The 258,746-nt window shown below is 37.7% G+C and overlaps 10 protein-coding genes across 30 annotated transcripts; all 10 read left to right on the top strand.

Annotated features, from left to right (window-relative positions):
- The first annotated feature begins 922 nt into the window (after positions 1–922).
- On the top strand, positions 923–16,451 carry setdb1a (SET domain bifurcated histone lysine methyltransferase 1a). Of its 7 annotated transcripts, XM_027002302.3 has the most exons (22): positions 980–1,036; positions 2,016–2,066; positions 2,650–2,847; positions 4,831–5,021; positions 5,453–5,487; positions 5,602–6,484; positions 6,628–6,768; positions 7,102–7,306; positions 7,522–7,595; positions 7,766–7,956; positions 8,240–8,348; positions 8,451–8,730; positions 8,923–9,136; positions 12,000–12,364; positions 12,516–12,632; positions 12,744–12,913; positions 13,380–13,616; positions 13,741–13,782; positions 13,908–14,030; positions 14,129–14,319; positions 15,840–15,928; positions 16,040–16,451. In XM_027002302.3, exons 3-22 carry the CDS (start codon positions 2,657–2,659, stop codon positions 16,155–16,157), a joined length of 3,966 nt encoding a protein of 1,321 aa, XP_026858103.2. In that variant the 5' UTR covers positions 980–1,036; positions 2,016–2,066; positions 2,650–2,656; the 3' UTR covers positions 16,158–16,451. The 7 variants fall into 7 exon arrangements, 5 of the variants coding, with proteins under 5 accessions (XP_026858102.2, XP_081553536.1, XP_081553535.1 ...); XR_014117169.1 differs by lacking the exon at positions 2,016–2,066 and having other exon boundaries at positions 923–1,036; positions 14,129–14,409; positions 16,040–16,091; XM_027002301.3 differs by lacking the exon at positions 2,016–2,066 and having other exon boundaries at positions 923–1,036.
- Positions 9,236–11,970, top strand: LOC145651301 (uncharacterized). Its single transcript, XM_081697457.1, has 3 exons — positions 9,236–9,518; positions 10,232–10,414; positions 10,994–11,970. The coding sequence occupies exons 1-3, from the start codon at positions 9,461–9,463 to the stop codon at positions 11,110–11,112; spliced, it is 360 nt and encodes a 119-aa protein (XP_081553583.1). The 5' UTR covers positions 9,236–9,460; the 3' UTR covers positions 11,113–11,970.
- Positions 16,452–16,590: 139 nt separating the features above from the next.
- Positions 16,591–26,695, top strand: clk2a (CDC-like kinase 2a). 4 transcript variants are annotated; one of them, XM_027002304.3, is made up of 13 exons: positions 16,591–16,744; positions 18,326–18,519; positions 18,690–18,939; positions 19,954–20,044; positions 20,942–21,008; positions 21,726–21,842; positions 22,075–22,241; positions 22,458–22,552; positions 22,680–22,809; positions 24,409–24,491; positions 24,923–25,002; positions 25,147–25,237; positions 25,325–26,695. In XM_027002304.3, exons 2-13 carry the CDS (start codon positions 18,326–18,328, stop codon positions 25,514–25,516), a joined length of 1,557 nt encoding a protein of 518 aa, XP_026858105.1. In that variant the 5' UTR covers positions 16,591–16,744; the 3' UTR covers positions 25,517–26,695. The 4 variants fall into 4 exon arrangements, with proteins under 4 accessions (XP_026858105.1, XP_081553560.1, XP_081553551.1 ...); XM_081697434.1 differs by having other exon boundaries at positions 22,683–22,809; XM_081697425.1 differs by lacking the exon at positions 16,591–16,744 and adding an exon at positions 16,892–16,967.
- A 10,491-nt stretch (positions 26,696–37,186) lies between these two features.
- On the top strand, positions 37,187–49,230 carry hcn3 (hyperpolarization activated cyclic nucleotide-gated potassium channel 3). 4 transcript variants are annotated; one of them, XM_081697477.1, is made up of 8 exons: positions 38,292–38,402; positions 41,238–41,305; positions 42,847–43,279; positions 43,818–43,979; positions 44,200–44,418; positions 44,658–44,804; positions 45,516–45,756; positions 45,881–49,230. In XM_081697477.1, the coding sequence occupies exons 3-8, from the start codon at positions 42,866–42,868 to the stop codon at positions 46,078–46,080; spliced, it is 1,383 nt and encodes a 460-aa protein (XP_081553603.1). In that variant the 5' UTR covers positions 38,292–38,402; positions 41,238–41,305; positions 42,847–42,865; the 3' UTR covers positions 46,081–49,230. The 4 variants fall into 4 exon arrangements, with proteins under 4 accessions (XP_081553590.1, XP_026858127.3, XP_081553597.1 ...); XM_027002326.3 differs by lacking the exon at positions 41,238–41,305 and having other exon boundaries at positions 37,189–38,402; XM_081697471.1 differs by lacking the exons at positions 38,292–38,402; positions 41,238–41,305 and adding an exon at positions 37,191–37,482.
- A 150-nt stretch (positions 49,231–49,380) lies between these two features.
- Positions 49,381–56,143, top strand: ndufv1 (NADH:ubiquinone oxidoreductase core subunit V1). 3 transcript variants are annotated; one of them, XM_027002341.3, is made up of 11 exons: positions 49,381–49,468; positions 50,536–50,716; positions 50,807–50,889; positions 51,155–51,325; positions 51,729–51,912; positions 52,223–52,412; positions 52,580–52,792; positions 52,934–53,100; positions 53,941–54,022; positions 55,621–55,766; positions 55,891–56,143. In XM_027002341.3, the coding sequence occupies exons 2-11, from the start codon at positions 50,549–50,551 to the stop codon at positions 55,966–55,968; spliced, it is 1,482 nt and encodes a 493-aa protein (XP_026858142.2). In that variant the 5' UTR covers positions 49,381–49,468; positions 50,536–50,548; the 3' UTR covers positions 55,969–56,143. The 3 variants fall into 3 exon arrangements, with proteins under 3 accessions (XP_026858142.2, XP_026858141.2, XP_026858140.2); XM_027002340.2 differs by lacking the exon at positions 49,381–49,468 and adding an exon at positions 49,484–49,616; XM_027002339.3 differs by lacking the exon at positions 49,381–49,468 and adding an exon at positions 49,501–49,637.
- Positions 56,144–59,873: 3,730 nt separating this feature from the next.
- kmt2ba (lysine (K)-specific methyltransferase 2Ba) lies at positions 59,874–93,413 on the top strand. Of its 3 annotated transcripts, none has more exons than XM_081697505.1 (37): positions 59,874–60,212; positions 65,614–65,683; positions 66,096–67,739; positions 67,936–68,126; positions 68,509–68,619; positions 68,810–68,966; positions 70,139–70,337; positions 70,611–70,660; positions 75,993–76,256; positions 77,622–77,716; positions 79,324–79,722; positions 79,814–79,927; positions 80,338–80,481; positions 80,713–80,805; positions 80,998–81,115; positions 81,462–81,575; positions 81,721–81,908; positions 82,055–82,150; positions 82,483–82,593; positions 82,803–82,879; positions 83,396–83,520; positions 83,637–83,716; positions 83,822–83,956; positions 84,849–85,007; positions 85,099–85,210; positions 85,485–85,563; positions 85,841–86,001; positions 86,397–86,552; positions 86,627–89,243; positions 89,340–89,459; positions 89,535–89,656; positions 89,861–89,995; positions 90,094–90,346; positions 90,573–90,680; positions 90,800–90,883; positions 91,054–91,183; positions 91,590–93,413. In XM_081697505.1, the coding sequence occupies exons 1-37, from the start codon at positions 59,910–59,912 to the stop codon at positions 91,863–91,865; spliced, it is 9,390 nt and encodes a 3,129-aa protein (XP_081553631.1). In that variant the 5' UTR covers positions 59,874–59,909; the 3' UTR covers positions 91,866–93,413. The 3 variants fall into 3 exon arrangements, 2 of the variants coding, with proteins under 2 accessions (XP_081553631.1, XP_035385066.1); XM_035529173.2 differs by having other exon boundaries at positions 79,612–79,722; XR_014117173.1 differs by lacking the exons at positions 91,054–91,183; positions 91,590–93,413 and having other exon boundaries at positions 90,512–90,680.
- A 3,432-nt stretch (positions 93,414–96,845) lies between these two features.
- LOC145651305 (uncharacterized) lies at positions 96,846–122,749 on the top strand. 2 transcript variants are annotated; one of them, XM_081697518.1, is made up of 18 exons: positions 96,846–96,938; positions 97,047–97,096; positions 99,845–99,992; positions 100,083–100,187; positions 101,562–101,654; positions 103,381–103,452; positions 103,584–103,667; positions 110,727–110,819; positions 110,966–111,064; positions 111,416–111,508; positions 111,717–111,812; positions 115,451–115,552; positions 116,496–116,639; positions 117,654–117,755; positions 117,857–117,949; positions 118,096–118,182; positions 118,820–118,897; positions 121,818–122,749. In XM_081697518.1, the coding sequence occupies exons 2-18, from the start codon at positions 97,048–97,050 to the stop codon at positions 121,897–121,899; spliced, it is 1,620 nt and encodes a 539-aa protein (XP_081553644.1). In that variant the 5' UTR covers positions 96,846–96,938; position 97,047; the 3' UTR covers positions 121,900–122,749. The 2 variants fall into 2 exon arrangements, with proteins under 2 accessions (XP_081553644.1, XP_081553653.1); XM_081697527.1 differs by having other exon boundaries at positions 103,396–103,452.
- A 1,952-nt stretch (positions 122,750–124,701) lies between these two features.
- On the top strand, positions 124,702–149,534 carry LOC145651306 (uncharacterized). 3 transcript variants are annotated; one of them, XM_081697536.1, is made up of 18 exons: positions 124,705–124,817; positions 124,906–124,955; positions 125,715–125,862; positions 125,954–126,058; positions 129,280–129,372; positions 130,223–130,279; positions 132,556–132,639; positions 137,656–137,748; positions 137,890–137,991; positions 138,898–138,990; positions 143,118–143,213; positions 145,675–145,776; positions 146,512–146,658; positions 146,938–147,039; positions 147,137–147,229; positions 147,366–147,452; positions 148,146–148,214; positions 148,515–149,534. In XM_081697536.1, exons 2-18 carry the CDS (start codon positions 124,907–124,909, stop codon positions 148,594–148,596), a joined length of 1,602 nt encoding a protein of 533 aa, XP_081553662.1. In that variant the 5' UTR covers positions 124,705–124,817; position 124,906; the 3' UTR covers positions 148,597–149,534. The 3 variants fall into 3 exon arrangements, with proteins under 3 accessions (XP_081553678.1, XP_081553671.1, XP_081553662.1); XM_081697552.1 differs by lacking the exons at positions 148,146–148,214; positions 148,515–149,534 and adding an exon at positions 147,653–147,978 and having other exon boundaries at positions 124,702–124,817; XM_081697545.1 differs by lacking the exon at positions 143,118–143,213 and having other exon boundaries at positions 124,703–124,817.
- A 3,138-nt stretch (positions 149,535–152,672) lies between these two features.
- LOC145651307 (uncharacterized) lies at positions 152,673–188,266 on the top strand. 2 transcript variants are annotated; one of them, XR_014117174.1, is made up of 18 exons: positions 152,673–152,777; positions 152,903–152,952; positions 153,417–153,564; positions 153,656–153,760; positions 157,311–157,403; positions 158,263–158,319; positions 158,724–158,807; positions 159,416–159,508; positions 159,923–160,021; positions 160,725–160,817; positions 161,547–161,642; positions 167,669–167,770; positions 168,880–169,029; positions 183,346–183,447; positions 183,533–183,625; positions 186,467–186,612; positions 187,695–187,757; positions 188,058–188,135. XR_014117174.1 is itself a non-coding variant. In XM_081697555.1 (18 exons), the coding sequence occupies exons 2-18, from the start codon at positions 152,904–152,906 to the stop codon at positions 188,137–188,139; spliced, it is 1,596 nt and encodes a 531-aa protein (XP_081553681.1). In that variant the 5' UTR covers positions 152,674–152,777; position 152,903; the 3' UTR covers positions 188,140–188,266. The 2 variants fall into 2 exon arrangements, 1 of the variants encoding a protein (XP_081553681.1); XM_081697555.1 differs by having other exon boundaries at positions 152,674–152,777; positions 186,467–186,553; positions 188,058–188,266.
- Positions 188,267–194,930: 6,664 nt separating this feature from the next.
- LOC145651309 (uncharacterized) lies at positions 194,931–214,616 on the top strand. The gene is made up of 17 exons (XM_081697561.1): positions 194,931–195,068; positions 195,167–195,314; positions 195,413–195,517; positions 195,842–195,934; positions 197,503–197,559; positions 197,651–197,734; positions 199,184–199,276; positions 199,604–199,699; positions 200,733–200,825; positions 203,084–203,170; positions 204,905–205,003; positions 206,065–206,214; positions 206,458–206,556; positions 206,641–206,733; positions 207,508–207,594; positions 210,735–210,824; positions 211,235–214,616. The coding sequence occupies exons 1-17, from the start codon at positions 195,020–195,022 to the stop codon at positions 211,314–211,316; spliced, it is 1,605 nt and encodes a 534-aa protein (XP_081553687.1). The 5' UTR covers positions 194,931–195,019; the 3' UTR covers positions 211,317–214,616.
- The last annotated feature ends 44,130 nt before the right edge of the window (positions 214,617–258,746 follow it).

A 258,746-nucleotide genomic window follows, 5' to 3' on the forward strand; every position in this document is an offset into this window, starting at 1 on the left:
TACCCCTCCCTTTCTCTTTCTCTCTCCCTGTCTTTCTCTACGCACAAGAGTGGCTCATGGCTCGTACAGGAACGGCTCGTGGCTCGCACGGGAACGGCTCGTGGCTCAGGCATGCATAGAACATCTAATCTTTACTAACCTTGCTTCTGTCCCTTCTACGTAGACCCTTAGAACATGCCTCACTTTTCCCCATCATCCTGTAGATTTAGATACTAGATATAGGACAATATCTCAATAAAGTGGAACTCTCTTGATTCACAAGCCTGGTGTCAGTGTCTCTTAACCTCCCCAGATCCAGCTACAGAGGATGGAGGGCAGAGGGTAACTTAGAGGAGATCGAACCTGAAGTACTGGTCATTTTGAACCAGTTTCTAACAGAGGCTTTTTTTTATTTGCAGATATGCCCATTTAGGGGTAAATTTAAAGGACCAAAGACAAAGTTAAATGTAGCATTCCTGTCCCCACGGGTGAGGCGAGTCTCAGACTGTTACCGGCCTCACAGAAGAGGACAGCAGCTAGACTCTTCTAGCCCAGTTAGTGAGCTGTTCCTAAAACTGATGGCTTTATTTTGCTAAAAAAAATTATTAAATCACACAAACACAGTAACATTAGGCCTATCTAAACGGTATAATTTATATACCCTTATATACTAATGATTATTTCTCCAGTTTTAAAAAAAAGCCAAAACCAATGGACTAGAACAAGTCATGTTTCGGGTTTTTGTTTTTTATCAAAAACTAATCGCATTTCATGCTTCATTATTAATTATATGCTTTATCACCAAGTGCTTATGCGCTAGGTGTTTTGGAGATCTAAAAATCGAATCTCATTCTAATGTTTACGTTTGTCGAATGGCGGTACGTTTGGGTAAAAATGGACAATTACCGACTATGTCTATTACCGAAGCAACTCTCGTAGTCACGTGGTTTCTGTACGGCGTACACCGTCCATTTCACTTCCTCCTATTTCGTTCAGAGCGTTGGATGTTTATTGCCAATTTCAGATGATGTAACTAGCTACCATCTCATTATTTAAGGTACTTTTTAAATATTTCACAGTACGTAAATAATGTTTGAATGTGCTTATGATACAAAATTGAGGCTGATTTGTTCATTGATCTGGATTTTGGTCAAAGTGCCACTGGGAGGTAGCTAACTAAGGTCCTATTTTTTTCTGAACCCGAAAGCGGCTATGATGGAGTCAGTAGCGCGCCCATAGCAAAACGTGGGACTACTTAGCTAGTTACCTTACTATGCCTTGTGCTATAGCTAAATTACGTTTTTTGTATGGGCTCCATATTGTGAATGAGTGTAACAAGCATCACGATGGATTTGGCGATTACATAGCATATTGTGGGGGAATACTCTGAAGCGCTTTCCCAAGGTGAACCTACTTAGCGTTATCTAACTAGCTGTCTAGGAAGACATTTTACTTTTCGTGATATTTACAATGCGGTTGGGCAACCGATTAGTGAGAGCAGCTCCCTAGCCTAGCCAACGTTATATGGGTCATCAGTAACACAGTTTTCTTTAGTTAACTTTATCCTAGTGACTAGGATAGCTAACAGCTAGCTGGGATAGCTATCGCTTCGTTGCATAGATAAAGAACTGCGCATGTAGGCGGTCGAAAGATATATACGATCTTTCTAACAGCGGAAATGTTTTTCTCTTGAAAGAATTCCTCAGCATGATGAATGCATTACTGAGCAAGCTAGTTCAGATAGCGCTTTTGTTAGATAGATAACCATAGCTACCTTCTCTTCTGCTTTTATTTACAGCGTTACGTAGCTATGTAGCCATCAGATTTTTTTCTATCGGAGTATCCTTTTGTAATTGGATGACACTTTACTTTCATATTAATAATGCACATTCCTAATGTTTCAAGCATATTAGGAGATTTCAAAATTTGAGCCAATGTGGAAGATTTTTCTTTACTTTATGAATGTTACGAATAATGGTGTGCGAGGGCCCCATTTGAATTAAAAGTAATAAATAATGGTGGTTTCTCACATGCAGTCCAGAGAAAACGAGGCGTGGGGAGGATTGTGGCACAGTAAAAGAATAAAGGTAAAAATGGACTCCAGCTTCAGGGTAGTTAGTTGTTCCTAAGGCAACTAATTTATTGTATGCTCTTTGGTGGTATTCAGTAAAAACCTTTTTCTGTTTTTCTCTTCCACTCTTGGTGATTTGAGTATAATATATTCCATGATGGAATATAAGATGCAAAAACAGCTGTTTTTGAAATTGCTGTTTCTCTGATGTCATGACAACAAACTCATTAAAAAAACTCTCCATGTCAAGAAAAGTTTAGCCCTGCCTAATTTTACATTGCAGATCTTAGGCATGTTTCATTTCTGTGTGACTTTTGAATAAGGAACATTGCAGGCAATGTGAATAGAGCTCAATTATCTTATATCTGTCTTAAAGGCTCAGTAATTTAAACATCTTGTTTAATTTGAAGTGATAAAGAGAGGTTGGGTAATGGTCATGTAAAAATTTCTTAGGACTTTTTTTTGGAACATAAATCCACAGAAATGTTGTAAGTGGACATGAAGAAAAATAGAAAAAAATGTGGTATATGGGCCTTGAGCTGGCAGATTTTACAGCCTGTGGCTAATCTATACATGTTTATGCATTTCCTCTGTGACAGTACAGCGATGAAGATTGAAGAGGAAGAAGAGGAGGTGGACATAGCAGAGGAACAGCTACGGCACTGGGTGTGCACGGAGGTGGAGAAGGATGAACGAGTGGCTCGGAGGCGTGCGCAGCTTGCACAGGTGGAGGAGTGGGTGAAGCAGAAGGAGAGGGAGGCCACCTACACCCGCCTGCTGTACAGCAATGCCTGCGAGTGAGTGCGCTCTGCTGGCGCTACCTTATGTCAAGGCTCTTGTGTGATTGTGTTTGACAGGACAGAAAAAGTAACAACAACATTAAAAGATAACTGATCCTAGGTCAGAATGCTTGCTCAGAGGATATTTATGCATTTGATCACAGAGCCAGTTGCCTGGTAAGAACTCTAAGGTCTGGCAGTTTTCACTTTGTTGAATGTGTTTCTTTAGTCATAATTTAGTTGAATTGTGTAAGTAATGACACTAACTTAAGCATGGTGTGTAAATCAAGGACCATTGTAAACACTCCAGGACCTCTGGGTATAAATTGCCAGAATAAGTCTGTTCATAGGAAATCGGCCCTTACTTTTCATTATTTAATGGGTACTCTAAAGGACATTGTGATGGCTGAGACATATGGAATTGTTTTTGTCCTCATTAGGGGGAACTGTCAGGTCTAGTGTTCCTTCTAGACAATTTCTGGTGAGCATGTGTGTCAGAAACAGACAACTATAAACAACACCTATTCAGACTGCTGGGAGACACACTGTTCCAAAAGTGCACAAGAGTAACATGAATTTATAAAAAGCTGATTTTTCTGTGTGACCCTACATTCAGTCTCAGTATAATCCACTGAACAACTTGATGAACTACTTGAGGTAAGAGATTATTGTAGTAAAAGCACTGTAGCAAGTTTTAAAGTATCGCCATTTAAGAAGGTGCACTGCACTTGGATGTTTGATTCAATACAGTGTGGTATTTGGAATAAAGCAACGGGGGTTTGCCTCATCCGAACATGAGTGGTGCTTCTGCAACATATGTTGCCCTAAACTGAAGGAAGGGTTGTAGAATTTATTACTATTTATAAAATATAAAACTTTATTTCTATATTTAACTTTATCTGTTCTCTAGAACATATTGTTTTTGGCCCCCAAGGTTTGGAAGGGAACCCCCAACATATTAGCACTCTCCTGAACTGGAGGGATCAACACTGGGAAAATAACTGGACCAAAATAACTATTTTTATTATTTCCAATGCAAGGCTCTCAGTCTGACACAGTGTTGTATATTTGGGCATGCCTGTATGTCTGAGTAAGAAAGAAATACAGAATGTAAAGTATTTCAGTCTGTAGTGTGTGGTTTGTTTGTTTTTTTTTTTGCAAGTCACAATTAGGATCTTTGCAGAAGTGGCTCGGTGCATTAGCATAAAGAATAGAATTCATGGCTTCCAATTGGCATCAGATACAAATAGTACATGCTACAAAGCAGGTTCTGCACAGATCTTGCTGTCAAATTAAAGCACAGATGTAAACATGACTCCAAGAGTATGATCACATTGGTGTTCTCATTGAAAGAAGATTTTAAAAAGTGTTTTCTCATCAGTTTGAGGCAGAAATTACTTAGGTTTTATGTGCTGCAAGGGTGCGTCCAGATTTCTATTCATTCCTCAGATGGGGTAAATGACAAGGTGGATGAAGTGTAGGAACAGTTGGCCTGTATTGGTATAGATTGAAGTGTAGGAAAAGGTGTATGAAATAGACGATGTAGCGGAGGCTGAAGTGGATTGAGAGAAAGGTGTAGTAAGATTCAGGACACGTGTATTTAGGGGAAATTTGGGATTTGAGTGAGCAAGGGCCACAGAGCCAGTTGTGATAGAGATCAAATGTGCCATGATGTGATCAGTTATTAGAAACAGTACAATTTGTATGAGGCCAACACATTGTCATATTGTGGCCATTCATTGTTCTGCAAGATATCCTACAAATTCTGCTTTAGTTGTAATAATTAGAAGGTGCCACTTTTTTGTGTGTTCTTTCCCTATTTGCAACCCCATGTCTAAAATCCTGGACACACCACTGTCATTAAAAAGCTTGCTATCACTGTAGAGCCTATTGCTGTAAAGCTTTCAGTGTGAAACTGTGTGGCAGTATATAATCTTTATTTGTATCCGTGATGAGTTATGTAGTGACACCATAATCCAGTGTCATTTTATTTTAAATCAGGTCAGTCCTCGAGTGCGAGTCTGTGATGAAGGGGCTGTATGGAATGCTGGGATTAGAGTATCGAGACACAGACTCAGAAGAAGATGAAGGGGCCAAGTCAACCGAGATTGTCATTCAGATTGAGGATGAAGACCATGATGTAGAGGTTGAAAGTGATGAGGATGATGATTATGTGGTCATTGATCTTGGTGGTAAGAGATGTTTTTGCCCCCATATTTCAATAGCAAAGTTTTGCAGCATGTTAAAAATTAAAGTTATATTTGTTGGTTTGCATTTAGCACTATACATATTCCTGTCACTATGTTTCACTGATACATAATATTTAGCATTCTTTCCCATGCAACACGCAGCATTCAGGTTAATCTCTGATAGACATCTGTGTTGAATGTGGTCCAAATCCATCATTGACCACCTCCAAATATGGTTTATGTAATGTCCTCACAATCTGATAACAGACAGCTCTGACAGTATACAATGGATTTCAGTTTTCAATTTGTCTTTGTCAATATGGGTGATATGTTGATGTTAAGGATAAAGGGAGGCATTTCGTTTTTGTAATTTCTTAAAATATAAGTATCTCTCGCTTTCTGACATCAGAATTTATCTGCATCCATCATTTTAGCTACTGTACCAGAATCATTGGAGGATGAATCAAAGGTGAGAAGATGTAATTTGGAACTCCAAAACTTGTTGCAAAACTCATAGTTGCTTCTGCTAAAATGTCTTTTTCTCCATGCTATTTCCTCTGTTCTCCATTTCTCTCATATTCAGGAACAGTCTACAAGAATTCAATCTTCTGTAGAGGTCTTAGATTCTAAAGTTAAAAAACCTGAGACTGTCCCTACGACCACCATGAATCTAACCACAACCTCTACACCCTATAAAAACATTGCTGAATTCTTTAGGCAGTTCACCGATGCGTCACAAATGAACAGGGAACCTAGCCCTTCTAGAACTCCAGAACTATCTATTGATTCTTTAGAAACCATCAAGACTAGAGATTCCCCTGTAAACATTAGTTGTATGTCCTCAACCAGTGACTTACCTGCCTTAACACTCCAAATCAGAAGCTCTCCCTCCCATCCCACAAACCCTTCTACAAATGAAATTATGGATACCCCTCCACTGATCACAGCTTGTGCAGTCATAAATGGAACAGAACATCTTGAAACTTCAGCCAGTGAAGCATCTGCTTGTAGAAAACAAGATATTGATGCATCAGCACAGACTGTTGCCTCTACCATACCTTCTACACCAGCAGCAACATCAGCTTTTACCCCTGGATCATCAGAAAAGATCTTAATAAATGCAACACTCACCTCTGGTATCAAAAGCTCAAGTGCACACGTTGGTAAAACCACAGTCATAGAACAGGCTAAGAGCAATCCTAAACTTGGCAACAACTTTTCAACCTCAGTATCTTGCAGTACTCCAACACCCTCTAAGACATCTAAAAAAGCCACACCCTCTGAAAAGAGTAAGGGTAAGCTCAACAAGACTGCGAGCTCCATCCCAGCATCCAAAACTAAAGAAACTACCTCCATCACTACGGCCAGCCCTCAGCATGCTGAGGCAGATGCCAAATCTTTGCCCAAGGCTTCCCAATCAGTCGCAAGTACTTTGACTTCTTCTATATCTCCACACTCTACTGGAGGTGGGATATCATTTCTTCCTCTGGTTCCTACTGACTTTGTCGTTACTTTAATTTTTATCCTCTGCATTTATTTGTACATTCCTCTTTATTTTAATACCGAATAACTGAGACTCTTTGTTCTTTTCCATCATCTGTCTTTTTAGTCTCTAAGGCATCATCTGTCACATGCTGTGTATCTACCCATATTCAGCAAAAGGTGGAGCTGAAGGTTAACATGAGCATTCTTGGAAAGCGCAGGACTAAAACATGGCATCTAGGAACAATTGTAGAGATCAGAACAACAGGTAAAATTCATTGAAAGTACAACAAATAAAGCCTGCAACAATTCTTCAGTGAAAAACTGAACCTTCTCACCAAATATGTTTTGGCACACAGGCCTTCATGAAGGTTAAAATCAGAGTTATTTTTAAGACTAATTGAAGGCATATGTCATAAATTGAGAGACAATCAACAGTGTTATAGAAACATTAAGGCACCTTTTAACCGCTCAAAATATAAACCACCTTTTTCCTTGTAGCTGATTTAGCTTATTGCTGACTGATCTTTTTAATGTTTTTGCTGGACCTGAGTCTGACATTTGGACAAATTTTGCCTTTTTTTTTTTTTTGTTCTGTCAGAGACTGGACAGAGGTATAAGGTCCAGTTTGAGCAGGGTAAAGGGAAGAGTGTATTATCTGGTCATCATTTGGCATATGTTGGCTCACCTATGCTGAAAGATCTTTTTGTGGGTTGCCGAGTTGTGGCCTGCTATAAAGAGGAACACCAGTCTTGGCTTCATGCTGCTGTAGTGACGGAGATGCCCGATCGCAAGAACCGTATGAGGTGTGTTTTTGTGTGTTCTGTATATGTTGTATATCTTGTAGACTGAATTCTTATTGATCACAGCCTGAAATAGAGGCTGACTGTTTCTAACCTCTAGTACTGTACCAAGATTGTTTCTCATTTGTATGCTTTCCATGTGTCAGTGCTATTTAACACTACTTTTTTAAAAATTAAAGCCAATACCTCTGGTACATGTCTGTCGTTGATGTGTTTAGGTTCCTGGTGTTTTTTGATGATGGCCGTCCAGCATACGTGGCCCTGCCTGACCTCCATCTGGTCTGCACACCTCGTAAGGAGGGGAACACACACACACACACACACACACACAGACTCCCTCTCATTTTCTTATTCTATATCTAATCTTCCTATACCTGGCAACTCACTCTCGCAATGATCTAACTGTATTGACTGCTCTCTTGCCATGTGGCTCAGTTCCACTCACCTTCTCTTCTCCTACAGTGAAGAATGTTTGTGAAGACATAGAGGACAAGGCATGCCGCATGCAGGTGGAAGAATATTTGCAGGCGTATCCGAACCCCATCTTTGTGGTGGTGCAACTGGGGCAGGAGAGCAAGGCAGAGTGTGAGGGCAAGTTGGAATCCTGCACTATCACCCAGGTGGATTGCAGCTTGATCCAAGTCTGCTACAAGGTGGGAGCGCCTCCAAGGCCTAGTTTTCGTACTGCTTTTATATGGAGTTAGACTGTGAGGCTTTCTCATGAGTAAGCATTTTTTCCCCTTTTTAAAATTGGCACTCAAAGGGACTTATTCAAAGGGACTTCAATATTTATCAGTATGACACTGTACTCCATGGTAATTGAACCCATGACCTTGCTGTTGCTAGTAGCTTGCTCTACTTGCTCTGCCAAATGAGATACAGTGTCAATGTAAATCTACCTCTGTGTGTTTGACTGTTTTGTGTCTCTTGTTTCAGAAAAATGAGGAAAAGGAGTGGTTATATAAAGGCTCAAATAGACTAGAGCACATTCAAAGAATTAAGAAGAAAATGGCTGAGAAGAAAAAGGAACAGTCTTCAAACCAAGGTTGTCTATGCGTGTTTATCTGTCTCATGGCAGAGAGAGAAACTGTGTTTATTAACACTCTTCTTTTTTTTTTCTCCTTCTCTCATCTTGTCCATCATTCAGGTCGATTTATTCAGAGGAACAATTTACCTACTACTACAGCTGCCACCTCAATACAACCTTCAACTACAGTTGTGTTAAAACCGTCTGCTTCTCAAAGTGTGCCCCACGCTGTTGCCACAGTCACATCTTCATCACTTATAGCAAAGGCAGCCATACCTATTTCACAACCTACGGTCACACTCCATCGAATTAATTTGTCTACATCCACCATACCAGTGGTCTCCGTATCGAAAGCCAGCCAACCTACAGAACCTGCAGCCACCTGTTCACCTAAAACGGGGTAGGTTTTTATGCTTGCATGTTTTAGTTTGACTCAGCATTGTGTCATGGGTAAATGTTGTCTGTGTACAAATTAGAGCTGGCTGACAGGCATAAGTCACCAAGGAAGCATGTATTGCCCCTTATTTTCTCAAACTCGGAACTGGCAACAACTGAAAATGAGAGTTTAAAAAAAGTTGGTCCTGTCTCTCAGTACTAAACGTCCTGCTACTGAGGAGGACCTCCAGACTAGCCAAGCCCTTGCTTTTGAGGCCCGCCTGAAGTATGTGCCTCACCGCTGCTGCCCAGCCTGTCTGAATCACACAAGGCCAATGAGGAAGGACGAGCACCGTGGCAAGAACCCACTGCTTATCCCTCTGCTCTACGGCTTTCGCCGTATGACGGCTAGAAAACGCCTGGAGGGCAAGGTGAGTGATTTAGCAGGCATGAATAGAATCTCCATCGGCAGAATTCCAACAAAAATTCTGCTGAATTTGAATGAAGCTGTCACTGCCGTGCTTACATAAGAGGTGTTCATTCTGAGGTAAATAAAAAGCCTCAGTATAAGCTTGGTAGCTCACTTGACAACATGTTTAAAATTAGATTTAAATTGGATTGCAAAGGAGGAAACCACATTTATCTCCATGGATATTTGTGAGGGACAGAGCGTAGTAATTTTCTAATTACTTTTATGAGTATGAGGGAGTGTTATTTTGTAAAGTTTGTCGGCACTTGGTGGATTACCTGAAGAGATGGCTGCTGCTGGAACCTCTGAAGTCGCTCAAGTGCAAAAATGGCAAAGTGATTTAGGTAAGCACTATCTTCACTGGCTAATATACCGAATTCATTTTAAATGTGTTCCAAATGTGTTTTCATTTATGATTAAGAAATAAGGGAGTGTCAGTCACTTTACAGATGGTGTGGCTAGCGAATTACTTATCTCTCAATTTATTTTGTATAATGCTTTTTACAACAGTTGTCACAAAGCAGCTTTATAAATGTCCGAGTCCAAGCCCCAAGTGAGCAAGCCAAGGGCAACAGTGGCAAGGAAAATCTCCCTAGAGCATGAGGAAGAAACCTTTAATATGCTTTGTGAGACAGTCTGCAGGATTTTTGCAAGTTAGCTGTATTATTTAAGACAAAATGAGGATTGTCTAATAGAACTATTCTTTACTACTTCAAGTTCAAGTTCGGTTTATTGTCACATACATAGTCATACACAGTATAACGCGCAGTGAAATGGTGGAGAGTGCTGTGTCCAAACTGAGGAAGAGAAACGGGTGCATAGAGAAAAATATATATATGCAGATAAATATATATATATATTCTATGTATATATTTTCTATGTATGTACAAAAATACTTCTGCTAATGTATAGTAATGACTCCTTAAATTGATGATTACTGCAAAAACTTTGCTTAGTGAAATGTTACTTGTGATATTAGGAACATTTGTGTGAATTTGTTTGCATGGTTATTTGATTTTAATGTGTTTTTCTTGACATTTTTTTCTTTATTGTCCAGTACAACTCAGGACTCAGACTGATACCTTTTACTTCTCCAAGACCCCATCCATTGCTGAGAGGAAGGAGTTTGTATTGGATTTCAACAGGGCTTTTGTTGAGGCAGATACTGCACTGAAGAAATTCCCAAGGCTGGCTGCTTTTTTTGCAGAATTACTACAAATACTCCGTTCCGGCTCACCTGGTAAACTGCTCCCTGACTATGTTGAGGATGTCAAGTGTGCAGAGGAGAGGAAGTCTATCTGTGTTGATTTAGATAAGACAACAGATAATTGTGTCCTTGCTGTTCTTCTGCAACATACTAGAAAGCCATCTCTGGCAGCAGATATTGTTTTTCTTGAAAATATTTACCACAGTCTCTTAACAATTACAACATCAGTTTCAGTGATCTATGGACTTTTATCACAGATTTGGCAAATTACAAGAAAAAAACTTTAAACACTATTCTTCATGGACTATTTCCTAACACTAATCTGTTTGGCACATTTTGGCCTCATGAAGGAATGGGTGTTCTGCAAGGCAACTCAGCACTGTTTGGTGCTGTGGGACTACATGCAAGCATTGGGCTTGTCTCCTGTCATGCCAATGTTTGCAGTCTTGTTCAAATAGGGTTCATGAATTGAGTTTCTCAAGAATGTTGCAGAGTATGTGGGCCCTTTAAATGCCAACCTTTCCACTGTCCACCGAGGCTTTTTGGGACTCATGAGAGCTACTGGAGATGAGCTCAAGGCCCAGGCCATCTTCTTTGTTCAACATTGTGCAGAGATGCTGACTACCCTCACCAAACTGGAAGAGATATTCAACCCATCCACTGTCACCATCCATAGTCAACTAGATGACCTCCAGATGTTGTTTGAGTATGGCCACATGGCAGGTTGCTGAGGACTGGATCTGAATGAGGAAGAGTGAGTTCCCAGCTCTCATCTCAAGGAAGTTATGGCTGCTCTGCAAGGCTACAGGCTGTGATGGAGAGGAACCCCTGCTTGGAGCTCTTCAAAGCTTTTCTAGTGTTTCATCCATCTAAGGTGGTTAGTCTAAGAAGGAACACTCAGAGCTTTTTCCAAGCTATGCCAAGTCTCAAATGAGGAATGGCACTGCTACCTTCACATTGACAAGAGAGATGCTGCAGAGATCGGACCTGTTTAGAGGTGGGCTGCCAGGAAGGACAGAATGCACACTTTCATCCCATTTGCAGCCCAACCTTTTTATCTTCGTGCACAATATGTATTGAGAGTAGATATGTGTGTGCATATATGTATATATTTGTTTTCTTTTCTTTCCTGTTTATGCATGTCACATTTAGACTACTATTTGAATTTGACCGTATGTGTGTATTCACTCTAAAGAATTAAGAATTTGTAATCTTGGTGATTTAATAAAATTGTTTTGACTAAAAAGCTTTTTCTTGTGATCTGTAATGTGATGTGCACATTTAACCTATTCATAACCTATTCAGTTTTATATATTCAAACACACTGTATATCACTTTGTGGATGTTTAACACTTTAGAAGTGAAATACGCCACACAGCACAACTCCGCATATTTTCCTCCCATGTCACCACAGAAAACCTTAAAATCCAGCAGATTCCTTCTTAGGTGATTCTTTGATTTGCACTTTTAGCAATGTTACTTTGTACTTCTAAAGTTTAAATGGGCAATTTGGTCTTTGGACTGTGAAAAGATGATTTTACTAATAATTCCTTTTTTATGTTTTTGCTTTCCCAGAGTATTACAAGTCCTCATCACAGTCTCCCTGCTCTCTCTCCAGGTGTCCTTCGATGTTTTTTACCGCTCTTCGTGCGGACGGAGCATGAGCAATATGGAAGAGGTGCAGGACTTCCTGTTTGAGTCACGTTGCGACTTCCTTTTCCTGGACATGTTCTGCTTGGACCCTTTTGTGCTGGTGAGACGGGCCCTGCTCCCCTCCTCCATGACCTGCCGGCCCCACCTGATGCTTCCGGACATCTCAGAAGGGAAAGAGGTGATACCTGTCCCCTGTGTTAATGAAGTTGACTCCACCCCTCTGCCCCTTGTGACCTACACCAGACACAGGACACCTGGCCCTGGTGTCTTCATCAACACCAGTCTTGACTTCATGATGGGTTGTGACTGTATGGACGGCTGCCGAGACAGGTCTGTGTGAACACTGTGTGCCAGATTGTGTTTTATCAGGATTCTAGTGTATGTGCTGGGCTAGATGGCATGTGAGCATTTGAGTTGATGAGCTTAGAAATGAGTTTATGTCCAAATCTAGTGTGGTTCTCCCATTGGTCATGTGACACAGGTCAACGTGCTCCTGTCACCAGCTAACTATAGAAGCCACATCACTGTTCACGGGTGGCCCTGTGGATGCCAATGCCGGATATCTGCATAAACGGCTGACCAGAGACCTGCCGAGTGGGTGAGGGCTGCTTTCTCACCTGTCTGTGGATTTCCTCTTCCGCATGCACAGGATGCCTGGGCAGTGTAATCTGTCAGCACTATTGTCTGTATTTGTGGTGTCTCTTTGCAGGGTGTATGAGTGTAACCCTCTGTGTCGCTGTGACCCATGGATGTGCTGCAACAGGCTGGTGCAGCACGGTCTGCAGCTGCGTCTAGAGGTCTTTATGACTCAACACAAAGGATGGGGCATCCGCTGCCTGGATGACCTCGCCAAAGGGACATTTGTGTGCATTTTCACAGGTGTGAGGGATCTAAATTCATTAACCATGAAATTCATTAATCATGTTTAATACAATAGCTGAATTTCATAGCTTAGATTTTTTTTGGACTAGTAGAAGTATTAAGGATTTTAGTTTTATTAAAGATATTATTAATGAATTACACAGTACTATAAGAGCAAGTCACTCCTTTTACTAAACCAGTACTCTTACACAATAAAAAATATGGTGTATGCAAAGTCTTATGTGGAAAAAGTCAAGAATTAAAGAATTATACTGCAGGTCTTTAATCTGAGTAACTTTGTACCTAGTGTTTTTGACCTGATAACCTTTTCACAAGTTGATTTTACTTATCTTCTAACAATTCTGATATATATAAGCTATAAATATATGCCTGACCATAATTTTTCAAGCAATTAGAGATGTGTAAACGTACCCAGTCAACAGCAGAACTGATTTATAGACACCTACGCATTTCTTCTCCACAGGTAAAATAGTCACGGATGAAATGGTGAGCATGGATAATGCCTTGTCTGGCAATGAGTTCCTGGCTAACCTGGACTTCATTGAAGGAGTAGAGAAACTAAAGGAAGGTTACGAAAGCGAAGCCTATTGCTCTGACAAAGAGGGAGAGAGTGATAAGAAGACTCTTTTGACGATGACAACAGGAGCATTAAAGAAACATGCTAAGTTCAGAAGAGATTCTGATTCTAGCAGTGGTGAAGGTAGTGTATGTGTATGCATGTATTTGAATCTATGTAAGTGTGCTATTGCAGAAAATGCAGAAACATTTAACATATTTGGTTCTTCCACTGGAATCAGTTTGCTTTCTCTTCCATGTTTTCTTAGAAAAGGAAAAAACAAACCAACAGAAGAAGAAAAAGGGAACTGGTAAAATGAAAAAGCAGGGGATGATCACATTTTATATATAATTAAAATTATTGTATACATGGAATAAGAATTAATAGAACGTGGACCAAATTACTGGTATGTTTTGTTGCTTCAAACCTTCACAGCATTTGAGGACATGCTGCTTGAGACCAATCAATCTATCCCCAAATCTCCAAAGCCAATCCCCAAATTCTCAGGGGACCAGACAGAGGTGACATCGTTCATGGCCAAACAGATGAGAAAAAAGGGTCTGACTTCATTGCTGTTCTTCTCTTATATATTATGTGGTTATGGCACTCATAAGTCTGAATTTGCTGTCCCTCAATGTGTCCTCCCTCATGCCCAGGACATAGTGCGATGGGGTTTGCAAGGAAATCCACGCGTCCTTTTGCCATCAAGTCCATTCACAGGAAGGTTCCCACCCAGCAGGGGAAGAGGAGCACATGCGTCAAGAACACTCGAAGCCTGTTCAGTGGAGAGAAGGCCTGCTACCTTATCAATGCCAAGCAGGAAGGCAACATAGCACGCTACATCAATGTGAGAAAAAGGGAGACATCAGAGAAACAGAGAGAGTAGGAAGTCTGTTGCCACCTCATTTTGAAAAGGAAGAAGCTGAATTTCGTGCTGGTATGGGGGTACAAATCAGCTGCTTTTCTATATGGGGAAATGTGGAATGGATGAGTACAGTTTTTTTCATAAAGTGAAGCGTACATGCACTTTGAGACCATCTTCAATGGTTTGCAACCCTTGTAGTGTGTGTGTGTGTGTGTGTGTGTGTGTGTGTGTGTGTGTGTGTGTGTATATATATATATATATATATATATATATATATATATATATATATATATATATATAAAACAATTAGGGGATTGGAAATGTGTGTGCAGAGGTGGAGCCTAGGTTGTGACGAAGGTGTAGCAGAGAGAGGTGATTGAGGGAGTAGTTGTCAACCACACTAGCATAACCAGAAATTTGAGTTTACAGGGAAACAAGGTGTGCAAAAAGCGTACCACAGTGACGTGTAGATCAACTATTATGTAACTTGTGTACACTGTCACTGGCATCAGTGGAGTAAGTGTTGTTGGTAATATTAATGAAAATAATATTTGTCCAAAAAAAAGCATAATTTGAGTATTTATTTTTGTAACACATTTAAAGCCAAAGTGCTGTGTATGCAGTAAATTCATAAAACTTATTGTATAACATCAGTTTCTACATAAAAGCACACTCAACCAAAACTAAACAGTTCAAAAAGCAAACCAGAATTTTTTTTTTCAGTCTCACTTTAAAAGTGGAGACAGCAGATATGTCTGTCACCTTTGAGGCTTAGCCAAGACCTATGACCAGCCAAGAGCAGCTGATCAGAACATCTTGCTTCTGATAAAGGAAGAGAGAAACTTGTCAGTAATACTGTTTGTTCATTAAATATATAATCACTGCCCAAATTATTGTGCATATATGAATATAATTCTTAATATGACCAGTTTTGTTGCTATGTTTATTTTTTGTAACGCATTATAGCAAAACATTGTTAGCCTATGCCTGAACATAACGGTTAACTTCTAAATACAACTGGCCTTACAATGTTATTGCATTTGGATGTGCCAACTATACATGCAAGGCTACACTAGTGGTCCATAAATTAACCTCCAAAAATTAGCAAAGCAAAACTTGGAACCTTTTGTAGGAGTGCAGACCATGACTTGCAAAATGCTCAAACAATGAGTACAAATAACCTACATAGAAAAATAAATATTTAAAAAATCAAGTTTACGGTTTCCTTTTTGGAACCCACATGATGGATCAGTTTAAAATCCTTCAAGCAGATTTTTGGAAACAAGTGAACCTAAAATTTACTGCCGTTAAAAGGTTTTTAGATGTATCAGTGAAATGCTAATAACGGTGAATTTGTCATGTGAATTTGCTAAGAAAACATTGAGAACCTGTTTATGGGAATGTTGCAGATGTTTAATTTGTAGAACAGCACACGTCCTTAAACATGCGTGCCCTCTGCATTTTCTTTGCCCACTCATTGCCCTGTCTCCCTATCTCCACAGCATAGCTGCAGTCCTAACTTGTTTGTTCAGAATGTGTTTGTGGACACGCATGACCTCCGCTTCCCTTGGGTTGCATTCTTCACCAGCAAGTGAGGGGCCCCCCATTTTACACCGCCTTCTCACATTCAAGGACATGAGACATTTCTGAAAAGATTCATTCATGAATCCACTAACTTTGACCCCTCTACCACCTCTTGCAGGCGTATCAAGGCTGGCACGGAGCTCACATGGGACTATAGCTATGAGGTGGGCAGCGTGGAAGGAAAGGTGCTGCTCTGCTGCTGTGGCTCAGATGAGTGCACAGGGAGGCTACTCTGAGGGCTTTCTGCTTGAGGAAAAGAAATCAATAAATCTCAGAATGGAGTACTCTGTTTCAAATGTATATCACACCAGCAAACTGCTGGACCAAAACCACTAGGGATTTGAATGCCTAGTTTGTGTCCTGTAGATATGTTGTTCACAAACTAGTTGATTGGTTCTGAGTGATTTACCCTCAGCATAAACTTTGTTAGTTAGATTGTAACACATACGAGCACTATTGCTAGGACATTAAATTTTGTTCATTGTCTTAATGTGCTGTTTGTTAATAAAACTACGTTTCATTAAAGTAAACTGTTTTTCATTAAATTGTCATTTAATTTTGTGAAAATGTGCCAAAATATCTTGTCACTAGAAGAGAGGATCGGATCAAGGCATACTTCCTGAAATGTTCTATAGCTGTAACTTGAGTGGAGAGTGAAATCTAAAGTTCATTACGCTGCATGGACGTGCGCAGTCCAGCAGAAGAAGGGGAGGAGGCTTTGCTAGTCGTTCGTTCACTGAAATTTGGGCAGAGAGGAATTGAGAGCTGAAGCGCCAACACGGATTTTCTTTGGGACAAACGCACAGGCCTCGCTGCTAAAACGGTATGGGAATGAGCCGTTTTTCTGATGACGAATGTATATGGTTTCATATAAGGCAACAACGTTCCTCGTTTGTAACATGTAGTTTGCTAGCTACCTATCCTAACTAGCAATCGTTTGCAAACCCTCTTCTACTAGCGAACCCCGATTGCCGTCAAGATGGCGACTGGAAGAAGCTCACATTTACGTGGGTGGATGGATGGCTAAACAGGCACTTCGCTAACAGGTTAACGTTAGATCGTCGGCTAGCTGGCAAAACAAATAACTGAGTTGTCATTCGTGTTTAGTTTTAGCTACATAATTAGAAGTCTGGTTCGTATCAAGTAGCTACGCTAGCTAGCTAGCTAGCTAACCGCCACTAGTTTATTAGCGATAATTATTCTGCCGTGAAGGAACTTGCTAGATACATTAAAGTTTTAAATTTCTGTCGGCGTAAGATCGTTGTGTAGCTAGGTAGCTAACGTTAAATATTTCTCGAAATCCAGCTATCTTATCTTAGCTAGTCGTCCACCTAAAGTGAGCAGATGTGATGGTTGTTAGGAGGTTATAACTGTGTATGTATGTATGTATGTATGCTTGCGTGCGTGCGTGCGTGCGTGTGTGTGTGTGTGTATATGTATATATAAAACACCTATAGAATTGTAGCGGAACTGTTTTATGGTAACGTTACGCTGGTAATTTAGAACTAATTAGTGCTAGCCGCTCAGCTAACGTTTGCAGAATAGCTATTTAGCTAACGTTAGGTAGAGATCACTACCTAACAGCTGCCAGTTAGCTACATTCAAATCCACAAATATAGTTATGTGGTCTAGCGCCTAATATTTCACACGATTTATAGTTTTATGCCTTTAGCTTGCTAACATTACATTACTAATGTATAATGCGACAGTGTGAAGCCATGCACTAAATTCAGTAATTTGAAGGGGTCAGTACCGTTTTTTTGTTGGTTTTTTTTTGTTTTTTAAAATACTTTTAATGAAATGGGATGGTGGAAGCATCAACATGGCTTAAACAAATAACGTTAATTTTATTCGTTCAACAAATGTCAAATGAGAACATATAACGTATTTGTAAAATATGCTCTCAAATTATTCTCAATTTCAATAATAACTTAAAATTCACACAAGTTGGCTGAGACTAAACCCGTCACCGACGTGTATGACCATAACATTGGACGTCCCTAATGTGGATTTTTCCAGACATGCCTTCCAGTCAAATTCTTTAAAATGCCTTAGTGTCAGATCATGCCTTTGACAAGGGTTGGATCTTGGAGTTTCCTGTCACTATTGTGCAGTTCCTTGTGAAGCTGGTACTGTGTGATCTTAGTCTTATTCCCTTGTCTACATCTGTGATGTAAGATTTGAAATGATCCAAGTCATGAAATTACTTGTAAGATACTTTTTAAGTTGTATATGATTTATTGGAATATTAGATTTTGTAATGAGCACTGATTTTAGATTCTGTGTCAGTTGCTCTGAAATGCGTTTGTCAGTCAGGCATGCAAACAACAAAGTACAGTTATCTTTTGGTCAGTAACTACAACCATAAGCACAATGTCTCAGATTTGGTCTTGTATCCCTCCAGATGCCTTACTCCAGGCGGTACCTGTCCACAGAGCGGGTAAGCCGCAGCAGCTATCAGGAACGGCATCGTGAGCGAGACCGAATGCGAGGTAGGAAGCAGCGACACCGCCGCTCGCCTTCCTTCTCCTCCAGCAGCGACCGAGAGAGGCGGGGACGAGCACACCGGCAGGAGGGTGGATACGCACGCTCCAGGAGGTAAGCAGGTGCATTCATATGAGAGAAAAAATGCATAATTATGGAGCTTATTTACAGCCTCTTCAGATAATTACATTTAGTTTTCAGATTTATTTATATATTTTTAAGTACTTCTCTAAATCTGCGTAGAGGAGTCTGTTAATATTTATGCTTGATTCTTTCCTGCCCAGTTATGACAACCGTTCTCCAGACCGACGTCCGTACAACAGACGTTATTGTGAGAGCTACCGGCGACAGGACCACAGCAGAGAGCGGGAGCGCGTTACTCTGGATGACTACTACTCTCATGACGCTTCGCCCAGCTATGACTACCGCCGCGCACATGAGCGGGACCGTGGAGACTCGCGCCGGCAGAAAGGCAGCAGGCGTAAGCACAAACGAAGGCGGCGTAGAACCAGGTCCTTTAGCCCATCCTCCTCGGTGAGTACTTCCCAACCGGAGACTCGCTCTTTGATCCTCGCTCTCTCTATTCACCTGTCTCCGTCTGTTTAGCTCTTGCTTTGTTTCTCGGTTTTTTTTGCGGGGGGTGGGATGGGGGTGGGGTTGGTTGGTGGTTTTTTGTTTTTTGTTTTTATTTTTTTACTTTTTTTTCTATATAACCTTTTCTTCTTCATAGCCCCTGGAATTGGTAAGTATGAACTCCTTTGTTTTTGTTTTGTTTTTGGCTTTTTTGGGGTTTTTTTTTTTTTCTTTTTTGATTTATTTTGTTAATTTTTGTGTGATAGTAACTAGAGAGGCTAATGCTTGTTCCTACTTTTAGTCCTTGGATCCAGTGCGTTTTAGTCCTGGTCTAACTTCATATTTAAAATTTTAATTATTTTTTATCTTTATTCAGTATTTGCAGATAGATATTCTTGGTTCATTTAGAAGTATTGTTTAATCAAAACCACTTTTTCTATCAACACACTCATTTTTCTCTAGTCAACTTATAGTTGAAAGAGAAACAGTGTGTAGTATACTTGATATTTGTTGAACATGCTTAGATTTTCCCTTCATCATTTGCTTTCATTTTTTCTTCACTGGGTAGTGCAATTTGTTTCAAAGTGTTTAATTTGATGGCTCTGAGTGACCAGTGTTTCTGCTGAAGTGTATTGTTGTATGAGTTAATGTTTATGATGCAGGTTGATGTGACTTTCGTCAGGGTCGCTAGGCAGAGGGTTGAGGGGGAGTGCATTTAAAAAGCAGGAAAAGAGGGACGAAATGTGATCTTTGACTTGTTCCCTTGCACTATATCCCTATCGTTATATATATCTCCTCACGTGGTGTCATACGAATCGCCCCATGATCACCAAACCTACCTACAACACTGCTTCTCTCCGTCACCGTGGCTACGGCTGCCCCCCTCCGCTCTCCCCTCTCCGCCCACCCCCCTCTCCTCCCTCTGCGGTCGTGCTGTGACCTCTCACCTGTGACCCTGGCGGGGGCCGAAAGCAGCGGAGTGACAGCGGGACGCGGGCGCTGTGTGTGAGGGACGACGAGGAGGGTCATCTGATCTGTCGGAGTGGCGACGTCCTGCAAGAGAGATGTACACACTGCCACTACTACTACTCCTCTACTCCTATATCGTAACCTTTCTCCCTATTAGTTCCAGCACAGAGCAGACATTCTCAGACATGGGAGGGCAAGAGGTCATGCTGATGACGATGGTTGTGATGATGCCATTATAGAATGCGCTCTGCTGTTGTCAGAATAGACCAGAATGTTGAAGGGTGCAATGAATGTGTTTTATTATTTTTGGTTTGTTTATTTATTTTAGCTGTTTTCTTTTTGAATGTTGATGGGGTCATGGTAGTGGTGTCCAGATGCATCACAAAGATGTATAAAAGTTCAGGGTTGACAGGTTTTCATATACTTGTCTTTAAAATCCTTTTAAGGTCCTTTTCTATTCAGTGAGCCTTTCTCAGATTAACCGCATAATACTGGGTTTCGCGTTTAAGCAGATTTTGCTTACATTAATTAAGACAGCGATGGGTAATCAGTTAGTTTGAGGGTGGGGGGTGAGAGAGATCAGGTGTCTCTCACTGTCCTTTTTATTTATTTATTTATTTATTTATTTATTTATTTAAAACTTGGCCCCAGCACATTCACAGCAATTCCTCAACATGGGGGCGTCTTTGTTGCTCTGTTGAGTAGCCTTATTAGTCTTTTCAGGGCTGGAAAGAGATTTCTTGCATTTATTTTTCAGACTTTTTGTTGGTTTGTTATTTTATTGTGTTGAAGATCTGCGGAATTGATGATTGTCCATTTTAGGCTAATTTGTAATGACCAATGCAAATAGAGGACCACTGCCAAAAATGCTAGAACATTTACCGCGTGCCTTAAGGATGCAATGCCCCTATGTTCCCTTTCTAAATACTCTTCCTTTGTCCCCTTTTCTCTCTCTCTCTTTATCTCTTTTTTTTCCCCTCTGTCCTCCTCTCAGATGAAATTGTTGGCACTTTGGGGGAGGGCACATTTGGGAGAGTGATGGAGTGCATCGACCATCGCAGGTAAATTCCTGCTGTCATAACACACTGCCAAACTGCTTGCAAACATTTGGGCATTTAAAAAAAAATACCTTGGTTCTTTAATCTCAACTGATTAATCATAAATATAATAATAATAACACTGCTTTAGCCTTATGAATATTATTTAAACAAATTTTGTTTATTTTTTTATGCTCAGTAGTATTAAAATTATGGCCTTACTGTGATCAGAAAAAAAAGATATCTAGAGTAATTTTTCATTTTGCTCTTGGTATCCCTGCTATTAGTACTTGTGCACATTCCTTTTTCAAGATGAAGGTACTGAGTCTTCTTTAATGCTTAATGAGATGTGAAAGCATGGAATAAGAGGTCTGAGATCATACAACATGCAATCTCTGTATGTCATATGGAGTCCTAGTTCTTTTTTGTGAACTCTCCTCTATAGCCCACCCTCAGATTTTCAGTAGGATTTAGGTCATGGGGCTGGCTGAAGCTTCATTCTGTAATCCCTAACCCACCTTGGGTTTGTCACAAAAAGCATCTAAGCAAAGAACCTGTTCTAGTAATAATGCTTCCTTGTACCATCCCAAAGAGGCATGTTGCAGTAAAATATGCACAACTGTTGGGTTATCCTGAAACGTCTTTACTCATTTGTAAGGTCAATCGGGTAAGGTTAGATTATGGACATATGGTTAATTTTGTGTGGACTTTTAATCACATTGCCCTTCTCTTTTCATCAAGGGGTGGAGCTCACGTTGCTTTGAAGATCATTAAAAATGTTGAAAAGTACAAGGAAGCCGCGCGACTGGAGATCAATGTATTGGAGAGGATCAATGAGAGAGACCCCGAAAATAAAAAGTGAGGCGACTGGAACAAATGTCATATGACATTTTGTTCAATGCGAATGACATTGAACAAGCCATTTTAAAAAAAATTGTGTGTGTGGCAGAGAAGGAAAGTAGGAAAGTGTCTATAACTGAAGTGTCTGTGACCAAACAATAATTTAATAAATTACCCCACAAAGCCTATTTCATCCATTAATGGTTTTCTTCATCCTGTTTGAACCACATCCCCTTTCCCCCCCCTTCAGTCTTTGTGTTCGGATGTTTGACTGGTTTGACTACCATGGGCACATGTGTCTCAGTTTTGAGCTATTGGCTCTCAGCACCTTTGACTTCCTGAAGGAAAACAACTACCTGCCCTACTCCATCAGTCAGGTCCGGCACATGGCTTACCAAATCTGCCTTGCTGTGAAATGTGAGTACTTCAGTAAAATATGGAGTTGCAAATGAATTATATAGTACTCTATGAAAATATTTATTTGCATCTGCATCAACTAATATTCTTATTGATGCCAGCAGTAGTGTGAGTTTGTGTATAACATTTTTTATACTACCTGCCTGAACATTTCTGAGGAGATTGAGCTTTCACGGTGCTCTTTGTACATATATAACATTTAATTTATACCTGCAGTTCTACATGATCACAAGTTGACCCATACAGACTTGAAACCAGAAAACATCCTCTTTGTCAACTCTGACTTCACTATAACATACAATATAGAAAAGGTAAGAAAGTAACAAGTACAGACAAGCAAGTTATAGTTTTCTTTTGTTTGATTGTAAACAATATCTAAGACGTGTACTACTAGAAAAGTTGATTTATTGTTTTTAAATTTTAATGTTTGTGTCTCAGAAGAGAGAGGAGCGCACAGTGAAGAGTACGGCAGTTAGAGTAGTGGATTTCGGTAGCGCCACATTCGACCATGAGCATCACAGCACAATCGTCTCCACGAGACATTATCGTGCACCTGAGGTCATTCTAGGTCAGTGTCTGTGTTCACACACATATATATATATATATATATATATATATATATTACTCTATAAGCAATCTGGGTCTCTCAAAATCTTAGATCTGACTTTCCTATGCTGAATTGGTGTTGAATCAGGGATTGAATTTAGTCATCGTGGTAAAATCGGGCATCTGGTTATCTTCATGAAATGCACAGAGCAATATAATAATTGTGGAAGACACTTTCCCTCAGCTTCCATAAACAACTTGATTTATGCACATGCAAATTTACTAAAAAAAAAAGACTTAAGAATGTTTATTGTGGTGGGTCATTTTAAATAAAAACAGCAAACCTCCAAAGCTTTTGAGCAGTCAGACAAGGTCTGGTCATCTTTTGATCTCAGTGTAGAATATGGGACAACTAAAACTATCTATTTTGGAGCTCAAGGGGTGGCATGGAGGCTGATGAGATCAGAGGGATCTTGGGAGAGCTTGAGAGATTTTCTTCTTTTGAGATTGTCTTTTTCACAACTACAATATTAGTAAGTTTAAAAACAAGACTTCAGGTCACAGCTAAAGGGATCTTTCTGGAGCAGTAGGTAATGACGTCATGTTTTAGTGCCATGCTATTTGTCACAGGGTGGCTCTTTTCCCAAAAACTAGTTTGGTTTGATTTTGTTTTTTATCTATCTAGCTAGCTATCTCGCTATCTCTCTATCTCTCTAGATATCTCTTTCTCTAGCTCTCTCTATCTATCTTTCAAGTGTTTAGAAGCTAGTCCTAGAGTAGGTAAGGCTTGGTCTGTTTGTTTCTGTTTTAAGTAGAGCTTCTTTATTGAGAGTGTAATTAACTCCAATGCTATGCTTCATCTTTTTCAGAGAAAAAAAGGTTTTGTCCTATCTTGTATATTTTACTATGGATGACCCTGTCCTAATCGAAATGATCAGTATCAGAACCATATTTTGATTGTTATAGACTGTATTGAGGCTCATCAAATTTCAGTCCTTTGCTAGCAATTTCTTTTTACCTGATTGAGCTCTGTCTATACTAGCTGTCATGGTGTAGAAAACATCCACAATTTGGGACACACATTTTTAAAGGAAATAAGAGGCAGGTGTCACCCCACTACAGTAATCCTTTTAATTAATTTGTTTCATTCAGGACTGTGTGATTACTGCAAATGAAAGTGTACTGTAATAAAATGTGTAGAGAGATTTAAAAATTGTAGTCAGTTGCCCTTCTCTAGAAGCGTGTGTGTGTGAAGCACTTTGCTTGCACAGCTGATTAAGGACCTTGGAAATGTCCAGTTACTCTGACAACCTAGTGAACTTCACTACAGGTTTGATTATATCTGCATCTTTTACTACAGTACACTGCAGTTACTCACCTGGAATCTTCTGGTGTGGGTGTGTGTAACAGATTTGTTAAAAGGCCTAATTGGCTGCAGTGTGAAACGGTCAGGTTGATTTACTACATTTTAATGAACTTGGAGTGCGTTCTCTAAAGGACTTGGATAGAAGTCAAAAAACTCTTGCTCAGAATATTCTTGATTTTTTACTGTAAATATAAGTGGTAATCACAGTATAGGATGGACTGTATATTGGTATGTATATTTTGTGTTTCCATGCAGAGTTGGGCTGGAGTCAGCCTTGTGATGTGTGGAGCATTGGCTGCATTCTCTTTGAGTACTACCTTGGTTTCACACTCTTCCAGGTACACAGCACTGATCTGCTGCTTTTCTGTATTCTCTTTCCCCATACACACTCACGTGTACACACACACACACTCCTCCATATTCTCTACTTCCATGTAATGGTAGAAGGTACACAGTTTATTTTCATCTAAAGAGGTTAACCATGAGTTGATCAAGGGTCATTAGCATGCATGTGTGCATGCCCACTCTAAAGCCAACATTTGCCATTTGCTCTAAGGTCACAGATGCTCTCACTAATTCTCACGCTGACTAGAACACCTACCCACACATATTCAAACTGTGTTAACTATGTAAAGACTGGGAGGAAAGTATGGTATTGTCCACTCAAAATGATGTATATCATTGTGTCCAGATCTTGTGCTCAGATTTCAGAATTTTATTCAGTTTGTGGCTTGAGTGTGATTTCTCCATTTACTCTTCTCTTTTGCAGACTCATGACAATCGGGAACACTTAGCAATGATGGAGAGAATATTGGGCCCTGTTCCATCCAGGATGATCCGCAAAACCAGGTAGGCTGGCCAAGTTTTTCCCACCTCCAAAAAACTTTACACTGATGCTGACCCATATACATATAGTCTGCATTCTTCCTGGTGTTCTAAAAATCAAATCTTGAAGCTTTATTAATGATTCATTTGGAATTCCTGCTCTAACAGAAAACAGAAGTACTTCTACCGTGGGCGACTGGACTGGGATGAAAATTCCTCAGCAGGACGATATGTTAGAGAGAACTGCAAACCCTTGCGGGTGAGAGACGGTTACTATATGTGCAGCGTAGATTGTCTTGTGTAGTCCTTGGTTTCCATCTCACCCTTTGTTCCATCTGTCTTTCAGCGGTATATCCTGTCAGAGGCTGAGGAGCATCACCAGCTGTTTGACCTGATCGAGGCCATGTTAGAGTATGAGCCATCTAAACGCATCACTCTGGCTGTGGCCCTCAGACACCCCTTCTTTCAGAGCCCAATCAATGCTAATGATCAGCCTCCAGGCAAGAGCTGGGAGGGCAACCGTGACATTAGCCGGTGACGTTGGACCCCATCTGCCTTCGTTTTGCGCCAAAAAACCTTTAGCTCTCATGGAATAGGTGCTGAGATTTAGGGTGGAACTGAGCTTGTATGCCAAGTTTGGTATTAACCTGGTGAAACATTTCTTTATTTTAAAGCAAACTCGTTGACCCAAGTACTTTTATGAAAGGCTGGGTTATAGGGTTGCACTGCTCTATCAACTGAATTCTTACATGAAAAATGATGTGGGTCATGCAATGAGGGCTTGTTTTGTCTTAAAGTGGAGCTGCTTAGTTATTTTGCAGATCAGATGCAGTACTGCTTTATTTATTTACATGTACATCCCGAGTAACGACAACTCAATGTACAATTTTTGGGTAGGAGTACCATAAGATCCAATCCTTATGAGAATTTAGGAATCTGAAGAAATGTCTCAATCTCAAGCATAGTCTTCCACAGACCAAGGACAAATTGGGAGGAATTTTACCCAATATAGAAGGTGCAAAGTCCATGGCAAAACTGAGAAAAGTCCGGTCTATACTTGCATATATGACTGGACAAAAGAGCAAAGTGGTCAAGAGAATCATGTCCTGGAGCATATTTGTTGTAGCAAAACAAAAAACGAGGTTTATGGTGGTGTTCCCCCCCCCCCCCTTTTTTTCCCCTTTCTTTCTTTGGAATGTATTGAATTTCAGATGTATCCAGGGCCCCAAATTGAGCACCTTGGTTCCATTCTGCCATGCTAGATTACATTGCCATACCATCAGAATAAGCTCAGTTCTTCCAGCTATCAGCCCATCACTGAGGCCAAATAACCTTCCTTCACTTGCCTTTTAGACAAGCACTCCTCTTCGTACAAGATGTTTCAACTGTCTCTCCAGGAGCTACAGTTTTACTGTGTAGTTCCTTTTTTTTGAAAGACACTTTTTGAAATCTTTGTCTCACATGTTTTAGCAAGGCTGAGACATGCATACACATGCTCTTGTGTTGGTATAATGTTCAAGATTTTTGTCCATGTTCTCAAGCACAGAGCTTTTGTGTCCCTGTCATTCTTGCCAGCACAGGTTTACAGTATTTATTTTCACATCTAACTCAGCATTAATTCAGTCTGTGTTTTGTATGAAGTAAACTGTGTAAATCTGTACATATAAATATATGTATCTATGACTGTATAGAATAAAGGCTCTGTCCATGTGCCTGATGTTTATTGAAGTTGTGGCAGCTATACAGGCATCAAATGAGATTTGTGTTTTTCTTTTAGACATTGTTTTAGTTGACTTATTTTGCAGCTTGTCTTGCATACCTCAGAGGGTAATCTATAAAAAAGACCTGTGTTTTTAGACTTAATGAGGATTAGTTATCCTTTCCCTACCCGCCTTTTTTACATATACAGTTTTTGAAGGTCTAATTTTCAGTTTCCCCTTTTTCTTTTGACTTCTCATTTGCTCTCAACAAGAAGCTATAAAGTTTCCCAATTAAAACAGTTCTACATTTTCCATTAGGCATCATGCTTTACAATGAATTAGCTTTTGTATACCATTGCGTGACTGATCTCTCATTTAGCAAATTGTTCACATGCAGTTTTGCAGTATCTTGTTTGCATACAATTGGCATGTACTTCTTGCAGTAGTGGGGATAGTAATTTTAGTTTTTGGACTAGTATACAAAACCACTCAAAAACATCTCTAGAGGTACACCTTGCATGAGCAGATATAACTGGCTGTCATATCTGTTGGTAGTGGTTGTCGGAATACTCCAATCTGATCATTTTTAGTCTGTTGTAGGCAAGCAGAACAAAAGTAGAATTTGGTCAAGATAAGATTCATCATATTCTCAACCTTGCTCTGAGTTGGAAAATTATTTTAAAGGGAGAACATTAGTACTTATAGGGGCATCTGAGAGAGTATCTCTGCGCAGTGTTGGTGTTCTTAACTGTCTCTCTCCAGCCTATTGGTCAACATGTAGGTAGTGCTTTAGTGCTGTTATTTAACATAATACATAGGATTTATATAGTGCTTTTGAAGAACCCAAATATGTTTACAATTACAAATATGCAGTACATGGAGCGTCAGACAAACGGTCAAAAGAATAATATAGGAATAACAATATTAAGGCATGTAAAGAGTGGAAAGTCAAGTTAGATAAGACAAGAAGATAAGTTAGGCTGGTGGAAAGTCAAAGGCTACGGGAAAAGGTATGTCTTCAGGATGGATTTAAATTTGGAGAGAAGTAGGGTGCTTTGCATAGAAAAGAGTCCAAGAGGCCTAGAGCAAATCTTGAAAATGCTTGATCACTAACGCTATGAAGGTTGGATGTAAGCACACTGAAGAGCATAACATTTGAAGACCTGAGAAAGCAAGTGGGTTTGTAGTGAAGATGATCAGACCGACAAGGTGGTGTGAAATGACTGAGTTTTTATGTGAGAAGGATGATTTTGAAAATCATTAAGATTTTGGAGAATAGGTGTAATATGTTGGTGCAACTGGGTGAGAAGATGGGCAGCAGAGGTCTGAACCATCTGAAGCTTGTGAAGGAGAAAAGAGTTAATGCCAGCAAGGAGAGATTCAGTAGTCCAAGATTCAGCAGCAGATTGAGAGACATGGGTGGATTTTAGCAATATTGCATAGGTGAAAAATGTTTTAACGATAGTGGAAACATGGTCATCAAATGAAAGAGTTGTGTTGAGAATAACACCCATATTTTGAACTGGGGGAATATTTTAATTTTAATATTTGGGCAATCTGTGACACCAATATTGATCGCTCTGCACTGCTTTGCTAAAATCTAAAACAGTTTGTGTCCCACTATTTGCGGGACAGAGGTTCTCTGTGTAAGAGAATGTTACTGATGACTATATCTTCAACATTACAAAATAATACATTATTTGGATAATACATAATTTGGATATCTGTTACAATTGTCCAAAATGAAATCACATTTACATGCTAGTGAATATAACATTAAGCTATAGCAGAGCAACTGATGAACGAATGCTAATGTAACATTAATTAAAAATCAAAATAAAAACAACCTTTGCATTAAAAAATGCAGCATTTAGGGATGGTGTTATTGGATGGTTCTTTTTCATTTTTGCAGTTCTTCTGGGGGGCTATTTTTAGGGATGTCCCTGGGTCCCAGGACTGAGCCTTCTGGAACCCCTTAAGTGACGAGAGAGAGTGATAAATTACTTTCTCTCAGGCAGATGGTGAACCAGTCCAGGACAGAGCCATCAATGTCAAGTTTACAGAGTCTTGACAGGAGAATGGCATGACATACAATGTCAAAGGCTTAGGTCAAGTAGGATGTGGATACTACCTGCACCCCCATCTGCAGACAGGAGAATATCTTTAATGACCTTAACCAGCACACTTTCTGTGCTATGGAAAGGATGGAAACCAGACTAGAATGGTTCAGAAAGATAAAAAGAGCAGTGCATGCCTGCATGCTTCTTCCACTGCAACACCCACTATGTTGTAACTATCATAACTGTGTCCAGTTAACTGGAAGGTGTTTGTAATAGACAAATTATTGAATATATGCAAGCATATATACATACAAAGTTGAGCTGTTAGAGATCTACTGTCCTGCAAAATGTAGTTCCAACCCTAATCTAACAGACCTAATCCAATCAATGTCTATTCAGTATCATCTGAAAGTCAGATTTTAAGATAATTGAAGTTGAACACTGAACTTGAACACCCTAAATAAAGTCTATCTGCCAATACATGTCTTGGGTCAAGATTTTGCGGTTTGAGGCAAATGTATGGTGATTTCAGCATAGTGTTTGCATGATGCTAATTCGTGGGGTATAAACTTGTTTACCTTACTTGTTTGCTGTGTTAATCTCAGCTTCACTGAAAAACCAGAAAAGTACATTCTTGGACTCTGGGCATGTCTTGGCTGAATTCATTTGGGGTTAATTGTGTAAATGATTTTTTTTTTTCTGAATTATTCCTTTAACCAAGGCTGCATATAAATCATAAAGGCCCACATTAAAGTTTCACATTAAAATTAAACATTAAACATTTTGCATTAAAATTGTAAATATGTTTTATTGACAGCTGGTACTGTGACATTCTTTCCTCTTTTGTTCTTTTTCTATCCCCTCTTTTCACTTTCCCTTTATGAAGGCATAGAGTTACATGACAGTCTTTGGACAGGCTTCTTCATATTTGCTCTTTCATCAATAATGTATAAAAGAAACCAATTTTATAAATAGAAAACATTTTTTTTTCTGGCCTAACAGTGTTTGGTGTAATGGTCTTAATGCTCAACATGTAACTAGCCTTTACATGCAAAAGCAATGCAAAAGCATTCACGAAGCTTTATTTACTCTTTGCCACTCAGTATGTTACACCGTTCTGATGCTGATGCCAGTTGTCTGAGCCAGAACCAAGCATGCTTGCAGAAACAAAACCTAAATCTGGAGATATATATTAACATAAAATTCTTCTTAAAATCTAAAGCATAACATATCTCATCCTTTAGGTTGTGACACTGAATGAATCACTCATTCTTTTCACTCGCAAATTTCAAAGATTTTTTAGAGTAGGATTTGTTTTGTTTTGTTCTGTTGTTGGAAGTAGAAAATGGCAATAATATGAAGTTAACATTAATATGACAGCCATTAAGGCCTATAGAAAGAAGCATGAATGGATATTATGTGGAGGAAGGATAAGAGGGTGCAAGGATATTCTGTTTCTAAGGTAGCACCCGTTGTTAGAGGATATAAATTACCCTGTCAGTGCATCATACCCCATGTACCAACCTCTGCAGGCCTTTCCCTAACACTTCCAGCATATCACCCTCCCTTACCTATTCCCCTGCTCACCACCTCCATCTGTTTAAAGAACAGATTTCACTCCTTAAGCAGTCTGTCATGTTAAAGTCAAATGCAACTGGATTATGTAGAGCTGAAATTTGAATGGGGCAGTGGCGAATCATGACTAATTCTGCATCAGTATTCTCAGGTATTGTTGAAAAGTATTGCTGAAAACTAAAACTAATGGTATTAATGCATTAAAGGTCTATCTATATATATTTTGGCTGGTGTTTGTGAAATAAAGTAATAATACCTTTTCCACTGTCACGTACATTTGGAATTCCCCATGGTTACTAACAAGATTACAAAGTATTATGTCGTTTTGTGATTGGAGGGGTTAATTGGGAGGGGAGCTATGTTTAAAAACATGCAAGCTGAAGCAACACAACTAAGAGTCAAAGAGGCATAGCTTTCTGAGCAAGAAGACAACACTCCTTGGATGGCATGTCAATGTCTTAGAAATGCAGGTATGTAAATGCAGGTATGTAAAGATTCTCTTGTTTTGAAGTATGCTGCTGTTCAGATTTGGGTTTTGTGTAAGAATCTGCTGATCTTTGCCAATCTGGAAAAATGTTAACTGATGTTTTGATGAAACACCATGAAGAAACTCCTTTAAAGCTTAATTTAATAACATGCCTTCACCATGGGAATAAGTTTAAACTTTGTATAAAGAAAACTGACAAATGCTTCAATGAATTTATAATAATATTGAAGGCATGCAATAATTTCCATGTGCTTGCATTCTGTACAATATAATTAACTGTAAGTGATGTGCTGTAATTACAAAAGCAGTTTGCAGTTATGTCAGCCTAGTTTGTGCATGTATAAAAAATCTGCTAAATTTAGTGTTGAAATGAATTGTATTATATGGACTGAAATCTAATTTATTTCACTTAATTCCTTCACTTGATCACATTTAATTTAATCTTAAACAGAATTTTTTGTCCTCACTTTCCAGGTTCTGAATTTAGCTATGGATCTGGTATATTCAAGTTTCAAGTTTGGTTTATTTATCATGTACATAGTCATACATGGTATAACTTGCAGTGAAATGGTTTTGTGAGTGCTCTGTCCAAACTGAGGAAAGAAACAGGGGTGCATAAGGAAATATGTATATACAAAAATACAAAAAATATATAACAATGTAGGTACAATATATGTATAATATGTATATATACACAATGTACAATGTATATATGAATATATGTGTATGTACACAATGTACAATTCCATTTTACAAATGTACAGATTTACAGTCACGTGGTGGTGGTGGTCCCCACAGTTTATCAGTTGCCCTGATTCAGGGCCCGAATGGTCTGTGGGAAGAAGCTCCTCTTCAGTCTCTCTGGGAGTCTTCAGGGAGCGAAAGTGCTTCCCTGACCTCAACAGATAGAAGAGCCTATTGTTAGGATGGGTGGGGTCCTTCCCCTTGTAATAGATGGTCTGCAGGTCAGGAAGTTCCGTATGAGTGATGCGCTCTGCTGAACGCATCACACTCTGGAGTGCTTGTCTGTCCTGCTTAGTGCTGTTCCCAAACCAGAGTGTGATGTTCCCCGTGAGGATGCTCTCAATAGTGCAGGTGTAGAAGTTCCGCAGTACCTTGGAGGGCAGTCTGAAGTCTCTTAGGTGTCTGAGGTGGTAAAGAAGCTGACGAGCCTTCTTTGCCAGGGAGTTGGTGTGGTGGGACCAGGACAGGTCCTGCAAGATGTGAACTCCAAGGTACCTGAAACTGTCTACTCTCTTCACCGTGGATCCACTGATTCTCACAGGCTGGTAGTACCGCTCCTGCTTCTTGCTGCAGTCCACTATCAGCTCCTTTGTCTTGCTGACCTTTAGGAGGAGATTATTTCCCTGGCACCAGTTTTCCAGGTGTTTAATCTCCTCCAGGTAGGCCATCTCATCGTTGTCTGAGATCAGGCCCATGACAATGGTATCATCAGCAAACTTGACAATGATGGTGGAGCTGGAAGTGGCTCCGCAGTCGTAGGTGTACAGTGAGTAGAGCAGGGGGCTTAGGACACAACCCTGAGGAACTCCAGTGCTGAGGGTGCGGGTGGATGAGACACAGTTGCCCACCCGTACTGATTGTGGTCTGTCTGTTTACTGTTTATATTACTGATATATCAAGTATGCTCACAAATCTGGACTATACTAAATAAGGATATATGCATTGCTATAAAATATGGAAACTTCTTAGTTCACAAAGTCATGTGATGAGCACAGACCAAATGATAATTCACATACATTCTGTACACTTGTACTGCCATTGTGTTAGAATAATTTAATACATTTGGCAGTTGACATAAATAATACTTTTTAGCCATTACTTATAGAATTGATTTCCTTAGCTTGACTAATTATCTCTTTAACAGTAAAGCATTTTAGTTCTGACTCCTGTATGTTCTAATGCTCACAGGAATTTAAGAATTTTTGAATAACGTCTGTAGATTGCAAAATGAAAATAAGCCTATCATTATATTAACCAGTTTTATTTTGGTTGCATACTGCATACAGCAGAGTGATTTTACAGCCCAATCAGTTCGCAAGTAGTACGGAGTAGGCTATTTCGACCACAGCCAATTCCTTACTCAAACACAAATACACTCAAAGCAGTTGTTTTTAGTTAGACCGCCCTGTCATCTGATTTAGGCGGCATTTCTGAATTTTCAATTTTACATTCAGTTTCCAGGTATAGCCGAGCTTCAATGGATGGTTGTCGCGCACATTCAGAGAAGATTTCATAAAGCAGTATTTTTAAAACCAAACAAATTTGTGTTTTGTTAAATAAATAAGTTATACACAAATACTCGCTAACATACACTAATACTAATAATTAAGTATAAAGCCACTGGCTGTGAAAGCAACGCAGCCAATAAACGTCTAGACCTATGCAACCGTATTATTTTTTATCTCATGATCACTGACAGAGTATATCGTGGTGTTTTCTACTGGACAACCCCGTTATCCTCGTTATCGTCTGGCCTTTTCACAACAGATGCAGGAAGATATAATTTGCTACCAATATTGTATAATGCTACCAATATCTTATGTAGCAAATAAGTCAGTTAGTTAGCAATAATCTTACTTATGAAGAAAAACATTTACTACTTGCACTGAATTATTTATTGAACATGCCATGCCCTGCTCCACAGCGATATCTGGTGGAGGCAAGCTCCGTGGGTCCCTAACAGTAAAGACACATCTGCCTTTAATGTGCGGCATCGGTTGTATTTTGTTTGGTTGTTTTTTTTGTTTGTTTGTTTAAAAAAAATATTTTTTTTAAATCACAACCCCGATTGTAGGGAAGTATGATCATTTTATTTCTATTCCCCCTCAATATTATTGTTTTTAAATGTTTTATGTATTGTCACCTATAGTGGACTGGAATAGTATGGACTTTCTCTTCTGTCTACTGATACAAGTTACCAGCAAAAAATGACCAGAAAAATATATATTTGAAAAGCAAACATTCTCAGAGAATATTTAGTTATTTGTAACAGAGTATCCTTCAATCAAAGGCAAACAGCTGCTACTCTGCGAGAGTTTGGGGGTTAGAGAAACACAGAAATCTTTACATAATCCTTACTCCTAATCACAGTGTGCAGGAGAGTCACGCCCACCGCATTGGCCCTGCTCCAAATCACCAATCACCCGATTCCAAATCACAAACACCTTATTTGTCCTCTCTGTATAAAACCCACAGGTGCTTTCCTCCTGTGCTGCGCACTGCTCACCAGCAACGCTTTGGAAGACGCTGCTTCAGAGTAGCTCGCTCTGTCCTGCACCACGAGCCTTACTGCCAGCATGTTTGTTTTATTGCTTTTGTCTATCTGGTTCATTTTGTGATAGCCAACCCGACGCCATGCTCTTTTTCCTTATCATGAAGAATAAAGACTCTCCTCAGATGCATTCGTTTCTTGCTCCCCCCGTGCCAACGTCACACTTACATCCAGAAATAAGAGGAAACACTTGGAGAGGAGCTTGCATCATGACGTAAGGATGTAGGTTATAAAGACATTTACTGAAGGCAAAATTTTTAGACAATGTGTTATTGAGAATGCTTCTCTGGGGAACATAAAATCAGGCAAGCATTACAAACAACAGCATCAGGGCTGTGGAAAAGAGAATCACACAAAGGGAATTCTTATTCACTTCCATTTTGGAACTCTACATTTTCATAAATTATGGTAAATCACCTTTGATATATCAGATTACATTAATGTTAGCTGAAGTACAGAACTCCTTAGGCAAACAGCCTTTATGTTTAAGGAAAGCAGATCATTTGGGAGGGAAAGCAAAACATTTTGCAAATGAATGCAAATTAAAATTATGCTAAAAAAAACCCAAAATCAAGGTGAAGGAACTGAAAACTATTGCATCCGGAATGCAGTGTTGTTATATAATTTTTCCATGACATTAAGTGAAGGGCACTCTCTCTCTCTCTTTCTCTCTCTCTCTCTCTCTCTCTCTCTCTCTCTATATATATATATATATATATATATATATATATAGAGAGAGAGAGAGAGAGAGAGAGAGAGAGAGAGAGAATACACACACACACACACACACACACACACACAAATAAAACTCACTGTGTATCGCCTTTCCTTTCCATATATAATCCCTACTAGGAGACTTTCCATTTTTATTGCCTTTACTTGGTGTTCTAACTTCTCTTGTTTATAATTCTCCTGTTTCTCTGGTCTAAATTCTCCTATTTCTCCCATTTTGCCTGCTGCATGTAGAAATAGCTAACAGTGATTGACCTTTTTCTTATGCTTTTAACCGTTAATGTGTTTACGCCCACCCACCCCATGACCATCTCCCCCATGGATCCTTCCTGTTCCCACATATATTTCTTGTCTCTTAGCAAAAGGGGCAGATGTTGATGCAAAACAACAAAGCCACCATAAACCTTTTCTCCTTTTATGTGGGGTGTGTGTGTATAAGTGTGTGAGAAGATTGTGTCTTTCACAAGATTGACACGTATAATAAAATGAAACAGTGAAATGCTTTTTCCTAACCTTTTATAAGGCTCCAGGGCATGGGCCTGTTATACTGTTAAACTGTGAATATATTTATTTTTTTATTTATTATGTTAATCTATGATTAACCACCCTCCACCCCCAAGTACCCTAACCCTAACTCTTATCTTTTCTGCATCTTTCTTCATTACATTGCTTTTTTGTTTTGTTTCCAGGGAAATTATTTCAGTGACTTCTCCTGAACTGAGGTGTGAGACTGTAGTTCCAATCCACTGTTACACTGTAGCATGTAGTATAGCTAAACTGTTACACTGTAATATGTAGTATAGCCCTGTCTCACATTCAGTGAAAGGAATAAACTTGAATGTGACATATGGGAATTTCTCCATTACAAAAATACCTTAGAACTGGGGCCGGTGTTATATCTTGCAATGGGCAAGTGTGCCTGTAGGATTTCTTTCCAAGCAGGAGCACACTGGATACTAGTAATGACTAATGACAACTAACAAGTGGAATCAAGTATGCTCCTGCTTGTTTGGAAAGAAAACCTGCATCAACACCAGTGGTCTCTGGGTAAGATTACTTTACTTATCTTTGGCCCAGAATAAGTGATGTTACTGTTCACTGCCTAGCAGTAAGCTGCCAAGGTGCAGAAGTAAAATGCATGTCATTTGGCTATCTGTGTTTGGGGATATTGATACGGAAGTATCAGTACTGTTGATCCTGGCAGGCTTTTGTTACAGCAATAATATCAAAGTCTGTTTGTTCAACAATAAAACAGATATGTAAAATAAAATATATACGTTAAATAAGTTATATTTTATTCCTTATAGGTGCAGAAGGACATGTACTAAAATTTTGCCTATTGTTGCTTTCAACTCATAAAAATTTTATTATTATTGTTGTTGTTCTTCTTCTTATTATTATTAGTCTAAGAGATCTTGTATACAATATTGCATTCATCAGATCTTCAGGACACATGCACACTTGCATCTTGATACATTTTTTTTGGTGCTTTGTTTAATTTGTGCTTATTTGAATATTGCAAAAAGAGATGCTATATGCATTAGTGCTATCAAATCTATCAAAACAGTCTGGGCCCAACATCTTCAGAGAGGTGCTGAGAGAAAATAAATAAATTCCTTTGGTTTTAATATTTGAAGAATATATGTAAACTAGGTTAACTTGTTTATTACAATGGATGGAAAAATTTAGGTAGTTCTAATTTTTTTATTCCATGCAAGTCAGTAAGTCTAATTTACAAATGCTGGATGCACAAGCCAAAATGTAACCTTAATAATGTGATACTGATGGAAGAAACATGCTTCTATAAAAAAAAAATGCACTGTAGCCTAGTGATCGAAGGCATGGTCACTGGTTCAGCATGACTGCTGACCCTTAAAGTACTTGATATAATCTACATGTAAATTTCTGGTAGGCTATTAGTCACTCCAAATCAGAACCAGTGGGTAAGAAGAAAACTCCACACCCACAAGCGAAATTGGTAACCTCCTCTAGTTCATATGTATTCTTATCACAGAAGTAAATAATATTAAACATTTTGCCGTTTATTTAATCCTTTATTATTTTAAAGATTTTAAAATCCTTTTTGGTTGCAAATGTCAAAGCATATATTAGTACTAACATTTTACGTTTTACATTGCTTCAATAACATTAAAAAATGTTATCTGCTAAAATCAGAAGACCTATTTCATAGGTACCTTGGCTGTTCCTTTTTTTTCGGTTCTGCTGACAAAATGTTTCGCGATCTAGAACGCATAGCAACAAAGTCGTGTCCTTAATTAAAGTCATCCTTTCCTCTTATTCAAAGCATCTGACTCATGCTCGGACACGGGAACAAGACACCTGGCGCTTTATAGAGACTAGATGACTATTGAAACTAGACTCCCCCGTGTGCGGACCTGTGCATTCGATCGTCGACTAGACACCCACGTCATATTAAGTTCATGCAGCCGAACGCTGATCGAAGCGATTTATAATGTAATGTTAGGCTATTCTTCGTTTTTGTGCCTATCAGCATGTGGCATAGAATAGAATATTTTCGGTACGTACGCCCTCTCGGGCATAAGAGGAGAGGGAGATGTAAGCACCGACTGCAAGCAAGCCGATTACACAGCTTTCACCATTCATTATCGCAAGCCACGGATGCACAACTTTAAGGTACTCTTAAAATGTAATTACTATTTTGAGGGAACTACGGTTTTCGCGAAATTACAATGCTCTTCATTTAGGTCAAGCAAAATAATATGTTCCTTTAAAATAGACAACAATTTATTAACCTAAATTACCTTTCAATTTAAGTAAATGTTTTCCAGTATATACTTTCTCGCAAGTGTTCTCGCTTCTGGTTCCGGGATTTTTTTCCTCATTGAAAAAGCCCTTTTTCGAACATGAAGTTTGGCTTCTCAACACGCAAGAGGAATGATAGACGTGCAGGATGGACGAAGTTCTAGGTGTCTTTTCACTTAGGAAGCTATACATTTTGCTTATTTTAGGAGCAGTTATTATTGACCACTTTGTATATTTATGACATTTTATATACATATACAGCTTTTAAAAGTTTTATAATATAACTGTAATATGACGGATGGTATTGGACCAGCTGAAGCAGCAGGTAAACAGGACCGTTCTGCCCCAAATGGTGACTCCAGGCAGCTTGGCAAGTTCTGCTTGTCATCCATGCATGGGGAGTGAACCAGGGATCTGAGCCTGAAGCTGCTCTCCCTCATTAACTACAGCGACAGGACTGGCTCTCCAGCCGCACTCAACTCCAAACCTCTAGGGATGCCGTCAGGAGCTGACGGACTGAACTTGAGTACCAGCATGAACACAGGCTCCTGCCTCGGCAAAACCATGCTCGAAGCAGCTGGGCACTGTGAGGGCACGTTAACCATGGGCTTTGAAGAGTTTGACTCTCAGGATCAATCTACATACCTCCAGAGGCAGCTGAGCTCAATGCTACAGCCAGGGGTGAACAAGTTTTCCCTGCGCATGTTTGGAAGCACCAAAGGAGTTGCAGCTGAGCAGCAGAGAGTCAAGTCTTTTGGGGTCTGGATCATACATCCATACAGTAATTTTCGGTAAGTAATTTAGGAAAAACTTGAGGAAATATGGGACTTTGTTTTTTAAAAAAAGTTGCAATCTTACAAGAACTTCAAATGGCTGCAATTAATTGTGGAAAGCAAGCATTCAGTATTGTTATTGATGGTGTTCCACATCAGTAAAGGAATACAAACAGCTAATTATAATAGCAATATGCCTAGAAATAAAAAAATATGTATACATCAATCAAATTGCAATTGTACCAAGTGGTTTTCCCAAGGGCCTTGAATTAAGCCCTTGAAACACATTCACTACTGGGCTTCCCAATCTTCACTGAAAAACACTACTACGGGTGTGAAGTTACCAATTTCTTCTCTCAGGGTTACCATGAGTCAATGAGGCTAATAGTGCAATATATGGGCACCAATAGTAGAAAAGATCCATCGAGTCCTTAGGATGTAAAGTTGATGCCATGTGGTCAGAATTATTGTAGTGTATAGAGGATGTAGGAAGTATAGAGGTAAATGTGGGTTTGTGTTTAGAACTGGAGAGAGGGGTAATTGGGAACAATCTTTTCACTTAGTCCAGATGCCCAGATTCACATTCTAGAAGAGACTGTCTTTACTCAGACTAGATTTTTGCATTAGCCAGAAAGACATTTTTCCATGACCAAAGGTATAACTTTTTAAAACCACTATTATATGGAGACAAAGCCTGTATCTACTTCAACTCTTGCTAGCAAATGTTTTACAGTAAAATTTGCAAGTACAACTACATGTTTACTGCAAATAAAACATACCTGTGACCTGCTGAGACTGGTGCAGATGGCACTTTTTACACATGTGTATTTTACAAATGAATAAGTGGACACTTTAATCTTACAACACTCTGCCATCTTTAAAGAGGAGCATCTTAATCTTTAAAGCATGAAGATTCATCTGCAGAACTGGATTATTAAATTGTCATGCATACCATGGTTTGCAATCTTTCACGACAGGCCAATCACTTTGAAAGTGACCATCTTTGGAATTTATGTATAATAACTAATAGTTTGATCTTTGAAGATAAGAGGCAACACATCACAATCAGCATTAATGACCATACATAAAACACTCTGCCTGTTACGATCCCACCAGCAACAGGCAGAAGTAGAACGCAAATGCAGGAGGTGGTTTATTAAATGAGGAAACACAAACAGTAAAACAAACAGAGGCAAAGGAGTAAAGTAACACACGACAGTAGCACGAGTATAAACCAGACCTGACAAAAGAACATTACTTACCACAATAACCAACAACCAGCAGACAAAACCACAGGGTTTAAATAAGCAAGACAATCAGACACTAAACAGATACAGGTGAACATTGGAACAATGGAAACTAAAACAAGGAGTAGAATAAAGGAACAGACAGGGGCGGAGAAAACAAAATTAAGGCATGGAACCAGGGAGTGCAGGAAGACAGGGAAACCATGATAGGGACGTGAGGAGGGTGGCCATTCGTGACACTGCCCTCATATAATCCCTCACAGTAAATAGATAATGTAATTCACAGAAGGTTATATAAGCGATATACAATAATTTTTACTGTGTACTATACATGAACGTATGTTGAATGCCTTCTTTGATAAGCACACACATCAAGTGTTTTCTCAAATTTTGTGTTCTGAGGAAATTGCATAGAAGCTGGCAAGGAAGCTTGATTTCAGAAGTTTAATTTTAGATGCTTGATCTGACTGGCCTTGTAAATGATCTTCTAAAAGAATATTGTTAATGTATCCACCTAATTGTTTATATTTGAAGCTAGTGTTTGTATTGACTTACATCTGGTGACTTTCACATTAGTGAATTGGTACTAATTGCTCTGAATGAAAAGGTCCGCATTCTTAGACAATAGCCTGACACAATGTGTCTTTTAACCCCTGATACAATGTGTTATGGTGTTTGTTGTAGATTTGTGTATCATATTTTCATCATAAAACAAAGAACAAATGGAAACTCAAACAATTCTGATGTTTCTTGTTCAGCAGTCCACTGAGTTAACTTAGTGTAAGATTGATTATATCTGATTTTTTTTTTCTGCAAAAGGATTAAAACATTAAAGAGATGTGTGTTCCTTCCCAACTGAAACATAAATCCTACTGTTGTAACATACTACAAGATGGTAAGCAACGTCTGTCCAAATAATTGAGCAGGGGATGAGTGTGCAATGCTGAAAGCTTTGTAGTGTAATGTTGGCTTAGTGGTAAAAGCTGGAGATCAAGGTAGCTTTGTGGTGGCAATGAGTTCAGGACTATATAACAGATATAAACAGCCATCTGTCTAATGAGGCTTCTTATTCTTTATGTAATAATCCTACCAAAAAAGAAAAAAAAGAAAATGGAGACTGATGCTTGAATGTTTTGATCACAAAAAAATGAGTGCCATACTTGGCCAGCAGTGTGTGTTACAATGCCTAATACATTTATTCACTGATCAAACATTGTAGCATTGTTAAAATTAATTAGAGAGAGCTATGTGAAGCTAGAACCTGTGATTCAGTTTTGATAGCAGATGAAGATCTTTCAATAACTTACTCCAATAAATAATGAAAAATAAACTGATTATTGTGCATTGTGGTGCAATGGGTAGTATTGTGACTAAAGATATTTAAGATACGAAACGACATAAATAACTAACAAATACAAACATTAAAAAGGGTTTTAAAAAAAAACTCATAAAAAAATGTAATTTTATTTAGTTTGATTTTGGGAGCTAGGATTGTGTGGTCATTGTTAATGATTGTCAGTCATTGTCAGTCATCACAAGGAAGAACCTGAATGTATATCTGACTAGTTTACTAAGTTTACTAACTACAATGTGCATGTCTGTTTAGGTCTGACATTTTCAGCAAGATTTAGGGCAAAATGGGCTTGGGGTATCCAGATTTCTACAATGTCACAGGTGAAATTTTCAATATAAAAACTGAAAGCGTTGAAATCTTTGAAAATCTTTGAAAACCAAATATATCTCTATATATGTTTCCTAGTCTAATTGCAATTTGCAAAGTTTTGTTGGTAGAATGCAATCTCCACATTTGGAGATCATGGTCCTAAGTTGAATCTTCTTTATGTTGTCTTTGTAAGGGTAGTAATCATTAAGTTCTGTGGGTAAATATCAGTTTGAGTGACAAGTAAAATTCAGAAAAGGAAATAATCATATAGCTTAATTTGTGCACAGAGAGTGAGAACAAACCCTAGCAAGCCTGAAATGCTAAGTCTTACCTCTTTGCTGGATGCCGACTGTTCTCATGTGAGTCAGATAGCTGCTGGGGGATGACAAATGTAATTAGACTGTGTGCATAGTGGTCAGGTTTAGGGGCATGGTCACCGGTGGCAAAGAGGCCCGTGTTGATTGACACAACTTTGGAAAAAATTACCATAGGAGGAAACCTCAAACCACTGGCAGACAAAAAGTACTCCGCAGGTAAGAAGATCCAGATGAAAACTCACCTTCTTTCATGTGTGCTGAGCTGAGACCAAGGCTTAGGTTTCCACAAGACATCTGAATACTGGATGTCAACTTGATATAATTGGGTTTTTTTGCCCTTCAATATTGTGTCAACATAATCAAACATTACTAGAAGATACCACCATCCATTTTTCCCAGAAAGAGTAAAATTGTAAGTATAAATATTAAACAATATAGCTACAAGGCCTCTTACAGGGCAAAATAAGTCTATAAGGGAATTTAGGACTCTGACATTGTGAAAAGTTCTGGGAAATTACAACTGCCCACTACTTAGAAGAAGGCTGTAGTATACTAACTCTAATAGTTCTGCTAATTATGGGCAGTGTCTAAGGGTGATGAATATTTGATGAGTGCTAAACATGGGGAGCGATTTTACTATTTGTCACCATTTTTTGAGAGTAATGTCAAGCAGTGTTGGCCAGAACAGATGGTGAGATTAGATTCCATTTCCACTCATTTCTACAGTGAAATGTCATTGGCTCAATATGTCTTTAATGAATTGCCCTACTTATCTGTTGCTGGTAGAGTGTGTTTCAATAGAAGAGTTCCTTTCACTGAGTACTAGTGGTCATATTTATTGGTCTGGCATTAATGTGTAGAGATTTATAAGAATGTCTATCCCTTGATACATACCTTCCATATTTTTATCTGTTTGAACTGAATTCTCAATATTCTCAATAAATACAGTTTGAGTAAGTGCACATCCAGCCATTCGCAAGTATTTACCATTCACCCAAATTAGGTTATTTGGCCTGATTATGCTAAATGGGGATATTTCTTGTATGTGTGAACATCAGTATCAGTCTTCTAAATGGTGATATGGGCCAAGAAATGTACTCAAGGAAGAAAAAGAAAGCTAAATGTGAAAACCAGGAAATATAGCAATATGTACCAATGCTTCTTGACTACTTAACTGATAAAAAGAATAATGACAATTTCTTAAAATTAAACATATCTTGTTTCTTAATCTCTAGTTTCTACTGGGACCTGATAATGCTCTTTCTGATGATGTGCAACCTGGTCATCCTACCATGGGGCATTACCTTCTCTGATGATCAGAACACGCTGCCATGGATGGTCTTCAACATGGCTTCAGATACACTTTTCCTGATTGACCTGATCTTGAACTTCCGCACAGGGATCTTGGAGGGTGACAACACCCATATTATACTGGATCCACAAGTGATTCGATGCCGATACCTGCAGGGCTGGTTTCTTGTGGATTTCATCTCTTCCATCCCAGTGGATTACATTTTTCTGGCAGTTGACCTTGAGGCTCGGATAGAGTCTGCAGAAGTGTACCGCACTGCCAGAGCATTGCGGATTGTCCGTTTCACCAAGATCCTAAGCCTGCTCAGACTACTCCGTCTATCCAGGCTTATTCGCTACATACACCAGTGGGAAGAGGTGAGAGACAAAGACAAGTGGTAGGAAAGAGATGCACTAAAAGGAAGAGAGTGGCAGACACTATAGACCACGTTACAGTTTTTGAAGCCAAAATCTTAAATGTGCTTTACATAGCAAAGATTATAAACAAAGTATATAATGATCAACTACTAACATTACTATATGTCATGAAATACAAAATAACAGACCTAATTAACTTTACATATGGCAGGCTAGTTACACAATTTGTTCCAATTCCTTTAAAATATTTCGGTGATTATGACCATACATCTATATACTGATCTAGACCAAAGATGAAAATGTGGCAGTAGAGGTCCCTTTTAGATTAAGATTTAAGAAGATTTGTAAGAAAATAGTACTAGGATGCATGAATAGAGTGATTATGCTGGCAATAGAAAGACAATAAGTAGAAGTACATCTATTCAGTATAAACTGGACTCAGACATGAAATTCACAATTGGATGTTAAGGAGGGATTTTAATACTCTACAACAGGGAAAACACCTTTTTTTGATCCTCCTCTAACTCCTATTCCTCAGATGTTCCACATGACATATGACCTGGCAAGTGCAGTGATTCGGATAGTGAATTTGATTGGCATAATGCTTTTGCTGTGTCACTGGGATGGCTGTCTTCAGTTCTTGGTGCCTATGCTGCAGGATTTCCCCTCAAACTGCTGGGTTTCCAAAAACAACATGGTGGTGAGGAGGTTAAGAGTGGTTGTAGATAGTGAAGATGTTCTTCATTATATACTGTATGTAGCATTTACTAACTAGTTACTAGTGGTATGTTACACAGCCTGTTTTTAATGTTCCTCCTGGTATAAAGATCACAATTCCTTTCAGCTTGTTTTTTCTTTGGGACTTAATGGCATTTTCCTTTTTTGAACTTCATTCTCTTTGTACTATTATCTTCTGACAGAATGCAACCTGGGATGTACAGTACTCTTATGCCCTCTTCATGGCTATGAGCCACATGCTGTGCATTGGATATGGTGCCCAAGCTCCTGAGAGACTAACCGATGTCTGGCTCACCATGATCAGCATGATCACAGGTGCCACTTGTTATGCTATGTTTCTCGGCCATGCCACCAACCTGATCCAGTCACTGGATGCCTCCCATCGGCAATACCAAGAGAAGGTACCTGTGGCATTACTGTGATGCAGATTCATCTGTGTTGCTTCTCATGTAACATTGTAGCTCTGGTCTTCTTTGTTGACCTGTTTTGGCTACTCTAACTAGCTAACTGGATAAATAGAAAAACTTAGGAAGGTTGTTGGATATCTTATGTGTCCTCCATGATATATTTTATAGTTTTCTGCTCTTCATCTCTAAAATTAAGTATTTGTTTGTATATTTGTTTGTCATTTCTGTTACAGTATAAGCAAGTGGAGCAGTACATGTCCTTTCATAAGCTTCCTGCTGATATGAGACAGAGAATCCATGACTATTATGAACACCGTTTCCAGGGGAAGATGTTTGATGAGGAGAGTATCCTGGGAGAACTCAGTGACCAGCTTAAAGAGGTCTTGTTGTTTGTTTCCATTTCCTGGTTTCCAAAGCAATGTATTAGTTATATTAGTCCTTGGGGATTTGGCAGAAGTGGATGGTTACTATATTTTTTGCCTTTATCACCCAAATGGCTAGTCTGTTGGTTATACCTTTGTCTATTGAGCATAACCATTTTTTAAAGTAGTCCACAAACATACAAATTGAGAAAAATAATAAATTGCAGTGTGAAAGTACCAATAATATTGTTAAGATCCAACTCTGAAACCTAAGAGGAAATAACTTATACTTCCACTATACTGGTATATTGCTGAGATGACCCTTTGTTACTTGTGTTCTAGTTGGTTCTTAGTGGATGGGGAGTCTACTTGATTATACTGTTATTTTATTAGTAACAATATAAAACAATATAACTATTAGTACTAGTACTAAAGGTATTAGAATTTTTTTACATGAGTATCATGTTAAACTTCCTATCTTTCTTTTCTACTTTACCTATAACTTTCTTGAGTTGCTTCTCTTGGCATTCTTTTGCATCTTGTTTCCACAAACTCTGCTATGCTACTTGTAATTTTGCAACACCATTCCAGTTGCTCCATAAATGTATTTTTTAATGTTTCATTAGTTCATCAGGCCACTTAAAACTCTTCAGCATATAAATAAATACATTGGTGGACACTACAAAATATTGAAATTATTCAAATCTACATTCTATGCCTTCCCATTAGGACATAGTGAGCTACAACTGTCGTGGACTGGTGGCGAACATGCCGCTGTTTAGCAATGCTGACCCGCATTTCGTCACCGTCCTCCTGACCAAGCTACGCTTTGAGGTCTTCCTTCCAGGTGACATAATTATTCGTGAAGGCACACTGGGACGTAAGATGTACTTCATACAGCATGGCTTTGTCACCATTGTCACATCAGACATGAAGGAGAAGATTCTCAGCGATGGCTGTTACTTTGGTGGTAAGCATACAGTCTTCATATGACTTTTCTTTATCTTTTCTTCACACATGAAAAATAGTCCCAAAATATGATGAAATGATCCTTGATAGGGAACAGCTTGTGCCAGAGTCTTTCCTCTTTTTAGAGATATGCTTGCTGACCCATGGGTGCCGCACAGCCACTGTGAAGGCAGACACCTACTGCAGACTCTACTCTCTCAGTGTTGACAGCTTTAATGAGGTTCTGGAAGAGCATCCCATCATGAGGAGGGCTTTTGAGAGTGTTGCCATAGAACATCTGGCCCATATGGAGCAAACACCCAAATCAAACTCAACATCATTATGAGTAGACACAAATGATCAGAGTAATGACAATGGCTGTTTATGGGATCTTGATTCTCCATCACAGCTTACTATATAAAGAAGGACAAATCTTGCACTCAAGAACTTTAGGCAATGCCTTGAGAATGCTGTTCTATCATGTTGACTGTCCTTTTTTCCCCCCACAATGTTAACTGTTTGCTCCATGGTATGACAGCTCATTATTAATAAAATCCAGTGGACCCTTAAAGCACCACATTCTTGGTGCCAGTTACTTGAAGACTTTACTGACCTGAAGGGTATGGCTTGATGTCCATTTACAGTGTTTGTATTTTAGAACTTTTTTATACATGGTATTAAAATGTAAACAATACGTCCATTTCTATGATCAGATAACAAACGGTGCAGTTTCCTAATGGCAATTACATATGGCTTTTAAATTTATGTGTGCCTGCTGTTTTGCTTACACATAGAGATTGAATTTCACCTTACCCTTTCATTATGCAAATAAACTCACCCAGTGTAAGCCAAGCACATACAGTATTAAAGTCACAGGGTCACTGGCAGGTGAACATTTTTTGACAATGCATTTAATTGGCCTTTTCCAACTAAATACAACCATGTCTAGCTGTTATGCATTGTCTTTAAAATAACAGTCCACAATTTGGGCATGTGTACTTTTTGAGGTTATAATTCAAATTTGATCACATTATAAATTTTGGTTGCTCTACAGGCAATTATGGTTGGCAGCACCAGTTGTTTCTTGTTCTGAGAATACAGCATACACATACAACTTGTGCATTAATTCCTGCTTTAAAGAGCTTAAATAATTACACTGGTATTACAGCATGTGAATCATATAATCACAGATTAGAGTAGTTAAACCTGCCTTTCCAGATAACTGGTCATAGGGACAGGAACTTTTCAGGGTCATGCTTCATTCCATTGTATGGATATGTAAAGGGAATACACAAACAGTGAAAACACTGGCCGGTCAATTTGTTAAGAATGTCAGATACACTACTGTACCATGTACTAATAAAATACTCTAATGTTCTATTTATTCCTTATGGGAGATAATGTAAATTAATACATATGGCTCTCATAGCCATAAATAACTCTAGAAGCATATATCAGCATTAAGGCCAATTCAGTTCCCACACTTTAACTTTTGCATAATAGTTTGCAACATTGCTATAGTCAATTTCTAGGGTACAAGATATATATTAATGTAGTTAATTACATAAGGTGTAAGCAAGTGCAATTATTTTGAATAAGACATTATATTTATTTGTGCCATTTTGGCTCTATTCACTGACTGCTGGCAAAATTGTTATTTTCATATTTTTCTTCTTAGGTATATTAATCATTCTGTAACGGGCTAGGCAAAAACCAGATGCTTGCAGATAAAAGACAGGGCTTTATTGAAGTAACATGTAGTAGAAAATGTCACAAAACAAAAATGGGCAAGGAATGGAGTAGCTCGAATGTAGGGAAAACAGTCTGTGTCAAAAAACTAGAAAGACCATCCAAAAATCCAGGCAGCAGTATCCAAAAGGGGCAGGCAAGAATCAGAAACGGGGAATACAAAGTCAGGGATTGGTTCACAGAAGGCCAAAATAACCCTAGGTATGCATAGAAATCTAGAGGCAATACTTCACAACGTGATGAAGTTGTAGACCAGCGTATATACCTGTTCCTAAATGATATACATGTGATTTCAATATTCGGGTGATGATGATCTGACATGTCGTTCATGATTGGTTGAGTCCTGGGTTGGGTATCGAACAGCCTGCTGGGTATTGAAGTGTGCTGAGGAATCGTGCGATATGACATATTCAAATACATAGCCATACCTGATTCTTGATGTGGTCTAAGGTGTGTGTGTGTGTGTGTGTGTGTGTGTGTGTGTGTGTGTGTGTGTGTGTGTGTGTGTGTGTGTGTGTGTGTGTGTGTGTGTGTGTTTTAATACATGATGTCTTACAACATAGCATTGAGTGTGTGTTCAGTGTGATAAAAGAGGCATGCTCTCTTTGAGCCTGAACACACACACACATACATTGGCACAATGTTTTCATTGGCTATTTTTAAAAATTCATTAAGTAGTTATAGTCTGCAGACCTGTCCAAAGCCATAAAGCTTCCTAAAATTGAACTAACTGATTGACTGATGTTTTACGAGACACCTATTGAGGGGGAAAAAAATCCAAAACATATAATATATCAAAAATATTTTTTATGTTGTATATCAATTGTCCTTCTGTAATGCATCTCAAATATCACTGGGGAAAACAACTGCTTCAAAGCACACATTTAATCTGGTTAAAATAATTGTGTTATGCATTTTTAGCCAGATGGGCCCACTACCAATATCTTACAGCAGGCTTGGCCAGGTCTGGTACTGGAGATCTACTACTCTGCAGAGTGTATTTCCAACCCTAATCTAGCACACCTGGCTCTAATATTAAGAGGGTACCAAAGTACTGTGTTATCACTTTAGCATTGCAACTAAACTCTACATAGCGGTAGATTACCAGGAGCAGTCTTGGGCACCCCTGTCTTAGATCTATTATGTAAAAAAAGATAATAAGTAAAGTTAAGTAATGTCTTTCAGTATTATCTAATTGGGTAAAAATAAAAATATACTTCAGGGTACACCCCCCAAACAAAACAAACAAACCAAACAAAATGAAACACACACACACACACACACACACACACACACACACACACACACACACACACACACACACACACACCACCATCACCACCACCAAAAAAAAAAAAAAAAAAAATTTAAGAAGTTTCCTTTAACCTCATGTAAACTGATTCACAATGGTAAGCAGAGTACACATATACAACTGTTCTAACAGTCTACACAGTTCAAATGTTTCTAAAATTTCAGATAAGAATTTTATAGTATTGGCCTATAACTTTTCACTTGTTTTCTAGGCATTCCTTTTAAAATGATGCGTATTAAGATGTCATGTACGTGACATGTTTGTTTTTCTTCTGATTCTTTTTTACTTAATTACAGTGGATAATTTCTTTCCCGTTTTCATTTGTCTGACAAGTGTGTTCGTTCATATATGCATGCGAGGGTCAGAGACCTTAGCTCAAGAAAGCAAGTAGAGATAATTTAGGTGGTAAACAGTTGTAGACAAACAGACAAATAATGCAAGTAGACATACAATGGCATTCGCATTCTGGGGACAGTTAGGTAGACTGGGATTTTTTTTAATGTTTGATTAACTCCCAATATTTTACATCACAATTATTAGATAAGTGGCAGTCTATGTTGTGATTTTACTGCTTGCAGTCACTATCGAAGAAGCGCTGACGGTATGTGTTTCCGGGTCAGCATGGCTTTTCCGATTAGCGTTTTGTAATCAGAGATCCGGGGCACAAACGACGGTAAAGAGTTGTGGCTTGCGTGTTTATTAGTATTTTGATTTATTTATTTATTTTTACTGTACTTACTGTGTATTCCGAATGGCAAACAGTTAATGCAAATAGTACAATCCAGTGAAAGGAGTTATCATCTGGGTGGATGCGTCTCTATGTCAGTGATGTGATTGTAGAGGTCATTGCCAGGCTTGTCTATTTAGCTACTAATCCTGCCTGTCCTAGTTACATTAACTAACTATAGTAGCTGACTAGATATTACTAGTTTGTTTTCTAGCTAGCTATTTCGGATGTGTTAATGAGTGTGGACTACGTTAGCTAGTTAGCTAACCTAACTGTCTTGTTTTTGTTTTGCAGGGTGGATTTGCCTGCTAGCCTGCCAGGCAGTTAGCTAGCGTTAGCTAGCCAAGCTTTTGAAAAGCTGTCCTATCTAACATTTGCAGTAACGTCAAGGGTTCAGATAGCAAGTCAGCTCTGACAGACTGTTTTGTTTTCAGTTCTCTATCTTAGAGCTAGCCGAATTTGCAGTAATTTCATTTCGTGAGGTTTTGTTTTAGATAGAAAGGATATATGTCTTCCTTTTAATTAGGACCATTTTCATTCACCCAGATTACATTAAATGCACAAGATGTTAAATGCTATGATGCTTAAATGCTTAATTTGCTATGAAATTGTCGATATCCAACAAACTATATAGCGGTTAGCTAGCTATTTTAAGATGGGTAACCTGTCTAGCAAGCTACCTGTCCTTTTTAGTGTTTTACACGTCATTCAAATTAGGTATCCAATCTAATTTAAAACAATAGTCCATCGGGAAAATTCGTGACATAACGTGAATAAAAATGTCCCTCTACAAAAGTAATCCTAGATTAATGAACTAACCTAGTTAACTAGCTAGTTTAGTAGCTTTGGTGAATTTCACTAAACATTGCTTGCTATTATTCATGAGTTTAAGCGTAGCTCAGTGTTGATTGAAAATGAGATTTAGATGGAAGACATGTTTTGAAATTTATAGTAGTGAAGTATGTATGCGTTATGGAACTGACTGAAGAACTTTTGTCCTCTACCTTTGACAGGGGAAAAAAAAACATGTTATCTTGTGTTGGTTGTCCTGTCCTGAGCCGGGTGCTCAGCACCGGGGCATTTCGTTTCCCCGCTGTTGCTTCTGGAACTGCTCGTGCTGCCGCCGCCGCCTCTACCTCAATCACTACAAGTAGCTGCATGGCCTTGGTGCGCCACAACAGCACTGCTCAGCAGGTATCTTTAACTGTCAAACATTAAGGTGTAGGTAGTTACTGTTGACAATAGTTTTAGAACATACCCAAACAAGTTTACTGTGTCACTTAGGATCAACCCAAGAAGACAAAGTTTGGACCTCTTTCTGACCAGGACAGAATTTTTACTAATTTGTATGGACGACATGACTGGAGGTGCTGTATACTTTTTGATAATTTCTTAAAATTCCTTCTTGTACAACAAGATCCAGTGTCATTAAATGCTGTACAATGACTTTGAATTTGATTGTTCTTTAATAAGTTTTAACAGTATTTCAGGGTTGTAGCTTTTAGATATACAGGTTTGGATTGCCTAAACATGACAGTTTTGCATAGGGTATATGCAATGAACTTGGGTGTTAAGAATCCTTATTAGTCTGATATGTAAATGGATTTGCTGAGCGTCTCAGTTGTGTTACAGGCTGAAAGGTGCGCTGAGTCGTGGCGACTGGTATAAGACCAAGGAGATCCTGGACAAGGGAGTAGACTGGATCCTGAATGAGATTAAAGTGTCAGGCCTGCGTGGTAGAGGAGGAGCTGGCTTCCCCACAGGGATGAAGTGGGGCTTCATGAACAAGCCCAGTGATGGCAGGTCTGAAACAGTAGTGTTTGGGAGCATCCTTGTGGCTCTGTTATCTTTTTGAAGCTCTGACCCCTTCAGCTTCTTCAGTTTTGCACTGCAACTGCTGATTATTAATATCTGTCACCAAATGAAGTTCTTGTCAGAATGACTGTAGTCATCTGGCTTTGTAACACTTCCAAGTAAATAATGGAAGATGTTATGTGAAATAAGGTGGAAGGGGGATTCCATCTAATATGCATAGACTGTTACACTGGTTTAATATCAACACATGCCACCAATACCATCAGAATCATTGTGATGTAACATGTCCAAGGTTTTGGATATGTTTAGGATTATTGGTCAATGTCTTGCTCAGAGACACAATTTCTCAATTCTTATTCTTTCTCAGTTCTTATTCTTTCTCTCTGCTCAGGCCTAAGTATCTTGTGGTGAATGCTGATGAGGGAGAGCCTGGCACCTGTAAAGATAGGGAGATCATGCGTCATGACCCTCACAAGCTGGTGGAGGGGTGCCTGGTTGCTGGCAGGGCCATGGGAGCGCGTGCTGCCTATATTTACATCCGAGGAGAGTTCTACAATGAATCTTCCAACCTTCAGGTGAGATGGTTAGCAGAAATGTAAATGGTTTAAGGACATTTGATCTTGTTAAATTGAGGGGCTGTTATCTGTAGAAAAAGTTTACATTCTTAAGTCACTGGAAGATATGCATAGCCCTACTTGTGCTGTGTTTTGCGCATTCTTACTTAGAACAATGAGGCACACTGCAAGTCCACTAGGAAATTAACCCTGAACATCTTTTATGATATTTTGGTAAAAGTAGTTCAGCAGACCTTGGAACCTTGGTGAATTTAAGTTGTAGTACTAATGAGTGATAAACTGTTGTGCCTGTGTGACTCCCCTCTCCCAGGTGGCCATTAATGAAGCGTATGGGGCAGGACTAATTGGCAAGAATGCCTGTGGCTCAGGCTATGACTTTGATGTGTTTGTGGTACGTGGAGCTGGGGCTTATATCTGTGGGGAGGAGACTGCTCTGATTGAGTCCATTGAGGGCAAACAGGGAAAGCCACGTCTAAAGCCCCCATTCCCTGCTGACGTGGGTAAGACATTCCACAAAAGAGATTAAATGCCTGAATTGTACAAGGTGACTTTAGCAAGCCATTTTAGGTTTGACTTTTGTATAATGTTCGGCTGTAATTAGCTGGTAAACTATAGTTGTTGTCTCTGTGAAACTGAATGTGTAAGGGGAAAACTTGTCTGCTTGCAGGTGTGTTCGGTTGCCCAACAACAGTCGCCAATGTAGAGACAGTATCTGTGGCGCCAACCATCTGCCGTCGAGGTGGCACGTGGTTTGCCAGTTTTGGTAGGGAGAGGAACTCTGGTACAAAGCTCTTCAACATCTCGGGCCACGTGAATCACCCCTGCACCGTGGAGGAGGAGATGTCTATTCCCATGAAAGAGCTAATCGAGAGGCATGCAGGTATGCTCTTCCTCTGCCCTTTCTTCTGAACATCCTTTACCAATAGCGTATGCTAAAGGTCTGTCTATCAGGCTGACAGTTTTTTGTTACATGTTCAACTCCAGTATCACTTTAATAGAGAAGTCTTAACTTCTCTTGTAGGTGGTGTTCGTGGGGGTTGGGAGAACCTCTTGTGTGTGATTCCTGGAGGGTCTTCCACACCTCTCATCCCTCGTCATGTGTGTGAAGACGTCATGATGGACTTTGATGCCCTCATTCAGGCTCAGTCTGGCCTGGGCACTGCAGCCCTCATAGTAATGGACAAATCAGTAAGTGGTTATTGTTAAAGGCAAATATAACATTAATAAAAGTTTCTCCAGCTGTTAATACTTTCTGTGCCCTAAAGGATCTGAATTCAGTAATGAACACTCCTTCATGATCAGATAGTACCTTACTAATGAAATCAATCATTGCTTTGCATGGCTGAATTAAATAGCTATGGACACAGCAGCTGCTGTAAGATGCAGAAGAATAATGGGGTCAGAAGGTTCCCTCTAAAGCCTTAAGTCTCAGCCCTTTTGTTTTGGGGAAGGGGTAAGACATTCCCATATAGAGATATGATTTATTACTGTCCTTGTAGTGGAAATATAGGACCCTGATTATTAGCATTTGGGTATATATGTTGGAATCAAAGACTGCTATGCACTAAAGCCAATTTAATCATTTAACTAATAATGTGAAGGACATCAGTTTCAAGTGTTAATTTTATTTATTGTACTACCACTTCATTAATGATTTCTTATCATTATCACATGCATTGTATATCTAGTTATTAACCTGGTTTACCATATTGAATCTCGCAAACTTCCTGCTAGTTGTATTGTTGCGGTTATGGCCATGGAGCACATTTTTGATCATTAATTTATACGGTTTAAGGTATTAACCAGTAAGATGGGGATTATTCAACAAAGAGTACTTACACAATCATGGTAATATGCAAAATTCAAAGAGTTTATGTAAAATGACTATGTGCAAACTACTTTTATTAGTGCATGGAGGTTAAAAACAGGACAAAGTGGAATTTGCAACCAGGGTGTGTGATTAAGAAATTTTCAGGTTCTGAAAATCTGTTAATTTACTAAATAAATAAAATCTCATTTTTTTCACAGACAGACGTAATTAGAGCCATTGCACGCTTGATTGAATTCTATAAACATGAGAGTTGTGGCCAGTGCACCCCCTGCAGGGAAGGTGAGGGAATTGCACATCATGAACGTTGCACATTGCACTCATGGCGCATAGGCCTAATCGCTTTAAAAGGCTGCATGTATTTATTTGTTCTGGTATATATTATATTGTTGTCTTGTTACAGCATTACTTTCATCTTCATCTCTATCAGAAGTTTCTATTTACACTCATCTAATTAATTACTTCTGAATCAAAATAGTGAACATTACATTGGAAATTTTCCTTTGACAGTCTGAATATCATAATAGTTACCCATTCATGTTTATATGAGTAGCATTTTCAGGTTGCTTTATACATTAATCCATAGAAACATAAGGGATATCCCACAAAGCTGAATCACTTCAGTTTAGTTTTATTCTACATTTCCACAGGTGTGTACAGTATAATGAGATGAGATGTAATTTAGCTGGCCTTTGGTGCAAATATTTAGGCGCAGCAAAAAAATATAATGCAAAACACTAAATGCAGGACATTACATATCACGCACCTGAGACACTGGGCATACAGTACACCGTTGAGAGACAATTCAAGGCCATTAGCAAGTCTAAATAAGAATATTCTTAGAGAGTGGGAGGTTGACTGTCTGCAGTTTTTGCGGTGTGAACGGCTTGATAGCCTGCAGGAAAATGCTCTTCCTGGACTGAATGCTCCAGAATAATTTTCCATATGCTAGCAGATCGTACAGACTTATCACAAGGACAATGGGCAATGCCAATTGCTTTCTTCAGATGTCTTTAGCTATAGGTGCCTTGTTCAGTTGGGAAATTGCTTACAGTGATGAACTGAGCAGTCTTCACTACTTCGTGTAGAGACTTGTTTGGTGGCTGTGGATCTGCCATACCACACCATGATGCTACAGTTTAGAATGCTCTCCACTATCCGTCTGTAGTAGTTCATCAGGAAGCTGGGGGGACAGGTTGTCTTTCCTCAATAAGTGCTTATAAGCTCTCCTTGTAAGATTGGAGATGAGGGCTGACCAACAGATCTTCGGTAAATTACACTCCTTGGAACATTTTAGCTGGACTGACATGTTTGCATGGTGGTAAAGAAGAGATGTATCAAGACTGTTGTCTGTCCTGACACCCAGGTGGTGGAATGGCTGTCCATACAGCTCAGTTACTGACTGTCTTCAAATGAAGACGGAAGACTGACTTCATCACTGAGTCGCTAAGCGCTTAAATTTGATCTTAAAGAAATATTTTACTGTGTTTTCCACTTTAGCCATGGCATTAACTTGATAGTATTCTTAACACTGACCTGTTTATAGTCACATCAGGATGTGTATTTGATAGAAACTACAAAGCACTTTTGTAAGTCGCTCTGGATAAGGTCGTCTGCGAAGTGCTGTAAATAAAAATGGGTAAATCCATGAGTTAACAGGCAGTTGAGCAGAACAGTTTGTGTAGATGGCAGCAGGTTGTTCTCTTTGTCTTCTGGTTATACTTTATATGTTAAATAAATATATTGAAACTGATGTTGCCAAAATACAGAGTCCTAGTGAAAACCAGTCATTTTAACTTCAGCTGGATTTACTAAAATTCCTTTGGGTCTAAATTTCAAATTCTGTTTCCCCTAACCCCCTGATTTTTCCTTCTCTTCAGGCGTGGACTGGATGAATAATATGATGTGGCGCTTTGTTAAGGGAGATGCACGGGAAGCAGAGATTGACATGATCTGGGAACTCAGTAAACAGATCGAGGGCCACACCATCTGTGCTCTGGGTGATGGAGCTGCATGGCCAGTACAGGTATGGCATGGCAGATGACACTTTAGGAACCTGAAACACAACATTTTGTATTTCACACCTTCCTTTAAATGGGAAGTTTATGGCATATGGTCTGAACTCAATCTCCCTCTGTGCTGCCCCACAGGGCTTGATCCGTCACTTCCGTCCCATTATGGAGAGCAGGATTGCACAGTTCCAGCAGAAACAGCAAGCCCGGGTGTAAACTTCTTTTCCTTCTTTCTCTGCAGTGTCTTCTTAAAACACTGCTCCCCTTTACCTTACCTTACATTATTATTTAAGAGAAATGAGTGTTTCGCACAAATACCTGAACTGTTATCAACATCCAACTTGCTGTATCATCTTGTGTGAACATTGTTAATAAAGTTCCATGAACCATATTCAATTTAGTTGTCAGTATTTGCAGAAAGTACAATATGCAAAAGACTTTTCAGCCCAAAACAGGCCATATTCCAGCCCGTCATGCCCATTTGAACATATCTAGATGGACTTCATTGACATGACAGAAAGAAAGGAGGGGAAAAGATACTGCCTTGTGTTGGTAGACATTCACTAGATGGATTTAAACCTTTCCATCCAGCCTCAGTGATGTACAGACAGTCACCAAATGCTTAGCAAGGCAGATTATCCTGAGATTTGGAATACCCAAAATGGTATGCTTGAACAATGGCAGCCATTTTGTCTGACAAAACAACCCGGTAATAAAGACAAGCTCTCCTGTGTGTACCTCCCACAATTAGCAGGACTGGTTGGAGAGAGCAAATGGGACAGTCAGACATATTTTTTCCACACAAATGTAAATATATTTTGTTAATATATTTACATTTCTGTGGAAAACATATGTTTGTTTGCCAAACTGGCAAAAAGATTCCAGGACACTGGACTGAATTGTGTACCTGCATTACCCCTTAGCCTGATGACTAGGAGTTGCTCAAGAATTCAGAGACAAATACCAATCCCTTAGGCCTGGCCAGAGTATATAGGCCAGCAGTTGGAACAATTGGAGACTGAATTGTCAAAATACTAATTTCTATACACCAGTCTGTCACGAGATGAGGGAAACCAATTTACCCCACAAAGAACCAATGAAACCTGACAAAACTGGATGAAGGAAGTGAGGCTCCAGTGACCCTAAAAAGTAATTCTAGCAACAGCTACAGTGTAAAGGTAAAATGACTGAACCCATGGATACACATCAGATTCTGGAGTCCAGCTGAAGAATCTGGTAGGTCTGTGAAATTAGGTAATTGAACTCAAAAAGTCAAAGAAAGCAGAAGGAAGAGTGAAATGCTAGTAAGCTCTGACCTCTAACAAGTCTCTTTATGTGGTGCAGAATCACAAAAGGCAGAAGACATTATCTTCAGCACACATCAAGGCACCATTGAGGTCATAGTCTGTATGGCTAATAGGTTAGTTAAAAGTCATGGGAAACAAGAACCATGGTTAAGAGCAGCACTCCAATTACATTACTCCTAATAAACTTCAACAAATCACACCCTAGGTTACGAAAAGGTTAATGGACCATTAAACCTATGTAAAGAGGTGTTATTTGACTCATTAATTGATATTGATATTAATGCTTGAGATGAAATAATTTCATGAGGGTCTTCTGGGTGATTGTCTTTCTACTTACTGATTTAAACAAGATTGGGTTCTTGAAACAGCAATGTGAATCACTAGTTGTTAAATTAAAAGGGCTGATTATTTTTCTTTAAGTATAATGACCTAAGACAAATTTTTACAAAGACAGTTTAATTGTTGTATTGAAAACAAGTCATTAGCTGAAACCAGGTGATAAATACTACTGTGCAAAGAATTTTTGAATACTGAGGTTTTATAAGCTATTATGATCAATAAATGGACTTTGTAGAAGATGACAAATTCTTTAAGCGAAAAAAAAGTGAAACTTTTTATTTATTTATTTATTTTTATTATACTAATGGTTCTCGTTTTACCTAGAAGCATTAGCCATCCTAGGTATGTAGGCAGTCAGTCACATTAGTATTTCAATTCACAAAAAAAAGGTCATTATGTAAACGATTACATAAAAAATATTATAATACATTATATAGTCTGAATTTCTCATATTTTGATTTCCTTACTGTCTTTTCCACACTGCTTGTGCTTTGCAACTTGATATCTCTCTCTGCTGTTTCCTACAGTTGCCTCGGTGTGTTTATCTGGGCATCACTGTCCCTTGCAATACCTGTAGGAAAATGAAATTCTCCGTGAGGTTCCTGTACAACTGTCATGCAGTTCTAATAGCTGCAGTCCCTGTAATGTTGCAGGCACTTCCTGATATTTGTTGCTACCCACTGCTACAGTAATAATGACATCCATATCTGTTCCCAAAACATGCCTGGACCCTGTCTACCATTCCAGTGCTTATCAGCAACAGTGAGAAGAGTGTATGCATCAAATACAGTTAATTCCTCTAATCTACAGTGAGTCACAACTGTTAGAGCCAGGCGTGCTCCATGAAATAACTCTTCTCAATATCAAATCTCTTAGAAATTAGTAATTCTTGATTAATGATTTAATAGTAAGTCATTTATTTGATTTTATACTTTTAAAAGAAACATAGAAAATGAATGTAGTAGTGCAATTGTGATATTTTGTGACAGGTGCAGGGGGAAGCAAGACACTAGTGCACGTTTGAAGTGTCTTTATTCTCCATAATGAAGCAAACTCAAAGCACACCAGTGAGTTAACTAAAAAGTGTAAGAAAACAAAAGCACTGCCAGTTCACCTCAAGGCACTGGGATGCAGGAGTAAACACACTGTCTAGTTCACAGCACCAAGGGAACAATGCCTGGCACTGGATGAGTAGTGAGTAGTCCAGCGGGCTTAAATAGAGGATGAAAAAAAGGCAAATGAGGGACTTATGAAGGCAATCAATAATCAGGGGATTGGGACTGGGAAAAGTGAGTGTGTGTGCATGCATAGAGCTCCATGCACTGTGACATAACTGAATCAACTCTACCAAATTTTTAAAAATATTTTTTTTTATAAATGCCTCACAAGTGAACAGGACAGGTAGAGATATAGCTGTTCTACTGCAAGATGATTTTCAGTGCAAGCAGGTGCGTTACATGCGGTCTGGAATGGTCTGGAACACTGCAAAGTGGTAGACATGACCGGAATTGCTTTACTTGTCTGTGCTGAACCAGCACTCTTTTGCAATCATTGATATTACATGAGATAAATAAAATTAGGCTGAGAAAGCACAAATTATAATAGTTGCAATAAACTATTTTTTTTTAAATTTAATTGTTTATTGTAAACAGTTTGTAAATTATGTTAGATCTGACTGTTACATTTTTAGCTTTTTTCCCCAGCTTTTTAGCTGTTATTTAGCTTTTTCAGCATCTTTGCAATATGACATAATTTTCATATTGTATAACCTGTTTTCAAAATATAAATCAAGCAATTATTTATTTAACTCCCATGTCATTATACTTTTATTTTCAACTTTTATTTTCATTCAGCGTGTCCTACATGAGCACAGATAGTACAATTGATAAACACTTCAGAATATGAACTTCTATCGGAGTAAATATCTTATACCATCACGCATGAGCATGACTTTCTATTTTACTGGGGACAACTATTCCGTTCTATTTTATTGCAGTTGCAATGCCCCCCCCAGAGGTCAAGCATATGCAATATATAATAAACAACAATGATAATTTCACGTAGCGTCTTTGTTTATATTAATTGAGGGAAACGTGAATTGGAAGGGAATTACGTTTACTAAAACATTTGCACTATAAGGGTAATTAGATGCTTTTGTTACCAACCAAACCAATAAATCAAACAAACAAGCTAACCGTTTTAGAACTGAAGAAACTAGACGAGATGTCCTGTACTGTAATAGATTACATCGTAAAATAAAAAGAGGCCACACTCCCTTTGCAGTATACAGAAAATATATGCTAACTATAAAATAATATATAAACATAAAATGGGAGAAGCACATCAATGCTGCTGAGGAACAACGCAGGCTCAAATGTAGTCTTAATTAAGAACGTGACTTGCGCAAACTCAATTTCCCGTCAAGCTCAGCGTTACGCGTGCAATCTCGCGCCTTTCCATCTTGTTCCTCCCAAAGCGCAGCACCGTCGTTGTTGTGGTAGCTAGATAATAATGGCGGCAGCTGGAGGCGGATTATCAGCCTCGGTTGTCGTTGCAGGCACAAATACGACGGCCACAGTACGTTGTCGTTTTCCAGGTCGGCCATGGACATCTCGCAGTCAAGTGAAGACGGAAAAACGTTTGAAAGTTGGTAGGCTGGGAGTTGAGGACATAGTGACTCGGTCAAGAGGGCCAAGGCCCATCAACATTGAGCCTACGCTGAGAGAGGACCCATCATTGCTGCGCTTACTCGGGCTTGCTGAGAAACTTAGGCGCCAGAGGGAGGCGGGTTTTTGCACAAGCGAGAGCGATGAGGTTAGTTGCCAAACCGTTCCTTTGTCGTGTAAACCGAAATGGGTTAAATGCAGTATCGTTTCGTGCAGGGTACTGTCATGGAGTCTGGATTGCACACCAGGAACGTTCCGTAATGCTTTGAATATTACCTATTTTATCTAGGTGGCTATTTTCTTGCAAGATAGCTAACTGGCTAACCTAGCTAAGATGGCTCAATTTTGGGCCAAGCATTTAAAGAGCTGACGTGGGTGGATTTGCCGGGTTCTCGTTCTCTCTTGGCGGGTTATAAGGTTATAACGCCAATCACCCCAACCACGTTTGCTTGCTAGAAATTCAAGTTGCTTTGTTAATCATTCATCGATTACCAACTTACTAAGGGCTAGTAGCGGCAACCTGTTTGATTATTTTAGTATTCTAGACTGCTAGCTATAGACGTTAACCTAGTTTAGTAGTCCTAGTAGCGTGCTTTGGGATCATTAGGTGGCGATTTAACACTGAGCTATCTAGGTTTGTAGCGTTATGTAACTAGATAATCAAAAGTCGGGGTCTGGATACGATTAATTTAGTCAGGTCCGCGCAAAATGTAATGCTAACGGTAATAACTAACTTTACTACCCTTTAAAAACATACAATCGACGATGGACCAGGCTAACTAGCTGCTTAACTTTTATAGTGCTGGCTGCTCCAACTTTTTAAACCTTACGTTAGCTTAATAAATTAATAGAATGCACCAATTTATTGTAAAATCTATTTTTAAGTTTTTTTTTTTCTTTTTCCTGGCGAAATGTTTTGCATTTATTCTAAGACTGGTAAAGCTCAATGATCCTGTGCTTTACCTACGTATGGGTAGGTTCTTTTGATGGTCGCTGTAGCTATGTGAAACGAGTTCGGAAGACTTGCTTGTCTCCCGTGAAGTAAAAGTTACAGATTATTTTTGCCTGGCTTCTCCCTCTCTTTGCTATACATTTAATATAACAAGTGTTTAGGCCTGGCACATCTTTTGAGAAATTCAAGGTTAAAATTTATGGCAATAGTAGGAATCTGGAGTTATGGTTTATGTTCATGAGTGGAAATTGACAGAGTTCCCTGTGTCAATTTACAAGTTATTAGCTGTGCATGTGAAGTGGAAACAGTCTAAAACAATCTCAAAAATTACAAACATGGTTATGAGTTTTTTGAAAGGTTTCTCATTTTTTTTGATGTAGTAAATTACAATACATACTGATGTTAGTAAAGCCAAGCATTCAGGATTCAGTCTAATCTGTATTTTCACTGTCACATCCACTTGGACCCAAATCCTGGGTCAGCTCTACTGTGACATCACAGTCATGCTGTTGCACTGATGCAATATTGTTGTAATGTTAAGCCACAGTGTATAGACTCTTCTCTGCTCAGCATCACACTGGTGCAGACTTAAGACGTCTGGATGACTGTGCGATGTGGACAAATGAAAATGCTTAAGAGACCTGTGGTCAGCCTTAGAGATGTCGTGTGTGTCTGTGCATACAGCGTTATTTATATTATTGCTATGTATCTAGTTTTACATTTATTTAAATTGTGGGTTTTTAATGAATGAGCAATTAGAATGGACAATGGGCAATTTATCATAAATAAGTCATAAATAATAAATCATGGTGGACGATTGCAAAGAATGTTTGATTTAAGTGTATTTAAACCTCTATTTGTCTTGTTTGTTATTTAAAATATCAAGTACTTCCAAGTAATTGTTGAGAAAACACATTGGCTATAATGTGTAATTATATAGTACCATTTGCGTTACTTTTTCATGAACAGTGCGGCCTAGTGGCCGTTGTAGGAAATTTGCTTAGATATTGGAGGGAAAGATGCCGTTTAGATTGAGTGTATTTTAATATATGTTGATTTGTAAACTGATAAGGATTTTTTTTCCGTCTTGTTTGTCTTAAAAATTAAAGTGCTGTAGCAAGAAATGGTGGCCACTAATGACAACACACTGCATTTACTGAAAAGTTACATTTCAAAATGTAAAACTTACTATTTAATTTAGTTATTTAATGTGCATTTTTAGCTATGTAGCACTGGCTTGTTGTGCAAATGCCGTATGTCTCACTGCAGTCATTTTGAAATAAATTTCAAGATCAGTTTATTAGAGTCACAACAATGTATTGGTTTTATAGTTGTTAATTGTAAAAATGTATTAACTGTCATTTGTATTGTAATTTTCTAGTTTTCTTAGAATCCTACTAAGAAGCTCAGAGACCACAGTAGATACCTCTCCTAATTAAAATTCCCGTTCCCCATGCTATCCAGTGTGGGCATCTTATTGAAGCTGGGATTTGCCCCTTTCAGTTTGTACTGTTTTGACCTCCAGTGTATGCAATGTTTTTAGTAAAGGAAAATACTTTTAGTAAAGGAAATACTTTTCTAAATTAGTTACTGGGCTGAACTGTACTAAATGCATTGTCAGCTTTTATAGAGAAAGGCAAGTAATGTTGTTAGTGACATGGTTTAAACAATTACTAAAGTAAGTTTGCAGTATCTCATTATGGCAATTGCTCTGTAAGGTGATTGATTGATTGATTTGTTTGTATACATTTAAAAATATAGTTTTTTCCAGCTTCCATACATTATTGACAGTATCATTGCTTACATATTGATAGTCATATAACAATAAGCTATTATGAAGTGATATTTATATGGGCCCATGAATTTACCTGAAGTGTTTTAAAATATTAAATCCTTCACATTTTTCCTTTTTACCCTATATCCATCTCTGGGCAAGATACAGCACAGACATGGTTCAATTGTAGGACGCAAAAGCCAGTTCAGGTGAGGTGATTTTAAGGCAGGTAACTTTTAATTACAGAAAGACACAACTTAAGGTTACAGAGTGAGGTCTTCATATACAGTTAGATACAAAAGACATTATAGCAACAATTAATTGAGCAATTGGACAGTTGTCACTTGATACTTGGCACCTCCTTGCCTGGGAGAAAAGGAAGCACCTTTTTGGTCTGATTTAGTTTATGCAAAGAAGAGTGAAACCTCCTGGTCTGCTGCCTTCCTGGATCCAGAGAGAAGGAAAGCAAGAAAATAACATTCAGGTGTATTCAGGTCATTCTGAAAAGCTGCATAGCTAATGTGCAATAAACAATGGCAGAGCAGGGGTGACTAAATGACTGTTCACCATATGCTACACTGTAGCATACATATGGTGATTTTGAGGACTTTCTGTAGCTGCTTGAAGGCTTTAGCTTGAAGCCTTTCTGAATTTTCTGGTATGTTGCAGAGAAAGTATAAATTGGAGTAACCTAATTTTTCAAATATGCTCAAAGAGGGAGGCTTTATAACAGTGCTGTGAGCGGTTTTGTCACTGGTTGGTTGCTTCTAAGAAGTCTTCATTACAAGTGTCCTTGTGAAGATTTTTAATTTTTTTTTTTAAAAAACTCTGTTAGTGCTCAGTTCTGGAGCCAGTCTTGTGTATAGAGACAACCCTTTGGCATCCGTTTCACTATCTGTGCTGATCCCACTGCAGGATTGAGCCAAGTTTGAATAACATTGTTTGTTTTTTATAACATTCTCACTGTAAGCTATTGTTGTAATGTCATGAATATTAGGGCTGCAAGTAATGACTACTTTAATAATCTATCCTCTATTTGTATTATGAATTGCACAATTACTAAGTGGGTCTTATTTAGCTATCATCTTTTAAATATAGCTTGAGGTTGTTTTAGACATTTAATGGAATTTTTTATTGATGCAAAGATAATTCCAAAATTTTTTCTGTCGGAATTTAAAACCAAGGGTACGCAAAGTAGCAGCAATAAAATGGAAGAAAACTACAACAGTTTCCCCTTAATCAAACGAATTAAATCATCCGTAACCAGCCATTTCTAAAAAAAGCACAACCATTTCTAAAAAAAGCACAAGGATGGCATTCTGTGCGATGGGAACAGCTTATCAAAAAGAATTTCATATAAAAATGTATATGTATAACATTACTGTTTTAAACTCCAACACTCCATTAAAGAAATCTACATTCAAGACATATTTTTTGTTCTTGATTCTATCTGCTGTATAGATATTGAAAGAGGCATTGAAATGCTTCCTCCTATCTTTGTCTAGTTTCAAAATAAGTGGAGGTGTTTAGTTATTAATGTCATCTCTTTTTTCCAAGTGTCCCATACTTGATCAGATGAACCCATAAATTGTTCAAGTTCATTCAAATGCAACCAACATTGGTCACACAAAGACGGGAGTTTAAATTTTTTTGAGATTTAGGAAGTATGAATTTCTCAGATGTTCTCCAAGCTTTTTTTGAAAGCAGTGCATTTTCCATCCATAATTGTAGCCATGACGATGTAATATTTAAGATTGTAAATTAGGGTGCATTGATGCACTGTTAACCATCATGCAAAGAGTAAAAAAAACCTCATCTCAGTAAAGAAGCTGAGTATGTTTTGGGTTAAACTATGTGTATGACCGTACAAAAAAAAAACCGTCGGGTTTTAACCAACATCATATTACCATTCCTTGAATGTTTTTTCATTTTGACAAAATACTCATGGATTAAGTTACCATGGAGATCTTTTGGTGTACTGCTGTATTCTTTCCTGGATAGTTCTCTGGTAATTGTTTAGGAAGAGGTTCATTGTCATGTCAGATTATTATTATTTTTTAAATGAGTTGCATCCCTCAGAAGAGCTGTGCTGCTAATGTTAAGTGTATCATGTAACAGACAACTTTTATTGCAGTCAGAGTTACCAAGCTAAGGCTATAATCTTTTATGCTTGTACCTTTGTCAGATAAATACATGGAAATACAAGAGCATAGTATCTTTTGACACTCAGCTAGTTATATTTTGTACATAAACAATCACTTCATGCAGCTTATTGCGCTTCACTTATACAGCTGCGGTGCTTGTGCTAATTTCTTTTAGCATGTTGTTAATATCAAGCTGTTCTCTAATTAAAATGTAATTTGGGTAATGTGTTCATGCTCAAGTTGGCCTATTTACTAGATCCTGATGCCTAATAACCTTAAAAAGCCACATGGTCACTGCTGGCAAAGCCACAGCAGCACTGTCGCAACGAACGGTAACAGGTTCTTTTGCCAAATCCACAAAATATATAAGGGACATTGAAGGCATGTATATTAGCAGTTACAGAATACCTTGCTAATGAAATGCTGTCGTTCAACACGATCGAAAAATCTTCATTTAAAGCCATGACCCAAACATTTGATTGCCAGGAAATACTTTTCTAAAACAGCAGTTCTTGACTTGTATAACAGAGTTTGACAAGACAGTGCAAATGTCATAGTTCAGGTTAATGTGATCATACTACATTTTGCCATTGTAAATGTTACAGGGTGTACTGCATGTTAGTATTGCAAAACAAGTGTACGGATTCGTATAGCCACTGAATTAATATTTGTTTTATAGGAGGGAGATTTCACAGGCTTCCAGGCAGACAGGCGGTGGTCCTTGCGCTCTGGACAAGGCGTTTCACAGAGTAAATACTTACAAAGATTTCCATGGCTTAATTACTGCAAGATTATTTTATAGGACATTAAGGCTGTGATTTGTGATATAGTAATTTAGTTTTCAGAAAAATGAAACCCTGACTTTATTGGCAGTAATAATAAGCACTTAAAGTGACAACTATTTGTGTGTTCTATTTGGTTTTCATGATAAACTAGCCATTTAATAAAGGAATAATGCATAACATTGTTCATTGTGAAGTTTATCTACCTGGTGTAATTAGACAATTCATGTCGTCATTTTTGTGCTCAAAAGACTATCTGCAGTATCTTATTGAATTTATTGTTTCAAAATCCCCCTGAGATATTTGGAAACCCGTACTGATTTTGTGCTCTGGGGCATGATGGTAAAGTGCTGATGTTTTCCTCTCTGTCCCTCACTAGGCAGTCCTCTTAAGTCATCTTCACTACTGTTGGCTGAAAAGCCTTCTCTGGCCCCCGATCCACCTGCAAATGACAGAAAAATCACTATTTCAGAAAGAGAGGTTAGGGCCAGTACAGAGACGGATGGTGCATGTCCATCAGAGAAACCTGAGAAGCAAGGCGGGAAAGGTCTCAAAACTAACCTTAACACAAAGAGATCCAAACAAGTTGTTAAACTGACCACCAAAAAGGTTATCAAGAAAAATGCTTTAGGTAGTCAACAAGTGAAAAAGACTTCTTCATGCAGGGTTGAAGAGAAAACACCCAACAAGAAAGAAGGGATTAACTTTTCAGCAAGAGAAGAAAATGGGGCCATGGAGGATTGGGTGTTGGATGAATTGGGCGACAATGGTGAGACATGTGCAGGAACTGAAAGCGAGGCAGAGAGGCAAGATTCTACCAATGTAGCAGAGAGTCAAAGGAAGCAGAGGAAATTTGTGTGGACTTTAACGCTGGTCAAGGGAAGAGAGAAAGCTTCTGAAAAGAGACATTTGAAGAAACCTTTGGAACAAAACTATAGAAGACGTGCTAACACTGCTCCACGCCAATCTCAGGTCAGGAAGTCCAAGATGTTAGTCACTACTGACAAAGCTGCATCTGTCTCTCCCAGAACCACTGGGAAACAGAAGGTCCACAAGGTGACCGGTGTGTCTCCTGAACTGGGGATTGAGGCAGAACAGGGAAACACAGTTTCTCCTGATGGCAGCACAGGAGCGTCGAGTGCCAGTTTTCCACCTTTACCCAAAAACAATTCTCCACGCGTGCTAAAGCGGCGCAAGTCTTTGTATGGCTACCGGAGGAAACCAGAGCAGGAGATGATTCGCAAAATGCGTGAGTCTCGGGCCCAGGTACTGGGGAAGATCCCCAGGAAAAGACGGCGTCTTGTATACTACACTTATGAAGTTGTGGATTCACCGGTGAGTCAAGACCAGGAGCAACAGCCACTAGGACAGATGGAAGCGAGTCAGGAAGGTCTCACGGACAGCACTGTGGTTGGTGCTCGGCCATCCAGAGTGATCAAGGTGCCTAGAAGGTTCATGGATGACGAAGCTGTCTCTGGGCTCCCTGTAAAGAAGCCTGTTCAAACTGAAGTCCAGCCAGACGAGTCCAGCTGTGAATCAGAGGCAGCTGATTCCTCCCAAACTGAGGAATTGAAAAGCAAACGGAAGGGCACAAGACTGCGTAACATTGGCGAAGATGAGAGCAACTGTGTTGGGAAAACGAAGCCTCTGACTCGGTGTGGAAAACCCAGTACATCCTCAGACGCTCCACGAAAGAAGGAGGGGAGACTTGCTTACGATTCAAGCCACCTTAAAATTTATGAGAGGCTGAAGAAGCTGACAGCAAGCCTGGCTCAAAGGCGAGAACAGAGGATGGCCAGCACACGTTCCAGAGCCCATGGCGAGAAGCCTGAGGGAGAGGCCCAGGCTGCGGGGGAACCTGCAGCTTCTCCAGATGCAAAAAGAGAGAAAAACTCTGATATAAAGATGGAGGATTTGAATTCTCCAGGGGTTATACGCAAATTAGCTATACATGTCGGAGATATGGCTGGGCAGACAGCACTTGCCTCCATTGACAGAGGTAAAGATGCATCCCAACGAACTGGTAAGGATCATGTCTGTCTATCTGTATCTCTTTTGATTTACTAATCCAAATGCAGCTTTTTCAAAATTATATTTACACTTAATCACATGATATAAATTCTTTTGATGTCTAGTTTGGCAATTTGAAGCCTTTTTAGATGCATTCACCTCTAGCAGCACTGCTTGCCCGTAGATTATATGAATTTTTCTCTGTACAGAGAGTACCAACCTGGAGGGCTCTGATGTGCAAAATCAGGATGCAAAAGATTCTCAGGTGGTGGTGGAACCAAGTAGTTCCATCCACAAAATCAACCTCTCTGGTGCCAACAAGAGGATGCTCCACCTGCTGAAAAGAGCAAAGGTGCAGCTGATTAAAATTGACCAACAGAAACAGCTGAAGTCAGGTCAGGTAAGCATCATGTAGCTTTTGTAGCTGGCCTGAAAGGTGAGCTAAGTTATGGGCTTGACTCACACACAGGGTGCACATGCGCCATCAAGCTGATAAGTATGTAAGTTGCTCTGAATAAGGGTGTTTGCCAAATGCTATAAATCGTAAAACTTTACCATTATTATCTCTTATTTGCTGTACTTTTTATACAAATGGTTTGTATTTTTCTGTTCTGACATTTTGTCCTAGTTTTCAAGAAAGTTTGGGAAATGAAATGGGTTAAATAACAAACCACTATGCTTGTTTAAGTAATGAACCAAGATACCGTTGAAGAGGTAACTGAAAATGTTAATTCTCTAGTAGTCCTGTTAAAATGGGTGATGGTGATTTCTGTTATTTTCAGCTGTTGTCTGGTACAATTAGAGTTGGGGATGGTGCCATTACAGTCATGAGGAAGAGGAGAATGAGGAGGAGGAGACTGGGCAATCGGACAAACATGGAAGGAGCTCCTCAGGTAACATGAGTGCACATGCTTGCATGTGTGCTTGACATCCCTGGAAACATACAGTTGTCTAATTTATGTAAAATATTTTATTACTTGTTTATATTAAATGAAAATGTTCATACCTTTTGACATGGTCCTCAAAAACAAATCGTACTGGCATATTATGTTACATAAGCTGGTTCTCGTCTTTTGTCTGTAGGGGCATCTGATTGGCGGTCCACGGATCAAACATGTATGTCGAGCCGCTGCAGTAGCACTAGGCCAGCCCCGTGCAATGGTGCCTGATGACATCCCCCGACTCAGTGCCCTGCCTCTTCATGAGAGAGAGGGTATCACACCCTCGCCTGACACTGAGGGTACACTGACTGCTTAGTTTCCTCATTAATTAGGGTGAACTGAACTTGTAGCCATTCAGTTTCAGGATGTTGGCTTTATTCATAGCTGTCCAATGTTTGTTTTAATTCATGTACTGTGAACCACTTATCACCCCAAATCTTAATTTGCAAGTCTTCAAACCCTGCCCTCTGGTCCTTTGGTTAAAAATGTCATTGTGCCTATGAAATGCATATGTCCATAAATCATATTATTTCCTCTAAATATTGTTGTTCATTAATATTATTGACCCTTCACTCATTTCTAACCCTTTAGTTACTTTTTGCTGTGTCCATCAAGCGTTTAGACTACCAATGACACATGGGGAGAGAAGCTATTATTAAAAACTAGACTTACTTTTCACATTAAAACAACCACATTGCATTATGAATTCCTTCCCCCTCAACAAGTCAGACTGTATTCCTTTCTACGTTTAAATTAAATCTCAAAACTCCTCTCTTTTTTCTTGCAGACAACCTGCCCCATGTCTAATCTGTTACTTTCATTTTTGTCTTTGTCCCCAATTCATCCACTCTGTTTTTGTAGTTCTGTCTCTGCTTTTAGCCTCCCATACTGTTTTCTGTTGACTCTTTGCTTGCTCTGGGTTTTTTGGTGTTTTGTTTTTGTTGGCTTATATTATCATATTATATTTTGAAAGCATCTTTAGGTTACTGAAAGCTCTATACAAGTCTACTGTTATTATTATTATTATTATTATTATTATTATTATTATTATTAAATTTTTTAGTTATGGGGGCTAGAGCACTTACTGGCACATAGTATTGAATACTATATATACTAGAATACTAGTTTTTCATAGTATTCTTTTTAGACACTTCACATTAAGAAAATGTGAGGCATGTGACACCACTTTCCGTCTTTAAAGTTATGATATAAGTGATTTGATGTTTTTGTGTGTGTCTGTACATATATGTATAAACAGACATTCATTCCAAAACTACTTGTCCAGCACTGTGGAACCAACTCTATCGTAAGGTTGATCACTTATGTTCTTAGGGCAGGGTTTACTAAAGGATCAGTTGCAAGGCTTTCGGTCTTGAGGTGCATCTGTATTACTAGCTGGAGTATTTGTTAATTGTGTTGCTTTGTTAATGTCATTTAGATTTTTTTTTTTTTTCTGTTCTCCACCATCCAGATCTTGGTTCTCATTCAGAACCTGAGAGCACTGGCTCTGGTGAACACAGACCAGTGTACAGGCGTAAGGCTTTCGGCTTGCGGCAGCAACGCTGCCTTCGCTGCAGGGGCTGCTGTCGGGAAGAGGACTGTGGGACGTGTGTTTTTTGTCTGGACAAGCCAAAATACGGAGGGCCCAATAAGAAACGCCAGAGCTGCATGTAAGTTGATGAGAGCTGCGTTTTTTGGGATGCCAGGGTTAACTGCATTTTTAATGCGTAGCAGAATGTGTATGCAATGAAGGTCATTTGTCTTAAACTGAAAGGGCAAGCTTTAGTTTGAGGACCACCGTTATACAGTGATTGATGCAACACTCTTAAGACAGCTTTATTCTTTGTTTGTAATTAATAGATAATACTCCTATAGTTTGTGAATTATTTTGTGATCTTTTTTTGCTTTACTTAAATACTACCACTCGTTTCTGTGCTCTACAGCTATAAGAAGTGCTCAAGGATTGAGGAGAACAAAATGAGACGAATGAAAGGTATGGCTATGTACATCTTTGCAGCTGTTAAAGAAATCTGGAGAGAAAAGATGGCGCTTGAATAACTGTTCCTATTTTGGCACAGTGCCTATTCATTTTTATCTACTTTCGGTACATGAGAAGAAAGATTCACTAACATCCTGTCAGACTAGAGAATGGAGTAGATCAGTTTCCTTACAGTCCTTGCAGAACCCTATGCAGATTAGGCTTTTGTTCTGTTCTAGCTCCTTATACACATGAACCAGGTAAAATCAGTAACCCTCTACTGTTTAGGGATCCCCCTGGACTGGATTTAGAACCTCTGGATTACAGTAAGCCTATTTCTGTATATGTTGCATGTCCTCCTGGATCACGACTGGTAGAGATGGTAGACCGAGGTGCTAGCCACATCAAGATTGTGTTAGATTCCAGGGAGCAAGATTTCATACTGATAAATGTGTAAAGAACCCTGGAATAGAGCATCTGCCAAATACTGAATATGTATTTCTGAGCAGGCTTGGGTGGTATTACTTTTTTCATACCTTCCTGACATTTCATTGGAGTATGATATATAACAGTATTTGTGCTGGTAATAAAATTCTTCTTCCATAGGTCATAGTTTCAGCACATCTTTTTGAAGGAGCCAGTGACACTGCTGCGGTGTTCAGCGGGCTGAATGGAGATGATGTGCGGGTCATGGTGGCAGTCTGGCATTTTGATTCAAGTTCCCAGTAAAATGTGATGGTGTGCTTTTAAAGACACATGGGGGTCATGTCCTCTGATGTCCACGTCAGCTGTTAAACCATAGTTAATTGCCTCCAACACAAGTGATTTATCGTCTTCTCAAACTTTATTATACAGGTTGAGATTTTCTTCAAGGAAACTCATTGAAGATCCAGTGTTTTTTAGCATCTCACAGAAAGCCCCTTTCTCTGTAGTGTGTGAGCTTTTGCTATATACCTACTGTCCATCTTTGGTTTTCCTTTTTGTATTTTTGTGGCATTTGTTAATCTAGAAAAAGCAGCTGTTGTGGTTGGTTCATATAGGTTCATCATAGGTTTGACAGCTGTGGCAAGAAATCCTGTATCTGGGTTACTTTTTGATGATTGCTTCACTTTTGAGCAGCTATTGGAGGTGTGAATGAAGGTTTCACATGCTAGTTTAGCCACTAATTCATAAGGCAACCAGTGGACACAGTTTCATCTTGAATGGCTGGCTCACCTTTCGTTGGTATGAAACCAGAAATGCTCCCAAACGGGGACAGAGGCATTTTTCTTTACTAGTCCTGGAACATTATCCCCACCACTGGCAGTAAACATCTTTTTAACCAGTAGATAGCCCTTTGGTGGTGCATGCTGTGCGCTACATTACTTCAGTGCAACCTCTCCAGTTTAATAGAAAGCATCCATTTTCAATGGTATTGAAAATCATTACGTAGTACCTAGATACCGCCTAAATCCATTCTGGAACCATGTGTTCTAAGTTCCTGGTTGCTCCAGTGGAATTTTATTAAACAATACAGCACAAGGATTTTATGATAGAAATTGATTGATATAAAACAGGTTGATTAAAAAAATCCATAAACCAGTCCTTTAGCTGGTCATTTCAGATAATATTGCTTGTTGTGCTTATTTGACTAACACAAATTTGTTTTCTACAGTTGGTGATTAAAATTTGGAATATTTTTTTATTTCTTTTTCTACCTTGTTTTTATATAATTAAGGTGCAGCTGCAACCAATTGTGCAACAAAAACTATAATAAGTGGAATATTATTGTAAGCCCCACTGTAACATTACAGCAAAATGAGAAATGCACGAGCGTGTTGCTAACCTTTACCATCTAAGATTTGTGGTTAATGTTTTCATAAATCAAATTAAAAAATAAATCAAGCAGGGGTATTGACCCATCAAGCAGAAATGTGACCTCGTTTTTGAATTTTTTAGGTCCTGTAGCTCCTTCCATGTCAGAAAAAACCCTCAGTTTCTCAGGCTATGTTTTTTAATCTCTTATTCTTTATTTTTAGCTTGCTTTTCATTTGTCATCTTCTGTTTATTTGTCTTTGTTTGAGATGTTCATGGCAAAGGAGAGATGGACAATTTTGAATTTTTTTCACTGATAGTTGTTTATCTGCTGTTGTTTTTGAAACTGCTGAAGCCATTTACTGATTGAGCATGGCTGAGTGAAAGCATGTGCACCATAGCAGGGCTCCATACAAACATTCATCTTAAGGAGACTGGCTGCTAAAAGAGACAAATTTGGCACCAATAGCTATTTTTAAGTGCCAAATAATATGCAAACTATTAAGATCTCACCTCTGGTCATCTTTGTAATTGATGCCTCTCAACATGCTTGATTGGGGTCCTTTTATTCCTCTTTTTGTATTCATATAGATTACTTTTTGAACCATTCATCTTAAATCCATTTAGTTAAAATAAGTGTGGACTCGGACTCTGAAACTGTATAACTGGCCATTACAATGTCAGTGTCACTTGGCCATCTAGTGAAGTTTGGTCTCCTTTTCCTTCTGCTTGTTGTAAGTATTTAACCCTGAGTTCAGGATCAAACTGTGATGGTCCCCCTGTGCAGATCCTTACCAAATCTTCCAAGGTTGCGACATTGAGTGAATTGCGCATTTTTGATTCTGTGCTGAAATATCATGTTCATATTGAGCTGCAGAGATGGGTAAAACAAGCATGATCTCTCGATGTAAATATTCTCTGAATATGCTGAAATGTTAAACCCATGTAGATACTACTTGCTGTCTTTCCTCGTCTTTTAGCAGTCTGCGTGATGTGCTACAGCAAAAAAACCAATTTTAATTCCAGAACAGTGTGCCATATAAATGTGCAGCTTTCCATTCCTCAGTGGTCTGCTCATCATCCACTTTAGTTACAGTACAATAGCAACCAGTGCTTGATGCAAAATTGGAAAATTTCCTGAAATGTAAGACTTAATTTTACATGGTGAAAGTGGCAAAATCCAACAAAGAGCATGCTCTCCCATTTGCTGTGCAATATGATGTGCTCTTTCTCTAATTTCAGTATTTTTGGAAGTTGTGGCAAGATGTTCCATATAATGGTGCACAGCTCTATACTGGTCATGACCTGTGGTGTGATCTGAGTGGAAAAATACAGAAAGTGCTCGTAAAATGCAAGGCAACCATTGCTGAGTCTTCAATGCAGAAGGTGTGCGTATGCTACACCTTAACTCCACACCAACTGCCCTCAGCTGCTGCTTGCATGTGGGGCTAAAATGGTATGTTTTCCATAGCAGCTTTAGTAAGTCATAGTTGTTTTCAGTCATTGCTAGAGATTTGAGTGTTCAGCATTGCTAGTTCCAGTTTGTGGGGAAAACTGAAATGAGGTTGTTTTTTTTTTTTTTTTTTTTTTTTTTTTTTTTTTTAATCTCACCTGTGGCACCCATGTTAACACTGGCCCCATTTGTGCCAAATACACTGAATTCATTTTTCCACCGGTTAAGATTTGTTTGGTCGGCATCATTTAAACAAGCTTTTAATTGTGCTCAGTATTCAGTAAGTATGACTGGTCTCAAGTTCATCCAAACCTACAAGCCCGGTTACTGGTACACCTCCAGAAATGTATCTGCAATAAGAAATTACATTATCCCTGCTGGACACTTTTGTACTACAGTCAGCAATTACAGTGATCTAATTAGCCTTCTGGGCTTCTTTCTTTGTCTGTGGTTTGACGTCACCTGCAATGCATCCTATGAACTCGGCACATGTCATTAACATGTCATTAATATGTGTCTTGGACATATCCAATTCATTTTTTTTTCCATTAACAAGACTTGGGAGGAGAATTTGGCACTCAAGTAGGCTGCACTGAATTTTATATTAAGCTCTTTGAATTCTTTCATGGAATGCACTTGGAAACTGCGTGGGCTAAGAGTTCTATTTGGCGCACTCTGATAAAGCAATTGCATGTTTTTATGCCTTTGAATCTCACTGTCGATTTTCACAGTCTGTTTTTCGAAATGATTCTTCCCTTTTAGGAAATCTGTTTTCCCAGCTATATCTTTGCTTACTTTTGAACAGAATTCACAGTGCATAGTCTGCTTTGTTATACCTAAGCCATGCTAATTCCTGAAGTATTGAAACTCCAATTGCGACTATTTTAGCTGCAGGCTGGAGCCCTGCATAGACTTATATGAATGTAAGGTGTGTGTCCATTGACTCCCATTGTGAATTTTTGAAACCACCTAGATGGTCGAAATGGGAACTGCCATCTTGTGAGTTTGTTCAGTAGATCAGAACTGATGCCAGGCTGTAGGTGGAATACTATCTGCACCCAAAAAACTTGGTCATATTGGCTAGTGCACACCCACTATTTCTGAATGCCTGGAGCAAACACAACAAAACAGAATATGTTCTCTTGTACATTAGATAGTGAGCCTTGATCATACATAATCATATGTAAACATATGCCTTCATTTCCATCGACTGTTCTGGAATGAAACTTTTAATTTCTTGGTCATAAAAATATCTAGGTGACTTGGCAACAAAATAAGTGACATTTAGCATTAACAAGTAACCTTACATGGAGTACCTTAACTGCAGCTTCCATATTCAGTCCTTCAAGATGAGAGATTTAATAATTGCCTATTTTTAAGCTAAACAGTATATTGTTTAATGTTGCATAACAATGTCTTAATACTCAACCCAAATTAAAATTTGATGCCAAATACTTCAGCCACGTTTTGATAAACTTGGTAGTTGGAGAGATATTGATGTGAGAGGAATTTTATGGAATTGACAGAACACAAACCCCCCGTCCCCCCTGCCAAAAAAATATTGGATGTGTAATTTTAAATGAAAGCTTGTAGTCTGCTTGTTACTTGAGTGGGGATAAGTTGTACTGCAGCCAGCCACTAGGGGACAGTAGACACAGTCCTCTTGCAAATACTGTCTATAAGGTGCACTAGCAATGATTGTTACTCCGCCAGACATTCCTCCTGGCTCTGATTGGCTGTTTTTAATTCAGGCATGCTGGATTCTTGCAAATGGCATTAGGAGGATCCAGAAAAGCCTGATTTTCTTTTTCCCCTTCAGATTGTCTAATGTTCTACTGTCAACATAAAATGAGCTAAAACTAAAATTGTAAAATTATTTAACCTGCATTCCTGTTGTTGCATCTCATTTGAAATGTTCATTGACAATTGTCAACTGTTGTTGATTGTGTATTTTTAAGTCTGTATTGGTCTTTCTCATACTGTATGTGCTGCAATCACCCCCTCACCACCATATTCCCAGAGTTCTCATACTGTGTGCATACTGCTATCTACCCCACTCCCCACTTGAGCTTTTTATTTGACTAATTCTCTTTTCCGCAGTTCAGATGAAGCGACGGCGCGTGGCAACGGTTTGCGCATCCGGTGGCAGAGGGGAAGAGGGCGAGCAAGATGATTCAAGAGAGGTCAGGTCACATGCTGAGGACCCCTTGAATGCTCCAAGTCCCACCCGGAGGCAGCCGAGGCGGCAGGTCACGCCAAGATGTTATAGCGACCTGCTGGAATCTGACTCCACTGATACAGAGGCACCCAGCGAAGAGGCAGAAAAAGAAAAGAGCAACATCGTGCCAAGTAATCAGGCCGATGGTATGAGTTTTTAATTGTTTTCTGTTACTGAAAAACCAGACCAGAACAGCAATGTCTGTTAAAGCTTTGGTTGATTCCTACCCAAATTCCTGATTTGCTAGATAAAAAAATTAATTTTGAGTTTTGAACTTTTGACTACATCTTTTGTTATTGAAAATTAAAGGTTTAACACAATAGACTGTACATGCTCATTCAGCCTTTATCCTGGTGCAAAGAAAATGTCCTAAGGTGCTAGAACTTCCCCTAATTCCCCAGTGATACCCTCCAATGTGCCTTTGTGTGTGTGGTTTTTAAAAAAAAAATATTTATTTTTCTTCCCTTAAGTGATTTGGGTTATGTCTGCACTGTGCAGTTAGCTTTATGAAGCTCAAAAGATGAGAAGAAAATATATTTCAGTTCCAATATTTAATGTGAACAAATGGCTCTTTTTGGGAGCTATGTATTTCATTACTGTGATAGATTAAGCATTTTATGGTATGTACAGTGGTCTGTAAGTTATTGGGTGGGTAATACCACATTTAGTTTTGTTTCATGTAATGCTGTTGGCAGTCAAAAGACGTAAGAGCCAGTTGTATTGGCAGCCATAAATGTTTGCCACCATGGGTTCAATCAGACTTAAGTGGCACAAATTAAATTAAATGTTTTTTTACCTGTGAGAATTATTTTTTTTTTATCTAAGTGTTTAAAAAAAAAAAAAATTATTGCAAGGGGATGGGTACCCTGTGACAGCCTGTGAAGGCAACACACAGCTTTTAATTACATATGCACATTTTATTTTTTCAACATTGCATGTCATGGTCATTAGTAACACTGCTGGCTCCTCTCAAAGCACCTGCACATCATCATGTAAAAAGTAACAGCATAAAACTCATGTGAGTGAGAAGAGCTAATTCTGATCCCCTCAGGGCAGAGTTCTGTCCTGATGGATCCATTACAATTATCTGAACCACCAAGTCAGAATAATTGTATCTGAGCAAAAAATTGCAATTCAACAGTGTGAAATGTAACCCGTTTTACAGGTGAGGAGGTTGTTGTTGTTTTTTTTTTTTTTCCTCCAAAACTTTACTGCTAGGTGATCATTTTCTTGTCTATTCATCTGTTCTGCTGTTTTTCCCTTATGATTGAAAATATACTTTTGTCATTAATTACTCTGATCTGATGTGTCAGATTATTTGCTGTTGTCAGGTTCCAGTGTGTGTTTGCTTCATAACAATGCAGTTGATTTTTAATGTCAGGTTTGTTTCTGCTCAGTGCATGCTGATTCTTAAATGTTCATTCTCCTATAAAGGTGGTTCTGACTTTGGGATGGCTGCGATCTGCTGAGTGCTTTGTGTCTGGTCTCAACTCTTTTTGTTTTCCTGATAGATTGCACTGCACCTACTGATGCTCAAGAAGATGCAGTGAAACCTCGGAGGCCAGGTCTGACAAGAGGACTGTGGGGCCGTCGTCGAATCGATAAGGTATTTTGAGATGAAATTGCTCTTGAAGACTCACTTTATAATATACTAACACAATGTTTTGATCTTTATATAACTTTGCTCTTCACATTTTGCTGTTGGACTGTCCAAGCCTGAATGGCCCTTAGAGTACAGTGTGCTTTTAATAGCGCTGCATGTTTAGATTCTGATTGTTAAAATCTTTAGTTCAGCCTCTTATTAAAATTATATTGAACTGTTTAGTATGGAATTATTTTCCTGTAATAGTGCATAAATGTAGTGAGGTCTTAATTTTCTGAATTTCTTAGCATAATAAGCTTCAGAAACCTGGATCTATGTAACCATAGTTATGTGAATGCAATTCTCATGTTGCAATTACAAAATCTGATTTACATCAGATATACATCTGATCTGAATGTGTTGCACTTCTGAATATTTTTATGAATTAAATTTTTTTTCTTCCGACATTCAGGTGCCATTGGTTTTTACAGAAAACTAACTCTATACCTTAGGCTATGGCCTTCAATTTGCAGATTGTACATTTGAAGGGAATGTTTAGTCATTTGATACTGTCAGATTGTATACATTAATGGAACAGTGTTGGACAGTCCGACCTTAACCTCCCTCCCACCTTAATCTCTCCTCTACTACCAGAGCAATAATGTGCTGACAGTGAAGAAGTGATTCTTGGGAATCCCAGACATTGCAAACATAAATTAATTTGAAGCCAGTTTTGTTTGAGCATTTATTTTGCATGTTTATGGTCACATTCCTGATATTCATATATTTAGAGTGATGTGAAATTTTGTTCTGTGTCTCTGGTTACATGGGAGCAGATTTGGGCTTTCTTCATTAATGCATGCACCACCTTTTCCACTTTTAAACTGTGCACATTACTTTTCAAAGCTGTAGTTTTTATTTCAAAAATAGTTGCTGTGATTTACCACAGTACCTAGAAGGTTCAAATTCTTACCCATGAAGTAGCCAAAGCAAGCGAATTAGGAATATAATGAACATTGTGTAATTGAACATGCATATATTTGTCATAAGGCATCAAGCTAGTAAATTATCCAGCTACCTTGCTTGTATTGGAAGTTGAATTAAATGCGTTTTGTATTTTCAAAATGTCATTGAAATGGACATTCTTATTGTGAATTTAAGTAATTATTTGCCTTTTGTACAAATCCCAATAACTAGTAACTGTAAAGTCATGTTTTTAGGTCATTTGCATTTAAAAATATTTTGTATTATTTTAAAATTGGATAGTACATTTGTCACCAGCATGAATTTTAAACATTTTTCTGAATTTGAATAAGCCAATTTGCTTTTTTGGCATAAGTTGTCTGTTGAAAGCCATAATATTTTTTCCACAGCTGCACTCTAACCCTCTTTGTAATATTAGCTTGGCATCTTTAACTGTTTGTCTTAAATTCTGGAATATTTGGACTCTTTCCTCTTTTCCATCTGCTCACCTGTCCTGTTCCCTCGTCTTTCAGAGACAATGCTGCCTCCCTCTGCACCTCCTCCTCCTGCTCCTCTTCCTCCTCGCCTGCTCTACGTATCCTGTGGTCATTTTGCGGTCCTCCTGTAATGCTCCTTCCCCTTTCCCCCCTGTTCTCCTCCTCTCCCAGCTTCAGCGTTGCCCTCCCCCACAGGCCCTGGAGCCCGGTGACGCCCCCATGCCCGGTGACCCCCCCGGCCCGGCAGGAAGTCCGTCTCTAAAGCTCCGGCTCAAGCTCCAGCTGCGTTTACAGAGGCTGCCACTTAGCGTGGTGCGAGCGGCCGAGGCATCCATGGCGCGCCCGCTCGACGCTGAGAAAAAGCACCAGGAGGAGGAGGAGGACCTAGGGGAGCAGGCAGAGAAGGGGGGAGCACGGAGACAAACCCATACTGACCTCCCCTGTCTTCCTCATTCTCAGAGCTCAGTGGAGCACACACCGCCTAGTGTCCTGGCCGCCCTGGCCAACGGCTTTGCACAACGGGAGCCACAGGCACGAGAGGCGGCACACAAAATCCGTGTGGACTTTAAGGTTAGCAAGAGGCATGCAGCATAATAAAGCCTGTTCAACCTTAAAATTAAACAAATCTGATGAATGCTTTCTGTCACTTTTTTGCTTTCAGGAGGACTGTAACATTCAGAATGTTTGGGCGATGGGTGGGCTGAGTATTCTCACATCGGTTCCAATGACAGCCGAGTATGTGTGTCTGCTCTGCGCTAGTAAAGGCCACCATGATGTAAGAGCAGATATTAATGAAAAATTTGGGGTTATTAATCAAATGCATATAATTGATTAGAAATTGTGCATACAACTTTATTGTTCGGTAAATGAAGCGCTCACCTTTTAGCTTGCGTGTTTTTTTACTTGGAGTAACAAACAACCTATCCTTCATTTCATTCAGTACTTTTGTTGTTTCTATTGGATCGCTTTTTCTTGAAGTTTGTAGTAGAATACATCACTACATTTGTACACAGTGCATTGTTAGTTTGGTGGTTCTATTTATTTGGATGCAGTCTGACTCAGGCTGGGGGGTGTATAACTGATGTGTGAAAGCTTTAAGGAATATCTGTGGTAACATAAAATCCACATTAACCTGAGCATATGAGGGGAAACTAAAGCGAAACTATCCTACCTCCTGATTTTCAGATGATCTTCTGTAAAATGTGCTGTGAGCCCTTCCACCGCTTCTGTCTTCCATTGGACGACCGTCCGCAGACCAACAAGGAGAACTGGTGCTGCAGGCGCTGCAAATTCTGCCACGTCTGTGGCCGCAAGAGCAAACAGGGAAAGGTACTCACACAACCCTGCCTATCTGCTCCATTTCCCCGCACCCTGTTTCATCTTCCATATGACCAGGATTAAAATACTATAGTACATAAGGAATGCCTAACTGCAGTTTACACTAACAATATTGTATTAAATAGTGAATCCAGATTTATATCGATTCCCTTTTTATAGATTTCTTAAATGTTGTAATTTTAGAAAACCCAGACCCATCATGTCCTTTTCTGTTTTTCATAGCCGGTTTTGCAGTGTAGAAGGTGCTTGTACTGCTACCACCCCTCCTGTCTAGGACCCTCATATCCTAAACCAATAAAGTGCAGTACACCATGGGTAAGGTTCTAGCAATCTGTTATGCATCCACACATGCATTTGCATATGTCCATTAGAATTCAGACTAATTCTGCTCTTATTTACAGAAAGAAAGTATCATTAGCAACATTTGACACCTGTCGTGTAGACGAGCTCCAAAGATTTGTATCCTAGAATGTTTCATAATTAATCTTGCACATTGCTTCTTTGTAGGTCTGCATGTTGTGTATTCGGTGCAAGAGCTGCGGCGTGACACCGGGGAAATCGTGGGACTTGGCCTGGAACTATGAGCTGGATCTCTGCCCTGACTGCAGCAGCCTCCACAGCCAGGGTTAGTTCTGCCTCAGGCTGCAGTAATAAACAAGAGCCTTGCTGCTTGACACATTTATGTCCAAGTTAGGAATCCTCCTCCTCTTTTTTTTTTTTTTTTGCTTGAGCTGTTACCTTGCAGTCATGTTCATTTGAGTAGAGCAGAAAAGCTTGTGAAACTTTCCATTTAGATGGAGAGCGTGATATTGGCAGGTAGGTTACAGCCGGCTGTGTGGGTCATACTTTTAATCCAGATATTGAAAGGTTTTTGGGGATATACTGAAGAGCTTTGCTTTGTCAGCATATCCTGACTCTTCTCTGTATGTGTGTGTGTGTGTTGTCATTGTTTGTTTCCCCTTGTTCTGCAGGTAACTTCTGCATCGTGTGTCTTAAGTGCTATGAAGAGCATGAATTTGACAGCAAGATGATGCAATGTGCTCGCTGTGCTCACTGGGTACATCCCAAGTGTGAGGGGCTCACAGGTTAGGGTGTCTCACCAGTTTTCGTTTGTTTTTATTTGCACTTTTTTGCACCAGATTGATATCACCTGTAGAATTACTGCAGTAACCAACTCTTTGCAAATTTTCTCTCTCTCTCCCACCCTCCCTCTCTTTTTCCTCCCCCAAGATGACTTGTATGAGATCCTGAGCAGGCTGCGGGGGAAGAGTCTGGTGTTCTCCTGTGCAGCCTGCAGTAAGAGTTTCCCCAGCGGCTGGCAGGATGTGGTGCAGGACGTGCTACGCTCCGGACTGGAGAAAGTCATGAATGGCTTGCGGACCTCCCCAGCTACCTGCCACCTGCAAACCTGCTCACAGGTAAAGTTCTTCACCAGCTTATAGACCTTAAGACAAGGTTTGCTTTGGAGGTCTCAGCTCTTCTTATGTTGCTTTAGCCACAGCTCAGTGTAACAGGCTTCTGTCATTGATTACAATTCACTTTGTATGTTTTCAAACACGGCAAGGCATGTCCTGATGCTGAGAGTATAAAGGCCAGGAAGGCAGTGTGTGATCTTCATGCTGTGGGAAGAAAGCTTGAGGAAGGCCAGTACATGTCACTGGTGAGTGAGCTCAGCTATGCTCATGCAGCCTAGGAAACCTAACATAGGTGTACACACTAACCACTCTACAGAATACAGTAAAATTTTCTAAAGTTTCCTGTTACTTGGAACTACAGATGTATCACTACGGTGATCTTATTTAATGTGTCTAGAACTTTCATTTTGTCTTACATCCTGGCTTAATTTTCTGTGATGCTGTTTTTTTGCTGTCTCTTCTACCAACCACATCCTGTGTCATAAGACTAATTGTTTTGAATCTTAAGAATTTTCTGCAGTTGTTAATTTGCAACTAATTTATCAGAAGTAGCAATAATTCTGATTTTGTTATACAGAAAGTATTTCACGAAGATGTGGTGATGGTGCTCATGAAGAGGCTTCAAGATGAAGCATCTCTTCCAGAGGGTCAGAGGCCCACAGCCCAAGCCAAGGCCTTATATGTAAAGGTAAGCCAAAGTTCCGAACTATATAATCGAGGGTAGATAAAGGCTCTGTATAGCATTGTCAGAGCTCCACACTGCTGTTGACCTGCACAGTTAGTTGTGCATGTTAGATGTGATTTGGGATTTTCTGTTTTGAACAAAATGTTTGTGGGGTTTTTTTTTTCTGAATGAATGTGTGTGTGTGTGTGTGTGTGTGTATATTTTCTTTGCAGTTACTGGAGCAAGCTTTCAGTTGGTTTGACAGTCAGGACCCTAAAATGTGGAAACCCATTATGAAGGAATTCCCAAGGTATTTACTTTTAATGTGTCAAAACAACCTGCAACAATTTGTCTAATGCTAGAATTGGTGGTGTTGTCAGTCCCAAATCGAATGGGCCCTTCCTTTTAGGCATGACCTGAAAACATTGGACCCATCAATCTCAGGATTGTTGCATAATCTCAGAATTATGTAATATAGCCAGAAAATATCTTGGATTTACCACTTTTCTTACTTTGGATGTCGAGCACTACACTAGACACAGCATCTAACTTCCATCGTTATGACATGTAGCCAGTTGTACTGTGATCAAATGTATAAAGCTGAAAATAGATTTAGTTGTTCCCAGGGTATTTTAATGTAGCTAATAGGATACTGGAAAATAAAATGCTTATATAATTTAACACTGTTTTGTATTTTGCATCTGTTATCTGGCTGCTTACTAGTGTGTGCTTTTTCTGTGCCAATCCATAATTACTTAACACATGCATAACTGCTGAGAGAGCTTATTCTATCCCTGCTCTAATAATGTGCTCTCTTGCTCTACAGTGGTATGCTTGCTGAGGCGATAATTCCACCCTCTGATGAGCACACTTATGCACAGTGGTTGGAGCGGCAGGACCGCAGTGTTACCAGGGCAAGAGAGACCCAAGAAAACTATTTAAAAGCACTAGGTAAAAATGCCCAGATATCGACTCTTAAGTCATTGTCAAGTCCTGCTATAGACAGACAGAGATTAACAATTTAGCTTTTATTTTAATGGCTCTGTTTTTGTCCCAATGAACTGTAGATCCTCAGACTATGACTCTGCCCAGTGTAGATGAAAGACAGTGCTCTCTCTGCCAACAGCAGGGTGATGCCAAACCCAGTGTAAGTCTGTCATCCATGCAGGCTCTCTACAAGACTGTTGATCTTTCTTTAGTGTTGTACCTTCTGCATTCAGCTGTCTTATCACTCTTTTTGTTGTATTCACAGGAGGCAGGCAGGCTGTTGTACTTGGGACAGAATGAGTGGGCTCATGTGAACTGCTGCATTTGGTCAGCAGAGGTGCAGGAGATTAAAGGAGCCTTGTTGCATGTACACAGTGCTGTAGCCAGGGGGCGATTCATGGTGAATACTATTTTGATTCATGGAAAAGTAATTATTTAAGAGGTGTGTTTGGGCAAACCAGTGGTTGGTGAAGGCTAGGCTGCAAATGCTTACACAGCTTTCCAACGCAGCTGTAGTGCGTTTCTCCGAGAGAGCCACAACCAGTGGGTCAAGGAAAATGAGTTTGCCAAGAATATTTTAAGGTTACATCTGGGAGAGTACTCAGTGCATTCTCTGCAAGCATTAAGCATCTCAAAGGTTACAGTCAAAACACCTAGTCCTTTGCTAACATTGTTATACATGATTAATTGGTTAGTAGGTGAGTACAGCAACTGGATTCTGATGTTCTCTCAATTCTCCTGGTTACACCATCCATTGATTAATTAGATATAATTTTAATTCAGATATCATTTTATATGCGAAGACTTCCTTTCTGTAATGATGGGCTAGCTTCCTTCTTTTACATTGAACAATACTTTCTTGTACTTCTAATTTAGCTGTGTCCAGATTTTCTCCTTCGCGGCTCATGGATAGCCTTGTCTATAGCAGCTGTGTATCCATAAACTACTGGCTCTTCTGTCTTACTGTACTGTAGTATACAGTTCTGCTCAACACATTTTACATTTGCTTTTAATAAAGCAATATGGGACTTCAATAAGCAGAACACTACACTAACTTCTCCAAAGTAGCACTTAGTGTTTTGTTAAAAACTTTTGTCTCTCCCCCTCTCGCTCACACAGGGCACAATGTAAAACTCCAGTCTTAAACATTATTTTTTTAGGACATTAAATATATCAAAAGTTCAAAATCAGTACGTAAGTAAATGGATGCATATGAGTTCATTTCCTCTATACAGCCTCAAAGCAGTGCATGCTCTTGCCTCAGACTAACTTCTACCCTCTTTTCTTCACAGCGATGTGAGCGGTGTGGTCACACAGGAGCAACAGTGGGCTGTTGTCTCTCTTCATGTCAGAGTAACTACCACTTTATGTGTGCTCGCGCCAGCCACTGTGTCTTTCAGTGTGATAAAAAGGTCTACTGTTACAAACACCGGGACCTCATCAACAACAAGGTTCATTTGAAATGCGATTTATGTTCCTCATATCTAACTTGGCCATTGTCAAATGAGCTCTGAGAATTTCATACTTTTTCCTCATTCGTAGACGACGAATGGCTTCGAGGTTTTGAGACGGGTTTACGTAGACTTTGAGGGTATTAACCTTCGCAGAAAGTTTCTAACTGGCTTGGAACCAGAGTGCATCAACATGATGATTGGTACGTAAACCAGTGTGTAGTGATGCAAATAATGCGCACTTAATAATGTGCATCTTTTTAACCACTTTTTTCCCCTCTAGCTTTTCGATTTATTAAGCACAACCTTGAGTACGCCAGACTATATTTAGAGTAAAGCACTGAAGACTTCATTGACATACTGAAGAACACATACTACACATGCATACTTAATTGGCAGTAGGTAGTGGTTTTCATATTTTACTGTGCCCATTTGCAGCTGTGACAACCATCTCATCCGTATGTTTCTTCAATGCAGGCTCTCTACAGATTCACAAATTAGGTGTGCTGACAGAGTTCTCTGCAAATTCAGGGAAATTGTATCCTGTGGGTTACCAGTAAGTAAAATTAAACATAAAAAATTTGGAAGTTTTGACTGAGTTGGCTTATTGGAGGGGGATGGTATTTCCATTCCATTTTAAATCCTAAATTATTTTGCAAATGAAGTATTCATCTATAGTTGAGAAATCCAGTCTAAAGTCTCTCCCAATCATTTTCGATGTTTAGAGGATTTGTTTATGCATAGCTGCAACATCATCTTATGTAATAAGTTCTGTAGTGTATGTAATAAATCTGAGCCAAAGATGGCTCATCTTTTTGGTCTTTTTTTTCAAGATGCACTCGATGGTACTGGAGCACAATTGACCCAAGAAAACGATGCCGGTACACTTGTAAAGTGACTGACGTGCGACCATCATCACCAAGGGGTGCTCAGAATTCAGCTCAAAACCAGGAGGAGAACTGCACCATTGCACACAGCCCAAAACCACACGAAGGTTAGTTTTGCTGTTTTACTGTTTAACTGTAAATACTGCTATAAATTTTTGATGTGTTTCTTTTCAGTTGCACTATCAGACACTTCTAAGTGGATTAAACTGTCCTGTTTTGGTTTATGCAGTTGGTTGTAGTAGATGTTCTTAAATCTAAGAGAATTTGTACTTATTTCCTGATGTCATTTGCAGATGTTTTGGCAACTTTGCTTATTGGAATGAATTAAATTATATTGCAGTAATCATTCAGTCAAAAGAATGGGCAACAGTTTTAAGCCAATAAAGCAGGATCTTTGCACAAAGACTGCACAAATATTTTGAGGGTAGATGAGTAGACCTGGGGACAGCTAAGATGACTCTTCCCTTTTAAATTTGAATGTGACTAAGGTTATTTGTCTTAGATGTGGACATTGCTAAGACTGGTCCTGCCACTGAGCTGTGCCAGGGTACCCTGTCTCCTAACATTACATTGGACACAGGAGCAGGATGTAAAACTCCAGGCCACACACACAACAGGAGACCCGCTGGTGGAACTTTCCGACCGCTGCCCTCTCCAGGTACATTTTCTTCTAAAAACACGTGAATATCTGTATATATCACAGAGCTTGATACCAGCTTTCCCCCTCCACAGGCACTGCAGCTTCTACTTCTCATCACATCCTGACCATTTGTGACCTTGATGAGACGCGCCGTTCAAGGAGACTTTCCCTTCGAAGCCGAAATGGTTCTCCTCCCCATACCTCTCCTTCGGGCCCAATGAATCTGCGATCAGGAGGAACCCTTCATCCTAGATCACTTCCATTTAGTTCCCCTGTTTCTCCACTTGGTGCTTCTGAGAACCCCATGAGCTCCACATCACCTAGACGCAGGGGGCGCCCTCCTTCCTCCCCCTCTGGTGCTACCTCAGCGTATTCCCCTCGGCAAGGAGCCACTGGAGATCCCCCCCCAAGCATTTTCCTCTCCCAATGCCACTCCCCAAGGATTCAGCAACATTTCAAAGTTACACCACATGAAACTGCAGAGGTACCTCAAGATTTCTGTGCCTCGTTAGAGCCAGAGGATGCTGCAGGAATACCAGAAGAGGGTGTGTCCATGATTACAGTCATTGCTGATCACGACCCAGCACCACCTTCCTCGGATCAAGAGTTGCTCTCCACACACTTTGATGCAGATGCTGATGTGGAAGTAGGCTCCATGCTGAATGCAAAGCTGGAATTTGATGAAGTTCTGCTGAATGAGGACATCCCTTTGCACAGTGGTCCACATGGCAGTGGAGCAGTAACACGGGATCTTGAAGTCGCATATGGAGCACAATCTGGAGAGAACAGCCTGCTAGGTGAAAGACAAGATCCAGGTGCAGATAGCACTAGATACAACTCTAGTGTAAAAGACAGTCCTGGCTTTGCAGCTCCTGAAGACAGTCCTGGCTTTGCAGCTCCTGAAGGGCAGATTGAGTTAGACTCAGCTGATGAGGACTCTGGGCATTACATTAACTTCTCTCGCACAGTACTGGTTTGTGAGTCTGCCAGGGACTCTCCACAGACAAGTTTAACTGTCCTTCCTACCTCACAGTCCATTTCTCAGTTGGATGGAGCAGACAATGATTCAGAAAGTGATGCAGACGAAGCCAGTGGAGGTGATACTCAGGAACTAGTCAGTAGTTATAATAGACAATATACTGAGCCATTGAAAGGCATCACCCCTTGCATGGAAAATAACTATGGAAGCAAGCTAGTTTGCACTAGCACAGCAGAGTCTGTGGTAGAATTAACAAACGATGTTAGTGAGCCAGACATTTTGGAAACAGATTTGGTAGAACAAAGTTGTGAAATACAGGAATTTCAGGTGTCAAAACCTTTACCAGAGAATGAGGAGATGCTTGTTGACTCTGTTACTGAAGTATTCTCTTCACAAGAAGATATGTCTATGGAGGATTTAATGGTGCAAGAATCGCAGCTGGAACCTGTAGTAGAAATTCAAGATTCAATGTCCTCTTCCCATGCCTTTGACCCAAGCAGTGACCTTATTACTAGACATGAGGACATTTTGATGGACCATCAACCAATAGAGGGTTTAAATGAGGTGTTATTAGATCCTGCCAGTGGTAATTTTGTCTCTGCTCAAGATGGCAGCATAATGTATGCATGTGATTCCTTGTCACTGGATTTGTTACACCAGGATGTAAAAGTGCCAAAACAGATCAAGTTGCTAGAGCCTACAGTAAAAGAGACATCAGCTCTTCCTTTTAACAGTGTTGGAAAAGTGCAAATAATTGCTTCAGGTCTACCCCCACAAAGGAGTTTTATTATCCCACAGCCTACAGCACAGCACAGGGTAGTCAGAATGACTTTACCTGCTGGTACATCATTTCCTTTATCTGTGCCTGTGAGCATGGCTTCTACTTCATTGGCATCCTCAGTTTTTGCACAAAATACCCCTGCTGTCAGTTCTTCGGTTGTAATTAATGGTCTGGATACTGTTCCCAAGGATACCACAAGGAGCAGAACTGTTGCCATTCGCATTGCTCCTGCCAGAAAACCAAGTGTGGCTGACACAGCCTCCACCCCACAAGTTTTGCTTGTTAACCGTTCTGGTCAGATTTTAATAAAAGACCCACAGACCAATACTTACCAGATGCCTACTGCCAATTCACCATCCTACACCCAAATTAGCCAGATTGCTCAGATCATTCACAGTCGTAACCTTGGATCACGATCTATCCCAAGGGTTATTGTAGCACCTGTGCCACAGGCAAGCCTCAGCCAAGGTCCAACCACACATGTAGTATCATATACTAATGGACCTGCACCTTCAAGTAAAATTTTAATCAGGAGGCTACCTCAGAAACCTTCAGAAGCAAGAATGAACAGTGGCAATGTGGCTGTGAGAAGAACCAGTGGTGTAAGAGTCAAGAATGTTTCTGTGCTAGACTCCTCAATATCAGAAAGGAGCCAAAGAGATGAGGCACAGTCTATAATTGAGAGAGCCATGGCAAGTCACCGGGAAATGGCAATCCCTGGTGTTCTGAGCCAATGCCAATACCAGGTTCACCCATACCTCAATAAGATCCACTCTCCTGAATTGGTTGAACAGTCTCTGAGATTGCATCACCAGAATCAACCTGACATTCTGTCCCATTCAAGGTCTCAGGTCAGGGTCAAAAGAGTGTCCTCAGTGTCAGATCGAACTGGTGTAAAAAAATCCAGGACGGACTTCACAGAGCAGACAGTTCAGGATGAGCTCAACAGGTTAGTTGGGCTATGGGTATGAACTGAATTGGCATTAAACAGATGTATGTGGAACCTATCCAAACCATGAACTGTCATCATTTCTTTTAACTGTAGAGCCAATAAAGTCCGCATTAAGGCCCCAACTGTTAAGGAGGTGCTAGACTATGACCAACATGAAGTTGAAAATGTGGAAGAACCAAAGATTGATGAACCCAAAGAATATGAGAGCAAAAGGTTAGCCACTCAAACACTCACATCTACAAACACTGCATTAATGTACACAGAACCCATCATTGTTTTGTTTTATAGAATTGGTGCAAAGGAATGTGAACCTGATGAACCCCAGGGAAGAGAAAAGTGTGGTCAGGGCAAAACCCATGTATGGGTCAGCTCCAGAAACAGTGACCTCTCTGACTGGGGGCCCTGTGCAGGTATCATATGTTTATAACATGTGCATATGTATTGTAATCTACTTTCAGTATTTCTATTTGGCTCTGAGCAGTTTTGCAAGTACATTTGCAAGTACAAAACTTGGAATTGATTCCAGACTAATTTTATCCTCTGTGATCACAGTGGCTTACAAGCAGTGTTCTTTTACTGCAAAGGAGATATCAAATATTCATCTTTTTTCTCAGGTTGGAGCTCAGATGAGGACTCTCCATCACCCTTTAAACAAGAGCAGGATGGGTGTTCCACATACGACCAGCCCCATCTGCTCTTCAAAATTACTAGCGATGATGGCTTCAGTGTGGAGGCAGACAGCATAGAGGGTCAGTATCTTCTTGCGTCAGCACATTTTAGAGTGAACCATGATCAAATGATATGTAAATATCTGTGTTCCTCTTCTTGTCATTGTCTCCTTCCTTAGTGGCATGGAAGGCGGTGGTGGATGGTGTCCAAGAGGCACGGGCAGGCTGTCAGCTTGAGCACTTGCCTTTGGGAGGAATGAGTGGAGCCAGGGTGCTGGGTGTTGTTCATGATGCTGTACTGTTCCTGCTGGAACAACTGCAGGGTGCTGCCCAGTGCCAGAAGCACCAGTTCCGTTTCCATCAACATGAAAAACCTGAGCAAGAGCTGCCAGTAAACCCTAGCGGCTGTGCTCGCGCCGAAGTCTATTCACGGTATGAGCACATAGTTGGAATGTTTTTAATAGATAAATTGCTGATTAATTTAAGATCGTAAGCATGGTTAGTAAAGCATCTAGGGCAGAATTAACTTGGGCCAGCTTGGGTGTTTGTTGTTCTTTACAATAATTGCCAGAGCTATTGTTCTGTTTGTATGGGCAGATGTTTCATGTGCAGAAAGTTCAAGGCTTATGACAAGGGATACTGGTCTCATGTCCTGCAGGAAATCCACATTTGATATGTTCAACTTCCTGGCCTCTCAACACCGCCAGCTCCCAGAGAGCAGGCCATGTGATGAAGATGAGGACGAAGTCAAGCTCAAATCTAGCAGGTCAGTATGTTGTTGAAGCCTAATCGTCTGTGGTCAGTGCAATGCCAAATAGATTTTTGTTTACCTGAACTTAATGTAATGTCAAGAAAAATATTTTCTCAATTACAAAACCTCTTTAGACGTGCCACCAGCATGGAGTTACCAATGGCAATGAGGTTCCGACACCTTGAGAAAACATCTAAAGAAGCTGTTGGGGTTTATAGGTAAGGCAGCCAAATTAGATGCAGGTTGCTCAACTCTGAAATAGACAATAGATTTGAAGTAAATATTTTAATTTTGTCATGCAATGAATTATGTAACATAAATTGAAATGGCATCCCTGCTAAGTTTCCTGACCAAGTATTGTCCTCATATTTTTTTCATTTGTTCATAGATCTGCCATTCATGGACGTGGACTTTTCTGCAAGAGGAACATAGAAGCTGGAGAGATGGTGATTGAGTATGCTGGTAATGTCATTCGTTCAGTGCTTACTGACATGCGGGAGAAATATTACGACAGTAAGGTATGCTATATACGGTGGCTCGTCAGCAGTGTTTTCATCCTGCTAATCTTTTTAACTAACCCTTTGTTACTCATCAACCTTTGTCACTAACCCTTTTTGTTAATAATGTTAAATCATCCTAATAAATAATTAAACAAGGGTGATCCCCCGGTCTCTTTAAAAAATATTTAGTGCATGGTGTAATGTGTTCATTTAGCCAAAAGCACCATAATTATGTTGAAACTTGATTCTAAATGACAGTATGAAAAATGACCTGTTATGTTCTTCTGTCTTTATCTCTGTCATGTTGATGGATGCTTTTTGCCATCTCCTTTTTGAAAATTGTCCCTTAATGTGTGTCTGTATCTCTCTCTCTCTCTCTCTCTCTCTCTCTCTCTCTCTTTCCCCCCCCTTTATGAATAATAAGGGTATTGGCTGTTACATGTTCCGCATCGACGACTTTGATGTGGTGGATGCCACCGTGCATGGAAATGCAGCACGTTTTATTAACCACTCTTGTGAGCCCAACTGTTATTCACGAGTCATTAACGTGGAAGGCCGGAAGCACATTGTCATATTTGCCCTGAGGAAGATCTACCGTGGAGAGGAGCTCACTTACGATTACAAATTTCCCATTGAAGATGCCAGCAACAAGTTGCACTGTAACTGTGGAGCTAGACGTTGCAGGCGCTTCCTGAACTAGGAGTACTTACTTCTCTCACATGTACAACTTGAATGAGGGGATCCATATTATAGATATTGAAGGTACTCAGGGGTAATATAGGAAATAAGTAAATAAGGGAGGAATTTGTGCATTAAAGGAAACATTTTAGCTTAAATTAACACCCATTTATGACTTTGAAATTTGCCTAGTTTGTGAAACCCTTTTTTTTTTTTTTTTGGACCAAGCACCAGCACATCTGGCCGATCATTTAAAAAATGAAGACAGGTTTTTTTGTTTTTTTTGTTTTTTTTGTGTGGTGGTGGTTTTGTTTGTTTTTTAATTTAATAATCTTTTTACGTTTAGTTTCCCGTTCACACTTTGTCCTGCTTAATATTTTTCTTACAGAATATCAGTAACCTTTGAAAACACAGCCCTTTTATTTAGTTCTTGCTTAGCTATCTAGCCCCTTTTCAGCATAATTATTAAACATATTTTGCTCATACATTTCCTGAAGTTGACTTAATGACTGCTCCCAGCTGTAGTGCACTTCCTAAGTTCAATAGTACTCCTGAGTGTAAGTTCAATATTATGATTCAACAGCATTCTTGTATTTTTGCTACTGATTTGGAAGAGCTCATTGATTGAGAGTCCTCCATTAGCACCTTATCAGTGTTGCTCTGTATTTTATTGCAGAGCAGTAGATTATTATAACCTGTTACTGGAAGTTTTTCATTGAACATTTTTAATAAAGGTGCTAATGAAGGCACCAGAAATATTTTCACTGCGCTTTTTAAATTCTAAACAGCTTTGTTTCCCTTGTGATGACTGTGGTTTGTGAGCCAGTTTGTGACACCAGAATTTGGATGACTACATCTGGGTACTTGTACAGATTTTAATTTTTTTTAGCCCATTCAAAGGGTATCCATAATAGTGAGGAATTTAAGTTCTGTGTATTTAAATGGGAGGTGCTTGACGTTCTGCTGTGGGCAAATTATTTTTAAATGTCCCGTCCCATCCCCACTTAAACGTTAGTTTTTATATGTTCTTTACAGTGCTTTGGGAATTACTCAGTTACATTTGTCATAAGGTATGAAACCTATCAGCTGTACCCAATTTCCGTAATTGCAATGTCAAAGTATAAAACAGGAATGTACAGCTGCTTTTTATAGCCATGTGTTTTTCTTTTAAAAATATCTTTACATCTGACCATACCCTCCGCAGGTCTACTACCTCAGTGGCTTATGACCAGTGATAGCTAGTATAATAAAATTAACTGTAGCACAAATTTACAAAGTTTGCTTTGGTTCTACACTAGCATTTATTTTATGCAACATGACTGCAGATTATAATTGTTTTCTGCTTTCAATAGGCTTTAGGTCCTCCCTCCTTGTGCTTTTGTACAGAATGTTTTGTTTACTTGACATGAAGAGTAAGGATTGAGTCCCTAAATTTAGCATGATGAACTCTTGTTATTTAGCACATATGTATATAATTGTACAAAGATTTTGAACCCTGTAAAATTTTTCTATGCACTTTTTATTTATGATGAACCAAACATAATAAAGATCCTAAAATGTTTGAACAAAATATATTTAACTTGCATTCTGAATGGCACTAATACTTTGCCTTTGTTTTTTATAATTGTTTTTGTCTTGCCAATTTAGTCTTTTCAGTTAACCACAATCTCGAAGAACGTGCTCTTGGTTCCTTTGGTGTGAAACATTCTGCAACCTCTTCTTGCCTGTGGAGTACCTCTTGGAGGTTGCTGGAGAAGAATGTTAATATGAACAGTAACAAGCATGTAAATGTACAAATTGCAATTTGAATCCGCTTTTCATATTGATATAGGTATGAAAACCAGAATTGTAGTGGGACAGCCTTCCACAAGCCACAATCGATACACTGTTCAAAGGCCATGCCTCACACTACATGAAGCAATTATTCAATATTTGCTGATTTCCAAAAATATATTCTCCTTCGCTGGCTTTTTCGTAATTTTTTTTTATTTAAAGCAGAGCTTTTTCCACGTTTGCCACCCTTTTTTCCCCCTCCATGTTTAATTTGGTGAAATAGATTTTTTCAGTATCAAATGCAAACTGATTTTCACTGATGCCAGTTGACCCTTCATGCTAGTTAAAAGAACCACACTTCCAGGTCTGACTCACAACCACATGCCCAGCAAAGCAGCTTTAAGTCTGGGCAAAATTCAGACTTTTTAACCCTTTAAATAATAAAAGCACCAGACTATCAGGCCCTCCAGGTCACACAAGCATGCCCAACAAAGAAGGTCTGGGCCTGGGCACACTTCAGACCGTTTGAGTCTTTAGATAATAAAAATATTCCAATGATTCTGAGACATTTTTCCTTGTTGAATGTGCATATGAAATCCTCCAGGCATAATTCTCTTTTTTTCTAAGTGCAACATTCAACAACATGTAGGAATAGCAGTATTTCATGTCTCCAAAAACATGAGCAATGCAAGGGATTAAAGTTCATATTTCCTGCATAAGTGCAGGTTAGTTGTAACATGCCAACTTGCTATGTAACAGGTTTACTGGACATAAACCTGAGTTGTCAGTACCTGATCTGTGTCACCTGCCTGATTTGTACCAGGCATGTGAACATTTTCCTGAAACTCTAATTTGTTCTCTTATCCTGTACATTTTTACCATTAAAACATTAAATGTGCACTGAGAAAATATGTAAATGAAAACCATAGTGATTAATGTTTGCATCTACCTGCGGTGGTGTGTGCCATCAACACTACTAAGCAGATGGGTATTTTGGTATAATCTTTAATCTTATTACTGTTTTATCTCATTGATTTGTCTGAATACTGAACATTCTTTTAATCAGTGTTTCACCACGCATACACCATATTCCTTATTCTTCCACTGACATCTTATTTGCCAGAGTTTATAAACACCTGTCCCATGGAACAAAGAAATACTTGAAAATAGAGATCCTGAAGATGACACCATATCAATGTTAACACCACAGTTAAATGAAGTGAAATATTTCAAATTAAAAGGTTAGGATGTTTCATATAGTCCCACAGAGTTGTATTTAATTGATAGTCTATGTAATGATTAAACTGATATTGAACACAAAGTCTCTGGGTTAAGTTAAAGGCACAGAAAATGCAACAAAAGCTGTATGATAACCATAAGAGAAAGCAAAAAAGACTACACAATCTGTGCTCGTGAAGTGTTATTTATTTCTTAAGACCACAATAAGAGATGGAGAAAATAACCTTGCTGAATTCCTTTTATTGTGGAGAGCATTTCTGCCAAGGGTGTAGCATTTGTTGTGAAAGATGTCGATGCCAAAGGGACGTCAATTATGAATTCTACCACGTTAACATATTGAAGAGTACTGTAGATTTGGAATTTTTTTCTTAATAATAGACATGTTTTTTTTTATTTTATTTTTTTTATCATATCAAGAAAAAACTCCAGACCTGTTTGGGACCATCAGTACTGGACACCTGACCAAGAAAGAAACTGTATCCTGATCAGGGATCCCATTTCATTTATCAATGAAAAATGTGAAATTTCTGTTTGTATTTCTTATTGTACTTTTCCTATAAGACTCATAAAATATTTTTTGCCTACACTTTGTAGTATTAGGCTGTGGAAGGAAAAAATCCTTTAGCCAGAAGTCATTAACATCTATTCACATTTACTATTGTTACTTATTGGGTATTTTTTATTGCAGTGATGTTGACTGCTCCTTTGTTGACTAACTGAAACTCTAGTACTTATTGTTTATTGCACTGATTGTTGTCTGAGGTAGAGCTTATGTATTATGCACTTTTAGGCATCAGCATTGAACCCTGTATTTCAACAGCATTCTAGTTCATTGGTATCTTGGACTCTAACCTACTGTACTGGCTAGGATGTATTCTATGAGTAAATGACAGCATTTTTGTAGGTCACTCTGGATAAGAGCGTCTGCCAAATGCTGTAAATATAAATGTTACTTGGCTAAACGTATCTTGCCTTGTTGAGAGGGCAACATAATTGTCATGGAAATAGATGGTCTGATAAAATGAAAATCTGCCAGTGAAAGCTGCTGGGCCGTGTTGGCAAGTTTAGTCATGTCATTTCTTTCCCACAAGCTTTGGAAATGCAGTAGGTAGGAATTTCAAATATAATGTTTCTATTGTTTTTTCATATTATCCATTATTCATTATTAAATTTTAATGGTACTTTTGTGGTTTAATCATTAGAAAATGTAAATAGATTGGTTGTCTACTGCGGTTCTATTCCAGAGCAGTTGCCAAGGCAGAGTCAACAAATAACTGCATAAAACTGTTCATAATATTTAAGATTAAGATGGATTTTGGGAAACACTCACAAAACTAGCATTCTTAAAATTACCTCATAATTAAAATTGTACATAAACTCCTAACATTATTCACTACTGGGAAAGCCACCTGTGTGTGGTACTCCTGCGATATTACAATTTTTTTTGTAAGGGATCAGTTCAGCAAAGTCATAACAGACATGACATTTATAACAGCAGAACATATATCAACAAAAATGTCATTTGTTTAAAGTATGATGAGGATGACAACAGGGAGAATAGCTGTCATCAAAGTAAGAAATATTGCAACATGGTGTGGATGCTATTTTTGATATGTGAGCAGTTACATCCAGTTAGGAACTGTAAAGGAGGTGTGTTAGGAGGTGAAAAGAGCATGTCACATCCTTTACAGTGAATGGGCATTTATCATTTTATTATTATTTTATTTATCATTTTCTTAGTATTTCTTTGGAATTGCACTGTGTAACGGGCACTGGTAAAAGTGCACCTTTGTTTTGGCCAGATAATCTGACCCTTTGCACACAGACTGGGTCCACATCTTGGGAAAGACCAATTCTGTCTGCACAGCATCTTTTTTGCTATTTAGTCATGTATTTGGCCATGCTCCTATCAGACAGCTGTTTACGTCTCTCTCTCTCTCTCTCTCTCTCTCTCTCTCTCTCTCTCTCTCTCTCTCTCTCTCTCTCTCTCTCTCTCTCTCTCTCTCAGGTATATAAACACAAGTGTCCTCTGCCAGTAGTTTCCACTGTGATCACATAAATGTTTGGAACAGGAAGAATTTAAGTAATCTGAAGATATTTCTTAAACTGGTTGTTATATACGTAGAGTTCTTATAAAATATATTGCCTTTTACCTAATGTTGTTTTTATGTTTTCATTGCACTTATTTCAGGATGAAGAAACTCTTGGTTGTTGTGAGCCTTGCTGCATTTCTGTCTTGCGGTGAGTTGTGTTACCATTGACAGAATTCTTTAAAGACAAATTTTATGTAACCATTTCCAGTCTATGCAGAACATTGCACTTTTGGCACAGGATGGCAAAGCAGAAAAAAAGCTTCTTGAGTAAATATTGTACATTGCGGAGACAATATATACATACCATTTTTATCAACAGAATCAGTTCTTTAAGATCATATAAATGATATATATTTATATTTAAATCCACTTTAACCCATATTTAAACAAAGTTTTAAAATGAACTGAAAAATTGTCAAAATATCATTGTAATTGCCACAAACGTTGTTACATAACTAAAACACATATACACCATGAAGAGGCTGACACACTAAACAGTTTTTAAACATTTTAAAATCTTTTAAAATAATTTAAAAATATATTAGCATACATGTGCCTCCTCCACTAGTAGGAGTGGAGCATGGGGTGGACTGACCCTCCAGCTGTCTCAAAATAATAAATGCACATTTCATCATCTTTTAATAAATTAGACATGTATATTAAAACATTTTGAATTCCTCTAGCAAAACTGTTAAAGCCTCATTTTAAAGTGTGGCACTGAACATTGAATTAGCAATAAGGTGGTCAAGAAAGATGCAAATCTTAGAGAAATATTTTATAAATCAGACCAACCCTTTACAAAAATAGTGACTGAAGATACCACTTTGAGAACCACGACAGAAGTTTGGATGCATAGTTGCTTCATCACATGTTCATGTTCAAACCTACACTATATGGACAAAAGTATTGGGACACACCTCTTAATCATTGAATTCATGTGTTTAATTCAGTACTATTGCCACAGGTACATAAAGAGATGACTGAATTTGAGTGTGTTATTGTAATAGGATTACACCATGGCAACAATGTCAGTTTGCAAAATTTCTTCCTTGGTAAATATTCTGTAATCATCTTTGTGTGGTATTATTGTGGAAGCATTTAATAACCACATCAACTCAGCCATGAAGTGGCAGACCACATAAAGTTACAGAGTGGGATCACTGAATGCTGAGGCACATAGTGTGTAAAAGTTGCAAACGATCTGCTGACTCAAGTTAGCATTAACATCAGCACAAAAACTATGTGCCAGTAGCTTCTGGCAGGGGTTTCCATGGCCAAACATTGGCATGCAAGCCTAACATCGCCAAGAACAATGCCAAATGTTGGGTGGAGTGGTGTAAAGCATGCCACTACTGGACTATTGTGCAGTGGAAATCATGCTTCACTATCTGGTATTCTGAAGGATTAGTGTAGGTTTGGCAAATACCAGGAGAACTTTAACCACCAATTGTAAAGTTTGGTGGAGGAGTGATACTATGGGGTTATTTTTCAGGGGTGGCCTAGACCCCTTCGTTGCAGTGAAAAGAAATTTTAATGCTTTACATTTTCAACAATTGTATGCTTCTAAGTTTGTGGGAACAGTTTGGGGAAAACCCTTCTGTTCCAGCATGACTGTACCACAGTGCACAAAGCAAGGTCCATGAAGGCATGGTTGGGTGAGTTTGGTGTTGAAGAAATTGAATGGCCTGCACAGCATCTTAACCTCAACCCCATCAAAAACCTTTGGCATCATTGTTTGACCTCACATATGTTCTTCTGGATGAATGGGCAACAGTTCCCACAGACACAATCCAAAATCCTGTAGAAAACCTTCCCAGAATAGTGGAAGCTCTTATAGCTGCAAAGGGGAGACCAACTCAATATTAATGCCTGTGGAGTTAGAATGGGATATCATAAAACTCCTGTAGATTGCCCAATATTTTTGTCCATATAGTGTAGCTACCTGTTGTCTTATAACTTTGTCATTTGTCAGTGTAAAACTATTAACCATTTAGCTAACGAGATGAAACAGAGCTTAAAAGGATCTATTAAAAATCTACATGGATGCAACTTCTGTTAAAAGTGTGTAACTGGCCTGTTTGACAAACTGAACGTAGAACATCAGTCAGCATTGCCTCAGCTATGTTGTGTCAAAATGTTAGTGCTTGTATATAATTTCTTACAGAATTAATAGGTGTTCCCAGCAAAAATATGAAAAAGTCACAAAACTTTGAATATTTTGAAAAAATATTTTACCTCTATAAAACTGATGGCATAAAAACTGAAATTACAATGATCTCTTCTCAGGCATCTTCTATGAGTGTAGTAGGCCACCCCCTCAAACATATCATTACCTATGGAAACCGCTTTGTAATGCAAACTCTTTAGCCAATGACATATTGTCAGTTTACAGATTGAAAATTGGTGATTGGAAAGCTGAGATTCAATGACTTAAATCATAATTTTGTTTTCTAAATTTGTGGAGACCAGAAAGGGTTAAGAGTGTATATCACAAAGGCTATGTTCATATTATAATCTTGACATTTGGTTCTGCTTTTAAGAAAATCATGAATAATGCTCATTAATTTTATATTTAAATAAAATATACACATTTTAATACACATTTTACATGAAATACAGTGTAGTGGGTGGAACATGCTAGTGGGTATGGCATACCTTAAATGCCACTTTTGAATATTTAATGCTGCAGAAGAATATAGAGGGAAGTAACTAGATATGTTGCGACATATAGTTGCTATAACCACTTTATTGGTTGCCCCTAAGAGACACTTATTACACATGAGCAAGTGAGCTAGTGTTGATTGCACTTACTTAAGATTAGCAATAGGAAAAAATGTGTGCATTTTTTTTAATGCGTGGGTGATCATTTTAATGAATAATATGAATCTTTATCAAGGAGTGGAGTGTTTCAGGATGTCAGATAAAGACTATGAGAACATTGATCGAATGTTGGATTTTGGAGCCCAAGTATTTTTGAGCTACTTGGACAAAGTCAGAGAAGTAACAGAAAGAATGGTAAGAAATAACCAGCTGAGAACAAACAGGTAAGATCAATATAACCTAATAGATGTTTTTGGATTGCAATAATTAAATCAAAGCATTGATACTTAAATCCCCAATTTGTTATTATACAGAATTGCAATCCAGGGCTACTGGAATTGCTTCAAAGAGACAGCCAATAAAATCAGTGTTGAGGAAAGAGGTAAAGGTGTACAGGATGATTTACTCATAACAGTACGGTAAGTCCAGTGTGTTGGATCCAAGATTAAGAGGGACTAAAAAATAACTATCACATTTTAAATTTGATTTCTTTTCTTTCTTGCCAACACTTGGATGCACCTCCTTTGTTGTTATGAACAATTTGTCTATTACCCTTTAGCCCCTTGTTCCTCACTGCTCAGTTTCTGACCACAGAATCACTTGGTACCAAATATTATTTAGAGAGTACATCACTCTCTATGCAGGGTAATAGACAGCATAATTTTAACTGAAGATATTTCCTTTTTCTTTCTTTCTTCCTGATATTTGTTTGTCTTTTGCTGTAGGGGTGGCTTTGTCTTGAGCTCTACTAATTATCTTTGAGCATTTTTTGTGAAGTGAAAGTAAACTAAACTGAGATTAAGCTTTGTATATACTTAGAAATATGTAAGCTTTGTTTGTATTTACTTATATGTACATCTGCATGTTTTTTTTAAAATACAAATTTTCCATATCCAAAAGCCTATAAATATCAATGTTAACCATGTTACTATAAGATAACTCAAACACTTAATGATAGCATCAGCATGCTACATTTAAACAGCTTGCTATAGAAATAATAATAATAGTAATAATATAATTAAAAAAAAATTGTAATACACATTTTATACATTAACAATGCAGCTCAAAGTTGCATTACTTGAGTCTTGACTCAAGGGTTAAGTCTTGAGACTTACTTTGCCTTGCACATGTGACTTTGAAGACTGTACTCACCTCCCTCAAATGACATGTAAATGCATCCATACGCTCTGAGCTGAAGTGTGCATTTGTGTGGAACTAAAAGCTAGGAAGTTGTAATCATGCTGATGCCTATTTAGGAGTTATGCTTGTAGCTGAGGAGTTTTCTTTATTCTTATGCTTCAGGATAATGATAAATCTCAAATGACACAAATATACTGCCAATGAACAATTTTCTTTTTTCCATACCACTGTTGTTGTATACAACTTGATTAGCAGCCGTAAACACAACTATAGGCTAAAGCCAACTACTGGAATAACTCATTTAACCTTTCTCAATTGAGATAGTAGTAGGAAGGAATATTTGAAATTGAATATTCCCCTCCTACAATTATCTCAATTCCAGTAGCTTAAATGAATTTTTCCAGTATGGCTTTCAGTCTCATCATAGTACAGAAACAACAGTTCTTAAGAGCACTTATTAAAGTTAATTACCTTAGAGTGAACCAATATGCAGATAACTTATCCATACTGGTTATTAGATATTAGCAATGGTTTTGATAGAGAACCATAATACACCATGTGGAGGTAAAACACTGATATTTATTTATTTATTTATTGGGTGGGTGTGTTTCTTGTTCATGGAAGACCATTTTTTCTTATTTTTTAATTCATAGCACTATCAGAAGACTGGTTTTACACTACAAGGATGATGTACAAAACACAGTACACTTGTTAGCAACAGAGAAGAGTCTTCAACAGTACTTACCGTAAGTGTATCTACCTTGCACTTCATGTACATATCTTTTTATCTAGTCTAACTTTTTGTTAGCAAGTTATAAAATTGGGACATTAAAATAAAGTATATTGATATATTTCATTCCATGACCTAAAAATCCAAAACACTGAAATATTCTGGTGTTACATAACCTGCAGAACCTGCATATGACCTACACATCAGGGGTAACAGCTTCTCATTTACAAAGCATTTAATGCCTGTTTAGCCTAAAACGCCAATGAATAATTGTGGTGTACCTGAAGCTTATAGCTAATAGATTTATTTAAAAGGGGCAAGAAGCATGACAACATTTTGAACAATTTGTTGCAACTAACTAAAGGGACAGTAGTGCTTTGAAATGAGTGCCTTACAATTTTCACACAAAGTGCAAAACTGTTGCAACCCCCCCCCCCCCCCCCCCCCAAAAAAAACTTCATGTTCCCAAAATTAAATTAAAAGATATGGAGAGTAATTCTGAAATCACAAATTTTATGAAAACCTAAACTTCTCTCTACAAGATAGGATTTTGTAAGGATTTATTTTGTTATAGGATTTTGTTGTATTTATTTAATACACCTGTCATTCTACAGAATATTAGGAAATTATAAGCCGTCTATTTAAAACTAAACCCACAAAAAAACAAATCATGTCATTGTGGACAAAAGCCAAACAATGTAGGACAATAAGTAAAAGGACTATGCAGCATAACTAAATGTCGAATTGTCTGGCAGCCATTTCAGAATATGGTATGGAGCAGGTTATGGGACACCTATATTAGTGCTGAAATAATAAACATTTTAAAAAATGAATTCAAGTAAATTAAGTAAAAGTAAGGATTTATAGAGGGCCAATGACAGTTTTAAAATTTCATTTATTTAAATAATTCCTAAATAGTTATGAGATTAACAGATGGCACACAGATGTTTTTAATTAACAAGTATTATCATTCTCAAGTTGTTTCCTTGTTCAAAACAAATACTATGCATATGAAAAGTGTTTATATATATATATATATATATATATATATATATATATATATATATACACACACACACACACACACACACACACACACACACACACACACACACACACACACACACACACACGCTATCCCTAACCCATTAGATTTGTTGTTTTAGAATGGCATAATGACCATATATAATTAATTTGTATATAATTAATTATAATTAATCTTTTTATAACCAGAAAATACATTTGCATTACAGAATTAAAACACACACACACACACACACACACACACACACACACACACACACACACACACACACACACACACACACACAAACACACATACACATGCCCCAGAAAAAAACTGCTATAGGCTACAGTGGCAAGTGTTTAGTAGGAACCTGGCTCTCTTTAACCTAAATGGAATAGAACTTGAATTAAATGGTAACAGAAGATTACTTAAGAAAACTTCAGGACAGTCTCCCCAAAACATTTAACGATGTGCTTAATACCAAGGGAGGTCACACTGAATACTGACTTTTACTTGTAGAAGGCATATCGTTCTGAAAATGTTTTTTTTTTTAACTTTACATTATGAGTACATATTTCCTCTATTTTCAGTTTGAAGTGATATTTATATATCATATATTTTGTATATACCATTACAAAAAAACCCCAAATCTAATATTGGCCTAAGAATTTTGCACAGTATTATATAACAACTCATAAAAAGTCTGCAATTACAGCAATTTCTTCAACAGGACTGTGGACATGTTTCAAGGTATCATTGAAAGAGAGAAACTGAATGAGATCTGGGGGTAAGTAAGTTTTTCCTATAACACAAGGTCTCATTCCCAGGCAGTGATCTTGATGCCTTAGTTCTTTTCTAAATTAGTTTACTTTTATTAAGATCTCCTCTAAGATTATTGAACTGTTTTGTGTATCACAGATCTATGGAGTCATACTACTTTCCTGAAGCACCATCAATGAACAACAGTCCTTTGGAGTTCCTCTGTTACCTCCTATCCACTACGTAAGAATGTTTCTCCTTTTTTAAGAAAAAGTCATTAAATATTCTACAGACCTTTAAAAATTAAATAGAACACAAGAGAAGTACATGAGGTAAGTAGCACTTAAAACTTTGACCATGGTTGTTTCCATGCTTCTTCAGTGAATTGAGTGCAAAATATTTAGCTATTCCTCCTTCACTGTTATAGTTTTATTCATGAGTAGTGTAGATTGTAGCCTGATGATTCATGCACTAGGCAGCAGACAAAAAGGCTGGCCCGAGTGATCACTCTGAGATATTACCAAAATTCCACCATAATGACACTGTGTCTGTTCACCAACCTACAAAGAAGAACATATAATGCAGACCTACTACTTTCCGATCTTTGGTTGCCAGTATTCCCACAATTTGGACTATTTGCTGTGACTATAGGAAATGGGGATTGGATGTCATTGTTCTTTATGTGGTTCCTTGATCAGATGACTTGCTGCAGTCTGTGTCTTCTCCACATGTTTCATCCTGCCTGCTCATCTTGGCCTTGCTCAACTCTCGATCACTGCAGAAAGATAATGCTGCACTGCTTAATGACCTTATTTGTCAGCACAGTCTAGACCTAGTATTCTTAATTGAAACCTGGTAAGTGCTTGGTGAATACATCTACCTGAATATGGCCACTCCTCTGGGCTACAATTAATTTTGCATTCCTAGGCTATCAGGTAGGTGTGGTGACCTGGCGGTTGTATTTCTTGAAGGTGTGAGACTTCAGGAAAATGCAGGACACACTTTCTTTTCTTTTTCAAAGTTGTCTGGCTCTACTTCAAATGTAATTTTACTTGTTTATCAGCCCCCCTAAATGCTGTACAACTGTTTTCCTGTCAGAATTCAGTTCCTTTTCTACATCTCTGGTTGTGCTTAGAGACTTCAATATTCATCTGGATTCTGTCTTCCTTATCTGTGGACCTTTTGGCTCTACTGAGTTGTTTCGGTCTAACACAAGAGGTTGACTTCCCTACCTATGATCATGGTCATATTTTGATATAATATGCTCTACTAGATATATTGTAAACACTATATCTGGTTTATGTACTGGCATTTTTAATCATCTAATCATCACTACTATCTCTTCCTAACACTATACCCTGTTCTAAGGGTATTCTGTTCTAAGGGTATTCTCCTATCATACACCTTTTTCTGTCAACCGTTTGTCCTTCTTTGCATATCTAAAATTACTGATCTTTCAAAAATTAACATGCTCCTCTCCATTGATGACACCACTTCTCTCTATAATCTGTCTGTTTATGCTGTTCTGGAGATTCTGGATCCTGTGAAAATTAGATCCATGCCTGCATGGGTGCACTTTTGTCCCTGGTTCACTCTTAAGTTCTTCTCCTTGTTCACTTTTGTGCGCATTTAGATAAGAAAATTGGATTGAATGTGCATTCCCTTGCATACTCCAAATATTTAGCCAAATACAAGGCTGCTTTGAATGTTGGTCATACTTTTCTAATATATTAAATTGTGCAGGTCATAATTCTAAGCAGCTCCTTTTTACTGTTAATAAACTTTTTCGACCTCTCTCTGAGGCTGTGGCTGGCTCCCAGGAAAAATGTAATGCATTTCTCAAATTTTTTCAAGGTAAGGTTAGGACCATTTACCATGATCTTCCTAAGATTACTTTTTCTGATTTAAATCTGACATCACTCTTGTTAATTAGGGTATTCTCCAAGGATCTGTTCTTGGACCCTTGAGTTTTATCATCTACATTCTGCCCCTTGATGATATCATTCATCATCACAATCTTATATTTCATTGTTATGCTGGTGACACAAAGTTTTGTGAATATTAAACCTTCAGATGCATTCCAACCTCTAACTCTGACTCGTATTTGGGAACTAAATTCCTGGCTATGTATGAATTGTTTTTACAGCTTAATGCCTATAAGACTGACTTTCTGATTATAGGCATCTCTTCATTTTCCAATTCCATACCGGTTGTCAGTGATACTCCTGTAACTCCTTTCACCTCCTTGCACGTAATCTCGGCATTCTTTTTGACCCATCTGTTAATTGAACTGCAAATTAAAATGCTGACAAGCCTGCATATTTCCATCTCCATAATATCATCCACCTTCACTCGATGCTGTCTCTTAAAGTCTGAAATTCTGGTTCATGCATTAATTACATTCTAGGTTAGACTACTGTAATTCACTTTTCTATGGTTTACCATCTATTCCACTCTGCTCCTTCTCACCGTATACAAAATGCTGCAGCTAGAGTAATGGTCACCACTAAGAAATCTGCACATATCACATGTCTCATATATTGCAGAATTACTTCATCTATACATTCCATCTCCCACATTAAGGTCCTCATACAGGTCTCCTTACTATCTCTAGCTTTATGCTGTCCACCATGAGTTGCAGGTGATTTAGTGTTGCTGCACCCTCTTTGTGGTACTCCATCCCTACACCTATTTGAACCTGCTCCTCTCTTTCTACCTTTAAAACCCAGTTTATAACCTTTTATCTTAAATATTAGCTTAAACCATCTTAAAATCTTTCCTCTCAGTACTCCCACTCACCATCTTCCACTACTCCTCACTGAGCTTGACCAGGCTTATTTTTAATTTTTAAAAATAGTTTTTGTGCTAATTTTCTTATTTTGCTATGCAACCTTGGGTTTTTGTATATAAATCTAACCTATTATTAGGTTCCAATCACTAAAGTGCTTGGAACCCTTTTGTTTTTGTTAGGATTTTTCTTCTTATTCTTTTTCTCCCTTAGAATGAATCATGCAGATCAAACCTTAAGTCCTACAGACATGAAACTTTGTTAATAGTTAGTAGTCCCTCCTGCTACTCAGGCGCATGAGGCCAGCTCAATCAGACTACATGTGGTGCTATGGTGCACCCAAACACATTCCAGTCCACAACTCCTACACTTCGTCATAAAGTTTTTTTCTAGTGACAAGAACCCATAATCCTAGATTTTAAGATAATTTGCATAATACACAAAATTGCACATATATTTCAAGGTTTTTATTCAAAGCTATACAAATCTAGTATCTACAGACTCATATGAGTCTGAATTTGATTAATTATCAAAACATCTGGAAATTTCAACACTGCAAAAACTGAACATAGACAGCTCCAACCCATGAATGCTCAGACTAACAAGAATAGTTTACAAGATTGCTAACAAGAATGCTCATAGTGACACCAAACTTTACAGGCATGTTCCTGTAGGGGGCACACCTTTAGTAATGCCACACATGCATTACTAGGGGGCACTCTTAATAGCCACAAAACTATCCCACACACCTAGATTGTCAGATTAATGTGAAACTTGGTAAACAACATCTATATGTATGTATGGAACTGTGCCTACAATTAGGATACAATATCTCCAAAATGGTGGCTGCCAATCAGGTTTCTGTACACATTTTCCAGGCTTACCAATGGTCAGTCCACACAAAACGTGAATGATATAGTCTGTATACTGTAATCACTTTTCAGACAAGTCATAACACTTTGATGTGGACTGCAAAGTGTGATTCCTTAATTTTTCCCAAATTCCAGTAATATTATTAAATATACTCAAATAGAAAAATAAAGATGCAGAGTCAAGAATTATTGTCCAGAGAATGAAAAATCTTTTTTTCTGCACCACTCTGTCCTTGGTAAGATAATGAACCTTGTTTAGCCACAGAACTCTCAATAATTTTTCCCAGTACTAATCATGTTATTTCTCACAGGAACAGTCCAGTGAGATCTGCCCTAGACTTGCACAGAGGCTTTGAAACCACCTGCATCAAAGCCTCTGCTTTGCACTTACATACCCAAAAATTCCTCTGACATTAAGATACTCCAGAAACAATATTCATCTTTATGCTTTTAAACACAGTCTTGCACCACTCTGCACATGTTACAGAGAGCTTCAAATCCTATTATAATTAGATCACAGATTGCCTCATGAAAATACAGAATAATGTTTAGCCTTTCCTTTAGGATAAAGGATAAAGGACTTAAAAAGTTTGAGGAAATTAAGACATTGGGAGGCTCTACAGTGTAAAATAAATTAATTTGAATATAATTTCACTCCTTGTGTTTAAGCCTATATGTGGACTCTCTCTCTCTCTCTCTCTCTCTCTCTCTCTCTCTCTCTCTCTCTCTCTCTCTCTCTCTCTCAAACCCGCACACACACACACACACACACACACACACACACACACACACACACACACACACACACACACACACACACACACACACACAAACCAACCAACCCTATCACTAGAGTTCACCTAAATACTGCTTGATAGGTTTCAATATTGTTCAAAATAAGAGTTAGTGGAATGCAATATCTTAACAATAATTGCAAAGAACAAAGCCATTTTGTGGCAAATTGACAGGCTAACAGATATACAAACATCTAGCCAATTGTATGCAAGATGACCACTCAGTACAATAGCTATGTCACCATTAGGTGGTAACTCTTCAAAGTGTTGCAAAATGATAAGCTGAATTATGTACAAGTTAGATATCTTTTGACAAAAGGAGTACAAATTTAAACTGCATGGCTCAACCTATAAGAGACATCAAATACTTGTTCACAAAAATGTCTTGAAGCCCTCTACTAAGCCAGGTTTTTATTAATATATATGACACAGTATAACAGTTAATGGAGTTTAATGATATACTATATAGAACAGCACAGTAAACAAGGCTACCCAAGTGCACTTGCAGTCATATTATCATATAATCAATGCTGGCTATTACAGCAGCACAGTACAATTCTTTTCTTTTTATACCATCAACAAAAACTAAACTTTAAAATTCACCACTATTTCACATTAGACCAAACATGCCAGTTTGTGCATTGTAAACACCCTGACTTCTCTTTAAAACAAAGAGACAGGCTATTTTTCACAAAACATTCACAAATGTGATTTAAAAATGTCAAAACCTCAGTTCAGGCTAAGCCAGACACATGCACGTAGCCTCTCACTCCATCTTGTAAAAACTAACCAGTTGTAACAGTTACTGAAAGTTAATTCCATACATTAACACTAATTCTATGGCATCCACTATTTGCAGTGTGGTGAAACAAACAATAGATCAGCACTGATCAGTTCAATTTTAGACCATCATCAAAAACTCAGTCACCAGTCTAGACATAGACTATACGTCTATGTCTATACATTCTTCTTAAATTCGCAAGCACCTCTTTCCAATTTCCAGTTCATCAGAAAACTTTATTTCATTGACACCTAACCTCAGCTACCGTTTTCACTGCATCCTCAGGAAATAATAGACAAAGTCAGAATGTCACGTGTCTATGGTGTGTAGTTTCTGTGTCTGCTTCATTTCAGACTTGCACGACTGTGCTTGGACCTGGAATTGCCACTTTCAGCTATATGTTTTATTATTATTATTATTATTTACTATTGGTAGACTGCAAATAGCTCTCTTTGCGAGTGCCAGAAGGTACTGAGTTGCTTTGATTGTATATCTCAAGGCTGCATTACTTCAGTGATGTAGAGAGAATTCTGAAATGGGCCTAGTTTTGGTCTAATCTACCCTGCAAATCTGAAATTGTTGCACAATAGCAGAGAGCTCTTATTTCTGGATGTGAAGATTGTAGAGGCATTTGCAAATGTTCAGCAGTGTTGGAGAAGTGAGAGATGAAGTTAATACAGCCCAAGGCTCCATCATGAACAGAGAAACCCAAACCATAATGGAACAATAGGGTCCTTAACTGATTTGGCTCCTCTTCTCACAAAGGAGACAAATCCACAGCCTTAATTCTCTGCTGAATGACACATGCTTCTATCTTGGAATGCTCAGCAGCTGCAACTGCTTTGACCTCCACAGCTCCTGATGGCAAACTCACCACAAAAATATCAGCATGCCCATCCTAGCATGTGGTCATCATTAGTCTCCACATTTACAATTTACAAAGCTAACAAGCCCACAGGGAGGCCTGGGTTCAAGGACCCCAACAAAACAGAACTGCTAGCTGAATGATAGGGACAGGTTGTAGCCCCCAACAATATTGTACCCACGGAAACCAATAATAGCTTGCAGGTGAGGCAACTGACAAGACAACCCTCTCTGCAAGACCCAAAGTGCTGCCAAAGGTCTGTAATTACCACTGACCACCATTGACCCAGTGTCTAACAAACATAGCACACTAACACTGGCAATAAGAAGGTCTATATTAACTCAATTGGTCAGAGAAACATTATAAAATTGAAAAAAAGATCAGTGACTATAATGATAGTATCTAGTTATAACAAGAAGTTTACCATAACTGTGTATCTTTTAGTCCAGGCATGGATGACCTAGTGCCATAATTCTGATGGCAAGTAACTGTAAAATGATGCACAGTGTAGAACAGAGAACACAGAATTGGCTCAGGTCCAGTGCGCTACTGTCCACAACATGCATAACATGGTGTTCTCAGGTGAGCTAAACCAGTTACTCATCTGTGCTAGTCCTAATAGCCATGTAACAAACCTCAGTAACCCCACAAATTGCAATCTAATGATTTGTCAGTCACTTTGAGCAAGGGAGATCTCACTTAAAAGCATTGCTTAATGCGAGTTGTGAATGCGAGAAATTGAAAGCCACCAGTAACATTGCTAAGTGTGTCTTTTGTCCCACTGTATTGTCTGTATCACAGAAGACTTTTTAATTCGGTGATCATAGCAATTTATACACTGAGTCATGTATAATAATTGCTGTGTTTTGTGTGTGTTAGAAAGTGTGTGCATGCATGTGAATATATCGTGTGTACCTATATTTCTAATTTGTGTGTATGTAATATAAATATGAAAACATGTTATTTTCATTTATGCTGTTATATACATTATGAATACACAACGGAACAGCTCAATTGATTCCACATTGCACAAACCAGGGTGGAATAATTTTGCACGTTTTTGATTTTTTGAACAATCATGTGTTATGCTTGTCTGAATTCTCTCTGGGTGGTTGTTATTAACAATTTAAAAAATCCCAAATAAGTTTAACTTTGTATTCAAACCTTTCTCAACACTGAGACATTTTCTTTGCATCCAACAGCACTATAGAAACATTTTTAGTGAATGTCTTTAAAACTGGTATGGAGGTGATTTCACAAATTAGAACAATAAATTTTGAAGAAGTGAGGGACAGGTAAGACCAATACTTATCAATTATATTTCAAATATTGTAGAAGTACATAAAGTGTTTATTTGTATAACCTCAATTTGACTTCTACAACATTCAGACACCTTTCTGACATCCAATTTTCCATGTAAACATTGCTGTTTGTTTGTAAGCCTACAGTCTACTTGGAATGAAATCAGCAGGAAGGCCACTGAATTTAAAGCCTTAGAAATAGAAAAAGGGAATGATGATGATTTTCTTCTAGCAGCAAGGTGAGCAGTATTTGTCTTGATCACCTTTATTTTGTTTTTAAAAATTATACATGTTTTACATTTAAAACTCAGTGTCACTTGAGTCCTGAATTTAATTTTTATTTAAAGAGGATGGCCTATTTAGATCAAATTCCAATAAAGGTATTATATACTTATTCAAATCAGTCGATCATGATAATGGGATTTACTGTTTGGATTCATTTTAACAACATTATATGTAGTTGCCGATTTATCAGCATGCTACTTCTAGAGTGCATGTTAACATATAAAGTGAAACACATTGGTTGAACTAACAGTATGCTTCACATGCATAGAGATCCAAATTTGACTTTGCTTTCTTATACTTTGTAGTGTTGCTGCTAGAGTTTTTGTTTTTTGTCGGGAGGCATTTTTGAATTACACTGAAACTCCAGAGTTTATAGAGAAATTTGAAGAGAGTGAAAAGTAAGTTTGGCTCTTTTTAAAGTGCTACTGTATTAAAGCAAAAATCACAGTAGGATGGAAGCAGAAGTTAAAATATTGTGCAATGTGGCTATTTCTACAGCATTTCCAATTTTCTGGGTGAATTATACTATATTAAGCTGTAAATCTACTTGGAATTTACCTGAATTTGATGAAAGAATGTTAGAATAACGATGATTTCCTTTCACAGAGTATTACAAAGTGAAAAGTTTTCAGCAGTGTATTATGAAATGGAAACAATGCTAACCCCATTATTTCAATCAGATTTGATCTTTGAAGTTATGAGGTAAGAAATTCTCAAATGTAATTTCAACATCAGTCAGTGTCCAATCAGTTTATGACACAAACCTTTGGGGGAAAAAATCAGGTGTGAATGGTATTGACCTTTCGCATGGGTCATAGGGAGATGAAGGAGCACAATTAATAAGTCATGTTTCAAGGTTCCTACTGTACTTACCCAACCAAGTTCCATGCAGGCAAGCCTTTCATTTTGTATGTTGATAGCATCTTTTCAGATTTAGGGTCTTGTGTATAAATACTTACACAAATCTAACGCTGAAATGTGGGTTTATGCATGAAGCATGAAGATGGATACCCATGTGAGTCTGATTCCTCTAAAGGTTTCGTCCTAATTTGTGTCTCAGAGTTTTTCCTCTGGATTACTCATTTGGAACTTTGGGGGAGTTAGGTGTTATGTAAAGCTGCTTTTGAAGCAACATTGTTAAAAATAGTATAAATATGAATTGAATTGAAACTGGGAAAATATGTATGCAAGACATTTTCAGATTTCTGAAAATATGTGTACATTGGCACCTTCTGTTTATGCATCTCAGTCAATGTGAAATTGAGTGTACAAGACTCTCACTACACTGTATAATACCAGATGTTAAATAGTCCATGTTATGTAAAGAATAGAATGGCATTACAAATGATAAAATGTGAACTAACACACAGAGAGAAAAAAAAAAAAAAATTCAAGATATTTTATTCAGATATTTTGGCAAAACTTTAGAATTAATAATCCCATATATATTAGGTTGATCCCTTGCACACTTTTAAAAATCATAAACACTAAGAAAATATCTATTAACAAAATGATTTCTTTTCATCTGAATCTCATATGAGCTTAATATGGCATAATATACTGAAACAACAGCTTGTGAAATCCAAACCTTGTATCGTTTATTTGTGTATTTATTTATATATTTGTCACTGTATCTTGTTGACCTTATATTTACACTGACCTCATATTTATAGCTCAGTGAAGTAGGAAGGCACAAATGACCTCCAAAAAGACAAGATAAGAATAATTGGAAGGCTATTTCTGTCATTTTTCTCTTATGAATTTCTAGCATGGCTTTTTCTTTTTGTAAATTGTAATCAGCATGTTACACAGATCAGATTGTCAACTTCTGTAGTGGAAGCTAATGCACCCTAGTGGAGAGAGGTACACTAAAATTATTTTTAGGCCTTCACAAATTTATATTGTGAATATATTATATTCATGAAGATCTAAAACAGTACAGAATTTAAAGAAACATTATACAATTTAAAGAGGTCTAATGGATAATACATTAACCAATTAAAGTCAATTTTAGCTGCTTGTCCCAATTTATATGTCCGACAATGCAACATTAAAGCAACAACAATAGTGGTGCTAGTAATCTTTCCTTGAAATGCAAATTACATGAAAGAGCCACTGCCAAGTGTAACTTGCTTCAACGCTCAGTGGTACAAAGCAGGTTGAGTATTCAATGAGTATTCATTTTTATTCAAAGTAATCCATGTATCATGCAAATTGTTGAGAAACAAACTTGATGAAGGCATAACATACGACCCCCCCAAGAAAACAAAGAACAGGTAGGCAGACAGGAGAAAACCAGGGTAAGACTGCAAAGACTGTAACAAGGTGTAAATACACTAGCTTTGTTTGTTGTCATTTGTCGATGCTCACTACTATCCGGTGTTGCTAAAATGAAGGACAAGTTTTGTGTCTGGCTCCTCTCAAGAGAGTCCAATATGAATTATATTAGAGGTTGTATAAACATACTATTGGTAATTTATCTTAAATTATCACTTGTTGTGATATTTACTGACTTTAATAAATTGTCAATCAGAATAAGTTTAATTGGAGCACTACCCTGATTAGTATGGTGAAAATTAATTAATTGTAATTATTTAATTATAATGTATTAATGATTTTTAATTCAATCTCAAATTGCAAGTTCAACAATGTGATTATTTCTTATCTACCAAAAATTAGAATATCACTCTTGAATCACAAGCATAGCAACTAAGGGTATGTTTATTAAATAAAGAGAGATAGAAGAACATGCACAGAAACCATTAAGATGTTAATAATGACCAGATATATTGATTTCATTGAAATCACTATAGAAAAACAATGTAACAAACAACATAACAAACAAAAGTAACCCAAACAAGATACATGGTGGACAGAGCATGGCTAAACAAATTAATGAATAATAGAAATGGAAAGAACAACAACAACAACAAAATGACAACAAAAAGCTGTTGTTTATGCAACATGAGCGAGAGAGTGACTGACACAGAGTAGAATACTTATCAATCTAAACAACAACAACAACAAATCAACCAAACAAATAAACAGATGAGCACACAAAAACCAAAAGGAAGAAAAACAAACTGAATCAAAATAAGTAAAATATTATAATCACTTTAAGTTGGTAGAGGAGCTAACTAGGTTGATACAGGCTACTTAGCTGATGGGAGGAAGGAGTTAACAGATCCAGTTCTAATGTGTAGAATAAGGTTCACCATGAATTAATTAAACAAATTAAAATAATCACACATTTCATAAAACAGTTGCATACCTCATGGTTTAGAATGAAGTTTACAAACCCTAGGATGGATGAAGCAATTGGATTTAATTCCTTTCCAACTTTCTTGAAGTTACAAACTACTGACTTTAATATAGCTTGTCTAATTGGTTTATATAACATTTCTGGTAAACACAATTAGGGGTGGTTAGCCATTTGTTTACAGTAAAACATGAGGCAAGCAAAATATAAGGGAATTATGAATAATAGAAAATGTTAATGAGCAAATAATTAAATGAATAAGAAAAGAAACACAGGACATATTACCAAAAAAAAAGGGAATATGCAGATGATACTAAGATAACCAGACCTTATTTGCTCATTATCATTGGAAGTCATTATAATAAAGTTCACCATGAATGAATAAAAAAATAAATAAATCATACATCCTGCTCCTGTAAATAAGTTCCTATTAAGTTTAATTTCTCCTTGGCTGGGCAGGACAATTTTTGCTTGTCCTGGTAACTTGGAGTCTGCTGGAATTTTAGGGTCATAAACAGGCTGGTAAAGGCATTACAGTATTTTTGCTCATGACAATTAGGAATGTCCTGGGAGAAAGGAGGAAAGAGTCAGTAAAATGGTCACGCAGGAATGATAAGCCTTGAACTAGGATGTTTTATAGCTGTTTGTTAAACCTCCCAGTGCCAGAAGGGTCCTGCTACATTGTTCAGGGGGCTGAAGGTAAAGAAAGCTCAATCTTACCAAAATCAAAGTTTCATCACAGGAATAAGCTGCAGTCTATATTCATTACACACTCAATGTTGATTTTCATTAAACTGTACTCCAAAATATTCTACAACATGTTCTTCAAAAACAATTTCACATCTCATTAGAATTTACCCAAGGGATTAAAAAAACGAAATTTTCTTTCGCAACATTTTATAGTGGACAGGACATGACAAAACATTTGAAATGTTTTCACATTAGGTCTGCTTTAATCATGTAGAGTATCTCAGCTGCATTTTCAGATGCATCATTCAATTTTGCTTTGTGAGATCTGTTTTGCTCAGCAATCAATTATAGTATGTGATGTTCATCGTTATCATGTTCTTTTCTTTTTTAGTTTACATTTTGATTATTTTGAGGCCATCTATAAGGCTATCTTTACTGTGTATAGTAAACTTCTGGATTTTGCAATCCGGGGCAGAGAATGGCAATCTACGAGGTAAGATTACTCCATTGTATTACATTACAATGACTTTTAAAGTCAAGGACTTGAATTACTGCAGTGAAGATTGCTGAGCAGGCCTCACTGACTATCTGAGGGATTGGGGTAACAGGTCTCAGCATGTCTTTATCCTGGGGTCTAATTTAATGGGAGACACAATATGGCAGAAATGGATGATCACAAAAACCTCTTTGCCTATGAATGATGATTATTGTTTTCATATTAAAGAAGTGATAAGATACATAGTGTGAGTTACATCTTTTTGGTAATGTGGATTAATTTTTTTTTGTTAATGTTACCTAGTGAGATAGCTTAAACAATTTACTTAGGTAGCTTCATGTTGCTGGTTTGTACTATAGTATGTTTGTGATATTGTGATGGAGATGAGTATTGTTATTACTAAACTGGCTAATATGTTGCATTTTGTTCACTAAGAAAATAATTGCAAACATGAGCTGCTGTTATAAACCTAGCAGGCATATTTAGGAGTGAGTAATGAAATATTCACATTTTAATGTCATGTCAATGATTACTTGTACACTGCAGTCAAGAACTTGAGTAAACAGTTATAAAAAGTTATAAAATCTTATAGTTTCTCACTCAAGAGTAATTCAAGTGTGTTTTAATCTCCTATGAGGAGCAATGTACCAAATAGCTGTATCTAATACTGAAGCTAAAGTTAAGAAATAAAATCTTAAGTGTTGTAAGGACTACTGTAGATGAAATATTTCACACCCCATTTTAAACAATATAACATGTTGTACTGTACAAAGGTCACAGGTTTGATTCCCAGAGACCACATGTACAGTCACTGATAAATATGAAAGTTGCTCTGGATAAAAGTGTCTGCCAAATGGTATAAATGATTAAGGATATAGAATTATAATTTCAGACTCTGAATGTACATTAACCATATATTCCTTTCTCCTAACACTTTTAGGGCCTTATCTAAGGTAATTCTACTTGTTGTTGCACACACTTATGAAAAGCTAGATCAACTGGATGTGTTCCCTATGATCAAAACACTACATTCTAGAGCTTCAGATATAGCCTACATTTTCAAAGAAGATTTTGAGACTTTCAGGTAAGAGTAACAATTAATATCCATTACTATGAAAAGACAGCTTGTCATTTCATATATTAGTTGATACTACTGCATAAAAGTTGCAGAAGAATAATAGTTATATCTTATTGTAATTTTATTTCATTACATCAGGTTATATTTGAATCCTGCCCAATGTATTTTAGATAAAAAAATAATTTAAATGCAACTGTCCCTGCTAGTAAATGATTGCTGTATGTCTGTATGTCTGTCAGTCAAACTGTGCCATGTATAGACATGTGAAAATACAGTGATTCAGTGATACAGGTCTTCATGCATCACCATTTAAAATGAATATTTTATGAAGTAGTACAAAAAAACAAAACAAAAGGAAATTGAATAAAACAATCAACTTTTAGATTGTTATGTATAGATCATTATAACAATAGGTGACTGGAATAATAGTTTAGACCAGCACTTAAAAAAAGTTTTTATTGTTTCTTTTGATTATTTTTTCCATAAGCAGCTAGCTAAATTCCTGATATGAGGTTTATGATTATTCATGGCTATAGCTGGAAAAAACCTAAAATTCAAAATCATGTAATATAAATTCCCCAATGTCAACTCTCAAGTTGCTCCAACCAAAGACACTGCAGTGTAAATGTTTACTCTCACAAAAATAATAGAGAAATACTGAAAAATTATTTCCAACAAATATCTGTTCACATCTGAAATACTATGGAAATACGTATTATTGAATTTGTTTTTCAGTTTTTCTCCCCCTGAATTCTATTTAAATATTGTACATAACATCTGGCTATGCAGTAGCCAAGGCACTTTGCTAATGCTCAACCTGACATTAGTCATTATGAAATCTCATCAGAGATCCCCTTGCATGGACACCAAGGGTAGTGCACATCTCTGCACTACTACACAATCATTTTACTAGATATGTCCTTTGATATGTTAAGTTTAATGTTTTAATTAACACATAAGGAAGTTAAATAATCCAGCAGTATTTCATTATGCATTGGACACTAATTCTCAATTCTCTAGAGGCCTAATCATAGACCACTGGGAACCTTTTAGAGAAGAGGCACGTAGGGTCCTAAAAGAAAAGAAAAGTAACCCAGATGGATCCCTGTGTCCAGGAGTACGGTAAGACATAAGATGGTCATGTATAAAATGTGCTAGAATGGTTTACCATAACTGGTTTAAAGATGTTACAAGCTTACTTATCTTTAGTTTTTCTCCATAAGAGCTACAGCACAGTTGTGGTCAAACTACTCAAATCAACTAATCAATAGCATTGGTGGGAACATTGATGATGATGAAGCAGAAAACATTTTAAAGTAAGTGCTGTGAAACATCTTGCACAGAATTCATCAGCATAAATTTCAAAAGCATTTCTGTTATCATATTGTGATTAATCTGTTTAGCCAGAAATAAGTATATAAGTCTGTGCTGATATTTTTCTTTTTTTCTGTGTGACTCACAGAAACTTGGAAAAAGTGAGGGCTACCTGCATTACAAAACTACTGGCTAGTGGAATAGTTACTCAAGAGGAGCTGGAAGAATCTCAAAGGTATAGAATTAAAGACTAGATTTTTTAAAAGGTGTTCTAAACCACAGTATGCAAATCCACAAATATATGTTGAAATTATGTTCACAAATTTGTGTTGACACCTTTCAGTTTATTGATTTAAGTCTCATACCAATATCATGCTTAAAATTCTCATTTAAAAATTATTCATGAAAAAGAGGTTTATTATTTGCCACTTTTGTAGTTCTGCTGTCTTCTGATTATTTGCCCTGTCATTATAAGAATAGGCATATTTCAAATGATATGGGCCTTTTTAAAATAATCTAAAAGCTGTGGGTCCATCAACAACATGTATATGAAACCCAGTGCAATTCAGTGGCAGTTTTGATTTTCTTTGACATTGATTATTTAGTACTATGTGTCTGATGTATAGTGGATTAAGAATGTATTCATACTTACTTAACCTTTACTTACTTCACTTTATTGTTTTATGGATTTGATTCTGAGTGGATATAATTGCCATTTTTACCCATCAGTCTACACTTAATCATGTATAATGCTAAAGTGAAAAGGTTTTTAGACATTTAAAAATTAATTAAAAATCAAAAACTGAAATTCACAACAATATTCAGACCCTTTGCTGTTGCACTCCAAATTATTATTTCTTTTCAATGTACAGAATCTTTGTAGAAGGACTTCTTGAACTCTGGGAAAAGCTAACTTTGAAAGATGCAAATGAGGTTAATGACTCATTGTGGTAAGAAATGTTTAATGTTTATTTATTAATCAATTGAAGAATTAATATGTAATTTAGGCACCATTTTACATGCATGTGTAAAAACCAATACATATTGAAATTTTCAAGTCATGTTATGCAATTATTGAAGATTTGGAGAAAGGCCACTCTTGAAACTTCACACTTCCTGCTCCCTATTTTTCTCATTAACTTCATTTTTTAGTAATGATTTTCACACACACCTGTCTCACATCCCTCACCTCTTAGACATTACTCTCACCTTTTGACCCTGTTTCATTTTTACATTTTTCCAACCTTAGTGAACCTTGAACTTGCCACATTGGAGGAGCTCTTCTCTGGTAGCCTATGTTTTGCATCCTCGGCTTTACCCTTCTCCACTGCTTACCTCTAGACAGTTGTTATGTTCCCTGCTACTCTTGTCGATCTTGCACTGCAAGACTCACCTTCTAGTTGCAGTTGCTGCAACTACATTTGGTTGAGGAGCTTTCCCTGCTTTGTATCCAAAACTGATGCATTAGGGATAGCAAGTATGAGGCCAGCACAACTTTAGCCCAGCTACATCCTCTTCTTGCACTTTCCTCCAGTCTTGTCCACTTTTTGTTTCCATGTGGATAATGGCAAAGCTTCAAAAAGTGTGGCAAGAAAGTTTTTTTTTTATTTGCTCATACAGTCCATAATTCAGAGCTGTTTGCTCTCTATTGCTGCTTCCCTGGAGGTAAACCAAGAGAATTTGTGTTACCATCACTCATCCTGAGATTATCACTACACTTCTTCCCCCAAGGCACAATATCACATCCTCTTCTATGTTGTCTATGCTACTGCTGCTCCTGCTGGTGGGAACCTTTCTGGGCAGCACCAGTTTGCCATACCACTAATTGCTTTTCTGTATTTTCTGTCATATTCTCTCTGTCTTCTGTCTTGTCTCATCTTTCCCTGCCTCTTACTTTCTCTCTTCTTCTCACAATAAACTTTCCCTTCCCTCTCTCATCGCAAGCCATTCCTGCCCACTTCATACCAAAAAAACATTTTTTTAAAATATATGTTCCCCTGCATTATTTATCCAGATTTTTGCATTTTTGGCTTCTCCTCATTCAGTACTGGGATGGCATTTTGATCGTTTACCAGGATGCCATATTCATCCCCACAGTATTGTAGTTGCTCACCAACACCACCCCACCTTATTTTGTGGCTTTGGTGATTTTTTACAGTGGTTGCTGGTTCAGCTCCCACATACCCTTCTGAATTCATCACCTGGGTGGATGGATCCACTGCCTCTCCTGCATTGTGAGAGCTTTACCTCACCTTACTGCCACTACGCTTTGTTGGGGGAGGATAATGGACTGTTGTCTTTCATCCTCTTGCACTTTTACAAGGTGGCCATTGTTAACATCAATAACAAATGGCACCAAAATCCTTTACTCTCCTTTTACTTTGCCTTATATGGCACTCTGTCAGTCTCTGGTCACATCAATGCAATTGGTTACTCTTTTGTGCTTCCAAGTTCAGAAATTTGGAGTGCTGGCAGACCGTCATCTGAAACCCACTCCTCTAATAATGTTCCACTGAACTCTCAGTTTGCATATATAATAAAACAGGTTCAGGATACCCTTCAAAATGCAGCAGCCCTGAAGACTTCCACATATTTGTTGGGCTGGAAGTGCTTTCAACTTTCAACACCTCACAATATTGCATTCATTGTGGATAGCTTAATCTCAATGTCTGCCTTCCTTATATAGAACAATGTTATTCTTTCCATCCATTCCTTCACCCTTAAAATCTGACCAGCCATGCTTAATTTCTTCGCCGAACTCATCAGTGGTTTTCTGCTGTCATTTTCCAGCCACCTGCAAATAAGTCTGCTCCTTAAAGGAATCCAGTTAAAAGGGCCTTGCTTACTGCATCACTGCCTCCTCATGACAACAGAAAATGCTACACTGTCTGTGCTCTCCTCTGAGGACACTTCTCATCAGCCACCTCCACCTCTCTTGAAAGTTACTTTCATGCCTTACTCTGGTTATTACAATGCACTGTATTCTCCTCCTTCTCAAAGACATTTGACACCACCTGTTGCTCTGACATAACTATCCTCAACCATGATACAATAACATTCACCAACATGCACAGCAAAATGGATAAACTAAGTAAGAGCACTTCTCATACCTGTTCTGGCTCATTCCATGTTCAGTCTGTATAAACCCTTGATATGCCATATCCAACTTAGTGCAAACTTTCCAACTATCTGACTTTCCCTTCAAAAAAAGTGGCTTTGTCATTTCCACCTCCACCTTTGTCAGTCTCTCCTTGAGCAGTTATCCATCTGACCAGTACTCAGGCCACAGGTACAATGCAGGAGCAATACAGCACCCTTCACATTCAGACAAGGCATTCCAGATCACACCATCAACGTCCTCAGTAGATGGTCTTCCCATGTCTACCATGGTTACATCAGTGCCCAAAGACCTCCAAGAAAAACAAAAAACAAATCAAAAGCAGATGTCAACAATGTGATGTGGGTCTGGCTTCGCCTATCTACAGAGATTGCCCAAAATTCAAGATTTAAGTTCACCCGAGCTCTCTCCTTCCACCAGTCATACACTTACCTTACATTTAATATGATAGACTTAAATATTGTATAAGCAATTACATTTTCTGGTGTTTCTTGAAACGATAACATTTAATATATTTTAAAAAAATCTTCAATTTGGCCTGTACCCAACTCAACAGCACCCCTGACTCATAGCTGCTTTTGGGTCCCATTGGGCACATGTCAAGATGCACACCTCTAACCCTAATAAACTAAATATCAACAAAATGGCTAAACAAAATCACTTATTTATGTATTTATGGTGCCATTATTTCAGTCATTTGTTTGTTGTGGTAATGTTCTATTTAAATAAATACTTTTTCTCTTTTTTTTCAGGGCCTTCTGTAAAGTGACACTGGCATTTCTAAATTTCATATATTCACCCCTGACTCATACATGGAATTTCATATCTGTGTGATTTGTCCATTTGGACCATAATGTCCATTTTCAAGAGGGTTTCAAGAGGGTTTAATTCTGGCAGCTGTGAAGGCCTTGTAATATGATTTGTTTCATTATCATAGTCATACAATGTGATCGAATGTGCCCTGTGGATGGGGAATCTATATCCTGGAAGAGAACACCCCCAACACAGAAATGGTTCATAACTAGATATTTAATGACTAAACAGAAAATGATGAATGATGTTTAATCTGAAAATATATCACCTTTTTCCACATCACTGTAGACCAGTAACAATGATTTTGCCAATTATTTTGTGCATTCACCTTTGTAATGAAGGGTTTGTGCAACATGACCCATATATAACATCCATCTCTAAGTAGATTATTGTTGCTGACTGTTTGAAAATATTGTGTATTGGCATTCTTAGACTATTCACAAATGGACAAAAGAAAACAATATTAAGTAAAGAATAAATAAATATAATGTGAAAGACAATAGATGAATATGTATGCATGTGTATAGGGTCTTCATCATAAAATCAACTACTATTTATAATATATCAGTTATGCAATGTTGCATAATGGGGTAGAGTCAAACAATGTAGTTGTCTGGAGAGATACATTTTAATATTATGCTTTAAACTGTTCAACAATACAATGTATTTATGCCTATAAAGAATTTCTCTGAAAAGACATTGTTCATAATATATTTTAAAGTAAATTAAAAACTGGGACTTTCAACTAGGACTTTGGTCTATTGGTTCTGTAACGCCAAACCAGTGGTGGTAAAGCATCCTGGTTCACAGCAAGAAAAAAATCCAAATAAACAAATGTAACATGTATAAATATACAAAATTAACATGTTAATATTTTCTATGTTAATACAAAATATTCTGACTAGTATTAGGTATGCTGGGATTAGACCATATCTCTGTATGCCATATCCATATATACCATATACGATTGCCGAGTAGCTAAAGTGAGGGCAGGGCTCTGCCCAGTATGAGTCACAGATGTTTGTGTAAATAGTGTGTTTGCTCCTTTCATTGCAAAGTCCACATGTTGATTCAATTTATGGAGCACTGACCTCAGATTTGCATGTTAAAATCTCCAGGGACAATCTCCAGTCTGTCTGGGTATGTGTTCAGCAATTTAGCCTCATACAGTTCATAGAGCACCTTTTGTGTTGGTGTGGGGATGTACACTCAAGCTCTGGGTGCAGTGGCGAAAACCTGTGGTACACAAAATGGTTTGCACCAGTAGTGACCATATAATGGGTTTAAAATCAGCAGTGACTATGAAAAAACAAGTTTCACTCAATGTTTATGAATAGCATTCGGTTCAAACTTGGTAAAAGAACAAAAAAAACCCAAAACATTTCAATGCATTTTAACTACATGTACACTTCAGTCTGTTTTTGTATTTTGTTATTTTGGTAATTTGTTATAACTTCAGTAAGTTCATAAAGGTTTGTTAGACAACATGGTCTGGTGGCATAGCTAGCTTTTAGGGGGAAATAAATAATAAATCATTAATAAACCCCCCCCCCCCCACATAATTTAGCTTAATTATTTTTAAATACTTTTCTCTCATCTGCAGTTTTGCCACAGAACGTTGGTATTGATCCTGCTCTAATCTGCAACACATTATACAAAACAGACAGTTAATTTCATTCTATCTGGTCCTGCACCACTGTCCAGCATTTTTGGAAACTGAACATATTTGTATATTTGATCATTCACAAAATGCAAAATTATCAAACACTGGGAAATATGAGATGATTTAACAGTCAAATTCTTTTACTAGAAGTGGTTACCAAATTGCTTAAAATAAGCATGAGGTATGCAACACACACTGAAATTGATTACCATGAATACTGCAAAAATAATGATGTATTGAGGAGTAATGAGGAGAATAAAGAAAAATGGTTAATTATCAAAATAATAGGAACATCACAAATTGAAAATTACATTAAGACAAGTCATAGTAGGCAGCACGTTAAATTGTCAAGTTTTTATTTTGTAGACTTGTGGGAAAAGAAACATCAAGTCTGTTAGCCAGACCTGGTTAACCAGCCAAATATAAGACAACTAACTAGCTAACTAGCTAGTATCTTCTAATAGCGTTAAGATAAACATGATCAATATGTAAGAAATGCACAGATGGTACTGCTCTAAATAAGTTCTTAGAATATGAACTGTGGTGTCCTGTAATTTAACCAGAGAATTTGATTTGCCTTTTAAACATGGTACATTTAAACATGGTACAGATTCCGCTGTTGACATTGACCCTTAAGAGCTTTTCACATCTTCTGTCAATCAATCCATTGGGGCCCATATCCACACAGGGGAATGGTGAAAGGTGACGGAAAGAAAATCAAAACACTCATTTAAATATTGGTTTGGAGGGAAAAATGGAAGGAATCTGGAATATATAACATTCTTTCCAGAAATATTTATTTTTCACAGATTTGGAAAAGCTGTGTAGGGCCTTTAAAAATATTTGCACATTAAATGATAAATTTATTGAACCAAAATAGTAATTCTGATATCCAGATATTAATTCTCCCATTTATCTCCTTTCATTTAAACCAGAGTTTAAATGTGTTACATGTTAACATTTGAATATATAAGCATTAAACATATAATTACAAGTAGTGCACACTGCAAACCTAACCCCTTGCACACAGTCTGATGAAGCCAAGACTGTGACATTTAACATTGACCAATTTCTGTTTGCACAGGATTTTTTTTTAGCAAGTTGTGTACATGGCCATGTCCTTATCAGGCAGCTGCTTACTTTTTTTTTGGTGCTGGGGGACATTAAATATCCACATACATGAGAGCCAGTAGTACTTAAATACTTACTGTGATTACATAGATGTTGTTTTGTAAAGGAAGAGTTTTTAAAGTAATCTGAAGACATTTCATACCAGGTTGATATGTACTTTGTATATATTTAATGTTCCTATAAAATATCATGCCACTGTTGTGGTCATTATATTTTCACTTCACTTATTTCAGGATGAAGAAAATCCTGGCTGTTGTAAGCCTTGCTTTACTTCTCTCTTGTGGTAAGTTTTTTTGTATATCTATTTTGTTTTTCATTTATCTATTTGTTTGTCTATTTTGTTTGTACAAGACTGTATATCTCAAAGAGTATATCTTATAATATTTTTTTATATTGTTCATCTTATAATATTTACACTTAGCAATGATAAAAAAAATCATGAATCATGCTCACAAAAAAGTTTACATTTTTAGGTGTAAATATATACATTTTAGAACAGTGTTGTGGATGAGAAACTAGCTCAGGAAGTTCAGGTTAGTGGGTGAAACAAACTTGTGGGTATTACACACCTTCAGTGCAGCTTTTGAAGAATCATAGCTCCCAGAAAAACTTTTTGTTACAGAGGGATGAAGCTAGATATTGTGTGTGCTGTGAAATACAGTTGCTTTAACCACTGTATTGGTTGATCATGCTACCTGGGCAGTCTCTAGACTACACACATTAAAAGCTATTTATAGCTGAATTCATTATTTTAAAAAATCCCAATGCAGCACCTGCTGATATAATTAAGATGTTTTACACACAGTCATTGCTAATAAAGACATGGTGTTTGATTTTAACCCATATAATGCCTTAAACTGAAATAAACATCTGTATTTGAGGCAAAGAAAACTCCTAGTTGACTCTAAGGGACACTTATTACACACCAGCTAGTCAGCTTGTATAAATGTTACTGAATTGTACTTACTTAAGATTAGCAATGGGAAGAAAATTTTGCTGTGTGCGTGTTAATTTTTAGTTAATAATATGAATCTTTATCAAGGGGTGGATAGTTTCAGCATATCAGATAAAGACTATGAGAACATTGATCGATTGTTGGATTTTGGATCACAAATATTTTTGAGCTACTTGGAAAAGGTCAGAGAAGTAACTGAGAGAATGGTAAGAAATAGCCAGCTGAGAACAAACAGGTAAGACCAGTATGATGTATTGGATGTTTTTGGATTTCCATTAATGAAATCAGCACATAGATAATGAAATGTCTCATTTATTATTCTACAGAATTGCAATCCAGGGCTACTGGAATTCCTTCAAAGAGACAGCCAATAAAATCAGTGTTGAGGAAAGAGGAAAAGGTGTAAAGGATGGTTTACTCATAGTAATATTGTAAGTCCAGTCTGATAAGCTCAAGATTAAAAGACATCTAAAAAAATTACAACCAAAATTAGAAAACAAAATAAATTGGCCTTGCACTGACAATCTTTAAATTTGACTTTGAAAAGGTATTCATTGGGTACTGTTAAAGACACATCTCCTGATCCTAAACCTTTCTCTTGTAATGACAAACTATGCCTCATAATCAGTGATCTATCCTGGGGGTTTTCAGGTGCTTCAGGTCTTTTAATATCAGGCACCCTTGTGCAAGTGACCCAAGTTTGATTGTCAGAGCCACCTCTTTCACCAACCACTGTGCTGTTGTAGATAGCTCTTTAATTCTTTGTCCTGTAATGCCAAGTGTAGAGTATGCCCTGCAGAGGGACTGAATGTGTTTCTTTGGCAGGCCCAGCCATTTCCTCAGATAGTGATGTCAGACAGGACTACTTGCCAGAGGATCTTTGGTAGAATCTCATGCAGGTATATTCATACCTTGAATTTCACTGGGAGGCCTGTTCTGTCTCTTTTTTAGTCACCCCTTCAGCTTCTTACAAATGTTATTAATTGTGGAAAACTTCTCATAGGCTCTTCTGTAGTGGTTGGTATCAGGGTTCCCAAGTTGGAAAATCAAAGCTTTCCCATCACTTTGCCCTTCTTCAAGACCAGTTCCCTTTGTTTTTGCATACTTGATTGTCATCTGGTCTAAACAACCAGACACTCTAGCCAGTTTAGGATCCACCTTGCTCTTAGGACACACATTCAGTGGTCACTGTGAGATCATCCATCAAGGCATGGATAGGTTGTTGGCAGCTTGCTGCCCTAGATTTTGGACCTCTGCATTTTACTTCAGCTGATTTCACAATTATGTCACTGAAATAGTGCAGCCTGTGATGAGTTCCACTTCCGGCCTGTGCCATTCTGATATTGTTGACCCTTCTAAAACTCTCAAGATGAACTTCCTGCAAAAATCCAGGATGAGGTCTCTCACTCTAGCTGGAACATACAATGTTTTCTGTACCAGTTTGGATGGAATTGAGCCATATCCATTAGCCAGGTCTAACTGCAGCACCACAAGATTCTCCATTCCCCCTTGCTTTTCAGAGGAGCTGTGTGGGGTACTGCAATGATCACTGCACAAAGGTGTTGTAACCATGCCTGTGGATTTGCCACAGCACTGAAAATCATCTTCCCTTCCAGAATTAGCAGTGAGAAGATTCTTTACTGTCTGATGTTTCATGAGTCACTGCGAGTCACTGCGAGTCTGATGTTTCATGAGTCACTGCTGGACCTCTCATGTCACTGCTGGACCTCTCTGATGATTCTCTAGAGTTGCCAATCTTTGGCAAAGCTTTTTAATCTTAATGTTTTTTGTTTGTTTGTTTTTTAATCTCCTACTTGATCCTGGTGCATAACTGGATTTTGCTTTTCTCAGCACATCATTTACTTCTGTTATTAATGGCTCTCTCATGTCAAATATCTTCCTTGGTGCTGGTTTATGCACTGTCCTAGGTCTTGGTCTCTGTGAGAGTCACTAAAAGTTGTGCAGAGGTGATGGTTGACCTCCAGTCGTTCATTGAGTCACTCGCCTAGGAGCTGCCCAGTGAATCCAAATGGGTTGTTAATAAAAGCAGTCTGTTTCCAGGTTCAGTCTGTTCTTCATCATGATGTTAACTCATCATAGTGTAGAAAAATGAAAATCTTCCTTAGCATAAGGTGAAGTTCCACCAGAGGAGCCCTTTCCTTTTCACTTGCATTCTTTTCTGGTTCTTCAGACTTTTCAATTCTTCTCTCTCCTGGACTTCTTCTGCTCTCTGGTTTCTGACAAACTATATGTATATGTACATTGTGTGCTCAGAGGAGCAAGATTAACCTAAGGAGGAAAAAACTCCCACAGATTTATATGGCTGTAAAGCTGCTGCAAGTAAACAATTCAATGGAACATTTATAGTCAAAGTTGTAAGTTAAATGAGACTTTGAGAAACAGTGACTGTCTCAAACAAATGAATATCTCAATAACTGAACTGTTCATGCACTCAATGAAAGGATAACCATGTGGTTTAATGTGCCTGTCTTTGGAAGGAAAGTACCTTCAAGAAATATTTTAATGGAGGGTGTGGGATTGGAGGGAGAGGGTGGCCTTTGGACACTTAGTCTGGTAGAATGTATGAACTGTAACATTGATTACAGAAGCTGTAATAAAAAATATGTAAGACAGATTTAAATGCATGATTTATTAAGGTGGATTTGTAGAACTGCATGGCATCCACTGCATGGCGAGTGGATATAAAGTCAATGAAAACATCCTCATTGTACTCAATGGTAGCTTCATCCATGATGTGGCATGATTGTGGGTGTTGATAAAAGTGGATCAAAGTTTCAAACACCAGAGTCTTGCTGGAGTTTTGACATGTCAGTGTCACTAGACTGAAAGTGCCTAACCACCCAGAAATATCCAGCCAGCAGTAGCCCTGTGGTCAGTAACTGGGCAATGATGAATGGATTGATGATGGCCAATAAATTGTTCAGGGCAACAGATGACCTGTGTACTGTGCTACATTGTTTATATGCAAGGTTGGTGTTTTTAATAAAGTGGCAGGTGGGCTTTGAACCATGCTACATGTTGCATATGAAAAGTTGTGGTTTTTAATAAAGTGACAGGTAAGTCACTTTATTAAAAGCTTTAAACTTTACTCCGATATTGTATTTCCAAGCAGATAGTGGTTGTAATTTAGTGTAGTACATGCAGGGCATAATGATGGAATAAGTAATGTAGTTTTGTAACTCTCAGGACTTATTAGGTGAACTAGTTTGTCAGTGCCTATTAGCAATATAGCATTGGCTCTTGAGACAATGAAGTGTATGGTTGCTAACTTGTCTTGACAGGTTTCTCACAAGTCGCAACAAAAGATTGCTTCTGCCAGCTAACCTAATCTATAACCAATAAAATGAAAGTATTTTTTTGAAATAGAGCAGTTTAGAATCAATGCTAAGCAAAAACATTCTAAATTTGTAACAAATGTTAATCTGAGAGCAATACCATCTAGTTTTGTGGAAGAAAGTCTTCAAAATGGCCGTCACAACCAAAAAGATCATATATAACAGATAAAATATAAGATCACATAAGATGTTACATACAAAATTTATATGTAACCCAAAGTTCAAAGAAGCAAACAAGAGGCTGTTGCAATGTTAAAATTTGTGGAAGACATTATTTCTTTATTTATAATTCACAGCACTATCAGAAGACTGGTTTTACACTACAAGGATGATATACAAAACACTGTACATTTGTTAGCAACAGTGAAAAATGTTCAGCAGTACTTACCGTAAGTGAACTTTTTTTTTAATATATCTTTTTATATCTTAACATGTGCATGTGTTCAACAGTACTTACCATGAGATCACCTCCCCCTTTTTTTTAAGGGGAATTTAATTTAAACCTTGGTTAGTTGTCTACTAAGCAGCCAGTACCAAAGAGGTAAATTTCTCTAGTGTAGTATCTGTGGTCTCCCTTAAACAAATAGTGATAGACATGCTTAGAATGGTTATGACACATGATATTTTTAACAATTTGGTAACTAAAAGGCCAATAATAAATTCTGAATTCAGAAATACAAAAACTCTTTAAACACTTCTTTCTATACCATGAGTTTTTGTTTTGATTTCTTGATTGTTCTATAGAACATTTGAAAATTGAAATTGAAATAATTGTTTTATAGAATATTTGAAAATGACAATCTGATTAAACCTACAACCCACAAGCTAGCAATTGTGGACATTAGATAGCAATGTTGGCTAATAAGTAAATTACGTATGTATCAAAGTTGAATTTACATTCTTATTGACGTAGTAAAAATTGCAGTGTAATATACAAGATTTCCTGAGAAACACTGTTCCAGGCTAAAATTTTTAGTACTTCTACATATTTACAAACACTGACTTTAGTCCCTGGAATCTTCTTCAGTATATATAGTCAGGATTCATTGATGAACCATGGCCAATATGTTAATGTTTTAACACTATCTATCTATGATGAAGGCTGAGAGCAGCAACCACACCTGGACTCAAAGCTACATTTTATAGGTGATATACTATGGCTTGCCCACGAGACCAAAGAGCTGAACAAGCTTAAATAGGTTTATAACTGCAGCCTTTTCTTACATGTCTTTATAACAGGACTGTGAGCATGTTTGAGGGTATCATTCAAAGAGAGAATGCGAATGAGATCTGGGGGTAAGTATATTTTTTATTATTATGCATATGTCTCATGCTATGGTCCAGGACTTGTTATTAGTACCAATGGGTAAATTTATTTTGCAGTGGAATAAATCAGCTTTCCCAAAACAATAAAAACATTCACACAAAACAAACAACAAAAAATCCATATACATATATCTGCATATATATTTACAGCATTTATCTGATGCTTTTATCCAAAGCAACTTACAATTATGACTGAAAACATCTTGAATAATTTAAGGTTAAGGGCCTTGCTTAGGGGCTTCTTGGCAGTAGTGCAGTTTGAACTGGCAACAGACTTCTAATTATTAGTTGAGTACCTTAATCACCGCTGCCTATGGTGTAAAGATGCTGAGCTTTTTGTTTAGAGTTTTTAGCTTGCCCAGCTAACAATATTGTTTAGAGGACTAATTTTTAAAGGACAAACCTCCCAACTATGGCACAATAGAAAAAATAAGGCTACAGTAAAGAACAATCCATTTTATGAAAATGAGGCCATTTCCTGAGAAAAAATACACTGTTGTTCTTTTCTATACCAAATCTCACAGTGCTCCCCAAAACTGAGTTTAGAATCAATGACTATATTAACAATGACTGCATTATCATTAATGACAAAAAACAACCAGATTATGGTGATGCTACTACTCAGTGAGGAATTTAATAAAATAGAAAACAAACATAATATAAACATGACAATGGAAACTAAACATGAAGCATAAACTAAGAACAAATAGAGATAGGTGAAGTTCACAAAGCTAGTAAGAATAAGCACACATGGCAAGGAAGCAAGTCCATTGCCTACTAGATGATAGAAGACTAGCTACCGGTGCTAGTTTTCAGGGAAATTCATAGTGCTGAGGACATGCAGATGTAGGGATACACATGACAGAAGCATGCCCCCCCCACCTGAGTTCTGCTCCAGTGGTGGATGGTAGGAACCCAGGCAATCAGGCCTGTGCTGGTGGAGCTCTGCCTCTATCATGGGATCCAGCATAGCTGTTCACCCATGTTGTATAGGTTCAGTTTCTTGCTCTGATGTAGCAGTGGCAGGTACTGGGAAGCAGTGAGGAAGCTGGGAGTCAGACAACAGACTTTAGAAATATAATCAACCACCATTGGTATTACTTTCAGATTACTTTCAGATACTGGGAGTTTACAGAGAGGGCCATGAATAACATCCAGTGAGTGGATAGAAATGTGATCCCAGGAGATTAACCTTGCCCTAAGCAGTTAATCAGACAACTCAGGGTCACCAACAGTGGAATTCGAGATCTCCTTATCAAAATTGCAGCGGATAGGCAGGACCAAGCAGGTGGGAGTCAGACTGGAGACAGGTGTGACATCCCTAGCTTGCAGTTCATACTGATTAGACTGGTAAACACCCTTGATATTCTTGAAACCTGGCCAGTAGGAGATCATGAACCAGATTCTGGTGAAGAAGAGGGTCCATCTGGCCTGGTGAGGAGTGAGTTATTGGGAGCAGCGGTTGTATTTGAGGTTCCAGTGGTCCATATACACAATGAATTGATGGTTCAAGGACTTCAATGTCTAAAGAAGGGCTCCCAACTTCATAGTTACAAGATGTATCCTAGAAAGCTGACAGTGTTTAGATGGAAATTACACCTGTCAGCTTTAATGTACAACCAGTGTTTCAATGGCCTTGTCAGCACTACCCTGATGTGATGAATATGTTCACTCCATGTTTGCTATATAGATCAAGAAGTCATCTATGTAGACTATGGTGAACCAGTGGAACATATCACACAGGCCTTCTAAATTATTTAATGCCTACTAAATACCTCAGCTAGGTCCAAATAGATTGGAGATGCAACATCCAGCCCTTGATGGTTAGTGCTTTGGATAGTAGTAGCCATGCAAAGGAGCTGGAAATACCACACATCAGTCACAGCAGTACCATGTGATTTGCTGAGCTTAAAGCTAGGGGTGTATCTAATAAAATAACAGCTTGGAGTACATCACAAATACTTGCTAACAAGGCAACATTAGCAACTAATCTTACAAGCAAAAACTGGGCAACAACATCTCTTAAGAAAAACCAACACTCTTGTATTAACATACAAAATGCTGAACAGGGAAGCTATTATTGATTCAGCAAGAATAATCACCTAATTGGGATGCAAAAGAATAGCTTCCACTGAAAAAACAAACAAAAACCCATATTTCAATCTATATTCTCATTACTATGTAAAATAAGTACATTTTCTTTCATATCTATAACATGATTTATTGAATTATTTTGTGTATCACAGAGATATGAAGTCATATTACTTTCCTCAAGCACCATCAATGGACACTGATCACTTGGAGTCCCTCTCCTATCTCCTATATAATACGTAAGATTGCATGTTATAACTTTTTTTTGGTAGAGTGCCTTTTTCCCATTTAAGCATTGCAACAAGTTCAATTAAATGTGAATGTTCCATAAATATTTCATAAGCTTTTAAACATAAATTTAGGATAATAAATAAATAAATAAACAAACAGAAACACACTAAAATGCAATATTTTCCAAAATTAATTGTTGTTTTATTTAAAAACCTTTCATTAAAACCAGGCAAAATAACTATATTATTTGCTCTAGTAATCTACAAGTTTGTGGGTTCTGAAGGCAACTGACAGATTTATCTCTTGATTTGAATTAATAGCCATAAAAATGATAGAATGAAGAGGCAAATATAGTTTAAAATTATTGTTATATCCATTTGGTTTTATCTTGAATGTAGTTCAAATACCTTGACCTCTTAAGTACATATTTTTGCACAGTTGGTATTGATTCCTATTTTAGGAAGTGTTTTGTTGCCAGTCCTGTGTACTGATCCAGACTGGAAAAGCAGTCAGACGCAAACTGGTTAACACACATACATGTTTTTCTAGTTGTAGTTGGGACATTGCCATCAAAAATCAACTTTATTAATTGGTTGGCAAAATTCTACTAACTCCTGATGTAGAAAGGGGAACCAAATCTGAACAGCTCGTTTTAGCCCATGTTTTCTGACATAGGCAGCCCACAAAAACTGACTGGATTGTCTTATTTCATAGTTTGTGGGTAGGTAGGCACTAGAGAGACCCAAATATATGTACAGTCATGGCCAAAGGTTTTGAGTCTAGCACAAATTTTGGTTTTCACAAAGTTTGCTGCTTTAGTTTTTATGGTGTCAATTTGCATTAACTCTAGGTTGTGAAGAGTGAATTACAATTAATTACAAAGTCATTCCTTGCCATGAAAATGAACTTAATCACAAACATGACTGCATTCCACCCACTGCATTTCATCCTTTCCACAAAATGGCCTGCTAATCATTTCAGTTATCTTCTCATTAGCTCAGGAGAAAGTATTAATGAGGACAAGGCAGCTGATATCACTCTGTCATGCTGATTAGAAGAGCAGACTGCTTGCTTTAAAAGGGTGATGGTGCTTGAAATTTTCTTCTGTTAACCATGGTTACCTCCAAGGAAACATGTACAGTCATTATTGCATTGCATCAAAAGGGCTTCACAGACAAGGACATTGCTTCTTGTTAGATAGCACCTAAATTGACCATTAATCAAATCATCAAGAACTTCAAGTTGAGAGGTTCAATAGCAGTGAAGAAGGCTTCAAGGCACCCAAGAAAGTCAAGTAAGCACCAGGACCATCTCCTAAAGCGGTTGTAGCTACGGGATCTGGTCACCACCAGTACAGATCTTGCTCAGAAATGGTAGAATGCCACTTCTCCCCAAAAAAACATCAAGGAAAGACTGATATTCTGCAGGAAGTATAGGCATTGAACTGCAGAGGACTGGGATAAAGCTATTTTCTCCGATGAAGCCCCTTCTGACTGTTTGAGACATCTGGACAAATGATTGTCTGTAGAAGAAAAGGTGAGCACTGCCATTAGTCCTGTGTCATGCCAACAATGAGGTATCCTGAGACCATTCATGTGTGGGGTTGCTTCTCATCCAAGGGAGTGTGTTTGCTCAAAACTTTGCCTAAGAACACTGCAATGAGTAAGGAATGGTATCAAAATATCCTCCAAGAGCAACATCTCCCAATAATCCAGGAGCAATTTGGAGATGAACAATACTTTTTCCAGCATGACAGAGCACCATGTCACATGACAAACATGATAACCAAGTGGCTCGGTGAACAAAACATTAAAATATGGGGTCAATGGCCAGGAAACTCCTCAGATCTCAGAACCTGGGGTCAATCCTAAAAAAGATGGTGGACAAATAAAAATACAGAAACTGTGATCAGTTCGAAGCACTGATTAGGCAACAATGGGTTGCCATCAGTCAAGAGCTTGTACAGAAGCTGATATCCAGCATGCCAAGGCAAATTGCAGAAATCTTAAAAAAGAAGGGTCAACACTGTAAATATTAAGTCTTGGATTAAACTTGATGTATTTTTCAAAAAGTTAAAAAAACGTATGAAATGCTTATAATTGTACTTCACTATGCCATATAAACATCTGACAAAAGGATCTAAAAAAACCAGTAAACTTTGTGAACACCAATATTTGTGTCAATCTCAACTTTTGGCCAAGACTGTACACAAGCACTGAAAAAATGATTTTTTCATATGTCCACTTTAAGGCTAACATGTCGAGTAAAACAAATTCAGACAATCTTCAAAAAAAGTGCATCTTTTAGAAGTGCCAATAAGCTTTGAACTACACCTTTTCTCTTTATTTTTTATCTTACATTGTCCTACTTCCTTTCAAAGTGAGAGAAATGGACATTGTGACTGCCCTGCCAGTAGTCTAAATCTTAGTTTGAATGGAGTGTAATTCTCATGCACACTTGTAGGTACTCATTGATTATCCTGGAACGGTACTTGTTCATATTGGATAATGCTAATTCACAGCTGTAAATCAATCCAAACATGTTCAAAGTGTGCAGGACTACTTTGGTTAAACTAAGGAAATCAATCTCACACAGTTCGTATCCAAAGAGGAATTTGCTTCAAAATGCTCTCTTAATTCAAGATTTGCTTGCAGGTGAGTGAGCTCAAGCTGTAGAAATCCAGCATATGCTCACTAGAAAGGCTTTGTCATCTCCTTTGAATATCTTCTGACTTCCCTGATGAGAAAAGGAGGAGCTGCTCTCTTAGGCTGAGGCTGTCAAAGCTTTTAATGATGTTTCCAATCAGCTTGTTTATGAATTCAACATTGGGAGAATTATCTCTCTAACTCTAAATGTGTTCCTGCACTTTTTTGGAAGTTTGCACATTCTTGTTGAAGGTTGTCTTTGAAAATGTCCAACTACCTCTGTAAGGAGTGGACACCTGTCATCAAACCACAAACTGAATTGTTTTTTCCACTGCACCTTTAAATTGAGCTTATTAGGGTGTGGTGTGGTGTGGTGTGATGTGAAAATGAAACCATATCTATATCTTTGTGATCATCTTGCAAAAAAGTGCAAACTGAGTTGTTTTCTGACTCTTGTGCTACTCTAAGATTGCTACTATTATTTTCTGATCAGAAACGTCCCAGTGTATTGTCTTTGCTCAGCCATCTTACGTTGTTGTATAGTAACAGTTAATTGGCATTTGCCTCAATATCTTTGAGATATTCTCTCAGAAGGTGATGCTGTTTGGATGAAGATGCCCTAAGGAAGTTGATGAGTTTCATTATTGTGCTCATTAATTCAGCAAACTCTACTTCCATTGCATGTTTGGCATTGTTTAACATAAGTTGTATATTCATTTTCATTGCAAATAGGTAGTTCGTTTTTATTTGTACCCTTGCTCCTCTTGCTGCATTATCGGATACAGGTGCAAGTATAGTTTAGGTGGTATAATGCCATGACATTGTTGATACAATTTCAGGATAAATTATCTACTTCACCCAACTACTAACCAAATATAAAAGACTGAATTTTCTTATGTTTAAACAAGAAAAAATAAGTCAGTTTAGTAACATATGAATTGTCTCAGAGAATTTTGTCTCAGACAACTGAGATGGCATGATGAATAGCATATCTTTAGAACTTGTTAATAAACTCAACAGAGTATCTTACATAACTAATACCAGGCTCACTGAATTTTGTGTTTATAATCCTGAAAAAAGACAGTCTATAATAGTCGATAATAGGCTGCAAACATTAAAAAATCACTTGCTGGGTGAAATACACCACTTCTGGCATGAGAGTTGTACTCTGAAATCAACTGACTGACTGTCCTGGAGTCCTGCACACTGCATTAACCTTAACTGGACTCTTTCAAACTCAAGTTCTCCTAAGTCAAATAATTATGACAATGTAGAATTTAGCAATAGGATAGAAATAATAAAATTGCAAGTCAGTATATGTCTCTATGCACATGGCCACCATCTGGCAAAAACTTAATTCCTATTACAAGGCTAATGCCTTCCAAAGTGTCTTTACCATTGTAATGACAGACAGACAGTGTTGCCAACTACTTTTAATGGAAAGTAGCTAAAGCCTGCTCGAAAAGTAGTCAATAGATGATGTTTTTTGCTAATTAGCATATTTGTCCTGGTTATATTTAAATGTAAAATGATCATTAAGAGTGAAAGTTAGAAGATCAGCTCACTTGTGAATGTCAGCTGCTCTGCAGACTAAATGTGCTGTTCTGCCTCTCTGCTACTCACTGAACAGATATGTAAATAAGTGCTTTTTTGAGAAAGAATAAGTAAAGTGGTCAGAAAAGTCACTAAATCTAGCGACAGTCACTAAGTTGGCATCATTGCCAAAAGAAACCTAAACTTTCAGTATTTTATCTACATAACACTAATTTGTGCACTAGTACTGAACTGTAGCCATAGCTAATTTAGGCCTAAGGCTGACAGAAACGTAATGTAACAAACCTCAACAACCCCATACTTTGCAAGCCAGGAATTGTCATCACCATTGGTAGAAGAAAGATGAGGCTCACTTACCTGTATTGCCGATAGCATAGGGTGGGGATTGTTCTCCCACAACATGGATGATGATGGATGGTAAGAAATCAGAAATTACAAGCAAATCAGTACAGAACAGTGAAATCCAGTAAATCCACTGTGTCTAATGAACACAATTCTTTCCACAGTTGTCACCTACAAACACAAAAACCACACACACTAACAAAAACCTGATGAGAAAGTTGTGTGTGTATTTACATATATTTGGAATTTGCAAAGATATAAACATCTTGTTTCTACTTCTTATACTGGCTAGAGACTATTCCATATACATTATCATATGTACAACTGAACAGCTCATTTATTTACAATTAGTACAAGCCACAGCAAACTGATGGCAAGATCTATAGATTGTTAGTTTCAATGGCATGGTTTTTTTTCCTGACTAGATCTTAAATGGTATATTTACTTTCCTATACATTGAGACAATTTCTTTGCTTCCAACAGCACCATGGAAACATTTTTAGTGAATGCCCTTAAAACTAGTGCAACGGTTGTTTCACAAATCAGAAACATAGATTTTGAAGGAGTAAGGAGCAGGTAAGACCAGTATTTAACAAATGTATTTTTTAATAATGCAGAAGTACATTAAGTGCATGATAAATTTGTTTTATTTCTGTGACATTTACATACCTATTATGACCTACAGATTTTTATGTAAACAATGTTGCTTGTTTTAAGATTAGAGATTATTCTGATTAAAATTGAGAGTAAGGCCAGGGAATTTAAAGCTTTGGAAGAAGAGAAAAGGAATGATGATGATGAGTTCCTTATATCAGTAAGGTGAGCACACATTCATTTTGCAAGTTTCCAAAATTATACATTTTAACTTTGTCGATGAGTAGCTGTTTCATGTTTACACCTTGCAATTTTAATCTTTATTTAATGAGGCTAGCACATTAATAGCAAATTTCCTCTTAATATAAAGGCTTGGAAAAAGACATTTAAAAATCTAAATTGTAAAACAATCACTGTGAACAAAATTCATACTTATCCTGCAAAGAACCTCCCAGAGCCAAACTGAGTGACCAGCAATATGTAGAATGTTCTTCAAAGTTCTATAATAGGGAGATTTAATTCTGGCCTAGTATTAGGAATTTTATTATATTTCTTTATTAATGTTCTTATTATAATTGTAAGTAAATAAATACATTTACAGCAAAAAGTAGCATTATTGTTAAGCCTCCATCAGCACCCAGCCTGGAACCCACATGCACATGCAAGCAAACACAAATCTGCACCAGTCACCTTCCACAACCACTACCCTGTTCCCAATCACTCACTTACTAATCATCACCTGCTTCTCTCGCTATTTAAACCCCACATGTGCTAAGCCTTATTTCTGCACAAGTTTCCCAGGACTTGTTTTTTTTTTTTTTTTTTTTTTTAAGACTTTTTGCCATTGCTTTGTGTTGTTAAGTCCTGCCTTTCTTCTGCACCACTTGCATCTCACTCCTGTGTCTACATGTCATAATGTTTTTAGTCAACTAGTTAATCATAACAGGATTTCCTCTTTTCATCTCTTTTGTCTATATTTTTAAACAGTTTCAGAGTCTTATTTCTAGAGTGTACTCTTCTTTAACATATTTTCATATTAAGTAATACTTAATTTTATTGATTAATCAAGCTGGTAATATATTTCATTTGTGTAGAACTCCCAAACTAACATTTCTTTCTTGTATTTTGTAGTGGTGCTGCTAGAGCGTGCATTTTTTATTGGGATAAATTTTTGGAAAAAGTAGAATATCCAGAGTTTTTGGAGAAAGTTGAAGAGGCAGAAGAGTAAGTCTGGATTTTATAAAGTTGTATATCTGGGCAGCAGTGGAGAAGCAAAAATAATTAATGATTATTTTGTGAGGACTTAAAAATTCATTCTATCTTCCAAAGTTTTTGTTTATTTGTATACTTATTAATGATCTTGTATCTTTGTCAAACCCTCATCCACAGTTTGGAACTTCAGTGTACTCTTTGACTCCTCGCTTTCTTTGAACCCCACATTGTCACTCGTTAAAATGCCTGCGTAATATTCACCTGCGTAATATTGCTAGTGTCACGTTCCCAAAATTTTTAATTCTTGTTAAATCCAGATTTAACTGAGCCTTGAATGTTTGTATCATTGCTTTTTCATGAGACATTTCACACACAACCTTTTATATGCTGCTAATTAAGCATAAACCTATGACCGTATGAGTATGCTTAGATAACAAATTAACCTCATGAAGCCAGTGATTATATAGTTCCCAAATCCTCTGCATATTCCTTCTTGCACCAGGGTTGCTTAAAAGTGGAAAAAATGTGGAACATAACAGCAAGTGTGGTACCCATAGTAAACAGAGTACTAGAGGCTATGACCCCCAAACTGGCTCCAGCAGATCACAGGAATTTGAGATTTGAGATTTGGGGACAGCTAAGATACTACACAGGACACTCAAGCTACCAGGCCTCTGGTAGTGGACCTGAGCTTGAAAGAAAAAAAAAAATGCCCGGAGTAGGGTGAGGATATGTGTGGCCGGATGGTTACAAGGAGAGGGAATGTAGCTTGAACAGAGGGGATGAAACTACCACAAGGTAACATAACAGAAGTTGAGGGCAACTACAGGTACCTTGGAATTCCACAGGCAAATGGGAATCATGAAGAGGCCACAAGGAAAGCAGCTACAGTCAAGTACATACAAAGAGGGAGGCAAGTCCTGAGAAGTTAGCTAAATTGAGAAAGACACAATCTGGCTATCAACCCCTATGCTCTACCAGTTATCAGATATCCCACTGGAATAATAAAGTGGCCAAAGGTGCATATAGAAGCCACTGATATCAAGACAGGGTAACTCCTCACAATGCATGGAGGGTTTTGCCCCAAATCCATCACTCTGAGACTGTATACTCAACAGATGGAGAGGGGCTGAGGACTAGTGAGCATAGAACCTCTACAGCCACTATCCCAGATGAAAAATTCAAGATCCAGGAGTACACCAGAAAGATAGTCCCAAGTGATGAAGTGCTTAGTGAGTACCTCAGACAACAGAAACCTGAGGAGGATAGGAATGAGGAGTAGCAGGAATCATAATGGGAAAGTGGCTTATATGGAAAAATCCTAACAATGGCTGGAAAGGGTTGGGCTGAAAGACAGCATGGAGGCACTAATCATGGCAGCACAGGAACAAGCTATGAATACAAGATCAATAAATGCTGGGATCTACCACACCAGGCAGGACCCCAGATGCAGGCTTTTTAAGGATTCCCATGATTCAATCTAGTACATAACAGTAGGATGCAAGGTGCTAGCAGGCAGAGAATACATAGAACACCATAACCAATGGCTGGCATAGTATACAGAAACATCTGTGCCGAGTACAGGCTGGTCAAAGGTCCAAGGTCAAAGTAGGATACACCCCCAAAGGTTGTGGAAAATGACCAAGCTAAGATCTTTTTATTACTTCCAGAGACAGACTAACAAAATGGTAATGACTAACCAGTCTGACACTGTATTTATGGACAAACAGCAGAAGAAGGCCATAATGATGGATGCAATCGCATGTGATAGCTACATCAGGACCAACGGACACAAAAATCTTGAGACATACCAAGGGCTGAAAGAACTGCTGAAAAAGATGTGGAGTGAGAAGCCAAACAGTACCTGTGTTAATCGGAGCAGTAGGGGCTGTGAGCACCAAACTGGGAGAGTGGCTCCAGCAGATCCTAGGAACAACATATGAGCGCTCTGTCCAGAATAACAAATATTCTATGCAGGATGCTCAAGCTCCCAGGCCTCTGGTAGAGGACCCAAACTTGAAGAAAAAAGATACTTCCTGGAGGAGGGTGAGAGAGAATACAGACAGAAGATCACATAGTAAAAATAATTTATAAACCGTAACAGATGTTTATGCTAGGTGACTACATTTCTCACAATGGTGCAACGATAACTACTTTTTTGTCAATCTATGCCAATTTATCAGTGAAACCCTACAGAATATTTAGCTAACAGGATGGAATATGGCTAAAATGGATATTGGCTATAAGCTAAGCAAAATGTTAAAATTTCATGATTCAGAAAAAGGGTAGCTAGTTGATCTGCTTGATAGACTGACCAAAGAACAAATCTGCCAGCAGCACATCAGCTAAATTGTGCCAAAATGTATGCACTGATATGCATAGATCTAAATAGATAGAATTTCCCACTAAGCATGAATATCACAGTAATAAACCATTTAAAAATGTCTTACCTAAGTTTTGAGACCTGTTTTGTCCTTTGAGAATTTAAAATATAGGTTGAACATAGTTTGATTTATAGCCTTATCACCAAGACCTCTCGTGAGCTTGCTTTGCCCAGACCAGAAAGGGTGCAACATTAAAAAAACAAACAAACAAAAAAAACAACAGAGACGCACTCTCTACAGGGTTTTCAATTATGTATTGATTTACACCAAATCACACATACACAAATATATGTAATAACAACATAAACCAAACCCAAACAGGAGTATGTCTTCAGGGTGGGCTTTGGCCAACACAACAAACACATACAACATCAACACCAACTGAACTTCTAACTCCCCTTAAAGAAAAGAAAAAAATCCCTCTTACCCTAACCCCTATCATAAAAAACAAAAATATAACAAAGGTAAAAAGAATTACAATGTTCCTGACAATCATATGTATTTCTCTAGGGGACTCCTTTTGAATGTAAGCACTCGAAGCTCCTAATGAAGCATTACGTATACCCACTGCTGGTAAAAACTCGAAACTCCTAATTAAGAAGCATTACATCGAATCACTCGAGCCCCTGTGCATAAAGCCTCTAAAGATTAAAGATACTTGTAAGATTCTATCTAAGAACCTAGTTAGATAGCAAAGTACTAATTCCTAAAGCCCTTTTCAAAGAACCTGGGACAGAAAAAGGGTACATTAAAACTCATAACACCCTATCTCAAAGAGAGCCTACAACGGACAGTGATCGTACAAACTCAGAGCCCCACAGAGCTGCATCAACCGTGGCTGCATGGTGACTACTGACAAAGATATCACTGGGCACCAACAAATAAGTGACACAGGTGTTAAAGAGAAGTTGATTGTCCCATTGGCCAATTAGGTCATCCACGTTGTAACAATGGGTCACATCTCTGCATCTCACTGGTTTCTTTTAGAGTGCCCTCGTGTGGTTAACCTATAAAACAGAACTTTGAAACAAAACAGAAAACCTTGAAACAAAACAAAGAAAATCTCATAATGTCACTAGGACATAACACTTCTTCTTCTACGAGTGTAGCAGGGTAAATGGAATTATTTTTCCTATATTTATAGGGTAAATAAAATTCTTTTTCCTATATTTACATATGAAAACAAATTTGTGCCAACAACATCATAATCAATGATATCAAAATCTAGTTGTTGTTCTATTCAGTAGTCAGTTCACCTGTGTGTATATATATATATATATATATATATATATATATATATATATATATATATATATATATATATATATATATATATATATACAGTGATATGATGGCTGAGACACATTAGTTTGTCATTGAAATTTTGTTTTTGAAGTTACATCTGGAAGGGGTTAAGTTGAAAACTCTGCTGAAAAGAATCACTTTCTGACTTTTCAAAAGATGACAATGTATGTTTCATTTGTTTTTATACCATTTGTCACAGATATAGATTTTTTTTTTGCCTCCAATTTATGGAATCAAGGCTCTTATTCAACAGGTTATGTAATTACTGCTGTTGTTCCATTTTAAGACCCCCAACTCCAAATATTAATAGTCTGGGTCCACTAATGCCATATAAGTATAAAGTAGAAATGGTTTACTTGTATTCTAATAAGGTGCAAATCTATCTGAAATTCAAGCATATTAATTCTGGGAAAGAAGGAATAGCAGAATAACAATGTTTTCTTTTCACAGAACATTTGAAGATGAAAGATTTTTCAATGCAATTAATGACATAAACACAGTTCTACAGCCATTACTGGAATCAAATTTGATCAATGAAATTCAAATGTAAGGAATTTCTGAATTTAATATCAACATCACTGAATTTTCCTGCTGTTCACTGCTAATGTGTTCTTGGAAAAACATAGTGTGAAAAGGTTTGAAACTGTACTGTGAACTGTACTGACCTTTTAGATGTGTCATAAGAAGATGAAGGAACACAATAAGTAATGTCGCAAGGTCTTGTTGTTCTCACTCACATGCCCAACCAAGGTCTTTTCCAGCAAAAGTTCCAAGCAGGTTGTTTTCTTAGATTGTGCTAAGTCACTGCGGTGTACATATATGCTATATGCATAGCAGCTAAATACTTTTATGCCATAGTATGTTACATATTTTGCATATATACTCACATTACTCACTGTCATATTCTTGCCAGTGTATTATATAGTATTGTGATTATTGATACTATATTTTAGATTTATTGTTGTTTGCACAGCTATACTATAACTTTGAAACATTTGCAACTGCCATGTGCCTCTTCTCTTACAGTCTCACTCCATGAGTGTAGTTTGTGAGCTAGACAGTGGAAAGTCTCCCACTGAGAAGCATGAGATGGGGAGGGTGCAGGCAGGGAGACACCACTGGGTGCAGACAGGGAGACTCCAACTAAGTCAAATAAGGCCACCAGAACCATGGTGGCAAGTGGGCAATTAAACCATTATTCATAGTACTGGGGCGATGCTCCACTGCTTCTAGATTAACCTGAAAGGTGGTTTTATTTGGATATGAAAACAAATCTTCACGGTCTGCCTGTTGGTTTGTGCCTATATCTGCTCAGAGCACTGACTTATAGGCAAAACTGATATTTAGACAGATTCTGTAACAGAACCAATCAAAATCACTTCCAACCCCGCTTCAGGTCGCTGTCGCAACTGCTGCCTTGTTTGTTTTGCTTTGTCTAGTTTTTTTGACGTTTAGCTTACTTTCCTAGCATTTTTCTTCTTTTTTTCCTCTTAAGAATTCTTCCTTTGGAGTTTTCCTGATGTTCCTGCTCATTGAGACAGTTTTTCCACCCAGACACTAAGCACATGTCCGAGTGAGCAGGCTTCCTGTGTTTACACCTAAGAGGAACTCTTTTCATTGTGAAGGGAGACCAACTCTATGGAAAACAACATATTTCTGGTGAAATAAACAGGAAATACCTCCTTCCTTGCAGAAAGGGAATTAATCAGTTATGGAAGAAGAGGAGACACAAGCCATGTCTGCCTTCCATCATTATGGGAAATGTGAGGTTGCTGGTGAATAACACAGACACTCTTACGGCATTGGTTAGTAGTCAGAGATAATTTAGGGAGTGCGGCATCATGTATACCTTTGACTGGCTTTGAGACAGTATGGGCAGATAGAGTCTGTAACAAGAGTGGTAAAATGAAAGGAGAGGGATTACTGTTTAGTTGGTGTAATCTAGGGCATATTACCAACAAAGAAAGAGTGAAACCTTTTACTGGCAGGTCTATGTCCCTGTTGTTTGCTAAGAGAATTCTCGCATGCTATAATGATTGATGTTTATGTTCTGCTGTTGGCTGATGCAACTGTGTTGGACATCATCCACTTGGTTACAGTGGCGCTTCAGTTACCCCAGCACTTTTATCAAAATGAAACAAGTGTGGCTTGTGGAACTAACATGCTTCACTGCTGGAGGTACATGTTGCCACTCAACAAACTTGTGTTTGTTGGTGAGGCCACTACAGTCACCACCAAACAGCATATTTTCCCTTGGCTCTCACACAAGAACATTCTCCTAAATTTCTCTTTTGTGTCTTTTGTCCCTCCATTGTCACCACTATCCCACTCATCAATGAATGCGACACCCCCTTTGAAGTAGTCTTGAGGTCATTGGCCATTTATGGATGTGTTGGTCATAAGGAGATGGAGCATAGAGTTCATTCACTGATTAACAGCAGACATATAACTATAACGGTAGTAAAACTGTGAGAGAAGGAGGATCCAATAACAAGAGCCTTTATTATAAATCCACAGCAGGCTACTTGAGAACTGAATGTTTGCTAAGAGGATCGAATGTCATCGGCCAGAAGCAGTGAGTTAGCAGGGAGCACCAAACAAAAGACTTTCAGTAGTACTATGGCTATATAACCATGTAAGCTATGCAGCTGACACTGCTTTTTCTAGCCTGGAACTGCTTTTTCAAGTTTCTAGCTGCACAATGGAAAGAGTTGAAACATTGGTCATAAATGAGCCATATTGTAATGAGCCCAAAACTTAAACTTAAATTAGGTTGCTACTCGCAGCTTGATTTTCTGACACCACTAAACTGCAATCTTTTGCAAGATGTTACAATATGAGTGGGGTTGAGTGGCATCATTGCTTAAAAGATTCTATCATCACTCCTCTGGGTTGTCTATTTTCCACTTGCCATTCAGTCCCTACTTACAAATGAGAGTAAACACATTCAGTGTCTTTTCATTTACAGTATATGAGGTTCACCATCACTGTGGTCTTTTCTTTTCAGGTTGCATTTTGACTACTTTGAAGGCATCTATGTAGCTGCCTTTAATGTAATCCAGAAACCCCTGAAATATTTGGGTCAAGATCGGGATTGGAAAACTGGAAGGTAAAGCTTGTTTCATAGAACTGTCACACAAATTAGTTTCTGTTGTTTAAAAGCTCTATTTAATAATTACTAGTCATGAAATAATGAATATATTTCCTAATATAGTTGTGTATTAGGAAGGGAAACATATTTAACTTTTACTAACTTTTACTAGTTAAATATGTTCCCCTGATGAAATACTGGTAACATTTTCTACATTCCAATTCATCACTACACTATTAGGTATGAATCAGGCAGTGCAATGTTTTGAGCATCTGTTGGAATGCTGGAATGCTGCAAAAGGGATGTATTAGTGAATTTGAATCTGAGGCCAGACATGGCAGTTTTACAATTTACTAAACAACTGTTGGCCTGGGTTCCTGAAGCATAACTTTGGCTAAAGCGACAGTCCTCTAAACATATTGTAGCTGTGCAGTTACAAAGGGAGGTTGGGCTAGAGTGAATACATGAGCAGCAAGTGTGGTTAGTTGTGCCATCGCAATAGCCAATCAGATTAACTCCTCTCATTCCCTTTAAAAGCTGAGCATGAATCAGCACCACAGTGCAGTTTGTCATGGCAATAAACATGCAGGAAAGGCAGAGCAAGAAAAATGTATCGCTAGATGTGATATCCAGCCCCTCTGCCATTTTGTATATTATTATGGAAATTTGTATTTTAATTGGTATGTCTTTGTGTTTGCGGGCTCAAGATATACAATAAATAATACATTAATTCTGCAAACTAATATTTTTCAGGGCCTTAATCAATATTGGTATCCTTGTCATTTCACCTATTTTTGAAAAGATGGACGAAGTGGATGCATTTGCTACAATCAAAACACTATATTTGAGAGCCTCGGTTATAGCTTTTTCCACCGTAGGGGAAGAGTTTGAAATTTTCAGGTAAGAGCAGTAGGTTATGGGTCAGTGTCTTGTGTTAGTTATCCAGTTTGTTTATATATCGTTTATGTAAGTTTTGGGCATACACTCTTGATGTTGCACAAACATACATTGTAGATCATCTACAGGTTTGGACAGAAAACTCTATAGTTCTAAGCAGTGAGTTTACCAACCCTGGGGCTGGTAGTGTTGATTTTAAGTTTATTCGAATAAACAAAGAATTCTAATAATAAACACTCATTATGTATTGGACATAATTTTACATTTCTATTTATCTTGTAGAGGCCAAGTCTTAAAACACTGGGAAACTTTCAGAAAAAAGGCATACGGTCTTCTAGAAGAAGAGAGAGAGAATTCAACTGTATTCCTGCTTCCAGAAGTGCGGTAAGATATAACATGTTAACATGTAAATTTGATTTGAACTATTTTTATGGATGCTATTAATACATGTTGCAAGTTTACTAAATGTTTTCCTTATAAGGGCTAAAGTACGATTGTGGTTACACTACTCAAACCAACTTATGAATATAATTGGTGGAAGAATTAGTGATAATGAAGCAGAACACCTTCTAAGGCAAGTGCTATTATGGCTTGTGTAAAATTTACGTAATATGTTCAGAGTCTAACTAGAAATAGGTAATATATTCAGATGCACCAGTCAAATCTGAAGTCTGAATTGACCTTTCCCTTTCTCTTCATGTGTCTCATAGGATCTTAGAAAATATGAGGTCTCTCTGCATTAAAAGATTACTGGCTAGTGAAGCAGTTAGTCAAGAGGAGCTGGAAGAATCTCTAAGGTATTAAATTAAAGAGAGAATAATTACAGGGTGACTTTAAACTACAGAATTCAAACCTTTTGAGAAATAATGTTTGGAATTGTCTCTTTGAGAGGCTTTGTCTTATACTCCCCAGCAACAATGCACATTGACAAAAATTCTAATTATCTCATTTAAAAGTTAAGTATGTTTTTGACTTTGCCTTTGCCTTTATATGGTAGGGAAGAGGCAGAAACAGTGAGGAATAAAGTGTCCAAAAAGAAGTGAAAAGGTGCAACCACGTACAGTTGCAAATATATTATGTGATTCTGCATTAAAGCTACTTGTAGGCCTGGAGTCATCTTAATAAATTATCTTAAAACATTTTGTATTGTATTATTATTCACTTTTTCAGTTTTGTCTGCATACTGTTAGAAAAGGCCTATAGGTTCAGAAAATTTGCTTCACTTGAAAAGATATTTAAATATTTGGTACTTGTGACATGAAACAGGAGCAGGGTAGGGAAACCTGCTTTCGTATTAGGAAAGATTGTTTGGCATGCAATAAATGAGTATTGCCTACACACACACACACACACACACACACACACACACACACACACACACACACACACATATATATATATATATATATATATATATATATATATATATATATATATATATACATATACTCCCCCCATTTATTTATTTATTTATTTATTTTCAACTACAGAATCTTGACAGAAGGAGTTTTTGAATTGTACCAGATTTTGGAAGATGTAAAGATTGAGGCGTCACTGTGGTAAAATGTTTTATATTTGTTTATGCTAATTATTATATTTTACATTCAGTGTTACTTCAGTCCAAATGTTATTTAGTTAAGTATGATGCATTTGTGGTGTTCCATTTCTTAAAATAATAATGTTTCATATCTTCATAAAGTTGTTTAGTTTGGAGTAGCCTCTTACAATTCTAGTTGATTTTTTTCTAGTGTGTATGACAAGCCCACCAATTTAACACAATGAACCAAACTATTATTCTATTTGATGTACGTAATTGTTTCCAGTGTAATGTGATTAAATACATCTTGTGTGTGTTTCAGGGCCTTGTATAAAGTGACAGTGGCGTTCTTTCATTCTGTGTATGCAGTGCTGGCTCATACCTGGAACTTCATATCTGTGTAATCTGTGCTACTGAAAAGGGAAAATGTCCATTAAGACAGTAATTTGTAATTTGTCCTGCATTAAGGAAAAATTCTAAATGCTTTTGAAATAGTGAATTTGAATTCTGAAATACTGAATTTGAACCTCCACTTGCTTTTGAAGTGCTGAATAATAAATTAACAGTGATCATGCCATGAAACATCAACATTGTTCTTTAATGTTGCAATATATATATTTTTTGTGTGCCAGTGTTTATTGTTTGGGAATCTGCGAAATTAGAACTAAATGGTGTGATCTAGGGTTGGGCCAATAGATGATGCCATTATCCATTGTTGATGGCTTGACAGGCATCACGATGTTGAGTGAGCATTGTTATGCTCCCACTCACCAACAGATGATCAACTTGAGGTGTATTACTGATTAGTATGTATTTTAAGGAATGTCAAGTCCATCCAATGAAAAAACCATATATCTGCCATCCCATTCTTTTTGGTAAATGTTTATTTTTGATTTTGTTCTGTCTACATGAAAAAAACTAAAATATACTTCATTTTTATTTATTTATTTACCATACATTATTCATGTAGGTAAAGATAATATTATAATGCCTTCTATTACTGGTTTTAGTTTATAGAACATTGACAAACAGTATTTCCAGTACTGGAATCAATTCATGCAGAGGAGAAACTTTTTTTTTTTTCCTGTGTGAGCATGTATTTATATTTTAAAATATTGCCTAATAATCAGAATAAATACTTTAGTAACCAATTTGTTTTAAATAGAAGACATCCAACAATGTCATACCAGGTTTAAGTAATGTTTACCCCCCAAAATATCACATATATGGTTTTCATGGTAAGGGCTCATATTATTTTATAGTAATTCATGTCATTAATGAATGTCATGGAAAAAAAAATGTAACAAAGTTTAAAAGTATAAAGTTTAAAATACCTTTGTAATACTACCTCTACGTTCTCTGGCTCTCCACCCTGATGCCAATGTTCATCATGATGTTTCCCTGAAGACATATATAGATATATATTGATTAGACATATGAATTGAAGCATATGAATCAAATGCCTTTGCTGTAGTTGCACAAAATTGAACAGAATTACATATTAGATTATTTAAATCCAATTAGAAATTAGTAATCATTTTAAACGAACATGGTTGGCTGCTCAAACAATATAATGACAACTGTGATTAAATTCAAATTACATAACAGGATATGTGATGCTAATAGGCTTTGTTTTTATTAATTTAAACATCTCAAGTTCATTTTCATTTTATCTTTAACACCCTCCACCCATGACAAGCAATAACAAATGACAGGCACTACAACAGCAATAATGTTTATAGACACGAAGATTTCTAATACACAGATACCATATATATTCATATATAAACTTCCCCTCATTCTTTATCAAATTATCTCATTTGATCTACTCAGAAATTGAGCTTTCTTTCTTTGTGACTTTATTCTATGGAGCCAATCTTTGAAATGTATTAAAATTAATAAAAGGATATGTCCTTATACTCAATAAAAATATCTTGTTGATTTTACCCATTAACATTTCTAAGTTATTAAAGTGCCAGTTCTCTATGAGTTTCATGTTTTCCCCAGTTTCATATTTTAGTTTTATTTGCTTTTATTTGTATGTTTTAACATTACTGTCTGAGCTATGTTAATAAATATGATGCAATTTTGTTAGCAAATTAACTTTCCATATTTCTGATTAAAACATATATAAATTGAAAATATAATTCCATAATTTGCATATTGATTCTGGTTGGTCAGATTACATAGCATATGAAGCTGTTGACTATTGGAAAACTTTCCCATTCAGTTTGATTTGCAATGGTTAATTGTTAATCTCCACTTAGTTACCATACTGAGAATAATTTTTTTTTCTAAAATGTTCTAAAATTAGACATATAAAAGTTTTGGATTTGATACATGATTTAAGTTTATTTAGAGCAAAAAAAAAGAAGTTCTGTCTCCCTTTTCTACTCTAATGAACTGCCATTGAAATTATTAAATTAGAAACAGTTGTGTGTTTTAGAAAAAGACATGTGTAAAATGTACAACTTAAGTGTAAAAGCCATCTATTCCCACTTACTCTAATTACTGTGTGGTTTAATGCAGACACCATTTTTACCATTTTCAAGGTTTTTATGTAATTTTACATTAGCATTTGTTCATCATGTTTCTTCTGTTTGTATAATCCTAATTTCCACAACTGCATTAATGAGATTTTACTTCAAACAATTAAAGCTTGTAAAAGACATTCAAGTAACATCTTTACATTTTTGTTGCCATTTCAATCTCTCATTCAGGGACATCACCTGAGAAACTCACACAAAGAAACTTGGACTGGATGAATATTTAATCAGTGCAGTACCACATGATAAGATAATATCACATATTGCCTAAACATTTAACCCATTCACATTCAAATTATGTTTCAGGATTTAGGGTGTTATAGGGCAGCAGCACCTCCCTCAGGTCCTAGTGCCTTTCTTGCTCAATATATTATGAATTTGGACACACAATGGCATGTTGAATGAGATAAACTATTGAAAATTTTGCGGCCTACTGACTATTTGTGGGGGACTAAAAAACAGTTAGGGGGCATACAGGCCTAATGATGACCCTGGTATTAGCAACCAAGGGAAAAGCTTACATCTCAATACAGAGTTTCAAGTATTCATCACACTGACACTGTTTTTAAAACTAGCTTGTTTTGTTTTATCCTGTTTCTACAAATGTATACAATTCCCCCCAGAATCACAAAGGTAATATTTATCCATCTATTGATTATTATTCATTTATTATCTCTTGATCTATCAATCTGTCTATGATCAGTGCATCTGTTTAGAGTCTACTTGATATTGTACTCTTGCACAAGAAAAAAAAGAAAAATGGAAAGCTGTGAATGCAGAACACTTCTGAATCATGGTAGCATGGGAGTTGCAAACTTTACTGAGAGAGGGAGAAATTAAATAATTTTTTGAGGGATGTCAGCCTGTCATTACAAAAGAATAATGATCATTTTTTATCAAAGAAGTGTCAAATGAATACAGATTTGACAGACCCAAATTATATGTGAACTACTGGCATGCATTATTAAAACAAATCAGTCCAGTTGAATCAGCTTCAAATATGTGAAACAAGCTCTGGTAAACTGGTACACCACTTACATAATTTTGCAAAGGGCAGACCTTGAATTACCCTAATATACATGATATTTCCATTAAGACACCATAATTAATTCTTTTGTAGTACTTGTAAAGAAGTAAAAATATACTTATATGGAAGAAAGTACATCCTGAGTGTAAAAGAGACATTTCATTTTTCAGTTAGAGGTAGTTGTTGATTATTATTTCCTAATTTTTCATTTTATTATGAATATCAATGCTCATACTGATAGCAGTTTTGATTCTCTTATCACAAATTAAGCAATTCTTAGGTTGTTAATCTATTATGTTCAAATTTACGCAAGCTTAAACTCTGTAACATTTTGCTGGTGTTGTAGTTAAGGTACTAGACTAGTAATTGTAAAGTTCAAGCCCCACCACTACAAATCTGCCATTGTTGGGCCCCTGAGTAAGGCCATTACCCTCCATTGCTCAGATTTTATTAAGTCATAATTGTAAATCAGTTTTGATAAAATCGTCAGCTAAATTCCATAAATGTAAATCATGGAGTTACAATTTTTAGCTGTTCAATTTTTAGGCCTAGGATAGTTTAGTTAATGTTTACTAGATTGGATTCTGGCAGTGATCTTTTTGGGCTTGCCTAGAAATTAATTTTTATAACTGGTCTGACTAAAGGTTGTGTAATTTTAAGCAATATTGTGTCTTTATTTAAAGAGAAGAGTATTATGAGGAGAGCTGACTTTCTGGTATTTGTTGTTAGTGAGAGAAAAAAAAAATGCCCCAGAGTCTCTCAGACCTTTTTTGGACAGAGTGGCTACAGACCTTTGACCACTTATTTGCATCTTATGCAATCAAGATTTGTGATACATAACACCGACTGATTTCTGTTTGCATTGCTCCTCTGTTGCAAGAATGTGTTCGTGCTCAGTTCTTATCAGACAACTGTTTGTATTTTTAAGGGTCATATAAGTGTACACTGACACAAATGCCAGTAATATCCCCTGTGGCCACATACATGTTAGAAGCAGGAGGATTTTTTTAAAGTAAGCTCAAGCTATTTCATAACTAGTTAATATACACTTTATAATTTAGTATCTTTATATATTTACATCTTTAATATATTATCTCTTAATTTTTGAACAGTATGTTTTCATTGCACTTATTTCAGGATGAAGAAACTCTTGGCTGTTGTGAGCCTTGCTGCACTTCTCTCTTGTGGTAAGCTGTTTCAATTGACAGGACTCGTCACAGAGATCTGAGTGTATATCTCAGATGCTATGCATACTATTACCTTTGTATTTCACACTGACATCTTGAAGTTATCCAAACTTCTCCCCTTTTTTTCATGTATACATACACACATTTTAAGAGGGTGGATGAGGTACTTGCTAATAAAATGCAGTATACTGGGTGAAATATGATGGTGGGCTTTCAATCTATTTGATGGTCATCATAAATAATTAACCTCGCAGAAGTGTTCTGCAGAATATATTATACACAGACAACTAAGCTTATGTCCCCACATCAATATTAATAGGAATTTCATCCAGTGTTGTTCCAAATCACTGAAATTGTGCACTAAAATAATTGTATATTAAAGGAGTAATTGTATATTAAAGATATGAAGTTTGAGTTTCATTGTAATTTATGTTAATTCAAATGTAATATTATCTCTTATCAAGGAGTGGAGTGTTTCAAGATATCTGAGAAAGACTATGAGAACATTGATCGTATATTGGAATTTGGAGCCCAAATATTTTTTAACTACTTAGATAAAATCAAAGAAGTAACTGAGAGAATGGTGAGAGATAACCAGTTGAAAACAAACAGGTAAGACCAAGATCATCTAACATATGTTACTGGATTGCATTATTTAATCCAGCACATTCATAAAGAAAACTCCTATTTATTTGTTTTACAGAATTGCAATCCAAAACTCCTGGAATTCCTTCAAAGAGACAGCCAATAAATTCAGTGTTGAGGAAAGAGGTAAAGGTGTACAGGATGATTTACTTCTAGTAGCTCGGTAAGTCCAGTTGGGCAGTTTTAAAATTCAGAGAGACTTTAAAAATGAATTTCAACATTTTACTAATTGAATCTGAAAATGCATTAAGATACATGAAGATTTTTCTTCTTGATGTTAACATTTACTGGCTGCTTTATTAGGTGCACCTAACTTAGTTTTTTTGTGTGTTTTTATTTAGACTGTTTGTGTGTGAGTGTGTGTTTTTATCAGACAATTGTGTAATATTATTCAGACTGTATTTTACTCAGACTATAAGCACAGTTTTATGTGTCATTGCTAGGATGGCTTTTGTTCATAGCTCAAAAATATCCAGCCAACACTATTCTTGTGGACAGAAATAGATTATTGATAAATTATTGGGATGTTGGTTGTCTTAAACAATTTGTGCATAGCAACAGAAGGACTATTTGGTGAGTGAATGCACATTATGGGGCAGTGGTAGCTTAGTGGTTGAGGTATTTTACAAGTAGTCAGAAGGTTGCCAGTTCAAGCCCCACCATTGCCAAGTTGCAGTTCATTGTTAGACCCATGAGCAAGACCCTTAACCCTCAATTGCTTAAATTGTACTTAGTCATAATTGCTTTGGATAAAAGTGTCGGGTAAACGTGTATATAGTTAGAACTTCACTCTGAAATGGTCTTCCAAGTAAGTATTGCACTTTGTAGTGTAGTCCAAATAAAGCAGAATGGTAAAATGTATTGACAACAGATTCTAAAAAGAATTATAAGAAAAAATTATTAAAAAATAATTTAATTCATATTAAGTAGGATTTGTTGTACTCTGTAGCAGAGATGTGTGAAAAATACGGACAGTACAAGCTGTTAAAACAATTCAACTCCAAAGCTTGAGATGCAGTATGTTACAACCCAGCTGTAGAGAGGAATTCATGCCAAAGTGAAATGCAATCATGACCATGGAAAAACATGAAGGGCAATACACACATGACATTGCTTTTCAATAGCAACATGCAAAATAAGTGCCAGGATAAAAAGCATAGCTTCTATTATACTGTTTTCATGGCATTTGACCTCTTTAGGGATTTGCATTAAAAAATAAAAAATTAATGCTGAATTCGTGTCAGAACTGACATGTCATCAAGGCACACCTATGTTGCTACCCACTTCAAACATATATGCCTCATTGAAATGCAATCATTACAGTGATAAATGCAGTGAAATGCAATGCATGTATGAGATTGTATTCAAAGAGTGACATGCAGAAAACATGCTAAAACGCTAAAATCTAAAGTAAAGATCCATTGCATTGATTTAAAGTCATTCTATAAACAGAAAAAACAACACATGAATTTGTATTTAAGGAATGATATGCCAGATTTGTGTCAGAACTTAATTAATGCAAACCACCTTGTAATGCAATCAGCTCACAGCAAAATTGCATTCCACTCTGTGCTGTGGTAAACATGCAAAGAAAAACATAATACATATCATTACATTTCAGTCAAGAACAGTGAGGCATTCATGCTAAAATGAAATGCATATCAAGTTATCTCTCAGTATCTTAAAATTGTACTAGTTAAAATATGTACCAATTTTGCCAAGATTTATGGTTGTCCATCTATATGGTCTCTGGAAACAGAGACTTAATTTGTTAAACTAACTTATATATAATATTATAATACTTATGTAAAAGTTACATATTTCATGAAATCTCTTGGCTAAAATAAAGCACAGACACAGAGTGACATGTTTCTCTAGGAATTGGGTTTGCTCATCCAAATACCAAAAATCTTAAGAGAAATATCTGAATCTCTGGATATGTTTAAGGAGTGGTTCATGCCTAGTGTAGATGCGGAAATAGCAAAGCATGCACTATAGCCATCGGATCATCTGCATTACTCTATGTTCACACATCTTGTGCCACTGTCCCTGACTTTGTACTTTGACACCAGAGCTGGGGAAAACTGGCAAAATGGCAAAGCTGCTCAAGCAGGAAGACCAATTATTCTCTCCTGAACTGTAAATGAGTCATAAAGAAACAAACCCCAATGTAAAAACACACACTGATCACACAGTTAAATGTCATGAAGCTTAGAAATGTCATGTAGTTTAGAAGGACTGTTGTTGATCAGTGAAGAGGAGATTTTGTTTTGATGGGCTGAAAGAGGGTGGTTGCATGTATGTCCTTTAAACACTACATGAATTTAGTATGCTTGTCCAAAAAATCTTGGACACTGTTTAAGAGAATCATTTTCAGTACTTCTGAATGTCAAAGCATTTGCTTACAATCTTTAGTCTAACCCCCTTTTTTATTTCCTTCTAGAATTTTCCCCTTGCCAATGAACAATTGAGGCAACACTGTTGTCCCAAATTGGTGAGCCTGAGCTTCACCAAGAGTGTAGATCTCAGATGAACAGTTCCTTGACTTTGCTGGTGTCAATGCGAGAGTGTATCCTAGACATAGTTGGTAGAAATCTAAGGTTGGCTAATTAGTTCTAATTAGAGAGAGAGTGGATCTCATAAAAGTTCAGTGATGACAGCTTAGTTCAACTTCATCCCAAATTGAGTGTTGAGCCTGTTATGTATATAACAATACATTGTTGTGCCATACATGATTAACAAGTCCAGATGGGAAGTTTGTTATAGTCACTGATGTGCTGTGGATCCATTGTCCATACAATCCATCTGAAATATCAACTTTTTAAAAGAAAGCGAAAACAACAAATGGAACAATTAAAAATGATCTTCTGTACATGATCAGGGAGTCTTTTCGATGCTTGTGGCAAGACCTTTCACAAGGAGAACATTAAATTCCAGTATTCTTTCAGGAACATGGTCTTTTATAAGTTTATCTTTATCTAACTTGTGGAGTCTCTCAATTCCACATGAGATCTTTTATGACTTTGGTTTCCCCCCAGTTCGGGGATGAGGTAATAAAGTTTGAGCCATGTGTCCTGGTGGGGTAATAAACCTTCTTTACAGAGTGGTGTGGAGACCTGATAAGGGAAAGGAGTACCCTTTTAGTGAGCCAAAGATGTTCTGGTATTTGTCAAGCAAAGCCTCTCAGAGTGGGTGTGATGAGGTTTCTCAGGGGTCTGGTGAGGGTCTGGTCGCTCCACATGGCAGTGACTGGTATTTCATAGCCTCTGGATAAAGAGACTTTCTGTGAAGGGTGTTGGGTACCATCGTTTTAATTGTAGGAGTTGACTGCAGCATCCATTACATTATGTACACTATTCTCTGCTTCTTGGTAGAAATTGAGAACTTCATTTACCCCTCAGTATCATTTGTCAGAGTGTTAAAAATTAGTCTGATTGATGATTGTGGGCTCTTTCAGTGTGCAATGCCATTGTTTGTGTCACCGACATGCTGCAGGCAATTAGGTCACAGTGAAAGCTCATACTCTAAACAGCTCATTACAATGATGATAATATTCAACCTGTAAATTGTATGTGTTTTTGTAATAAATCTGCAAATCAATCCTAACCAACAGAGATCGCCTAATTATAGCTTGCTATTTACTTTATTTTTTAACCTTGAGTTTGTGGTGTAAATTTGACATGGAAAATGACCACTTATTTTATAATTCACAGCACTATCAGAAGATTGGTTATGTACTACCAGGATGACATACACAACATGGTTTATTCCCTAGCAGCTGAGAATGGTATTCAGCATCACTTGCCGTAAGATTGAGTCTAAACTCTAAAATTTTTGGTATGCATGTGTTTTAAATGTAGAATGTTTTAGGTATTGTCTCAATTTTTCAATTAAATCCAAAACAGTGAATTATTCTAGCTTTTTCTCAGCTTGCAAAGATTTAGCCTGTATGTGGACTGCCTGAGAATTTTCCCCCCTGCTTATGCAAAATATTTGCATTTTTTGCTGCTAAGAAAATAAATTACACACAGATATGATTTCAGTTTATAGAGGTGTGAGGCAGAAAAGTCTTAGGGCTCATATAGAAACCCAGGTCCTGTGGAGAGCTCTAATGCGCAATAACAACTAAATGGAAATGTTTCTTTTTAAAGATTTTTTTGCATTGTATTTTTTTGGTCCAAACTAATAGGATATGTCATTATTCATGGGTTATTCAATCATCTCTACTTTTTTTTTTTTGCCAAAAAATCTAAGTGAAAAGATAAATTATTATCAGACTTAAAGTGGTTTATAAAATGCATAGCCTAAAAAGAAATAAGTCTATGGTTATCCAAGCTTGCATCTTTGGCAGTTCAACCCCAAATATCTGTGCTGGACATTTGAGGTCTTTCATTAGCAGGGTTGCATATGAGATAAACAGAAGATACACAGATATTGTAAATAAATAATTATATGAATACTGTAGTCATTACTGTGCTTATTCCATCAATGACAGTGCACAAATAACATGTATATAAAAGTAAAAAAATGTTTTAATGTATAAAGTGCAGGACATTTATTTGACTGATATTTTATTATTTTATTGCCCATTGAGATTTCGTTTTAAACAAGGCCACATCTTAATATGTTTTATAATTACAGTTCTTTCCTACATATTTTCAACAGAGCTGTGGATATGTTTAAGGGAATCATTGAAAAAGAAAAACTGAATGAGATCTGGAGGTAAGAATGTTCTTCCTATTACAGTTGGTCTTATTTCAGCCAACTTACTGACAATTTGACCAAATTTCTGCTCATTATGTTTTCCTATATTATATATGAAAATTTTGTATAATCTTGTACTGCTATGTTACTCCATGTTCTCACTCTGTGACATGCCGTAGGTGAGTATTACTGGTCATAGCTGAGTATTACTTGTCATAGCAGAATTTCACTGGTCATATTAAATTATATTATAAGCCTGCCCACCTGTTTGCTTTTTTATGTACAGCAGGTGCCTTAGTATAAGACATAATACAAATGTTACATTCCACAACATTATTTTCAGGGTTGAACATGTCATCAACTGTTTACTTTAAATACTGAATATATCTTTTACAAAATGCATAAACTTTTGTCCATCACAGAGATATGGAGTCTTATTACTTTCCAGATGCTCCGTCAGTGAATACTGATCTCTTGCAGTACCTCTGTTACCTGCTTTCCACTAAGTAAGAATGTGTGCTTTGCATTTTCTTTCCCATGTAAGCATAGTAGCAGATGATAGACATTTAAATGTTCCAAAAGTAATAAATAAAGTATAAATAAACTACACAATACAAGCAAATCAAGGGTTTTAACAGTTTTAAAGCAAAATAAGACAAAATAGCTAGATTTTTAACCTACATTTTGAGGTAGCCAATGTATCCAAGCTCCAGTTACTATTTAGTAAAAATTTTGGAATTCTGAAGGCAAATAATATTAAGGTATTTGATAACTATTTGAAAACTACAGGTATATACAGGCAAAGATATTATTACAGTCTTTAAATTTGAACATGACACCTTAGTCTTAACAGTATTCCAAATAAAGCAGTGGACACTGTTTGTGAAGCACTTATGTCCATATAGAATAGGTTTAAGAACTAATGGGTGTGATTTCAGTGTTATCCCCACACTACATACATTTAACTCAACTCTGAATAAAGCTCATAAGCAGTGAAATGAGCTGCTCAGATCCTTGGCTAGATACCTTGCATGTGGCACAAATCCATTGTTAATACATCATTTTTGATTTAGTCTAATAGGTTTACTTTTTCTTTTTTATTTGCATCCAACAGCACAATGAAAACAGTAATAGTGGATATTCTTAAAATTGGTGCGGACATGACTTCACAAATTAGGAGGATTGATTTTCAAGTAATAAAAGATAGGTAAGACTAATATATATCCTGCGATATATCATAAATTAAAGCAAATTGCAATTTTTTAATCAATGTTTAAGATGAAACCAACAACTTCACTTTTCATAATAATGTAGAAGTTTTTATTTTAATGTTTTGACTATCTGACTTTCAACTTGTAATGTTCCAAGCATGAACAGAGATGGAGTCGCATGCAGTATGGCGAATGCAGATTAACAGAGAACACGGGTAGTCCACAGGCATAGATACTAACAAGGGGATGGAACAGACTGAAAACAAACCAAGGATGCAAGAGGAAACAAAACCAAGAAAAACAAACAGTTAGAGTTGCCATAGGAATTGTGATGCCAGGGAGGGGCAAACGTGACACAATTACACTTTATGAAAGAAAATTATATAAACATTGATGTTTGTGTTTTGAAGACTGCAGTCTGTTTGGAAAGAAATCCACAAAAAGGCCACTGAATTTGAAGCTTTGGAGAGAGAGAAATGGAATGATGATGATTTTCTTTTAGCAGTAAGGTGAGCAGTATTATCATGATCATTTTCACTTTGGAAATATATTCAAATTAGGCTAAAATGAGGCTTTTTGATATTACTAGTATTTATTTACCAGTCCTTGTACAGTAACAGGCTTTTTGTGAGGATAGTATTGGATACGTACCCAAAAGAAACACCAATTGTGTTCATTCTTTTGTGTAAATATATGTGTGATGTTTCTAGGATAAGCAGGATGCAGGGATGAAGCACAATGAAACACAGCTTTATTCTTAGAAACATGCAAAACATATAACAAACCTCAAATGCTATGCACAACTCAAACACCAACAACACGTACTACAACATATATACACTCAAGACGATTACTCATAATACAGAACAGGTGGATGACACGAGAGGGTGTGGCAACACAGACAAACACACACACATGAAGACATTTGAGGAGGGGGCAGGGCCATAACGTGACAATATGTGACATACAGGAATTATAAATTTTGCAGTTAATAGATTATTCAAACTAACAGTTATACTTGGGGCTATGATTACTGACTGAATGGTGATTGCAAATTGCAACAGACAAATTGCAACAGAAGGAATTATTTATAATGTTCATGAATTAATTTATTCATCTAATCAGTCTGATCATTGAGTTGCATTAATTAAACCTAATGATCTGATAATGTGCCTCACAATTCCAGTTTGAATTTTCTCTTATATTTTGCAGAGTTGTTGTAAGATTGTGGCTTTTTTACTTTGATAAACTTTTGGAACACACAGAATCTCCTCAGTTTATGGAGGAAGTTAAACAGGCAGAGAGGTAAGTCTGGATTTACTATACTTATATGTTATAATCTACTATAAAGTTCTGCAAACATAGTAATAGATTGTTACCTTTGATAATAACAAGTGAAAACATCAGAAATAAAAGGGAAAGGGAAATACATCTAATGGAACAGTTTATAACACTGGTTTAATACCAATCCATAATTTGTGAACATATCCATATCATATGCGTATTCACATCACACACACACACACACACACACACACACACACACACACACACACACACACACACACACACACACACACACACACATATATATTTATATAGTAAATATATAGGAAGTATATATACTGCCTGGCCAAAAAAAGGTCACCACCTGGATTTAACTAAGCAAATAGGTAAGAGCCTCCCATTGGATAATTACTGCATGGGTGATTATGTTTCGGTTTAAGTTGTTTAACCCTAACTGATGCAGTGAGTAGCTTCCATGTCGAAACCATGTCGAAAGGCACAAAGGAACTAAGTTTAATTTATTTTAAAAAGAGATTCTGGGATCTTGAGAAAACATTCAGGGCAATAACTACAATAGTTAGAATTGTGTGCAAGGTGCCCATTTCTACACCAATTTCAATAATCTGGGAGTATAACCTGAGCATAATCTGAGTATAATAATGTGTACAATGGTTTTATGATCTGTTAAATCTGCAAGTAATTTGTACAGAAAAGGAATAATGTCAGAATAATATTTTCTTTTTATAGAAAACTGAAAGATGAAAAGTTTTCAAAAGAATGGGATGAAATGATGATAATGCTACGTCCATTAAAGGATTCACAGATAATAACGGAAGCTTTAGGGTAAGTAATTCTCATATCAATTTATTCCCAATGCTCACACGACCTTGACACATGAGTTATGTGAGCATTTCATTTTGTTTCACTAATAAAGTTTTCCAAAGTATCGTAAAAAAATTCCCCTCTTGCCTACTGGATGGTCTCTACCAGAGGCCTGAGAGCTTGAGAGTCCTGCATAGTATCTTTCGCTGTGTGCAAAATTATTAAGCATGTTGTATTTTTGAGGATTAATTTTATTATTGAACAACTACAGTGCTCTTGTTCAATCCAAAATGTTAACAAACCTCAAACCTGAATATATAAGAAAGTTTGGCTTAGGAAAATGTCTATGTGTGCATAATTATTGGGCAACTATTAGTGTGCAGAATTACTATGCAACTAAATGAAAAATGGAAATTCATCCGTTTTATTTTCATCTGTTAAAGTGAGAATAATAAGCAAACAACTCAAAATTTACAAATAAAAATCTCTGAAATAAAATTAAAAAAAAAATCAGTGACTTAGTATAGGCACCCCTCTTTTCAATAAGAGTCACAAGCCAGCTATTCATGGAGTCTGTCAGTTTCTTAATCTGTTGTCGATCAACTTGTGTAGCAGCAATCATAGCCTCTCAGACATGGATCAGAGAGCTGTACTGTTTTCCTTCAACATAAATCTACAATTTTAGAAGGGCCCACAAGTTCTCGATAGGGTTTAGGTCAGGTGAGGAAGGGAGCCATGCCAGTATTCTTTTATCTTTAAGGACTTTACTGGATAGCCAAGGAGTGGAGTACTTTGATGGATGTGATGGAGCATTGCCTTGATTAAAAATCATGGCCTACTTCATGGTCTAAGATTTTTTCCTGTACCACTGCTTGAAGAAAGTGTCTTCTAAAAACTGGCTGTATGTTTGGGAGTTGATTTTGAGTCCATCTTCTACCTGAAAAGGTTCAACTGGCTAATTTTTTATAATACCAACCCATAGCAGCACCCCACCTTACCTTGCTGGCATCTGAGTCAAAGTGGAGTTCTGTACCCGTTAATGATCTAGTCACTGGTCCATCCTTCTGGTCTATCAAGAGTCATCAGACCATAATGCCTTTGAAAACACTGTTTTCAGATATTTCTTGGCCCAGTCTTGACGTTTCACCTTATGTGTCTTGTTCAGTGATGGTTGGGTTTCAGTCTTCCTTACCTTGGCCATATCTCTGAGTACTGAACGTCTTGTGTTTCTTGGCACTCCAGGTAGGTTGCAGGTCTGGAATATGACAGCACTGGGGGATAATAGGTTCTTGATCGCTTCATATTTGATTCTTCTCAAATCTTTGGCAGCTAACTAATTTTTTTTTCTTAACACTTTATTGTGACCCTATTGAATATTTGCAAAAAACATTTGATGGTCTTTGAACAGCCTCGGTATCTGAGCAATTTTATGAGTGCTACATTCCTCTGAAAGGCTTTTTATAATTTTTGACTTTTCAGAGTCAGTTAAATCTCTTTTTTGGCCCATTTTGCTTGAGGAAAAGAAGCTGCCTAATAATTATGCACACCTTGATATAGTGTATTGATCTCCTTAGGCCACACCTACCTCATTACACAAATACACATCACCTGATATGCTTAAATTCAATAAGCATTCAAGTTTATACAGCTTGGAATTGGAAAATGTGCATAAAATGATGATATGGTCAAAATACTCTCTTAGCTACTAATTGTGCACACAGTGCAATTGTTCCCAGGACTTCAATCTTCTGGACTGAGATCTCAGATGTTCTGGGAATCTGTCAAAACCATTATAGCAGTTTGAGGGTTACAGCCCCTAGTGCTCTGATTACCATGGGAACAACAGTTGCCTTCACCCTCCTCATATTTTCTAGCTATTTCTTCATTCCTTGGTATTCCTAGAGCTTCTTGTGTGCCTTTTTCCTGATGTTGCTATCATTCAGGATGTCCGCATCTATCACTATGGCCTTCTTCTGCTGTTTGTCCACCACTACTATGTCCAGTTGGATAGCCATTACCATCTTGTCTGTCTGTATCTGAAAGTCCCACAGGATCTTAGCACAGTCCTTTTCCACCACCTTTTGGGGTATATACCACTTAGACCTTGGAACTTCCAGCCTGTACCAAGCACAGATATTTCTGTACACTATGCCAGCCACTTGCTTATGGCATTTCATGTATGTCCTGCCTGCTTGCATCTTGTATCCCACTCTTATATGCTGGATTGTATCAGAGACATCTTCGCAACGCCTGCATCTGCAGTCCTGCCAGGTGTGGTAGATCCCAGCTTCTATTGATTTTGTGTCCAGTGCTTGTTCTTTGCTGTCATGATTAGTCTTCTGTACTAAACACATTGTCACTTAGGGATATTATCCTGGTATGTTCCTGGTTCTTGGTTGTTTCACCATAGATAGTGGCTTTGATGCTCACTAGTCCTCAGCCCCTCTTCTTCCGCTTAGTATACAGTCTCAGAATGCTGGAATTGAGATTAAACCCTCAATGCATTGTGAGGAATTTCCTTGTCTTGATGTCAATGGATTCTATCTCCTCCTTAGGCCAGATTATTATGCCAGCAGGGTACTGGATGACTGACAGAGTGTATGTGTTGACAGTCTAGCAAAACTGCATAATTTTATGATTTATTGAAAAGGTCCACCACCCTAAAATATAGGGAAACTACATCAAATGACTATTGTGAAGTACCAAAGGTTTATTAATGTTATATCAGTCTCATTCCTAAATTAGTTTATATCTTATGCAGTGACTGAATACCATTGCTTCAAATATATTAATTATTGATTAATGAATAAACAAATTATTGACTTTGTGAAACCGATGTTATAGACTACTATGAAGGACTTGCTCCTTAGTTTCATCTTCTCCATTACTGTCCTTGTTTAGGTTTTTATGGTTTTCATTAATTATCACCTGTTCCTTGTTAGCCCTCATCAGTCTTTGTATTTAAACCCTCTTTTTGTTTTATGTAGTTGGATGTACTAATACCTGTCATGTTTTCTCTGCTCATGTTTCTTAGCTTGTTGGTGTGGTTTCTGTTCCTTATTAAAGCCTGTTTAGTCATTTTCTTGTTATCATGTTTTACTTTGTTTGTTTCATCATGTATACTGGATCTATCTGCATTGGCTCTATGACCCTGGACTGTTCTAACAACTCTGATTATAGATTTGCCCTTAATAAATCTCACCCTTCTCAGTATATTTGTTCATCTTGTGATCGCTCCACATTACAGATATAAGACGGGCATAAAATAAGACACTAGGAAAATTATTTAATTCTCCTGAGAGGTTCTAACTTCTTCTTTTCTGGATCCAACTTTCATCACATTTAATCACCTTCACCTCTGTTTTCTCCTTTTGTTTCTGAGCACCAATGTTTATAACCTTTGACTCCTGGTAGGGGGAGCAAAGCAAATTATCTTTAGGTTCACTCATGCATATTCATGTTTCTTTGTGTTGTCTACAAAAAAAAAGAAGAGCAAGCAGGAATAGGTTAAATATGTAGTGATAGTTATGAGACATATGTGTTTTAAACTACAGCAGGTGGGGTCAGTTACCTTAATTCACCTGAGCCATTTGGTCCACATACTTAGAGATAGAGTGAAGACATTCTTATAAATATAAAGCACACAATTATATATAAAAAAGCAGTTATAGTTTCATCAAGAAACACATTACCTAGAGACAGAGTTGGTTACATAGAAGAGATATAGAGAAAGGTAGGAAGAATGATTATTACACATGGTACTGTACTAGTATTCAAATAATCTTCCTCTATCTGTTATACTTGAGATAAGGAGGTAGACACTAAGTAACACATGTAAAAAGGTAAATAGGCAAACACTAGAACAATAGGGTTAATGTATGGATATAATAACTTCATGATTGAAATTTTAAGCTAACATAAATTTAGAGAGAGTGGATTTCATAATGGTAATAGCTAGTTAGACTTAACTCAGAATTGAGCATGCTGAGCCTTTTATGTATATAACAGTGCAATGTTGGCTATACATGGTTAACAAATCCAGATGGGGGAGTCTATTATAGTCTTTGTGGGGTGCTATGGATACATTGTCTGTGCAATCAGTACGGAATACAAAAACTTGCTAAAAAATGTAACATTTTTTAGCAATATAATAAATCAAAATTTTTTTGAATATAATAAAGTTACATTCTGTACATGATTCTGGTCTCATTGTGATTCTCGTGAGAAGGCCTTTCATAAGGGAAACATCAAATTTCAGTATTCCTTCAAGAATATGGTCTTTACAAGTTTTTCTTGATCTAAGTATACCAGGTTGTCATCCCTAAATTCCAAGTGGGACAATTTATGGCCTTGTTGCTCCTCAGTCCAAGTCTGGGGTCGTAAACTTTAGGCCATGTGTCCTGGTGGGTTAATAAACCTTCCTTACAGAGTGGTTTTATATATATATATATATATATATATATATATATATATATATATATATATATATATATATATATATATATATATATATATATATATATATATATATATATATATATAATTTTGTTATATATGTGTATATATGTGTCTGTGAGCCTCCCTGATAAGCCTTTTGTGACATTCCTCCTTTGACTAGAGGTCATTGGAGGTTAATTTATTGGAAGACAGATAGAGCAGACTTACAGAGCAGGAGTGGAGAGAGCAGACATGCCCGCAGTGCATTAGAGCTGAAGTGCACAGCATCTGATATGCATTTGCCAAGCCACACATACTGCTATCCTTTCAACAAGAGTTAAACGAATTGTTGTTATACGTAAATATAATGACAATAATGCCACTCACTTTCTTATTCATTAGAGATGAAGTTTGACTGGTTAAACTGTGAGAACCTATCATCCAGAAGCTCTGGATTTGAAGGCTAAGATAAAGTTTAAAAAAATAATAAATAAATTGAGATACAACTACAATATTAAGATGTGGGCAGATAAAATGTAGACCCATGTTCAGTATAACCTTAATTGACTTGTAATTGACTTGTAATGTAAATTCCATTAGGTCAAGAAATTCATTGCTGGCACAACTGAGGTATCTTAGAATAAATCACACAAATGTTTTCATAATATCAGATGCTAAAGTAACTGGTCTGTAGTCATTTAGATCAGATATTTTAGGCTTCTTAGGAACCAGGATAATAAATGAAGGTCTTAAAGCAGGTGGGGAAAAAACGCAAGGTTCAAGACACTTATTCATGTCTGTGAGCACTGATGTGGGTTGGTCTGCAGTTTGTGAGTGTGCACAAGGACAGGACATTTGAAGTTTTCTTGGCATTTTGCTTTTTAATATGTTTAATATGATTAATACTCCTTTATAGTGTTGGTGTGAGGAACTGTGCAGAAGAAGAGTGGTTAGGTGGTGATTAAAACGGCTTGATCAGTGGACCATTGTTTCTCAGAAGAGCTTCTTTTGGCTGCTTTGATTTCTTTATCCATGCTGTGCAAAACTTACTTGTATGCTTTCTTGTTAATTTGTTCTGAAGAATCCCTCCTTAGACATTTCTTTAGTTCATAAGTAAACTAGGGCTTGTTATATTTCATGATTGTTTTTATGTATATACAAAAATCTCAAATATCAGTATTCATGTACACATGGAGGTCACTTGTGTCCACTGAAATATCACCTTTACATAACTTTTGTTACCCTTTTTGATACTCATGATTGAGCTGTAGTGCACTGGGCATCATTTCATTAATACCACTCCTACAGGTTTAGCATCATGCTGTGGGTATTTTTGGTTTTTTTTGTGACAGGAACTGGGAGACAAGCTAGGATATAGGGTGAGATGGGTGCAGAAAAATATATAGCAGTCCTGGGTAAAAACCTTTTCCAGAGTGCTTATAGTTATCTTTTGATGTTACACAGCTTTAATCAAAATCCTGGATATAAGCACAGATACCCAGATATCTCCCACATGTGTCAGATGACATTTGTTTATGATAACTGTTTATGTAATGATATAACTGTTGTAGTAATTGTCATTTATCATTATCACTGGGTTTCCTTTTCAGATTGCATTTTGATTTTTTTGAAGACATCTACATAGTTATCATATTTTCACCCTTTGTATTTGTAAAGATGATGGGTAAAAAACGGACAAGTAAAATTGAAAGGTAAGACTAGTTTCAGAGCACTCTAGGAAAATACTGGAGTTTGTGTATTTTACCAACCCCCCCCCCCCCTCCTTTTCATTATATAAATTAGCTGTTCTTCTGTCAGATTAGGTTATGAGATCAACATTTTTTAGCATTTACAAAGAATGAAACAAACAAAAAGGCACTCATTTCAATAGGTCTCTTTTATGCAGAATTCAGTGTATGGACTTTTAAAAGCAAAGAGCTTTTCCTGTTTATTTAGTACTTGCGATCATGGTACAAAATGCCACTTTTTAAACTAAATATTTCACTTAATTAATGCTGTCATTTTTGTGCTCTGGGCACAAAATGAAGGGCACAGGCGGTCATCAGGCAGATGGATGCATCCTGATACAGATTGCATCCTGATAAGCTTTGTCCAACACATCCTACCTGTAGCTTACAAATAGGTCACAAGTTTTAAACCCAGTTCTGCACTGGATCTGGAAAAGTTTCATTAGGGGCTCTCAAGTAAGAGTAGGTACCGCATAAAAAGAATCATTTAATAATCATTAGATTATATTGACCGTCTCTCAGATAACCATAAAGATATAGAAAGTAAAATTTTAGCCAAAGAATTTTCCTTGGTGAACTAAGAAATAATAAGTGTAAGAATATGGTATTTGGGGATTTAAGACAATTCTTAAGGGTGGGAGAGAGGCTACCAAATCAGACCAGGTCACCATTTACTTCAGCATGGCATAATGACACACCTAACCCTGGACTTAGGGTTGGACCAATTGGGAGTGCTGAGAGGAGAATGATGTCTACCAGGATGCAGTGCACCTCTCTGCATCCTTTATTTAGTTCAAACGAATTGTTCATTGTTCTCATTACAAGATGGGTGTGGGAATGTCTTGGTTAAAACTGTACTCCATTTAGTTTTACTTTTGGTGAAGATGTCTCACCCCATTCATGTTGTATTTTGTGTTAGTTATCTATATTTAGTTATAAGTGAAAACACAGAACATACACAATGACACAAACATTATTTAATAACATTGCAATTTCCAATTATACATTTAATTTGTGGCTTTATCTATGTTGTTATAAGTAACCATATATTTCCTTTGCCAAATGTTTTATAGGGCTCTCCATGGTATATTTCAGTGTGCTGCTGTATCCATTTTAGAAAAGCTGCATGAAATGGATATGTTTTCTGTAGTCAAAAGACTACATTCTGGAGCTTCAGATATAGCCAATGCTATTGCAGAAGTGGAAGAGTTTAAGACTTTCAGGTAGGAGAACCAAGCACTTTTTATTATTTACACTTTGAGAGCTGAAGAGATACTGTCACCTCATATATCACATGATTAATAAAATGGTGAATGGCTGTGGCATACGTTCGATTAAAAAAAAACACTATACATTTATATCAATCCATATAAATGTAAACTTAATAAATCCCATATATTTTACATCTCAGTGCAGTGATACATTCATTTCTGATAGAAAAGTTCTGATGAATAGGCTGTAACTTCTTTAATTTTTCATTCACATTTTTATTGCCAACAACAAGTAACCAAATGTAAAAGAGAAGAGATGAGAACAATAAGATTCCATTCACCTCCCTGTCCCCACTGAATCCCCCTCATCTCTCCTGTTTTGCTATGCAAAAACCAACGAGAATGGTTAGGACTATTTAGGAATGTAGTTAGGACACAGGTGAATGTAGTAACCAAAATAGTGAGACAACAACCAGGCAAACACAGAAAAAGGGGCAAATCTGATAAACAGGATCAAAAATACATAGAGCTCAAAAAAGAACTCCAATAGAAAACTGCTCAGTATGCACTTGACAAAACAGGAGCAAGACTTTGCAACAAGGAAATGGAGATGGACAGTATTTACAGGACGAGTAAAGTTGGAGACAGGTGAATCAGTTCAATATTCAGTGGATGATGATCTGGAGAGTGATCCCTGATAGGTGGATAATGGAGAGGTGAGCTTCCATTGATTGGGGATAGTGTGAACTGGAGTCAAATCATGTCAAGTCAAATTTAACTACATTACTCTTTTTACAACTGATGTTGTCACAAAGCGGCTTTACAAATGTCTGAGTCCAAGCCCCCAGTGAGCAAGCAAAGGGTGAGAGTGGCAAGGAAAAACTCCCTAGAGAATGAGGAAGAAACCTTGAGTGGAACCAAGACTCAAATGGGGGGCCATCCTCCTCTGGTTGACAATGGTCACCAAAATAGTAACAATATAGACAATAAGGAATAAATAGTGAAAGATAAAAATAAATCAGAAATAATAAAAATGAAAAAAATAATAAATTAATGTCTAGTCCAGTTTTCTAAAATTCTAGTTGATATGGGTTGAGGCTCAGTAACTTCATGACATCACATATAGGTGTACCTCGGCAGAAAGAGAAAATAGATTATTAAGCATGTCCAGCTATGAGGGTGAGTAAAGTGGGGAACTATAATTTACATTTACATTTATGGCATTTAGCAGACTCTCTTATCCAGAGTGACTTACAATATTGCTTTGTCATTTACTCCTATGACATCCTAGCCAGCACAGCAGGTTAGAGTCCAATATAACAATGATCTAGAATACTGTAGAAATAGAGGGATCACAGCTGATGCCTAGAAATACAAATACATAAGGTCTATCTTAAACAATGATAAGTGTAATAAGCAATAAATGCTAGAGTTTGTTAAACAACATCAGTGTAATAAGCAATACCCTACAATCAGTCCTAATTTGGTCAGTCAATATAGGAGCAGGGTCAGTTGTCATTTAAATAATCCATGAATAGATGGGTTTTCAGTGTGCATTTGAAGACTGCAAGGGACTCTGCTGTTCAGACAGCAAGTGGGAGTTCATTCCAACCTCTTGGAACCAGGACAGTCTCAATGCTTGTCTTCCATGAGACCTGAAGCATGGTATTTCAAGCCGAGCCATACTTGTTGTTCAAAGTACTTGAGGTATGGATCAGGCTTTGACCATTGACCTATGAAGGAGCTGGTCCATTGTTGGCTTTGTAGGCAAGCTTGCAGTTATTGGAAGCCAATGAAGGGAGCTCAGCAGTGGAGTAACGTGTGAACTTTGGAAGATTGAAGACCAGTTGTGCTGCTTCATTCTGGATAAGTTGTAGCGGTTTGATGGCTTTTAGAGGAAGACCAGCAAGTAGCAAGTTGCAGTAGTCTAGCTTTCAGATCACAAGAGACTGCACAAGCACCTAGGTAACTTCCTTCGTATGTTACAAAGAAGAAATCTGCAAAACCGGGTTAGATTTGAAACTTGAGTTGAGAATGACAACTGGTTATGCCCAGGCTATAGGCAGCTTTGGATGGTGATACCAGGGAGTTCTCTAAGGAAACTGTGAGGTCATGGTAAGGGTTGGGAGTACCTGGGATGTACAGAAGCTCAGTTTTACTGGGGTTGAGCTTCAAGTTGTGGGCTGTCATCCATGATGCAATGTCAGCCAAGCATGCTGAGATATGTCTGGAGACCTGCTTGTCAGAGGTTGGAAAAGAAAGAAATAATTGAGTGTCATCGACATAGCAGTGGTAGGAGAAACCATGAGAAGCTATTACATCACCAAGAGAACGAGAAGACAAAGAGAAAAGAAAGGGGCCTAATTCTGAGTCCTGTGGAACACCAGTGGAGAGTCTACATGGTTTGGATGTGGATCCTCTCCATGTCACCTGATAGGACTGTCCCTCCAGATAGGACTGAAACCATCTCCATGCAGAGCCAGGCACACCAAGCCTGGAGAGAACAGAGAGAAGAATGTTGTGGTTCACTGTGTCAAAGGCTGCCAAAAGGTCTAGAGGAATCAAAACAGATGACAGTTTGGCAGCTTTAGCAGAATGAAGTTTCTCCATCACTGTTATGAGGGCTGTTTCTGTAGAATGTGCTGGTTTGTAGCCAGACTGATTGGGATCATGCAGCTGGTTCTGGGTGAGAAAAAGAGACAATTGATTATAAACTGCTCATTTGAGGGTTTTTGAGAGGAAAGAGAGAAGTGATACCGGTCTGTAGTTAGTAACATTGGAGCCATCGAGTGTGGCTTTCTTGAGGATTGGTACCACCCTGGTGGTTTTCAATGCAGTTGGCACATATCCAGAAGATAAAGAGTTGTTGATGATGACAGAGATGAAAGTAAGCAGATCTCTTGAGATTGTCTTGAACAGAGTGGAAGGAATTGGATTCAGTGACATGTAGTCAGATTGCTGGAAGTCAGGAGTTGAACAATTTAATCTGAGGACAGAGGAGAAAAAGAAGTCAGAGAGTTGGATTTGGAGAATGCACACTGGTTGGAAGAGTGGGAACAGAGGAAAAGGATTGGCCGATTGCTCCAACCTTCTCCTGAAAGAAGGTTATGAAATCTTCAGGAGTAAGATATGAGGAAGGAGGGGGAGGAGGAGGATTAAGCAAAGAAGAAAAAATAGTGACGAGCTTGCGTGGATCAGATGCTGATGATTCGAATTTTCCTCTATAGTAGGATAACTTTGAAGATGTTACTTCCAGTGAGAACTAGGAATGGAAAGACTGGTATGAGCTGAGGTCTGAATCTAGGTGAGATTTCCTCCACTGCCTCTCTGTAGTCTTAAAATCTCTCCTGTGGCAGTGGAGTATTCCTGTTTGCCAGGGGGCAGGTGGGGAGGACTTTGTGGATCTAAAGGAGAGAGGGCACAGCAGATTAATTGATGAGGAGAGTGTAGAAATGAAAGAATTTGTAACTATCCAAAGAGATAGAAGACAGAGAGTCAGGGTGAGAAAGGGTGGACAAAATAGTAGAAGTAAGGGAAGAGGGAGTCATGGAGTGCAGATTGCGATGGAAGGAGAAGGAACACATTGGGGAGGACTAGATGGGAAGAGAAGGAAGGGAGAGGGAGAAGGATAGAAAATGATGGTCCATGATGTGGAGGGGGGTGACTGCAATGTTTGATGTTGTCCGATAATGTGCAAAGATGGACTCCAGCAGATCTAGCTGTGGCAGCATAGATAAAAGGATAGAGCCAGAAGGAACCACAGGCATGAGGGCACCCTGGAACGCCAGCACTCTCCTGCTCTCAGTCAACAAACTTGAGGGACAAAAGAGAGGTGCAGTGACAGAATCATAACATCCCAGTTTACCATATCTCTCAATGCCCCCAGACCTACAACTTTATCTAAGATGCAAAGTAGTTAATAAAATTCCTGACTGTACAGATTTTCACCCTAGCCTCAGACTGTGTCTGAGTCTCAAATATTTACAGAAAGTTTATTCCATAGTCTGGGAGATTTATAGGAAAATGCTCTGCCCCTTGTAGTAGATTTTCTTGTTCTTGGTACTAGTAAAGAGCCTGCATCTTTTGAACTATGCATATATGGCTGGTAGTAATGCACTAGGCCTTCAGTAAGGCACTGTGGGGGCAAGACCATACAGTATTTTATAATCAATATGAAATTTTACTGGGAGAAGCTAAAGTAGATAAGATAGGAGTGATGCTCTCTGCTGCTTCATTTTGAACTAGCAGGAGCTTGTTTAGACACTTAGTGGTACAATCATATAGTAAGGAATTACAATAGTCCAATCTTGATGTGATAAATGCATGGACTAGCTTTTCTGCATCATGTGAGGAGAATATGTTCCTTATCTTTGCAACGTTCCTGAGGTGGAGAAAGGTGTTCCTAGAAATACTATTTATGTGATTTTTAAATACTTATATGAATGAGAGATTGAGATCCATAATTACTCCAAGATCTTTAACTGTTAGAGAAGATGGGAGACCAATGAATTTCATTGAGTAATTAGATAGTGAGGACCTAGTTGTCTCTGGGCCTAGTAGAAATACCTCTGTTTTGTCAGGGTTAAGTGATGTCCTTTATGCATTTCTCAATAATACTATGATGATATATGTCCTCTGGTTTGGCTAAGACATATAGCTGAGTATCATCAGCATAGCAGTGGAAACTAGCATAGTGATTATGCATAATTTCACCTAGAGGTAGCATATATAAATAAAAAAGCAGAGGCCCTAGAAAAGATCCTTTTGGGACACCATAGCTAACATTGTTGTATGCTGAGAAGTCTTCATTTAATTTTACAAACTGGTAGCATCTGGCTGCATATGATTTAAAATAGGAAAGGGCTATTCCTTTAATGCCAACAACATTTTAAGTCTATCTAGTAAAATCTTGTGATCTATAGTATCAATTGTGCTGTCTCTGTACTATAATGAGCCCTAAACCCAAACTGAAAGACTTAATGTATCTGGTTCTGATTCAGATGTGAGCTTAGCTGCTGAGCTACAGCTTTTTTCTAGGATGGAAATAAATGGTAGGTTTGAGATTGGCCTGTAGTTTCACAGCTGACATGGGTCGAGGTTAGATTTTTTGATAAGTGGTCTGATTACTGCTAATTTGAATTATTTAGGTACATTGCTAATGTTTAAGGAGGAGTTTATTAAGTTTAGTAAAGGTAAAATTACTTTAGGTAGGATTTCCTTAAGAAAATGCGCAGCAGAATGCTGATTCTAAACATTCAGTCATTTGATCAAGATCAGTGGGGTTTGAGGGTATCCTAGTCACAAATTATAAATCTGGGTGATTTGCAATAAATCTAGATGCAGTGGCTGATGTGACATGCGTCTGTTGTGTAGTGAGGCTACTATATAGGTTACTATATAGTGGCTTATATGTACATTTCAAATGAAATGAGGGAATCGTCTGAGATGGCATCAGACTGGGGTAGTATGACTATGTTTTCTATGTCTACCCCATATGTCAGTACTAAAGCACATGTACACCAGAGTGTGTTGGATCTCTTATACATTGGGTGAAACAAATCGATTCTAATATTGAACTAAGGGTTGATCTCAGAAGGTCGTATGCACTATCAAATGTAATATTGAAATCACCAAGATTAATGGCTCTTTCTGCTAGAGTGACTAGAGTAGAGAGGAAACATGCAAACTTAGATTCTGAATAGGGTCCTGGTGACCTGTATATGCCAATTAGTGGAAGAGGCTGGGTGGGCTTCTTATCACTGGCTACATCATTTATGATAGTAAAAATAATTTAAAATGAATCGAAATAATAACCGGCTTTCTGGTTTAAGCCTAATGTGTCAGTATAAATAAATGCAATGCCATGTACATAGCTGTAGACAGATGGACACACTTTGTTTAAAGCTATGTACTCATTTGGCTTGATCCAAGTTTCTCCTAGACAAAGTAAATTAAATCTATATTCTGTTGGGATTTCATTTATTTTTAGATGTTAGGGCTCTAACATTTATTAAACTCAGCTTTAGATTGTAAGTGCAGGCAATGTTCTATGACTGTAATGGTGAGTGGTGAGGAGGCGAATGCACATGCGAAGAAGAGCCAAATTTATTAAGGGCAAATCCAAAATCAGAGTCATTGTAGTAGTCCAGGGTCATATTATAAACACAGAGAGCACAGGGATACATGATCAACAAAAACACATGAGCGCAAACAGGGAAAACAGGCTATAACAGATACGACGAAGAACTCTGAGACTAACAAACAAGAAGGCTAGGAGAAACATGAAGGCTAGGAGAAACGTGAAGGCTAGGAGTACAAAACTCCAGAGCAGGCAATGGAACAGAAAACACAGCGGGCACAGAAACCAGGGCAAAAGGAGCAGAAGCAACAGAACAAGAACCATGAGCAGAAACGGGAACAGACACAGAAACCTGAGGGACACAAGGAGTAAAATAGGAGGCAGGGAGAGGACCGTGGCAGGACTACAAACAGGCATAGAAGATGAGACAGGACTGCGGTCAGGGAATGGGACTTGGGGTTAAACCATGGATAAGTAGCAGAGTTGGGACAGAAGCCAGATGGGGAAAAGGAGTTGTATTGGAGACCTGGTCTTAACAGGAGGCAGGCACAGAGACAGGAGAGGAGAGGAGAAGCATGGGGATTGGGCACAGCAGCAAAGAGGTCAGTATTTTTATTAAAACAGAGACAGGTACAGGAACAAAATACACAGTGATCATGGCTACAGGTACTGGGACAGGCAAGGGGACACTAATACCACGAGGCAGGGTAACAGGATGTACAATCATCTCACAAATGGGTATAGACATTTGAACAGGAATAAGGACAAAACCAGGAACAGGAGCAGGCAACACAGGAGCTGAAGACACAGAAGCAGACAAGGGGGCAGTAATGGGGGCTTGTGCAGCAGCCTCAGGGGGCAGAGGAGTTACAGAATAGGCACCAGCCATAAACAAAGGATTTGTATTGGTCCAGGAGGCTGACGGAAAGGCCTTGAGGGTCACTGGCTTGCTGTGAGGTGTGACCAAAAGAGTCACAGGGAAATGTGCAGCTTCGATGGTCAGCGGTGGGTCTGGGTGCAGCTACAGGAGTGGACTTGACACAGGAAACAGGAATAGGTTGAGAACAGGCCGGGTGGCCTCCACTAGGCTGGGAACAGGAACAGGACTGGCAGCATCCACTATGCCTGGAACAGGAACTGGATCAGGATGGGTGGCGTCTCTCGCACCAGGAACAGGAACTGGATCAGGACAGGCAGCGTCTCTTGCACCGGGAACAGGAACTGGATCAGGACAGGCAGCGTCTCTTGCACCGGGAACAGGAACTGGATCAGGACAGGCAGCGTCTCTTGCACCGGGAACAGGAACTGGATCAGGACAGGCAGCGTCTCTTGCACCGGGAACAGGAACTGGATCAAGACTGGCGGTGTCCTCAATGCTGGAGGCAGGGACTGGCATGGTAGCGTCCTCTATGCCAGAGGCAGGGACCAACAAGACAACAGCCTCTGCACTGGGAACAGAGCCTGACTGGGGTTCCAGCAGTGCAACAACCATGGCCCACAGCTGGTCTGACAGGGGAACAGGACATGCAGCATCTTCTATGCTTCATGCCAGGAACAGGAACAGACTGGGTGGCTTGTGGGATAGCCAAAGGTACTGGTAGGGTGACCCTGGAGGAACACACAGACACAGAACCCTGTCGGTGGCTCCCAAGGCTCATGTAAGCGATAGGGAGCTCGCAGTTGCGCTTAAGTGCACACCGAGTGCCTAGCCATGAATTGTCTGTGCATTCACTCTGCCTACTCACGTCTTGCGCTGCAGGCCGCTCCCCCCTGCAGCATTGACTAAGATGGATAGACTCTCAGCGCTTACCTGGGGTCTCATCATAAAAATACACGGGGATCCTGATGAGATGCTTATTTACCCACAGCGCCAGGGGATTTGCTGTCTCTGGATTGGTGACGCTGTGACAGTCTGAATTTATGTGGAAACAGCCGGTTAGTTTCATCCCAGTGGAACAACCACCTCCCAGAGTCTCGCTCACTCGCTGGGTCCTTGTTAGGCTGTTCATTCTGTAATGGTGAGTGGTGAGGAGGCGAGCGCATTTGCGAAGAGTGAGATTTATTAAGGAGTCATTGTAGTAGTCCAGGGTCATATTACAAACACGGAGAGCACGGGGATACATGATCAACAAAAACACATGAACACAAACAGGGAAAACAGGCTATAACAGATATAATGAAGAACTCTGAAACTAACAAACATGAAGGCTAGGAGAAACATGAAGGCTAGGAGTACAAAACATCCATTCATTCACATGCAATGAACAGCAAACACACAGGTATCAAGACAGGGTCTAAATACATGAACGTAACAAGACCAGAAACAAGGGACAGGTATGGAAAACCAAACGAGGGATGGAAAAAATGAAACCATGGAACAGAACAACCAGGAACCAAAGGAAACAGACATGACAAGGAAACACGGAAACAGGGACATCAGGAGGGTGGCCATTTGTGACAGTGACTCAGTTAATCTAATACAAATTAGATTATTAAGATGTTTTTCTTTGTTTTCTGTATTTCTGATAAGCTTGGGGAACAGACACAGTGTCAGTATAATGAAACTCGGGTGACATCATGTAGCGACCAAGAGATGGTTGGTTTAGCCTCTTTGTCTGCTGGCTGGCCTCTGCTATGGATTGTCTTAGATTTAACTAGGTCTGTCATAAGACTGTGGAACTTATGTTACAGGAAAGGGCAGCAGCGTCCTCCCTGGTAGGATGAATACCATCCTGGCCTAAAAGGATAGACATACCCTTGAATATAATACAATTATTTATAAAGCCCACATTGTTTTGTGAGCACCACCTGGACAGCCAGCATATCATTAGCTCCTATGTGAATGACTATCTTAGGAAACCTATGCTTGCCAAATACCTTAACATTACCTTGAGCCCTGGTGGTCTGGGACGTCTGGAGCCCTGGCCCCCTGTATGCAGTTAACTACTGCTACTGCTGGTGTCCCTAAAGGCTTAGCTAATTTCACGTGTCGCAAAATAAAGTCCCTTATAACCAGAGCTCTTTCAACAGTCTTCTAAGTGGGTGCCTCACTGAGTGGGACAAACCTGTTGGACACATGAATGGGAGAGTTGTGGTGTTTCTGTGGGTGAGTCGAAGCCATTTGCCCTGCTGTGAGGTCTGTAGTTCGGGTGTTGAGGGCTTCTTAACTTCACCTATGGCATCCAGAGCATGTACTCGCAATTCCTCGATAGGTCTAACACTTTTTAAGGTCAGGATGGACACCTCTAGCACTAGAATCTTCTCCATCAGGCTAGCAATTAATCTAAACTTCTCAAATGTAAAACTATTGCTAATGATGGATAAAGACTAGTTAAATGTTGCAGTCTTCACACTGAAGAATAACGGAAGCAGAAATGATAGAAAAAGAAAAAATGTTACTAACATTTTTACATAATTCTTTGGATGTAGTTTTGGTGATAAAGTAGTTTTCGATGTCAAGTGGAAGTTGTTGATTTCCAGGTAGAATGTAATCCAAGGAAGAAATTGATAAACAGAACAGTAAGTGCTAGTATGCCTAAACAGTGGTGATGGTGTGAAACAGTTTCAAAAATAGGAAGCAGCATAGCAGCATCAATGCTGAAGAGGTTCAGAACTGCAGATCCTGGAAGCTGCATGACCTCTTCAGATTAGTAAACGGAAAAAAACAAAAAACAACAACATCCACAAGCAAGAAAAAATAAATAAATAAATAAAAAGTATACAGAATATAATAGCTCAATAACATTAAATAAAAAGAGAGCCATGGACTGATAACCATTCTTTCATTGTACCCCACCAGTATAAAATCTGTACTTCAGCATCACTTTATTCATGTATCATGCAGGTCCTGATATTAGAGACATCATTCCTACATCTGTATTTTGTAACATTAGTCTTGTGCATTCTACCAGTTTAATGTCATGAAAATAATATACTAACTTTCTAATATATAAATCATGGGGAGGCAACCAACACTGTATTATAATCTTTTTAAATAGTTATTAAAAATAGTTATTAAAATCTTCTCTTGTTTCTCAGAGAGCTGTGCATGCAAAATATATCAATAAGTAGGAATAAAATTGGTTTAAGAGGGATGTTCCATCACATAGGTATTGAGTATTGAGGTCAGATTTGTTCAAAATGACAGTTTCATGGCACCGCATATGTTCGAGCATGTAAACTAAAAAAAGGATGATCTGGGAATATCAAACAAAGAAGAAAGTTCCTGAAAACTAAGAAGTTCTTTCAAATTGTAAATACCATCAAGAAAATGAATACTTTATGAAGCCAAAGATTACCTGAACTGATGCCTTATTATGCCACAACAGTTTTTTCCTTGCTCAAAGAAGAAAGCCAGCTGTATACTGAAAGAGCACTCATATTTCAATCCTTTCCCAGATTAACTTAACATTTCTAACAATGACTCTATACTATATAGTTTTTAATGATTCAACCCTATTGGGACACCATCTAGTTAGTCAGGAGGCACAGAGATAAGTATTCCATCCAATAGCTAATAAAAGAGTCCATGAGAATCAGTGTTTGTTCTGATGCTGAGTGGACTAGAAACGTTTGGAGTCAGCTCTGGCACTCTTGGTTAAATCACTCTTGGTCAGTCAAACTCATGGGTGAACTCCATAATTTGAAATACATTTTTTTTTCTCCATAAGTATGAACATGTCCTTTCAGGTTGCTCTTGCTTTGTCAATCATTCTATCTGTCAATCATTAGCAATAAAATGAGCAATAATACACTGCCTGGCCAAAAAAAAAGGTTACACACTCTAATATTTCGTTGGACCGCCTTTAGCTTTGATTACAGCACACATTCGCTGTGGCATCGTTTCCACAAGCTTCTGCAATGTCACAACATTTATTTCTGTCCAGAGTTGCCTTCATTTTTCCCCCAAGATCTTGTATTGATGATGGGAGATTTGGACCACTATGCAAAGTATTCTCCAGCACATCCCAAAGATTCTCAATGGGGTTCAGGTCTGGACTCTGTGGTGGCCAAAAATGATGTCTCATGCTCCCTGAACCACTCTTTCACAATTTGAGCCTGATGAATTCTGGCATTGTCATCTTGGAATATGCCCATGCCATCAGGGAAGAAAAAATTCCATTGATGGAATAATCTGGTCATTCAGTAAATTCAGGTAGTTAGCTGACCTCATTCTTTGAGCACATAACATTGCTGAACCTAGACCTGACCAACTGCAGCAACCCCAGATCATAGCACTGTCCCCACAGGCTTGTATGGTAGGCACTAAGCAAGATGGGTGCATCACTACAGCCGCCTTTCTTCTTACCTTGATGCACCCATCACTCTGGAACAGGATAAATCTGGACTCATCAGACCACAGGACCTTCTGAAACAGATTAATATATTTTCCATGACCACAGGATGTCTTTTGACATGGTTGTTTAACAAATGAGAAACTACTCAGTGCATCAGTTAGGGTTAAATAACTTGTTGCCAGCTGAAACAATCACCCATGCAGTAATTATCCAATTGGAGGCTTTTATCTATTTGCTTAGATAAATCCAGGTGGTGATCATTTTTTTGGCCAGGGAGTGTATAACCAAAATTTAGTGTACATCTTTTATTAGAATACCAGAAAACAATACCTCTTGATGTCCAGTATGCTGAATTCCTATTTATTACACACATTTCTAAGAAACAGCTGATTAAGTATTTATCCATGCTATTAAAAGACTGTAGAAGTATGAACACCTCAATAAATTTGTAATAAAAATCATTAAGACTAATGAAAATGAAAATTAATTAAAATTAACCACACTGATAAGTGACAAAAAGGTCAGACAAAAACTGACCAAGCTGTACAAAGAAAGAACAAACCAAAATGAACTCTGAATTCAAGTAAAAATTAAATGAACTAAAAGAAATTTCTAAAGAACTAAAACTATCCCAAGCTGGACTTGGGTTTTTAACAGGTAAACATCAAAGAGTGAGATGCACCTGTTTGGAGTTCATGTATATTATTATCCATATGTCTCAATGATGGGAGAGCAATTCCTATTGAGACATTCTAAAGAGGTTTACCACAAACAAGGTTAGAACAAAATAAAATAATCCAAAATTTCTTGAACAGTTTTATACTTAATAGTCCTTGAATTGGGTTCATATATGTAACGCATGGTGGCCCGAGTGCTGCAGGGCGAGGGGCAGGATGCACAGACTCCAGCGACTAGGACGTACATTTATTTATATACACATTTATATACACATAAAACGATGATGGCACTGACAAGCATTAGAAACACTAAACACAAACATAAAATGGTTAACATTAAACACGGACGGTAAACACGAATACGTTTAACAACGACAAAAGGACCATTACATCAAGACGTTATGATGTTACTTCCACAATGACCAACAATCCTGCACACTACGACGAGGGTTTAAATACATAGACATGACGAGGTACAGGTGTGTGCAGGCGTGGCCACAAACGATGATCCTCCCACTGCACATGGTGGGCCACCCACTTGACTTGTGGCAGGTGAGCATTATGTGACAATATATCACAATACGTAAAGTATTATAATGTAGAATAACGTGAAGCAATTATACAGGTACTTGAATTCCTATTTTAACTAGTAAGCTAAAGAAAGCTTAAATACAATTAGAAATGGTTAATGATGTTGATAAGCACGATGTAAACAATTGGTAAATAACAAATAATGGAAAAAAGAAAAAAAGTGGACAAATTCCTAAAATAAAAGAAACATACTCACTATAATTTGAGATTGACTTTAAACTGACCTGATATTTCTAATTTGGAGTCACAGTGAACAGTGTTTTTACTTTGAAGAACCTATACATGTGGAAAGAAAAATATAAATTTAGAGCACTCCTCATTTCCAGGTTGTACTATGTATTTATAGATTTACAATATATATTGCTAGCTTTTAGTGAATAAATTCATACAGAAATGTCCTTTGTCTTTGAGCTGTGCACAGAGAATTTTGATCATACAGAATTTGGGGTCATAGATAAATCAGTAGATAATATGCTGGTTTGAAAAGAGTCCAGCATTCCAAGGTAAGAATTATGATACTGGTAATGTTCTGATAAAGGATTCTGTGGCTACAGGGCGTCCTTTTTGAGGCAAAACTGTCAGTTACAGGGTAGGGTTGAGTGAAAAAAAACCATTTTAAATTATATAAATAAGGCCTTTTTTTGCACTGTAACAAGTCCACATTCTCCAAAAGGTTTCACCCTGCCACTGCTATCCCAATTACTTTTTCCAAAATTACTGCAAATTCATCCTGTTGCAAATTGAGAGCCCATCCAATGCGTTAGTATTTGAGTGCTTACCTAGACGAGATGATGTTGGTGGTTGACTTTTTCATGCTCAAAGACATCCCTAAAGCATAGGGATTCTTAAAGCTTAATCATTTTTTCAATAAAGAGATTAATCCAAATAAAAATATAAAACAAAAGCAGGAGCTTAGGGCTCTCAGAGTATTGCGTATGTAGGTCATGTGACCTTTCCATCCATTCTATGTTGTTATATTTGTTTTGTGTATATACAGTACATTTTGTTTCCATTTAGTATTAATAGTATTATCACATAATTTATAAAAATGTCAATATTTCTGTAACAATAAAAGTTGTCCTCTCAATAAATCAAGATTATAAATGGAAAAGAACAGATACATAAAAATTATTTTGTGGCAGAAAGGTCATGGTTGAATATTATCTGCAAGTTGGAGAGACAGATGAACCAAAGGGTGATTAGACATTAGTAAGACCTGTGCATGGTTTGTGGCATCCTATATTAATCACAACAGGACATGTTGCAGAAAAGGGAGATGAGTGAGTCAAACCCAACTGGGACAGTTTTTTTTTTTGGGTTTGTTATATTATCGTGAGTGTATTAAATAGGTGTGTTATCCCTGCCTCCCATGTCTTTTCTCCATCTCCAAAGCCAGTGAGAATATTGCATACATATATTCATTACCACATACTTGTTTTGTTGAGGTCAGATTTTAATATAGAACAGCCCTCTTGTCTATGAGATGCTGAGGGCAAAAACACCAGTTGTTAGAGGTCAAGTATATGGAAAACCTCAAACAAGCAAGTGTAATAATGAGTATCTATTTTTGCATAGGAGGCAAATACCCTTCCATTTACATTTATAGCATTTAGTTGATTCTACTCAGAGCACAAATAGGTTAGTGTCCTAAAATACCCTTAAACCAATTCTGTTTGTCTTACAGAAGAATAGTCTTAATGTACTGGACAAATTTTATAGAAGAAGCAAATAGGGTTCTAGGAGAAGAGAAAACTAATCGAAATATTTTCCAGCTTGCACAAATACGGTAAGACATAGCATGGTATCATGAAAGTTATTTTTTTTATTATTCATTTAAATATATTTGCTTGCTAAAATGTTTTTCTCTATAGGGCTATGGTAAAATTGTTTTCAAACTACTCAAACCAGCTACTCAGTAAAATCAATGGAAATGTTAATGATGATGAAGCAGAACACATTTTAAAGTAAGTACTTTAATGTCAATTGTACTATATTTACAGCCAGAAATGTACTACATTTAAAGGAATAATAGGAATAATAGTGTTTTGTTCTGTTTAATTAACTGGGTGTCAAATTTCAGTTTTTATATAAATGCTCTGAAAATGTATGTCCATATTGAATGTTATAATTGCCTAAGGCAATGTATAAAAGCAAAACTTTTAATATTCATTACACATTTGCCATTGCTTTTCCTTAATGTATTTACATCTATTGTGCCACATTTGAGTTAACAAGTGAATGCCCAGATCCTAAACATTGTAGATTGGGGTGATTAGACTGTTAAAAAAATCTAGCTATCCATATAAAAGCTTAAAGTATGCCTGCACTAACTGACCTTAAATGCAAGCACAGCATAAAGAACTGAATAACCCCACAAAATTAACTGTCCTCCCTGTTAACGATGAGTCACGGTCTGTCAAATTATATCAAGGTTTGTACAAAATAATAAACTTAATGAAGTTACTGTAGTATCAGGGAAGCTGGCATTCACATTAGAGAGCCCTCATTGACCACTGAACCACAGCAGCAGAGTTCCTGGTTTCTGGAGCCAGTATGACAACAAGCTGCCCTTCTCAGTCTCAGCAAACTACCTCTAAGTATTTGTCAAGCACATAGCAAAGTTCCTCTCTTTAGTGGGTATTTTCTAGGTTCTTGCTAATAATGGCTGCCTAGGGAGTAGATGTTCTCTCTCCTGTCCTCCAGGTCCTAGATGAAACTGCTTATTAAGACACTGATTGGCTGTGTTCTGTAGACAAGGTCCCTGGGAGCCCATGTCTCTCCCAGACATCAGCATTGTGTCAGAAAAAAGTACATTTTAGCAATATTGGTTAACATGTCCAGTAGGAATGTGTAGAGAGACCAGTATTTGTATCTGCATTTGTTGAGGCAACAAAAGTATTTGTATTCATATTCAAAATTTCATACCTGTTTGAAAATGGAGTATGGGTTGGGGACAGCAAATGGGTGGTCTGCAAATGAGTGGTAGCTTAGCTAGTAGACAATACACAGTGGACAGTGGAGCTAACTAGCTAGCTATAGGTCATGCTGTCTGTAAAATTGGAGAGGAGCCTAACGGGCTATATAAATATCTCAAACTTTGTCAAGTGTAATTGCAATTCAAAACAATAACACACAAACTAGACCTACTTTGAGAGTGTCAACAATATAGGCTAATCATCTTCTGCTCAAAGAAGCAGTGCTATGACTTTGTCTTTTAGTTATGAATAGTGCTCAAGTGTGGTATCTGCAATAGTGTGACACACAGGATGACTGAGCAGTGAGCACAGCATGTAGGTGAACTAACTAGCTAGTAACTACATTGGGAGTAATGTAATGTAAGTAATGTAGGCTAATTTCCTCCTCCTCTGATTCCATATTGCAGATCTAATAGGAAGAGTAATGTAATAATACATTAAAAAATATTAATGTAATAATAAACAATTATGTGGAACACCAGTGATTTGAGATGCTTTATCCTTTCTGAAAACAAAAAATTGAAAAGAATTGTTCAAAACTATTCATAAAAACCCACTATTTGTGCTTTGCCAAATGCCGTATTTGGGTTTGGCTCCATCATAATGTCCATGAGGCCAGGGGAAGGTGATGATCTTAGTCCACTGATGGAAGCTAGCAGTGACGGATATCTTGGTAGTCAGTGTTATACTACTCTATGGCACTGCCATGCTCTGTGGGTGTTGTGGCTTGATTCTGGTTTTCTATTCTCACAGAGGTCTCTCAATAACTAGACCGAAGTTTCTTCTCTAGGCACTGTGAAGTTCTTCCAAATTGCTGAACGCACAATATAATTATTTCAGGAGCTTTTCCATTGTGGTGGTGTAACACAGAGTGATTACAAGCAGACTGAAATGCGGAGAAGAGCAAATTTTTTAAGTGCAAATCCAAAATCAGAGTCATTAGAACTTTCGAGAGTTGGGAAACCAGGAAATTCTTGGTGCAACACACTCATTGACAAAGAGGCCACATGCCATCCCCACACTCCATCACTCTCACAAGTGATTGAGAATGGTATACAGCTTTGGTCAATTCATAAAGTAGTCAACTGCCATGTATAGGCTATCCTTAGAGTTCTCTCAGAGAGGGCTGGAGAGGGGGGACTGCATGTCCCTCACAATGTGGCCCCTTTGTCAATGAGAATGTAACAGAGGACAACATTAATATACAGATACAAAATAAAAAAAAACCCTGCATTCTCTGGATGCATATTTTCCCAGATGCTTCTACAGCATTTTAATAGTGTTTTACCAAATTGCTAAACAGCAAAGTGCAATACTTGCTTGGAAGACCATTTCAGAGTGAAGTTCTAACTATATACACATTTACAGAATGTAGCTGATGTGTTTATCCAAAGCAACCTACAATTATGACAGAATACAACTTGAGCAATCAAGGGTTAAGGGCCTTGCCCAGGGGCCCAACAGTGACAACTTGGTAGCTGTGTACCTTGAACTGACCTTCTGATTACTAGTCAATTACCTTAACTACTGAGCTACCACTACCCCCACCACTTTTGCTTCATATAAGTGGGTTATAATAGTGTCACAATGCACAATAAACTTTTAAAATATTTGATATTTTATCCCTTTTTGAAACAGGCTTTTTGGTCATCCTGTCTATGATAAATCTGAAAATTATCACTTTTTTTCTGTCCTAATGTGTTTTTTAAGTTATAGTAGATACAACATACAACTATCTGAGCTATTCAGAAAATGTAATTTTCTCATAGTATACTCCGATTTCAAAGATACAAATACTGCCAGTCTTTCTCTTCTCCGTGTGTCTCACAGGAACATAAAAAAAATGAGGGATATCTACATGGAGAAACTACTGACCCGTGGAATAGTTACTCAGGAAGAGCTGGAAGAATCTCAAAGGTATTGAATGAAAGAATTATTAGGGAGTGATTCTAAACTATATGTTGCAAGAGACTTATGTAAGTATTTCTGTATTATTTATTTTTTACTCAGCAATGACTTTGCTATGACTTTAACAATTTGGGCAACTTTACACAAGTAGAAATGTTTTGATAGTTAACAGAACATTTGTGCTTGTACTTTTGCTTGTGCTTGTATTTTCCAGATGTATTACTTAGATGATATTCCTGAGTTTGAACTATTAGTGTTTTAGTTTATTTAGAGAGTATATTTGATAAGGCTGGGCGTCTCTTCTCTGACAGACTGCACTGTCAACTATTAACTTATTATAAACAGACATTTTTAAAATATACAGGAATACAATCAAGAATGAGCTATCCATTTATGCTTGTCCTAAATACTGCATGGTTTAATGCAGAAACCATTTTTAATTGTTTTAATTAATGCTGTTAGTATATACTCATCAGGTTTTCTCTGCTATCTTATTAAAAAAAAAGATTATGATGTACATTGAAGTAACATACTGTTTACTTGTTACACTGTTTCTACATCAAGGACATGGTCTCACACATGAACAAACTCATTCATATTGAATTCATATTGCACAAACATTTAACACTTTCAGATCAAAATTAAGTTTCAGTTTTTAGGTTGTGTGACAGGACATACTGCCATACTTTCTCATTAACTGTGAATTTGGAAACATGATGCAATGGTTAAATTTTCAAAATGAACAACAAACGTAACTGAAAATAAGTGAACATGGGGGGCTACAGTGCCAAGAAGGCAGATTTTATGAGTAATTCGATTTTGTGTTTAATTGCACTTCAGTAATATGATAATAGGAACACTGAGTCTAAATAAGTTTGGCAGTAATGTGATTTACTTAGCATTGTAGCACACCAATAAACTTACAGATAAACTAGCACCAACCAGCTGGCTTCTTAGTTAAAGAAGACTATTTAACTAGTATTGTTCACAATTAAAGCAAAACATTGTAAGACAGCAATAACAATTTTAGCCATTTTTAAGTCCAGAGTGAAAACATTTATCTTCTCTGAAACAATAAACTAAATGTTTAAAGGGATTTATGGAGCATCTTTGTCCTAACCTTTTTTTTTTTTTTTTTTTTTGCCTACAGAGTCTTGGCTGAAGGATTCTTTGATTTTCTGGACTTTTTTGGGTTGAAAGAGGACTTCTTTTGGTAGGGCATGTTTTATATGTAGTTATATATATTTTGATCTAAACATTGCACATACTGCATAATTTGCATTTTTGGTGAACATCAATATAATTTCTTTTCTTAAAATACTAGCATAATATATTTTGAAAATTACTCAAATTGACATTTTTTAGTTTCTTAGAAATAAAAGACACAACAAATTATTCATATTAATAATTATTTTTTTAACTAAGAAGCCTAACAAACAAACAAAAAAAAACTATTTATGTACTCATAAATCAAGGCAATATGCTCATAATAAAATATTTGTGTTTCTTTCAGGGACTTGTATAAAGTGACACTGGTATTCTTTAATTCCTTATATGCATCCCTCATTGATACTTGGAACTACATTTCTGTGTGATCTTTTATACTGAAACAAGACAATGGCCATTTAGTGGTTTGCCATAGCTTTCTCACACATAAGGAAAAATTCCACACACTTCTGGAATTTATTGGATATCTTATTAAACATGATCCTGCCACAAAAATTCCAACAGTTGTTATTCATTATTATCTTATTATTTTACTTAATTATCTTTTCTTGAGCACCATCATGTACCTAATGGGTATCCACAATGGGAAATGCAATGTAATTAATATGTAATCCAAGGTACAGAATAAAATCTGTGGTTTGAGAACCGCAGTTCACCATATTCCTAGTCCATACATTACATACTGTCAGTGCAAAGTAATGAAACTGAAGAAAATGACACAATTGCACCTGCCTTCAATTCTGTGCCTTCAAGGCAACCTTCTAAAAAACTGGAAGTTATGGGTACAAATTTTGGCATATTTCTGACCATGAGTCTTATCACTTCTGTAAAGTCAACTTTTGTAAGGCATGGCATACCAGACAAAATACTATCCCACAACATTCCACAATATGCCAGTGCAGAATTAAATTACTTCGCAAGAGAATGGAAAGTGTATAAGCGTGTTCTGTCAAAGTATTATTTGTACTGATTTCTGCACAAAATTGTCAACTCAACCCAAGTTTAAAAAAGGGTCTTAAACTAAAGTAAGGGGACTTTTTATATTATGTACCCAATGGACATCTGTAATAGGAAACATGATTTACGTAATGACATTGTGTAAGCCAACAGTAACAGTTCCCCCCTCATCAGTAGCTTTTTCCTCTCCCTCTCTATCTCCTTCCATTCTCTCCTCCTGCTGTCCTGCTCTATCCCCCTCCCTTGTCTTCTTCTCCTGTCTCTCTCCCTATTTATCCCCCACCTTTCTCACCTCCCCTGTCTATTCAACTCACCTCCCCTCCTCCTGTCTCTCTCCCTCTGTACCATGCTCCCTTCTCTCTTTCTGTCTTCTGCTTCTTAAGTTTGATCACTCTTCTGGGTGGTTGAACTGACTCACTGTTGTTATACTAGTACCCTTCTTTCCGATTATGAAAAAACTGATCCAATTGCCTTCTCTTTACTTTTATTGTTGAAATTTTAAAAGAAATTGTGACAGTGGTGGCACAGAGGAAGTGAGAGGCAAGACTGGAATAAAGTCCACTTTATTTTCCATCAAAAATGCTTAGCAGCAATACAGTGACAAAGGTAAACTAAACAGGTGTTTGGCATGAATCAGCTTTGTGGATCTCTGGCAACATGCACGGCTCTTTGTTCCGCTAATGTGCAGTGATGACTTCAGGAACCTGTGGGTTTAAATAGTGAGAGAGGAAAATAAGGAACAGGTGATTCTGGTTAATATATGGGTGATTTGGACCATGACAGGTGTGTGGTGCAGTTCTGAGCAGGAGTTGGTGTGTCCCTCCTGTTGGATGACTGGCCTACCATGACAAAATTAAGTAATCTTAGTTTTTGATTGTGTTGCTGGGAATTGTCCACCTATCCATATAATTTAATGCACAATTTACTTTATTTTTGATTAGTTATTCTGTTAATTGTAAAGGTTTTGTTTGTTGGGTGGTGTATATTTAAGTTTTGGTAGATGATTAATGACTACTCTGTAGAGACTGAATTAAAATCTCATTAAAAATTCCCTTTTCTCAGGTGGTGCCACTTTATTTTAACATATTTTTAATTTGCCAATTCATTAGGAAGTATAATGACGTTACAGTCTTGTTGCTATTATTACCATATTTTATTTTATATACTTTATTTGCAAGACACTCATTTCAAGCGAAGTGTCATGATTAATCCTCCTCCAGTGTCCTGGTTCCTATTGCCATGCTTTCCACAATTTATTTGAGGGCAAGCCTGACCTTTTAAGGTGGGATAGTATTCATCCTAATAGGGAGGGCACTGCTGTCCTTTCTTGTAACATAAACCATAGTCTTATTCTTAGAAATTCTCTAAAATATGTCTTTTTTTGTAAATTGTAAATTTGTAAATTGTTTTCTTGCTCTCTGTTTTCTGTAAATATCTATCTTTTCTGTAAATAGATTTCTTTCTCTCTCTGTCTCACTCTCTCTTTTTTCTCTCTCATGTCATGCTGTCTTATACTGTTTACTTAGGTTAGGTGCAAGGCTTAGATACTGTTTACTTAAGTTAGGTGCAAGGCTATGTCAAATGGTCTGAAGTTACTGTCTCATTCTAGACACTGCATATCATGTCTGAAAGTAATGTCTGAACATATTGAGCCTGCTATATCATTTACATATTTCTGCTTACTGACTTACTTAGGCCTTGCTTTGCCTTCTATATATTCTCATGTACCACTGAATAAAATGTGCGTGCTTATCAAGCATCTCTGAAAAACATATCCCAGGGCCATGAATGAAGATCAACCAGACACAGGTGAGGAAGATGGTGGAACCAGAGGGACAGGGTTAAGGAAAATATCTGTTTTCTCTAACATAACACTTATGACAGACCAAGTTAGTCTTTGACAGTCCAGAGCAGAGGCCAGGCAGCAGACAAAGACTAAACCAATCATCTGCTGATCGCTACAAAATGGCGTCACACTAAACTTGTAGTCTTCCAGCTTGCATGGAAGGAGAGCCTTCTCAAGTGTAGAAAGTCACTTATTAACGCGTGAACATCTTATCTCTCAACCCTAATGGAAAACTACAAAAATAATCTTAGATTTCTATTTAGCACAATTGCACCTCTAACTAGGAATAAAATGGACACCAATGCTTAGATTACAAAATCACATAGTAGAATGGGTTTATGAATTTACTTAGTGAGAAAATTAAGCACATTAGCAATAATATTCAGAGTATTAATGTAGCTTTGTGCTGCTACTTAAAGATCAGAAAAACCAAGCCAAAAAAGACCTTTACAACTATCCAAGAGCCTGAACTTACCTGTCTGCTCTCATACTCAAAATTATCCACTTGCATACTAGATTCACTGCCCACACACTTTCTTAAGGAAATCCTACCTGAAGTAATTGAACATTTACTAAATTTAATAAACTGAACATTAACTACATACCTAAATAATTCAAATTAGCAGTAATCAGACCACTTATCAAAAAATCTACCCTCAACCCATGTCAGATGTCAAACTACAGGCTCTCAAACCTTTATTTGTTTCCAAGATCCTAGAAAAAGCTGTAGCTCAGCAGTTAAACCTGAATCAGAACCAGATACATGAGGTCTTTCAGTCAGGGTTTAGGCCTCATCATAGTACAGAGAAAGCACTGATTAAAGTAGTTAATAACCTGTTGTTGGCTTCTCACCAGGGTTATGTCTCTTTGCTTATATTGCTTGAGCTGAGTGTAGCTCAGATAGACTCGAAAATGTTGTTGGGATTAGGGGAATATACCTTTCCTGGTTTAAATCTTATATAGCCAGTCGCTACCAGTTTGTTAACATAAATGGAGACTTTTCAGCATACCACAAGGTTAGCTATGGTGTCTCACAAGGATCTATTCTAGGGCCTTTTGTTTTTCCTTTATATATGCTACCTCTAGGTGACATTATTGGGCTTACAGACAGCTAGGTCCTCACTCTCTAATTACTTAATGAACCTAAATTGTCTCCCAATCACAGTTAAAGTTCTTGGAGTTATTATGGATCCCAGTCTCTCTTCAAAGCTCATGTAAATAATATTTCTAGGACCACTTTTCTCCACCTCAGGAACATTGCAAAGATTAGGAACATATTGTCCTCAGACTTATTAACTCAGACACAGACTCAATATTTAAGGCTAGCCTGAAAACTTATCTGTGCAGTCAATCATTTTATTAACTACTTCTCATCTTAAGTAAAGGTGTAAATCTGGGTGTCCATGGGCATTGAGAATTATGGTAAACTGAGATTTTATGATGCTGTCACTTCACCTCTTTTGTCCCTCAGGTTTGTTGGCTGAGAGAAGCAGAGTGGTGATGTTCCATGGTGCCCTCATGCCTGTATTTCCTTCTGGCTCTATCCTTTTAGCTGTGCTGCCATAGATATACCTGCCGGAGTCTATCTTTGCACATTATAGCTCCCGCATTTACACAGCTTCATACCTGGACATGCCTATTAATCTAGTCTCTCTTTCTGCTGAGGTACACCTACCTCTGATGTCATGATGTTACTAAGCCTCAACCCATCTCAGCTGTCATGGCTACTCCCACAACCCACTGATGTCCCCTGCTATAGCCCACCACATCTCCACTCCAGCCAACTACTTCTCTGTTGCCCTTGATTGACGCTCTCTTGCGGGATGGGTTTCAGATGTGCACACACCGTCAGGACCAGACTAAGACTTCTAGAAAACTAAACTAGACATTAATTGCGTATTTTAAATTTTTTTATTATTAATTATTTAATTTCTCTCTCTTTCACTACTTATTCCATTCTTTATTGTTTATATTGTTACTATTGTAGTGTCCATTGTCAGCCAGAGAAGAATGGACCCCCCCTTTGAGTCTAGGTTCCTCTCAACATTTCATCCTCATGTTCTAGGGAGTTTTTTGTTGCCACTGTCACCCTTGGCTTGCTCACTAGGGCCTTGGACTCAGACATTTGTAAAGGTGCTTTGTGTCAACAACTGTTGTAAAAAGCACTATATGAATAAATTGTATTGTTCTTTAGTTTTTTGCTGTTAAATTTCCAGGTTTGTTTTGGGCTAGTGTTTCCTTGTTAATCTAGTCTGGTGTTTCACTGTTTATGTTATGCTCAGGGACATATCGTGGGCTTGTGAGGCCCCTGGGAACAAACATCTTTGGCAAAACAGGAAATGTCACAGCTGTTGAAACAGCATTAGTACAGAATAACTCAGGATTCTGTTTCTCAACTTAGTCTTCACCTGTAGTAATTTGTTCATTTTTACACTGATGCATGCTTGCATGTGTTGCAGCTGAGAGATGACTATGTGATATTATCTTTTTATTTCATTTTCTCATATTTGATGTCCATATCTGAAATGTTTGTGACTTATTAAATGTTAGAAAACATGATGACAGTGTGATATAAATTGCAAACTGTAGCCCAAAACTTTTAATGCAGAGTAATAGTGGCAGAAACCGATCAAATTTTAATTTAATTATTTTATTACGTATTTATGTGTATTGGGTATTAGGACTTGTTTGCTTTTTTCTATTATTGCACATACAGTGATGAAATGTACTTATTTGTGTTATATTACTTGCTGTCTACCTTTCCCTAGATTTGATGTGGCAAATACAATGCACTGATGTCAAGTAAACATTATTCTTAGTGTCTGTCTCTCTCTCCCACTCTCTCTTTCTGTGGTTGTGTGTCTGTTTGCCTTTCACTAAGCAATCATTTTGCAACCACCATCCAGGTAAAAGGAAAACAATTTCTGGTAATCAATGTGACTCATTTAGAATGTTTATACTTTACGCATTAAAAGGTACACAATTACGAAACCTGTGATGTAATCCAGTATAACAGTTGGTACACCATTCTATATTTTGTCCCTTTCATTGTATTAATTTGGATTATTTATTGCCTATAAGCCAAAAGGTTTCTCAATACATAAACCTTTTGGAAAATTTGCGAACATTTCCCCCCGATGTTATAAAGGCAAACCCTAAGTTTTCTTCAAAATGTGAACTAGGCCTGTTCTCAACAACTGGCTTTTGTTTATTAAACATGAGCAAGAGCTAATAACAACAAAACCTATTTTTAATGTGTACATTTTTGTCATATTTCTAAAAAATGAAGACACACAAATTGTACATAATTAAATCCACATCTTCCATCTCTGCACATCAGATGCACTAGACATGACTGAGCTAGAGCTTGGGGAACCCAATTAAATAGGGAAGTTCTGGTCAAAAAAAAGAAATGTCAAGTGGGAAAGTGACAACCGTGAATGACAGATAAACAAAAGTCATCAGATCACGAGGTGTAGGGGTTGAAGGAGCAGAAGGCTGAGAGTCAAGTTTTGTAACTTGAGGAAACAGAGCTCCTGTCAGCTATACTACAATGCCATCGCGGTTAGAGCAGTGTGGCTTTTGAAATCACATTGCTGGGAAAATTATATTAGATTTGATACAGCAGCATCCTTGTGTATTGTATTGCAGTCAAAGGTCATAACTGGGAAATTTAGTGTTTTATGCTCAATTAGAAAGGATGAAAACATTCATTTTATCCTTAAATGGCCATTGAATCTATATAGAACTACATTTTGATGTTGTTATATAAAAGAAGGGGTGACCTTTTCCACAGTCCTTGACAAGGAATAAGATAAAGAAAATTGTTTTTCAATTTTTTCTTAAATATTGATTTGATCAACAAAATCTGTAAAAGATTCAAATGAGTGAAACAAGATATTATTTCAAAAATAATGGAGGTGCTCTAATTACATGATGATGCCACTTTAATTAATGTATTCAGTGGTTCAACACGCTGTTTGTTTTTAGAAAGAATATTTCAAGGTTGCAGTTCAACACTAATAGACAATATGCCCATTCCAATCAATGTACTCAGTGGATCAGTAGCAGGTGTAGATTTTGTCATAAAATAACAAAACCAAATCAGTACTTTGGTTTTTGGCCAGTACTTTGGACTTTTGGCCAGTCTGTCTTTTTTTTATACATAAATTTACTAAGAGATAAACAATATATCTTTGAACTAGTTTTGCTCACAGACTTTAAGTTTCTTATCAGAGAATTGTTTACTTTGCTTATGCAAAGCATGTCACAAACTGTATAAGAGCAGATCTCTTACAAGTCAGTGTGACTGGAACAGGTACAGTGAATCATAAATAGCATCTAAAGCTTATAAATATTTAATACATTTCCCAACAAAAACATAAAAACTTTAAATCAGATAATTGTTTATTTATCTTTGCCTTTTTCAGACCAGATATTACAATATGAATAAGCTTTTAGTCATCCTAACCCTAACATTCCTCCTGTCTTTTGGTAAGTTAACATCTAATTTTGAGTAGGAAAAATGGTAGATCTAAACATGTATATTCTGCACTATAAAGGTGTCTGACCTAACTCCATATGTTCTCAAGGAGTGGACTGTTTCAAAGTGTCAGAAAAAGATTATGACAACATTGATCAAGTGCTAGAATTTGGGGTTGAAGTGTTTCTGAACTGTCTGGATAAAATCAAAGAAGTAACTGAGAAAGTGGTAAGAGATGACATGCTGAGAAAAAACAGGTAAGACCAACAACATCTGACTGTTTTCAATGAATTAAAAGGAAAACAATTATTATGGAGAAAAACAGCTTTACAATGACACCCTTTCATTCATTCAGAATTGCTATACGAAACAACTGGAATTGCTTCAAAGAGACAGCAAAAAACATCAGTATTGAGGAAAGAGGTAAAGGTGTGCAGGATGAGTTAATTGTAGGAGCACGGTAAGTCCATTCTGTATTTAAGGTGATTCAAATGTAATGACTGCTTAAAAATTAAGATGTTTGATAATTACATTTTTAATGTTCAACACATTCAGATCTGCATGAAAATAACAACCTACATGTAATAGTATCTTTAAAAACATTTTATTTGATGATTGATTTATGATTAGTTAACCAGATTATTGTCATAGTCCAAGAACAGATTTAACTAAATCAGTCTAACCCCCAAAAGGAGCACACTGTGCTCCACTATATGTACTGTAGGTGGTTCTTGTATAAATTCTAAATGTGTGTATAATTGATCTTTGATTACCTACTTCACAGCACTGTGCGAAGACTTGTCATGTACTACAAGGATGATGTCACAAACATAATCAGTATGGCAGCAACAAAGGAGAATGTTCAGCAGTACCTACCGTAAGATCTGAATTCAGACTATAGTGAAACCCACAGAATATAATATTTAACTATAAATGTATCATTTTTAACTGAACTGATAGTTTCACATATTAAATTATATATTTTCACTAATCTATTTCATAATATCAGTTGGAATGCTTTAGCTTTTATTTAATCACTTCTACACAAAAATGTGCATTCTGCATCTTAATAAATCATAACCTTATTCTACTGCCCAGGATATATGAAATGTTCCCTAGTGGACATGATCTTAATGTCCAGGGGTAAAGTTAATATTAATTTATACCATCTTGTACCTACCACCTGAGTGTTAAAAAATAAATGTATGGAAATAATGTAACTAAAGGAAAAAAGGCAGGAAAAATAAATAAATCAATGAACAAGGTAGTGCCTGAGCTGGGGCAAATTACATATGCAAGCAAGATACATGAGATAGTCTGAGGCCAGTATAATGGTATAATGGATATAATGGATATAATATAATATACAGGATAGAATATACAGGAAATGTTTACACAACATTGAAAAAACACAATATTCAGGATCAAATGGCTTCTACAATCAAATGGCTTCTACAAATGGCTTCTACAAAAGTCATTATTTAGTGTGACCTCCCTTAACCCTAAGCACATTTTGGAGACTGTGCTGAAATTTTCTGAAGTAATTCTCTGGTACCATTCCATTCAAACCAGGTTCCTTCAATTTTCAATTGTAAGGGGAGGTCACAGTAAATATTTGCCACTGTAGTCTATAGAAGCTTTTTTCCCCCAGATTTTTAAAAAATTACTTTTTAAAACCACATACAAATTTCCTGTATTTTCTGGTTGTATTCTAATAAATGTCATTATACCATTGATAAAACAACAAATATAATGGTGGCCTCCGACTTTTGCACAGTACTCTATATCCTCCAGGGCAGAATGCAAATGGATCAGGATATTCAATGCAGCCTAATACAGTAGTGTTCAGGGAAATTGGAGTGGCTAGGTAAACTACATCATTTTTGGCAGATCTGGCTGAGCTAAAGTTCAGGGAAATCAGTTCAACAGAGAATTTCTAGATGTCTTGGGAAACAACTAAATGTTTTTTAACATGAAATGTTTTTAATCTGAATTGAAATAAGAAAGACAATCATGCTTGATCAAGTTTATCAGGGTATTATATACTATATTCTGTCTTTTAAAATAATTATCAGTGTTTATTTAGATTCTGCCATAAGTTCACTAATCACAGGAAAATATCTGTAGTTAACTGGTTAACTACTCACCAGCCTACACTTACCAAGTCAAATTTTGAGCTACAGTAAGGAAGCAATACAGCCTAAAGTTAGCCCAAAGTTAATAACACTGGGACATTTCACAGTGTTTAAGACAGCAGCTCTTTGCATTTGCACAATCCTGTCCTAAAAAATACTTAATTAATGAGTTCTTAAATCCTGTTGTTACAAATTATTGGTGGGAATTTCACTGCACAGTAAACAATGAGCCATGCTCCCATTTTAATGGTTCACCCATTTCTTTCATACATCATGCCAACAATTCTGCATCTGATCCTCTACTGAACAGAGGAGTGAATATAATAAATGGGGTCATTGAAAAAGCCAAAGTGAATGAGCTCTGGGGGTAAGCATGTTTTTCTTATGTTTCCAGCATAATCCCAGGTTTGTGAATCACAACTTTTCATTGACACCATACACATTTCTTGTTCTTACAGAACTTTGGTTGCACAATACCTTCCTGAAGCTCCTCCAATCAGTAGTGCTCCTTTGGAGTTTCTTTGTTACCTTCTCTCCATGAAGTAAGCATGCATGTTTTAACTTCACTTTTATCTTTAACTGCTGTTACTTTACTGTTATCTCTAACATACAGACTGGGAAACAGTAGAGTACAACTTTGTTGTTCTACAACAAAGATTCCTTAATTAGCTTTAGTCATAGCCTGTGGTGTTTGAGGTATCCTTTCATGAAATTTCATCAGAGGTTTTGCTGTTATAGAGACACTTTTAAACACTGAGAATGCCATAAGTGCTTTGTTGACTGATAGAACATACATTTTACACTAAGCAGTTCAGCCCATGGATTGGTGAGAAATCTTGTGTCTGGGTACAGACCATTTTCTGTAGTACACCTGGATGTTCTTTACTGTCTGAATACTTTGAATGGAGTTTTAGACTGTTTTTAAATCATTATCCTGTTACATAGTAAAGTTTTGTTCAGGTTTTTCTTAGTTTAGAAAATCATATTTGTTTGCTTTCATATTTGTATCTAAACTGTAAATACAAATAAATTTACAATCACATGCTGACATTTACAAATATATACCTGGAGTTGATGCACTTGAGGGCTTCTGAACAGCATCATGTATAATGCACGAAATAAAAGAGGAAATACAAACATCACCCAGAAGCTTACTTGCAGCAGTCAGCAGATCAGAGGCCCCAGTACTCAACTTGAAAAAAACATGATATAGTGTACTTGGTTTGTTTTGGAAAATATTCCAGTACATTCAGAATAGTTTTTATCAATGTCTTAATTACAAAGCAAACTTGATTGATTTGTCTGGCTGGCCATTCTGTACAGATTGTAGTATATTGCATTTTCACATATAAGGCAAAACAGATTGATTTGCTTTGAACTGGCATGTGTATATGTTTTTACTGTGTATGTGGCAATGCACCACTGAGTATACATAAAGTGCAGGGTAAAAGATTTCTTTTTCATTCTTTATGAGAGTATGCTCATTGCATTGCATTCTGTAATCATTTCATTCCCCATTCAAACATGGTGATACTGCTTAATGCCTGCTCCACAGAACCTTTGTTTTTATAAATATACTTAACAAATTTGATGTTTGTTTGTCACTGATACATGTTAATAGCCTGTTTAACATCTTGCACAAATGATTAACAATCAACTGTTAACTGAGTGTTTGAGTGGATTGAGTGGTAAGAGAGCACTGGTATTCCAATTTTCTAAAAAGATTCTCTGAGGTCTAGGCAAAATCATCTAATCCATTCCTCACTTCCCATCCAACTCAGTGTGTATTCTCTCTCTCTCTCTCTCTCTCTCTCTCTCTCTCTCTCTCACTCTCTCTCTCTCTCTCTATATATATATATTCAAAAGTTATGTATATATATATATATATATATATATATATATATATATATATATATATATATATATATATATATATATATATATATATATAAATTCAAAATTGACAACTCCTTTTTCTTTGCATTTAACAGCACTATGGAAACATTTGTGATGAACAATCTTAAAGTTGGTATGGATGTTATTTCAGAAATAAAAAAAATTGATTATGAACATTTTTCTGAAAGGTAAGAATTTGTTTAAAATGGGATGATACTGTTCATTAATTAATTTCTTAACACAGCACTTACTACCTTTGTGGGATGGCTAGATAGATAGACAAAGTATAAAATGTCTATAATTATTGTTAATGTAAGATAAATATATGCATCTAGTTTGTTTCAAACACTTTCTTATATTAATACATTTCACAAGACCCTACATGGGATTTCTACTAGTGTTTGTCAATATTGGTGGGAACTCTACATGAGTTAGCTATGAATATACTTTTAATAACTAACAGATCAATTTTATGACTTTTTAAACTATAAACTATTATTCTCTATGTTTTAAAGAATTAGGTCTGTTTTGTTTTTAATTGGAACTAAATATTTAGAAATTGAAAAATCTGAGAAGCAGGAAGAAAAGGACACATTCCTCTTAACAGTAAGGTAAGTACCTTTATCATATGTTTTTGTCATTGTGATGTCTAACAAGTTGATTTTGTCTAACTAATGTTATCTAATGTTGGATTTGAGACAATACTTGTTGTCATTTGAATACTTGTTGTCATCTGAAGTTAAGGCAGAATGACCCAGAAACAGCCATGCATATGCACAGTTTTTATGCTAAGTATATGGAAATACAGACACCATAACCCTAGACTTTGAGTTGCAGGCTGATTGCGAAGGCTTTGTTTATGTCAACGCTAAAAGAAATCTCTTAGATGTTGAAACATTACACTGTCTTCCATGAGACTTTTATAAGCATCTTATTTTGAATATATTTCAGTAATACTTGGTGACAACATTAATTCTTCATGAATCCCACATACTTAGCATGTTACACATTATATGCAGACTGTTATAAATGCTTTTGGAGATCACAAGTATGGTTATGCCAGATTAGTGTAAAGACAACATTTTTTAAAACCACATACAAATAAAGTACTGTATCTGGATCATGGGTGCTAGAATCAGAATACAATACACTGGCATAAACACATTTCACTAACACTGTTAACATAAGACATATGACATAAAAGAAAAGTGAGTACAAGCATGCTGTGAATGGAATTTAAATTAATCCAGCCAGCAAATCCCACAAGTAGTAGCTTTACTAACTAATTGGTCCTCATACTCCTTCAAATTTTTGACAACAAGGCTCTATAATGCCGCTGCCACTGCATAATCAGACTTTAAAATCACATTATTGCAATAAAAAAAATCATCAAATCCCTCTGGTTTTTATATGAATATACTTATTTTAGTTTATAAGTTTTGTTATTTAGCATACCCCTTTGCATGTCTCAGGTTCTCTACATGTGCAATATTAATTGGTCATATGGCAGAAAAGTATTAATAACAAAATGTTCACAGATACTCTGGCTCTTTTCACATTAGTACACCATCTAACTCAATGGGCTATTTTGAGGGAAAATGTACACTGACAACATTGCTATTTTCTGCTGTTCCTTATTTTCAGGGTTGCCTCAAAAACATTAACTTTTTTCTGGGATGGATTTCTGAACAGCACTTATACTCCTGAATTTAATGAAATGTATGAAGACATTGTAAGGTAAGATACACACTCACACACGTGTGCGTATTTGTGTGTTTCTAACACCAATTGTATTTATTCATTGCCACTGTATAATAAAAGTCTAATACTAAGTTCAGACTCAAACTTAAGATGTTCGAACATTATTCGTCTACAAAGAATCTAGGAAGAAAACCTAAATTACACATTGACATACAACAGTGCACTGGTGGTTTTACAAACACCAGTTATGAGAGATGGAAAGGCAGTGGTGCCACCAACTTTGTACTTTGTCTCTGTTTGTATAAAGTCTCACTGCAAAACAAACTTGAAGCTGCTAAAATAAATTTGTACATCTCTTGGGGTTTTCAACAACTTTTCAATATGTTTAATATGTAACAGTTTCAAAGAGATTTGGTTTTTGTGTACTACTGGAAAGTTGATGGCATCACTCTTCCAAAAGTGCTTAAGAGAACTTAATCTTTTTGAAATCTGATATTATATAACAGTGGCAATAGTTTGAAACAGTAATTTAAACATTTAAGAGGATAACGTGGAGTGATCACGAGACGGAAGCATTCACTGAGAAGAACAAGATTTTTTAAGGACAAATCCAAAATCAGAGTCATTAGAATGGTCCAGGGTCATAGAGCCAACATGGAGAGTGTAGGAACAAATCAAAACAAATCAAAACAAAAAAGCAAAATGATAAATAGACAGGCTAACACAGAAAATACAGAACACAAGCTACATACAAAAATTCAGGCAGTGTAAAAACACAGATACTAGAAAAGATCTACATAAAGCAAACACAGAGGCAAGGATTAACAATGACCAGCAACAAGACTGAACAAATGCAGGGTTTAAATATATGGGTTAACGAGAACTAAACAAGACGTAGGTGAAACTCATGAGGGGCAGAGAAAAGGAAACTAAGGAATGGAACAAAAACAAGGAGGCACATGGAAAAGAAACCAGGAATTAAACAAGGACATTAGAAAGGGTTGCCAGTGTGACAGACACTAGGAGGGGCCAGTTGTGACAAAGAGCAAATTCCTCATCATTGCACAAAATTATTTTGAAATTTAATTTCTGATTTTAAAAATATCAAGAGTTCCTTATCCATCCTCAAAATATGAATGAAGCCAACAGTAGGTATAAACAAAGTTCTTACCTGACTGGAGGCTAACTTACAGATGTTGAAATATTCAAAGCCTGCAATGTTTCTATTAACCATATTTATAAAACCTCAAAGTACACACATTAACCAGCACATCTTATATATCTTATATATTATATCTTTCATTAGAAAGGACAAAGGCTCAGGGACAAAGGCTACACTTAAGCTTAATGACTATCTTTTTTTTCTATTTAAAATGTCTGCTGCTCTTATTTGTACTAAAAATAAATAATAATCTTTGTCATATACTAATGAAAAAGCAGCATTTGCAAGCTAACAAAACTGTTAACATACCTGACCACATTACCAGGCTGGATTATTGTCTCATCCTTTTCTTCTCTATTTAACAAAAAATAAATAAATAAATAACTAACTAACTAAATAAATAAATAAATAAATCTGGGCCAATGTCTGTAGAATTTACTGACCAACTAAACCTTACTTTCAGCATTATGTACAACTTAAATTATAACTATAAAAACAATAGCATGTTTAACAAACCTTTTCACAAACATCACTGTTGTTTGTCTCATCCTACCACCCATCTGAAATGTAGATTTTGATTGGATTGGATTTTCTTTTCTGAATTAAACCAGTTTCAGAGTAATCCAAAAATGGTGGGACATTGCCTTTGAAAAGTTTTGGGTCAAATGCAATCTCACCCCATGGTTCTGCCAGCTCACCACATGGTCAAATGCCAGCTCACCCCATGGTTCTGGTAGCCTTAGTGATGGTGTCATTTGTTTATATTGATACTATGCTAATATACTTGCTAATAATAGATCACATGTTCAGAGGAAGCCCAATTTAGGATCAAGGATTTTTGGACCTTTGAAAATCAGTGATGTGCAATAATATTGTTGCCTTGATTTATATGCATCTTAACAGTCCATAAGAAGTCCAATCAGTTTTTTTTAAAGGACAATAATGCAGTCATAGTAACAGTGCTTGAACTGTTGCCAAATTTATACAAGATAAAATCTGTTTGTAAGTAAATATCTGTAATATGATACTATTATTTTAATTTGAAAACCTGTAAGTCTTTACAACTTTACATTTCTTTGTAACCTTACATTCGCTTGCATTTGTATAACCAGAAACATATTTTTTTTTACAGGCAACTGGATGACTCATACTATATGGCAACTCTGCAGGAAATGCTGTTGCCAATAATAGATCTACACACAATAAGTGAAGTTTGGGGGTAAGCAATTGCAAAATACATTATTAAACAGCAATTAATGTATGTGGTTTTGATTATTGCATATTTTTGTCTTTATCGTTGATTTTCATTGTTCATTTCCATTATTTATTTCATCAATTTCATTTTTAAAAATATTATTTTAAATGTCTGCATTAATTAATGAAATATTTTTTTTTCTGAAATGATTGTCAGTTTTAGTGTTTTCATTTAATGCTGCATGTTAAACTGTGTAGCTCTTAATACTGTATGATGCTTGAGTGGAGCCTGGGCCTTCATTATACAAAATAAGTAAATAAACAAATGAATTAAAAAGCAATAACACTATAACAGTTCTCCAGATGAAAGGTATGATCTTGGGCCAGGGAATTTTGTTTTGGTTTGAAAGTGTAACACAGGACAAAAGATAGGCTGATCACACACCAGATTGGCCTGGTGCGTGGATCTGTTCAACTGCTGTTCCCACATCCCCAGGAGCTTGAGGGCTCTGTGGAGAGACTGGCCTGCAAAACCCCCACACCCTACCTCCACTGGTTCACATCTTGTTCTTCATCCATTGACATGACATTTTTCAACCAGCTCCTTGTACTTGGCTCTCTTCTGTTCCTGAGCCCAAGGGCAGTTAACTTCAGAAGTACAACACTTTATTGTCTACAAAGGTCAACCAGGAGTTTCCAACAGCCCCCCTGTGACCCTGTGGTGTAGCTGTGACCCTGTAGTGTAGCTGTGGTTTCTCCTTGCCAGCTCCACCATACTCACTGCAGTTGGCCATGCCATCTGCAAAGTAGCACATACAACACTCTTCACTGGCTTTTCTGTTAAAGATAGAATTTGAATTCCCCCAGGAAAATTGAGGGTAGTTAACCATTTTGCCTTACTTAAGGCCTAGGGTCCAGGACACTGGCTTAAAGCTTATTGTTGCCAAAGACATGAGCCTCTCAAGACCCTTCAGAATCAATTTGCAACCCAGCACTTGATGGTGTAGTCACTGTTAGGTCATCCATGAATGCTCTGATTGGGGCTGCCATGTATGAGGCCTAGACATGGGGCCTCTGCATTGAACTTCTTCCAATTTAACAAGCATGTTCAAAGGAAGAGCAAACAAGCTCACAAACTGTGCACTCTGTGATGATTCTTTTTCTAGCCAATGCCAGATGTTAGTCAATGTAGTCAAGCCAGATGTTAATCTCAAACTGAACCTTTCATAGTAGTCCAATGATCCCTAAGCATTTACCAAACCTGCCATACAACTGCTAAGTCTCCTTTGTGTCGTCTTGCTTCATGGATCAGCTGGGTGACCACTACCCTTTTCTTGGTTCAACCTGGGACTCCACCTTTCTGCACTGAGGTGCCAATATAACATATGCAGTAAGCCACTGTACAAAGATCTTGAAGACCTTCCTCTCCATTTTCAAGCATGAATCTGTCCTGAATAGGTCAATACTACAGGAATTCTCCTCCTTTGGCATCCAGACCCCCTTGGCATATTTCCAGATTACAATCAGGATTTTTTCACAGAGGTGAAGAGGTCTAGGGCAAAACATTTAGACCTTGTATGGCACCATTTTGCCCAGGTTCTGAGTTTGTTTGTGCAGCTCTTTTATAGTACTATTACAAGATGCATTTTACAGTGCTATTATAAGATGTGCAATTGCACTAAAGACAGAAAAGAGATAAATATAAAACACTATACAAACATTTGACATGTGATTTTTACTCTTTCTTGTTTTGTCCTAGAGATACAGATTTTTTGCTGGACTTTTATCTAATTGCCTTACGTATATATGCCATGCCGTTCTATCTGGCTGGTGAAGAGAGATGGTGGAAAACAATCAGGTAAAACTAAATTGTTAATATTTTTTAAAGTGCGGCTGTGTGTTGTTATTCAGAACATTAGAATAGACACCCATGCTTATAATTTTCCATAGTAGTTATTAAATATTTAGTTATTATTATAGTTATTAAATATCTAATTTAATAATTGTGTTTTTCCCGATTTCATTTTAAATAGGTCATGTAAAAACGAAGCATCCCCATAAAGCTGTAGTGCAAACATTCACTTTGTTTTCAATATTTGTTGTTAGGTATTGTTAACTTTGTATTTGGAAATTGATGACCAAAAAGAAGAAATGTTATTTCTGGATTAGTTTCATTTTATCATCCAGAGATGAAGGTCCAAATAACAGATGTAAAATGTGACCTTTGATCCTAGTGTTGCAGTTCACTGTTTACCTAAAGCAAGAAACTGGAAGCAATCCACTTGCATCTTAAATTTAAATGCATGCTCAGTGGTCAAAACCAAACTGAGCATAACTTTGTAGAATATATATTTGCACATTTGCACATTTGAGAGAAATGGTTTAGGGTTAGGGAGAAAAATGCTCATAGTTAAAAGTGTGTGGCATCTAATATTGCAAATGAATAACATAGCATAAAATTATCATGAGTTCTCTGTTTGCCCTTTTAAGTTCTTGCTTTAGATTTTTCTAGCAATTATGAAGCAGCACTAATTCAATGATAAATGTATTACATAAAAATATATATTTCTGCAGGTTTACATTTAGATTACTTGCAGATTTATATTGTACATATCAAAAATGTTTTTAAAGATCTTTTTTCTGTAACATGACAGTACCTCATAGAGAAAGTACCACACTTTCCACAGATTTTACACCTTTTTCCAGCTGCCCCATAGTAAAGTGTTTAACAGCTCCAGATCATAGACCAAACCCTAGTGTGCATGCAGGCCTCGCTGGTAGTATTTTACTCGTGTGTTCACAGGAAATGCTGTGCATGTAGAAAAATAATAATTAGTAAGAGTGAGAGAGCATGTACATTGAAGGCCATTTTTGAAGCACTGCATAACCATTCTTTTTTCTCTCTTTAACAATACATAGGACTGTGGGCAGAGGCACAGTTATTCTTTTACATCCAGTTTATGAAAAGCTGTCTGAAATGGGTGTATTTTTTGAAATGAAAAGATTATATTTTAGAGCTGTGAATGTAACAATCGCCCTTGTAGGTGATAAAGAGTTTAAGGCCTTTGGGTAAGTACTTTATTGTTTTACTAATGCAGAGTATATACAATAATATGAGGGCTACTGCTGTGATTAATTTGCAGCTGAATTTTATGTAAAATGTATATTTTCTCTACTGTGTATACCCAGTATATACCCAATCTATTTATCTTCTTAAAGCTCCATAATGCTTTACAGCAATTCCAACCTTGGAACCATGCGCATATGTATTTTATTCATTACCATTACTCTAATTTCTTCTACTGTTTAAAGAGAGGTAACTTTGGAGAAATGGAAATTGTTCAGTGCAGAAGCCAATAAAATTGTAAAAGAAGAGAAACAGAAATCATACTCCTTGCCTCCACAATTGCCGTAAGCCAAAATGTAATATATTCTAAAATATGTCTTGCTACTATAATAAATATAGCTGAGTACTTATTATTTCTTAATCCACAGGGCTTTAAAAAGGGTGATGGTTGATAAATTTTGGGAATTCATTGATAGAGTCAACAGGAACATTGATGATGAAACAGCCAGAAGCCTATCAATGTAAGATCTGTATTAAAATATAATTTATATTTACCTTTACATTTATGGCAATTAGCTGAATCTCACAATACAAAACTTCAGGTTTGTTTTCAGTAAGTCAGGTAGTTTACATATTTTCAAAAATATTTGAAAATAATTAAATATCAAGGGGCTAACCTCAAATAATCTTAAAGTCATACAACAGGTAGAGAAATGTGTTATGGAGAAAGATGAGAGAAGGAGATTAAAGATTGGGAGGTTGGGAGCACTGTATACAAATCCAGGAAGACAAGATGAATAACAGGATTTGTTGTTCAGCTAGTATTTTAAAGATGGATAAAGATTTTGATACATTGCACAGCCTTTTGGTATTTAGTCAGTTGCAGAATGACTACTAAATGTCAGTATTTATTATTTCATCTAGACTTTATTTTGTTTAAACAGATTTTCAACCTATCAGTATTCTAGATAGCTTTGTTGCTATCTAAAATCATATGTGCATAGACAACAAACTTGTGCTCTGTCTTTTTTATAGCGGATCTCTCCCCAGAGATAAACAATTAGTATCAATTAATTCTGATTAGCTATCAGTGAGTTTTTGAGAGTTACAATGAATATTAATAAAAAATGTCTTTAGTTTGCAAACTACTGTCTCTGAGTGTCAGTCAATTTGGTTTGACTGCAACATTTAAAATGTAATGCACTGCCATGACCAATAATTTTTTTCTTTTTGAATACAAATATTTTGCAAGACATGTTAATAATTATGCTGTGTTTATTTTTTGTATCTTGCAGCAACTGGAATAATTTAAGAATCATTTGCATCCACAAACTCCTGGCCAGTGGAGTACTTACTCAGGAGCAACTAGATGAAGCTCAAAGGTGTGTCATATGCTTACAAGTATCAAGTTTATAGTGTACCATTTAAAATATGTGGAATATTGAATATTTTATTTTTTCCAGTAAGTTTCTTTTGTGTGTGTGTGTGTGTGTGTGTGTATATATATATATATATATATATATATATATATATATATATATATATATATATATATATATAACAATATTTATTTATTTTATTTATTTGTTTATTTATTTATTTATTTATTTATTTATTTATTTATTTTCTGTTCCAGTAACAAATTTGGTTTTTGGATCCAATCAGCTATCAATGTGTTTTTTACAACACTGTATGTACATTCGTATGTGTGCGTGTGTATTCACACACACACACACACGGGTGCACGCACACACACACACACACACACACACACACACACACACACACACACCCACACACCCAAAATACATACAGGGTATACATCTTTTTGAGTTTATATTTGGATGGTTACCTGGTTTTTAACCTTTAAACTGCTGTAATTATACTTTCCAAGAAAACCAAATAAGTGTCAAATGACAGTATCCATTTTTAGTGGCTTTAACACTTTAATAAATTGTCAGTCACAGTTGATGAGGTTAATTTGGGCACCACACTGATTAACTAGGAAAATGTATTAATTTTTTAACAAATATATTAATGAGTAATAATTCAGTCTCATCTCATGAATTTTGTAATTTTGATAACGTGATTACTTCTTAGCTATCAAAATTTAGAATATCACTCTTGACTCACAAATGTAATAACTAAGATATGTTTATTGAGTTAATAGAGATAAGAAAACATTCCCAAAATCATTGACTTAGATTCCACTAATGACCAGAGGTATTGAGTTCACCAGAATAACTATAGTAGAACAGACGTAACAGTGTAACCAAGCCAAAATTAACCCAAATGCTTCATGGTGGACCAAAGTAGCTAACTAAGCTGTGAGAATGACCAACCTGGAAGTCTACTTAATCAACCAAACAAACAAAGACCAACAAAGGAGATATATGTGAAGTACCACTGCCTCGGACATAAGATCAGGTAGAATTCAAAGCAGGGGAAGCCATAACAAAAAGGATAGACAGGACAGTGTAAATGATTGATAAGTTTAATAATGGAAACACCAGGAGAACACAGTACAGAACAAAGCCCAGGAACAAACAAAAGGATAGTAGGCTAATAAGGGTGAGGATGAGCACTAGATAAAGAAGGGAACTAAATATTAAGGGAAGACATACAGGAAAACAATGAAGCATGAAACTAAGACAAACAGGGTAGAAAAACAAGGACGGGGAGTACATAGAACTGGGCTACTTAACGAGGTAAACAATAACCAAGACTGAAATACAGGAAACAGATTTAAAAGGAAAACCAAACAACGCTTGCATGACTGAACAAGGGGAAAGAAACCAAAAAGGGAGCAAAGCGATGAGGAATGAAATTAGACAAAGACTGGCGATAATGGATCAGGAAAGCAATGTAGACAAAAGCACTGAAATAACATACAGCAGACAGAAGAACAGACTAAGCTACACAAATATGAAGTGGGAGGGCAATACAGAGAGGGCAACGTAAACTGGAGCACAGATAGAAAGCACATAAGAACTAAACAAAAGAGCATGACAATGACGATGAGATGACAAAGCTTCTTTATCCGCAGTACTGGATTTTTGGAGATTAAAGGGTCTGAGGCCTTTCTTGGAAGGCCTTTCATAAGTAGGAGCTTTAGGTATCATTGGTCCTGAGTCCTTGCTTTTGATGATGATTCTGCAATGGTTGATTGGTGGCAACACAATGAAACTTCAGTCTCAATCCACACAACAACACAAGTTTGCTGGATATAAGTTGTCATGAGGAAATTTTGACTAACACAAATTAAAATATAAGAAATTAAGCAGAACCAAAAAATAAATAAAAAGAATAAAATAGGGCAACATGGAACTCGAGTCTGTTCTAAACATTTGGTGAGAGGCCATTAAATTAATTTCAGCAAAGAAGAAAATTTGAGATGAAACTTCTCTTTACTTAGCGAGTAAAGTGAAAAGGGGGGGGGGGGGCAGGAGTTCTTTATACATGTCTTATCCTCCTTCCCTTCACAGTTCAGCCTCAGACTGACTAGGGGGTCGAACTTTTCAGGTATATGTTGGAGAAAGGGCATTGACTGGTTCATGCATATTCAATAGCTTTTGTTTTCACAATGGGGGAAAATAATTCCTGTAGGACATTCCAGTAAGAGCCACCATAAATCAATTAAACAAAAAAAATTATATATTTACTACAAATGTCTACCTCATGGTCTTAGAATAAAGTTTGTAAACAAAGTAACAAGCCTTAGGATGGCTGAAGCAGATGGATAGTCAATTTAATTATTTTAAGTGGTTAACAATTTGTTTACAATAAACATGAGGTAAGAAAAATACATGTGAATTGATCAGGATGACTAATTATTAAGGAACAATTAAGGAAAGGAATAATGAAACAATGGACACTTATCAAATCATAGAAGCAAACACCACAATTTGAAGATTATATTAAAATAGTCATACATTGCTGATCATTACATTTGACATCATAGTATGTTAAATGGCAAGTTATTACTTTGTGAATCTGTGGGGAAAGAGAAACATATATATCTGTGAACATATCTCTGTCAAATGGCTTCCTGGTAAGGGTTTGAGTCTGATGGAATTTATGGTCACAGTTCTGATATAACTAGGCTATTTAGAGATTCCTGCATTCAATCTGTGGATTTTATAACACCTAAGTGTCAGAAAGCCAGGCCATCAGCTACGTCATTTTATGGGTTTGTTGCTCAGCATCATAGCACCAGAGGGGTCCTGATTCCTGTCTTTGGCCTGGGGGTGAAAGAAAGCCCTCCCTGACCAGATCAGATAATCAGGGATAATCTTCACTACACATTTGTCACTATTTTCTTTTGTAACTTCCACTTTAAATGTAATAACCTCTTGCTTTAAATTAGAAACATCACATGGATCTGGCTTGTGACTCATTCATTTAGCTGGCTGAAAACCTTCCACAAGGAAGAGCTATTGACACCAAAGTATTTTTTTGTGTACATCATTAAAATGGAGGAAAATGCTCATAATTTGCTTTAGTGACATTGTTAATTTTGCAGAGTCTTTGTGGATGATTTATCAGAAATCATTAGCAAATACCAGAATTTGACAGAAGGGATGGATGAAATCAGGACTGAGGATACATTAAAGTAAGGCCTGTTTTTGTTTGTTCCTTTATTAATTAATAGCAAACCACAGTTTGCACATATATTGAATGCTCTGTGTAATCATCAAAATTCAGTGAAGGAATTTGGGAAGAAAGACAAAAAACCTCAAGGATGCATCGGTCAAGCGCAACTGGGATTTAAGTCAAATGTCTTTGTTTGTGCATGTCATCCACAAAATAATACAGATTGCAGTCGTATAGGGGGAAACATTAGATGTGTGGGCTTCCAGCCATTCTACTACATAGCCATAAGCTTTCATTGGTGCAAAAGCTTATACTTTATGGTTTACCTGAACAGCAGAGTGGTTCTGCATTTTTAAAACTGAAAGATTGCAATAATACAAGAAATGAATGTATAAATGTATGATTAATATCTTCATGTGTTTGTTTCAGGGCTTTGTTCAAAGTGGTGATGATTGGGCTTAGTATTTTATATGCTCCCCTTAATCAAGTTTGGGACTTCATATCTGTCTAATCTGATCTATAAGCATACTTATTTTAATCTAAAGAATAACTGGTAACAAAAGAGAAACACAAGGCACAACTGAATATTTTGATCTCAATGTGTACCTTTGACTGTATGAGCATGCAGTTGGTCAATGTATACATTTCTCTCACTAACTAAAGCTGCATTTAATCTTAGTCCACATCAGTGCAAATAAACTAGAAACTGCCATTTTTATGTTTAGCGTACACTAGAATTTTCAGACCATTTTCTGGAAGTTTTTCATCCAAAATAAACACACAAATGATAAAGAAGGTAAATGGTGAGCATGCGCAAGTGTCTGACCTATGACTCATTTATACAATAATACTTTGTTTACATGCTGTACTGGCAATATAGCAGCCAACACCTAGAGAAAATGGCAGACAGAAAAAAAGAACAAAAGACAAACAGCTTTTTTGTCTGGAAAAAAGAGAGGTTTCTGCAGCTAAACATGAAATATCTACTGTAATAAACAGCATGGCAATAGTGCAGCCATTTTGGAACGGTGGAGGTTACATAACAACTTTACCTCAGTGTATTCTAAAAGCTATCTTTTCCCATATCCACACTACAACACAAAAGCCGATTACCCATGTGACGACAATGACTTTGAACATGGCATTTGTTTATGTTTAGTGTTTCAGTTGCACAAGGTCTTTGTTTTAATTTGTTGCCATGCCCCACTCAGGTGGTGTGTGATGCTTTATTTGCCACACTACCTGAGTGTTATGTTAGATCCTTTACTCATTTCATGAAACTCTTCAGTTGGAGACTTACATTTACTTCCACTTTTTTCCTACAATTTCTACACCTGTCAACTCACTTTACAGAACCAATTTGAAAATATATATTTTCAGTGGTAAAAAAAAAAATGCTGTTTATGTGTGAATGAATCGACAAAACATGAAAACAGACATTTTACAATTTTCTCATGTTAATGTTGACTAAGCTTTAGTAATTTTGCAAAAATAACCAGGCCCTCTAGAATGGGGGTATATCAGACATTTCTAAATATTTACACGTTCTAATTTCAGAGAATAAAAAAGAATGCAATTTTTACCTGGGTTTCTGATATGTCATGTATTTGATTTGGAATGTAATAATTTTACCATTAATAGATGGCACTCGCTGTCCTTCATTTTCTTCATCTCCACTGTGATAGAGATTTTTAGCCAAAATAATGGAGAAATGGTCATACAGAAAAGTATGATGAACTTTCTTTGATAGTGTGGATCTTTTGCCTCCAAAGATATTGAGAGCATAGTCAAGGTAAAAACATTATATATTCTTTCATGTGCCAAGAGATTTTAAATCTAAATGAAGCCATCAAACTAAAACACTAAATAAGAGTCATATTCAAGTATAAGGTGACAAAAAACAGTTTGTTAAACATGTGTTAAACATGAGTTGAGAACCATAAATCCAGTAAAACAGGCAGTGGTCAAAATAAAGAGGCAATGTAAATAGGCAAAAGTAGTGATGAGATGCTCAAAACTAATGAACTGACACCACTCAGAGTTTATGAAGCACATACTTTTAGAAGCACTGCTTCGAGATCAAATGCAAATATTACGTGATTATAGATAAATGAGGCTTCAAAAAGGTGTCAATGCACCTGACCTAACACCAGGTCAATCTTCTGATCCCAGATACCAGAACAGCCCAACAACAAATTTCCATAAAGTTTAAGAATAGTGTTTGTGAGAGGAGAGATACTGCAATTCTAGAGGGGGAAAAAACGCCATTGTACTGCCTCATCCTGGACCAACTAAACAAGGTATAATTTAACAGCTTTGAAACAAAACCATACCCAAATATATATATATTTGTACTAGACTAAAACCGATTTCAAACATATTCCATATCTAACACATATTTTAACACATACTAAAATATATTACCAATGTAACTGTAACGCGCGTTGGCCCGCATGCCGCAGGGCGCAAGGCAGGACGCACAGGCTCCCACCTGGGACGAACATTTAACATTTAAAGACATAAGGGCACTCACAGTTATTACAAACAAGGAACATGAAACAGTTAACGCTAAACAAACAAGAGAATATGTCTAACAGAAACGCGTTACATCTAGACATGATGCCGACAATAACCAGCACCCTGCACACTTTAACACGGGTTTATATACTTAAAGACGAAGGAGGTGCAGGTGTGGTTACAAACAAGACAGTCCTCCCACTGCACGTGGCAGGCGAGCGTTTCGTGACAGTAACAAATATACTATCTTGCATAGTTGCATGTTAGTATATTTATAATGTATAATTGGTATAATTGTATATTTGTGTAATTGGTCAGCTTGCTTTGCAAATTTTCAATACCAAATGAACTGAGAGCTGTAGTTCTATTTACACATAAATAATAAACTAAATCTTGATAGTGAGTATATTTAATTCTCATGATGTTGATGTAGACTTCATTCTATTTTATTTTGATTATTGTTTTTCAAAACAGTTTTGCTCTTAATGGTGGGCATACTGTGTATCCGTGTAGATACTGTGTTTTTTTTCTTTCTTTCTCTCCTGTTGCAAGACCTTTAGAGCTTTGTAACATTTATTAGCTCCATTTAAGTCTCTCCTTGGATTGACCCACTGCTTTCTTTGTTCATACCCACTGTTTCCTTGTTCCTCTGTTTATTACACATGACATCTAGCTTGACCTTGATTCCTATATAAGTTACCTTTGGTCAGCAATTCTGCCTTTTCAGCTGTGTAAATAGCTATGCAGCTTTCTGTGTCTGGTATCTGTTTTGCCACAACTAGGTTCTCCACCTGGACTGAGAACAGGGCAGAATGTATGGATACTGCACAATGCAGGTTTGTGCACTCTGGTTAAACACATTAAGCAAGAGGGTGGGTGCCACTCCCTTCATTTTTTGTTTAGGGTAGACTAGCGTAGTTAGGTTGCTTTCTTTTTCTTGCCAGGGTTAGGTTAGATGAATAACATCTTCTTTTATTTAAGTTCTTTGCTTGCGCACCATCCCTGGTCTCTATCCAGGTTAGTTGAACATATAAAGACTGTTGCTGCATACTTCTGTGTGTGTGTTGTTATTTCTTCCACGTTGCTAATTAGACAAGAGCCTCCCTTTTGGTGCGTCATAACAAGTTCTATCCTATTACAGTACCGCACTCAAATTCACTATGCTCTTGGGAATTACCCATTGTTTCACAAATATTTTGTAAAGTAATAGTGCATGGCTAGGTGCTTGATCAAACAATGGCTTGAATGAAACACACAAATTCAATGATTAAGAGGTGTGGCCAAACACTTTTGCCCATATAGTTTACCTTACAAATGTATGCATAGGCAGACATGAAGATGCACTGGAATACTGGCAGTAGAAAAAAAGTATGTGTGTTGTATTTCTAACTGAATATGCGATTACATGACATCAGTCACATTTAAATCACATGACTACAGTCACATTTCCTATAGTATTTAAGTCGACAATTACAGTTATGAGCCACCTAATATATATTACTGATAATAAATATCTACAATATTCTTCCAATCAGTATTTAGTTTCTTATTTGAAATAAGACACAACTTCTTTCCAATTTTTAATACTGAGTAAAAATGATAAAAAACAAAAGACAACAATCCAATACATATAATACAAAATCTCTGGGGTGTGCTGAATAGGAGAGTCCACAGGCAAAGACTTAAGGCTGCACAGTCTAAAGGAAATTTCAGATCCCTTGTGCTGTGTTTTGCCTCCTTATTTAGCATTATAGGAGAAGTGTAATGATGAGCAGTTAGGAGGTGGATGCATGTGCGGAGAAGAACAAGATTTATTAGGGGACAATCCAGAATTGTTTGAACAGTCTAGAGTCTTGGAATACATCTGAAGAAACAAACAAAAGCACATGATGACAAAATGGGAGCAGGCTATAACAATGATGCAAGTAATGAAAAGAACTAACACCAAACAATAGCAAATACAGAACAGGCACAGAAAACCCAAGGCTTGGTATAGGAACAACTAGAATGAACACACAGGATAGGACATTACGCAAACAACGGCTAGGACATAACACAATTATCACAAAGCAAACACGGAAAAAAGAGCACTAAAATGTGATGATTGGCCACCCTCCTGGCATCCCTGTTTTATGATTTCTCTGTCTTGTCTTTGTTTTCCCGTTACTTCCCCTGTCCATTCCTGGGTTTCGTTTTCTCCACCCCTTGTCTGTTCCTGAGTTCCAGTCCGTGTTTTAGTTCTCCCTGTTATGTTCACCTGCGTCTAATTATCCTTGATTGTTTTGGTTATTTTAGCCCTGGCTTTTGTCTTCTAGTTTGCTGGTTATTTTGGTAAGCCAGATTCGTCCATTGTCGCCCTTGCCCTTTTTGGTTGCTCAGTGTGTGTGTGTGTTAATTTACCCTCAGTATTTCCCCTTTGCCTCTCATTGTTTTGCCCTTCATGTTTGATCTCACTCATTATTAAAAGCCTCCTGCATTTGTATTCTGCCTCTTGCCTTGTTCCTACTAGAAGCGTGATATAAGAAGACAATCATTTTTGTCTTGGAAAAGGGAAGGCCCACAAAGCTACAAGCAGGGGTGCCAAAAATGTGACACATTTTTCAGAATTAAAAAAACAAACAAACATAAAACACTTACGTCATACCTACATTCACTGTCTATTGTATATTATTTTAAGTATATCTATCTCATAGGTGCATTATCACTTCATTACAATTGTGAATGTTGATAAGCAGTTTGCCAGGCATCATCCATTCCTTTTATCACTGGTTACCCACTGATGACAGGATCTTTGCTGGCTGGATACCATCTGGATGGTAGACCACACTTAATTTACCAGACAGAGTGCTGAGGTCGGTGTCATGCTGGTATCAGTGGTGAAACATATGTCAGTTAAATTCTATAGCAAATAATTTGTTTTTATATATTATTGTTTGAAGTAAGCCAGTATAGTTCAAGTAATTAAAATATAATTGAAATGAGCAGTTAGACCACCTAGAAAGAGATCAGAGTTGCTATAATTAAATGATTAATTAGCTTGTTAATTTTCATAATAAAATGTATTGCTTCTTGGAAATGTTGAAATTTATTGCAAAATATGACCCTGAGTTGCAAAACAATCTGATGGCTATTCCTAAAATCACAACTCCTGACTAACAAAGAGTGTTGCTTGATTGTTGCTATAAAATGAGTTTCTTGAATTTTGCAGATCTCTCTGTTGCTCAAGAAGACTAAAGCCTAAAGGTATCAACAAATTAATTTACCCCCTAAAGCTGAATGGAAAAAAGATTTTGACAGTTTCCTTTTCCATTGCCTATATTGACAATTATTTTTAAGCAATTTGTAAAAATAAAAATGACTTGAATTTAAACATATTGCAGGTTTTCAGTCCTCACTGCTGTTTCAGGTTTTTCTTGTGTTATCAAGTAACATTATGAAGTAATTCCAGAGTATTCTGTTACACATGATTGTATTGTATAGTTAATTAGCCTAGTTTGAATACCCTGATTAAACAGGGAAATCACTGAACTACTTGAGTTAAACATGTCTCCATAAAGTAGGCCTACTTCATGTAAATAATTGTTTTGCTATTTGCCTTTTGTTTGATATTTAACTTGTGTAATTATGAAGTTTCTTATTTTACAAAATGTGTGCTCCTAAATGCATTTAAATGGCACTCATTCACATTCAAATAATGTTGATTACTCTTGCTGTCACAGTAGGCAGGTCATCCAGCAGGAGGGACATGCCCAGTCCTGCACTGCACATCTGCCACGGTCCCAATTACCCACTTATTAACCTCATTCACCTATTCCTTATTTTTCCCCTCTTTATTTAAGCCTGCAGGTTCATGAAGTCAGCACTGCACATTAGCAGGCCCATGAGCAGCGCTCTTCACCAACGCTCTATGCTTAGCAAGCCTACAATTGTTTCCATTTTCTTTTGTCATTGCATTGCAGCTTCAACTTACTTTATTATGGACAATAAAGAAGCTTTTATATCAACCTCATATCTCACTCCCTCTGTGCTGCTACCATCACACTTTTCAGGTCCTTGTATAAGCAGATTTTTACATTTAGCAGTGTTTTATTATATTCATTTACCAGGTTTAATGGTTTTCCTGGAATGCAGGAAAGAAAGTATGTCAGAAAGGAACTAATACATATTCTGATAGATCTGTAGATGCCAAAACTGATAAATTCATGCCTGAAGACCATTTGAGTGTATATTTTGACCTGGACTGAGAATTCATTACAAAGAAAACTGCAGATCGTTTATTACTGAGAATGAAAAGGGGAAATTGGAGGGACCCAGTGGAAAGGAGAAGTTCTACAGAATAAATTGGAAATTAAACTGTGTTACAACTACTGGTTTAGGCATTAGAGACAGCAACATAAAGGGAAACACTCAATACAACAAATGAGGTGTAATAACTGTAAAGTTGTATTGAGAGGAAAGGTAATGTGGTAAATACAATGGGTCACATCAGGGAAAGTTTGGCCAAAAGAAAAGAAACAAATAACAAAATGGAAAATTGGCCCCATAAGACTAACTTCATCACAACATCAGCACTCTGCTGCTCTCAGTCCAGAAACTTGAGTGACAAAATAGAGGTGAAGTGACAGTATCTTAACATCCCAGTTTACCATAACTCTCAATGCCCATGGACCCCCAGATCTACACCTTCACCTAAGATGGGAAGTAATTAATAAAATGCCTGACTGAACCGTATGCTAGGTTTTCAGCCTAGCCTTAAATATTGAGACTGTCTGAGTCTTGATCATTTACAGGTAGACATTTATTCCATAGTGTGGGAGCTTTATAGGAAAAGGCTCTGCCCCTGCAATAGATTCTTATTCTTGGTACTATTAAAGTGTAAAGTTAGGGAGGTTGAGGGCAAATACATGTGTGAAGTGACCTGGCTTAGGATGTCTGAGTGATTATAACTGGAGACAGGGGAAGCCATATTAACAGCAAGGAAACAAATAATAAAAAACGATTAGCAAGTTTAAGAAAAAAACAACCAGATAAACGAAATATCCAGAACAGACTAACAGGCTAAAGGAAAGGGGATGATTATTGCTAGGCAAATACATGAAACTAAATAAATGAATGACTAATATTGAGTGGTAAGATAAGGAGGTGTATGTGCAGAGAAGAGCGAGATTTATTAGGGGCAAATCCAGAGTCATAGTCATTGGAGTAGTCCAGGGTCATAGAGCCAATATGGAGATTACAGAAATACATTATAAACCAAAAACACACAAAGGCAAACAAGGGAAGCAGGCTATACCAGAGGCTAGGAAACACGAAGGCTAGGATAAACAGTCAGACTGGGATACACGGAATACAAACTTGCGGGCATACAGATATGGGTTTGCAAAAACATCAAAACATACATCCAAACATTCAATGAACAGCCAAGACAAAGGGCACAAGACTAGAAACAAAGAACAGGTGAAAGCAATGAAGAGCGTGGAAAGCCAAATGAGGGGTGGAGAAAATGAAACTAAGGACTGGAACCAAAATAACACACAAGACAGGGAAACCATGGAACATGGAAGCTGGGAGGGACTAACTGTGAAACTAATGGAAGAGTAAAGGCAATGCATAAAAACACAAGACAAGCAAGTATGACAAAGGACATAGGAAGGGGAATATGCAGAACTGGGATTCTTGTCTAGAACTGTGTAGAAAAAGGACAATTTTATGAATTATTGAAGTGGTACCACTCTAAAATATAGGGAAAATACATCAACAAACAATGGTGAAGTACCAATGGATTATTATATATGTGATGGTTGGAGGGTTTAAGAAGGATGCAGGGACTAGGCACCTTGACACAGGCGTTTATTTTGACACTTAACAGGACGTAGCACGCAGGCTATGATTTCAAACACCAACAACTCGATGATAAGACACAAGACTTATATACACGTATGAGAATTACACACAACAAAGATCAGGTGAACGACACAAGAGGGTGTGCCAATACAGACAAACACACACGGAGACGTTTGAGGGAGGGAGGGGCCGTACCGTGACAGAGCCCCCCACCAAGGGCGTGACTCCCAGCGTGCCAGCCTATCGGGCTGCAGCCCCAGGACAAACACCAAACAGTGAGGCAAAAGGACCGGACAACCCACCATGGGCCAGCGCGAACAGGGCAGTGAGGGGAAGGACAGGGACCAGGATGATAACAGATACAGGAATGCACACACTAACAGGGACAAAGTGACCAGTACATTCAGAACAGCCTACTAGGTGAGCAATCACGCTCCAACAATGGTGGACCTGTGTGCAGAACAGTTAGATCTTGGATCAGGTAAAACAAAAGGAAAAAAATTATGCAGGCCTCCAGCCAGTGCCTCTATTCCTCAAGCACAAGCTTGACTGCCAGTAATTCATGGTTGCCCACATCAGTTCCGTCCTGCTGGGGACAGACATCGAAAGTAGGCACAAGGGTGCAGTTTTTTTGTCCTCTCTGGACCATTGGGACAGAACTGCACCAACACCCACCTCAGATGCGTCCACCTCTGACAAATGGAAGCTCAGTATCAGGGAGCTGCAAAATAGGAGCCTTGATCAGACGGCCTTGATCAAATGCCTGCTGGGCTTCGGTGGACCAGCAGAACCGACCCGACGCCTTCCTGGTCAACGCAATCAGTGGGGCTGCACCTGTGCTAAAGTTCTTAATGAACCTGCAATAAAAATTCGTGAAGCCCAGGAAGCGTTGTACCAGACACACCGAGTTGGGTCTAGACCAGCTCTCTACAGTCCGCACCTTGGTGGGGGTCCATACACAATTTATTGTGGGAGACAACAAATCCCAAAAAGGAGCTATGGGCATGGAACACTGACTTCTCCAGCTTGACAAAGAGGTGGTTCTTGAGCAGAAGCTGGAGGACCGGCTTAACATGGGTGACATCTTCGTCTACCGTTTGGCTGTATATTAGGATGGCGTCCAAGTAGACAAACACGTATCTGTCAAGAGCCTCCCTTAGGACATCGTTGATGTACCGCTGGAAGATGGCAGGTGCGTTCATCAACCCAAATGGCATAACCAGGTATTCATAGTGTCCAGCAGGGGTGATGAATGCCATCCTCCATTTGTCTCCCTCTCAGATTCTCACTAGGTTGTAGGCACTGCACAGGTCCAATTTGGTAAAAATGGAGGCCTCCTGCAGCACCTCAAATGCTGGTCATGAGGGGCAATGGATAACGGTCCTTAACAGTCACCTTGTTAAGGTCCTGGTAGTCTATACAGGGGCATAACCAACCGTCTTTCTTCCTAACAAAAAAAAAACAACCCCACATCAGCCAGGAAAGCAGATGGCCAAATGAATCCTAGGGCTTAGGCTTCCTGGATATATTCCTCCATTGCCTGATGTTCAGGCCCCGAAACGGAGAACAAGCAGCCTCTAGGGGGACTGGAGCCCGGGAGGAGGTTTATGGTCATGTCGTATGGCCGGTGGGAGGGGCAATAGTTGGGCCTTCTGTCTGCTAAATGCTTCCCTAAGGTCCCAGTCTTCCTGGGGGACTTGAGACAGATCCAGACCGTTGGGATTGTGACCAGCCCCACACTGGGGTTTGGATGGCTGCAGACATGACGTCTGACACATCGAACCCCATGACAGCGTCGACCGGCTCAACCAGTCTACCTGAGGATTATGTCACTGAAGCCAGAAGTATCCCAAAATCAATTGCAAGTGAGGAGCATGAACAGTACAATGTGTTTGGTGTGTGCTCCGACTCGCAACATGACTGGACGCGTCTGGTGACTAACAACCACCAGACCACTTTTCCCCTGACATATTAAAGAGACGGCTCAAGGGACCGGCCATCAATGGCAGCAATGGGTACGGGTTCATCCAGTGGGACCAGTGGGCAGTGCTAACTAGTTGGCCAACCCAGTGTCGAGAAAGATGCCTGCTGCCCCAGAGTCCACAAATGCCTGGAGACATGTTTCAGATGTTCTCCAAGCCATTGTGGTGCAAAGGAACAACCCCTGAGCTCGGGAAGGACTGGTTGAGTCCATCAGAGGTCCTCTCTCCCCTGATGGACATTGTCTTTTTCCTGGAGCTTAGGACAAGCTGGCCGGAGATAACATAAGCTTCTGCAGTACAGACACCTCCGTTCCCACATCCGAGCATCACGTTCACTTCTGGAAAGGCAGGTGTGTCCGAGCTGCATTGGCTGGGATCCAGACTCCACCTGCTTGTCATGCACATGAACAGGGCTAAGATGCACAAATCTCTGAGAGAGCCTTGACTGATCTCTGGTCCCTGTGTTCTGTGCCTCTGCTGCACGCGACTGTCAATTCTCAAGACCAGATCGATCAGGTCATCGAGAGTATCACGGTGGACCAGTTCATCTTTAAGGTCCTCACTGAGGCCCTGGTGGAAAGCAGCCATCAGCACTGTGGGGTTCCATCCACTCTCAGCCACCACAGTGTGGAACTCACTCACAATCAGCCGCCGCTCTTCTCCCCTGTCGCATGTTAAGAAGACGGGAAATCGTCTCCCTCCAGTGACTGGATGGTCGAAAGTCTGCTTAAGGGCAGCAGTGAATTCTGCTGCAGTGGAACATACGTCAGTTTGGTGCTCCCAGACCAGGGTGGCCCATGTCAGAGCCTGCCCAGTCAGAAGGGAGATGATGTATACCACCTTTGCTCGTTCTTTGGGGAACCGAGATGGCTGCTGCTCGAAAGCCAGTGAGCATTGAAGGAGGAACCCCCTACAACCTTCTACCTCGCCAGCATAGCACTCAGGGGCGGGGAACAATGGCTCTGAATGTGAGCAGGGCAGGATTTGGCATGGCTCTGTAGCTGCTGCAGCCCCAGCTGTCTCCAGACTAGGGGCAGCCGGAGGCACTGGGGATCATGTCAGGAGGTCTGTCAGGGCATGCAACTGAGAGAGGATCTGTTGCAGGGCCTGCTTATGTCAACCAACAGTCACCCCCTGATTAGTCAGAGCCACCTTTACCTGTTCCAGATCTAGCTGTTGAGCTGGGTCTTTATGTAAGGTGGGCTCAACCCAGGTCAGCTAGGTGATGACACCAACAGTCTACTGGGTGAGCAACCATGCTCTAACAATGGTGGATCTGTGTGCAGAACAGTTAGAACTTGGAACAGGTAAAACAAAAGGAAAAAAACTAAACACCACACCGAGCATGGAAAAAGGGAGAACAAAGAACACCAGGAGAAGAAAAGGCAACCTCAATGCACTGGGGAAAACCAAACTAAAGTGTCCCAAACAAAACCAGAAAATAGGGAGGAACTTGAATGGCTAAGGGAAGCCTCAGGAGAGAGACAGACTCAAGAGTGAAAACTGGAGAGAGGAGGGGACATGTAAAAACACAAACACTCTCACAGACAAGAAGTGAGATGTAGCACGAGGGCTCACAGACCTCATTACCTGAAGTTACTGGCTAGGAGCTTGGCTCAGAACTTTAGTAAAGACTGGGACACTGGGCTTATATAAGGTCTAGCCCAGCTGTTGGGTGTTAAGCCTGATTAGTGGTGTGCCTGAATTGAGGACTCCCTCTGGTGACTGGAGGGGGCCTCGGCTTGGCACCAACCCTTACACCTATAGAATCTTCTCTGTCAGATCAATTAATCTAGACAAAACTATCACTACTGATGGATGAAGAATAGCCAAACACGTTGCACACTGCAAAAATGTTAATGTTACTTATGTTTTTAGGTTGTTCTTTGGATGTAGTTTTTGATGATAGAGTAGTCTTCAATGTCTAGGGGAATTTGATGTCCAGGTAGAATATAGACCAAGGAAAGTCCAAGGAAAAAAAATTGTTAAACAGTTTGAGAGCAGTAAACAGTGGTGTTGGCATGAAACATGTTCGAAAACAGGAAGCAGCATCACAACAACCCACAGGGTGGTTTCAGGATAGTGTGCTCCATGAAGGTATGCACTGATGACAATTTATCCTTGGTCATGAATGTATGTCATGAATGCAATCTCTTTTGACCTGTTATTGAGAGAACACAAAAGGAGACCTACAAACACTTGTACTTCACTCTGTACTTCACATTTAGCAGAGCCTGAGCCCTAACAGACTTCCCATCTGGACTTGTTAACCATGTATGACCAACAATGTATTGTTATATACATAACAGCTTCAACAAGCTCAATTTGGGATGAAGTATAACTAAGATATGACCACTGAACTGTTATGAAATCCACTCTCTCTCTAGTTATGTTAACATTTTGTAACGTGGAGGCTTTAGGGAGGATGCAGGGATGAGTAGCGTGGAATACCAACACACGTTTATTTAACATTCAGATATGCACACTAACAGAGGCAAAAACCAACAACACAAACACGTAAACGACAGACCTTTATACATATGATAATGACACAATAAGGAGCTGGTATGTGACACAAGGAGGGCGTGGCCACATTGACGAACACACACACGCATGGAGATTTTTCGGGGGGGAGGGGCCATACCATGACAGAGGCTATCGGGCCACGGCTCTGAAACCAACGCCAAACGGCAGGGCCAGGGGACCGAGCGACCCGACACGGGCCAGCGCGAGCAGTACATTGCGGGGAAGGACGGGGATCAGGACAATGACAGACACAGAGATGGACACACTGACAGGCACAGGCACAAAGGGTGAGAAAGCGACAGGCACAGATAACGTGATGGGGACAGACACAGTGACAGGGATGGGTACAAAATTACATTCGTGCACCCGCTACAGGAGGCGCACCAGTTGCTTTGCCTGTCTCTGGGGTGGGCACTGGTGATGCCTCCCCCTTGCCTCTATGAGGCTTAGGTACCGGCGCACGAGTTCCAGGGCTGTACACCCTAGTGGATTAAGTGTCCTCGAGTGCGGTCACCCCTCTTTGTACCGCTTATGAAGGTTTGCTCGCTTCCAAGCAGTGCCTCCTAGGCAGAGCCTTGGGTGGTATCTGACGTGCCGGGGCTTCGTCGCTCTTGAAATCTGCAGCCGCCATGTCACTGCTGTTGGGGGGATCCCCACAGAGGACCTCCTCCACTTCCATAGACGGGTCCTCCCCATAGTCGAACCCCACTTCCGACAGCAGACTAACGTCGCTGCACTCCCTGTATTCTCCATAATCCGCGTACCCCTCGTGGAAGTCCATAAAGTGGTTGTAAGACCCAGCAGAGTCCACCTCCGTGTGCCGATCCTCATAATCCGGCTGAGGTCTGTAGGACTCCTCGGAGTCCGATCCTGGACCATACTCGGGGCCCCCCAAAATTGTCCAGTGGCCTCTTCCCCCATGGTGGAAGTGTGGAGTGAGGCCAGGATGATGGAGGGTCTTGCTGCGTGGGTTGTGGGAGGGCATTTACCTCCCTTCTTTCCCTTCCTTTTCTTACTGCCCTTCCCAGGCATCCTCTGTTGGTTGGTTTTTCTGTAACGTGGAGGCTTTAAGGAGGATGCGGGGACGAGTTGCATGGAACACCAATAGAACACACACACGCACGGAGACGTTTGGTGGGGGAGGGTCCGTACTGTGACACCTTTCTTATGTCTGGTTATTTCAGCCAGTCATAAAACCATTATATCCATGCCTTAACCCTTTTATTCTAGTTTTTGCATATTAACATTTGTACATGTGTTATTTAGTGATTACCTCCTCATCTCAAGTATAGCAGAGAGAGGAAGATTATTAAGATTAATATTAAGATTAAGATTATTAACTTATATTAATAAGAGAACAGTAAAATACATGTGTAGTGATCATGCTTTCTACCTTTCTCTATATCTCTCTTCCATGCTCTTCTATTTCCCTCTGTAATCAACTCTGTTTTTAAGTTGCATACTTGTGGTAAAATGTAACTGCTTTCTAACATATAATTGTGTGCTTTTTATTAAGTATATAAATATGTAGACCAAATGGCTCAAGTGGATTAAGGTAACTGTTCCCACCTTTTATTGTTAAAAGACATGTCTCATAACCAAATACCAGCACCTATTTGTTCTATTCCCCCTCTTTGTATTCTTTTTTATTTTTACCCGCCAAAGCTGGAAACAAGACAAAGTGGCATGAATATGCAGAATTAAGTATATAGAATAGCATCTTATTTTATGTTCATCTTATATTTATTGTGTTAGCTTGTTTTAAACCGTTTAATTTATTTTCCACTATTCTGTCAAGACAGCCACATTTTTGTTTTACAGTATTGGTAAAGTTAGAATTAATCCTGTTTGGCCAACAGTAATTAGTACTTATTAACCAAACTGAGCAAAGTTAAAGAACCATTCATCTCAGCTCTACACTCTCAGTGAAGCTCAGGCTTTCCGATTTGGGACAACCTTTGGTATGGGGTCATTGGCAGCCCACTGGTGTCACGGTAGGCCGGTCATCCAGAAGGAAGCACACGCCTACTCCAGCTAGGGATCGCACTACATACCTGCCTCATTCCCAGTCCCCTGCCTACTAATCACCTGCACCTGTCTCTTGTGCTCTCTCTCTATTTAAACTCACAGGTCCCGAGTGAAAGCGCTGCACATTAGTGGAATGCTGAACTGCTCACTTCCACCCAATACATCGCTACACAGAATGTTGGACTGAGTATTGTGGCATATTTGTTGTGGTTTTGTCATATGTGAATAATGGAGAATAAAGAGCACTTTGGCTCGACCTTGCCTCTCACTTCCTCCGTGCCACCACCATCACAACTGGGATATTCAGGATCAGGTGTATTTCCAGCTTACCTTGGCAACACCTAAACTTCAGTGACTCCTTTTGCACAGATTTGCAGGTTAATATGTCCTCCCCTCGTAAGTCAATACAATAATAGGAATAGGCTTCTTCTCCTCTTTTAGACAATCTTCTGGTAGTTCACCGTCAACTCCATTCTGGGATAGGCTGATCCTAGTTCTCTGGCTTGTGTAAATGTTCGTCCCTCTGATCTCAGTATTGTCTTTGTTCGTGGTTTATTATTATCATCATTATTATTTGATTCATTTTCTTTACCTTTTCCACAACCTTTTCTTTCCTCATTCAGTTGTCACTCATTAGGTAGTCTGTATGCATGAGCCAGGTCCATCACAGTAGTCTAAAACCCTTTTACAACGTCAATCATTTGTTTATTCATTGATCAATAAACTTCCCATTTATTCAACAAGCTGGTTGTTGTGGCAAATACATTTGAATCAATGATATTTGGTCACTGCACCAGATATAATTTAATTTAGGAATGAGACTGATGCAACTTTAATTATCCTTTGGTACTTCACCATTATTAGTTGTCGTATTTTCCCTATATTTTAGGGTGGTGCCCCTTTTCAATAATTCATAAAATTATGTGCTTAGTGTATCCTAGCTGTATTACACAAACTAATATTTCAGACCCACAGTAGGTATCATCAGATAATGGGGCATCAGCAAGAATAAATAAAATAAATAAAACTAAACCTTGATGTTCAGGTTGGAACAAACAAGAAAGTATTTGCTTATTGTAATATGCTTTTAATGTGACAGGGCATTTATCTGACATATTTTCTGATATAGAAACAAACCCTAATACCATAAATCGATGGAAACAAATCTCATTTATTTCATTTCCATCAAATGATGGATTAACAAGAGGAGGTGACTGAACTATAGCAACACTTTTAGGAAGGGGTGATGCTGACTTTCTTTCCAACAGATGACAAAATATGAAAAATCCATGAACAAAAATTGATTATTTTCTGTCATTGTCTTATGCATGCCATCCATCAAGATCTGGTTTACAGACTCACAATGAGATGCCAACATGCATTGACTGCATTTTCACTATGGGCTGCAGAGGACTAATGGTTGCATATGTTCACAAAGCAGTATGGTCTAGGGTAGAGAAACACCATGTTTTATGGCTAGATTATGCAAAACACACAGCAGGACAGAGTGTTATGGCAGACTCTTGTAGGATGATAAAGTGATGTTCCTCCAGCTGTATTGAGCCAAATCCAAGGACACATTAGTGAGCTTCTGTGAATGAGTGAATCACACTGGGCACCCATGAATGTGTATCATTGTAGTGCCTCTCGAGCTGCTTGGGTGTCTGTGTGATGCCGGTGCCTCGGAGAAAGCGAGAGGCGGGGTTGTGGGGAAGTGCATATTATTATTCATAGATAATATGAATAGATAACTGATGCACGAAATACACATAACACAACAATCACCAGCTATGCTGCGGGAAAGTCCATTAAGGGGAAGCGGTGTCTTTGTACACATGTGGTTTTAATTAGACACACCTTTAGTGAGGACAGGTGTGCCCAATTAATACTCCGGAGATTGGGAGCAAGGCTGTGAAGTGGAGTGATCTCTATTATGAGTGTACCGGTCTCCTGTGACAGTCTGCAAAGGTTATTTAAGGCATTAATGGGCATCCCTTATGCTCTCTGCAACATAAATCTATTAAATGTCACTTATCTAAATTATTTCCATACAATGCATTTGTTAATAGCATACTTTATCTATTTTACCACATCTGATTTGATTGTGTACTCACCAATCAACAATTGCCAACTTCCAAACTATGCTGCAGTATAAAAGAATCATAAAGGCCACTGGGCAACCACAGTGATGATGTGCCACTGGGTGTCGCAAATCAATTGCATGTTAACAGAGTGATAAGTTTTGCGGTTTAGTGAGTGCATCATTTGTTCTTGGAAGACCATCTAGGTTGAAAAAACCCTGCTTGACAGACATTTGTTCCAAAGGCCATGTGTCATAAGGAAACCTAATATATTCAGGAAGAAAATGGAAGATGGCATGCAGCTGACCAGGGACTCTGCTGAGATACAGAATACCAAAGCAGTCATTTACTTCTCTTTGTGCCGGTAGCCAGGAATACAATAACAGACATTCACAGGAATAACAAAAGATTATTTTGTACATCAGATTTTGTAGATCCAGAGCATTTCACAGCATAAAAGAAGATTCCATGGTAAATGGAAACTCAGGAGCCAGCCTTCATCCTCCAAGAAATAATCATATTGATCTCTAAATACTCATTCCCTTCAGTAGAGCACTAAATCTTCTAGTAATGTCAATCTAGCCATTGCTGTGTGTAGACAAGGATAGCCACAGGCTGACCCTTACCCTTTTTATAGAGCAGCATTTTTAATTATTGCTGATTCTACTCAATTAGTCAAGCATAATTTATTAAATTTTGTCTAGTAGAACTTTTATTTCAACAAGACATTCATGGGAAATAATGTGCAATGCATTTAGTAGTGTTTATGCACCTAGCTAGAATAAGTAAACAGTTTAAACATGACAGTTTTATCCTTAGTTAATAAATGCATTCATGGCAACTGAATGATCTAAAGCCTCCAGCAAAATCTAAATCATTCTCTTTTTATCTAAACTTTACACACAATGAGGCAGTGTCATAAGCTACAAGAGTTTATCTGAACTAACTTTCATGAATACCATATTTTTGTATAAACATTTCTGTGAATGGTTTGTTAAATTTGTTCATATCTAGCTTGATATATCAGGCCCTAGGTGTACAGTGTTTTTCATAAATATGACTAAAAATGTCCATATGAACCAAATCAGAACTATGGTTCTGAATGAATTTAGGGGTTTTATGCACATTTTTATATATATGCCTCCTGATGATGTGTCAGGTACATCCAGGGGAAGCACAGAAACACATACTCACATAATATCAGGTGGATCCACAAGGTGGGGTAGTAGAGGAGGGTCACGGATATTCAGCTGGAGATCTTGTGCCAGCAATCGTATTAAAGAGGTCCAGAAGGCAGAAGGTACTGCATCTGAGTCAGCACAGTCTAGCATTGTATTAGGCAGCAGGAACACATCTACAGCTCAGCAGAGTGGCAAAACAGTTTGTTAAAATGTGCATACCATGTGTTTTTAAATACCCATGTGATATATTTAGAGAAGATCATTCAAGCAAGGACTGTGGCAGCTGAAATGAAGATAACAGGCACGATAATTTTAGTAATTTGTAATCAACTTGAATTTAAATAGAAACAAGGGCAGTACTGAAAGAATGGAACTGAACTCTGCCTGCTGCATTTTGGCCTAACTAATATTTTTCAAACACCTATTGCAACAACTAGACAAGTCTTTATAACTTTAGTCTAACCTTAATTAGAAAGGCATGCAGTAGTTCTTCTTAAATTTCTTTAACTCGTAATGGAAACTTATCAGGTAAGCATGAAAATTGGTCTAACACGCTAGCAGTTGAACTTTTGGATAAATTATCTCACTTACTTAGCCATCTTACTACTTTGGAAGCTGTTTTGTATAACTTGTTGTAAAATTTTGAAAGTGAAATTAATAATGAATGTTCCAGATGTTTGTGTGCCTGTGGAAGGGCACAAATTCTTCAGTTAATCTGTTTCTCACTGAAACAGTGACACCCACATTTGGCAGCCATTTAAACCCTTGAATTTACTTTGATATTTATGTTTGTTAAAGATCTCATTAATGTTAAACATAAGGTGAATATTTCATAACAGAATTAAAATCAAAGTGAGAATAAAATCGTACTCATTTAAATAAATTGGCTCATTTTGACCTAATCATTTAGATTATCTATCAAGAATGTCTATAACAACCAGACAAAAGTATTAGTAAATTATAATTCAATACATTTGGACAGATAGCACAGGACAAACAGGCAGAATCACTGATGTTCACTGGTGTTTAATTAAGTTTCTGTAATTAATGTGTAAGAAAATGTTATATAATATATTGTAGACATGGTTAATATCATATGACAAATATTTGATAATTAAAAGTAGATGAGTAGCAACATGTATGTCTCTCTGTCTTTGGCTGCAAAGTATTCTGAATGAGCAGCAGGAAATGTAGTTGATGGATCTCTCACATACCTGATTTCACATTTATGATCTAGATTTTGGGCTGTCAGTTTTAAAGTGTGGATATGATTGTTATACCAAAAGGGAAGGGGCACCCCAATTATTTTTAGTGCTGCAAATTCAAAATGTTTAAATGTGGTACGCAGAGTTAAAGCTATGCATTCAGTCGAGTTCCATGGGATTAAAAAGTGCCTGCCTTCTATCAAGGTTAAAATCTGTCCTCTATCTGGGTGGCTTTTAATGAAATGAAATACCCTGGCAGATGCAGCAGTTACAAGATGAAGGACACAGATTGTGGCTGAGGTGCGATTTCTATTAAATGAGATACTGGTCTGAGATGATGTGGAAATTGCTATATTTTCTATACTGATGCCAGGAATCTATATCGAATCAACCTTATGCCCACAGTAAATAGTGAGCTGCATTATGTATTGAGTGATGCCCACTATAATCTTAATTTCATATTTGTATCATTTCTAAAGTCCAGTCAAATTTATTTACATAGTGCTTTTTCATAATTTGTCACAAAGCAACTTTACAGATGTCCAGGTCCAAGGGCCCAGTGAGGAAGCAAAAAGAACATGAGGAAGAGCAAGACTCAAAGGGGGAACCCATCCTACTGACAATGGACATCATGACAAGAACAAAATAAGCAATAGAAACACAGGGCAGTAAGAAAAAAAATGCAAGAAAAGCTAGAAGAGGGTGAACATCATTAAGACAAGACACTGTCAATGTGGTCTCAAAATTGTAAAAATAGTGCACAAAAAAAATTATCTAGATGATTGTGCAGATAAATGAGTTGCCTTGTTATGGAGCTCTCCTCCCCCCATGAGTCACATGGTACAGCCCCCCACATGCAGGGGGATTTGCCTGTGTTTTGTAACCACGCCCTCTGGGATTGCACACACCTATGCAGGTTTTACTGTTGTATGTTTGTCTATTTAAACCCCTGTCAATGTGTGCACTGGTGTTGGTCATTGTCGCTACATGTGTGTTCAATTAGATCTCTGTAGCTGTAATGTTATAGTTTGTATAGTCCCATGTTAAAGTGTATGTGTTCTCAGTTTAATGTTAATTGTATAGTCATGTTCATTGTAAATGTAGTATGCAAGTGCCAACTTTGTCTTACATGTTTAATGTTAATAAATGTTCTGCACTGTCGAGGAAGTCTGTACATCCTGCCCTGCGGTACTCAGGCCAGAAACGTTACATTCCTAGTTTGGATTCGATGTCTAATCAGTCCAAAACCCCTCTGGCACAGGAAACCTCAGGAACCGCATGCCTCCAAGAGTAGATGTACCTTGGCAGAACGAGAGGACAGATTACTAAGAATAGTCAAATTTTTAAATGTGTAAAATGAGTGTACATAATGTGCAGATTTGGATGCCAACAGATCTAGATATAGCAGCAAATTTAAAAAGAGAGTTAGAAGCGAACAGGCATGAGGGCTCCCCCAAACATTTGTACCCATCTGTTCCCTGACGACAAAAAAAAAAAAAAAAAAAAGTGAAGGGACATCAAAACATCCTGTAACGAGACACATCAAGGGAGTGGGATACTAAGGCAAGTCTCTGTGAACACAAAAAACAATGCAAAACCACCACACCCCAGACCAACTCCAAGCTCCGAGGTCAGAGGGCTGAATGACCTAACATAGGCCAGCATAAACAGGACAGAGAGAGAACATCAGGGACCAAGACAACAGGCAGAGGGATGGGCACACTGACAGGGAGGAGAATAGACATAAATGGAGACAAAGGGACTAACAACTGTGACAGGGAAGGAAATAGTAACAGTAACATGACTGAGAGACCCCAGGGGTAGTGCAGGTGAAGGTCCCATAGCCTGGCAAAAGGGAATACTGGCCAACTCAAGACAAGACAGACATTACACAAGATAAGGACTCAAAATCTAATTGAAAAAGTTAAGACAGAAAGTAGAGAAAGACTAAAGAAAAAGCAAAATACCAGGGGAGAAACATGAGTGACTTGGGCATAATGAAAAGGTTATGAGAAGTTATTTAAAGAAAAATAAGTAAAAAATTATTAATGCAGAGAAATAGGGTTAAAGAGATTTCATATTGAGAAAGTAGTAATAGTACACTGGTGAAGACTAAGTAAAGGCACAAAAAGTGATGCACAAAAATATCTGATGTCAAAATGTCTGAGAAAATATAGAAAGTTTTTTTTTTTTTTGGTCCAGTTTTTATTTGGAGATATTGAATCAATGAGCACTTCTGGTGGACTAATAAAAAGAGTCACAGGATAGTTATAGAGACATAAAAGGAGTGTGCTGTAAAGAATGAACAGTCAGAGGAGGTGATTGAAAAGATAGAATATTCAAAAGAGAGTAATGCAGAAAAAGCACAGTCAAAAGGGATTCCTATAACCAGAGAGACACAGACACAGTTATCGGATACTCAGAGTTAAGTTACAGAGGACTGAAAGAGAGAAAGAGGATTTACAGAGGTGTGATCAAAAGGGGTCTGAGTGCAGCGATGGAAAATAAAATTAAAACTGAATGATTCAAAGAAATCAGAATTAAAAGACTTTTGTAAAGAAATTAGGAGTCACAGTGTAGAAATGATTAATTGCACAATGACAATTTTTATTTGTTCATTACTTTTAATTGGAGAGATTTAAAGTAAGAGAGTAATGGAAAGAAAGGGAAACTACATTGGAGTGATGAAAACACAGAGAGGATTCATAGTTGAATAACAGAAAGTCACAGGATACTTGGAGAATGAAGTCACAGGGGATTGAGGGACAGAGAATTTACAGAGGAGTGATTATATGGTGATATAATGAATGGCACAGTGACACTATTTTTTAACAATTTTTATTTTGAGAGATTGAAAGAAGAAGAGTCACAGAAGAGTGCTGGAAAGAAAGGGAAGTCATAGTGGAATAACAAAGTCACAGGATACTCACAGAGGACTGAAAGAAAAAGGATTTACAGAAGAGTGATATAAAGAATGATCAGAGTGCAATGATTCAAAGAAAGTCAAAAGTGATGATTCAAACAAAATATAGTAAAAAGCACATTAGTGGAGAAATAAGGGGTCCCAGAGATGGAAAGGGGAAGATAAATTCTACAATGACAATTTTTTTTCTCACAACTTTTAATTGGAGAGACTAAAAGAAAGAGAAGGAATGGAAAACTACACAGGAGTCTTGGAAAGCAAGTGATGTTACAGTGGAATAACTAAGAAAGTCTATACTTAATTAGGACATTAATTAAGTGAGAGAGGATTGAAGAAGACAATTTACAGAGGAGTGATCTAAAGGAGTCAGAACAGAGTGATGCTAATTTGAATGATTTAGGAACCCAAAGTTCAAAGAGTTTATTATATTTAGTACAGGTTAAATTACTTTATGTAGGATTTCCTTAAGAAAGTGTGTGGGAAGTGAATCTAGTAAGCAACTGGAGGATTTAAGTTCTGGCTCTTGGATAGGTTTAAAGGATTATTGAGTCATTTTTAGCTTGGTTGTTCTGATCTTTAAGTAGCTGATGTCATGTTAATACTCTTAATGTTATCTCTAATGTTCTTAATTGTCTCATTAAAGAAATTAATTTACTCATTACTACTGTGTGATGTTGTAATCTGATCAGTAGTGTCAGTTTTAATCCTAGTTAGATGTGTAATTTTACTAAAAATAAATCTAGGATTATTTTTGTTATTTTCTATTAGGGTATAATTGAAAAGGCTCTCCTTCCATGCTATCTTAGCGTTTGACCATTTGCATTCTATTTTTTTGAGTGATTTGTATTAAATTGTGAATGTGACCATTAGAACAACATTCTAACATTTTTTATATGAGGTTAGTATAACCTCAAGGTGAGGTTACTATATTGTGGCTCATATGTAGTTCAAATGAAATTAGGGAATGGTCTGAGAGGGCATCAGACTGGCATCAGACTGAAATCACCACCAATAATGGCTCTTTCTACTAGAGTGACTAGATTAGAGAGGAAATCTGCAAACTCATTAATAAATTCTAAATAGGGTCCTGGTGATACCAATTAGTGGGCTTCTTATCACTGGCTGTATCATTTATGCCAGTATATATCTAAAAAAAAAAAAAAAAAAAATATATATATATATATATATATATATATATATATATATATATATATATAATCTAAAAATTGTCAAGATTTGGCCTCACTTGCTGTTTGGAGTTTTTGTTGCCATATAGGTAAAAGTTTAAAAAAAAATAAAAAAAAAATAAAATAAAATAATTAATAATAATAATAATAATAATAATAATAATATATATATATATATATATATATATATATATTTTTTTTATTTATTTATTTTTTAATCTATTTTTCTAGACACCACATTTAATGTGCACACATGTTGCATGATTTGGGGGAAGCCAGTTAATTTTAGCAGATCTGTCATTAGAGAGTGCTTTAAAATGTTTCTCAACAACTGCTTTTCCAAACAAGTTTAAATTTTACATGCTGCATCTAAAGGCTAACTTTTATGAAGGCTGCTAGCATGGGCTTTGTGATGCACTCTGTGGTTTTGTATGCTGAATATCATTCTGAAACATTTTTTGTACAACATCTGATTGACAATCGCTAATCAGCTTTCTGCAGTTAGGGATACGAGAAGAGGGATACAAGAAATGGCCGTTGTTTATGAATCGAGCTATGCAATAAACTTGCTCTGCCTTGCATTGTCTTACCTTGCCATGCCTTGTCTTTATTTGGTAAGCCAGGAGCACTGCAGAAGATTAATTACATTAATTTGATAACAGTTCTTAGGAAATATCACACAATGTTTTAAAACATCCTTATTGAAATTGCTGGAGATGGGAGAAAAACAATACACATATATGTATCCCAATCCTTTTTGTGTCATTATTGTGTTGATTTTATTTGTAGTGAATCAGTGTGTCAGTTATATTGGTGTCTTCATGTATTATTTGAATTTTACCTAGTGCTTCTTATATCAAATGTTAAACATTATTCTGCCTGTGTGTTTGGTGTGTGTGCACATTATCGAAGATTCTGATATTACAATAAAGAACTGCCATGTTTAATGAAACACTACATTATTAGTAATAATTCATAATATATTATATATGAGCTTGGTAATGGAATTGAATGTACCCAAAGAACACAAAAATATCTGCATAAAATCAATATCTAAGCAGGAGACCACACTTTCTGGGTTCTCTTTGTTTTAGTTTTGTTGCCATTTCCCATCTACCTATAAAGGTTGTGCACTAAATGTGTACAAACTTGAAATGTTCAGTTACATTTTCTCTATGCTGCGAATCTTCAAGTCCTTCTTGTTAATTTTTATGGTATTCACGAATATTTTTTAAAAATACATAGCCTACCTTGTATCTTATTTCACTATTCAATAGTAGACATGGTTGCCTGAGGCAGTTGCAAAGCTTGCCATCATGCTCAGTCCAAATAGACAAAAAATGTATCTTTCAAATAAACATTTTTTGGTTGCATGAGAAAAATTTTGTTGATAACTCACATGAGTGAACAAACATTATTAGAGAAAAGAGCGTTCAATCCACATTGGCTTCTTACTTAGAGATTTGCCATCAGACAGATTTTGTTATTCTATTATGAATTGGTAATGTAATATGCAAATGAGGACAAATAGATTAGCACCATATATGCAAATTGTCAAATACAGGGCAATCCACATTTATGAATGAGAAAACATTACTGTAGGTGCTATTTATTGTTAACATTATTTTAAATCGGGCAATATCTTTTATGAATTTGGCCCATTGTGTCCACACAGGGGCAGTACACAACACTGCAACTGTACCACCTGCATCTCATAGAGCTACATCATTCCCATGTGCAGAGAAGAGTGAGATTTATTATGAGCAATTCCAGAGTCAGCGTCATTGTAACAGTCCAGGTTCAAATGACCATCATGGAGAGGTTGAAAATACACGATAACATAAAAACAAGGGCTAGGATATTGTACATAGAGGCAAGGATAAACAAAGGCTAGGAAACATGAACAACTAAGAATCGCACAAACAGGCTTGGATAAACACACGGCGGCTAGACTTACATATGGGCTTACATTCACATACAGGCTTTCAATGAACAACCAAGACACAGAGAACAAGAAAGGGTTTAAATACATGAACTAATAAGAGTTAAATAAGACAAAAGGTGCAAATAATGAGGGGCAGAGAAAATGAAACTAAGGAACGGAACCACATCAAGAAAGTTCCACTAAACAAAGACACAATACAGGGACACCATAGAGACATGGACGCTAGGCAGGACCAAGTGTGACATCGTGCTGTTAGGTTCTTTAGTGAATAAATTGCAAAACAGTGTGTTAATATAAACTGGTTTGAAATTATATAATATATGCAATGTCTCACTGTCACTATAATTCTTTCATCATTATGTCATGGATTAGTCCAAAGATTGCATTTTAACTGATCTCTGAATTCCAAAACACAAAACAAGATTAAAGAACCAAGAAACACAGTGGATTTACTCAAACCACAGTGTGAGGAAGTAAACCAGGAAGGCTTGGTTGAGAAGGGGGAAGCTGGGTCTTGATGTGTCTCATGACCAGTCTCTTGAAGCACTTCATGATGAAGGATGTGAGTGCAACGGGACGGTAGTCGTTGAGACATGACACCGTGGGCTTCTTAGGCATGGGGACGATGGTGGTGGTCTTGAAGCATGTTGGGACCACAGCGCAGCTCAGAGAGATATTGAAGATGTCTGTCAGGACATCTACAAGCTGGTCAGCACATTCTCTGAGCACATGACCCGGGATGTTGTCTAGTCCAGCAGCTTTCCGTGGGTTAACTCCACAAAGAATACGTCTCACATCAGCCGCCGTCAGGCACAGCACCTGGTCATTTTGCGGAGGGATGGACTTTTCTGCTGCAACGTTGTTCTGTGCTTCAAACTGTGCATAGAAGTCATTCTGTGCATCTGGGAGGGTAGCATCACTGTCACAGGAAGGTGAGGTTTTCCTGTAGTTAGTAATGGCCTGAATGCCCTCCCACATGCGCCGTGTGTCACCAGTGTCTTTGAAGTGTCCATGGATCCTCTGTGCGTGTGCACGCTTTGCTTCCCTGATCGCATGTGACAGTTTGGCTCTTGTTTTCCTGAGAGCCTCTCTGTCACCTGTTCTGAAGGCTGAGTCACGGGTCCTCAGTAGCATGCGCACCTCAGCAGTCATCCATGCCTTCTGGTTAGGGCGTGTGGTGATGGTCTTGGAGACAGTAACATCATCAATGCACTTGTTGATGTAGCCAGTCATTGATTCGGTATACTCTTCCAGGTTAACAGTGCCACCGTCAGTAGCGGTCTCCTTGAACGTGATCCAAGTCGTCTGCTCAAAACAGTCTTGAAGAGCAGAGATGGCTCCTGCTGAACAGGTTCTCACCTGCTTCAGAAACAGTTTCGAGAGTCTGACGATCGGTCTATATGCAGGAATCAACATTACAGACATGTGATCAGAGTATCCGAGGTGGGGGTGGTGCTCCGCCCGGTACGCACCGGAAATGTTTGTGTAAACGAGATCCAGCGCGTTCGCTCCTCTGGTTGCAAAGTTTACATGTTGATGGAATTTAGGTAGTACTGACTAGAGATTTGCGTGGTTGAAGTCTCCGGCGACAATAAACAGTCCGTCTGGATGAACGTTCTGCAGTTCACTAATCGCTCCATACAGCTCTTTGGAGAGCTTCTCGTGTGTTTGCGCTGGGTAGAATGTATAACGCGATTATAAACGAGGTGAATTCCCGCGGTAAATAAAAAGGTCTGTATCTGACAATAGCAAACTCTACAAGCGGTGAGCAGTACTTAACGACAAGCACAGAGTTTTTACAGCAAGACTCATTGATATAAATGCATACTCCTCCGCCGCGTGTTTTGCCGGAGAGTGCATTGTCTGTCGGCACGGATTGAGACTAATCCATCCAGATGAATGGCGGCGTCTGGAATACTGTCGCTGAGCCACGTTTCAGTAAAGACTAAAACAGCAGTCTCTGAACTCTCGCTTTGTAGTCTGCTGGAGTTTGATGCAGTCCAGTTTATTATCCAAGGAGCAGACATTTGAAAGGAATAGAGATGGTAGAGCTGGTCTGCTAGGATTAGCTTTTAGCCTAGCACGGACCCCAGCTCGCTTCCCCCGCTTCTGCTTCCTTGCACACCGCTTGCGGTGTCTCCCCCTTCGGCATTTGGACTTAGGCGACGCCGTGGTCTGCAAGCCTGGTACGCATAGCAACCCGAGCTCACAGAGCGTCTGAAGCACGCCGTCGTCCAGGTAGGTTTGTGCATTATGTCTCAAGTGTAGCAGGCTATGGCGGTGGTATACATGGAGGTTGGTTGTTTCCATGCATGTGTGATTTAATGTAGTACAGACGACAGATAGCGCAATAACACCATTATCGGACCTGGAGTGGCCGCTGCGTGCTACCGTGCCGCCAAAAGATGCTTACAGTTTTGTTATGAAAATATTAGTGCCAAGTCCACTTAGCAATCGAGCCAAATGCACCTCCCACCAACATGAGGCTGTGTATGGTACTATGCAGAAGAAAATCACCTTCAGCATTACTGTTTTTGGACAGCCCAGGGAGGACTTAGATCACACATGGCCAGCGATACATGATAAGCACACCTACATGTCTTCATCCAGCTGCCACCTGAAGCCATATAAACTCTGACAGGTGAGTGTCAACTCCACAAGTCATGATACTAACTGACTGTAACTATTCTCTTGGTTTCTCACTCTTGATCTGTCTCAGGGTTAAAAAGTTCCCCTGCCTGTTCATCAGATCATTCCATTGGACATTGCATGATGGCAGGGAGGATTGTTCTTGACCAGCTTCCACCTCCACAATTTTTTGATGAATTACAGAAATTCCCATTGAGGCTCCTTCACAAATCTCCAAGTTTATTACTTTACAACAAACCTGTAAAGTTTATTACTTTACAACATTTATCTTATGAAAAAGATGGGTACTTATGAGTATATATCTTATGAGTACTGAGATGAAGTACTACAGAGGGTAGACTTGTAGCATACTATGGTGGCATTTATGTTCATGGAGTCAGTTATATTCATCTTATTTGAGTGACCTAACGAAGTTATTTAGCAACTGAATCACAGTTTCACCCAGTTTCCACAGCCTTTCACAAATATAATTCCTTTCAGTTTGAGTTGCATAACTGAAGTAAATAGCTTTGTTAGTGACAAATTACATCACCTATATTAAAATGCTTATATAAAATCAAGGCAAATACAAACAACACAAAAACCATCACAGGTACAGATTGCATACTCAAACTCCACACAGGAAGCAGCTAGTCCATGAACCAAACCCAGGTTACTGGAACTGTGAGGCAGCAGTTTTAACCACTGCACCATCACGCCAAGCACCTTTAGTTCAGTAAATACTTTGTTTCTTATTTATTGCAGTGCAAACTGTGGCACAAATCAGCAAAGCTATATGCTTTCTTAAAAATATTTTTATGTACAGGGTGCCATATTGTATTGAAAGGAGAGCTCACAGATACGGAAATGTCTGTATGCTTTTCACCCATGTCATGTCATGACATTCGGACTGATTAGCTATACAAATGGACGATTCAAACATGCAGTTTGAATCTTTATCCATGCTTGATTTTTTAAATTGCACAGTATATATGCTTAACACAATAAAAATAAAGTTTTTCTACATGGGGAACAAATTGTTGACTGCACTTTCTTTAAGTATGTTTACTTATACCTATTCTACTTGTCCTTGGAAGAAAGAGTTTAAACAGATTAGTTAGATCATGTTACCTCATCCGCTAGAAGAGCAATGTCTGACAAAATGTAAAGTGCTGCTTGTTTGCAGAGGCTTAGGGTCTTAATCCATTTAAAAAAAAATTAATGTTCTTGGTATCATAAGAAACTTTGAACTTGGTAAACATGACAGGACAAAATGCAAAGACTCCATAACGTACATTATAACATATAGGTAACTAAGGATGTTTGTATTTTACCTGAACGAAATATTAATTCTAGTTCAACTACTTCAGGAGTTGCTTTGGTTATTTATAGTTAGAATTTTATTTCTGGTCCATTTTTGTGGCCAAGTGAAATTTATGTGGATTTTGCCAGCAAAATCTTTCAAAGAAAGGATCTTTCTATTTTGACCATTTGGATGCTCTTTGGAAGACACACTAATATTGTGATTATGATCTTGCTCTCAATTTAGGCTACAATTCTGTTCCACAAGCCAGCATCTTGCAAAAATAAGTTATCTTTAAAATAATATGCTCTCTACATTTCTCTCAAGAATCAGTGAATGTGACAATAAGAAAAATAAATTGTTTCTGTATTAGTAGCAATCATTAAAGCATATCCCATTTCAACGTTCATGTAGACTACAGTTTATATGTAAATTGTATGTCTATTAACCTCTGTGTTAAAAGTGTTCTGCAGCTATGTCTACCAGATGTTTTAATGGGCTTATTGTGGTTAATACTTTACCAAGTGCCAGTAAAGTTAAGATTTTATCTTTAAATAATGCTTTTTCAACATATGCCACTCATGTTTATTCTTCAACTACACAGTACAGATGGTACATGATAGATGAGTGAGATCATTATTGTACTGAAGGCTCCAGGTGGTGATGCTGGTGACTTGTGTGCCCCGACACTGCCAACATGTGCCTTATGCCTCTGCTTCCCAGAATCCTCACTGACACTGTTATAAACTGAAGAAATTCATCAAGCTGGAATCTGTTATTAGCAGCAGAATTTAGCTTGATGTTTGTGATGGGTTGGGACTGAGTTTGTGGTCTGTGGCACCAAGGCTAAAGCTTGGCTGCAAGGCACGGAAACAACCTGGATGAACCAGCAAGTAACTAAAATTGGTTGCACATGTGCTTGGGTTTGTGACTGCTTACTTATATGCAAACTTCTCTATCTCTAGGCTGCCAGAATATATTCATTTTACCAGGGCCCCACATTATTCATAGACTAAGGTCACAACAGGTTATTCACTCAAAACTCAATAAAGTGTATTATATATAAGGATACACATATATACACAATGGCCTTTCTCTACCAAAAATTCCACACACTTGGCTAATTGTAACTGCTTTGGACCATATGACAATATAGTCAAATGGTTCCATTCCTCTGCCCACTTAATACAAGGTAGTATACTATAGCAGCATTCCACCACTTTGTTAGTACTGATTTTACTGATAGCGAATGGAAAATACATTGCCTGATTGTTATGATGAAAAGACATGTACTGTTAGTACACTGCATTTTAGGAAAGCAGCTGCTAGCAAAATAAAAAGAACCCTTTCACAAAATAAGTTCTTAAAGATCCAATGAAGACCCCATGGACTCTAATTAAAGTATTAGGCTTGTATGAGATAAGCCATGCCTCACCTCGATGAGTCAGGGGAGTAGCTGAGCAAGCTGGTCTCACCCCACATGAGCTGGCAGCTCTTGTGGGAGTCATTCATATATAAACGTTTATTTGACAAATATAATAATACATTTCAGATGTGAGCATAATATCTACAAACACTAAATATTTTTAAAGCCCTGTGTGCTGCATTAACTGCAGTTTGTAGGTACATGTTTGTTGACAGATTCTCGCTGATTAAGCTCTGTCATCATCAAGCCATCTCTCGGCTTACACAACCCATGGAGAGCAACTGCAGTGTCTGACTCTGAAACATGCCTCCGTTTTGCTCTAATGAGATTATAACAACATATGTCATTGTGATACACTGGTGGTGTCAACACGTCAGAGAAAAAAACTAAGCAGCATGCACCATACTGAGGCAGCGGTAGTTGGTCTGCGTTGTGCATTAAGTTGAACAAAACCCTTTAAAGGTAATAAGTTGTAACACATTAAGTAAGAGGACACTTAGGCATAGATATGTCATGTAATCTGAACACATTAAGATTTTATAATATTCAGTTTATTTTGGAGTATGATTTAAGTACAGTTAAGTTTAGTTACAGGAACACACAACAATCTGTAACAGAAATAACTACTAACAAGCAGTAAAATTATTTTCAGTTATTATACTTAGGAGTAGGGGACAGTTATTTGCATCATGTCACTTTTTTCCCTGCCTGCCATTAATGGCCCCATGGAGTCTATGCCATATGGCTTTGTGTCTGCCTCTGTCTCCACCATGTCTTGTATTCAGTTTTCTCAACACTTTTTAAAAATGCAACTAAGAGGACAAAATCCAGCCAGATTTTGAACAGCATGATCAATAACATATTAAAATGTTTATAGGAAACTTTGTCAGCAGAGGGTGCTGTGTGTCAGTTCATATTGCACATGGCCACTTGAAACCACTAACTATGCTGCCATGATAGTTCCTAACAAAAGCAACACTATCTAACATTATCTACACTGACACAGCCATTGTCTTGATAATGACAGTGGTGGTACTAATGTTAAAAAATGCAGTTTGTTTTGAGCATTTTTGTAGGTTTACCATTAGATTTAATATAGACTTGGCGCATGGGTTTTACTGAGGTATGATACTAGGGTCACTCTTTGCTGTCATCACAGCTTCCATTATTCTTGGTAAGCAGTCAAACAAGTGCTGCACTTTGTGCATACAATAATGTTTAAATCTTGTGATTGTGAATGCAATGAATTGCATTAATTGTCTGTTTTTTCTTTTGCAAGAGCACTGTAAAAATATTTATATTCATATTCATATTCCAACAGTCTTCTATTCTGCAGATGGATAAACAGAAGAAGAGGGCCATAGTGATAATGTGACAATCCTGAGTGATAGCAACATCAGGAACATGGAACACAAAAAGCTTGAGTAATACCAAGGGCTGAAGGAAGAGCTAGAAAAAATGTGGAGGGTGAAGGAAACTGTGGTTTCCATGGTAATCAAAACACTAGGGTCTGTGATCTCCCAAACTAAGAGAATGGCTCCAACAGATCCCAGGAACAATATCCAAAATCTCGGCCCAGAAGAGTGCAGTCATGGGAACAGCTAAGATAGCTAAGATACTATGCAGGAGTCTCAAGCTCCCAGGCCTCTGGTAGAGGACCTGAGCTTGAAGAAAAGAAAAGTAACATACTAGTAAAATAATAAGGAAATTACAATGAACTCTCTGAATAGGTTCAACATATTTCCTGCCAAGACACTGCTCCTTGTGGTGAGACAAATTAGTTATTGTTTATCTCTTCTTTTGGTTTTATATTTGTGATAGTACTAGATGTTAGCAACTGTTAGTATATAATTAGCATGCAACTGGAAAATTGTAAAATGTTTCAATTTCAAAGGTTTATTTATATTAATACATACTCTGAAGTTAATATTAATATATACTCTGAAAAAGCACCAATTTTTCCAAACGTCTTTGGATTTTGGTTGCTTTTTTCTCTGTATTAGTGACCCCACAATGCTTCAATTATGCTAAGAATTCTGCCAATTCTGTAAGTGGGTAAATGTACTACCTGTGTTTCTGGGGGTTTAAAGTCATTAACATACTGAAAGATGTTTTTTTTTTTATAGCAGAAATGCCTATTAGGTTATATCACTGTACTTTTCACTGAAAAACAAACAAAGTTTTATTTTTTATTTTTTTGTATTAATGTTTATTTCGTTGCTCTGTAGAGTTTTATAAGCAAAGAAATCCCATAATATTTTCTTTCTATCTTAGATTTTGCATAGTACTCTGTTGTTTTATGATGGTTATCAGGGTAACATGCTAGAAATGTATAGAAGTTGTAGGCTTTGGATGTTACATGTATGGATAGAAATTACCTGACTTCTGAGAACTGCAACAAAAACACTGCTCACAGGAAAAATGACAAATTTTAAATCAAATGAAAGTTAATGAAAATGACTAAATTACCATTAGTCCCTATGACTTAGTGAACTGGTGAGCCAACACAAATGCCTACACAAATATCCAGACATATGAGGAATAACCTTTTCAAACGAAAGTGTTTGTGTCATTGCAGTATGTCATAAACTCTTTGCACAATGCCACCATATGCACATTTTATATCATTAGGACTTGCCATTATGGTACTTTATGAATCGGGAAGCAAGGTACTAATCAACTAGCTAAATAATAATAATAAAAAACGTATTATATACAGGCATGGTCAGACCACCATCTAGGTAGGTCTGCAGGAACATGTTTTAAGTAGGTATAGCTGCTTAGGACTTGGGGAAATTTAGGAAAGTGAAAAAGAAAAATAAACAGTAAATATCTGAGCAGTCATTCAGTAAAAATTGTCATTACTTTGTTAAAAGCAACAACAATGAGGATATATTCAAAGTCAAAGTCAAATTTATTTATATAGCGCTTTTTACTACTGTCGTCACAAAGCTGCTTTACATGTCTGTGTCCAAGCCCCCAGTGAGCAAGCAAAGGGTGACAGTGGCAAGGAAAAACTCCCTAGAGAATGAGGAAGAAACCTTGAGAGGAACCAAGACTCAAAAGGGGGAACCCATCCTTCTTGGGCCAATTATGTACACTGCAATAGCAACAATATAAACAATAAAGAGCAGAATAAGTAATGAGATTAAAAAATAATAATTATTTTAAAAATAAGCAATGAATGTCTGTTCCAGTTTTCTACAAGTTGTAGAGCTGGTTTTCACAGTGAGCGTGTGTCCGAAACCCATCTTGCATGACAATGTCTGTCAAGAGCACCAGAGATGTAGTTGGCTGGGGTGGAAGGGTGGTGGGATATATGTCAGGGGGCATCAGGGGGTGGTGGAAGGAGCCATAGCAGCTGAGACGGGTTGAGGGTCAGTAACAACATGACATCAGGAGTAGGTTTACCTCAGCAAAAAGAAAGAATAGGTTATTAGGCATGTCCAAGTACAAAGGTGTGTAAGTTAGAGAACTAAAATGAGCAAAAATGGACTCTACCTTATGGCAGCACAGCTAAAAAGATCCAGAAGGAAAGGCATAAGGGCTCCCTGGAACATCAGCACATCAGCACCGCTCTAAGTCAACAAACTTGAGTAACAAAAAGAGCTGACAGGATCATAACATCCCAGTTTACCATAACTCTCAATGCCCATGGAGCCCCAGATCTACACCTTTACCTAAGATGGGAAGTAGTAAATAAAATGCCTGACTGTAGGTTTTCAGCCTAGCCTTAAATATTGAGACTTTGTCTTAATATTGAACATTTACAGGAAGTGTCACGGAACGCTCTCCTCTCACGAGTCACGTGGTTTGGCCCGCCACATGCAGTGTTTTTTGTGTTTGTAACCACGCCTGCACACAGTTTAATCTTGTTATGTCTATGTATTTAAACCCAGGCTCATGTGTGCAGTACTGTCAGTCATTGTTCATGTTTGCCCTTATTCTTGTTGCTGTTGTTAAAGCTGTTAAATCTAGTTAGCTTCATGTTCATGTTCACCGGTTATGTTAAATGTGAGTGCCATCGTTGTATTCGTTGTTTGTTAATAAACATCTGTCACTGTTGAGGGAGTCTGTGTGTCCTGTTTGCCCCCTGCGGCACTCGGGCCATTACAGGAAGGTTATTATTATATTGGGAGCTTTATAGGAAAAGGCTCTGCTCCCTGCAGTAGATTTTCTTATACTTGGTACTAGTAAAGAGCCTGCACCTTTTGATCTAAGCAGATGTGGAGGGGTTATAATGCACTAGGAGTTTGCTAAGGTACTGTGGGGCCAGACCTTTCAGTGGTTTGTGGGTCATTAGAAGTATTTTATAATCAATACGAAATTTTACTGAGAGCCAAAGTAATGTAGCTCAGATAGGCGTGATGTGATAAAAGTAAGAACTGTGGCTGCTGCATTTTGAACTAGCTGGAGCTTCTTTAAGCACTTAATGGTACAGCCAGATAGTAAGGCATTACAGTAGTCCAATCTGGAAGTGATAAATGCATGGAATAGATTTTCTGCATTATGTCCTAGAAATATTATTTACATAAGCTTCAAACGAGAGACTTAGATCCATAGTCACTCCAATATCTTTAAACTGTTGAAGATATCATTGGGAGACCATTTAGGTTCAGTAAGTAATTAGAAAAAAAAGGTCATAGCTGTTTTTTGCCTTAAAAGAAACACTTCTGTTTTGAGAGCATTAAGTGAGAGAAAGTTTCTCAACATCCAGTGTCTGACGTCCTTTACACATTCCTCAATAATACTATGCTAATATACGTCCTCTGGTTTGGCTGAGACATATAACTGAGTATTATCAACATAACAATAGAAACTAGCAGAGAACAGATCCTTGTGGGACACCATAGCCAACCTTGGTACATGCTGAAAAGTCTCCATTTATGTTAACAAACTGGTAGCGATAGGCTAAATAAGATTTTAACCAATGAAGGGCTATTGCCCTAATCCCAATAGCATTTTCAAGTCTATCTAGTAAAATGTTGCAATCTATGGTGTCAAATGCTACACTCAGATCAAACAATATAAGCAATGAGACATAGCCCTGGTCAGAAGCCAAAACAGGTCATTAACTACTTCTTATCAGTGCTGTCTCTGTACTGTGATGAGGCCTAAACCCTGACTGAAAGACTTAATGTATCTGGTTCTGATTCACGTATCAGCTTACCGGCTGGGCTACAGCTTTTTTTTCTTTTAAATAGGTTTGTGATCGGCCTGTAGTTTGACAGCTGACGTGGGTCAAGGTTAGATTTTTTAATAAGTGGTCTGCTTAACGCTAATTTGAATGATTTAGGAATGTAGCCAATGTTTATTACATTTAGTAAAGGTTAAATTACTTTAAATTAGAATTTCTTTATAAAAGTGTATTATTATGGTATATAGACATTCATGTTTTTATTTCATTTTGTTGTTCACCCAAAAATGTATTTAATATGATAACAAAAAGAAGTTGGATGTGTTTACTGTACATATTCTGATTTACTCTTTAAAATGTACTGCATGATTCCTTGGAAACATTTGTGTAAGCAGAGTGGAAGCAGCTGTTTACTTTTAGCAAATGAAAGTAGAAATGTAAATGAACACATATTTTTACAAATACCACTTTGTGAAGGTTTCTCCTGCATAGCTGCCCATGGGTGCACAGCAACCATGGCATCCACTGAAGCTATAGCTGCCAACTAAATTTAAAATGAAGGATCTTATTTTTTATTTTTTATTTTTAACTTTATCTAGCACATCGCACATTGTGATGACTCACTAGGCTGGCCACTATAAGTTACACACAAACAAAGTGCAACAGGGAGGCTAAGCAGGATGTGGAGACAAGTCGCATTGAACAGAAACACACGTTTATTCATACACGTAACAATCACAACGTAGCTTGCAGGCTATCATATCCAAACAACTTACAACAGTACATGTAGGTGCTAGACTTTTATACATGAATACTAATGAAACAACGATGAGCAGATGTAGAGCACAGGGTGTGGAACGCCAAATGGCAAGGCCAGAGGACCGAGCGACCCAACACGGGCCAGCATGAGCAAGACGGGGGGGGGGGTCCGGGACCAGGACAACACTGACAGGCACAGGCATAGACACCAAAGGGGACAAAACAACTAGCACAGACAATGTGATGGGGACAGACACGGTGACAGGGATGGGTACAAAATTACACAAGGGATTATTAAGAAGTTCAGGTAAGCCAGCAAGAGCCCCGGGCTGTCCCCCAGACATCAGCTGCGCTGGAGTCCAACCCACCTGTGAGGGATTGCCCCTCGCTGATTTGGGGGGTGGTAACTTTTGCTGCCCTGTTTCTGGAGGTGCACCAACTACTCTGCCCGTCTCTGGGGTGGGCACTGGTGTCGCTTCCTTCCTGCCTCGGTACAGGTGCACAAATTCCAGTGTGTCCTAGTGAAGGGAGTTTCCTCTTTGGATGAGGTTGCCTCTAGATGTGCAGCACGGAAAGGCTTGCTTGCACCCAAGCGAAACCTCCTGGGTGGAGCCTTGGGCGGTATCTTAAGTACTGGAGGCTCGTCATTCTTGGAGATGGCAGACTGAACTTCACTGTCAGTGGGAGGGTCCCCATAGAGGACCTTCTCCACCTCCATTGGTGGATCCTCCACATAGCCAGACTCCAAGTCTGACCTCAGACTGACATCGCTGCACTCCCCTCTGTCTCCATGTAGGTGTTGTAGGACCCAGTGGAGTCCACTTCCAAGTGTCAATCCTCGTTGTCTGGCTGGGGTCTGTAGGAGTCCGCAGACTCAGACCCTGGACCATACTCAGGGCCCCTCCAAAATCATCCAGTGGCCTCCTCCCCTGTTGTGGACTCATGGAGTGAGGCCAGGATGACTGAAGGTAGTAGGACCGTACGGAGTCCGACTTTGAGTACTGGACATCATTGTACCAGTCCCGGTAGCCCGATGTGGGTCCGTATGACTCCACAGAGTTGGCACCTGGGCCACACTCAGGGACCACCCCCCTCCAAACTCCCCCAGTGACACTCTCCCCTGCTGTGGGAGGGCTTCCCTGCGAGGGCTGTGGAAGGGCGTTTACGTCTCTTCTTCCCCTTCCTTTTTTTCCCCTTTCGTCCCAGGCATCTCTCAGCAGTCGGTGTTTCTGTAACAGGGAGGCTAAGCGGGATGCGGAGACGAGTCGCATTGAACAGAAACACACATTTATTCCTACACGTAACAATCACAGCATAGCTCGCAGGCTATCATATGCAAACACCGACAACAGTAACATGTAGACACTAGACGTTTATACCTGCATACTAATTAGCCAATGAGGAGCAGGTGTGGAACACAGGGGGCCGTGGCCACACCAACGAACACACATGCACACGAATAGACGTCTGAGAGGAGGGACCGTATCGTGACACAAATCATGAAGGCCTGCAGTGTTGTTGTTTTCATATTTTTCATCCTCAGTAATTGATAACTATTGATATCTATTTATTTTTGTTTTTTTTGGAAACATTAACAATACTTGCAATAAAAAATTCTCTATTCTTTGTTGCTTGCTGGTGCTGACCATTGTTGCTTTAATTTGTGGATGCGGCTTCCTGGTGGAGGAATTTTCTGGTTAAATCTGTTAAAATTTACAGTTACTCATGAGTAAGGATCAACATGTCTGCAGCCACAACAAGGAGTGGGGGAGGGGGGTTCTTCAGCCCTGGCTGACTCCCAACCCCCTTCCCATGCTAATACACAGAGGCTCATCATCTTTCAAGGGTTTCACAGAAGTCACTCACTGCCTTGAAGAGCATTTGTGTTTGTACAGTTTCACAGAGAATTCAAGTAATAATATGGTTAAGTCATTATTTCATGTTTTATTGATTAGACACAAGACCACCTGTCAGACCAGAGCCTTGAGCAGTACCATCACAATGTCTGAGCTCAAAAAGTGGCATCACATTAGCTGAAAAGACAAACACATAGGAAACCTGCCCACATTTTAATGGAAGATAAATATTACATCCTATCTTGGTCTGAGATTGATGAGAGATTCTCTGGAGCAAGCCACCTATATTGCATACAAAGGTCACAATGCAGTTAAGACTATAACAGCAGTTTAAAGATCTACAGCACTCAAGCCCTGCAAAAGACCAGGTGGCAACAAGACAAATCCTACAAAAGGAGATCAGCACTTCAGTTGAAGCTCAGCACTAAGCTAAGATGTTCTAAGATGGAGGAGATCAGCAGTCTGCTATCTTTCTTTATTGGTTCACCTGTTGTTGATAATGTTGCCTGCGGAACATGATGCTGATTTTGAGCTTCAGCTGTACATGTGTGACTGAAGTTATGGTTTAAGGGCTGCTGGAATAATGAAGTACATCACTATCTATGTTAAGGAAATGCAAGCACATCACTGACAACAAAATGGGTGGCTTTGTTGAGCAATGATCAGATTATCAGAACTTCAATGGTGTTGATGCTGATCAGGCACTGGAGCAAACCATCAACCATGAGGGCAAGAGTGAAAGTGGAGTTATCAGCCTCACATTGAAAAATGGTGTACTCACAGGATGGTTAATGATAAGGCATGTAACAACAGAATATGTGAATGCCAGTAAAGAGCTTTATAACAAAAATGCCAAAGGACAACTAATCCATCAAGAGCTTGGAGATTCCAGGACAGAGAGATGTATACAGAAGATAACAGATGTTGTGGAGCAAAAGCAGGACTGATCAGGCTGCCTCAGAAAAGCTGGCAACAGGTTTATATTGCTTCTTTGAAGACACTAAAGCACACAATAAGATATTCATAATTGAATGTCTCTAGTGGGATACAAGAATATCGAGTTTTTGGGAGGCAGAAAGAAGAAATTGTTGAGTCTCTTCTACAGACACAAGAGCATCAGTATCAAGCAATAAATATGCATGACATCAAATGGACATAGAAATACTTTTCAGGAAACCTCTAGAGGTTTCAAGCTAAAAGGATGTGTCTTTGGAATGGTATGGATTCATGACTTAGGTGTTGTGCCTCCTGCTTTTATTCTGCGATAAAGTAAAGAATCTGGACTGTATACATTACAGATAGTATGGCCCTGTTACAAAATCATAATAAATAAGAATTTTAAAACTTTACATTTTCTAACTTTAAATGACCTCAGAGAATTTGTTCTGTAACGGATTTTTTCTTGAGTGCTTTAACTCCACAGCTTTAACTTTAAGTACACAGGGCATGCTGGCTGAAAAGAATTTGTGCAAATCAACAGTATTTCCCTGTTTTAAGAGTATGGTCTCAATGCTATGTACCAAATTGCGGTTTGGTGCATTAGTCAGCTCCCAAAACCAGTCATTTGGAGTCCTGCTTGGCTTGAGGCTGAAGAATGATTGAGAAAATGTGAGCTACACTACAAAGCTCCACTTGTACATTTTATAAGATATATCCTCTGCTTGAGAATTTAAAATGAATCTGGTTCCCCCTGCCACTGAAATTCGATTCTGTAACAGCCCGAGTGCTGCAGGGCAAGGAGCAGGATGCACAAACTCCCTCGACAGAGATAGACATTTATTGAAAAACACAGAAGACAACAGCACTCACATATAACATAAATGGTAAACATGAATACACATACAACTAACATTAACGAGTTTAACTTTGACAAAGGCAATGTGCACACGAACACTAACATGATCAATAACCAATAACCCTGCACACACCAGCAGGGGTTGAAATACATATAGACGAACAACGCTAAAGCATATGCAGGTGTGTGCTCACAAGGAGGGCGTGGCTACAAACAAGACAACAACAAAGACTTCCCACTGCACGCAGTGAGCCAAACCACGTGACTAGTGGGGAGAGAAGCAGTCTGTGATGGGTTCTATGTGATTGACTTGTTTGCATGTCCAACAGGTTTGCCCCACTCAGCGAGGCCTGTTGAAAGAGCTCTGGTTACAGGGGACTCTTTTTTTGCGACACTTGAAATTAGCTAGGCCTTTAGGGATACCAGCAGCAGTAGTCAGCTGTATACCATGGTCCAGACATTGCAGGTAATCTTAAAGTTTTAGGCAAGCACAGGTTCTCTAAGATAGTTATTCATGTAGGAGCTAATAATATACACTTTCATCAGTCAGAGATTATTAAAAATAATACTGAAGAAGTGTGTTAATTATTGAAGGCAATGTCTGATGCTGTAGTATACTCTGGTCGCATCCCAATGCGGCACAGCAATATAATGTACAGCCGGTTATCTTTGCTGAACTGCTGGATTTCCAAGTGGTGCTCACAGAACAATGTGGGCACCTTTTATCTAAAGCTGAGTTTATTAAATGTTATATCCCTAACATCTAAAGAGCTCATGATAAATGAAATCCTAACAGATCATAGATTTAATATACTTTGTCTAACAGAAATCTGGATCATGCCTAATGAGTACATAGCTTTAAAGCTTTTAGCTATGTACACTGCTCTGGTCTAACTGGCCGTGGAGGCAGCATTGCAGTTATTTATACTGACACATTAGGCATAAACCAGAAAACTAGTTATGATTTCGAGCCTTTTGAAATTACTTTTACTAGCATAAATGATGTAGCCAGCAATAAGAAGCCCATCCAGCCTCTTCCACTAATTGGCATCTACAGGCCATCAGGACCCTATTTAAAACTTATTAAGGAATTTGCAGATTTCCTCTCCAGTATAGTTACTAGCCATTATTGTTGGTGACTTCAATATTCACTTTGATAGTGCCCTCAAAGATCAGCCTTTATTCCTTTATATGCCTTTATATGATTATATATTGGAATCAGTTGGTTTCACCAAATGTATAAGAGAACCCACACACTCTGGTGGACATATGCTTGACACAGAGAACGTAGTTATACTACCCCAGTCAGATGCCAACTCAGACTGTTCCCTAATTTCATTTCAACTACATATGAGCTACAATCTAACCTCACTATCATACCAGACGCATAATGATATCAGCTACTGCACCTAGATTTATTGTGAATCTAACAATTCTATTTGAGGATGTAACTGAGGAAGCCTTTAAAAGAAAATTTAATTATGCAGACCCTCACCGTAGGGTCCATCTCTCATTTTCCATATCATAAAAGACAAACTCTCAGTTAGTCATCAGAGTAGGACAGGTAGTCACTAACAAACCAAAGCCAAGACCAGACATCAAACTTGCTTCTGCTTGTTGCAATGAGATTATACATAGGTCCCAGTCTATCAAGACTTTATCCATTCACTGAAACATAAAAAATTTCAAAAAAGCTTGCAAAGTCCATACTACTGACATAATGAATATCAAACTAGTTCAATTTTTAATCACACAGTTTTTTATTTATGAAAATATTTATGAAAATTATTTATGAAATTCTCTCCCTGAACATAATATATCTACAAATAAGAAATCTTCTGAGTCATTTTCACTAATTACTATTTGTAGGCCACCATGGTCACACTCTGAGTTACTGCAAGAGGTTGCTCAGTTCATATCAAATGTAGCAATCTCTATGAATAATAATACTAGATGATTTTAATATTCATTTTGAAATAGCAAAGGACCCACTGAGAAAAGCATTTGGATCTATCCTAGACAGTAGTTGTTTCACAATTTTTTTAATAAATTGTAGGTTGTGTGGTAATCTTACCCTTGACGTAATTTTGACCATTGGAGTTAGAGATAAGAGATAACATATCCATTCTCCCTCACACTATGGTCTCTGACCATTACCTCATATTATTTAAACTTTGCCTTGGTTATAAAAAGTGTAGGAGTTACTAAAAAGTAATCCAAGACTGTGAATCATTAATTCTCTAAAATTATAATGTGTTTACTTTAGTCATCATGTCCTGGAAAAAGTAATCTCATCACTCATTACTTCTAAGTTACATCCCAAAAATCACACAAATATACTGGAATCAAACTGTATCAACTGGAAAGTACAAGGATGATAGACAATAGTCTTTTCAATAGTTTATTTAGGGACAAAAAGTAGCAAAAGTACACAAGTAAACATGTTTTAAATTAATTGTCACTATATTCATGACACTCGGAACCAGTCGTTGTCCTGAACATAACTAATATATTTATGCATTAGGAATGTATAGTCCCATAAAACTGTTTGTAGCAATTGAAAGTTACTTTTATCTTGGACATAACTCATACTTCATGATGATGTTTTTGACTTTGCATGAAATACATTTGAAACCTGACAAGCAAAGCAGGCACCTATGGCGGGGCATGTATGTGTGTGCAAATTGCACAAAAAAGCTAAAGGTAATGTTCTATACTTTGGGCAATAAGATTCATATTCTTACATAGAAACATGAGTAACACAAGTGAGTGTGGAGTGAATGGAGGCAGGACACAAACGTTGAGAAAAGTGACATTTATTTTGGTCAAATCCATAACACTGGACAACAAAACATTTTGTTTCCCAAACAAAGATACTTGGACCTTATAATTCTTTTTATGTTGAATTCAAATGTTTTTAGAACTTTTTTATCATGTATAGGTTGTTCATAATCTACTTATATTTATACAAAATGCTGTTGTTACACTTAAAATATGTACAAACTTACTTCTACTATGTACCATGTATGATGTTTGCATATATTTGAGCTCAGGAACATCTCTCTCAGTTATCTAGCAGTAATTTGAAACTTAGAAGCAGTACTCTTTCTTAAGTAATGATTTTCGATACTGTTAATGAGTATACTGGAACAGGAGAACTATGGGTGATATGTTGTCAGAATTTCTCTATTTCAATTCAGTATGCAAAAATACATAATAGATTAATTAAATAAAGCACTTTTGGAGTTCTTTTAGAGTGACCAGGCTCTTTCTTACCTACCTGGTTAAGAAGGTCCTTCTTGGCCGGATGCCTGACTTGGCCAGAGCGCCAACTCTAGGAAGGTTCAAGGTTGTGCCAAACTTTTTCTGAAGTATTTCAGTATTTCAGAATTATTGAGGCCTCTGTCATTCTGGGAACACTACAAACCTTTTATAGTGTCCTGCCGCCTGGATCCCAGGAGATTGGGGAGAGGACCATGACTGAAGTCCATGTCCACTCCGGAGGTGGAGGGAACACCCCCAGGAATTTCTTGGGGGATGCGGGGGGACCTGGGGCTATCGAGCCTGGGCCTAGGAGGACCGAGGGGCACCATAATAACCAGAAAGAGGGCGCTTGGGTGGAGCCATCGGGATCTCCGATGGACAGAGCTGAAGCCTGAGTCCCTTCCCTTCAGCAGACTTGCCAACGAGACTGGAGGGGTCTGTCCAAAGCCCAGGAGGCAAACCGTCTCTGGGATGCTCCTAGAGTGGCAGGCGAGAGGAGGAATGTTGGGGAGGGTAGCACGTCCATAACCAGGGTAGACGTGCACCCCTGTGTGTTCATTGAGTCCACGGACACAATGAAGGTGCTTGCGCGGACGGCAGGCGCCACGTCACAGCGCCTTATATGTTTGTGTTTGCGCTTTTTATGTTTACAGGTGCAACATCGTTGGGAGCATACCGGACTACCCTTTCTCCCTCTTCCGTGAGCTCTCCCTTGCTGGTGGCACCTGGCCTGCCTTGTACTGGGTGGGTGCAGGGCACTGCCGTGCTGTATGTTTGTGTTTATGTGTACATAGCGCCTGGAGGTTCACATTCTCTTGAAGGATGCGTAGGGAGCTGCTCCCCTTGGGAGGGTGTTCTGTCACGGAATACGCGGAGGCGAGACACGTGGTTTGGCCTGCCACGTGCAGTTACACAAATATTAGGATAGCAACACAACATCCCAGTTTACTTGCAATGAACATTACCCCCCAGATCTACACCTTTAGATAAGATGAGAAGTATTTAATAAAATGCCATGCACGAAGTGATAAAATTAGTTCATGCTATTATTATTAGCATTATTAAGATTGGACTATTGTAATGTCCTGCTAACTGAAAGTTCTAGTAAGAGTCTAAGAGTCTAAATCCAGAATGTGGCACCAAGAGTCCTTACAAGAACCCCATTTTTTATATTAACATGATAAAAACCCTGTTACATTAAGTACAAGGTTGTAATGGCTTTGCTTCTCAGTATTTAAGTATACTTTCATACCCCACCCAGGTTTGTAATAACTATTTTTAAGTCCAGGTTGAATACTTTTTTGTTTCATCAATTTTTTGCTAATTACTTTTCAGGCTAGATAATCTTGGATGATCTTGGGGTCCATGGACATAGAGAATTAAGGTACACTGAGTCACTGGTGATGTTGTCCCACAATCATCATGTATTCAAACAGCTTTTTTGATAGTGGAACAGAAGGATGCTGATATCTTAGGGAGCTGGGTTAGGTTTGGGTTATCTTTTGCTTCTCATTTTTTAGCAGTCTCAGTTGCACTCTCTTAATCATATAACTATCTAGTGCTTTTCTAAACAGAGTTAACCATCTCTGTGTATATTTTTCTCTAAAAAGCTGCACAACTGCCATTATTGTATCTGCTGATGCGAGCTCCAACCTAAAGGAGAATTCCTGCCTGACCACTATGGACCCTCCAACTGTACTTGATTGCCTCTAATGAGATTAAAGCTTGTGTCTGGGTGTCATGGAGACTTTTGTGAACAGCACATCACCACTTTTATTGGATCTCCTTGAACACCGTGTTTAGATGTTTCCTATGTGAAATCTGAAAAGAACTACTAATTGGTTTCCCCTGAATAATCTGAATGTCTTCCACAAATGTGTTAGTTATTACTTAAGTCTTATAAAATGCTCATGTGTTTATAACAAATTAAAATTAAAAAGCAAATTCAGTATGTGTTGACAGTTTTCATCCAGATTTAACCAGAGCAGGACCAATTGATCTTCTGAGCCTTGTTTCCACTAAAGGTTTCCTCTTCTTGCTCACAGGGAACTTTTCCTGGCCACTGTCACCTTATCTTGCTCATTAGGGTCCTGGTCTTGTATTCTCTGTATGACATGTTGCAGACACAGAGCAAGACATGAGTGAATATATCAAAGAGCAGAGTTTAATGAAAAAGCCCCAAAATAGGAAAAAACAAGGCACAAGGTGCTAGTAGTGGCACCAGTAGAAAGAGCCAAACAGCATCATATACAGAGCAGGCTCAGCAGATGGCTGAGGTTGCTCAAATGCAAAGCATTGGGGATGGGCACCAGTGGGACTTAAACAGGAAGAAAGTGGAATGGGGAACAAGTGCAGGTGATTACTAATAAATGGGTGATGTGGGACAGAGGAGTGCTTGTGAAATGTGATTGGTGATTCTTAGACAACTAGTCCATGCCACTTTGTATAGATGATTTCTGTAAAGATGCTTTATGACAACATGTAAAAATGCTTTACAAATAAAGCTGAATTGCCAGAAAATACAGATAAAATTATCTTAAAGAAATAAGGTATGTCAACGCAAGAAAGTCAGACAACTTTGAGAACCTGACCACTGAGACAGATTCCTAATCATTTCTCAGTAGGTTTGAAATAAAATAAGTAAAAAAAAAAGGCTTTAACTCTCAAATGGGTGTTGATACTTTAAAAGTAGCTTTTAAAAATATCAACATGGATTTTGTTTTCTTACGAGTAAAATTTTTGATGACTAGGGTAATTAATGACTAGGGATTATTCTAAATTAGAAAGGTGCTATTCACATCCACACAGCGCTGTTCTGTGGCAGACCGAGTGCCATAGGGCAAGGAGCAGGATGCACAGACCTCAACAGAGATGGACATTTATTCATGTTAGACAAAAACGATAAACAATATGGCACTGACATATAATCAGTGCAGCATGAATACAAAGAACGCGTAACATGAACATGCACATAAACAACAACGGACATTGAACTACAAACACAGGAGTATAAATACCTACATAAATGAAACAAAGAACCGGGTGCAGGTGTATACTAACAAGAGGGGCATGATTACAAACAAGACACAAGTCACAATGAACACAGTCATCGGTGAACTCCCACTCCCACTGGTGGTCGGTACCACATAATCAGTGGGAAGGGAAGCGTACCATGGCATGTTCTATGTCATCACAATTAAAGAGGGCATCATTTGCATTTTGTCAGGGTATTTTGGGAAAGACATGAAGTTAAGTTATAACACAATAATTAAATAAATGAATTGAAACATATTTTTAAGTTAACCTAGCTATTCATTTTAAATCTGTAGTCATATCTGGTCTAAATAATTTAACATTTTAATTGCAACGAATGTAGAGGATGAATAACACACTAAAAGAAATTAATAGATATGCCAACAAAAATGTACTGTAACCACCCCAACTAACACACCAAAAGACAGACAGCCTTTTGAATACACAGTAAAAGCCCACATTGTACATTTTAGATTTTTAAAGGTCTTCATTCTGTATTTAATAAAAAAAAATGACTTTTTGTTGTTATTCTACTGGGAGAACCAATACTCCTGATTTTATAATTTGCCAGAGTCAGGTATTGTTCTTAAATTTAGATAGAACTATCTACATGGTAGAATGCAGTGTGTGCAGACTGAATGTTAAATACTAATATGTTTAATGGTGCTAAAGGTTAGACCTTGGGGAACAATTCTGGAGTCTCTTTCTTTTACTCCGTCATTGTCTGTCAATGTAGCCAGTACATATTTCCATGACTGAGTTGATGTTATTTGTTGTTTAGCAACCACTTAAAAAATTAAGCTTTCTGTAATTTATGAGACCTTTTTAACATTATACAATGGAGACCTAGTTAGAAACTTTAAATGTTCACAAAGCTAAAGTAGTGCTGTTTACAAATTAAAAGAAAGCTCATTTGGAACTTTGACCTGTTTCCCTTTTCAGAAAAAAAAATGTGTTTCTACATACTAATCTTGGCATAAATTAGACAATTACTTGATATTTAAGCCTCATATTTTGCAATTAGTAAGTACACTGAGAAAGAACTTGGCAAGAAATTTTATTATAGAAAAAAATATTGTTTATCTTTTGAGGGACTGACTGTGAGAATGTTATTTATATGCATGCAAAAATATACTGTTTATGTTGATTGGACACAGTTTATCATATAAGGCTTATTACTAATTATAAGATTACTACTGACCATTGTGTTCATTATGTAAGACTGGCCCTTCCCTCATTAACTGTACACAGACTTATCCATTGATGCATTTTTTTTAAAGTTTATACTTGGCTTCTTACCTTATTTAAGTAATCTCACTTT

Source organism: Electrophorus electricus, chromosome 2, assembly GCF_041902795.1.
Source record: "Electrophorus electricus isolate QZ-2024a chromosome 2, ASM4190279v1, whole genome shotgun sequence".
NCBI classification, from domain to species: Eukaryota; Metazoa; Chordata; class Actinopteri; order Gymnotiformes; family Gymnotidae; genus Electrophorus; species Electrophorus electricus.

Coding starts and splice junctions, on each gene's coding strand:
- setdb1a (XM_027002301.3), top strand. CDS start 2,657: ATGAAGATTGAAGAGGAAGAAGAGGAGGTGGACATAGCAGAGGAACAG. Junction 7,957..8,239: donor TGATCCAAGTCTGCTACAAG/GTGGGAGCGCCT, acceptor CTCTTGTTTCAG/AAAAATGAGGAAAAGGAGTG. Junction 13,783..13,907: donor GAAGAAGAAAAAGGGAACTG/GTAAAATGAAAA, acceptor AAACCTTCACAG/CATTTGAGGACATGCTGCTT.
- LOC145651301 (XM_081697457.1), top strand. CDS start 9,461: ATGGCTGCTGCTGGAACCTCTGAAGTCGCTCAAGTGCAAAAATGGCAA. Junction 9,519..10,231: donor AAAATGGCAAAGTGATTTAG/GTAAGCACTATC, acceptor TTTATTGTCCAG/TACAACTCAGGACTCAGACT. Junction 10,415..10,993: donor ACTCCGTTCCGGCTCACCTG/GTAAACTGCTCC, acceptor AACATTGTGCAG/AGATGCTGACTACCCTCACC.
- clk2a (XM_027002304.3), top strand. CDS start 18,326: ATGCCTTACTCCAGGCGGTACCTGTCCACAGAGCGGGTAAGCCGCAGC. Junction 22,242..22,457: donor AATCTGCCTTGCTGTGAAAT/GTGAGTACTTCA, acceptor TTATACCTGCAG/TTCTACATGATCACAAGTTG. Junction 24,492..24,922: donor TTGGTTTCACACTCTTCCAG/GTACACAGCACT, acceptor TCTCTTTTGCAG/ACTCATGACAATCGGGAACA.
- hcn3 (XM_027002326.3), top strand. CDS start 38,107: ATGCCGTCAGGAGCTGACGGACTGAACTTGAGTACCAGCATGAACACA. Junction 43,280..43,817: donor ACATACACCAGTGGGAAGAG/GTGAGAGACAAA, acceptor CCTATTCCTCAG/ATGTTCCACATGACATATGA. Junction 44,805..45,515: donor TCAGTGACCAGCTTAAAGAG/GTCTTGTTGTTT, acceptor CCTTCCCATTAG/GACATAGTGAGCTACAACTG.
- ndufv1 (XM_027002340.2), top strand. CDS start 49,561: ATGCAAATAGTACAATCCAGTGAAAGGAGTTATCATCTGGGTGGATGC. Junction 50,890..51,154: donor TATGGACGACATGACTGGAG/GTGCTGTATACT, acceptor GTTGTGTTACAG/GCTGAAAGGTGCGCTGAGTC. Junction 51,326..51,728: donor AACAAGCCCAGTGATGGCAG/GTCTGAAACAGT, acceptor CTCTCTGCTCAG/GCCTAAGTATCTTGTGGTGA.
- kmt2ba (XM_081697505.1), top strand. CDS start 59,910: ATGGCGGCAGCTGGAGGCGGATTATCAGCCTCGGTTGTCGTTGCAGGC. Junction 86,002..86,396: donor CAGCCCAAAACCACACGAAG/GTTAGTTTTGCT, acceptor TATTTGTCTTAG/ATGTGGACATTGCTAAGACT. Junction 89,996..90,093: donor GGAGGCAGACAGCATAGAGG/GTCAGTATCTTC, acceptor CTCCTTCCTTAG/TGGCATGGAAGGCGGTGGTG.
- LOC145651305 (XM_081697518.1), top strand. CDS start 97,048: ATGAAGAAACTCTTGGTTGTTGTGAGCCTTGCTGCATTTCTGTCTTGC. Junction 97,097..99,844: donor TGCTGCATTTCTGTCTTGCG/GTGAGTTGTGTT, acceptor ATCTTTATCAAG/GAGTGGAGTGTTTCAGGATG. Junction 100,188..101,561: donor GATTTACTCATAACAGTACG/GTAAGTCCAGTG, acceptor TTTAATTCATAG/CACTATCAGAAGACTGGTTT.
- LOC145651306 (XM_081697536.1), top strand. CDS start 124,907: ATGAAGAAAATCCTGGCTGTTGTAAGCCTTGCTTTACTTCTCTCTTGT. Junction 125,863..125,953: donor AGCCAGCTGAGAACAAACAG/GTAAGACCAGTA, acceptor ATTATTCTACAG/AATTGCAATCCAGGGCTACT. Junction 148,215..148,514: donor AAGATTGAGGCGTCACTGTG/GTAAAATGTTTT, acceptor TGTGTGTTTCAG/GGCCTTGTATAAAGTGACAG.
- LOC145651307 (XM_081697555.1), top strand. CDS start 152,904: ATGAAGAAACTCTTGGCTGTTGTGAGCCTTGCTGCACTTCTCTCTTGT. Junction 152,953..153,416: donor TGCTGCACTTCTCTCTTGTG/GTAAGCTGTTTC, acceptor TCTCTTATCAAG/GAGTGGAGTGTTTCAAGATA. Junction 158,808..159,415: donor TGTTACCTGCTTTCCACTAA/GTAAGAATGTGT, acceptor TGCATCCAACAG/CACAATGAAAACAGTAATAG.
- LOC145651309 (XM_081697561.1), top strand. CDS start 195,020: ATGAATAAGCTTTTAGTCATCCTAACCCTAACATTCCTCCTGTCTTTT. Junction 195,935..197,502: donor AATGTTCAGCAGTACCTACC/GTAAGATCTGAA, acceptor TCTACTGAACAG/AGGAGTGAATATAATAAATG. Junction 206,215..206,457: donor AAAGAGTTTAAGGCCTTTGG/GTAAGTACTTTA, acceptor TACTGTTTAAAG/AGAGGTAACTTTGGAGAAAT.